The sequence below is a fragment of the Dipodomys spectabilis genome, unplaced genomic scaffold (assembly GCF_019054845.1).
Source record: "Dipodomys spectabilis isolate Male_0828 unplaced genomic scaffold, ASM1905484v1 ptg000098l, whole genome shotgun sequence".
NCBI classification, from domain to species: Eukaryota; Metazoa; Chordata; class Mammalia; order Rodentia; family Heteromyidae; genus Dipodomys; species Dipodomys spectabilis.
In genome coordinates, this window is record NW_024870775.1 from 3,356,149 (window position 1) to 3,644,506 (window position 288,358).

The 288,358-nt window shown below is 42.6% G+C and overlaps 3 protein-coding genes across 5 annotated transcripts; 1 reads left to right on the forward strand and 2 right to left on the reverse strand.

The window, feature by feature from the left end:
- Positions 1-200: 200 nt before the first annotated feature.
- On the reverse strand, positions 201-4,346 carry LOC122113777 (procathepsin L-like). Its single transcript, XM_042686862.1, has 7 exons — positions 4,221-4,346; positions 3,823-3,945; positions 3,575-3,724; positions 3,167-3,388; positions 2,541-2,703; positions 1,342-1,459; positions 201-300 (listed from the first exon to the last, which is right to left on the reverse strand). The coding sequence occupies exons 1-7, from the start codon at positions 4,344-4,346 to the stop codon at positions 201-203; spliced, it is 1,002 nt and encodes a 333-aa protein (XP_042542796.1).
- Positions 4,347-25,506: 21,160 nt separating this feature from the next.
- Positions 25,507-26,038, forward strand: LOC122113772 (polyadenylate-binding protein-interacting protein 2-like). The gene has a single exon (XM_042686856.1). It carries the CDS (start codon positions 25,591-25,593, stop codon positions 25,972-25,974), a length of 384 nt encoding a protein of 127 aa, XP_042542790.1. The 5' UTR covers positions 25,507-25,590; the 3' UTR covers positions 25,975-26,038.
- A 7,557-nt stretch (positions 26,039-33,595) lies between these two features.
- Dapk1 (death associated protein kinase 1) lies at positions 33,596-237,790 on the reverse strand. 3 transcript variants are annotated; one of them, XM_042686658.1, is made up of 27 exons: positions 237,717-237,790; positions 236,350-236,519; positions 125,977-126,198; positions 95,578-95,716; positions 93,962-94,091; positions 93,752-93,800; positions 93,638-93,664; positions 92,808-92,960; positions 92,230-92,275; positions 91,454-91,543; positions 90,115-90,207; positions 86,704-86,823; positions 85,940-86,038; positions 84,037-84,135; positions 82,111-82,209; positions 81,109-81,306; positions 78,657-78,854; positions 73,957-74,055; positions 65,302-65,379; positions 56,989-57,211; positions 52,131-52,319; positions 48,619-48,816; positions 47,523-47,661; positions 45,828-45,948; positions 40,108-40,296; positions 34,952-36,180; positions 33,596-34,485 (listed from the first exon to the last, which is right to left on the reverse strand). In XM_042686658.1, the coding sequence occupies exons 2-27, from the start codon at positions 236,409-236,411 to the stop codon at positions 34,446-34,448; spliced, it is 4,329 nt and encodes a 1,442-aa protein (XP_042542592.1). In that variant the 5' UTR covers positions 236,412-236,519; positions 237,717-237,790; the 3' UTR covers positions 33,596-34,445. The 3 variants fall into 3 exon arrangements, with proteins under 3 accessions (XP_042542592.1, XP_042542590.1, XP_042542591.1); XM_042686656.1 differs by lacking the exon at positions 237,717-237,790 and adding an exon at positions 237,398-237,628; XM_042686657.1 differs by lacking the exon at positions 237,717-237,790 and adding an exon at positions 236,857-236,927.
- Positions 237,791-288,358: the final 50,568 nt, after the last annotated feature.

Sequence of the window (288,358 nt, forward strand, 5' to 3'; positions counted from 1 at the left end):
TATTAAGTGAATCAATAATATACATCCATTTATGGTAGCAATCACACGCGTGGTATCATCTTACAAGTAGAAAAAGATCTTAAAATGTACATCACAACTTGGATCATCAAGGATTTGGTCCTACATAGTAGGACGAGGTTGCGGTGAAGACAATGCCCCCTTCAGAGAAGGCTGTCCCAGACTTATCTCCATCCAAGATCTCACACAGTGGGATAGAGGGAAAAGGAGGCAATTCCACAGTGGTTGTTTCGGTCTCGGGCCACCTTTGCATAGCCGTTTATGCCCCAGTTTGTGCCATAGCTGAAGAAGAGCAAGTGTTAGTTTTAATACATAACATAAACTGCAAGGGCTTTAGGAACAGTCACATGCAATCAAAACCGTGCTAAACACAACACAGTCAGCAGAGAGAATTGAGATGGGCCAATGTCCTTCACCCTTCCTTGATCTAAATCTGCTCATAACCTCCATGTCCAATGTAATGAGTTCACATGGGATTAGAAAAGTAGAGGTAGATGGTCCTGGGGCTCACACCTCTAATTTTAGCTATTCAGGAGGCTGAGATCTGAGGGTCCCAGTTCAAAGCCAGCCCAGGCAGGAAAGACTGGGAGACTCTTATCTCAATACAAAAAAAACTCAGAAAACCATATGTAGCACTGTGGCTCAAGTGGAGGAGCACTAGGCTTTTGCTGAAGACCTAATGGACAGTGTGCAGGCCCAGAGTTCCACCCCATGACCAACAAAAGATAAATAAAATATAAAGTAGAGACAGAAAGGACATTCTGTTTCAAAACTTTCAGAATGTATATCAAATGGTAAAAATACCATATTAAAAGCCTGTCCCTAGAGAGCTGATGTCAGAATCTAGTTCTATAGTCCCACATTCATAGGTCAGTAGAATAAAAATTTGTAGAGCCTGTATACCAATACTGACTCTCCACATTAAATTCTCTTTGGACTTTTTTCTACAAGTAGGTTAGGCAATTTATTGCTCCCTCCTTCACTTCCCATCTTTCTTTTTTCCTTGTTTGCTTGCTTCCTTGCTTGCTTGCCTGCCTCCTTGCCTGCTTGCTTGCTTCCTTCCTTTCTCTTTTTTTTTTTTTTTTTACGATTGTGCTAGCACTTGAACTCAGAACCTGGGTGCTGTTCTTTTTGCTCAAGGCTGGTCTTCTACCCCTTAAGCCACAGCATCACTTCTGGTCTTTTGGTGGTTAACTGAAGATAAGGGTCTCATGGACATTCCTGCCTGGCTGGCTCTGAACCTTGAACCTCAGAGCTCAGCCTTGTAGTGAGTAGGATTATAGTCATGAACCTGGAAAGCTGCATGTTTTGGCCATTTCTTACCTGTTCTTGATCAGCCAGTATTTGTTGTTTTCTGTTTCTTCTTCTCCTTCATATCCATAGCCAACCACCACAACGCCATGAGTCAGGTACTTGGGGCAGGTTGGATTATAATGAATACCTAAAAAAGTAAACCAAACCACATAGGACGCTCCAGAAACCTGACAGCACCCCACTCTGAGGAACAATAAGGAAAGTATTTCTACATTCACCAAAATTATGTAAAGTCCAGGTAAGCCTTCAGAACTACATGATCAAAGCTAGGAATTAGGCTGAAAACTGACAGAAATACATATTAGCACATATGCCTTGGTAAAAGGTTTGTCTAATAGGAGAGGAGACCAGTGTGTGAAATCTGGGCATTTTATTTCAAGGACACTGCATAAAATTCAAAGTTCCTTGAACCAAGGAAGGTTTTCCAGGTGCAGTGGTTCCTATCTATAATACTAGAAGGAAGCTGAGATTACAGACTTGCAGTTCCAAGCCAACCTTGGCCGGAAATTCCATGAGACTCATCTCTAATTAACAAGCACAAAGCTCAATGAAGAAAAGGGTCTCAAATGGGACACTATTAGTTTTGAGTGAAAAAAGGCAGGCTAAAGCACAGGGCCTGTGTTCAACTTCCAGCAATGACAGAAGTCAATGAATATGTGAACCTAAAAAATATAAACTATTAAAATCTTTGGCCATTTATAAATATTCCATAATTGAATAAAATTTCAATTATACAACCAATACTTCATGATGCAACTACTTTGACAAATTTAAATAGGGATATGGAGACAGGCTTGAAATAATATCTAATGGGCCGCTGGGAAGGTGGCCCAGTTGTAGAGCGCTTGCCTTGCATGCATGAGGCCCTGCGTTCGATTCCTGAGCACCACATAAGCAACAAGACAAAAGCCAGTAGTGGCACTGTGGCTCAAGTGGTAGAGCGCTAGCCTTGAGCTGAAGAGCTGAGGGACAGCGCCCAGGCCCAGAGTTCAGGCCCCACGACCGTACCCCCCACAAAATAATAATAATAATATTATGCAAAGGGAAAATAAAGTCCAAAAGAATTGTATGTACATATTGAAAAACCAGGTGCCATTTCTACACAGAAATATCTATGTTCCCTGACCCTTGCATACCAAAGAATCAGTCGAGTGTTAGGACCCTTTTGTCATTTGTCCTGCATCTATTTCTACAAAGAACACACTTACCTCCTCTATAGTACTTGAAGGATGAATGTGCCGAATGAAACCCAGTAGCGATGGGACCCACCGTGGCCACAGCCCTCATAAGGGCCTGCTCACTGGGAGGTAGAATAACGTATCCAGTGACATTAGCAGCAGAATTCTCAGGTTTGTACCTGCAGGGTCCATTCTTTGAAGGGAAAGAGGGAACAGATGTGATTAGAGACATCCAGCTCTGAAGTTTCACTTTGTAACTTAGGGTTTCTAAGTCAGCACTGTTGGAAACCAGAAGGTGAAATTCTATTCCTAGCTCATTTGAAACGGAAAATCTTCTCTGGTCTGTTGAACCAATCAGGCTATCTCTATCTCTTCATACCAGGTGTTCACCATGGACAGATCCTTGGCTAAAGAATAGCATACATATACACTGGGTCACACAGCAATAAAAAAATCACCCGATTGTTACCCATCTATGTTCTCCAGTCCACAGAACTCTGACCCAGCTAATGATGACAGTGACAGAAACAGAGAGTTGACAGAAAAAGACCCTATCATCTGAAGTGTGAATTGGGAAGAGCAAGTCTTATCTCTGAAGTTGGTGGACTGTCTGCAATGCAGGCAGGAGTGACAACAAGGTACAGAGCTGCAATTACCTTTGCTTCATAGGGGTAGGATTCCTCTGAGTCCAGGCCTCCGTTGTTCTTAACATATTGATAAGCAAGGTGTGGTAGGCCACCAGTGCAGCCGTTGTTTTGGGGACGAGAACAGTCCACTAGGTTCTGCTCACTGAGGGAGACCAGTTTGCCCGTTTTCTTGAACATCTGTCCTTCTAGTGCACCAGTTGCGCAAAAAGCCCAACACGAATTACATTGACCCTGATAAGAGAAGAAAATTCCCTCATACACAAAGCAAATACCAAGCCATGGACATCAGCTCCTGTGTGTGAACAGGCTTCCAAAAGAACCGCGAACTCCAGGACACTACAGAGTCTGCCAAAGGAATGACAACTACTCCTGGCTTTGCTATGGGCAGTGAAAGGGTCGACAGTGACACTGTCATACCTGATCCTTCACAGGGGTCACATAGCCTTTCTCTCTCCAGTCCACAGAGGCAGGCAGGTCACCAAATAGAAGATCTGGATATATTTGTTCCTCCTCATTGGGCCTAATGGGCTGAAACTCAGTTTCCCCCTGCTGCAATTCTTCATCAGTCTTCAGGAAAGAGTAAAGAAAATATTTCAAAAGCAGGGTCATTTTGTGGAGAAGTAAGGAGAGCAAGCCCCGTTGTAAGCAGAGCCCAGGACACTTACCATGTCTCCAAAGGCGTTCATTTCCAGGGTGTAGGTATGTTTCCCTTGGCGCTCTTCCTCATTGTGCACTTCAATCATTTTCCAGTTCTCCTCCCATATTGCTCTCCTCCATCCTTCTTCATCCTAGGAATAGGCACAAGCGATGAGTGCTCTGTCTACTTAAACCCAACTCCGGTTCACCAAATGGAACTCCTGACAAAGATGGAGAGAGACGCTGTCCAGGATGTTGTGCATTTGGGGAAGCTGTTCTCTGGAGTCAGAGAATAGCAGACTATCTGCCCACATCCTGCTTATATGACTGGTATTAGCTGACTGCCTTGGAGACCTGGCTTGGATAAAGTTAAATCAGCAAGGATCTCGTCTGTGGCGTCCTTCAGAACACTTTCCATATTACCCACCGAATGGTAGCTTTTGCCATATTCTGTCTTCCACTTTGTCCACTGTGCATCCAAACTGGGATCCAATACTGGAGCAGCTGAGGTCATTCCCAAGCAAAGGATGGCCAGCAACAGAGAAGGATCCATATTGGAAAGCCTAGAAAGGGAAATGAAGCCGGGATTTCCAGTGACTCATGATGTCAACAGTCTGCTTAGTCTTAGCTAGAAAAGAATTAATGCCACCATGAACATTTAGATATTTAAATAAGACTTTCCAATATTTGTCCAGAGCCATATTAAGGCTTAAGGATATACTTGGGTTAAAACATCAAAGTAGAGGTATGTGGTCAAGCAATGGGCATGAACATTATCCTGGCGAGAGCTCTTGGAGTTGAAGCAAAGTGTGCAAGGTTAATGGTTGGTTTAAATGTTAGGATTCCAGCTAAAATCTCACCCAATGGGATATCTGATCTCAGCTAGGAGCAATGATATCCCCCAAAGCTCAGAGTCCACTGACATCTCCTTAGCCAATGCAGAGTAGAAGATGGATGTGTCGTGCACTGCCTTCTCCCCTTCTTGGGAGAAACCCTCTGGAATATCTTTCCTAGACAAACTAGGAAGACAACACCCCACATTCTCACTTTTACACATCAGCTTCCAATATCACAACCTGCTGTCACATTCATGCACTTGGTCATGTACTGCACAGAGTGCAATCTAGAACTCCAAGGTCGAGCCCCTGAGCAGGAGCAGGTAGCTCATGGGGCTCCATGCTTAGGTTTGGATCAGCCCATGTTTCTGCCCACTGCACGTTACCTGATAATGATGCAAAAGAGCATATTACCTGATGGTTCAAGAATGGGAGAGCATTACAGTGCAGTTTGCAGGCGTCCAGCTGCCTTATGCAACCTGGACAGATCCCGAGTCTGACCAAACTGCACGACCTGAGATCTTCTGGCTGATGGAGTAGCCACCCTTGGGTTTCACTCCACCGCCCTATGCCATCCCCACCACCCTTCTCAGCTGGCCCCCAATGTCCATGCTGAGGCAGAAATGGAAGTTGATCTGCTTGTGCCCTTGCCCCTGAAAGGCCGTCTATTCCACCCCTGTTCCCACCATGCCTCTGTGGGCTGGGATGCTCACCTGAACCTGAAGCTGTGCAGGAGCCCTCTGCAGTGCAACTCTCCAAAGACAGCTGTCCTAAAAGTACCTGGCCCTGAGATCAGGTTTTAAAGTCTCAGGACACTCACTGGCCTGCAGTCCTCCCCAGTTCCTGAACTGTGATTGGCTCCTGCTGCCCCAGGGCACGACCTGTTCAGCCTTCTGGCAAGGTCAGCTCCACTTCTTTTTCCTGGATTCCTCCTCTGTTCTGCCATATGATGCCTTTTGCCATGCCATAAGCCAGCCAGAGGGCCCTTCCTAGATGGTGGCATCTTGATATTGAACTTCTCACATTCCTCATCCACTTGCCATCAATTTCCTATGATCCATTACACAATCTGTTGACTTCCACTATGGCCACATATAATAGACTAGGTCCTGCACAAGTAGAACCACACAGTATCTGTCTTTTTGTCTCTGGATAGTTCACTTAGCATAGTCTTAGCAAGTTTGCTCTATGTTGTAACATGTGTCAAAGTATCCTGTCTTTTGAACCTGACTAATATTTTAGACAGAATATTTTGATTATTAGAGTGTTTGAGTTATTTGGGCATTTTAGAAATATTCTTATCAACATGGATGTACAAATGTAGGTTTACATTCCTTGCTTTAGGTTCTTTTGTATATGTACTTAAATTCCTAGATAAGTAATTGTGTGCTTGAGTTTTCCTCTGTATTTACCACAGCACATTTCCCATTTTCTTTAACACCAGCCATGTCCAATGGTTCCCACTTATAATCACCTCTTCACTGTGCTTTCCTTCCTTTCTGTTTAACTTCCTTCCTTCCTTTCTTCTTTCCTTCCTTCCTTCCTTCCTTCCTTCCTGCCTTCCTTCCTTTCTTCCTTCCTTCTATCCAGCCTTCCTTTCTTCCTTCTATTCTGATTTTCTTCTTTGCTTCCTTGGTGTTTCTTTTTCCCTTCTTTCTTCTCTCCTTTTCCTCATTTCCTCTTTCTCTTTTTTCTCCACTCCTTCTTTTCTTTCTCTTTCCTTTCAATACTTTTCCTATGCCTGTGACCTGGTGTCTCATTGTGATTCTAATTTGTTTTTCTCTCATGAACAATGCCTACAATATAAAGCATATTTTCATATGCTTCTTTACTTTTTGTATATATTCAGGAGAAGAATATCCACTGCAGTCTCCTTTTAGACAATATTCAATGGAAACATTTTATTAGTGTTGGTGATACTGAGTTTTACTTAGGAGCTCTTTATATTTTCTAGGTTTTAATTCCTCATTATCTCCATGAATTGCAAATGTTTTCTGTGGATTCACTTTCCATTCTAATCTATAGTCAAAGAATTCTCAAAAGGTTTTCATCATGATGAGATCCAATTTGTCTATTTTTTCTATTATTATTTTTAATACATTTGGAAAATGATTGCCAAGTTCCATCCTATGCTGTTTTTACTTCTTTTGTCACCTTTCCCTTTATAATTTAAGCGTTTGATTCACTTGATTAATTTCTGTACCCCTCTTACATGTGGAAAGATGCTTTTCCTAGGATTGTTGTAGAAAATAATCTTCTTTCCTTAAGAGATAACCTTATCCCTCTCCCTTAAGATTTTCTAAAACTCAATTTCTGCAGATTCCATTCTAAGACCTTTGAAGAACTAGGAGCCCTACTTTCCATAGCCAGGGGCTGAAGCACAGGTGATTGTGAAACTATACTAGATTGCTAGTAACTGGAAGGAGATTGTTGATTGTCTGTTCGTTGGAAATAGTTCATGGAATTCAACAGTCATTCAAAATTACTGTATAGAATTCTAAAGTAGAATTTTACAGTTGCCCTTGGGCCTCCTCTCCAGGAGATTAAGGGAGAAAATCTTGTGACTGCCTAAGCCCCACCCACCCATTGAGCTTGACAATGCTGAGTGACAGCTGCTACTATGAACATTAGCCTCTTGGTTCCTTGGAATACAACCTAAACCTAGGATACAGAAACTGTGGACTCATTTTCTATCAAGGGAGCCAGAGACAAATTAAACCAAGAGCCAAAAGCAGGCGGCTTAGGCTTGTAATCCTAGATGCTTAGGAGGCTGAGATCTGAGGATCGTGGTTCAAAGCCAGCCCAGACAAGAAAATTCATGAGACTCTTATCTCCAATAAACCACCAGAAAACCAGAAGTTTCACTATGGCTCAAGTAGTAGAGTGTCAGTCTTGAACTGAAGAGCTGAGGGACAGTGCCCAGGCCCAGAGTTCAAGCCCCACTACCGGAAAAAGAGAGAGAGAGAGAGAGAGAGAGAGAGAGAGAGAGAGGGAGGGAGGGAGAGAGAAAGAAAAGAAATTGAACTATGAAGTCCCTAGTTGCAGGAGAAAGAGAAGGAAGGCTGTATTCAAAAGAAACTAGAAGACATGAGCATTGCAATTTATCAATGTCTGTTTATACAATACCAGTGTCTATTTATACAATATCTCCTCAACAATGTACAGAGGAAAGTGGAGTTCTAGTTATTTCTTTCACATCCCTACTCTAGTACCCCCCATGTCATAGTATAGTCCCTGTGATCATGGCTGATGTTCTTAGCTAAAAAATACCTGACAAATCTCATGTAAACCAGACACTGTGATATCACTGAACAATTCTCCCCAGGGGACCAACCTAAGATTATGAGTTTAAAGTAACTGGATTAGCCAATAAGTTAACCTTGTCAGCATTATCCAATAAAAATTTACTTCCAAGGTGATAGATACACATACATGTGAAAATACATAATAATATGTAAAAGTGTTAGTCAATTGATATTCATATGACTCCTGAAATAATTGTATTTCTGAAGATTTTTGTTTTGTTTTTATGCAGGTACTGAGAGTTGAATTCAGAGTCTCAACTTCTCAGTGTAGCTTTTCACTCAAGGCTGATGCTACACCACTTGAACCATACCTCTGCTTCCAACATTTTGCTGATTAATTGGAGATAGGTCTTGTGAATATTTCTGCCCCAGCCGGCTTCTATCCATAATTCTTAGATTTCAACCCCCAAAGTAGGGAAGATTATAGGCAGGAGAAACTGGTGTGCACCCAGCAATTTCTGGGTGTTTGTACCTTGCTTTTCCTAGAGAATTAATCATCAGTCAATTAACTGAGTAAGTAAATAAATACATAAATAATTCATGAAACTTTTTAATGTTAGTAATAATTTCATCTAATAAAACTGATTATTTCATATTTTGCAAAAATGTAATTAACCTTTTATCAAACATTAAACACTTTGGCAAATAAAAAAAAGAAACTGTACCAGGCATCTGTCACTCAATCTACAATATTAGCTATGTAGGAAATAATATGTGAGGATCAAGGTACAAAGCCAGCCTGGGCAGGAAAATATATGAGGCTCATTCAATTCAATTCCAAACAGCTGGAAGTAGAGCTTGGCTCAAGTGGTAGATTGCTGGCCTTTTTGCTCCAAAGCTGCAGGACAGTGGCTTGGCCCTGGGATAAAGCCACAGAACTGTCACTACATTTAATAATAACAATAATAATAATTAATGAAGCTAGCCAGGCACTTGTGTTACAAGCTTGTAATCCTAACTACTCAGGAGAGCAAGAACTGATAATTATAGATCTGAGCCATCAATTGGGATAACAAAGTCCAGGAGACTCTTATCTCCAATTGAAAGTAAAACTCTCAATGCAAGGTGTGGCTCAAGTGGTAGAGCACCTGTCCTGGATCAAAAAACCCTCAGGGACAATACCCAGGCCCCTGAGTTCAAGCCCCAGGACACAAACACACACAAACACACACACACACACATAAAGGCACAATAGAATTAATGAAGGTATCACTTTCTTCTCATAGTCCCTGAGGTTTCATTTGAACTGGGGCAGGAGATAATGGGGAATTAATTCAGGGAGTAATACCACCTATTCACACCCATTCTGGATGTCTGGTCCCTAACATCCTTCAGAGGCCAGAGATTCTGTTCCTCAGGTGTGATTTGAACCTCCTGACTCCCCCTGACTCTGGTGTAGCAAGAATATGAAAACGCATGTAAAATGTAGGAAATGAAAGCTAGGCACCAGTAGTTCATGCCTGCAAACCTAACTACTCATGGAGCTGAGATCTGAGAATGACAGTTCAAAGCCAGCCTGGGCAGAAAATTCTATGAGACTCTTTTCTCCAACAAGCTACTCAGAAAAAGCCAGAGGTGATGTGGTGCTGTGGTGCTCAAATGATAGAATGCTATTCTAGATCATAAAGAGGTCCCCTGACACCACCCAGGCCGTAAGTTCAAGACCAAGGATCAGAAAAATCAATAAATCAATCATAAAGAATAGAAAATGCTATAAAATGGTCACTCCCTCAAAGCAGAACCAAGGATTCCATACTGAGCTCTTGCTTCATAGTGCATCTGGCTTCTTAGCAGCAACCTGTATAAACACCAGGTACCATGCTCAGAGGCTGGCTTCAATCTCCAGAAACTGGCTTCTTAGTGAATCCTTAGCTGAGGAACCACAGCTCCAGGAGTGATGTGAGGACAGTTATATCAAGGCAGAGGCAGCAGCTGCCAAAATGAGCAGGTGTGCAAGGGAGACTGGTCCCGGGGAAAGCAGAACCCAAGGGAAGTCACTGGTGAGTCAAACCTTACAGACCTTATATTGTGCAGACTTTGGTTGTATGAGAATCATGGAGGAGATTGAAGATCTTTATTACCTGCTTCTATTTTTCTCCTGATCTTGTAAGTTAGAAAGGGATTTATATGTGTTTTTAGACTTGGTGAATGAGTGAACTGCATGTTTTTAATATCTTTAGCTTTAACTGAAGTGTTTATGCTTGATTTAGGCTTAAAAGCATGCAGTTAAATGATTCTAGCAAGAGGCTGAGCTCTTGGCTCCTAAAAATCACCAAGGGAGGACTCAGTCATGAGGCACAGGGCAAGTGGCATCGTGAGAGCTGGAGGCAGAAAGCTGTGGCGCCCCAGTCCTGTCTACAGAACATCTCTTCACATTGTGATAAAGTTTACCTGCATGGGCAAACTCTGATCCCACCTCTGAATCTTCATCTGGTCCTGTCTTCATACTTCTAGTTCTAACAAAGAATGCTGGTCTCTCTCTCTCTCTCTCTCTCTCTCTCTCTCTCTCTCTCTCTCTCTCATTCTCTTTCTCTCTGTCTCTCTCTGTCTCTCTGTCTCTTACTTACTTTCATTTTTTATTTCATTCATTCTTCCTGTCTTTGCAGAATTGGGACTTGAAGTTGATCTTGTGCTTGCTAAGCAATTCCTACAACCATCTGAGTCACATTGTCAACCCCTCTTGCTTTAGTTATTTTTCAAATAGTGACTTCCTTCTTTCTTTCCTCTGCTACCCTCCAACCACTCTCCTTCAGAATAGCTAGTCTTACAAGTATGACCCACTGCACCTGACAAAAAGATCCTGTTCTTCATATCTGATCATCCTTCACATCTGATCAGATTCCTCTTCCACCATGCACCTGTGATGTCTGACCACTCTGGCCAGTTTTCATCAAGAATTGTGTCAGGTCTGTTGAGATAGAATCACCAGTATACTTTTTCCTTGAAAGCGTTCCCTCCTGACCCTTCTCTGATGACTGGAAATGAATTCCCACTAGCTCTCGCCCATGTTGCATTAGAGGTTGAGTCAAACCTCCATCCGTCACTGCAAGAACACATTACAGTAGTCCCTATTCCTGTCCCAAAGCCTTTGAACAAATATGCCTAGCTGGGTTTGACAAGAGTCATTTTACAGTTGTATGTCATTATTGTATTTCATTGTTTTTGTTGTGCTGGGGATTAAATTCAGAGCTGTGCTTGCCGTAACCTAGGTGTTCTACTCTATGAGCCATGCCTCCAGCCACCTCTTGGCCTTGGTTAATTTCAAGACAGTTATTTGCTTTATGCCAGGCTGGCATGAATGTCCCTCCTCCTATTGTGCTTCCCAGTGTCATAGGGGTATAATAGGTACATGCCACCTTGCCCAGTTATCATTAGTCTGTCTAACTTGTATGCCCAGGCTGGACTTGAACTGTGATACCATAATCTCTACCTGCCAAGTAGCTAGGATGATATAAGCTTGGGCCTATCATTATTGCCCTGGGACTAACAGCTATATGCCTGTCTTTTCCCTTCTAGCAGAACAATAGGTGAACCTACATCTGCACCAAAGTCTTGATGGTGGCCCCTAGGAGCCTTGAAGCTTTACCTCCAATGGTCTCAGCTTTGCATGCCATTTTACCTGGCACCAAGAAGATGGGGAAAAGTCTGTGTAGAGAAGGAAGGTCATGACCTGAGCTTCCTCTCCTAAATCCCATTTCCTGACTTGCACTACAGTTATTTCTGAGAAGAGATTTGACACTTATCACTCTTCTGATTTTGTGCACCAGAACTAGTGCTGAAACTCAGGGTTTGGCCGTGTTGCAGGATGGCACTCTAACACTTGAGTTACAGATCCTCTTCTAGCTTTCTGGTTGCTAAAGACAAAAAAGAGTCTCACAGACTCCTCAACCAGCTGGCTTTGAACCATGATCCCTCAGATCTCAGACTCCTTGGTAGCTAGAATTACAGGCACGTGCAGCCTGCCCCCAACACTTCCCAGGCTTACCTCTGCATTCCTCTCTGCCTTGACCAACCTCACATGTAGAATGGTCATGGAGTGACAGCCATCTCTGCACAACTGCTTGTTCCCACTCTCTTCACTACTGTGACAATGCAACCAACATTTGTGAACACACTTGCATGAATGTACGGTTTTATTTCCCTTTGAATATGTAGAATACTATTGACATGCATAACTTTCTGGAAAACCACCAGAATATTTCTATAGTAGCTAAGTTGTCCTGTTTAGTCTTTATTTTTGATCCACATAATGATGAAAATAAGATAATTGGAGACTTGTCTGAATTTTCATTTCAGTTTGATCCTTTTAGTTTTCATTTTGGATTGTAACAGTGGTGAGAATATGTATGCTTTTTCTGCTTCTTTTATTATTTTTACTGAAGTGCGTTAGAGTTGCTCAATAAGAATATTTTATGAAAAATACTACACTGTATAACCCATTACACAATCTTGTAAAGTTTTCACTTATATAAACTTTTCTACTTTACACTCATGTTATATCTACATTTTTAAGAAATGAATAGAAAAATTGCCACCAATGAAACAGTGAATTTTCAGTCTCCTTTTACCCAATTCAACTTGACTCATTGGTTTTGGATTATGAATAATTTCAATTTCATTTATTAGGCATGAAGTTTGGGGAAGTGATTTCCCATCCCCTAATGTTGATCTTCTTTAGTATAAAATGTGGATAACACCAGTGATCATACAGAATTGTGTTTAAAATTAAATGATACAAGACAGGGTTGATGTTACTAGTCATCCGCTGATTTCTCAATTGAACTCTTTGTATGCTTAAGAAATGACATCTAATCAAAGCTATAGTACTGCAGCCAACACTGTGATATTAAGAAATTGTATATTGATGTTGTTTATTTCCTAGAGCTGAGCAGTCTTTCACATCTCAAATGTTATATTCAAGTGTTGGATTCAAATGTTTGTCTTCATTCCAGGAAGCTATATAAATGACAGAGTTACCTTTCTAGCTTTCTATTACTTAGGATGAGCCTCTGTCCATAGATAGATAGATAGATAGATAGATATACATTTATATGTGTGTGTATACATATGTGTATATAAATGTATTGTGTGTTTGTGTGTGTTGTTTTGCTTGTACCTGGGGCTTGAACTCAGAGTACCGTCCTTTAGTTTTTCACTCAAGGCTAAAGCTTTATTACTTGTGCCACAGCTCTACTTCTGGCTTGTTGGTAGTTAGAGATGAGTTTCTTGAACTTTCCTGTTTAAGATGGCTTTGAGCTGTGATCCTCACATCTCAGAATCCTTCATAGCTTGGATTACAAGGTAAGATACTTGCACCTGGCCCATTTTCTTCTATTTTTTTAAACTCATTGCTTTTGGAAGCTCTTCCCAAGGCTGCTACTTCCTTGTTCTGTGGAGGTTACAGTCAGAGAGTGTAGAAGGTGGACTTGGTGAATTCTTTTCAATTCCTCCTTTCTCCCCATACACATAATAATGTGGAGTGTTTTCTCGTTTATGGGTCCCTAAGGTTTCCATATAGCCAATCTCATTACACTAAAGGAAGGACCCTCAGAAAGTATGGCCATCTTCTCTTCTCCAGATTTCGTCAGGAAGGAGAGGTTCTGATCAACATTACATAACAGTTCCCTGTGTCTTCATTGTCTCAGAAGGCCTCTTGACCACTGCCCTAGTACTTTTCATCACAGATGTAAAGTGACTTGCTGATTCAGGAGTTTCTCCCTTCTGTTAGTTGGCTCTGCTTCAGATCACCCTCTTATGATTATGTTATCTCACAGCATAATGAACATCAGGATCCTGCACAGTGACGAGAGAGATGTGGAAACTCCCAGCTGGTGGAAACTCCCAGCTGGTGGAAACTCCCAGCTATTGAAGTTTAAGTCTGACACCATCACACCTTAGAGTGCTTTGTCCAGATGCAAACCTTTCAGTTAGCAGAAAGGAAACAGAAACTGTCTCTTGCCCACCACCAAATGAAGGAGCAAAGTGCCCAGGATCTTAAGGGTCATCAACTAATCCACACTCTTCTATTATCAATGCACCTGGAAATAATTGTATAATTGTTTTCCTAAGATCATTTCAAGTATGTTTTCCTTTCAGGATTTCTTTTCAGAACTTGGCAAAATTCCTATTTCTTAACCCATGGAATCTTCCCTGGAACTTCAAAGACTCAAGACTTGACAAGTGTTGGTCAGGAACATTACAAAAGGATTCTGGAGAATCTGACCTCAGGTTTCAGTGGTCAACAAAGGCCCTTCCAAATCTGCAGAGTCTTATTCTGAGTTCCCCAAAGAGAGTGGGGACCTCTCTTAACATTTTTCATGTGGGAAGATCATCTAGATCATCCTCTCTGGAGCCAGAATAGCCACTGCAGCCTCTGTAGTGAGTGGTCATGTGTATGTATGTCTATCACATGGCTCAGGTAGACTAGGGTTTACAGGTATATTTGTTCTATGCCTCATGTTCAGATACTCAGCCCTAACAGTTCACGATGTCACTTTATTCTTTGTCTTCCTTCTCTTCTTCCAAGCACTGAGAACAGTGTAGTCTGTGGATGTGGGAGGATCTACAAACTCTAATGGCTGGTGACCAAGATAATGATGTTGACAATCACCCCAAGGCGCAGGAGGAGCATTGCTGGGATGAGACTCGTGTTCGGCAGTTGTGCAATGATGCTGCACTAAACAGATAATGTTTCACATATCAGGCAAAATATCCCCTTTTTCCCAGCAGTGCTTACTGACTACTTGTAGTCAGAGCTCACCCATAAGGCATCTCTGCAGAGAACTTCTGAAAGCCAGGGGACCCTGGAGGCAGACTCTTCCCATCAGGGACACAGCTGCTTCTTTGGCTCAACTGCCATTAAAACTATTATAGAACTCCAGCAGCAGTTGACAACAAAAAACCAAAGAACACAAAGGCCTGAGTCAGGGAGAAAGAAGAAATAGTGGATATGAGAACTAAGATCTCCGTGATATTGTTTGCAGATTCCTGTGAAAAGACCTGGTCATTTTTAATGAGTTGAAATAAATAGCCAGGTTCCCAGGCAAGTGTTCAAGGAACTACTGAGATCACTGAGACTGGACTGTTTTTGGCCTAAGGAAGGGCAATTTCATAAGATTCAACTTACTTAAGAAGTAAGAATAATTTTATTCAAAAATGTATTGATAGAGAGAGAATAGATGCAAAAGTAGAGATAAACCATTGAAGGTATATTCATTCTCTTTTTCACACACACACACACACACACACAATCTGCCATTTGAGCCATGCCTCCAGTACAGATTTTTTACTTGTTAATTAGAGATGGAATCTCAGAGACTTTTATATCAGGGTTGGCTTTGAACTGCGATCCTCAAGATCTTAGCCTTCTGAGTAGTTAGGATAACAAGCATGAACCACTGGTGTCTGGACAAATTCATTATTACTCTTTCTTGATTTTCAATTGTAAGTCAAGATGAGGAGAAAGAAAAGCATCTTACATGTTTTCTGGAAGTTAAAAATTAAGATAAAACACTGAAGATGAAGAGGATGAAACTTAGAACTTTGAAAACATTGTAATTTTTTTTAACAGAAACCAAAATCTTGATTTATTTCACTGGGAACGTATCATCTGCTTTTTGAGTTCAAGGATGGCATCTGGTCCCAACTCTAACCTACAACAGATGTTTAGTGCAATTGAAGAGTGCTCTGTGGAAGGCAAGAATCATAAGGTCTGTCTGTCCCCTCTTGTTCCCAAAGTCATACCCTCAGTAGATCCCCTAAGCATTGGTCTGCACTTTCCTGCAGGGTCTCCAAAGCAAGTCAGTTCTCAAGCCCTCATACCTCCTTCCATGTGAGAGGCTTCTGGGTCAGGGAGTCAGAGGCCATGGATGCTCCCCCTATAGCTTCCTTCTCAGGTTCTTGACTTATTCTAGGTATGAGAAGAAGACACAATGCTTGAACTTCTGTGACCCAAGAAAGCAAGAGGAGTAAGATCTCTCCCATTTTTTTAAGAAATGGGGTTTCTTATTTCCTCTTGAGTTGGTGTGATTTGGTGGGGTCGGGGAGAGGGGAGCAACCACTGGGAAATAAATGTTAAATACTTTGGAATGAATATATAATTGAATCCAGCACATCTGCTTTTTTGGGGGGGGGAGGGGTCCAGTCGTGGGGCCTGAACTCTGGACCTGGGCGCTGTCCCTCAGCTCTTCAGCTCAAAGCTAACACTCTACCACTTGAGCCACAATGCCACTTCCGGCTTTTTTCTTTTTGCTTATGTGATGCTGAGGAATTGAACCCAGGCCTCATGCATGCAAGGTAAGCGCTCTACCACTGAGCCACCTTCCCAGCCCCACATCTGCTTTTATACTTCAGAAATAATCATATAACCATGGAAGTTACAAACTGCACAAATTCAAACATTTTTAGCTTATATTTATTATTATCAAGATGAGGTACAGAAGAGTTACTGTTTCGTAAGTCAGGTAATGAGTACATTTCTTTTTGTACCATGTCACCCCTTCCTTTCCTCTCTCCCAGTTTTCAAGCATCTTTAAGTAACCCTAAATATTTATTAATTAGGGTATATTTACTTAGTTACAGATTTGCAAATATGGGGATAAGTTCATTTCATAGAGTACAAAAAGTAAATTCCAGAACAGTAGCCACAGTATAATCTCAGTAAGAGCAAATGAATAGCTATTTCTGTGTGTTTTGGTAAATACACACAGCTTGGGTACCCAGAAAGCCTAGGAGAATATGTAGCTAATGATTATCAGTTTTCATTGGCAAAGGAAATGAATGTGAGCTGTGTTAGAAGAACATTTTTTCTGTTCTTATTTTTAAGTAAATTTTTATTTAAAATTCCTGTAATAATTTTTTCCAAGTCTTTCCATTTCCTAACAAATGGGGCAATGTCATTCTTTCTGATGGAGGCATAGAATTCCATTGTGTATATATACCACATTTTCTTGATCCATTCATCTATTGAGGGGCATCTGGGTTGGTTCCATATCTTAGCTATGGTAAATAATGCTGCAATGAACATAGTTGTGCTGGTAGCTTTAGTATGGTCTTGTTTGTGATCATTTGGAAAAAATTATATTTTTTTCTTTTTCTTTTTTTTTATTGTGAAAGTACTGTACAAAGGAGTTACAATTACATGGGCAAGATAATGAGTACATTTCTTATCAAGCATTGTAGCCTCCTCCTTTGTTTACCCTTCCCATCCCTTCCCATCCTCCCTCCCCCCCCCCCGCCCCCCACCCAATCCTCCCTGTCCCCCGCACAAAAGTTGTAAAGTTCATTTTCGACATAACCACTTGTACATCTCATTGTTGCAATGGGTCCACCTGTATCCCTAGTTAAACGATTTGCTGGAAAAAAAATTATATTAAGTGAAGTAAGCCAGGCCCAGTTCTGGGTCACAAATCTTGCGAACGCTGTGAAGATTCAGCCATAGACAGGAGAGGTATCAGCTCTGGACAGGTGAGGTCTCAGTACTGGACCAAGGAGGTCTCAGCCATTGATTGCTAAGGTCTCAGCAATAGCCACTAACCTGAAGATGGTGGTGAGCTACACTTCCTAGGATGTCTGGCTGAGCGCCACTCCATACCACCCTGAAGGGCCTTATGGGTCTTATGAGTCTCCATCTCAAGTAGTATTTTGTGAGGGAGTGAAGGTGCCTGCTGGCCCTGCCTAACAGGACTGAGTGGAAGATGGTTGAAGTGACTGAAAATCCAGCCTTGATCTGGAGGAGCAAAGGAATCACTGGGAACCAAAAACTGCTCCACAGTTTTCCTCATTTTCTCTCATTGTGACTGAGGTATCTAAAGAAAGAGTTAATGTGTATGATTTCCACACTTTTCTTTCTTTTAGAAGAAAATATACATGCCATTTATTTTCATTCAATCATGTAACACACTCATCTCTTTAGTATGTGTGGATCTGTTAAATTCTATATTTAAACATTTGTATGATTGCTTTGTGGACATGTAATAATTGTATATTTATGATGCATGACATGATATGTTGATATGGTCATACCATGTGGAAAATCTCAACCAAACTTTAAACATGGACATCACTTCATATGCTTAATACTCTCCTAAAACATGTGTACTGGGGCAGAATGGGATAAGGTAGGTGGGTGAAAATGGGAAACTCTGTAGGCTGAGAGTGAGGCTCAGTGGTAGAGTGCTTGTTGCCTATGTGTGAGACCCTGGGTTCCATTCTCAGCACTACAGAATAAAGACATAAAACAGAATAATTATTTCTCCAAATGAAAAGTCTAGGTGCTGGTGGCTCACACCAGCAATCCTAGTTACTCAACAGGCTGAGAGCTGAGGATCACAGTTCAAAGCCATCCTGGTCAGAAAAGTCTGTGAGACTCTTTTTTTATTATATATATTTATTGTAAAAATATTGTGGAGAGGGGTTACAGTTACATGAGTAGGCTAATGAGTACATTTCATAGCAAGCATTGTTACCTCCTCCTTAGTATTCCCCCTACCATCACTTCCCTCCCACCTCCCTAACTCCTCCCGCCCACCCCCCACAATGGGTCAAACTGCATCCCCATTTAAGCATTCACTGTACCCCTTCCCCTCCCCAAAGTACAAAAATGTATATACAAGATGCAGAACACCCACATCCCCATGGGAGAAGAACATACAAAGAAACAAAAGAATCACATAGTGCATTGTAAGTACATCAAAAACAATAGCAAGAAAGAAAAAAACCACTTGTGTCCCTGTCTTGGGGTACATTTTGCCTAACATTATCTCATGTGGTCATATGTACATATCCTTTGACATTCTCTGCTTATCCTAGACATGTAGTAGTCATTGCAAACAAGGGAAACCATGGGACCTATGTTTCTTTGGGCCTGGCTTACTTCACTGAATATAATTTTTTCCAAGTCTTTCCATTTCCTAACAAATGGGGCAATGTCATTCTTTCTGATGGAGGCATAGAATTCCATTGTGCATATATATATATATATATATATATATATATATACACATATATATATGTATATATATATATATATATATATATATATATATATATATATACTATATTTTCTTGATTCACTCATCTACTGAGGGACATTGGGGTTGGTTCAATATCTTAGCTATGGTAAATAATGCTGCCATAAACATAGTTGTGCTGGTAGCTTTGGTATGATTTTGTGATCATTTGGGTAAATGTCTAAAAGCGGGATTGCTGGGTCATAAGGGAGCTCTATGTAGTGTCTTTTGGGGAACTTCCATACTACTTTCCAGAGTGGTTGAACAAGTTTACACTCCCACCAACAATGCAGTAGGGTTCCCTTTTGGCCACATCCCTTCCAGCATCTCTTGTTACTAGATTTCTTGATTATAGCCATTCTATCTGGTGTGAGGTAGAATCTCAACGTTGTCTTGATTTGCATTTCTTTTATGGCTAGAGAAGTTGAACATTTCTTCATGTGTTTATTAGCCATTCTCATTTCCTATTCAGAGAAGTGTCTCCTTAAGTCTTTAGCCCACTTACTAATTGGGCAGTTATTTCTGTGAGGAATTGTTGTTGGGAGATTTAGTTTTTTGAGTTCTAAGTATATTTTAGATATGAGACCCTTGTCCATTGTATGGCTAGTCTGCATTTTCATGCAATCCCATTTGTCCAGCCTTCCTCTGATTTGTTGTGCTTCTGGGTCTCTATTAAGAAAATTTCAGTCTGTGCCAACGAGCCCTAGATTTTCTCCTATCCCTTTTATAATGTTTTCAGGGAGTCTGCTTTTATTTCAAGGTCTTTGATCCATTTTGATATATATGGATCTAGCTTTAGTTTTCTACAAGTGTTTAACTAATTTTGCCAGCACCATTTACTGAAAAGGCTGTCATTTCTTCAATTGACCACCAAGAAGCCAAAAGTGGAGGTATGGCCTCAATAAGAGAGCACTATTGTTGAGCACAAAAGCTCAGGAACAGTGCCCAGTCCCTGAGTTCAAACACCCTGAGTTCAAGCACCCACATACAGAAAAATGAAAAGTCTGTAGATGGTGTATAGTTGAGTACAATAAGACCTAAATAGGACTGGATCCTTAAAAGGTTTGGGCTAGATTTGAAGCATTTATTTACTCTGCTTTGTAGGTGAATACTGAGCACTAAAATATCTTTAATGTTATTGAATTTTTTTTGGGGGGGGTCCAGTTGTGGGGCCTGAACTCTGGGCCTGGGTGCTGTCCCTCAGCTCTTCAGCTCAAGGCTAGCGCTCTACCACTTGAGCCACAGCGCCACTTCTGGCATTTTCCGCTTATGTGGTGCTGAGGAATTGAACCCAGGGCCTCAGGCATGCAAGTCAAGCGCTCTACCACTGAGCCACCTTCCCAGCCCTTAAAATATCTTTAAGACTAAGATTCTTATTCTGATGTCCAGAGGCAGATGACTAGATTAGTCAAGATTATCCAGAAAAAAAAATTGTACCAAAAATTGATAGGTGGATAAATAGACAGACAGGTTTATAATAGGAATGACTCATATAGATATGGAAGATGATAAGTCTCCAGGTCTGCAGATGACCAGCTGGTGACCCAGGAGAGCACTGGTGAATGTTCAGTCTGAGAGCTGGCAGGCTCAAGACTCAAGCAGAATTTATGGTTCAGTTTGTGATTTAAGGCAGGTAAACACTAATGACCTAGCTTACTCAGTGGAGAGCAAGATGCCTCTTTTTCAGGAATCTAAATTTGTTTGGTCTATTCCAGCCTTCAGCGGAAGCAATCTACTTTATTCAGTCTATAGATCTAGCTGTTAATCTAATCCCAATAGACATATCTGCATATACTATCAAGATACTAAGGATGTTTGGATATTAAGAATACCTTGTGACCCCATCAAATAGACACATAAAATTAACCATCATAAATCAAGCCTTTGCCAACTTAGCACAGACACCTATCTCCTTCAACCAGATTTCATCACAAATAAAAGCAATGAAATGGTCGTAATCCTGTTAGTGCACAACTGAAAATGCAACACTGAAAAAACAGAGGAAAGCAGTCAATGGAAGGGATGACACTGATCCAGAAGCATTGCACTCATAATGGTGGACTTGCAACCTCCTTATACAAATACTTAATAATAACAAGAATAAAAAATTATTTAAATTAAAAAAGAAAAGATATGTAGAACTGCAGCTAAAGAAATGGAAGCGAAGCACACAAAGGAGGCTTGCTTGTTTTTGATACCATGTACCTTACACACTTTGATGTAAATTAACAATATAACAGTATCATAATAGAGTCAATGCATCTTTGTTATGCTATGAAAGAATTAAATAGAGAAATAAATCAAGATTGTATACACACACATTGTCATCCTTCAGTATCCGTGAGTTAGTTCCAGTGAACAAATCTCTACCCTAGTAGATACCATAACTGTCCATACTTCAGTTCCATCTATAAATTGCATAGTATTTGTAGATAAACTACAGATCTCCCCATGTACCTCAAACCATGTGTAAATTAATTACAGGATGTATATGGATATATCGTGTTTGATTGCATTTGGCTTTGTTGTAGTTTTTATGAAATGAAAGTTCACATCATACTGCGCAGAGCCTGTGTTTCAGCACAATTTCTCCAAACAACCTGTGCTCACCTTACTTTTCTGTTTCATACTTGAAAACTGGCATCATATTTCAATTTTTCAAGATTTTTATGTTTTTTTGTTGTAAAAATACTGTACAGAGGCGTTACAGTTACATAAGTGAGGAAATGAGTACATTCCTATGGAGCATTGTTACCTCCTCCTTCGTTTTTCCCCTACCATGCCTTTCACCCTCACCTTCCCAGCTCCTCCCTTCCCCCCTCTCCCCCACCCCAAGTTGTAAAGTTTGTTTTCAACATAGTGTCATTCATCTCATTGCTACAATGGGTCAATCTGTGTCCTTATTTCAGCATTTTGTTATTTCCTTTCCCCTCCCCAAATTAGAAAAACGATGCAGGGCACCAACATCAAATACAGTGAAAACAGAGGTTATACTGTGGGGGAAGAACATACAAAAGAAACAAAAAAAAATCACATAATACATTTTAACTACATTAAAAACAATAGCAAGAAAGAAAAAAACAGTTGTGTTCCTATCTTGGGGTTCATTTCACTTAACATCATCTTATATGGTCATATGTACATAGCTTTTGACCTTTTCTACTTGTCTTAGACTTACTTATACTAGTTATTGCAAATAAGGGAAACCATGGGACCTATATTTCTTTGGGCCTGGCTTACTTCAGTTGATACAATTTTTTCCAAGTCTTTCCATTTCCTAACAAATGTGTGATGTCATTCTTTCTGATGGAGGCATAGAATTCATATATATATATATATATATATATATATATATATATATATATATCTCACATTTTCTTGATCCATTCATCTACTGAGGGGCATCTGGGTTGGTTCCATATCTTAGCTAGGTAAATAATGCTGGGATAAACATAGTTGTGCTGGTAGCTTTAGTATGGCCTTGTTTGTGATCATTTGGGTGAATGACCAAAAGTGGGATTGCTGGGCCATAGGGGAGCTCTATGTGGAGTCTTTTGAGGAACCTCCATACTGCTTTCCAAAGTGGTTGAACAAGTTTACACTCCCACCAACAATGCAGTAGGGTTTCCTTTTGGCCACATCCCTTCCAGCATCTGTTGTTATTAGATTTTTTGATTATAGCCATTCTAACTGGAGTGAGGTGGAATCTCAATGTTGTTTTGATTTGCATTTCTTTTATGGCTAGAGAAGTTGAGCATTTCTTCATGCGCTTATTGGCCATTCTTATTTCCTCTTCAGAGAAGTTTCTCTTTAAGTCTTTAGCCCACGTATTTATCTGGCAGGTGTTTCTTTGGGGATTTATTGTTGGGTAATTTAGTTTTTTGAGTTTTAAGTATATTTTAGATCTGAGATCCTGATCTGTAATCAATAATGTGCGTGTGTGGTGTGTGTGTGTGTGCACATGCACACTCACCTGCCAATCCTGACACTAAAACTCAAGCCTTGAGTATTGTCCCTGACTTTCTTTTGCTCAAGGTTAGTGCTCTTCCAGTTAAGCCACAGCTTCATTTTCTGCTTTTTGGTAGTTTATCAGAGATAAGAGTTTCTCAGACTTTCCTGCTTGGGCTGGCTTCAAACCATGATCCTCATATCTCAGCCTCCTGAGTATCTATATCAATGACTTGTAATGTTATTACTGGGATTGTTTGGAGGAGCCATGAAACCCACCCATTCAGGTACAGTCCTCAGCAGAAAGCCACATTAATCAGTGAAAGCACATATGCTACCTGTTCTACAGATGGACAGTTCTCCATCTCTGTCCTTCTTCTGGAGCTTTCTAACTCTGCCTGATACATATAGCACTTTGAAATTTGACATAACCTCTAAGAGATCAAGTTATAGAAGGAGTGCACATTTTTCACTTTCAATAAAAGCTAGAAATGATCAACTGTAGTGATCCAAATGTGGTTGAGACAGGCTGAGTGAGGTCTTTTGTGCTACATAGTGAGACCAATTTGCATGCAAGGAGACATTTTTTGAAAGAGACTGAAAGATGAGTAATGAGCACAAAGGTGGACAGGCAAAGACACACAATAAATCAACAGATCAATAGATAAATACAACAAAGATCATTATCAAGGAAAGTAAATAATTCTGGGTTCAAATCTTCATTTTACTTTGTACCAGCCAGTTATTTAAACTGATATTCATTTTATCACCTGTGAAAGGAAAATTGGAAATATCTACCTGTGTGCATATTGGAGGAATGAAGGGAACACAGTCCCAGAATAGGCTCCCATTGTTCTCCTTGAACTTGTTTGGGAATGTAAGCCCAAACTTGTCATTCAGACACCCTTTTTGGCATCATACCTTAAGATGATATTGAGTTTTAGAAACTTTAGGACCCAGCACAGATGGGCAGATTAGAGATTGGCACACTCTATTGACCTCAGACCTTAAGATCATACTGATTTTAGATAGAGGTTTTAGGGCCCAGCAAGATGTACAGATTAGGAGCAAGAGGCCATCAATGCTGGCCTAGAGCCATTTCAGTTTATGACCTTGATTGCTCTGTCTGGGCTTTGATGTCAGGATGAATTCTTCAGATTCTCTTGGCAGCTTCAATCACCATTGCATGTCTTTTTTTCTTGGCTCTCGAGCCCTAACATTTCTGTGAAACTCTTGTCACTGTGAGTGAGAGGAGTCCTCTGATTAGGCACAGAGTTCCAGGCACAGAATATGGAGGTTCATGTTCTGCCTTTTCTCTGGCATACATTTTCTCTCACATACATATTAAGTAAGTCAATATTGCCTATGCTCTTAGCAAGAAAAAAATGACACCCATGCCTGTGGCTCATGCCTGTAATCTTAGCTGCTCAGGAAGATGAAATCTGAGTTACGGTTTGAAGTTAGCCTGGGCAGACAAATCCTTAAGACTCCTTTCTTCACTTAAGCAGCAAAAAGACAGAAGCGAAGGCATGGCTCAAGTGGTAGACCCAGATCAGGAAAAAAAAACAAAAACAAACGCTTCCTAGACCATGTGTCCATGTGTTGTGCCTGACCTTTCTGGGCTTGGATCTGACCTGGGTGAGCACTTGCCTTAAAATTTTAGCCTTTATGTCCTGACCTCTTCAAAGTCAATAAAAATGGCTTTATTTATTGTAAAGTCTGTGGAATCTATGAAGTTTTCATTGCTAAGCTAACCAATCAGTTGACTAGCTCATAGGTAATATTGTCACGTGTACTCTCTGTACTGGACATGGTTTCCCTCCTGTGTACTCCCAGTGAATTTGGTGATTGCTTTTTTCAAGGATTATCAGAGAGGTCTTGGTCATTGTTTTTCTAACAATTTTTTATTAGTACCGAGTATTCTTTTAGTTAAAAAACAACAGAATACAATAGGATCACACTTATAATCACAGATGCTCAGGAGGCTGAAATCTGAGGATTGTGGCTCAAAGCTAGCTGGGCAAGAAATCCATGACTCTTACCTCCAGTTAACCACAAAAAACTGGAAGTTTCCAGGTGCTAATAGCTCATGCCTTAATCGTGGCTACACAGGAGGCTGAAACCTGAAGACTGAGATTCAAAGCCAGCTGGGCAGGAAAGTCTGTGGGACTCTAACCACTAATTAGCTACCAAAAAAAAAAAAAAAGCCTAAAATGGAGCTGTGGATCAAGGGGTAGAGTGCTAGCCTTGAGCAAAAAGCTAGTGCCCAATGCCTGAGTTCAAGCTTTAGAATTAACACACACACACACACACACACACACACACACACACAAGCCAGAAGTGGAGCTATGACTCTTGAGTGAAAAAGCTAAGGGACTCTGAGTTCAAAAACCAGTACACACACAACTTAGAAAAGCATCTTAGGAAGTGGCCTTCTGGCTCACATGGTAGAGCGCTAGCCTTGAGCACAGAGAAATTCAAGACAGCACCCAGGCCCTGAGTTCAAGTCCCAGGACCAGCAAAAAATAATAATACAAAACAAAAAACAACTGGGTGTTTGTTTGGACTGGAGAAGGGAGGCGACGGGGCGAAGCGCACGTGGATGGGGGAGCAACGCTGCCTGTGGAGATCGGCGGAGGCCGACAGGATCCGTTGGCTGCCGTCCCCGCTGCCGTGCACTGGGTTAAAAACGACAACTAATGCCAACCATGAAAGATCCAAGTCGCAGCAGTACTAGCCCAAGCATCATCAATGAAGATGTGATTATTAACGGTCATTCTCATGAAGATGACAATCCATTTGCAGAGTACATGTGGATGGAAAATGAAGAGGAATTCAACAGACAAATAGAAGAAGAGTTGTGGGAAGAAGAATTTATTGAACGTTGTTTCCAAGAAATGCTGGAGGAGGAAGAAGAAAATGAGTGGTTTATTCCAGCTCGAGATCTCCCACAAACTATGGACCAAATCCAAGACCAATTTAATGACCTTGTTATCAGTGATGGCTCTTCTCTGGAAGATCTTGTGGTCAAGAGCAATCTGAATCCAAATGCAAAGGAGTTTGTTCCTGGGGTGAAGTACTAAAATATTTCAGTAGACAGGGCCCTCTTTTGGTGAATGTAGCACAATTTCCACACTGTGAAGGCAGTATTAGAAGACTTAATTGTAAAAGCTCTCGTCACTGTGTTACACTTATGCATTGCCAAAGTTTTTGTTAGTCTTGCATGCTTAATTAAAGTGCCGAGACTGTTATTAAGTAAAAAGCTGTCAAACATTTACTGAAAATAGAATTGGCCCCATGGCTTAATGTAAAGACAGCGAGGAAAGAAGCACCAGTCAAGTTGTGACAAAGCACCAAATTTAAAAAAAAAAAACTCTAAATCTTACTGAATTGTCGTTTTTAAGGCTAAACTGGTCCCTAGAAATTACTAATGTTTTTTAATATCTACACTTTGTTTAAAAAAAAAAAAGAATTCTAATTGTTAAGCAGAATTCTCAATTGCATTTGTCCTCATCAGAAAGAATCTCCTTTTTCTGGTTCATTTGTTAATTTCATTAAAGACAAATATGTCTTTGGTGATTGAGAGTACAAGAACGTGAACTGATAAAGAGCTAGTTTGGCTTTTCTGGTATGTTATCATAGTAGAAATTGAATTCTCTTGAGGTTGTATCTGAAGAAGTATTTGATTTGAGAACTGCGTCCTTTGAGGATTCGTATCCATAGCCATAACTGTGTAAAGTGTAAGTTAGGACCCACACCAGCTCGTAGTCCAGTAGAACAAAGAGATTATAAAATGATTTGAGTGGTGCTTTTCCTTGCATTGTTAACCATCATGACAGTAGTCTACAGCACAATTTTTCTTTTAACAAAGCTAGAACAGTTTTGGCTTCTTAAACTTCATATTTGGGTAGGTTCAGCTGCCATACGTGTTCAGTGTGAATAGTGTTTAAGTTGAAAATATTGTAAAAAAATTATATTTTTTCAAAAATATTAAAAAAAATAAATAATAGTAGAACTGAAAAAAAAACCAACTTTGGGCTGGAATGCAGCTCAGTGGCAAAGCACTTGTCTACTAAGTATAATGTCCTGTGTTTGATCCAGGTACCCAAAAAAGAAAAGACAAATAAACAAAACAATCCTAGCCAAAGATCCCATGATGCCTCTTTTGATCTTATGAGACTAGTAGCCCATTGCACACACGATGTTCATTTACATGTAATGCACTGGCCCAGTGTTTGCACTGTGGTATTGGATTGTATAAATTTTCCTTTACTCCTTAAAAAATGGGTTGTATTGAACACATGAAAAATCCAATCTGGTGCTCTTCAGGGAGCTGTTTCTCCTCCCCTTGTATAGCCTAAGACACAGGGCCAGCAAACTTGTCCCCTCCTTAATCTAGTAAGGAACATTCCACGTTGGGGTCCCACTGGCATACACAGGCTGCCAAGGTCCAAGATTTTATACAATGAGAAGCTGCTCTTTATAGCAAACCAATTGTTCAAGATCAGAGAGAAAATAAACTTCCCTCTTATTTGCAGGACAGGGCACTGTGCCAATGGTGAATGAGATTCTAATCCAGCCTTTGGTTTGTGTCTGTCCCATTGTTGAAAGGTGAATTAAAAGGTCAACAGAGAAAACAATCCCAGGATCCTAGCTTGGGACAGTCTGTACCGTGACAGATAGTCACCTGCCCCTGGTTGGGTGTTCTTCATGTGAAGGGCCTGCAATAGGGTCCTTGTGGTTTGTGGCACTCACTAACTCAAGGTTCTCCTAAAGCCAGAGTCTTGGTACCAAGGTGGGAGCAAAGCTGGAGGCTGAAGTCCCTGGATCCTAAGTGGATTGATCCACATAGAGAATGCAGCAGAGCCTGGATACAGCTGCCTTTCAATGCAAAGAGCCTACCAGAAATCCAGGCCAGATACCAGATCAGGACACCGATGACAATTTGGGAATAGGGTGTTGAAAATTCAAAGAGCATTTAAAATCAGTCACTAGATGGGAAAGTGTGAAAGATCAGTGAACCTTATAGCTTAGACTTTAAGTAAAATAAAGACAACTTTAAAGTGGTTTTCTAAGTTTGACTTCACCCTACATGTTTATATAACATTGGCCATATGAATGCTGAAGATTAAGTTTTGAAACTAATGATAGTTATAATTGTTGATTAATCATTGAAGTCTTTTCAATGGGAAAAAGAGAAAAGATGGACTTTTCCTTACAGTCTTACTATGTCTGTTTCTAATGTATGCTTCTCATGTACATAGGTATAGCAACAGTGCATAGTGAAATTTATTATAAATGTTATGAGTTAATAAAATTTCCTCCGGGTGAAACAAAGTACAGAAGGTAATCCCAATGCAATTCTTTTCTCAGTAATCATTATGCTTTTCTCTCCTGGGATTTTAATTATCATGTGTCAAAAGTAAAAAAAAAAATCTAAACTATATTTATATTTTATATTCAATTCAAAATAAATAAAAATATAATTCTATATTTCAGCTTCGGTTCATAATGGGATAGCTCAAGTGGTAGATCACGTGCCTGTCCTATACTAAGCCTCTTCAATCTTCAGCTCTGCAAAACAATAAAAACAAATCAAAGCAAAACAGAAGAAAATAATTGTGCCTTAGGATGTTTAGCTCCGTTATTTTAACACTAGGGGAAGTATTTGTGTGTTCCATAGGAGAGAAAGTTAAGTGAATCCAAGAGTGACACACGATTACAGTGTTAGGCAAGCATTAAAATGGATGCTCCTGGAGAACGAGGCTCTACTAGAACTGATAAAGGTCATGTATAATGGTAGGGATTTTTTTCAAAGAATGTGTAAAATCAGATGCCCCATATTGTTTCAATTACATCAAAATATGTCTACATAAAACAACTGAAGCAGACATTGACCAAAAAAATGTAACTCATTATAACCCCTCTGTAAATTACCTTTACAGTAACAATTTTTAAAATTAAAATAGAAAAAAAAAAACTGATGTGGGGAAAAACCACCACCTTATTTCCCCGAACACTTTTACTTTTCCCAAAAGTCCAGAGGTCTACCTCCTGCCCCAGGTGAAGTTGACACCAGCCGGAATTGCTGCTTCCAGCACTGGGGCAGGTGCAATGAAGGTGCAGCCCAGACCTGCTTTTCTCTTTCCTTGCTGATCAGTCACAGAATCAGGTGATTCAGAGGAGGTGTCTTCAGCTGATCCTGGGTGAATGGCCTTTTTTTCTTGGAAGACAGTGATTTTCATCTAAGTGGCTGTGATGAGACCCAAGCACTTGCACAACCCTGCAGGGGGTGCAAGCTGGAGTGTTGGATTCTCAGATTCCGAGACCAAGGGGGCTAGGGGTTGGGCAGGGTAGAAGAATGTTCTCATCCAGAGAATGGTCTTGTTAGATTCTTTGTAGATTTCCTTGATAGTGGGAAGCACACACACACACACACACACACGCACACGCACACACACACCATTCAGCTAGGATGAGGGGCCCTAGCCAGAACCAATCCTTATAGCTAGAGAATCCTCCATGCACACATGCACAATATTCATACAACCTACATGTGCATATCAATACCCTAAATAACCCACATTTACTTAATTACATGCATAGTAAACGCCTATATACATACCCTCACAACTAAAAATATGTACATATGCACACATGCATACCAACTCAGTCACACACATATGCATGACACACTACACTTATGCTTGTGTACACACATGTTCATATGTGCATGCATAACACACAAAATATATACTCATGGCACTCATTTACATGTATGCACATAGCATGTTGTAGTATTAATGTATGGCAGAGTCCTATAAAGGGTTACAATGGGCCATTTGTGGTCAGATGACCTAATACTAGTCAGAATTATTAATAATTGTAGGGCTCAACTTTATCTAAATCTTTTCATCTGGATGTTGTTGAACCATCTCTGAAGTTTCTTGTAAAATGTTGTGACTTCAGTGAAACAAGATGGCATCCACCAATAGCCTCAGAGTTCCTTACCTGTAACTCCAGGGAGGGAAGACTCCTGTAGATTACAGTCACAGCCTTGAGTTTCAACCTAGAGGTAATGGTATCGTGGACAGCCCAGGGGCCGGGAGGCTCTGCTGTAAGCATTTGTGTCTCTTCCCTCCTCCCAATCACCACACTGCCTCTCTCCTTTCTGACAAGAATTAGCCTGGTGAGCACAGCCAGTTGTCATTCAGAAGAGGAATTCTAGAGAAAGTACCTCTTAGGGACATTTCTACTCTGTATCAGACATGTTCTATGGGTCCCTTCCTGTCCATAAAAATATGTATCAGTTGGCTTTTTGTTACTGTAATGAATACCTAAGATTATCAATTTACAATGAGGAAAGATTTATTTTGCCTTACAGTTTTGGAAAGTTCTATTTGTGGTCATTTGATTTTGGGAGGATGGCAAGACAGTAAAAAAGAGAACAGAAAAAAGAGAAAGAATGAAAATGGGGTCCTATAATCTCCTTCAAGGGCATCAGGCACAGCCTGATCCAAAACCCCCCACTAAGAGGTTCTGCCACCTTCCTACAGTACCACACAGAGAACCAAGTCTTTAACATGTAGTGCTCTGGGGGACATTCCAGATCCCACTACATCAAGGAAAAAGGTGCCAATTACTTTCAAGGGCTTCGCCCTACCATCCTCTCTAACCAAGAGATAATCTGGAACATGAGATCTGTTACTCACACATCTGGAAGCTGCTGAGTGCTGGAACTGAGGCCTTTGGAGACTCCAGCCTCTCATCAGCACTTGACTTGTAGCTAATGGTAAAAACTGACATCAGCTTTGGTTGGCATCCAGCTGCCATCTCTGAGACAGCCCCTGAGAGCAAGGCCCTGGAACAGTTGCAACGCTGAGCTCCTGAGTATTGTAGGGTTCCTCGGTGAGCTCTCCATCCCTGTGAGTAGTGCAGGGCTGGCTGCACTATAATAGGTCTTCAACACAGCTGAGGAAGATGGGTGGGATGGAGACCCTGCTCCTCAGAGTTTGGGCTAACAAATTATCAAGAATCCAATTCTGCTAAGACTATGGTTCAACCAGTGTATGAATTCAAATGAAAACAAACTGATTGTAAACAAACAAAAAAGTCAAAGAAAACTCAGTTCTGCTTTTTTAAAAACTATATTCTTTCTAAAGCAATTGTTTTCTTAATGTATTATGTCTATTTGTTTATCTTTGCAATGTAGATGTAGGGCCCTGCTTTGCTGGACTGCTTTAAATTACGTAAGTGGTCTTACACATTACTCCGTAAGCTTTATTATTTCCTTTTATTCAGTTTTATATCTTTACTTTTTCTTAAAATGTGGTAAAATGGAGCTGAGTGTTGGTGGCTCACACTGGTAATTGTGGCTACTCAGGAAGCTGAGGTCTGAAGCTCCCAGTTTGAAGCCAGTCTGGGCAGAAAACTCCGTGAGACTCTCCAATTAACCACGCAAAAGCCAGAAGTAGATGAGTGGCTCAAGTGATGGAGGGTCAGCTTTGAGCAGATAAAGCTAAGCAAGAGTGCCAAGCCCTCAATTCAAGCCCCAATACCAGCACACACACACACACACACACACACACACACACACACACACACACACACACACACTCGTGAAATAGAGACAAGATCAAACATACCACTTTAATCATGCACAGATCTGTAGTAATAAATATATTCTCATTGTTGCACAACTCCATCCATTTCCAGAACTATTTCATTTAAGAAACCTCCAAGTTTTCCCGCTCTTAATGAGGGTCCATCTACTTCTGAGCTCTGATTCCTGACTTGCCCTCAAGCTCTTCTACATGGCTGGTTGTAACAGCTGTTGATGCAGGTAGAGGAGAGGAATTCACATCGCTTTTCCAGTTATACCTCCAGGGTTTATTTAGTCCAGGTGGACTCTGGATATGGATCGAGTGCAATGTTGGTCAAGATTTCTGTGAATTCTGCAGCTGAATTTATAAACCTGCGTACTACAAAAGGTTTACCAGAATTCCACCCAAAGTTCTGCTTTCTTCCAGAAACAGAATCCAGAATTTGGAATCAAATAGAATGAACAAAAATGCCTCCCCTGCTCTAGGCCTGGGATGCCTTATCCATCCATCCTTCAGATCGCCAGCATCCTGAGATGTCCTCTTTTGTTTTGGTACTCTGGGACAGCCATAGCACAGATAGACGATAAGGAACATTCTACTGAAGTGCATTTCAGTGATTCTAAAGGAAAGGTCTCATAAGTGGCTTTTCTTCATGGCACCTAAGAACTTGTGTATCTTGACATAGTATGGTCACAGGAGGTAAATTATAGTCTGGTTTCTTTTTCCTGCAGAAGGTAGACCTGGTACCCTATACCATATGGTGGGGCTAGGTCAGATTGTTTCAACTCGACTACAGCTCCTGGCACTCAAGTCTCCTTTCTACTCCCTGGGAAGCCTCCCTGACATGTTCTACAATGAGCTCAATAAACTCTTTATGTGTGGGTTTATAAGAATTCCAGAGTATGGCTTGAATTTCAGGAGCCAGGGCATATGAAATCACTTTAATAGGTACATATCCTGGAACTTTCTACAAAGGTGGGAAGATGCTTGTCATCTTGTCTGCTCTCTATCCTTCCTTCCCATTTCTTCTATTAGCTAAACATCTTTTTGGCAATAACTGCACCTCTCAAACATCAACCCAGGGGTTTGACTGGGCAAATCCTAAGAACTCAGCTGTGTGGGATTTGTGTAGGGAAAGTCATGTGATCCATGCTGACCCCACCAGAAACCTCTCCTTGCCTCTGGTTTTCAGCTGTCTAGGAGGTGAAAGCTTCACTGAAGTTGGAGAGACAAAAGCCAATATTCGGGATTAAGCTGGACAAGAGTAAATACAACTTTGGCTGGGTAGGATTATGGTTTGAAGTTAGGCTGTGCAGAAAAGCCTATGAACTCCATTTCTAATTAACTAGCAAAACATCAGACTCTAGGCATGGCTCAAGAGGTAGGGCATCAGCCTTGAACAAGAAAGCTGAGAGTTTGAAGTCCTGAGTTCAAGCCCAGTATACTGTTGTACATATGTACACACACACACACACACACACACACACACACACACACATATGCACAGAGTCAAAACTTCAATTTCATCCTTTCTAGGTTATCTATGTTTTAAAATTATTCATCAATAATTATTTTCTTATCTTTTACTGCAGATAATTGAGGCAAAGTAAAATGAGCTGTATTCTTACAAAAATGGTGACAAATCATTACCATCTTGGTATTTTTCCTTCCAGTTGTCTTTCTCTGTTCTATTTTTTTAAGGCCATTTGAAGATTTTATTCAATATTGGTTTTGTATAGGTACTAATACTGGTACCTGTTGTCAGGTGCAGGCAGGTCAACTCTGAAACTCCTAAGTGATATCAATGAAGGGAAGAAGAGAGTATCTTTTCTCTTGGTCCCAGTGTCTTCCCTCTATCTCACTTTGGCATAAACTAGCAACCTTATCTGTCTCTGTTGCTAGGACTAGAAGATGTCATTTTGTTTACTTACCCTTGCCACTCCTAGTTTTAATAATCAGTAACAAGTTGTTTTCCTCCCCAGAGGTTAAGTATTTAATGACTTTCTGTGTTGCAGATTGGGTTGTGCTACTGTGGGGGGTTTTGGGTAGTGAAACCCCAATGAAGAATGAGGACTTGCTTTTGAATAAAAGACAAGAAATCTGATGCAATAAGCAACAGTTTATTTATAAAAAAAAATAAAAGAAAAAGAAATAAAAAGCCAAACTTAATTCTTTTAAGACATATTATAGATTAAGTAAAAATACCAGTATTAATATATATGTATATACATAGTGCATATATATATGTGTGTATATATATATATATATATATATATATATATATATACAAATGATATAACATTAACATTACATGCTTCTCAGGACAGAAGAATTAGGACACGTTCCCTCAAATCAATGCAAAATTCTATCACAATTTAAAACAACTGCAAGAAAACTTGCTTCCTGTATTTTCGCATGTTAAACTTCAAGTACAAGAAGTGATCAAACCAGAATCTAAATGTGGAAACCATCTGCTATAAACCAATGACAACGGACTGCCAGAAGTTCAGGGCTGGGGAATGGAGGGTCTTCTGAATTCTCACACAGTTCTCCATAACCTTACAACTGTGTCAACCTTCTACCTGAGATGAAAGGGATATGAGGAAGCGTGACAGTTCAATAGGTTTCATGTGCACAGTCACACAGACATGTCAACAAAAGCAACCTGGCAAACATCATTTTAGAACAATACTGGCCATGAACTCACCCTGGGGGAGGGATTCCTTTCTCACCTGTCTTTGCCAAATATAACACAGACATTGACCCCACCCCCCCCCCAACCCCCGAAACGAAAACAGAAACAAACAAACAAACTCAGGGTGAAGCACCTCTGGCGATGATCAGCATACAGCAAGGGACAGAGAGGTAGCATTTCCTTGGTGACAGCTCCGGGCTGACTCAGATGATTTCAACACACCCTCTTCTGCAAAAGGCACTCACATATTGTCTGTTTATAAATCATACAGTGGGGTCCAAGCATGGAAGTTTCTCCTACAAATATAAAAGAGATAAGCTGAGGAGCTGGTATAGCAATGGAAAGAATCTAAGAAATACACATTGTGGATAAATGTGCACGTTCTTTTCTTTTTTGTTTTTGTTTTAGGATAATCAATAGTTTAAAAAAATTCATTGAAAAGTTCAGAATTCCAATAAAATTATCAATAAGAAGCAAGGTACTGAAGGAGGAGAGATGGGAGTCCAAAACACTGTAAGGAGGGACTCTTAACTTTTCAAGTGAGCCAAGTGCAGGATGTGATCTGCTTTTGACAGAAAAACCATCCACAGACAGGGTGTGAGGGAGGGAGGTGGAGGCAGGGAAAGAAGGAAGGAAGGTGGCATTGTCAGGATGTAGGCACAGGAAGGAATGTCTGGGGGATGTTCCAGTGGGAAAAATGGGTTGCAGCCCCTTGATGTCTGCACTCCAAAAACACCCTGCCCAAGCCAAGGCTGCCCTCACCGGGACACCACCGAGCTAATGGAATTGTAAGATGTGCCACTGTTGCAGCTTGAGGCATAGGCTTCCTGGCCATTGCCATCGAGGTTGATTTTGAACACGGAGGAGGCCTTCAATAGAAAGTCTGCTGCATCCCGGCGACCCAGCTCTCTCAGTTTGGACATGAGGATGCCCACAGTGCTCTCTGGGTAGGAGGTCCATTCCCGCAGCAGGGCATGTACTGGGCTAGGAAGGAAATCCCTAGGAGCCCCACTATTGGTGTTATACTTGGCCACCAGATCCGGGAGGCCCAGGTTCATGGCGAGAAGGCACCAGTCCTTCCCCATTGGGTCAGGAGGGTCTAGTAGGCGACTCAGTTTCCTCCGGGTTAGGAGGTTCAGGTCTGAAGCATGAATGTCCATGCCCAGGCTGGCCTGCGAGTAGACATCATGACAGCCAAAACACGTGATGCTACTGAAGCTCTCCTTGTACCCGCCCATGGTGTTGGTCAGGGAGCTCTCTTTCAGGGTCTGTGCTCGGAAGAAGTCTCGGGGCTGGTAGACCATGACAGGCTCATGGTGCTCCCGAAGCTGCTGGGGACTCAGATAATGCTTCACTATCAATAATCCGGGCAACGTGGTCGCCATGACGTTCTCGATGGTGCTGCACACCGAGTCAAGCAGCAGGCAGCACTTGATCTTTTCTGTCTCCAGTCCACGCACCTGCACCTCAATGCCCTGGCCATGGTTCACCAGCAGCACCAAGAGCTCGGCCCCACGGTTGGCAATCTTGCAGCCACCCACCCACAGGCGGATGTCCGCATCACCCTCCGCACTCTGCTGGTGGATCCACCGGCACAGGTTCACCTGGACCTTGTGAAAGATGCCACATGGGAAGGGGGTGAGGTGTTCCACGGGCACGATACGCACGCCACCATACACCATCACTTCATCCTCCTCGTCCGTCCAGGAGCGCTGTAGGTTGTCAGTCTTGATCAGGGCAGGGACATCCACCATGGTGCCGCTGCTCAGGTCCCGGGCGCAGATGTCCATGGCATCCAGAATCTGCAGCAGCTCCTCCACATCACTGTCAGGCACTAGCCTCTGGATGTCTTCCATGGTGTAGCGGCCCCGGTAATGGTGCAGGGCCCGGGGGGTCTCCACAGACAGCAGCTTCCCCAGCACGTTGGTACAGAGCCAGCGGGGATCCAGCAGCAGCACGTCCTGCACTGTCTCACTCTGGATGATGTTGATCTGTCAGAGGGGACAATGCAAGGTCATCAATAGAAATGGAACCCGAGCCATGGGCAACCCAACACTAGCACACTGAACGGTCGGAGCCCAGTAAGGAGTGGAGACATTCTAAGAACAGAGATCCTCAGATAGAGCACAAGTCCATCTCTAGAACCAAAAGCTGACCTTCCCAAACTAGTTTGGGAATATAAGGCGAGAGATTCTGAGAAGCAAATGTCATTGAATATCAAAAGATCCAAAAAGAAAAAAACAAAAAGAAAAGACACAACAGCTATAAAGAAGAGGTAAACAGCCGTGCAATGGTGGCTCACAATTGTAATCCCAGCTACTTAGGAGACTGAGATCTGAGGATCATGGTTCAAAGCCAGCCCAGTCAGGAAAGAGATTCTTATTATCTCCAGTTAACCAACAGAAAGCCATACGTGGAAGTGTAGCTCAACTTGTAGAGCGCCAGGTTTGAATGAAAAAACTAAGGGACAGTGCCCAGGCCCTGAATCCACACAAGTGCTGGAATGAAAAAAAGACAAAAGAGAAAGAGGAAGAAGAGGAGAAATGACAACCTATACAGGGCAAGGAGTGATTTTTTTTTTTTTTTACTTAATTTTGAGTCACCAAAACACAGTATGTAAATGAGTAACAAAATAGCTGTAAGAGCAATTACGAGAAGTAAAGCCTCCTTGTACGAGGACTATATATATTCAGTCACAGTACTGTATCAATGTTGTGTTTTCAACTGTGATTATTATATTGCGTTATGTCGTGGGATGGATCTCTTTGGAGATACAAGGATGAAAGGATGATGTCTGCAAAATAAAGAAGAAAATGAACAGGAGAGAGAGCAGATGCCACAAAAATGCCACCATTTAGGTGTTGAGTATTGATGATAGTGTTCTTTTTTATTTTTCTTTTGGCAGCAGGATTGGGGCTTGAACTCTCGGCCTGGGCACTGTCCCTCAAACCCTTCAGCTCAAGGCTAGCGCTCTACTGCTTGAGCCACGGCACCACTTCCAGTCTTCTGGTGGTTTACTGAGATAAGCATATCCCAGGCTTTCCTGCCTAGGCTGGCTTTGAACCACAATTCTCAGATCTCAGTCTCCTGAATAGTTAGGATTACAAGTGTGAGCCACTGGTGCCCGGCTTTAGCTTTTTTTTTTTTTAATTTAATTTTGTTGTAAAGGTGTCATATAGAGGGGCTACAGTTATATAAATAAGGTAATGAGTACATTTCTTGTTGAACATTGTTACCCACTGCTTCATTTTTCTCCCAATATCCCTCCCCTCAGTTAGCTTGTTTTTGCTTAAAGCTGGTGCTCTACCACTAGAGCCATAGCTCCACTTCTGGCTATTGTATTGGGGACAAGAATCTCCTCTACTTTTCTGCCTAGGCTGGCTTTCAGCCATGATCCTCAGATCATGAGTAGCTAGGATTATACACAGGAGCCATTGGTGCCCTATCATGGTAGTGTTCTGATAGTTTAGTTTCTCTAAGGCTTAAAATTTCCCCACAATGATTCAGAATGATCTGTCAATCCACCATTATGTAAGTGTGGAAAGATGTGCCACCATGATAACAACTTGCCCCACTGAGAGGATGGCAATGAGACCAGAGACAATAACCAAAACGTCCTTCCACTCTAAAGGTCAATGTTTATTCCTTAAAAAACCCAAAGTAGCAACGAAAATCATGTGACAACAGAAACAACTTGCTCATTTAAGGGAACTCACTTTTCCTCTGTTCCTGCTGTTTGTTCCAGGCTGGTTCTTTGAATAATGATGACCTAATGTGGACTCCTTCCTCAAAGTAGACTCGGATGCTGTGTCCTGTGGACACAGGACTCTTCTGCCCCAACCTAGCTTAGACCTTAAGAGACCTTTCCTATAACTGCGCCTTAGATAGAAAATTTTATGCAGCATAGCCCATGTCTAGACAGTTCTCAACAGGGCATTTGCTGGAGTATCGCTTGCAATTTAGTACTGAGTAATGTCATCTCATTTAAAGACTAATCTACTGTCTGGAGTGGAGACCACAGAAATTATATGCTCAGTGTGCCATGTGGCTCTTGGACCAGAAAAAAAGACAGAAGGATGACAGGAAAATGTGAGTAACATCTACAGAACAGCCACAGGACCTGAGGAGGCCAGATCCAGCCTGGGTGGGGTCCACATCTTTTCAAGTTTGTTTTTTTTTAATCAAAGCTTCAAGCACTGGAGAGGTGGGATGCCAAATTATGTGGATTATACACTATAATCTGGAAACGCTGCTGGTCAAATACTAAAAGGTAAGACAATGGTGTGCTAACAGAGTATATTGTTATGGTTAAAACATGATTTACGTTCAGGTATTTCTTACAATCTCAACTTGGATCTCTCCGACCCTGGCATTTGTCTCTTTCATTGTATTTGGTCAATATTGCTGGAGGAATCAGTTGATTAGCTAGTTGTTACTGGAAGTTTAAAGTCTGATAACATCACTGCTTGAGGCCCAAGGGAACGAACGACTCCTTTCTAGATTCAGCAGCTCAGAGACTGGTGCTGGAGGCTCAAGCTTGTAATCCCAGCTATTCAAGAGACTGAGATTAAAGGATTTAAGATTAAAGCCAGCAAGTAGACAAATCCGAGACTCTTCTCTCCAAATAACTAGCAAAAATGCTGCAAGTGTGTAACAGAGCACCATCGTTGAGCAAAAACCCAACTTTGAGTTCAACATAACAACACACCACACACATACACACACATACACCCTTCTGGTCAAGATGTGGCACCCAAAAAGATAAGGGTTGAAGTTTTGGTTTTTAATATTCTCAAGGTAACAATACACCACACACACACACTATTCTCAAGGTAACAATACACCACACACACACACACACACACACACACTATTCTCAAGGTAACAATACAACACACACACACACACACACACACACCACACACACCTTTCTGGTCAAGATGTGACACCCAAAAAGATAAGAGCACCATCCTTGAGCAATGTGGCACCCAAAAAGATAAGAGCATCATCCTTGAGCAAAAACCCAACTTTGAGTTCAAGGTAACAACACACAGCACACACACACACACACACACACACACACACCACACACACACACACACACACCAACTTTGAGTTCAAGGTAACAACACACAGCACACACACACACACACACACACACACACACACACACACACACACACACACACACACACACACCCCTTCTGGTCAAGATGTGGCATCCAAAAAGATAAGGGTTGAAGTTCTGGTTTTTAATATTCTTAGGACTGATTCTATTTGCTTATGAATGGTCATTTTCTCTGTTGTTGGCCAGACTAGCTCTCATACTTCATAGATTTTATAGGATGGCGGAACAGAAAGGCTGTGATGATGAGCAAAACGTGCTATATCCCAGTGCTAAACACAATTGAAAGTTTCCATTTCTTACCATTTTGAGTGGGCATTTCTTGCTTGCTGGGGATTTAAATGTATTACTCACATTTTAATTGCTCTGCACACCTGTGTACTGTCTGTCTTAGTGGAACACCTCACTACCTTTTCTCAATTATTTATCAACTCAGAACCTATATGGAATGAGACCCTCCCCACTCATAGGAGCAGCTAAGCAGGGGCTTCTGGGAAGAGGAGCAGAGTACCTGACAGGGCATGGAGACCCCGACATCTGATGCAGGGGCCCTGCACCCCTAACTATCAGGGTCTGGAAGACTTAGCATCTTACATAGATGCTAAGGTAGAAAAGTTCTGAGAATCATCTGAGGTATAAAAAGCTGCAGGTCTACCAGCCTTGCCTATAGCTCAGGTGGGTAGCTAAGTAGTTTCTGCTTTGTAACCCAGGGTGGGGCTCTGCTGTAGAAGCTGGACAGAGGTGAGTTCCCTGATACCCCCCATATCCCCTCCCAGCTTCATGAAGCTCTTACCTCGCCTGCACTGTGGAGCTGGTGCACGATGTGCCGGAGGTCCTCCTCACTGGCCAGGGGGTTCAGCTGGTCCTGTACATCATACACAAACTGCTGCAGTGACATTAGCTGATTGGGCCCGTTGAGTTTTCTCCAGGAAGGCAGCGTGGAGATGATTTTCTCACACAGGTGTGTCATGGGAGGGCAGCCCTAGAGTGGGCAGAGCAGGATGGGTTAGCTACCAAGCTGTTGGGGGAGGGGTGAGTGTCTACGGAGGAGCCTGCTAGAGACCATGCCATTCATTCATTCACAGACTGCTGCTCTAATTCACAAACGCACTAGGATGTTTTTGATGGAGTACTGGTGCACATAAATGTTTTTGTGTTACCTTGAGCAAGATCTATCAAATATCGCGTTGTGAGGATTCTTAGTTCTATTACTGATGCTAAACAGGCAGTAGGTCTTCATAATGATGACTTTAGGATTATGAACTCAACCAGGTGCCTATGGCTCACAGCTGTAATCCTATCTATTCAAGGGCTGAAAGCTGAGGATCAAGGATCTAAATCAGCCTAGGCAATTAGACTTTTATCTTCAATTAACCACTCAAAAGCCAGAAGTGGAGTTGTGGCTCAAGTAATAGAATGCCAGCCTGGAGTGAAAAAAGCTATTACTCATGTTAAACAGTGAATCTTTACAATGATGGTCCATCTGGAAGTGCTAATTCCTAGTATTTTACTCTTCACTTTTCTCTCCCTTTTTCCTCCCCTTCTTTCTCCCTCCACTTGTTCACTCAGTTCTTCCCCTCCTGTTAAATGACTGCTTCAGTCTGGCAATAGTCACTTTAGAAACTAAGAGAGAGGAGCTGAGAATGCATATTGTTCAGAGGAGCAAGTTGGAGGTAAAGTTTGAATGGAAGAGCCTGTCCTTGCTGGTTGTTATTTTCATGACTTTACTGTGTCTACATTTTCTTTTCTTTTCTTTTTTTTTTTTTTTGTCGGTCGTGGGGCTTGACTCTGGGCCTGAACGCTGTCCCTCAGCTCTTCAGCTCAAGGCTAGTGCTCTACCACTTGAGCCACTATACCACTTATGATTGTCTGAGTGGCTTACTGGAGATAAGAGTCTCATGGACTTTCCTGCCCGGGCTGGCTTTGAACCTCCTGAATAGCTAGGATTACAGGAGTGAGCCTCCGGTGCCCACTGAGTCTATATTTTCTTCCTCCTCCTCCTTCTCCTCTTCCTCCTCCTCCTCCTCCTCCTAGTCTATATTTTCTTCCTCCTCCCTCCTCCTCCTCCTCCTCTTCTTCTTCTTCTTTTTTTCCTTTTTGGCTGGTATTGGGTTTGAACTCATAGCCTTATGCCCTTGGCTTGGCTTTTTCAGTTAACACTGGTGCTCTACCACCTGCACAACACCTCTACTCTACTTTTTAAAATGTATTAAAATGTGTTTATTGTTATTATAAAAAGTGATATACAGAAGGGTTATAGTTACATAAGTCAGGTAAAGCGTACATTTCTTTTTGGACAATGTCTTCCCTTCCCTTAACCTCTCAAGTTTTTCTCTCCTGTCCTACTTCCTAGATTTTGCTGGTTAATTAGAGATAAGAATCTCACAAGCTTTTCTGTCCAGGCTAACTTTGAACCATGAACCTCAGATCTCAGCTTCCTAAGTAGCTAGGATTATAGGTATGAGCCACCTGTACCCAGCGTGAACCTATATTTTTATAAGCTTTTCAGCAAGTAAATCATGGGAATCTCTGCTTCACAGTCATGACAGAATCTGAGGCTGATCGTATGTTCAGGTCATTGATTTGTTGGTTTGCTTCTTTTTCCATGATTATACCTACTGCTTTGTCTTGATTTATAAAAGAAACTTATATAAAAAATGTTTTATTGTTTTCTAGAAATAATACATCATTTTGGTGAAGATTGAGTTTGTATAGTTTATTTCAATCTGAACAGATGTAAAGTTTATTTATTTTTTAATAGGTACTTTTTACAGTTACATGAGTAATGAGTACATTTCCTTTCAAGCATTATAACTCTCTCCTTTGTTTTTCCCCTACCACCCCTTCCCTCCCCAACTCCTCCTTCCCCCCAAAGTTGTGACATTTAAAATTTTATTTTAAAGAGAGAATGAACATTATTTCCAACATTCAAGTGGATTTTAACCAGTAGAGTACTTTGTGAGTATTTTTGTTGAAATGTTTAGTAATTGGCTTGAAGTTGTTTTTTAGTGTGTGTGTGTGTGTGTATACACACATATATAACATATATTATGTGTAATATATTATATAATATATTATATATAATATTATATAATTAATATATTATATGTAATATATGTGTATATATATATACATATATATATATATATATGAGTGTGTACACATATGTACCTTAGTCCTGGGGTTTGAATTCAAGGCCTGGGTGCTTTCCCTGAGCTTTTGTGCTCAAGGCTAATGCTCTACCACTTGAGTCACAGCTCTACTTCTGGTTGTTTTTTTTGTTTTTTGTAGTTCTAGAGGAGTTAAGAGTCTTGGGGAATTTCCTGCCTTGACAGGTTTTGAACCATGATCCTTAGACCTGAGCCTCCTAAGTAGTTAGGGTTACAGGTGTGAGCCGCTGGCACCCAGACATTTAACCTTTTAAAGTTGTTAAATTATAAAATATACCATCCTCTGCTTCTGATTCATATAACATACTGTCCTAATCGGAAAGCCTGCAAGCCACATACTACATAGTATCCCTCTCAAACTATGTATTTCCTGTTACCCAAATTCTACCCTCTAATCAAAGCCCTCAAAAATCTCAGCGTTTGGGCTGGGAAGGTGGCTCAGAGGTAGAGCTCTTGCCTAACATGCATGAGACCCTGGGTTCAATTCCTCAGCACCACATAAGCAAAAAGAAAAAAGCTCGAAGTGGTGCTGTGGCTCAAGTGGTAGAGTGCTAGCCTTGAGCTGAAGAGCTGAGGGACAGCACCCAGGCCCAGAGTTCAGGCCCCACGACCGGAACCCCCCCCCCCAAAAATACACATTGATTTAAAAGGTTTCTTTATATCAAAATATATTGCATCTATGTGTGCAGATGGACTAAAGAAGCTAGAATAGCTGAAAGCTATTTAATAATGAGTAGAGAGACAAGAAGAGACTGAATATAGGGGTTGTTCTGATTAAAATATAATATATACACATGCAAAATACCATGGTGAAATCCCTGGGCATACAGCTCTAATTTTAATAGATATTTAGAAAATAAACATGAATGATAGAAGCAGAAAGCAAGTGGCTCAGGTCTGTAATTCTAGCTATTCAGGAGACTGAGGATCATGGTTCAAAGCTAACCTATGCAGAAGTCTTTGAGACTCTTATGTCCAATTAACAACCAGAAAGTGGAAAGTGGAGCTATGGCTCAAGTGGTAGAGCACCAGCCTTGAGTAAAAAAGCTGAGGGACAGTGCCTATGCCTTGAATTTAAGCCCCAGTACTGGTGCCTGCATGTGTGTGTGCATGTGTGTGTGCACTGCACGCATGCACGCAAACATATACACACGGAGCTAAACACAAAAGAATACTGTTGCTCAGTTGATAAAGCTGAGATTGCAGAGCTAGGGGCAATGCTGGCTCAAGTCGAATCCCTTGTTTAGCAAGTATAAAGTTCTGATTTCAAATCCCCAGTGCCACCAAAAAAAAAAAAAAATGCTGAAGTTACTAATCCATTAGAAAACTATAAAGTGATTGGATTAATTGTAATTCTTCCCTATTTTGACTTATTGTCACTGTGCCTATTCAAGACAATAATAAATTTAATTAAGAATACAGTATTCTCCAAGAGGGTATCATCTGTCTGAAAACCAAATAAATGTAAGAAATTCGGGAATCTGCCAAATAACCCAAATAGATGCCAAGGGTCAGGGTCATGAAAAGGGTCAGGTATTGATTGGAGGACTTTGTTTCTTACAGCATTTTTTGATCAGCTAATATTGTCTCCAAACCATTTTTACAATTCACATGACTTATGGATCTTTATTATCTTTAAGTAGCTGTATACAATGAATTCAGTTGTGAGAATTGTAGGCTCTTGGTTTTAGAAATTAGCCCAGACAGATAAAAGCTTTTAACTATTTAACATATCCCCAGAGGAGTGGGAATTATAAAACAGTCTTTGGATTGTTTGACACATGTTTATACCAGTATATGTTAAACATTCTGAAGCCACATGCTGGTGGCTCATGCCTATAATCCTAACTACTATGGGAGGATTATGGTTCAAAGACAGCCCAGGCAAGAAAATGAAGAAGACACTTATCTCCAATTAATCACCAAAAAGCTGGAAATAGAGTTGTGTTCAAGCCCCAGTACTCTCTCTCTCTCTCTCTCACACACACACACACAAATAAAATAGAGAAAGAAACAAATTGAAAAAGGAAGGACATGAAAGTACACCGTGCTGCGTAGGGTGATAGTTGTCAATGAGATGGGGAGGTGAAGTAGGACAAATATGGTCCATGTACTGCAATTGTTTAAAAAAGTTGGGGATCAGGGAGGACGATAAAAGGGGAAGACTGATGGGGTCCCCTATATGCATGAATGGAAATGTCGATGAAACCCTGCCCCCTGATACAAGTGTATCCTAATTTTTAAGAAGCTTAGTCTCTTTAAAAAAACATATTCTCTGAAATTCCCACTTAATATATTTTATTTCACGCTTTATCTTTGCATATTTAATATATCAAGTATTTTCAGGGATGGAGGGCTAAGTAGTGAGTAGAGTCTCCCCGTTTTGCCTGGGCCAAGATCCTCTTACTTATACTTCCTTAATAGGATGACAGGCACAAGCCACTCTGTCCAGATTTTTTGTTGACATTGGGTCTCAGCAACTTTGGCTCAAGCTAATCCCTGGTCCCATGTTCTGGGTAGCTGGGATTAGAGACGTAAGTCAATATGCTTAGCCCTAGTTATCTTTCTAAAAAAAAAATATTAGCATACCTCAATTATACATAGAGGTTACACTGTGATAGTTCCATGCATGCCTCAATATTTTGATCATGTTCTTCCTCCCTGTTACTGTCATATCTCCTTTACTGCTCTCAATAAATTTTGTATTGTCTACTTAACTCTGCTCTCTAAATATTCGACAATAAAGCACACTAGAATTACTTTATTATTATATTGAAGTCATTGTACACAGGAATTTCAATTCAACAAATAATCTTATGAGTACAATGCATTTTTTTTCCCAGTCCTGGGGCTTGAACTCTGGGCCTGGGCACATCCCTGAGCTGCTTTTGCTTATAGCTAGCACTCTATCACTTGAGCCACAGATCCAGGTGTATGTGGTATTGAGGAATTGAACCCATGGCTTCAAGCATACGAAGCAAACACTCTACCACTAAGCCACATTCCTAGCCCAACAATGCATCTTGAGCAATGTCACCCCTTCTAGTGTTCTCCTTCACGGCTTTTGTCATTTGTAAAAAGGAATTTTATGTTTAAACCATCAAAGAAACAACTGTCGGAATTTTGTACTCTCAAGATGGTCTACCTTGCCTATTAAAGAGACATTTTCTCCCATTCCCTTTTTTACTTCCTGCCTTGCTCCAGAGCAAGAATCCTGGGTCCTACTGTGAAGTTGTTCCCTCAAAACCAATGCAAACCAAGAGGACATCAGACAGACCAACTCCTGGTTCACCCTGAGCAGGTATGGTAAGGGCTAGGAACAGGCCCTGCAGGACGTACTCACCGAGACAATCTGACTCCGGATTTCTTGTAGGTGATTCCGAAGAACCTTAATGTCCTTAGACCCAGAAGCCCCAGCATCCAGCACAAACAGCTTATTGGAGATGTGCAGATCATTCCCAAACCTAAGAGTGAGAGCAGGGACCTTATGAGTCCTGATTCCATCTCACCAGGTCTTCCTGGGCAAGGACCTGGAAACTACTGGCACTATTGGCTGGTTTGACTCCTGGTGTCCCTGCACAGGCCCATTTGGGGACTCTGCTAGATGACTGTATATAAAGGTGTGGGAAAATATGGGTTCACTTTAGTCATACACAGGGAAATATCGGTTTCTACAGAGTTGCAGAACACAGTATGGAAAGCTGTGAGCTCCTCCTGATGCAGGGAAAGGCAGGCCAATGTACTCACTTCCAGGTGAGGACAGGAGATGCTGCTCAAAGTAGAGTGACTAAGAAAAGAGGTAGAAAACAAGTTGCGTGCAGTGGTACATGCCTATCATTCCTGCAACACTGGGAAGCACGAGCAGGAGCATCACATCCTGGAAAGAAAGTGAGTTGCTCCCTTGAAAATATCCAACACAAAAACGGGCTTAAGTGGTGAAGTGTTTGCTTACTTAGCAAGCTTGAGGTCCTGAATTTAATCCCTAGTATGAAAGAAAAAAGGAGGCAGGAAGGCAGGCAGGGAGGTAGGCAGGAAGGAAAAACGAAAGATGAAAGTCACAATGCCTGTCTGAAAATAGCCATAGAAGACCCGTTTCTATCTGTGGGGGACAAGAGACACACTTCTCAGAAAGGCCATTTGAGATGTGTGTTGTGGCATGTGATACAGAGCTGCGGGGTCACATATCTTTCAAAATGACATCTGCTATGGTTTAGCTGTAGCCTATACACCAAAGGTTCAACCTTTAACAGGTGAGGCCTAAATGAAGAGAGCTACGGTCATCAGGGTACTACCCAAGGACCATGGGAACTCCGGACATGGTAACAGTACTTCTCAGAGCAGGGCTGTTACAAAAGAGGGAGGCTGATCCTTGAACTTCTGGCTTCCTGTACCATTGTGTGGTCACATCAGTGATGCCACAAGCCAGGATGTGACACAACCAGTGGGTGTCTTCACCAGATACGGTGACAGGCTGACTTCTTGCCTCCAAAAACATTTGAGCTAAACAAACCTTTCTTTGTAAGCTCCCCAGGTGCACCTTTGTCATTCTAGCCATTGATATGACTGATCAAAAGTCTAAGCAAAAAATTGGTATTTGACCCCTGACCCTACCTGTAGAGCCCACACTGTAAGGGACACAAAGATCCACAATACTTGAGATGAGATGCACCCTCATCCGTTTGATTTACTAATGTTCCTATCCCATTCAGCCCCATTACAGGAAAAGTTTGTTCACACTGATTGTTTTATGGTGATGACCAGGAAAAGAGTGAAGGCAACAGGAACCCACAGAAGTTCTCTGTGGGCAGAGGGGCTGGGAGGTAGGAGAGAAGCTTCCTATTATGCACTCTGTGCTTGGCTGTTAAATGTGTACTCACTTGAATAAGAAAAGTGCAACCAAAAAGATCAACCAGGAAGAAAGGCCTTATAGTCCTCATGTGGGTCATGTGACCTCTGCTGCCTTTCATACCCCACTCAGGTCCCAGGGGCAGGAAGACTCCTCCCACCCCTCCCCTGAGAGCCAGTGGCCGCCCCTCACCTGTTCCTGATCTCCTTCAGCAGAGATGCGGCTTTGTCATAGCCAAACTCCCCTCCAGCTGGACGGGGCACGTTCATAATGTCTGCGTGTGTGGCCACCAGGACAACTCGGAGTGGATTCTTCAGCTTGCCGCCGAAGGCTGAGGGCACAAAATAAACTCTGTCAGGACACGAGGCCTCTTCTTTACCTGACGAGTTCTTCTGCCCAGGTGAAGAGGTAATTGGCCTCATGCCTAGGTCAACTGTCCACTGGATGATTTTGAGCCCACTGTGCAGTATGACACAGATAAGCCATCCTGAGCCTCAAGGAGGCTCCAGAACAGAAGCCAACACAAAAGGCAGCTCTCAGGACCTCCTCCAAACGGCTCCTGCTGAGTGGGAGGAGAAGATTAGATCTCTGATCGGGGGTGCCCTACACAGGACCAGAGGAAGCCATTTCCCAGTCTCAGAGAGAAACTGCATTCAACTCACACAGCAGGCTTCTTGCTAATGGGGATTCTCTCAAAAGAAAAGTCCACAAAGGAGAAGGCTGGAAAAAAAAAAAAAAGGCAGCACTGGAGGGAGAATCAAGCTAAATTTATCTTATTGTCCTGTCTTTCTGGAACAAGAAATTGGCTTTGGAACAGGGCATTTCCCCAGAGAAGAGTACTCCCCCTGTTGTAGATAACAACAGAAGTCCACTCCATGTCATCCTTCCTAAAGGGAAGAAAGGCCACGTGCCACAGGCAGACTGCTTGGTGTCTTTTCTCCAGAGTGGATGGGTCTAAATGGAGTCAGCTCATCCTGCTGAGGTCCTGGGCCCTTCTGGGACAAGAGTGAGAGCTATCCAAGGGGGATTCCACTCTGCACCCAGCAAGAATGACCAAGGCTCTAAGGTGTAGAAGGAAGTGAGAACTGGCTCAAAGAATTGTCTAGGATGAAGCCTTTGAGAAAGGAACATGGGACCATGAAAGAAGAACTCCCAATGAGAAAGGGAAAGGAAGGGAGCGCCAGATATAAATCCAAGCTGCAGAGTCTGAGCATGCCATAGCTGTGTGCCAAGCCGGGGCCATAGCAGGAAGACAGCAGGGCACACTCTGGCCCTGGGCTCAGCTCACCTATGGGTTCTTCCACTGGGACCAGAGACTTCAGGAAACTGAGCCAGAAAATCACTTGGTTCAACTGGATCTCATAGGGTTCTTCTAGACTAAAAACAACAACATGGATGGACGTGGGATCGTTTGCAGCAAAATAGTCATAGCAGCAGAAGTACACAGGATTCCCAGAGAACTCCCACACGCTGAAATCACCAACTCCTACAGAAAAAGAAAAATACAGATTACTATCCTGAAACAACACCACAGACTTCAAACACAATCGTTCTGAGGGATTCTGCATAAGATCAGTATTCTTATGGCATTCATCTGTACATAAGAACACACAGACACTTATAAGGACACCATTTATGTATGTAGATACACATTTATATTCATGAGTCCACCCCTCCTGATGCACAGACCCAAAGCAATACTTACTTCACTATGCCAGCCATAGCCATATTTGTTGTTCTCCTTCTCTATGAATCTGCTTATTTCAGTGTATTACCTTTGCTATGTTAATATAATTATTATCTACTCAAAATATCCTGGAGAGTCACCCATGTGAGTGTGGTATGTGTACAACTTAGATACGTAGGTGGAAATTATATGTTACTATATAAATGTATCTTTTTTTCTCCCTCAAATATTGATATATAAAAAAAGAGCCATCTTCCTGGGAAAGGAACTATGGTCAATCTCATCTGCTTCCCCAGAAGTATGTGCAGTAGTACACTCAACCTAGCACAGTTTTAGACACATATCGACTTAATATGCATATTCCATCTTTACCTACAGAGCTTACTTCTGATGAGGAAGGAGCCACAGAGTCAGAGTAGAATTCAATAAGACAACACACAAGAAAAAGTTTCATATTCTTAAATAGGTATGAATATTTAGAATAGAATGAGATATAAAATTTTCCAAATATCATTATATCACTATGAGATGTAACATTAATTTTGGTGACACCGTGAATAAGTTCACTCTTTCAAAGTGATCCAGGGATCTGTTCTGGCTGGTCAGAAGTGAGTCAGTCAAGTGAGTATCACTGCACATGCCTGGAATCCCAGCTCCTTGGGAAGGTTAAGTGGAAGTATTACAGTTGCAGGCTAGCCTAGGAGAAGCTTTTGAGAGACTCCATCTTTAAAACAAGCTAAAACAGGACTAAGAATGTAGCTCAAGTTGTAGAGTGCTTGTAGATCTGAGTTCAATCCCAGGAACAGGAAAAAGAAAGGGAGCTGGCTTCTCTGCACAGGAGGAGATGTGTAACTGGCAGGTAGTTTGGATGTGGAAGAGATGGAGAAACTTTGAGGAAGGGGATTCCGCTAGCTGGGAAGGGGAGAAACAGGAAATAACACTTGTGTGGAAGGGGAAGCATTGCTTTCTAATATGCTGCTATGGGCACCGCTGATCGCCCCAGAGTCTGCAGCAACATTCTGACGTGGACTTTTAACAGAAACTAGGGCTTCCCAGTGACTGTCTAGCCACCTGGACATGTAACAACTCTACCTCTACTTTGCCATGTTCCACTGAGACGGTGTCATCCACCTTCCATCCTCTGAGGCTTCTTTACAAGACTCTTATGTTTCAGGAGTAGAAGTTTCTTTCCTTCTAATGTTCTCCCTTGGTGTTTCCAAATCAGAAACCAAGTAATCAGAGTTATTCTGTGTTGGGTGTGGTGACGCATGCCTGTAATCTTTCCCACTCAGGAAGTTAAGATCAAGAGGATCTCAGCTCTAGGCCAGCCCAGGCAAAAAGCTTGGGTGAGCCTGCCATCTCAGCTTTGCAGAAGCCACATACACCAGCCTGGGCAAAAACCAAGAACAATGGGCCAAGTGGTAGAATGCTTGCCTAGCAAGCATGAGGCCCTGAGTTCAAACCCCAGTACCTTCCTCCCCCATAAAAAAAAGTTGTTCTGTAATATCTAAAGCCATTTCTACAGCCTCTCTTGGAGTACAGGGTGACTACTCTAATTGAGCAGTGAAAAATCTAGCAGAGAAAATTCTGGAAAGTTTGCATGTTGGGGTCCTGACTTGTATGAAGATGGAGCTGCAGAGAAGCAGGTGGAGACAGAAAAAGTGAGACCTACCAGCAAACTTCCCTTCTGTCTGTGCTGCCAGGGCAGCTCTGTTTCAAGGCTCTGGCAGAACACTCAGCATTGAAGACAGCAAACACCCATGGACTTCTACTTCTACTCACTGCATCCAGTGGTCCTCAAAGCAGGGTTCCTTAGAACAGCAGCATCTGTTCCGAGAAACCCTTGGACCTGATGAATTCTGAGTCACTAGGTCCTAGAGGGCCCTCCTACAGGTGATTCACAGGCATACTGATAGTTAATAACCTCAACTTTAGGCAACAAACACTGGATAGTCTAATGTTTTACTGCTTGTATATAGGATAAGGCTGACTTGAGAATGACTCCAAACTGCCATCTTCTGAAGGCCTCTCCATGCTAGATACACACCACAGCCTTTAACAGATATTATGTCATAGCCAAACAGGTTCTTTATTAACAGATGATGGAACCTTTGAGAGGCCTAGTATAGTGGAAGGTGGTCAGGTTAACTGGGACACCAGCACCCTCAGAAGGAGGCAATGCTGGTCTCCTTGAATTCAGTTGGTTCCTGTGACACTGAGTGGTTTTGAAAAAGACCATCATCCCTCACTGGTCTCTGGGCTTCCTTTCTCAGCCCATGATCACCCAGTGTATGCTGGGTAAAGGAAATCTTCCCTAGAAAGACTGAAAGCTTTATCCTCTTGTAAATGCCTGAAAGGGAAGAATACACTTAGCAAGATGTGGTGGTGCATGACTGTAGTCCCAGCAACTAAGAGGCTGAGGCAGAGGATGAAAAGTTAAAAGGCCAGCCAGTGTTACATAATGAGGTTCTATCCTCCAAACAAACAAGCAAACCACTTGAAATTGTGCATATGTAAAAAGAAGTACCTATGTTCACACACACCAGTAGCTATGACTCTAGTTGTATTTAAAGATAATCTCTTGTAAGCTGGGTGCTTGTAACTCATGCCTGTAATCCTAGTCAAGAGGCTGAGATGCAGAGGATCATTGTTTAAGGTCAGCCCAAGCACACAAGTCTGCAAGACTCCATATCTTCAAAGTAACCTGCAAAACACTGGGCTGGAGACATGGTACAAGTGATAGAGCACCAGCCTAACAAGTATGAGGCACTGAGTTTAAACTCTGGTACAAATAACAACAAAAAAATCTTTCTCAAACTCAGTCCTGCAAATTTGGTAGTGTGTGTTTTATGAGACTTTTCATCTAGATGGGCATTCAGTTCTAACAGTGAAAGGTATTCTCACTTATTCACTAGTCAGGTATTAAGCATCTACTTTGTGCTAAGTGCATTGCTAGGTGCAGATGAAACCCTACTGTTTAGATTTGTTTTTCAGGGGAGTTAGCCAGTGTCCATTTCTGGGACACTGTCAGTGCCAGTTCATATGGGATTTTCTTTAAGTGTGGTATCTACTTTCTGGGACAAGCTTCTTCCCGTGGGGCAGGTGGTACATACCATTCAGACAGGCATTCTGGATGTCAATGGCCTTGGTGGACTGGTCATCAGCTGAGCAGTGCAGGGGATGAGATGGGGCCACAAACACCTCCAGCATCCCCTTGGTGAGGCCAGGCTCAAACATCATACTGCGGCTCCTCACGCTCACATTCTCACAGCCAGGGTACAGATTGTTGATGCTCACAGAGACTGTAGGCCAGAAAGAGATCTCAAAAAGGGTGGTGGTATGTACTTGTTTTCCCCTCCCAGCTCCACCTTGCATTTTCCTTCTTGGGAAGTCAAAGTCTATATCCCAGAACTTTACCAGACTTCTCTCTGTCCTGCTCTATGCTCCCCAGATGTTGACCTTCTGGACTGCATTTTGGAAGCTCACTTGCCAATTGGTTTTAGACTAGAGGCAGCTGATAGGGGACACAGGAGAGGGCAAGGTGAGGATATTTCTTTCTTCGTTCATTTGCCGCTGCTTCTCCCCAAAGCTCACCTTCCCCAGGACACCAGGAATAATGGCTTCCTCCTAGCTAGTGTGACAACATCTCTTCTATTTTGTCTTGCTTCCCCCTCATGACCATCCTTTCATTAAAGTTTCATGGGGGTGTCCACCAGGCCCCAAAGTGACACAGACGTACATCACTGTGGTACACGAAAGTTCTTTTATTCAGGCTGAATATAAAGGCATTTAGACAGTCCTAAGACATGGTATGAAATCCACTGACCCTCGCCATATGAGTTTCGAGAATCCCTTGAAAGCCTTTGGTTGCTCTAACAGCAAGTCTTCATTTGGGCAGGCAGTCTCTCAGATTCCCTCAGTAAGTGCTAACCTCCCTCCTTAATAAGGAGAGACACAGATGGATTTCTACCACCTGCTTTTCTGTGTTTCTTTTTAACTGTGGTGGTGGTACTGGTTTTCCATTTATAGGAAGGATATTAACTGTTTCATTTTCAAACCAACATATTTCAGTAAGTTTGCCAGGTGTGTTTAAAGACAATAATATGAAAGCCCGGTGCTGGTGTCCCATGCCTGTAATCCTAGCTACTTGGAAGGCTAAGATCTGCTGATAGCAGTTCGAAGCTAGTTGGGGCAGGAAAATCTGTGAGAGTCTTATCTCCAATTGACCAGCAAAAGGCCACAAGTTGAGGTATGGCTTAAGTAGCAGAGTAACAGTCTTAAGAGAAAAAGCTCAGGGACAGTGCTCAGGCCCAGTTGAAACCCAAGTATCCACACATTGAAGAAAAAAAAAAAGAAAAAGACAGTAACATGGAACTAATAAATGGTGACAGACTCGTGTGTGTGTGTGTGTGTGTGTGTGTGTGTGTGTGTGTGTGTGTGTGTGTTCGTGTTCTGCAGGGTACAGATAGATGTCTGGTTCCCCTGTACAGAAGAATAGGCCCCAGTATCTTGCTATTCCCATGGCTTAGCAGTCAGCCCACCAGGCCCCTCACAGTGAGGACGGAAGCCTCCCATCTGCTTCAGAACTGTGACTCAGGGTGTGACCTGTGACCAGTTCTACCTGAGTACTGACTGAATGAATGTACTGGGGAGGGGGTTCAATGATTAAACCTTCACCACATGGCACAGTTGGTTCATGGTAATGACAGACATTGCAAATGGCCAGAGAAATGATCATCTCCACCTGAAAAGACAAGATGGAAATCTGTATTCTGGGACCAAGAATGAAGACTTGGGATGAAGGTAACAGGAATACCCATGGAGTGAGCCAGGAAAGGTTGGGTACAGAAATGGGAAAATGGGAAGGGCAGCAAAGGAGAAAGATTCTCTCTCTCTCTCTCTCTCTCTCTCTCTCTCTCACACACACACACACACACATATTATTCTGATTACAAAAGCATAAAACGTGGCTAACGGGAAAATGAGAAGAAAGTAAACAAAGGAGGAGGCTGCAATGCTTGGTAAGAAATGTATGCATTATCCTGCCCATGTAATTTTAACCCCTCTGTACAGTATGTTCTCCAATAAAATAAAATTAAATTAAAAAAAAAAAAAAAGAAAATAAAGTGGCATAGCCAATCATGGCTGACATCTCAGCATACTTTTCTGTAGATCTTTCTTCCATGTCTCACTAGAGCTTTGGGAATGTTGTCTTTCCATCTCTTGGCCCTCCACCTGTATCCAGGAGGACCATGTGCCAGGAGTAGGCATGGTAGGAAAGCAATTCCTTGCAGAATAGGGTGGGTGATATTTGGTAAGTAGCTTCCATCGTGATGATGGCTTTTGTGGGGAATAAAAGTTTTGTATATAGCAGGTTTCAAATAATAGCTTATTGAGAAAGAGAACAAATCATGACATTGGAAACATTTTTTTTGTGAGGTTTGCTCACTACTGCCCCCCAGAGGTAACAAGTGGAAGCCTCTGAGGAAGAGCTCATTTTGATGCTAGGGTCCTATGTCTTTCTGAAATGCAGTTCTCTAGTCAAGGGAAAGATGAAGTTGGATATTTCTTTTCATCTTGTAGAACCACAACTGAGCCACGAAGCTGAGTAACATGCCCTATCTCCTAGCTGGGAACTCAATCTTTGTTTCCAGCATCTTCAGGAGAAGTAGTAATGCCAAAGGGCCAAAAGCCTGGGGCCCTGCCATAGAAAGGACCACGGTCTGACCATTCCAGGAGAGGTCACAAGGATCCTGGCCTCTGGCTGGGAAAAAGCAGAGCACAGCCAAGGCAGTGCCACCACAAGGTAACAAGGCTGCACCTTGTGGAAGCAGCTGGAGGCACGCACGCAGGTATGGCTTCTCCAGGGGTGGAGAAACTAACAGCACCTTCTGTCCCTCAGTAAGCACCGTCTACTGCCAGACACTGAGCTTCCCAAGGCCTCAATCACGGTGCCAGGTTCAGCTACTCTGAGAACATCTTTCTGTGGATAAATCAGCTGGAAGGGCCAGAGAATGACGATGCCCTTCCCCAGTACAGAGCTGCACCCAGTCCACTGCACCCCTAACTGTGCAGAGTGGAATCTCCCTTAATGTGGAGCCACAGGTGTCTCACCAGGGTGTGCCTGGACTCCTTGAGACAGAAGGAAAAAGTATTTTGAAGCCTGTGGGCACCATTCCTGCCTCTTCATGGGCTGCAGCTAGGTGTGGGATTTCATGGCTGAAGAATCACCTTCTTCCAGGATGGACGGAGAAGCCCTCTGCCTGCCCACTCTCTGGAGCAGCCAAGCCACTAGGGCTTTCAGCAATGACGGCTGCTCTGGGTTTTGCATCCTGCCCTTAACTAGGTCTTCTCTGAGGCCACCTTGGGGCCAGGATGACCTTACCCAGGCGTCCTACACTTCAAATCATTCCTGCTCCAAGCGGACTGTCCTTTCTTCACCGGCTTGAAATATGGCTGGTCACAGGATAGAATTTCACACATAGGTAGGGGGTCTGCTTTTGTGTTCTCCCCTGTTCTAATGGACACTTGAGCTGAGAAAGGATACAGTTTTGAGGAACAGAGCACTGCCTTCTCAAATGAGAGGCCAGACAGGAAGGTGAATACACTTTAGCCGATGCTTCCAATGTTCCAAAAGAAGGCAAATACTCAGCTTTCCAGGGGCCATCTCTTGATTTAAACACTGGTAATGATTTCTGTTTTGTTTATCCCTTTCCTCAGTCTACACAATCCACAGCACCCACCCATCTCATCCAGGCAAGACATACCACCTATCACTTGGCCTTGGGTTAGTTTGGGCTATAATGGGTTTGTGATATGACCTCCCAGAATATTGATCATGAAATGAAATGATCCAGCTTCAGGCCTGGAATCCAGCTTCACGGGTGCTGTACCAATCTCTCAAGGCTCTTCTCATGGGCTTTCTACAAAAGTATCCACTCATACTCTGGAATTTCATTTCTGAGGAGCACTCAGCTTGCAAACTAGGGAATCTCTGGGTGTTTCCTTTCCCATCTCTTGTTCCTTTGTGTTACTTTCTCATGACTTACAAATCCTCATGTCCGGGCTGGGAAGGTGGCTCAGTGGTAGAGCACTTGCCTTGCATGCATGAGGCCCTGGGTTCGATTCCTCAGCACCACATAAGCAGAAAAAAAAAAGCCGGAAGTGGCATTGTGGCTCAAGTGGTAGAGTGCTAGCCTTGAGCTGAAGAGCTGAGGGACAGCGCGCCCAGGCCCAGAGTTCAGGCCCCACGACCGGACCCATAAAAAAATAAAATAAAATAAAACAAATCCTCATGTCCCCAGTCTGAGACTTGTACTTTTCCCAAGCAGAGGGAAAGCATATGGAAGGATCTCTTCCTTCAGCTCCGACTGGAGGTAAAGCTCCTCTCCTTTAGAATGATGGGATGCCAGAAAGACAGGAGAATAGGGCTGTACGGGTTAAATTTATCTTCCTAACCATCCCATTGGAGGAACCGGGCTCCTGCTGCCTGGGTGGGGTGAGGAAGAAGTGGGATTCAGCAGCAGAAGGCAGCTCTGAGGTCTGGGTGACCCAGATGAGAGGTAGGGCAGCACCCCCCTCCAGACCTGCCAAGAGCAGATCGTGTTAGAGCCCTAAGACCCAAGTCTCACCAAGCAACCTGGAAGCCCCTAATTACAGTGAGGCAGCACTAATGGAAGCCTACTTCCGTGACTGGATATGGAAAAGGGACACGAGGGAAGAGGAATGAAGCTGTTGCCTCTGAGGAGTGGAGGTTGAGTGTGACTATGATGTCTCTCAAGTCCTTTTTGTTCCAGGGCTGGGGCAGTTGGCCATTGTTGGACAAGAAGAGGATGGACCTAAGGTCAACAGCCACCAAGGCCATAGGATCCAGTCATACTCAGGCCAACAACCAAAACAGAGGAGTCATTGAGTGGAGGGTATAGAGATCAACAGCTCCCAGAGACATGGAGGCCATCTGAAGGCTCCTACCTGTCGGTTTAGCAGCCAGAGGGGACGGTGGGAAGCGGGTAGAGTTGGTGGAGGAAAGCCGGGGCCGGCGCCTTCGGAAAAGGCTCCTGAACAGCCCACATTTGAGAGACTCCACCAGAGTGGTTTTCCCAGACCCTGAGTGGCCAAACAGCTTGAGCTTGATTCTTGGCTGGAGGTTCTGCGTGGGTCGGAGCTGCTGGATGAACAGTCCTCGGTGTGTGTCCTGGAAACATAGAAACAAGAGCCCATTAGTCACAGGATGCTGAGGGGACTACACTTGATGACTCCAGGTTCCTAGCTGTAATTTGTACTCATGTTATACATGCCTCTCACATCTCCATCTCCACTGATTGTGTGTGTGTGAGTGAGAGAGTGAGTGAGAGAGAGAGAGAGAGAGAGAGAGAGAGAGAGAGAGAGTGAGAGAGAGTATAACTGGGGCTTAAACTCAGGGCTAGGCCCTGTACCTTATCTTTTCTACTCAAAGTGGGCACTCTACCACTTGAGCCCCAGCTCTACTTCCAACTTTTTGGTAGTTAACAGGAAAGAGTCTCCAGCGTGGGCTGGATTAGAAGCTTGGTCCTCAGATTTGAGCATCCTGAGTAGCTAAAGATTATAGGCGTGAGCTACCAGCACTCAACTGGAAAAAACTGGAGAAAATTCTGGTAAGCAGAATAGTGAAATCAACATATAGTGTGTGATTCAGAGGCTCTGGACACATTGCCAGCACTGTACAACCACCACCTCTATCTTATTCTATCCAAAGTCCCATCTCATAGGAATTCCTACTCATTATAGGAAATCCTACCCCATTAACATCCCTGCCCGTCTCCTTAGCCCCTAGCTAAACACTGCTCTGCTTTCTGTCTTTTCATATCACTTGATTTTACTTAATGTGGAGAATCAGCCGCCATCATCCTTTCCAATACACTAGCCCTGTCCACAGCTATACACAGAAGCACACTCGGGTGTTGTATACAGGTGCACCACAGTGCTGACAGCGATTACCTTGGATTGTGAACAACTCATAGGGAAGATGGAACTCTTAACATCTTAAATCACAGACACGCCCTTTTTACCAGCCAGTGACTGCTTTGTCTGTGACAGGAGAAAGGCAGAAAGCCTGCTTTCACACTGGATTCTGGAGCACTTGGTTTTCATGGGGAAATGGTGCCATCCTGTGGCTCATTTCTGCCTGGTTTATGCACAAACGGAGCTCTAGCAAACACTTCTATCCTGTCTACAGGAACAAGCAGCTCATCCATTCGGAAGCAGTCTTCCAGCCTTTCAACTCTCAGAGGACTTGAATACAGTTACCCACACACCCTGCATAGTGTAGTTCCTGGGTTACCTTGCCCCTGTGAGATGAGGGTGAAGTGATGTCTAAGCTTTACAAGTATGGTTTCCAACTCAGTGCAGGGATGCTGCTGGGATGTGCGTGCCCTTTAAATGGAGCGGGTCAGAAGAGGCACGGAAACAAAATAAGAAGATGCAGCAGTAACTGTCATGTGTCTGACAGCCACCAGTGCCCTGCTGTGGGGGCATCTTGATGGTAAGATTGTTAAGTAACAATCTTAACAATTTACTTAACAATTGTTAAGTAAAAAAAAAATTAAAAATCAGGCACTGGTCCCTCACACTGGTAATCCTAGCTACTCAGGAGCCTGAGATTGAAGCCAGCCTGAGAAAGACAGACTCATCTCCAATTAATCATCGAAAAGGTGGAGTGGACCTGTGACTCAAGAGCACTAACTAGCCTTGAGCAAAACAGCTAGGACAGTGCCCAGGCCCTGATCTTGAGACAGGGGAAATAGAAAAGCACACAGAAAGAGAAAAGGCCCCTCTTGCGTAGGCTAGCACCAACAAATGGTGCATCTCATGTTAGCCCTTCTCTGGGGTTTTATTTCATGGGCAGATTCATTTGCTGGCTGATCTTAGTGTGAACACAATCTCCTCCATCCTCAGGATCTATCTGTCTAGGGCTTCAATTCTTTCCCGGAGAATCGGTCACAAGCTCAAGTAACTTTTTCCTAAACAATGATGGAGATCATAAACAAGATTTAAAAAAATATCTGATACTGTATTTTCAATTTGGCTTTTATGATGTCCTCAATTTGGGATATACACACTCACTTTTCAAGTGGGGCCTGGGTAACAGCCCACAGGAAAAAGAAGTTTGAAGGACAAAGAACAAGAAAATGAACCCAACCCCCCCCCCCCCCCACTCTTCCCACTCCCCCCCACACACAACTTCCTGCCTTAGTTTCCAGGGACCTTTCACATCTCCCTGGGGCTGACTTCTCTCCCTTCCACCAGGAGATGGCGCACCGGGCTGCGAGTACCCACTGTTATTCTCTATGGCCTTGGAAACATATGTCAGAAAACATCTCTCCCATCGAGATGGATAGAGCTCACCACAAGCTTGAAATGCAAGAAAACTACCCTCAGGTCTTCCCCCTTCTAAGGAAATCTAACCTTGTCCTGCAGGAAGACTCCCCCCACCCTCCACCCCCATCTTCCCTATTGAGAACCTGGGAGAATGCATATTCCTGAGGCCCATAAAAATCTCATGGAGGGTGCTTTTTCACCTTTCGCCACTAGAAGGCGCAGCAGAAGGAATTGCCTGATAACAGCAGCGTCTATGAAGGCAGCTTTCATTAAACCAGTTATAATGTGTTTTACAACAAAGTGGAAGGACTCAAAGATAGTTCTAGAAGGTGATTAAGAACACAAATTCTCTGTTGTAAATGGACTATACAACTTTTGGGTGGGGACAGGAGGGGAAAACTGGGAGAGAGGAAGGGGTGGCATTGTCCTAAAAGAAATGTCATTACCTGACTTATGTAACTGTAACTGTAACCTCACTGTACCTCATCTTTACCACATTGTTTTAAAGAATGCTATTTTTTGGACAGATGCATGTCCATCTATGATAAATACTTACGGAAGCAGCAAGGCCACCCTGAGACAGGGATTTGGTCACTTACATTCAATGGCTGGGCCAGGTGGAACTTGTCCACTAGCCTTAGGGCAAGGGAGGGCTGGGAGCTGAGATCATGGCGCTGCCTATAGTGTGGCTCCTGCTTTGAGATATACTCTGGTGTGTGTATCCACTGGGTCTGTGGGAGTGGCTGGAACACACGTGAACCCCAGAGCATGCAGGGGCTGAGCGGGCCCTCCCCAGTACAGATGGACACCAACAGGGAAGGGAACATAAACAGCTCCCAACTCTGACATGTTCAGAATTTTGAACTAGAACCTTCCAGGTGGTCATGGAGGTGGATTGTGTCACATGTTCTGTTCCCCTGTTCCTATGCTAGGATTGTCAGCATCTATCTGTTTTTCTTAAGTGTCCCCGCTCTATCACTGCATCTCACCATCTTAGGTTAGTGCCTGACACAAACACCAGGGGGCAGCAAAGCTTTCTGCAAAGGGAAAGACAGTCCCTGATGCACTCCAGCTCTGCCTTGCATGCAAACCAGCCAGAGGTGAGAGCAGATGAAGGCGCGTGGGTGTGGTGCAGTAAGATTTAGTCACAAAAGCAGGTGGTGGCTGGCTTTGGCTTCTAGACCATTGCTAGACTAGCCAAGCCTTGGCCTGCCCTACAGTGTCTAGCACTTTTCTTACCTGTCCATACTGTAAGCAGTGTCAGAACAGGTCCTGGCATACAGCTGACCTGGGGGATCTGTTAAATGTGTGCAGCAATGAGTGTCTGGAGTGCTCAGAGAAGCTCTGGACTTCTAGTTTCCTTTCTTCTAGCCCCTTTTTCTTGATAATCTAGCTTTCACTTTCTCATCGGCAAAGATGAATAAACCTGTGCAGGCTGACATTGAGACACAATCTGGGGATCCAGAGAAGATCACTGGGCAGTGAAGTGACTTCCATGGGTAGAATGGCAGGAGGATGCAATCAGACCCAGCAGGAAGGGGTGGGCTGCTCCTAATTATGCCCATGTGTTCTACTCCTGGTGAATTTTTAATTCTGGGAAACTTCCAATACTTCCTTGTTTTCCAAAATTAGTGGGCACCACCCCACTGTCCTGGCTTAGGCTTAGGAGAAGAAAACGACTTGTTTTCCACTTGTAGAAAAGTCTCACAATGGGCTGGGAATGTAACTCAGTGGTAGAGTGCTTACCTAGCATGCATGAAGCCCTGGGTTTGATTCCTCAGTACCATCTAAACAGAAAAAGTTGGAAGTGGTGCTGTGGCTCAAGTGGTAGAGTGCTAGCCTTCAGCAAAAGAACCTCAGGGATAGTGCCCAGGCCTTGAGTTCAAGCCCCAGGACTGGCAAAAGAAAAGAAAAGAAAAGAAAACCTGATAATTCACACAAAATAAAATAAACCAATTCCCCAGATGTCTGAAACTATTATTTAAACCTCAGGTAAGAGTGGAACCAGGTTCTGGTGGCTCAAACCTATCATCCTAGCTACTCAGGAGGCTGAGATCTAAGATCCAAGTTTTGAAGCCACCTGGACAGAAAAGTCTATGACTCTCTTATCTTCAATTAACCAGCAAAAAGACAGAAGTGGAAGTAAAGCAAGTAGTAAAGCATCAGCCTTGACTAGAAAAGCCAAGTAAGAGCATAAGTCCCTGAGTTCAAGCCCCAGTATAAGTACACAATTAAAATAACTAAATCAGTAAATGGCACTGGCAAGGACATAGGAAAGTGGATACCAATACAAACTCTAAATGCAACCCTCTCGCCATCAGTCAGGAGAAAGAATCCTTTGCTCGAGATCAAAGAGGATTAAGTTTGGCTAGGTAACAACTCAGTTCTGGGCAGGTTTGGAGGGCTGGTCAGGGCTTTGTATCTTGGCAGGAATTGAACAGGATGGAGCAGAAAGGGTAACCTTTTCCTGTTAGGAGATGGTATCCACCCACCAGAGTGTATGTCGGGCGGGGGGGGGGGGGGCAGAGACTCCTAAAGCCAGTAAATTAGCTCAGTGGGAAAGGGAAAACTTAGTTCTCATGGTTTGTTGACTCCTGCAGAGCAAATGCTCAACTGTGGCTGACTATAAGATCCCCATGTGATGTCACATGATCCGAGTTTCAGCACCTTAGGTCCTGCCCATGAACTTCCTTCCTACAGACCTGGCTTTGGCCTTTTCCTCCTCAGTCCCACACTGCCAAGAGGTCAGCCCATGTGGACCCTTTGAATACAAGGCTGTGAGGTCTCTTGTCACTGTGTCTTTAGGATCATTAAAGACTCATGCTGCAGTGTTTAATGACCAAAACAGCCTTTCCTGCTCTCCTCGATTCATACAGGCAAACAAGATGACTTTGGTCCTCTTTCCAGAAACCACATCTTCATTGCTGCCCCAGCAGAAGTTCAACAGCACATTCCCAGTTGCTTAGTGGCCCTGGTAGAGACCAGATGGGATGGGAGAAATGGCAGGCTGTACTTGGCTCCTCCAAACATGGCCCTCTCCCATGAGTGCTCTAGATCCACACAGAGTGACCTATCCTGGGGGAATAAAGGTATCTGAAAATCTGTAGAGTCGTTTGTAGCTTCCACAATGAAGCAAGGGAAGGGAGGCTATGACATTAGCATCCTTTGGAGTTCAGAAATCAGAACAGCCACAAAAACAGGACATCCCATGTACTGAAACACCAACAGCACCCTGGTGAGAGACATGGGGGGGGGGGGGCGGGCATGGGAGAAATAACACCGACAGAAAACTGGTCCTAAATGTTTTCCTTCCTGAACCTTCATTCTGCTCAGCTTATGACCCAATTTATGACCACAAACAAATTGATTTGATTGGCTTTCTCTGCAGGAAGCATCTGCTCCTGCTGTAATCTCTGGCCACCCTTCCAGTCTCCAAGGAGGCAGCTGGGATAGGCCTGTCACTTCCAAAGCCACATCCCAGGATCCAATGGACCTAAGGAGCAACTAGTTATATATTTGGGAACTTATTTTCACAAAAATCAAAACAGACACAAACAGAAAAGTGAAAAAAGGCCAGACCATGACTAGAAAAGCTTCCGAGACTGTTGCTGATCTTCTGACTCACCAGGAAGCGGATGTCATCTGAAGGTGACAAAGGCAACAGATTGAGCTTGGCACATAATGTGCTCTGCGTGTTTCCTGTCTGAGCAGGTGGGTTAGACTAGGGATAGTCCAAACTTATCGATCTCCAGAATCTCCAGAGCTAAGAGGAGTCTCGATCTCTCTGGATCCTAGGGGATCAGACCTATCCGTTGAATGCCTGGTACCTATGGAACAGCTCACTGCACCCAAAGCACAAGGGGTATAAATGAGTGAGCCAGGGCATTAGACATTCTTCCTCTCAGGCAGAAAGGTCCATTCTTTATCTTTGATTAACCACCAAAAAGTCAGAAATGGAGCTATGCAGTAAGTGGTAGAGCAAAAAAAGCTAGAGGACAGCACCCAAGCCCTGAGTTTAAAACCCAAAACTAGGACAAAAAAAAAGACACCAACCTATTTCTTCCATCTTTGATTATGTGACAACTGTGAAGATCAGACCTCCGGCAGATATTAAAGGAAATACACCACCCTCTCTTCTGCAGTGTTCAACAAGGGAACAGAAACTCAGAGGGATACCAAGAACCTACTTTAGACATCTCCTCAATAAGCCAACTGAATTATCTTTCTTTACAGAAAGTTTGTTTCATGGAAATTGTGACATGGTCATTAAAAGAAATTGGGAAGAACAGAATAATGAAAAAAGAAAAAAAAAAAGCCAAAGATAACCACTTATTTTCTTTGTATGCTTTTTTGTTTCTTTGGGGGGGGGGGCCCGTGGGGCCTGAACTCTGGGCCTGGGCACTGTCCCTCAGCTCTTCAGCTCAAGGCTAGCACTCTACCACTTGAGCCACAGCACCACTTCCGGCTTTTTTCTTATGTGGTGCTGAGGAATCAAACCCAGGGCCTCATGCATGCAAGGCAAGAGCTCTACCACTGAGCCACCTTCCCAGCCTCTTTGTATGCTTTTTTTTATGCATACAAAAAACCGCTTCTTTTTGTGCATCTTGAGCATGCTTTCTTGTTCATGTTCAACAGCTCAGGGCCTTGAGCTCTTGCTTGGCTTTCGCACTGAAGGCTGGCACTCTATTGCTTGAACTGTATTTCCACTGACTGCTTTTTGCTAGTTAATTAGAGATAAAAGTCTCCTGAACTTATGTGTTCAGGCTAGGTTCAAATCCTCAGATCTTAGCCTCCTGAGTAACTAGGATTACAGGTCTGAGCCACTGGTGCCTGGCTTTTGGTATGCATCTTCAACGTGGCAGGGATGATAATGTGAATACAGAGAGACTCTATATATTAAATTCTTGGAACTAAAAGCTCTCCAGGAATATTTCTATGGGCTATATCACATGAGATAGTGCATGCCTGTAATTCCAGCCTTTAGGAGGCTGATGTAGGAGTATGAGGCCAGCTAAGGCTACATAGTAGGACCTATCTTAAAAGAGAAAAATCAAGCCAAGTGCAAGTGGCTCTTATCTGTAATTGTAGTTACTCAAGAGGCTGAGATCTGAGAATTATAGTTTGAAACCAGCTCAGGTAGAAAAAGTCCATGAAACTCCTCTTTAATTACTCACCAAAGAGTTAGAAATAAAGCTGTGGCTCAAGTGGTAGAGCCTAGCCTTAAGCAACAAAACTAAGTGACAGCACCCAGGTCCAGAGTTCAAGCCCCAGGACAGTCACAAAAATAAATGAATAAAGAAACAAATAAATAATAGAAATAAGGGAGGGAAAAAAACCATTCTCATCACTGTATGACAAGTTACTACACATTATTATTAGTCATCCAATGGTTCTAATGTTTTTGTGTCAGTCATGAGGCTTGAACTCAGGGCCTAGGCGCTGTCCCTGAGCTCTTTTGCTCAAGGCTAGTGCTTCACCAGTTTGAGCCATAGTGCTATTTCTGCTTGTTGAGTGGTTATTTGGAGATAAGAGTCTCACAGGGACTTTTTCTGCCCAGGACTTTTTCTGCCTAGGCTTGCTTCAAACCGCATTTCTCAGATCTCAGTCTCCTGAGTAGCTGGGATTACAGATGTGAGCTACCCGTGCCTAGCTTATGGTTCTAATTTTTAATACTGAATCTTAAATATCACTTGCAGTCAACAATGGTGTTCATTGAAGAGCTCCTATCTTAAAGGGATGACAATCCTTGGGGGTATGCAGACAGTACACCAACATCATCATATTTGTCATTGTTTTTATAAACCTTAGGGAACAAAATCTGTGTCCAAAGCCTCTTCTTGTTCATTCTCAGAACTGACAAAGAACACACTGAAGACTTTTTAGCACAAAAACAAGCAGAGAATTCTAGACGGAGAAGCATCATCTCACCTTTCGGAGTCTTGCAAGGAGACCTGCCACGTGCTCGTGCTGAGCTGATTTAGCAAGATCCTCCGCTGTCTTCCCATCCTGTGAGAGAAAAACCATCTGTTTCTTTTCTTTGCAGAAGAGAGCAATGTGTGTTCCATGCACTCACTCCATCAGTCCGAGGGAAAAACAACATACCAGGCATCAGAAGTAGAGCAGGCAGGCAAAGAGCACGTCCTACACTGTCTCCTGCCAGCGGGACCATTGTTTTGTGTGACCCAAGAAAGCAAGAGACATAGGTACAACCACATGGTGGAGTCTTGTGGTATAACAGGGAGATGGTGTGTAGGCTTTAATCAAGACTCAACTGCTTGACGAGTGGTTCCCTGTCCTGAGCCCCTCTCTCTCATCAGGCAGCCCATCAGGAGTTCATTAGATGCTAAACTCTACATAAGGTGGGCCTACGTCTTATAGTCTTACACAGACAACCCTAGCCTTCATGATGCTTTTTTCCCCCCTAGCAATCACGTGCATTTCAAAGTCTTCTTAGTCTAGCAGCATAGTGTGATTTCAGTATTGCTGGTAAACACCAAAATAGGAACCCAAGAATCCACAGCATTTTGCTGTTTGTCGTGTGTGTGTGTGTGTGTGTGTGTGTGTGTGTGTGTGTGTGTGTGTGTGTGTGTGTGTGTGTTGGTACTGGGGCTTGAATTCAAGCCTTTGAGCTCTCTTGGATTTTCTGCTTAAGGCTGGTGCTTTACCTAAACTCAAGCCACGTTTCGTTCCTGTTGCTTACCTTTTACCTAGTGACTGTACAGGGCTGTACTTTCATGCTGAGTGAACTGATTTGTGTCTATACTATGAACATGCAACATGAGGACTACTGACTGAGAACCTCCTGTAAGCCATGCTGGAGTACCAGGTCTCAGTGCTTTGAAGACAGGAACTGTCTGAGTCAGGCTACGAAGCAGGGGCTGGCACTGTGCCCCCAGTACCTAGAGGGGGAGGGAGGCGGAGGGGCTGTTCTGTTGCAGTACAGAAGATCACTAAAACTCAAAAGTTGGCAGGGTGCTGGTGACTCACATCTGTAATCCTAGCTACTCAGGAGGCTGAGATCTGAGGATCACCGTTCAAAGCCAGCCTGGGCAGGAAAGTCCATGAGACTCATCTCCAATTAACCACCAGAAAACTGAAAGTGGCTCTGTGGCCCAAGTGGTAAAGCGCTCACCTTGAGCTGAAGAGCTCAGGGACAGCGCCCAGGTCCAGAGTTCAAGCCCCACGACTGAAAAAAATAAACAAACAAAAAGACCAAAAAACAGAAACAAACAAACAAAAAATCCTCAGAAGTTGAAAAGATCAGAAGCAATTTCCAAATAAATAAAGGTAACCTTTAAAATACAAAACAAAATCAACATAAGGAAAAGAAGTTTGGGGGGCTGGGAAGGTGGCTCAGTGGTAGAGCGCTTGCCTTGCATGCTCAAGGCCCTGGGTTTGATTCATCAGCACCACATAAGCAAAAAGAAAAAAGCCGGAAGTGGCGCTGTCCTTGAGCTGAAGAGCTGAGGGACAGCGCCCAGGCCCCAAGTTCAGGCCCCACGACCGGACCCAAAAAAAAAAAAAAAAAAAAAAGAAGAAGAAGTTTGGGTGTTTGTCACTGAGAAAAGTGCCATCTGTGTGAAAGCTCGGGTATGCCTGCCACAGTGTACCTGCAGATGGTCAGTGCTTTGCCGAGTTTTTCTTCAGACATGCATGGTGTCCCATTATCCTGAGATTTCTTGTTTATTATTTGTGTGCGTGCGTGCGTGCGTGCGTGCGTGCGTGTGTGTGTGTTGTTTTGTTCTGTTCATCCTCCCACCTCAGCTTCTGGGACTTGAACTCAGGGCCTTGCACTCCTGCTCAGCTTTCCATTTGAGCCACACCTCTATCTCAGCTTTTTGCTGGTTAATTGGAATCTCTTGGATGTGTCCACTGTGGCTGGCTTTGAACCACCAATCTCAGATCTAAGCCCCTTGAATAGATAGGATTACAGGAATGAGCTACTGGCACCTGGCTTAATTAACCTGGGATTTTTTTCTCATTTTGTTTTTCATTTTTGTCAGTCATGGGGCTTGAACTCAGGTTGGGCACTGTCCCTGAGCTCTTCAGCGCAAGGCAGGCACTCTACCACTTACGCCACAGTGTCACTTCCAGTTTTCTGGTGGTTAACTGGAATCAAGAGTCTCAAGGATTTCCCTGCTCAGGCTGGCTTTGAACCGAGATCCTCAGATCTCAGCCTCCTGAGTAGCGAGGATTACAGGCGTGAGCCACCAGCGCCTGGCATCAACCAGGAATTCTTAATCTTAGCACAACTGACCATTTTGGACCAGATAACTCTGGGTCATGGGCTATCAGGCACCGTGTAAGGATGTTTAGTAGCACTTCTGACTTCCACCTCCAAGGTGCCAGTAGTGTTTCTCAACCTCAAGATGATGTTACAACTGAAGATGTCTTTAGTCTCAAATGTTTTCTAGAGGGCAAAATTTGGAGAGGTACTCTGAGGAGGTCCACTTCCCAATTAGGACTGCTAGTTGCTCTCTACCTCCTTAAAGTGCTGAAACAGGTCCAGTGAGCAAGCAAAGGCTTCTTGTTTCCCTTACGGTATACTGCCCAGCCAGCTAGCACATCCTGGCAAACTGGTTTCTGTACTGATATAAGGGAAGCTTTAGCACAGGTGAAACATTGAGGAAGAGAAAGTCTGTAGGGAGAGGGTGGGGTGCAGGCCACTGGGGGCCTTCCAAAGGTTATGTCTGAGGCTGGTGCACCTGGAACAGGTAGGCTTTAAGAGTTCAGATGAGGCTCCAATCCTGGAGAAGAGCAGGTAGACAGTAAAAGGATAGAGAACCGGGAAGAAGCAGGGAAAAAACAAGAGTTAAAGGGCAGGCAGAGGCAGCAGGAGAAGCAGGTACAAGGAGGGCTTTCTATCCAAGGCAGGAGAGTGGCAGACTGTCAAGTACACCAGGCTTTGGGAGATGGCTAGGAACACAGAAATGAGAGCTTTTAGTGCTTGGGTGAGCAAAATGAGAAAAGCTCAAAGACCCATTGTCAAAAAGTCTCAAGGGTTAGGTATAAATGACTCTTGCCTGTAATCCTAGCTGCTTATTAGTAGGCTGAGATCTGAGGATTATGGTTCAAAGCCCACTCAAGAGTCTGCGAGACTAACTTAATTCCAATTAATCAAAAACAGCTGGAAGTGGAGCTGTTACTCAGGTGGTAGAGCCTTAGCCATGAGTGAAAATGTTGAGGGACAGTAAGTACCCAGGCCCTGAGTTCAAGCCCCAGATGCAGGTGAAGGTTTGTGACAAAGTAGGAATTCTTCACTTAGGGTCTTTGACTTCAATGGTAGAATAAGGATTTCTGGACAAGTCACGATGAACTCGGTGGAGCTTTATAGACAAGCAGATAAAAAGCAGACAGACAAGCAAAAAGGAAGGGGCACACTCTAATAGAGTGTGGATGCTCTCCAGGAGTAAAAGAGAGACACAGACACACACACAGCTCCTTGGCTGTTAAGGGTATTTATATGGAAAAGGCAGGAAGTCTGACTTCAACGTTATACACAGGTAGGTGTTTTATCTGTGCTCCAGGTGTTATGCTTTCTTAGTTTCTGGGTATTTTGGGCATTCGGTCCAGGTAAGAATGCATCCTTCCATAAAATAGATGCTTATCCTTGAGATAAGGCAGGCTCCTGTTGTCTGCATTTTGTTGCTTACATTTTGGGGGAGTGTTTCTCTCAGGAAGGCCTATATCCTGCCAAACAAATGTTAATTCTTGGGGTGAGAATCACATCTCTCAGGAAGAGAAATACATCCTGTTGATTTTCTTTGGAACATAGATGGCCCTTCTGTTTTTGAGTTGCCTTCACCAGCCTCATTTTTCTAAATTTCTCCTGCCTCATTTTCCCCCTAAATGACTTTGGTCCATTAATCTTAAGGGAAGTAGATGAATGAATATCTCTTGTAATATCTCTTTTCCCCTAGTTTTTCCTGCTTCATTTTCCCCCAAAATGACTCTGTTCCCTTAATCTTAAGAGAACAAAGCTTTAAGCTTGAGTTATTGGGTTTTTTTAATTCTTGGCAGCCATTTATCATGCCTCATTTTCCCTAGGCTATCTGCCTTATGTACAATCTCTCTCTCACACACACACGGACACACGGACACACACAAAAGCATGCACATACAAAGTCACACACACACAAAGTCACACACAGTCACAGGGGGTTTCTTCTGGGTGAGACAGGGGTAAAGGTGGCACTGAGTCCAACCTCTGAAGCAACTAGAACGGTTACAAAAATCCTGTTTCTTGACCTAAGTAGAAATGATTCACTATAGTTTACTTGTTTATGGTTTGTTTGTGCACTTTATTTTTTAAATCATTTTATTTTACAATAAAAATTTGGAAGGAAAAAGCTATGAAAAGAGTAACTGAGGGGGCTGGGAAGGTGGCTCAGTGGTAGAGCGCTTGCCTTGCATGCCTGAGGCCCTGGGTTTGATTCCTCAGCAACACATAAGAAAAAAAGAAAAAAGCCGGAAGTGGCTCTGTGGCTCAAGTGGTAGAGCACTAGCCTTGAGCTGAAGAGCTGAGGGACAGCACCTAGGCCCAGAGTTCAGGCCCCACTACTGGACCGAAAAAAAAAAAAGAGTAACTGAGGTCTCTGCTGAGTCCTGTGGAATGGGAAAAGAGGAGGGTACCAGAGGGGCAAAAGAAAGGAGGAAAGAAGTGTTGGGCTATTTAGAGGACTTGTTTCAACTTGTTCTAGCTAAGAACAGGAGAAAGGTGGCGGTAGAGGGCGCTGTTGAGCAGCCTTAGTTGTAGGATGGGAAGATGGGAGGTGATGGTTGTTCAGTGTGGGATTTGGGAACCGCCTCTCTTCACAGTCCTGAAATATGGCCCAAGAAGGACAGGCTGTGCCTGAAGATATCAAAAACGAGTTATAGACTAAAGAGTGTGAACGACCTCAAAAACCCCAGAACATTCAGGTTGAAATGACATACAGTATCTCTTTCGCTAAACAGAATATTCTCCCAAGTTTCATTTTCTTTGCTTCTTTTTCCTTTTCCCTGGTGGCTGCTAGGGCATTTGAAATGACACATGCCGAGGTTTTGTGTTTATGGGCGATGTGACCGTCTCAGCGCAGAGCCCAGCGTCCAAATGGTCATTCCAGTCAATGGCCACCCTTGCTCTAAGAGGAGCCCATCCCTTCCCCTGGCTGGAAGGAGGGGTACAGCCTGGCACTGCTTGCTCTAAGGGGACTCTCCACATGGTGTCCCTTCACTGTCCTCCCGGTTCCTGGGCAGTGCTGGTGGTTACCAAGCTCCGGGCGCTGCACTCAGGACTCTGCAGGGCCCAAAGCCCCTCAGCAACCACAGGTCCCCTCAATTCCATCACTGGACTTGCTCTTCTTGGTGACCACTTGGGTCTACTTGGGTCTGCATCCCTCTTATTTAGAAATTTCTGAGGACAAACCTCTAGTTATTTATTGAGCTATACTAGAGTTTCAGTACCACTTGAGCCAACTTACCCAGCCTTTTATCTTTTGGTTTATGCATGCATGCATGTATGTATGTACGTATGTGTGTGTGTGTGTGTATGTATGTATGTATGTATTTACTAGAGTTTGAACTCATGGACTGGGCTCTGTCTCCTTAGTCTCAAGGCTGGTGCGCTACCACTGGATCCATGCCCCATTTGTGACTTTGTGGTGGTTAACTGGAGACTAGAGTCTCTCCAATTTGTCTTCTGTGCAGGCTTTGAACCACAAACAGCAGATCTCAACCTCCTCAGTAGCTAGAATAACAGGTGTGAGCTACTAGTGACCAGCCTAGTTAGTTTTTAGATAAGGTCTTCTGCACTGTTGCCCGGAGCTAGACTTAGACTATGATTCTCCTACCTGTGCTTACTTCATAGCTGGCATAGCTGGGATTAAAGGCATGCACACCATCTTTGGCCACACTCCTATCTCATTGCCATGATTTTCCCAGTTAGGAGTACATGCCTGGTGCAGCTTAGATGCCTGGTATCTGGAGAATGAGTAAATGAGGAGGGTGAGAGAGGCTATGTGAGGTGCTAATATGAATACTAGGTCTAACTGGCACCTTATTGGCATTTTGGTGGATGATGGGGGCTTTCTGAAAACTTCTAGAGGTGAAATCTCATCCCTACCCGCAGCTGATAGGCTAACCTGAGTTCCAAGAAGCAGGGGCGGGGACTTGCACAATACATTTCTGTATCCGACATACCTGTACCACGAACTCTGAACTCTTGAGCTCCCTGTGACCCTTCCCCCAACCCTATTCAGACCCCATCACCTTAGCTGCCATTTTACCATGCCTCATGTCTTTTGATTCTCTTTCCTCAGGACACCATAGTGTCTCTTTTCAGCTTGTCATTAGAGTTGGTTTGCTGAGATCGTTTTCCTGCTCTTTCTTTACTACTCTCATGACTCAAGTCTCCTAACAGTTGTATTGGAGGCTGCACGTTTTGGGGGTACATGGGTCTGCTCATAGTCACTGGATTTCTAATAAAGACTCCTGATTCAGTCTCTCAAAATGTGGCTTCTCTGTTTCTCACAATGGAATCCCATAACAGGATGAACCTCTCCAGTGACCAGGAAGGGAGCAGAACACAGAGCTGTACCTGTGGGCATCCTGAAGAGGGGTGATGGGTGGCGACCAAGGAGATGACCATAGGGATGGGAAGAAGGAGAGGACCATGGGCTCACAGAGGGACTCTATGGAGCCAGAGGCCACACATGGAAATCCCAACCTATCATGCTATTTGACCAGATCTTCTGCTAACATCTTCGAAGATTACTTGCTAATGTTTTTCTTTATGAGGCACCATCTAAGAATAAATGCATATAATGAATTATCACGGAGGAACTCCACTGTGTGCTATGCACAGCAGGGTGGGGCCTTTCTCAGTGGGTGAGGGATGCAGTGGGGGAGGAGATACGCTAAGAAGTGGTCAAATCACATGCAAAACATTGTGTGCAAAACTGGGCCTGCAAAGCGAGCACAAAAGCGAGCCCAATGCTGCAGAGCTCACTGCAAAACATGAGCACGGCAGGGGAAGAAGTATACTAGACCACAGCCATGTCCTCTACAAAGTCCATTGAAGAGATGCTTTGTGGTCAAATGGCCTCAGTTACAACTACCTCTAACGAAGTAGCCTGCATCGCCAGAGATGATGAGTAAATAAGTGGGCATGGCTGCAGGGGTCCAACAGAGCTTTAAAAAACAAAAAGAGCATGGAGCTGGGGGCAGTGACTCTATAGATCTAGCTTCTCAGGAGGTGGAGATATGAGGATTTGAGTATACAGTTTGAAGCCAGCCTGGGTAGGAAAGTCTGTAAGACTCTTATCTTCAAGCTGGAAGGGAAGTAAGGATCAAGTGATAGAGTACCAGCCTTGAACAAAAACACTAAGGGACAGTGTCCAGGCTCTGATTCAAGTCCCAGTACACACACACACACACACACACACACACACAGGGCTAGACTAGGCCCTGTGAGACAGTCTGCTAACCCCTTGGTGATCGCCAACAAATGAGGCTCCACTTTGAGCCTTAGGGACACAGTTGATCTTCTTAATGAATCACTGCATATCAGCAAAGCTCTGAATTTCAGGACTGTCCCTTCCACACAAGCCTGGATAGAAGACTTACTCTTGCACCACCAGCAACACAAGGTAGCAATAATACTGTAACCTTATTGTGTCAGTCAAAGCATAGCTTTCTTTGGCATTTCCCCCTTACTCTTGCACCACCAGCAACACAAAGGTAGCAATAATACTGTAACCTTATTGTGTCAGTCAAAGCATAGTTTTCTTTGGCATTTCCCCCCACCCCTTGCAACAGTTCCAGAGTTTGAATTCAGGGTCTCATACTCTCTTTGCTTACTTGGCTGGTGCTTTACCACTTGACACAGGCCTCCAGCCTGGCTTTTTGCTGGTTAACTTGGAGATGGAATCGCCTGCACTTTTCTGCCTACCTGGCTTCAGGTCCCAGTGGCCTGCATAGCTAGGGTTATTTATTATTTTTTTTTGGCACTTCTTGGAATGCCAATTAAAGGGTTTCTTCTGCTGAGTGTCTGTGGAGAGTGTGAAGCGAGGGGTATTGAATGCATCTCACTTCAAATGGTATTGCAGGCTTAGCAGCAAAGGTGTGCTCTTTAAGCAGCACAGGGGAGCTCTTTACCTAATGATGGCCTGGGTGTGTGTAGGCGATGGGGGGCAATTGTATATCTGTACCCCAACCGGGGGTAGGGGGGCTTCTTTATCCTCAGTTCCTCCCAGAATGCAAAGGGCCTCCATGCCCTGGGGCTGCCTGGGAGCACTTAAGACAGAGAAGTCCATATATCTAATGGAAACTGCATCATTGTGAAACAGAACGGACAGAAAGGCCAGTGAGAACCAGTGGGAATTGCTGGCAGAGCAGGGCCTGGTGAAACAAGAAGATAAAACATTAACTAGATATTAAGCTGGGTTTGTGTGGGCAAATGTCTACATACTGCAGTGGAGGAGAGAAAGTGTAATAGCAGCTTGTCTGCTTTACAATGCAGTTGCCAAGGAATTCCTTCCCCCATGCCCCTGAGGAGGGAGAAGTTCCCAGCACCTCTCTCTCCAGCCACAAGCCAGTACTTACTGAGGTCAATGCCTCCACGTTGGCCCCCATTAAACAGAGGTAGCGGACCACGTCCAGAATCCCGTTGTTGGAGGCAAGGTGCAGAGGTGTTCGTCCGTACTGGAAAGAGAAAACAAATAACAGCGTCTTCTCATGGTTGTTGCTGCGGAAACGTTTGGCTTCAGATGTGGGGAGCGTATTACAAGAGCCCAGTGTTAAGGAAGAGACCTGGGAAACACCAGCAAGAAAGAGGAGGCCGGACAGCTAGGCAGAACTACTGTAATTACTTTGCCATTGAAATAGCAGCTTCAAGTCAGGAGCTGGTGGTTCACACCTGTAATCCAAGCTACTCAGGAGGCTAAGATATTTGGATTTGGTTCAAAGCCAGCCTGGGCAGAAAAGTCCATGGGACTCTTACATCCAATTAACCAGCAAAAGGCCCAAGGTAGTTGAGTGCTGGTGGCTCACACCTGCTATCCTAGCTACTCTGAGACTGAGATCTTTGGATTGCGGTTCAAAGCCAGCCTGGGCAGGAGAGTTGGTGAGACTCTCATCTTTAGTTACCCACCAAAATGCCAGAAATAGAGCTGAGGCTCGAGTGGTAGAGCGCTAGCCTTGAGCAAAAACGCTAAAGGACAGCACCTGGCCCTGAGTTCAAGCCTCAAAACTGGCATAAAAATTAAGACATCCACTGATAATCCAATGAGGCTGGTCACAGGTAATTGACATTAGATTTGCTGCAGTGCTAGAAGAAAGGAGGCCTGGGGCAAGGGCAAGAGGGTCCCAATAGTCTAGTGATATCTGTACTGTAGTTCAATTTAAACATAGCCAGGGAGTAAGGGCTGGGAGGACCGCTGCCGATGACACTTGGAAGAGCAGAAATTTCAAGATCAGACTCACTACGGTTTTTATGCCTGTGGTTCCCAAACGGTATGCCCTGGCACCCCAGGGCATAGTAGTGAATGTACAGGAGTGCTCAGGAGCATTTCAGGTGTTTGATGAAACCCCGAGGTTTGGATACTAATTTAGACTTTCCTGTTGGACTGTGTTTCTTTACAGGGGCAACCTGTCTTCACAGGTCTGCTCCAGGTGGGTTGGTATTGTTAGGAAAAGAAGGGAGTATCTGGAGAAAACCATTTTCTTTTAAATGAGCATGCACCAGTTCTGGGGCTTATACTCAAACTGGGTGCTGCTCCTTATCTTTTTTTCACTTAAGGCTGGCACTCTACCTCTTGCCACAGCTCCACTTTTGACACTGTGGTGATTAATTGTAGGCAAGAGTCTCAGATTGTTCTGCACAATCTGGCTTTGAATCTCAATCCTCAGATCTCAGCCTCCTGAGTAGCTAGAAGGTGTGAGCCACCAGTGACTGGATACCGTCAGGACTTTTGACCCATTGTAACAATGAAATGTATAAGATACTATGTTGAAAAATGAACTTTTCAATTTAGGCAGGGGGAAAGGGGAAGTTGTAGTTGTGGAGGTAGGAGGAAAGGGATGGTAGGGGAAAAACAAAGGAGGAGGCAATAATGCTTGATAGGAAATGTTGCTCATGTAACTGTAACCCCTCTGTACAGTATTTTTACAAAAAACTTATTTAAAAAAAGAGGATAATAGTTGGTACTGGCAGAAGTGTCCAGTATGAGCCCAAAGTTGGGAAGTTCTGCATACCCAACAGCCACATGCATCTGTTAGTAATCATGGTTATGCAAGAATGAAATAAATAGTATTAGCCTGCCTTTAATTTGCATGCATTATGTTTCTCAAAGGCTATGGAGCTGTTTGGGCTCAACTTCCTCATGAGCAGAACTGTAAGGTTTTCATTCGCCCAAGGCAGAATGGTCAAAACACCAAGGGGGCTGGGAACTGATCATTTGGGAATCTCTGTTTTGTACTGTTGATTTGTACATGTTGGGTTTTCTTATGAACTGGACATTTATGCTCACACAAAATATCCAAACAACACAAAAGGCCATGTGGTAGAAAATTAAAATCCTCAGCCCTTATTCTACCTCTTCCCCTGACTTCACATTTTGATGTACTTCCTTTCAAGCTCTTATGTAAAGTTGTCTCTTACGTATGAGCCAAGATGTGATCATCCTCTGCATTCTTCTGTCCATTGCTTTAGTCAACCAACAATGGACGTAAATTTGTTCTGTGCTCCTGAATTCCCATTGTATGGCCATGTTATGAAATTCACTTCTTACCTGAGACAGACACTTAAAGGGGATTCCAGTGCCTTCCTATTTTATTTATTCATTCATTTTTATTTGAACTCAGGCCTGGGTGCTTTCCCCTTAGCTATTTCATGCAAGGCTAGCACTCTACCATTTGACCTACAGCTCTACTCCCAGACTTTTGGTGGTTAACTAGAACTAGAGATAAGCGTCTCAGGGACTTTTCTCTCCAGGCTGGCTTCAACTCTTGATGTTCAGATTTCAACCTTATGAGTAGCTAAGATGTGAGCACTAACACCTGGCCAGTTCCTGCTTCTTATAAACAATGCTACAATGGGTGCAATCATACATATTTTGTTGATTTTGATCTCTCCAGTGATTTAGAAAGTAGACATCATCAGGTTTTCAAGTATCATAAATTTAATGTGAGGAGAAAGGATTTGAAAATCAAGATGAAATGTGTGGGGATGAAATAAAGTTATAACTATAGTTCTAGAATATGTAGGATTTTTTTTTTATAAAAGGGATGAGAAACAGGGAAGAAACAGCACAAGCAAATAATTGACCTCCTCCCTTTTTTTTCCCTTTTTGTGCCAGTAGTAGGGCTTGAAATCAAGGTCTTGAGCTCTCGCTCTGCTTTTCTGTCATGGCTGGTGTTCTGCCACTTAAGCATGCCTCTAGTTACAAAACTGGTTCTTTTGAAGAACTCAATTATATTCCAAGCTCTTCACTGTCTAAACCCCTCATTCCTTTCCAGTTTAATCTTCTCCCTTTCTTCCTCCACCTGCCCTGTGTCCCTTTTGTATATCCTGTAGTCCTCAATGGACAAACATGCAGTGCACAGTATGAAATTGGCTGTTCTGATCTCTTTATCAAGCACAGCCCTAATGGTTTTGTTACATCCAGAGAACCTTTCTGATTCCATCCTTGTAGCCATGACAACACAAGATCCTGAAAAAGTACACATATCTGTCTCCATGAAGCCTGAGGGTGGAACCTCCCAGTCTGGCCTCCACAAGCTCCTCACTCCACGTCTGGCACAGTGGTGTGTAAGAAGGGCCCACAGCGGCACTAGATGGGCACAGAGCCCTTGCTCCTGTACCCACGTGTGTCCAAGGTGTGTCTTGGTGACACTATGCATTATCTCTTTCCTTCTCTGCTATATTTGTTAACTCAGCCATGTTCAACAGCCACTGTCCTGCTCTTCGTGTGACAAGAGGGAAGCACAAAGAAATGTCAACTGTCTTCAATGCTCATAAAGACAGTGACAATAACTTGCCACATATTGTGACAGGAGTATTGTTTGAGCAGTCACCTTTATCTCTGGGGGAATCTAATCTAGCAAGAAAAAGAGGAGACGATGCCACAGGAAAAGAGTGATGGGGTGCCTGAGGAAGGTGGTTACCACTGGGCCATGGCCAGGCCAACAGCCAGCTGCTTGAGAAACTACAGAAAGATAGGTTGGCCATGATTTGGTGGGAATGTCTTCCCTTTACTTTTTGCACACATTTTAAATATGTCGAGACCATTTTTTTTCAAGAAGGGAAAGAAAAGGGAAGGGAGAGGAGAAGAGGAGGAAGAACAGTATGGATATTGTTTGTCCACCAAAGGTGGACATACACTAAGACTTAGTTCACAATGAAGTAACAGTTTGAGGTGGAAGCTTGGGAGTTGGGCCTAGTGGGAGGTGAGTAGGTCATTAGGGTTCTAAACTGGGAAGTGCCTGTCTTTTACGAATTGGTAAGTCTCAAAGGACTAGACTGGCCAGATAAGAAAGGAATTAGCAGTGGGCAATGCCTAAGACTTAGAATACTGTCTTCAGACTCCCACAGCATAAAGGTTACCATCTGCAACTTCCATTATAATTAATCATATAATTGCAAAAGGAATCCTTTTTAAATATAATACTCTAGTTGTCTTAAATATTAATTCTTTTACCTCAAACAAATCATAATAAAACACTGCTTTTACTGTGTGTCCCTTATAGTCTCCACTATCAAAGATTAATTCCTGTTAGACTTTGTTAACACAGTGTTAGCACAAAGGTGCTCGTGGTTCATCGTCAGGGCTAAACGCACACACTATTCATGTGAAAATTTAGATGGAGCTGGGTGCTAGTTGCTCATACCTGTAGTCCTGGTGACTCAGGAGGCTGAGATCTGAGGATCATGATTTGAAAACAGCCTGGACAGGAAATTCTAAGACTATTATCTCTTACTCACTAGCAAGAAGCCAGAAGTGGAGCTGTGACTCCCATGGTAAAGTGCCAGCCTTGAGCAAAAAACACTACAGTACCAATTCCCTGAGTTCAAGTCCCAATAAACACACACACACACACACACACACACACACACACACACACACACACACACACACACACACACACACACAACACAGCTATACAATGCAAGTTTGTGATACAGCTATACAATGCAAGTTTGTGTGAATAGTGAAGAGATATCAGCAGGCATTTGGCCCAAATCCAGAAACAGGTGGCTGGACAGATTGAGGTAGGATGTGTGGGGATCTGTCCTCCATACTCACCTTGTTTGAGATGTCCAAATTGCAGCCTGCCTCACAGAGGGCCACCACAATAGGCACATTGCCATCTTTGCAGGCCACATGGAGTGGTGTGTTGCCATGCCTGTCTTGGAAATCCACAGAACACCCGTGGCTGAGAAGAGCCTTCATGACTTCCACCTGACAGCGCCTCACAGCGAGATGCAGGGCGATGTGTCCATCCTGAAACACAGCCAGCTCCATGAGTGCTTCTCATTTGGATAGGTGGCCCCTGCCTGTCCATCTCCACCCCACCCCCACCTCTGCACCAAAGTGCGGAGGCTTCATTGACAGCAGGATCACTACTACAACGCCCGACAGAGGTTACCAAAGTTATCAATTCAGCCTGGTGTGAGTGGCTCATGCCTGCAATCTTAACTGTTCAGAAGGGTGAGATTTGAAGATCGTGATTCAAAGCCAGCCCAGGTGGGAAAGTCCAATTAACGACCATAATGGCACTGTGGCTCAAGAGGCAAAGCACAATCCTTGAGCTAGTGCCCAGTGGTGCTCAGGGACAGCACCCAGGCCCTGGGTTCAAGCTCAAGACCAGCAACCCCTGCCTCCCCAAGTCATCATATCTACTTTGGAAGGGTATGACGCTGTATCTATTCCATGCTGAATAATCACGGCCTAAGAACCTTCCTTTCTGTGAGCCTCAATAAGACATTAAGAAATGATTGATAACTCAATGTTGACAAAAAGGAAATCTTTTTAAATTTCATTTTAATCATGATCCTCCTACCTCTGCTTCTACAGCAACTTGGATAATAAGCATAGGCCACCATGCCTGTCTTGTTCATAGGATAAATTCTCACTAACTTTTGCCTAGGCTAGTCAAATTGTGATCGTCTTATATATGCCTCCTGAACAGCTAGAATTACAGGTTTGTTCCACCATGCTCTGGCCTAAAAACCACTTTTAAAAATCTTTGTTCCGAAATACTAAGCAGACTCAATTATTTCATTTTTGAACCAAGAGAAACTGATAAAATGACAAAGAATAGTTTGCATGTAGGGGAGGCAGGTATAACTTGCTTTGCCCCTACATGCCACACAAAGAACCTAGGAACCCATTCTACTTATTGCAAAGGATTGAGAGACAGGGAAATTCTGAAGCATTTCTGTCTCTTATCTGTATGAGTTTCTCCATTCAGAACTGAGGCCACAGGGGTGGAGTCACTGCCTGTGATAGAGTTCTCATGGGTGGTAAGATGCTAGTAGTAACACTGACCTTAATCTACTAGATTCCAGTACCATCCCTCCCCAAGTTGTGACCAAAAAGAAAGTCTCCAGATATTACCAAGTCTCTGGGGACAGCCAGGTGCTAGTGGCTCACACTTGTAATCTTGGCTACTCAGGAAGGTGAGATCTGAGGATCACAGTTCAAAGTCAGTCCATGAATAAAAGTCCTGAGGACTCTTATCTCCAATTAACCATCAAAAAAGCCAGAAAAGTAGCTGTGGCTTAAGTGGTAGAGTACCAGCCTTAGGTGAAAAAGCAGGGACAAGGTTCATGCCCTGAGTCAAGCCTCAGGACTGGTGTATGCATGCATGTGTGTGTGCGCGCACGCATACACACACACACACACACACACACACACACACACACACACACACACACACACACACACACACACACACAGTCCGCCTTGAGAACCACTGTTCCCTACCAGGACAAGACTTCACAAACCAAGTTACTAAAGTAACTGAATCCTAACTTTAACTGGCTACAGCTACATCACAGCCACAGCCTCATTTTAAGTACAAGTTCATCATAAAAACATTATGCTGAATTTGCTTAGGCCAAAAGAACACACCTGGTCTACAACTGTCAGACAAGAGTTTGTCTAACAAAACCACCTTCTTTCTTTGTGAATCTGAAAATAAACACTACACTGCCAGTTTAAATCCCCACTGAGGAATGTCAGATTCAGTTATCATGGTACCTGCTCTAAAGCTGCGAAAGAAACAAAATATCTTGACCAGTTCCTCAGTTTTGGTTTTTTTTTTTTTTAAAAAAAAAGCCACATATGAATATACATGACTAAAACAAAAAACAGAAATCGTCATTAGCCTGGAGTAGGTGGCACACACCTAGCTATTTAGGAGATAAAGATTGGGAGAATCATGGTTGGAGGTCAGCCTGGACAAATAGTTCTCAACCAAGAGAAGTATGTGCCTGCCATTCTAGCTACAGCAGGAAGCAAAAATAGGAGGATCGAGATTCCCCGAAGGATGAGGCCAGAAGAGAAGATCCTATCTTAAAGATAAAGCAAAATGAGCTGAAGGTGTGGTTCATGAGGTACAGTACCTACTTAGCAAACATGAAGTAGTGGTCCCTGACCAAACAAGAAAATTAATAATAATACTTGATTATCTCAGAGATACAAATCCCCAGATCCCCAGATCAATTCTCGGTATGTGTGGCCCATTAATCACCTTGTCAGAGGCATTGAGGTCAGCTCCATGTTCAGCCAGACATTCCACAATGTCATGGTAGCCCCTGGCCGAGGCTGTCAGCAGTGGCGTCTCTCCTTCTCGGTTCTTGACATTCACGTTACAGCCTGCTTCGCAAAGGGATTTGGCCACCGAGTAGTAGCCGTGCCAGGCTGCACAGTGCAGGGGGGTTTCTTCTTCCTAACCAGACACAAGGGCACAGAGGAAGAGAATGCATCCATGGGGGAAAAGTACAAGGTAGGGTCAGCCCCAGTCAAATCCTGCAGCAAGGGCAGATCAAGGGTGTGGAGAGAAGGCGATCACAGCTAAGGGGAGAAATATTCATCTGAAATAATTACACCAGAGTGAGCCACTGTGATTAAGAACAGGGCCAATATTTCATCCTTCTTCTCTTTCCTGAATACTTAGCGTTGCATGAATTTGACTTTCTCAGCACATTACTGTCAAATGACTTTCGGGAGCCCACTGGAACCCTGAGCTCAGCTTTCCTAAACAATAGGGCCTCCATGTGGGTAGCTTTATAGCATCTTGCTTGCAGAATTGCCTTCATTTAACTTTATCTGAACCTATTAATAGGAGGAGAGAACATTTCTCTGAGCAAGAATTCGTCTAGCAATGTTCAGCCTCCAAGATTTCTGACATGGAAGGAAGACAAAGATGAGTTAGGACAGTCACTGCTCTGACAAGGAACTCAGGATAACTATATTCTAAGGAATCAAGGAAACTGCTCGGGACCTTGAGGTCTGGATGTTTCCAGTCCACCTCAACAGACCCAATTCTATCTCTGACAAGTGGGACGGGGTGTGGTTACAATTGGGTATGCAACTTAGGGAGAACATGGGAAAGTTACAGCACTGCATGTGAGAACCTGTCTCAGTAATAGACAACAAGAACCTGACTCCAAAGGAGTCCACGGTACTCTCAGCAGCCCGTGTGTAGATGCAGAGAGCAGAGGGGGTGAGCCCAGCAGCAGTCACGACCCACCTTGTCCTGGAAATTGGGATTTGAGCCAAAGCTGCACAGAAGCTGGACCACATCGGCATGGCCATAGCGAGCGGCCACGTGGAGGGCTGTCTCTCCAGACTGCAAAGGAAGCAGAGCATTCAGAGGGGCTGTGGAGAACACAGCACAGGGCCCCCTCTCAAGCATGGCTGGTCCACACTCTTCCCGTTGGTAAGGCGTTTTGTCCTCTCTTTCAGGCCATAGAAGCAGCCCTGATTTCTCCAATTGTTATTTTTGAGCTATGGTCTCCTTGTCCCTCAGGCATGTGCCTACTATGGGCTTTGCATCCACAGGTACCTGTCAGTGTACCCACCTTCCCTCCATAGAGATGGGAGTCTCTTGAACTTTTCTATCCCAGCTGGCCTGGTACTCTAATCCTCCTCATCTTAGCCTCATGTAGCTTAGAATAATAGGTATGCACTATGGAGTCCAGCTAGGGGTTGAGAACAAGTGTTTGAGAACGTTTCTGCTCTGCCTGGTCTTGAACCTTGAACTATGGTTGCCCACATTCTCAGCCTTCCAAGTATCCAGGAGTATAGGTATGAATCACTGGTATTACCTGTTTGTTTCCCTCCCTTCCTTCCTCTCTTTCTAAAAATACACCGAATAATTCTGCTTTTACTATTAGGTTCACCAAATGGCAGTTACTTCAATGTACAGTTTTATTTATTAACAGGTTTCTTGTGTCCGTGGATGTTTGGGGGATCTAGTTATTTCCTACATTCTTGGGAGATTTTTAAAGAATCTGCTCATACAACTAATTTTATTAGTGAATAATAAGTGTACCTCCTTTAAGATACTTCAATCTTCCCTTGAAAAAAAAAGTCAAAATAAACTAACTTAAAGTAGTCAGAACAAGTTATTTGATTACCAAATGCCAGAAAACTGCAGTGACAAATTTGTGAATGGGTAAGAATCTTATATGTCTCCTAAAGGCCCATGTGTTGAATGCTTGTTACCTACCTGTGGTGCTGTACTGCTGGGTGGTATGTGGCCTATAGGGGGTGGGGGCTAGTTCATGTCTTTGGCCTTAAAGTTGTCCCTGGGGGCATGCCTTTGAAAGGGATATTAAAACTCTGGCCTCTGCTTTTCTTCCTCTTTGCCTCCCAGGTGTCATGAAGTGAACAGTTTTGTCCCGTCACACACTCCAAACCACAGCTTTCCAAAAGCAATAGAGCTACTGGCCATGAACCATGACTTCTAGAACCATGAGCCAAAATAAACCTTTCCTCCTTTTGAATTGATACCCTCGGGGGTTTTGTCTCAGTGATAGAAACTATGGTTCAGTGAACATGGTTTAGTGAATGACCTATGAAATCACATATGGCCACCTTGACTAAACATCAGCAATGAGCTTTGGAAGCAGAGAAATAATATACAGTAGAATGACTAATGAATGAAAAGGTAGGAATCCTAGCTTGAGTCTGGTTCCAGAAATGCCAATTAGTGTACAAGATTCTGGTACAGACTGAATAAAATGAACATATATTAATGTCACTTGATAAACGGGAAACCTTCCTATGTACTCCAAATCCTTACTTTATGTGATCACCATACTAATCTAATCTACTAGTGCCAGTGATGTGTAAACTCAGATTGGTGAGCCACAGAAAAGAGGATGAGAATGGTAGGCGCTTCCACAGCACAGTGAATCTGAACATCTGCAATAGAGAGCTTGTGATATGGCAGATAATTCGCTACTTGCATTTTATGGTAACAATTTTACAGATTTCAAGTTAAGGCAGATTTTTAATATTAGATTGAGCCACGGATACAAAGTAACTTCTACCTTAAATTATCTGCAGGAGGGTTTTATCCTGAATTCTTAAGGTCCTTATTCTTTAGTTCTGGTAGACCAGAACTAAAATGTATCCTTTTACTATTTTCTCTAAAGAGTAGAGGCCTTACCTTGTCTTTCACATCCAGAGGGCATTTGTTCTCATTGAGAAATTTCAGAGTATCCACATGGCCATGACGAGAGGCCCAGTAGATGGCATTGGATCCACCCTGCATGAAGCCAACACAGTCATATGTCTAGAGAGCTCCCAGATATGAATGCATGTGTCCATTCCTAGGAGGCCACAAGCCAGAGGAAGCACTGGTTCTGACAACTTCACCACAGTTGTCAAAAGTGTTGCAATAGAGTAAGTTCAGCACGGGTTTCTCCCTAATACCTTTGAAACTAACGTTATTACTTATTGATCAATTTATTGTCATTAGTATTATAATTATTATTATTGTCCATCATGGGGCTTGGACTCAGGACCTGGGCACTATCCCTGAGCTCTTCTGCTCAAGGTTAGTGCTCTACCATTTTGAGCCACAGTTCCACTTCTGGTTTTCTGGTGGTGAACTGGAGATAAGAGTCTCGCAAACTTTCCTGCCCAGGTTAGCTTTGAACTGTGATTCTCAGATCTCAGCCTCCTGAGTAGCCAGGATTCCAGGCTCTACTTTTATTTATTTTAATAATGTAAAACTCTCATTTCAACCTCTTATTAACATTCCTTGTAGAGTCAGCTTTCAGTACCTGCAGAGGATGATTCCAGAACTCTCCATGATATACCAAAATCCATAGATGCTAAAGTCTACCCTTCACCCCACTTTTTTGTTTTCTTTGTTTTAATGTTTAAGCAGTTGGGCAAAGAGGTTTCAGTTTTAACCTGTCAGTTTCTTTGATTTTTTTTTTTTTTTTTGCCAGTCATGGGGCCTGAACTCTGGGCCTGGGTGCTGTCCCTCAACTCTTCAGCTCAAGGCTAGCGCTCTACCACTTGAGCCACAGCTCCACTTCTGGCTTTTTCTGCTTATGTGGTGCTGAGGAATCGAACCCAGGGCCTCATGCATGCAAGGCAAGCACTCTACCACTGAGCCACCTTCCCACCCCTAACCTGTCAGTTTATGAGTGCAATCCATGTTATCAATGTCATCCCTTCCCGTGTTCTCCACCATCTTTTCCCGACCTCCTCCATCCCCTCAAGTTCTATTTTTCTGTATGCTCAATTACCTTCTACAATGGTGTATTATTTGCATATAACCCATACACAGCCTCACATATACTTTAAATCAAGTCGAGATTACTCAGAACAGTCAACAGGATGGAAAAATTACCATATTATTTACAGAATAACAAGGACTACTTCCTGGAATTTTCTTCCTTGATATTTTCCATCTACAACTGGTTGAATCAATGGTTATATAGCCCGTGGATAGGCAGGGCTGACTATACTGGATAGGGTGAGATGGACCCATGTTGACAGTCTATTGCATAGGCTGGGGTCATGGATCAAGTGGTGGAGTTTTTGTCTAGCAAGTGTAAGGCCCTGAGTTCAAAGCCTGGTGCTACAACAACAATAACAATAACAAAAGCCTATGGCAACTGAGAACAGCTGCTTGCAATGATCATAATTGTTAATGGTATTATTTATACTTCGAAAGTGAGCTAAACCTCCAAGTGTGTCAACTTAATTCAGTGTATAATAAATATATAGGCAAGAGCATTTCTACTATATTAATCAAATAATGAAAACCTTTCCAAGTGTGACCTCAAAACCTTTCAACAAAACTTGGTCAGTAAAGAGGACAGTCGAGAGGATGAACAAAGAAATGCTGATATGAAGCTGCAGGGCCCAGGACCAGAGAAATCAGAGTCTTTTCCTAACACAAGTGCCACACTGAGCAACTGTCTAAGCAATACACATTCCTTTACAGGAAACAGAAACAAATTAGGGCATATTTGCCTTCTATGACCCCTGTGATCAGGAGCCATTTAGAAACACATAAAATAAGAATTCCTTTTCAATAAGTTAGAACTCACCTTATCCTGGACATCAATTCTTGATCCTCTCTTAATGAGTAGCTGAAGTATCTGAATATTGCCACAGCCAGCAGCAATGAGTAATGGAGGAGTCCCATGCTGGAAAAGATGAGAAGCAAGTATGATTTTTTCAGGTTTAGGAAGAAAGAAAAAGCCCAAACTTATCACCATTGTTCCCACAAATCTCCTGGGTCTCTACAAACTGAGTTGTGGCTGTCTGACAGAAAGAGAGACAGTCAGAGGGTCAAGCAGTCCCTCTCCCCTTTGGATTCACAATCAAAAGTGACACTGTCATTTTCAAGATGGGAAGGTCCAAAATGTCAGGGGTAGCTGGGCCCAGTGGCACATGTCTGTAATCAGGAGGCTGAGCTCTGACGGTCAAAGTTCATAGTGAGCCCTATCAGGAAGTACAACTATGGCTCAAGTAGTACAGTGCCAGCCTTGAGCAAAGAAGTAAAGAGCAGCTTCCAGGCCCTGAGCATGCGCGCGCGCTTACACACACACACACACACACACACACACACACACACACACACACACACACACGTCAGGGGCTGCGGTACAGTTGGAGAATAAAAGAAAGCTTTAGATGTAAGAAGCCCTTCTGTGTAACTCAAGTTAAAATTAACAGGAGTGGGTTTTGTCCCATAGTTCCAAATGAAAAGGAGGATGAAAAGCATTCTAATGACTTTCAAGATGGGACTTGAAGGTTCACTGTCACAGTGACATACCCACCCACCAGCCCAGGGAGAAGAAAATCCTACCTTGTTGGGTTGGTTAACATCGTAGTTGGACAATGAGCCCAGAAGGTGCTGCAAGCCTGGAACATTGTCATCATTGATGGCATGGATGATGGCTTTCATGACAAAAGAGTCTTCCTCATCCTGAGCCAGACATCAAGAAACACAAGCATGAGCTTGTTGGCCAAGAACCTCTTACCTTATCAGCATAAGAGAAATGAGTACACACTAGCTAAAGGTGAAATCTGGAGGAAGTAAGACATTGGATTCCCCATCTGCATGGTCATGAAAGGAACTGGAAGGTAAAATTTTGCCCTTTCCATGTGGCAAACCACTACCACCTGCCTGAACCTTATGTCACCTGCATTGTAACCTAGACAGCAAACAGCTTTCAAGATTCAGATTTTGAACAACAGTAATGACCAGTAACCTTTTTCTGTTTATCTTCAGAATTTGTTAATATATAGTTCCAGAACCAATGTGAAGAAAATAAAAAGCTGAATAGTGGTGTCTCAATCCTAGGTACTCAGGAGGTTGAGCTCTGAGGATATTGCAGTTCAAAAATGGTCCACCCAGACAGATCTTCAATTAACCAGCAAAAAGTTAGAAGTGGAGGAATGGCTCAATTGATACAGCACCATCCTTGAGTGGAAAATGCTAAGCAAGAGTGCAAGGCCAAGAGTTCAAACCACAATATCAAGAAAGGAAGAAAAGGAAGAGAAGGAAGAAAAGGAAGGAAGGGAGGGAGGGAGGGAGGGAATTGGAGGGAGAGAGGAGGAAGACAGGGGGAGGAAGGGAAGGAGGGACAGAAAGAGAGAAAAAAGAAGACAAACCACAGAATCAGGGAATGGTATATTTGAAAAAGTCTCAATTTGGAGATGTTCTAATTATTTATCCTTTTTTCCCCTGGCAATACTGAGATTTGAACCTAGGGCACTGTGCGTGCTAGGCAAACACTAACACTTGAGCCATTTCCCTCCCCCACCCCTGCCCCCTGCTCAGCATTTATTGGTCTGAGTATACTTGAAGTAGGGTTTTACTTTATGTCCAGACTTGCTTTGAACCATGAATACTGTTATTTATGTTTCTCACACAGCTGAGGTGACACCACACACCATCACATCCAGCTATTATAGTTGAGATAGAATCCTATACATTTTTGTCTATGCCAGTTCCTCTCTATATAAATATATTCCTTCCTGTATATACATGTGCTCCTAAATAGGAAGAATTAAAAAAAAAAGCAGCAGGGGCCAAAGGAAGCACAACTTATATATTTCTGAATATAAATAACTACAAAATATTAAATAAGAAGTTTGTTAATCTTTTCCACCTTGTATTTCTAAAATACAATACATTGAAAGTAAGAAATTAGCTAGGTACCAGTGGTCCATGCCTATAATGCTACTGAGGAAGAGGCTGAGATCTATAGGATTGTGGTTCAAAGCCAGCCTGGGCAGAAAAGTTCCCTATACTCTATTCCAAAAATGATGAGCAAAAAGTAAGACTGGAGATATGGCTCCAGTGTTAGAATGTTAACTGAGCAAGCTGAGTGAGTTCAAATCCCAGTACCAACTGCCCGGCACAAAAAACTCACTAAGAAATAAACTAGGGGCGGAAAAAATCCCAAACAAATTAAATTCTGGGCTAATAAACATACAGTAATGGCTATTAATATTTTCAAGTAAGTAAAGGTATGCCCAGAGGCTGAGTGTGTGCTTGGGAGGGCAGAATGGAAAAAGCTTTGCTGAAACTCTTTTTCCTGAATTCAGACGCACTCCATGAGGAATCTGCTCATTTATTTGTGTGCAGGACGCATCTTTAAGAACACCACAGGTTCTGCTTCTATCTCAATCCCAGTGGATAACTAGGAATCAGTTATTTGCATGGGGGCGGAAGTCCAAAAAAAACAGAGCAAACCCGAAGGATGAAATTACTTGTCGGAGGTTCCCCTGGGATTAGCAGTGCAGGGCAGGGAAGGAATCTACCTCTGGAAGGGGATCCTGACACCTGGGTGTCTCTTCAACCTAAACTTTTCACAGTGACATGTATTTCTCCAAACTGGTTATTCAATATGATTATAATTTACAGTCTTTAGTTACTCTCATTATCCTGCTCAGATTCATAGCTGTCATCTTTCCCCTGGCTCAATGCATTCCCAAGCAAGCCTTTCTCTTCTCTTCCTTACTTACTTCTCTTCCTACTTCTTTTTGAAAAATCTATTTTTCTTTCTTTAACCTCTCCAATCTGTTTCTTACTCCACACAAAGCTAGAGCTGGAGCCCTGGCGAAGCAGTTACTAGCTTGAGAAGAAAACAAGAGCAGGTGTGTGCTGACTAGTGTACGTATAGTCCCCTGTGCCTCCCAGGAAATGCTGGTGATTCAGTTACAGGGCAGGGTGGTTCCCACAGAACCTCCATGCCTGCCTTTTCTGTGGGGACTCTTTACCTCCCAAGTAAACAAAACCCTCTTGTCTGTCAGGGAAAAGCCTCATCAAATTTAGCTATGTCTACTCATATCTGAGGAGCTCATCTGTGATTAGGTTTCAGTTTGGGCTGGGAGAAATAGTGGTGCTGTTGTCTGGGGATCTGGGCTGTCAGTACCATGTCCATAAACCAAGTGAGTTTGGCCTCTGGTCTAACATAAGCCTCATCACTCAGCAGCTGGGCATTTTCCTTTCATGTTGGTGGGAGAGAAGGGGATAGGGACCATATGCCACTTCTGTACTACTATGATCCTAGAAGCCCTATGTTAGCGCCAATTGAGAGGTCTCATTTTAATTTATGTAAATTAGAATGAGTTCTTCCCTCTTGTCCTAGCCAGCATCTCTTTTACCAGAGAGAGAAAAGAGGGACAGAGAAAGAAAATGAATGTGTGTGGGTGTTTGTGTATGTGTGTGCAGGGGTATATACAGGGTCTGTGTACCATATGTTTGCAGTGTGTGTGTGGTATGTGGTATATATATGGTACGCAGATGAGTGGTGTGTGATATGTATGGTGTGTTATGCATTGTATGGTATGTGTAATGTGTGCTTTGTGTATGGTATGTCTGTCTGGTGTATGTGTGGTGTGTATTCATGGTATATATGTAATGTGTATGTGGTGTTTGTATATGTTGTGTGTGATAAAAGAGGTCTAGTGTAGGTATGTGTGTGGTGCGTGTTTTGGTGTGTTGTGTGTGGTAGAGTGCAGTGTGGTGTGTTTGTGTGGTAGAGACAGGTAAGAAGGTGGTGGTAGATATATTGCCAACCAAATCAAGGTGAAAAGGGAAGGTAAGACGCAAGGTAATGGCAAATCCTCCAGCTAGAACGGAATAAGCACAGGCCTGACATTTCCAGGGCTTGAGGTTTTCTGGATTGTCAAACACACAGGGTATCTTAAACATTACAAATCCACAGCACCAAGAAAGCTGGCTGAAGCAACCAGATCTGCTTACCAGAGTATCATCGCTGCGGGCCACGCTCATGTTACTTCGGGACAGGAACGACCGGGATAATCTTTGGCACAGGGATATCAAGCGAACAGATTGCTTCAATAAAGAAACGAAAAGACATAAAAAGTCAGGAGAGAGGATAGTGACAACACAGCCTTTAAGATGTGTTCTTAAGGACAGCATGCTTTTATCAGGCAGTGATCTTGAAGCAGATTGGACTATATCTGATAAAAGAGTAAAGGTCTTTTTAAAGGTCTTACAAGTCAAGAATATAGGAGAGACAGGTTCTCTGCATTTCATTATGAAGCTGTGGACCCTCTGCCTCCATGCATTGTTTTCTATCCTTTGAGGAAGATGACAATATTGTGACAAGCCCTGAACAGGTTCCCTTGGGAAAGTCCAGCATGCTAGGGGACAGACTCAGAATCCTCTGATCCAGGAAAGGTAGAAATGTGCTTATTAAAACATATATAGCTGGGTGCCAATGGCTTAGGCCTGTAATCCTAGCTACTCAATAGGCTGAGATCTGAGGATCACAGTTCAAAGTCAGCCCGGTCAGGAAAGTTCAGGAGACTCTTATCTCCAATTAACTACCAGAAAACCGGAAGTGGCACTGCAGCTCAAAGTGGTAGATTGCTTGCCTTGAGCTGAAGAGCTCAGGGACAGCACCCAGGCTCAGAGTTCAAGCCCCATGACTGACAAAAACAACAACAACCAAAAAAAACAACCAAATAAACAACAACAAAAAAAAAAACGCATATAGCTGTGGAAGCAGTCAAGGACCCCTGCAGACATCTTGGCATTTTTTTTTTCTTGTGCTAGTATTGAGGCTAGAACTCAAGGCCTCACACTCTCAATGGTTTTTTGCTTCACAATGCTGAACTCAGTGCTATCCTTGAGCTTTTTTGTTCAAAGCCAGGACTCTACCACTAGAGGCACAGCTTGTCTTCAAGCTTTTTTCGTGGTTATTTGGAGATAGGAGTCTCACAAACTTTACTGCCCAGGTTGGCTTCAAACTATGATCCTCAAATCTTAGCCTCCTGCTCAATTCTAAATTTAATAAACACATGTACTCATGTAACTACCATAGCTATGAAGACATAGTGTAGTAAGGAATAGTTTTGTTTGATGAAAGAAAATACAAATTTACATTGGAAAGAATGAATAGGAATAAAATACAGTTTTTAATCTTTGAAAATAAAATGACAGTGCAGAAGATTACAAGGTGAATTTCTAAAAATTAGATTTTTTTTTAATTGTCAATATCAGAAGAGATGAGCCCTGATGGCACAGATTTATGCAGAAGAAAGAGACTATATGAATCCTTTCTTTCCAATCTTACTTTCCATTTTTTCCGGGCTGCAAACTTCTTGAATTTCTCCATGTTGACTGCTGATGCTTTTCTACTAAGTGCTTGCTGTGTATCTTTAGGCTGAAATGGAAGTTCAAGGAAAAAAAAAAATTAAGAGTTCTCCCATTATAGAAATGGGTTATCTGACAATTTCCCCTAGCCTCTCATTACTCCCATAGGCTTACACAGTTAACCTTCCTAAAATAGCACACCAAGCTGGGAAAACATGCAAGATCTAGAATCCTAGCCTCAGCAGGCTGACTCTTAACAGCTAGGGTGTGATATCATGCATAAACACCGAGTCTTCTTGGGGAGAAGTTGAGCTGGCAGCCAAATTAAATTACAGCTTGCCACACTGATAGTTTGGGAATGGCAAGACTCAGGAGGACTCACTTGGACATCCTTAAGTAGTTTTGACCTGGGAAGGATCTCAGTGCTGCTTTCCTATAGCATTCAAATTCCTGTTACTGCCTTTTGTGTGAAAGATGTATTCAGGTACTGGGCTGCAGCCTTGAGAGGAGCTCAGGCAACTGTTGGGAACTCACCAAAGCCAAGAGATCATTACTTGCCTCTAACCTACTTCTATGAGGTCCATTTATGGATTCCGTGAGTTTGATCTGTACTGATCATCTTAAATGTTCCTCAAAGACTCATTCTAAAGACTTGGTGGTGAGTATCTGGTTGTACTTAGAGATGGAGCTTAGTAGAAGGAATTTAGGAGGTCACTTAGAAAATAATTTTGAAGAGCACCATAGCTTACAGCTTACCTTGATCCAGGGATGCTGCAAGCTATCATGAATTGTCATTCTCTTCCTATTGAGGAGGGGGGAGAGGAAGAGAAAAACTGTCGTTACCATAACAGCAATCACCAATATTGTCACTCTGAGAAAAATACAGTCAAAGGCTACTTGAAGAGTAAAAGCCGAAAACATTAAACTCCTTTTGACTATTTCATTATGTGTGCAGAGTTAAAAGGCTCTCTCAGTGCATTTTCTGAAGGCCTTCATTCCCACGGCATTTCAGCTAGGACTAGCTGAAATAGACACGGTGACCTTTTTTTTTTTTTTTTTTTGGATCTGGTCGTGGGGCCTGAACTCTGGGCCTGGGCACTGTCCCTCAGCTCTTCAGCTCAAGGCTAGCGCTCTACCACTTGAGCCACAGCGCCACTTCCAGCTTTTTGCTTATGTGGTGCTGAGGAATCGAACCCAGGGCCTCAGGCATGCAAGGCAAGCGTTCTACCACTGAGCCACCTTCCCAGCCCCGACACGGTGACCTTGAATACCACAGTGCTGGTCCCTGGCCACCTAAGGCTATGGCTGAGCATAGTAGAATAGTGGACACTCACTTTGGATCCTTGACCAGCAGTCTTCTGATGAAATCTTTGGCTAGGCCACTGGTATTACTGAAGTATTCTTCCTCAAATTCATAGTTGACAGCAGATACATTTGCTAATGTTTCTTGCTTAGTGTCTCCAAGAAATGGGGAGGCTCCACTTAGACTAAGAAAAGTGAGGGTACAAAACATTAGTGATTTCCCCTTATGCTATAATTTTCCCCCATAAAATCTGGTAAATACAGCCTAGAAAAGATCAGAATCTGGTACCTGACCAGGCACATTAAAATTCAGTTACATTTCATTAGGTATTTAACTGTCAGGGCCAAAAATGCTATCTTAATGTAAAGGATTCATTTACAAAGTTAATCTGGCCTAGTGGCTCATGCCTATAATTCTAGCTGCTCAGGAGGCTGAGATCTGAGGAGAGAAGTTTGAAGTCAGCTGGGCAGGAAAGTCTGTGAGGCCAAAAGCAGAGGTATGGGTCTTCAAGCCTTGTAAGTACCATCTTTGAAGAAAAAGCTAAGGGACAGCACCGGGGACCTGAATTCAAGCTCTAGTTCTGGCACAAAATAAGCAAATACATGAATACATAACATCTAGTAATTTAAAATAAAACCTCCTCATCCTATTTTTTCATAATGATAACATATTGTCTTATAGCAATTATTCTATCGTTTGGAATGATTAATTAAGAGACAATTATTATAAACTAAACATGCTTTGGGAGTGTGACATGAATTCATTTCATTGAGCATATTCAAACTGAAGAGATCAACATGACACATTAAAAATATGACCTCAAAGAAAAGAATGAATGAGTCTGTGGATTTTGGTACTTACAGAATATAGGTTATTACTCCGATACTCCTAGACACAAAAACAAAACAAAAAGACATGTCAGAAGAACAGTAAAATATATCAGGAAGATAGCAACATTAAGGACATGCTCCTTACCACATATCTGCCTCAAGACCAAGTGGTTCATAGTTGACTATCTCAGGAGCTAAGGAGAAATAAACAATCATTTATCCTGGGAAGGAAGCAAACCAAGAGATTTATCTTCATGTAGCGATCAAAAATGTGGACCATAGAAATAATCTTACATTCCGTCAGTGTTATATTTATGAGACATAAATGATCAAGGGAAAGAACAAAGGAACTTACCAACAAACTCTGGTGTCCCGAATATATTTTTGAATTCATTGCCAAAGTCAATTTTATGGGCCAAACCAAAGTCAATGATCTTGATTCGAGGTTTCGGGACATTTCTATCCAAAAGCATTATGTTCTCAGGCTTAAAAAAGAGAGAGATTAAAAAAAAACTATAATATATTATGATGTTGACACAAGAGTACGAAATAGTTCCTTCTTATTCCTAAAAAAGTAGGGAAAGAAAAGGTAGTTGCAAGAGACTAGTAGGGCAAAAATGTTTTGGTTTAGGCTCTCACAGAAGCAAGTGTGAGATAAAAATTTAGGACTTATACTGGTGACTACTAAGGAGGCTGAGATCTAAGGAGCAAGGTTTAAAGCCAGCCTACCCAGGGAAGTCCATGAGACTTCTAACTTTAATCAGCAAAGAGCTGGAAATGGAGCTGTGGCTTAAGTGGTTAGAGTACTAGCCTTGAGTAATAAAACTCAGGGAGTGCCTAGGCCCTGAGTTCAAGCCATAGTATGGGCAGAAAGAAAGAGAGAAAAAGGGAGGGAGGGAGGGAGGGAGGAAAAGGAAGAGGGAGAGGGAGGGGGAGAAGGAAGGAAGGAAGGAAGGAAGGAAGGAAGGAAGGAAGGAAGGAAGGAAGGAAGGAAGGAAGGAAGGAAGGAAGGAAGGAAGGAATCTGTGTGCTATGGTGTATCAAGGTGGTAGTACAGTCCTGCTGGGAAACTTGGGAAGGAAGAAGAGATCTCTCAGGATCATTTCAACTGAAGCACTGAGGAGTGGGGAGTGTCCAGCATCTCCCCATCCTCCATTGCTGAGAACTGCATTGTGAGTATTTATTCTTCAGCCTTCCCAGCTCATAGGACCAGAAACAAAGACATCAAGCAGAAAGGTAGCAAGCCACCTTTGGGGCACGGATTAATGAATACTGATGAGATACAAATGGGTCCTTGAGAGCTTTGCTAGAAGTGTAGAGAAAAACCTTCTTTTGCAGTCTTTTTCATTCATCGATCTGACCCAAGCTTTGCCATGTTTCTTCTCAGTTCCTTGAGTCAAAATTTGAATCTAACACTGTCACTACCTGTTGCTCCAGTGTCTTTCCTTCCCACAGAGGGTCTGACTCTATGGTAGATGGGGATGTGACTTACACTTCTCTCCATCTCCCATAATGCCTTGTCTCAAGCTGGGCACAGACATAAGTCAACCAATCTAAAAGTGGAGTTTGCTTGATAACTAATGTCAAGATCAAACCACATCTCAGCAATCAACAGGAAAATAAAACTCAAGTCATCTTGAATGTTTCCTATAGCCACCAGAGGCTAGAAACTGCCAGCTACTGGGCACTCCAGGTTAACTCAGGGGAGCACTTAGCTTAAAGAGCTGGCTAACAGACCCCACTGAGCTTTCTCCAATAATTCCTGTGAGCAATTATTCATTTTAAGCCACTATCCCACAGAATCAAGCATCCCAGCAGAATTAATATGCATCATGATTTATATTAATAATCCCATCTGTTAAGCCCAAACAAGCAAGAAATACATCTGGTTCGGATGTCTCACTTTTTCTCAGCAAATAAATCACAAAGTTTGCAGCTGGCGTAAGTTCCACTCTGGTCTCAGCAACGTACCTTAAGATCAAAGTGGGCGATCTGCAGGGAATGCAGGTAGTAAACACCATTCAGAATTTGCTTGAGAAATTCAGTTGCTTCCTCTTCAGTCAGTGATTCTTTCTCAGCTAAGAAGTCAAACAGCTCTCCACCTGCAACACTGAGCAGACAGGAAGCAGAGGTTAGTCGTGACTAGTCTATTTCACAGTGATTCACATGCTCTCAGAGACTGCTGACCTGCTCAGAGGCAAAGGAGAAAGTTTACAGATCTGCTGACACTATGAAGTCTGTAGTCAGTTCTCTGATAATTTGCATCTAGGTAGTGTTTGGGGGTGTGTTTCAGCACTGGGGCTTGAACTCAGGGCCTGGGAGCTGTCCCTTAGGTTTTTAGCTCAAGGCTGGCCCTTTAACACTTGAACCACACCCATGCATCTGGCCTTTTTAGTTGTTAACTAGAATTAAAAATCTCATGGACTTTCCTGTCTGAGCTGGCCAGGATCCTTGATCCACAGATCTTAGCCTCCTGAGTAGCTAGGATTATAGGCATGAGCCATTGTGCCCAAACTCAGCACTTTGGGACCACTTTCTTATTGTGCTTTGTTCACAACTAAAGCTACAGAGCAGAGAGGAAAAGTTGTGAAGGATTAAAAAAAAATACCTCAACAATATAGCTTTAAAACATTTTATTTAGACACACTTAGAGATCTTAATTCACAATCAATGCCCACTTCATATGAGACTTACAAAATAAATCACCCTCTCCCATCAGAACCCAGAAAGTTCATAATCTGCATTAAACAAGTCACTTTTTGTTATGTAAGTAGTTGTACAAAGATGTTTCAATTCAGCATGTCATTTTATGGGTGTAATACATCCTGAGCCATGCCACTCCTGGCATCATTTTCTCTTGATAATCTCCACTGTTATCAATGTTAAGCCCCATTATAAGAGGTAGTCCCATAAGGACATTTTGGTTTGGTATCTGTTTATACACACGGTTGCAGATGTGACTTATGAAGCTCATACATAGTAATGACATAAGACCGAAATGTACATATTTGGTTGAGGGTTCATTTGGTCTGCTTCCAGAGTGTAAGCCTATACAGGCAGCTGTCAGACCCCCACCTCTGTTGGTGATTGCTGTGCCCACAGATCAGTGCCAGCCAGCTACACAGCAAGCAGTCAACACCTTCTCATTCCATGTGCGAGAGAACACATTCCCTTATAATCTCCACAGCGGTGCTTAATGGCAAATAACAGGAAACTTTTAATAAGGGTTTTTGTAAGTTAATCTTTATAAACTTAACCATACACTCACAACATAATAATTAAGTGTAATTATGCAGAAAACTTCTACATTCTTTATCTTCCTTTCAACAAGAAAGTTCCATACACATTGTACCTACTGACTCTGTATTTCCTCACAATAAGAAAACTGGTGTTCGTGAGATTAAACAGTAATGACAAGAGAGCAGATTCACATTTTTATCTTTTGTGCTGGTACTAAGCATTTTCACTCAAGGCTGGTGCTCTACCACTTGTGTTACAGCTCTACTTCCAGCTTTTTGCTGGTTACTTAAAGATAACTGTCTCACAGACTTCCCTGCCTAGGCTAGCTTCAAACCTTGATCCCCAGATCTCAGCCTCCTGAGTAGCTAGGATTACACACACATGTACCACTTGTGCCCTGCTTGCATAAGTCAAGCTCCACCGGCCTCAGAGCTATTGGAGATGCTTTGGCAATGCAGATTCTGGGGCTCCCTTCCAAACTGCTGCGTGAGCCCTTTTATGAGTGGAGACTAGGAAACAGCACTTCGAACAAGCACCCCAAAAGCAGAGAAGCTCTTTCCAAGTGTTCCTTCTCCAAACTGCCCTGTGGTTCACCCAGAAGGTAGTGTGATTCTCCCTGCCCTGGGCCTCTGCCACATGGGCCTGGCAGAGGCAAGGAGCCCTGGGCATGAATGAAGCATGGACATCCTCTCTGGATATGACCTAAGTGTGCCCAGTGGACAGCAGAGACCTGCAGAGAGCATCGACTCCACCCATGCGGTGCCTGCCCCTCCACCCTGCACACTCAGTATTGCTCTGGGGAAACAAAATCAACCCTTCTCTCTCCCCTCTTCCACAGGGGTACCTTAAAGTAACAATGGGACATTCTCCTGCACTACTCTGAAAAAAAACAAGAGGAGAAGGAATTCTTCAAGTATAAAGAGGATTTTAAAAAGGGGGAGAAAATGGGAGATGGCAAACTAGCCGACTCCAAGAAAATTGTGCTATCCTGTTTGTGTGCCCAACCCTCCTCTGGCGTGCCCCTCATTATACAAAGAAGCAGTATGGTGTGCTAGTGTGTCCAGGTTCAAATCTCACTTCTGTCTCCTCAGCTAGCCCAGTGACCCAGAGGTTATCCTTTCCACTGTGCCTGATTTGCTAAAAACAGAGTTCCTAAGACCTTTTCCTTTAAGGATTATGAGGACCAAAGATAATAGATAAATGTACAGCACCGCCAAGTCTGGCACAAGGTTGAGCTGAAGTCCAAAACCTGGGATCTAAGTTGGGCACCAGTGGCTCATGCCTAGAAGCCCATAAACCTCTTATCTCCAGTGAACCAGGAAAAAGCCAGAAGTAGAGCTGTGTTGCAAATGGTAGAGAGCCAGCCATGAGTGAAAAAGCTAAGGGACAGTGTCCAGGCTCTGAGATCAAGCCTTTGGTCTGACACCAAACAAAGAAACAAACCCAACCCTGGAAACTACTGTCACTACACTGGAAGGACACAGGAGACAACAGGGCCCAGGCCCAAAGAGGCTTCAGTAGCAAAGCCCTTTCTGCTCTCCTCTCCTCCTCAGGTTAGTCCAGTAGTCCAGGTGAGCCACTGGGAAGAAGAGAAAGGAAGGAGAAGAAGGGGTGGGAAGGAAATAAAGGGGGATAATCACAGCTTATAGAGTTGTCCTAGGTACCAGGACATGTAAAGTCCTTGGTGCTTGGCAAATACTGCTTTTTTTTCCTATGTGGCTTCAAACCATAGCAGCAGTGTTATACTGGGATGTCTAGCAACAGGCTCTGCAAAGCCCATTCCTAAAGTATCTTGTTCCCCAGGATCATTTTAAGCCACCCACATGGTGTCATGACTGGAGTAGACAGATACACAAACCCCTTTGTGTCCTGGACCAGCTGGCTCTGACCCAGCCCTGCCCACTGTGGTGCTCTGTATTTTCCAAAGATGGCGTAATGGAATCTCATCCCTGGACCCTTCTACACTGAGATCTTACCATCCTCACCCAAGACAAGGCATCGATGGCTGGCCTCTAAGTTGTGGGCAAACCCTGTGACTGCTCTGGGCCAATAGGATACCGCAGCAATGACTGTGCCACCTCTGGAGTGGTCCTTCACAGGCTAGGCAGCCTCCATATCCTTCTCCCTGAAGCTCTCATTTGAGACCTAAATGATACTATCCCAAGCTTCACTGAAAGAGCTGTTTAATTAAGCATCGGGATAATTAGAGAGCATCAGTCCCACAGGTCCAGGAACCCTGGAGCTCTGAAAGCCCTCTGTATGTACTGATCTTGCTTCGTCTATACATATATACTCATCCTCTTTCCTCCCTTCCTATGTGCTCATCCTGTTTCCTGTCTCTTCTTCTCTATATATTCCTCTTCTTCCTTCCTGCTATATAGAGTGTATATGAGTATGTGTGTGTATAATATATATATATATATATATATATTATACACACACACACTCCTTCCAACTATATACTCACCTTCCTTCCTACATAACACTCATCCTCATATATATATATAGCTTCTTCCTCCCTATATACTCCTTCTCCTGGTCCCCTTGGTTAAAGGATCTGCTGTCCCCAGTGCTCAGGGTAGCTCAGCAGATAGCCCTCAAAGACAGCCCTGAATTTTACATCTTAGTTTATTTAGAGTTATTGTCAAGAGGTATTTGGGTACCACCTTACTCCACCTGGGGGCACTAAGTTATATTTAAAGGAGAAATCATGTCAAAATGCTTGGAGAAATTATTTATGCCTTGAGGACACAACCTGATATACTTTTCCCATCCCATTTTTCTTGACCTAAATTAAAAATAATTGTTGAACAGGGCACAAATAAGCCATTTGTTCACAGGAGGTTTCCAAAGTATAACTTAAAATTTTTTAGGCTGAATGCAGTGGCTTTTGTCTATAATCCCAGGTGTTTATGAGGCATAGATTGGAAAGATCATGGCTGAAGCCAGCCTAGACAAAAAGTTAGTGAGACCCTCATTTTAACCAATAAGCTAGGCATCTTGGTGTATGAGGATTGTGGTCCTAGGTTGGCCCTGGGCAAAAATACCCTATTTTTTTAAAAAATGGGACTAGGGGTGTGGCTCATCCAAGTGCTAAAACCCCTGCCTAGCAAGCACAAGGCCTTGAGTTCAAACACTGGACCTGCCAGAGATAGAAAGAAAAATATATGTCGACATTAATTACTTCCCCTTTCATTTCTTCCAGGTCTTCCTGAGTTGCTGTAGCCATCCTATAATATTTTCTTTACAGCTTGTAGAAAGTTACTACTGATGTGAGTTGGTTTGAACCATTCTGTTGCACACACAAATAATTTATGTTGATTTTTTTAATACCCTCACAACTCACGATCCTGATTGTTTTTAATGACACAGGAGTCTGAACTCAGGGCCTTGAACTCTCACTAGGCTTGCTTGCTCATGGCTTTCACGCTATCTCTTGAACTACTCCTCCAGTGATGGAGTTTTGCACACTTTTCTGCTCAAAACCACAATCTTCCAGAATCTCATCCTCTCACAGGATTCCAGCCAACTGCACCTGGCTTGTGCTCTTATTTGAAAATAAGGTCTTTGTAAATATAATCACATTAAAATAGGTTATAACAGTATCCTTGAGACAGCAACTCAATGGGTGGTTGGTATAAAGAACCCAGGTGGTCCAGAATCCTAAGTCCTGCCATGTTCTGGGCAATTCTTACTAAGAGTCAGGCCATAACAATAACTGAAGGACTTTAAAAAAAAAATGTGTGTTTCTGGAACCCGCTCCCTGTCTATACTAGCTGGGAGGTCCAGTTTGTTTTTAATGTTGTAATGTGTCCTAATCAGGTTCTGCCTGGTTATCCTTGAGGAAGGTTCTGTTGGTAGTAAAAGATGTTCCTTTGGTGAAACAGCTCTTAGTGAAACAGCAACTGCTTATTAGCATGCATTTCACACAAATTCCATGTTAGTGTAGGAATCAAAAGCTCTCTGATTCCAAGACCTACTGAAGGGCATTAAACTTGCTTTGAAATCTCCAGTATAGATTCCTCATCTGTACTTCCATCAACCTTCCTTCTTTTAAGCAAAATGGAGCATTTGTAACAGACAGTAAAAGTACTAATGTTCTGACCAATTTCCTTGTTAAAATTTGCTCAACAACAACCCCATGAGCAGCTGAGTTCAGGTTCTGAACATGACATGAAAGTGGTGGTGTGGGAAAGGATCAAGTCACTGTGTACCTTCTTAAGATATCAAAGACTGAATAGGTGAAATATTACCATTCCATGCTTACCAAATGTCTACTGAAATAAATCTTACTTCACTTATCTTGGCTAATGACTGACTAAAGATTTTATAAGCAGAAGTTCACACCCAAAGCATCTGCCTGCCTGCATTGTCATAAATGAAAAATAGGACATGAAATGAAGGATGAGTTTCTATGTAGGGAGGGGGATGAGGAGTGTGTGTGTGTGTGTGTGTGTGTGTGTGTGTGTGTGTGTGTGTGTGTGTGTGTCTAGGAGGAAGGAAGAGGAGTGTATGTGTAAGGAGGCTACATGTGTAGGAAGGAAGGAGGATGAGTATATTCTGAGGCTTATCTGAACATTTAGATCCTAGTACAAGTCACCAGCCAAAAGGACAACGTGAGATCTGAAGCAAAGCCAGGGAGAAAAAGAAAATTAGAGGGACAACCAGTGTCCTTTTCTCCCAGTCTTCACTGGGTACTGTCACTTTGTGATCCTGGTCCCTCACTCTAGGAGTGCCAACTTGTTCTTAGTTCTCTGTGGTCAGGAAGCCATGGAGTTGATTTGGCTCCGCAGGAAAATGAACAGGGAATGAAGTAATCAAGCCTAGGGAAGAGCAAAACTAGATTTCTGTTGGCTGAGGTTAAGAAAACCTCACACTTTGTGGGGGCAGGTTGGAGTTAGTAGGAGGTGGAAAATGAAATGGAAAAGTGTGCGCAGGTGTGTGTTGAGAAGTGAATTTATAAAAGAGATTGGAAAAGGAGAAAGAAAGAGGGTAAGACAAGCTCAAGATCAGCTCCAAAACCACCAACAAAGAACTTTGGAGACAGAACCACACCTGAGAACCATACCTGGTTGGGCTGAGGATCACAAGCTGGCATATTATTCCCCACTAGCCAAATTCAAGCTGCTGCCTATTTTTGTTATAAAGTTTTATTAGAACAGGCTTACCTAGTCATTTACGTGATAGGTATGGTTGCTTTCACATGATAGTAGCCCGGTTGAATAGTTGCCATAGTGACTGTGCAGCCTACAAAGCAGGCAGTATTTCATGGCTGAGCCTTCACAGAAATTTGCTGATCCTGATGCTATGTTCTACATTGGTCAGCCACTGGACAGGGCTTCCTGAAGAAGGGCTTGACCAAGCACCCATGACACCAGAGGCTCCCACCTATAATCCTAACCGATGACCAGGCTGAGGTTTTAAGGTCAAGGTTCAAAGCCATCCCAGGCACACAAATCTGATAAACGCAAAAAGCTGGAAGTGGAGGTATAGCCACAATGGTAGAGCACCAGCCTTGAACAACCACCACCATAACAAAAAGCCAAGTACGAGTTCGAAACCCCAATTTCAAGCCCCAGTACCAGACTAAAAACATCAAAAAATGAAAATCAAACGAAATTCCCAAACCCAAAACCTAAAGATTCTTCAAACCATCTATTTTCCTTCTCAACTCAATGCAGGCCCTCCACATTTAAATTTCCCCCAAAGCACATACAATGCTGGTTAAAGGTGAGACATATCTGAAATGCGCAAATATTTTGAGGTTAAAATTTCTGGGATGCCAGGTGCCCATAGCTCACGCCTGTAATCCTAGCACTGAGGTAAAAGATCTGAGGATCATGGTTCAAAGCCAACCCGGCAAGAAAGTCATGAGACTGTTATCTCCAGTTAACCACCAAAAACCAAGAGTGGCACTGTGGCTCAAAGTGTCTCAGGGACAATGCCCAGGCCCCATGACAAAAAGAAAGAAAGAAAGAAAGAAAGAAAGAAAGAAAGAAAGAAAGAAAGAAGAAGGAAAGAAAGAAAGAAAGAAAGAAAGAGAAGAAAGAAGAAGAGAAGAAAGAAGAGAAGAAAGAAGAGAAAGAAGGAAGGAGAGAGAGAGAGAGAGAAAGAAAGAGAGAGAGAGAGAAGAAGAAAGAAGGAAGGAAGGAAGGAAGGAAGGAAGGAAGGAAGGAAGAGGAAGGAAGGAAGGAAGGAGAGAGAGAGAGAAAGAGAGAAGAAAGAAAGAAAAGAAAGAAAGAAAGAAAGAAAGAAAGAAAGAAAGAAAGAAAGAAAGAAGAAAGAAAGAAAGAAAGAAAGAAGAAGAAGAAAGAAAGGAAGGAAGGAAGGAAGGAAGGAAGGAGAGAGAGAGAAAGAAAGAGAGAGAAGAAAAGAAAAAGAGAGAAAGAGAGAGGGGGAGGGGAGGGAGGGAGGAGGAGGGAGAGATAGAAGAGAAGGAATGGAAGGAAGGGAAGAAGGAAGGAAGGAAGGAAGGAAGGAAGGAAGGAAGGAAGAAGAGGAAAGGAGGAAAGAAGATAAGAAAGAGAAAGGAAAAAACCTTTTGGAATGTGATTGTTTCTGACAGGAACTTGTTATGTCGAATGGTGGGGCCTTAGTGATGTGGGAGGAAAAACACCTCTTTGTGAATAATGTATATCTGGGCATGTTGTAAGGGTGACAGTATTATGAAATGTGGTAAACAGCCCTCCAGAACATTTCTATATATAGCCTCTGAACTACACAACCTTATTTTATGCATGCAATTTGTAGAACCACAAATGGTATGGAAACTGTATGAGTTGAGCTGCGATTTGGTAACTTTAACACTGTGATACCCATGGGTATAGATCTCTTACTCTCCCTTTTTCAGTGCTACCTATTATTTTCACTTGGGTATACAGTTCTGTTTATTTACCTATTCTTTGACTGGTATCCTTTCTATGTTGTTTCCAAATTTTCAATATCACAGCTATAAGGCAATGGTTCTTTGTGAACATGTTATTCTCTCAGATGAGTTTCCCTAGGTCCTGAAATACATACCCAATACCTAATTTCTGGGACACAGAGTAGGTATGATGAAAGATTATGCTGTGTCAACTTAGATTCTTCATCAGTATTTTTGTGTTATTTGCTTAGTAGAACTTTTGGCCAATCTAATTGCTGGAGAAACCTTTACATCTGATCAGACATTTCTTGCTTAGTGATGACACTGGTAATCTTTCATTTTTACTGGCATTCATATCTGAGTAGGTGTGCACTTTATATTTATATTTATATTTGGATTGTCACTGATTTAAATTTTAATTGTGTTTGTTGCACATTCCAGATATCAAACTTTGAATCTAATTTTCCAAATGTTTTCCTCTCAACTGGTCACATGCCTTTTAGCTTTCCTTAAAGTGACATTCTGTTGAACAGAATTTCAAATATGGTTGCAGACAGGTGAGGAAATGTGGGCAAGCGCAACGCAAGAACCCTGTGTTTGGATTGGGCAGGGTGGCTCATGCCTATAAGGCCAGCTATTTGGGAGCAGAGATGAGAGGATCACAGCCTGAGGCTAATCTTTCTGTAGCGATGAAGGTTATTCTAATTGAAATGTGAGAACAATAAAAATAACAGGTGAGTGTCTGTAGCTGACAATCTAGGGCAAGGTACTTAATGTTTCTGTGCTCATGTGGATATTAATAATTGGCTGCCTGGGAGTTGGAGAGATAGACTTGCACATTTTTCTTTTTTTCTTTTACTAATATTATTTTTCTTCTCCAAACCCTGGCATGTCTCTATTGGAATCAACCGAGAGCAGGATCATATACTACTGAGTCCCCAGACTTCCCAGAGTGGAAAGCTGTGGCTCCCAAGAGATGATATTCATCTCCTCCCAGCTCTGTTCTTAGTGACATTACACTAAGATCTGGGATTGGCCCATGAGGGAGGATGGATGCCATGGAAACAGGCAAACATTACAAATGAAAGGCCTCTCTTCTCTGGTGAGCATGTTCTTAAACACCAGCACCTTCTGACACACAGGGGCCACAGTCATCAACCTGCAGGGCTGCAGGTCCTACAAATGGGACAGTTCTAGTTGAGAAATTATGTCTTCTATGCACCTGAATTCTACCACTGTAACCCTGATCTGATTGTGCTTCTACAACAGAAGTCAAACTTTTTCTGTATGAGAGTTCCAACTACTTGACTCTGTTACACATCCTTCTTTGCTTCTCATCCACCATTTTAAAATGCAAGAACATTTTTTTCTTGAGGACTTCATATAGCACAGGTTGCAACTGCTCAAGAACAACACATAAGCCAATCTGTGACATGCATCTGGCCCGAATTGCTTGTAAAATCAAGTCCAGATACAAGTGAAATGATTTAAGAATGTTCTAGAATCGCCTTCACTGGGTCTGTGATACTGTGATAGGCTTTCGTGCTCCAGACCCAGTCAATTGTTTGAAAAAGATACAGAAACCTGGATTGAGGTGAGTCGGGTACTTTAGCCAAAACAGTATTGCATAGCCCCACGAAGAAAGTAGTATAGCAGTGGGACTCTATCTTCTTGCTGACTTGGTAGTCCATTCTGAGACTCTAGTAGCATAAAGACAGCTGAAATTATTTGATATTACCCATTGAGAATGCAGTCTCTTTCTCCTTGCCTAGAATCTAACAGGTTCTGGGTGCTTGGCCAAGAGAACAGCAGAGAAGTGATGCTGTATCAGTATCCAGGGCCAGGCTTAAAAGAGTCTAGTGGCTTCCTTGCTCTCTTACACAACACTTGCCATTGGAGCCCATCTGCTATGCTGAGGGAGACTCCAGAGACTGTCTGGGAAGGCACACACTAAGTGGGACCATCATTTCAGACTCAATCCCACTGGACAGGCTAGCACCACTATCACACTATCTGTGGGTAGGAGGATCTTAGGAGGGAGCCCCTGTTACGGCTTAAAAATGAAATATCCCCTCTGTGTTCTTGGGCCTTGGTCCCTGCTGTGTTGGATGGGTTTGAAAACTGTAGGAGGTGGGCCTTCCTGGAGGAAGTAAGTCACTGGGGGGGGAGGGGGGAGAGATAGGGGGGTCCTGGCTGATTTATTAATGTTAGTCCCTTCCTGGCAGCCATGAGATGAGCAGTCTCTGACCACATTCCAGCAGCTGCCATGATATTCTACCTAAGTCAATGAAGGAAAGCAGCCAGGGACTGAACCCCTATGAAATCAAATCTTTTAAAACAAATCATTCCAGTTGTTTCTGTCAAGTACTTGATCAAAGCAATGATGCAAATCATTAATACTTTGATTAAACTTCTAACTGGCAGGGAACACCACCTTGCAGTGCCAATTATGTGTGAGACCATCAGACAGCTGTCCCAGCTGGAGATGCAAAAGGGACAGGTACACTGTCCCTGGGCCTGTGAGCCCCAGCCAATCTGCAGGGTCCTCATGTGAATCAATGGCAGTTCCCATTTAAATCATGAAGCCTTAGGAAAGTTCATTATATATCAACAGAAGCTCAGAACACTCTCTGCTTGGGTTGTTTTTGAGGGATTAAATGACTTGATGTATACAATGTGCTTAGTTCAATGTCTGATACAAAAGAAGTGCTCAGTGATTATTCAGAAAAAAAAAAAAAATGAAGCTGCGTGAGCTTCTCTCCAGAGACAGGGGAAAAATGTGACCCATTATCTAGGGGTTTTATGCTTCAGGCTAAGCTTTCTAAAGAGGCTGGAGTACACGACTTCCTCATTAAATGAGATGAGAAACGAGTGTATTACCACATGGTACACCACCTAACTTTCACTCAGGGATATAATGGTCTATTCCCTGTCAATATACCTTCCTTTTTCATGCCTAGAAATTTTCATGAGACCGTAACTTGATGAGGTAACTTGAGAGGTTGGCTGGGGTTAGAAGGGATGGAGGGGAATGATGGAAGGGGTGACACTGATCAAGATGCATTATACTCATAAACTGAAACCCCTCTGTACAACTACTTAAAATAATAAAAACAATGGTAATAATTTTAAAGACTACCTTGTCTATACCTTTTCTAACCGACTCTCACCCTACCAGGTCTTCAATCTTTTCAAGAAATAACACTAACATGATATGGTGGAGGATGTAAAGATGGAATATGATCATTTGAGTTGGATTGTGTAAAATGGATAATGAATGATTTTAAGATATAAATGTAAGTGTGCTGTGGATAAGATTTCCCTGGTAACTCATTACTTTAGTTAGTAACTGTAATTCCAACTCTGTAACTCCATAACCCTGTCACTCTGTAAGTCTGCTTCTGCTGTTTTCTGAGCAATGCTCACCCTAACCCAGAGGACCATCATCACCCTTTGTTCTATTTCCCTGCTTCCTACAAGCAAAACCTTGGTGGGAAATTTAAACTTAAGGTGTGTATTTCTTGTAATAATCATTGGCTAAAACCAACACCCAGCCTTCCCTTTTCCCCACCCTAGCCCAAAATGCTTAAAAGCCTATATGGGCTGGCACTCAGGCCCGTCTCCTGGGATCCTAACTCCAGGTGCGGTCCTGGCGCGTCAGCAATTTTTGCTCAATAAAATCTTTTACATTTTCACTGAGGACTGAGTGGTTTCACTGCCCCTCCCCCACTACAAATATATTGTTTCTCTTCATTTAAATCCATTTTGATACAGGATCTCTAAAAATTCCAGAAGGACACTGCTGTTAGTGGCACACACAAAACAAAGACAAAACTCACCTTCCATTTTTGGTCTACATACTTCAGGACTACACCAAGTATTCCAAGTACAGCAAGAGACATAGAATACTACTTTTTCCTCCCCTGTACTGAGGCTTGAACTCAGGTCCTTGAGCTTGCTAGGAGGTGCTCTCCTTTAGAGATATACCTCCAACCCTTTGTTGCACTGATTATTTTGAAATAGAGGCTCACATTTTTCCCAGGTCTAAGCTTGGATCATGATCCTCCTATTTTATGTTTCCTATCATAACTTGGGAGGACAAACACACATGAGCATGCACAGCTTCTTCCAATAAGTCTTTTTGACCAAGCCTGGTCCAGAACAAAGATCCCAAATTCCTGAGCAGCTAGAATTACGAATGTGAGTCACTATGCCTGGCTAGGATGATTACACACTCACACACATGCACACACACACACACACACACACACACACACACACACACACACACACACACACAGAGCACAATCTGGAGATAATCTGTGATCCTCAAAAGATCTCTGACCTTAAGAATTGGGTCTTCTCTGGTCACAAAGGGACTAATATAATGAAGCTGGTATTCAAGTAAGACCTCTGTGGGAAAAATGAAGATTTTTAAAAAATTACTTTCATTCATGAATGCAAAAGCAGAATCATGACTTTCTTTCAGCAGCAAAGAATGCCAGATGGTAGAGAAGAAAATGCATCCTGATTTATCAGTACCAGGAGACTCCACCTCATGTGGGCCAGGCCACATTACTGAGAGTTAAGAGTTAACAGTAGCTGCTGTCACAGCACTCACTGTCAGTGCCTATGCATTTATGTTCCAGCAGCTCCAACTTAAATGATGGCAAGAGACAAATGATAAATGGCAGTTTACAAAGGCAGATTCTCAGCAGAAAGCTACAGTTCTCAGCTAGACCCCCCCACAAATATATATATATGTATGTATATATGTATGTATGTACGTATGTATATTCACCAATTCATATTTTCACCAATGCTGGAGCTTGAACTCAAGGCCTGGACATCTACCTTTGCTTGGCTTTGTTGCTGAAGGCTGGCACTCTACCACTAGAGCCACTTCCACTCCCAGCTTTTGCTGGTTAATTTGAGCTGAGTCATGGACTTTCCTGATGAATCTATCTTTGAATCTCCATCCTCAGATCTCACCCTCCTGAATAGCTAGGATTACAAGTGGGAGACACAGGTGCCTAGCTAATCTTTATTTATTTATTTTTAATTGCAAAAGCATATGCAATATCATGAGGTGTTTATAAAACAAACCAAGAAACCATGGGCTGTTTTTATTTTTTATCCTCTTTCAGGGAACTGAATCTACCTTCCTTTTGCCTGTAAAGCAGATCACAATGACTGTCAACCTGCAGAATAACCTTTGGGTTCACAGACAGGATCTGTGAGAGAGAACTCTGGGGAAGAAAGGTGTGATGGCTGTTCTTTGAAATATCCAGGCCTGCTACTCAGGTGGCATGACACATCACACCCTGCAGGAGGTCGTGTGTGGGTGGCTGTCATATTTACCATTGATTCACATAAACAAGTGGCCTCTCTCCTCTGATCCTGAGTTCTTGCTCATTTCCATTTCCATAGGAGGTTGGGGAAGAGAGAGGAAAGGGGGATATAACATAGAAATATCCAAAACAGACTAGGTATCACAAGCTAGCAAAAAGGAAAACCTTTGACGGCACAATATCCTCAAATCATTTCCACAACACCAAAGGAGGCCCTGGAGAGGTTCCAGAGAGGGCCCCCAGCTGGGCATTGGTGGCTCATGTCTATAATCCTAGCTACTGGGGAGGATTGAGATCTGAGGGTCCCGGTTTGAAGCCAGCCCAGACAGACAAATTTGAAAGGCTTTTATCTGCAATTAATCAGTTAACACAAACAAACAAAAACAGAAAATGAGGATATGGTTCAAGTGGGTAGAGGATCAGCTATGAGAGACAAAACCAAGGGTGAGAGGCCCTGAGTCCAAGCCCTAGAATCTATACCCAAAAGGAAATAGAAAAGAGAACCAAGGGGGGAGTGGGGAGGAGAAGAGGGCTGATGGCCCTGATGCAGTGACTAGGAAGCCAGGTAGACATGGGGGAGCATATCTCAGCTTGCGGTTTAGAATTGATGAGGAGTCTCAGATCTGGGGTCACCCACACCTCTGTTTCAATGGAAGCAGGGAAGAGGTGAGTCAGGGTCCAAAGAACCTACTTCTGGTAAAACTATGAACAAATCCAGGTGAGGAAAAACAAACAGATATCAGCATGCAAGACAGGGCCCCTGGACCCTTAGCTACCCCATTTAAGGGTGCAGTATGTATTTAAAACCTGAAGCAGGAGGCTGGGCCACCCTATCTGTCGCCATCCAAAGGACTGCAGACAGTTTTTGTACTTTACATTTTAAGAGAGATATAAAGTCTAAAGAGTATTCAGAAAATGTCACACTGGTTGGTGGTAGTGCATGGGGCCCACAGAGGCTCCTGGTCTGATGATCAGCACTAAAGGGAAAAAGAGACAGATATACAGAGGAGAGGAAGGGACAGAGGGAAGAAGGAGAGGGAGGGAAGAGAGAGAAAAGGAGGGAGGGAGGGGGAAGGGAAAGGGAGGAAAGGAAGGAAAAGGAGAAGGGAAAAAGAAGGGAAGGGAGGGGAAGGGCGAGGAGGAGAGGGGAGGGAAGTTAGACCAACAATGAAGGCAATGCATACATTAGAATGACAATAAAGGACTTCTATTTAGGAAGGCTGCCTGATGCAGAAATGCTCACTGCAGTTGGCAGCAAGAAAGGACTGACTCTTAACTAGCTGATCCAAGCAGGAAGTTAATAGGAAAGGTAAGGCCCTCTCTGATGGACATTCTTGAGCTCAGTCGTTGAGTCTGCCAGCTCAGTCACCATGGATATGGTACAGGATGCAGAGCTTCAAGTTGTAGTGTTGCATGGGGCCCTTCAAGTTAGACCTTGAAGATCTCCATGTCCAGCTACAGACAGCCACAGTGATCCCAACTACGACTGTGTTTCAAGCACACTGTATCAATGAGAGAAACTGGAAGGAGAGCATTCCTTAAGTACTATGGTGGGGGGAAGAGGGATGGGTAGAAAGCAGCTCAAGAACAAACTATAATCCATCTTTCACTTGTTCTAAGCAGTATTTACTTGCTGATATTGGGCTTTAAACTCAGGGCCTGAGCACTGTTCCTTGGCCTTTTCAATGGAGGTAGGTGCTCTACCACTTGAGCCACAGTTTCACTTCCAGCTTTTTGGTGGCTATAGGAAATAAGAGTCTCATAGGTTTTCCTGCCCAAGCTGGCTTTGAACCATGATCCTCAGATCTCAGCCTCCTGAATAGCTAGGATTATAGGCATGAGCCATAGGCACTCAGCTGGTTCATGCAGATTTCTTGAAATAAAGAAAGTACTACTCTGCCAAGGGAAATGAGAAACAACCACAGCAGATGCCAAACTTGCTTTTACTTTAAATGGCTTCAGCCCAAACTTTGGAGACCCAGAGGAATAATTAGACCAATCGAAAGTGGGGCAAATGGAAAGCTGGGGCAGCCAGACCTCTCTTTAGGCAGGGTAGTTATAACTGGCACTAGAACAAAAAGCTAGCAGGCAGTAAACCAAGCAGGGCCAATCATAGATGGAGGTTTATTCCAAAATCAATCTGTCTGGTCTTGCTGGTAACAAGGGGAGGCTATTACCCAGGTGGAGCCCAGAGCTGCAGCTCCTCCTCCTCCTCCTCCTGAACAGGGTTAATTTTCCCTGCCAATCCAGTGAAAAGAGCTCAAAGCAAAGCTGCTGATTATTGTTAATGATGTAGAACCCTGGGATAAAAGACCACTGGCCCATCAGATGGGGGCATAGCCATCTGGAGGGCGATGTGGACTTCATTGTTCCTTAGCCACCCAGAGATGTAGAAAGATGAAAATTCAGTGTGCATAGAGCAGTACATCTTTGACCTCAGCTTGAGGATGTAGGAACAGAGAAAAAAAAGTAGAGATGGATAAGCTAAAAGGATAGGGAAAGTTAAGATGGCTAAAATTCACTAACAGGGGTCATATTCTCTCTCTCTCTCTCTCTCTCTCTCTCTCTCTCTCTCTCTCTCTCTCTCTCTGTGTGTGTGTGTGTGTGTGTGTGTGTGTGTGTGTGTGTGTGTGAATACTAGCACTTGAATTCAGTGCCTGGTGATTGTCTTTTTCACTCAAGGCTGGTGCTCTACCACTTGAGCCACAGCTCCACTTCAGCATTTTGCTGGTTAATTGAAGATAAAGGCCTCATAAGTGTCTCATGAACTGCTACCCAGGTTGGCTTTGAAAACCATGATCCTCAGATCTCAACCTTCTGAGTAGCTAGAATTACAGGTATGAGCTGCTATGCTAGATGGAATTTTGGCTCAACAGAAGAGGGGGAATTAGGAATGAAAACGGGGCTCCCACAGGACACCTAAGTAAAAAGGAAAGAATGGATTTAGCCCTTGACCCTGCTCTACTGAAAAAGTGGGGTTCAGAGCAGCCAGCAACACCCACCAGAGGTGTCTTCTTGTGGAAGACAGAGATGAAGGAACGGAGTTTCATTCCAGCATAGTCCTTGTGGAGCTGAGCCAGCACGCCTGTGGGGTGGGTACAATGAGAATACTACAACGGACAAAGAGGCTTTGAATTGTCTAAGGAACTCATCTCACCTTCTTTCATTCCTTCCTGTGTATTCCCTGAGCACTTATTACATGAGGGGGATTTTTCTGCATGCCATCCAAGAGCTTTAACTGCCTGTCACTGGCATACAGCATGTTAACGGGTCCATTTACAACAGGCTTCTCCTCTTCTTCCTTGGAACCTCACCCCATACATCCACAGACATAAGGACCTATGTCCCAACACTTTGTGGCTGAAGAAGAAATGAGCTAAGCAACAAACTGCCTTGTTCTCACAGAAGGGGACTTCTTGAAACACAGACGCAATGGCTTTCCTTGGCACTCTTTCTCTCCTCCTAAACCTAGAAAGGCCACTCATTAGAGCCATCTCCCACCTAGTGTCTGGAGGGTTCACTTCAACTGAATTAAATTTCAGCTGCTGATGGTAGGGCAGGCATATCCCCTTCTCGATGCTTGGCCTACAAAGACAAGTCAGTAAAACGTGCCCAGGAGCCCCATTATAGGATAAAGACACACAAACATGTGTGAATTAATATAGTTAAGTGCTATGAAAATTACACTTTTAAAAGGTGACATGAAAGCCATTAAACCTTATTGAGTAGGCAGAAACCCAAAGAAATCAAGTGACATATGAGCTGGGCTTTGATGGATGAGTAGGAGTTCTCTAAGAAGAGAATGTACAATCTGAGAATGGCAAAAGGTTCTCTAGCGATGGAACATCAAGAGCAGAATGGAAATGAGGGAGGAGGAAATAATGGATATCAGGATGGACTTGGGCATGAGGTGAAAGAGCCCCTGGACTCCAATTCAGTATGCAGAGGGTGCTATCTCATATTTAAAAAAAAATGTTCTGAGTTGTATCATTCATTGGGTTTTAGAATTTTACAGTTATGCAACCATCGCCACAATGTAATTTTAGAACATTCACTTCGGTTCTAGAACAAACAGTGATGATTAGTAGCTACTACTCCTTCTTCACCCTCCCTGCCTGTCCCTCTGCTACATCCCACCCCTACAGATGTCCCTATAGTGGACAGTTTAACAAGTAAAATCATATATACACAAAATCATACGAATTTGAGACCGGCTAACTATACTTAACAAAATATTTTCTAGGTTAATCCAATGTTGTAGCAAGTGGGTTCATTTTTTGAGTGGAGATAAATTCATTTTTCGTGGAAGTGGAAATGCCAAGTCAGGTGGTCACTATGTTTAACATTTTGTGGAACAAACAAACAGTTTTCCAAAGTCCTGGTGGATGCAATGTGGCACCTCTGTGGTTCTGAGTTGTGCATTCCTACTGAATGCTATTGAACATCTTTTCATGTCTTTACCATCCCTCCAGCCGGGGCCTTGTATTAGTAATGAGCGGGAAGTTAGGCCTTCCAGATTAGGTAAAAAAAAAAAAAAAAAAAAAAAAAAGATGGCTGTCAGGACTAGCTCCAACATGGGGCACATGAAAGTATGACTCAGCAAATTCCAAGAGAAGATGAAGAGAAACCCTAGGCAGAGCTTGTGTGCAAAAAAGAGCTATATTCCAAGTACTTGGTGTCCTTATATATCAACGATCTTTTAGCAAAAGGAGTAGCTAGGTAGTAATAAATCAAGAGATGACTTGGTTCAGAGAGAAACAATAATATGGTACAGTAACTCAGGGAAGGACTAAACAGTTCCTGGACCAGAACAGAAGTGTTAGAATAGTAATGAAGATAAAAGTGAAGACAGGCACTATAATCCTAGCTACTTAAGAGGCTGAGATCTAAGGATCCCAGTTCAAAGCCAGCCTGGGCAAGAAAATCCTAAAAGTGGAGCAGTGGCTCAAGTGGTAGAGCACTAACCTTAAGGAAGAATGCTCCAGAACAGCACTGAGGCCCAAAATTCAAACTCCAGAACTGGCCCCTCCAAAAAAGAGGAGAAAGATCTAGAAGCTCTTTCAGTGGTGGAACCACTGAACTTAATGAAAGACTGGATGTGGGAGGCCATAGAGAGGTAGGGGAGAAGAAGAGGCAGCAAGGATGGTTCCAAAGTGTCCTGTCTGAATAACCAGAATGATGGTGATGCCATTAACCAAGCTAGAGAAGAAGGGAGCCACGGGCTGGAGCCGGGAGTTCAGTTGAGGCCATGTGAACACTGAGGTGCCTGGGAGACAAACCTAGGTGAAGAGTTGAGTGGCCCCCGGAGAAGCACTATGGGTTCCAGAGTGAGCCAGAGACACAGCCTTGAGGATCAGCAACTAGCCAGGAGCAACTGTTGACTCTCAGAGACTGTAAATACACGAAGGAATTTGCACCATATGTTAGGAAGCTTAAACAGAAGCAGTGGCTGTCAATGGCTGTAATAGGATACAGGGGATTAAAGTGATCTGAAGAGGAAATGAGAGAGTCTGGGTATAAAGGGAGCTGGTACAGAGTGCTTCCTATCTCCACGTACATCCTTCCTCAGCATCCACTGTACACAGGGATGTCAGGAGAACCAAGCCGGCTTCCTTCCCTTCAGATATGATGTTGCACCTAAGGGACAGAGGAGGCAGGGAGAACTGGCCTGGCAATGGGAAAATACTACCTGCCAAAGAGCCGAGACTTACTGCTCTTTCCATCCCTGTCTCCACCTCTCCATTCAAATAAGGTTCTCAAGAAAATGGAAAACAGCTGAGAAATGGAAAGCAAGCCTCCAAGGAAACATTCACTCTTTTGAAGAGTTTGTGAGGGGCACAGTTTTATAAAAGAAGGTACCAGGGAAGCTGCCCTCTTAACCATTCATTGACAAATAATACATGGCTCATGCGGGATTTCATTGGGTGACCGAGGTGCCATTGAGGGTGCCATGGGTTGTCATTACTTAGCCGGAGCATCAGGATTCAAGTGTCAGAGGAACAAGCAGGACAAGTTGAAAGCCCAAAGTGAAAATATTTTCTACCTATTTCCCCATCCACCTTTATACAATCAGATCCGGGCCTAGGGAAGCTGTTCATAGACACAGAATCAGAGGGCTCCCTGTTGGTAGATTCTAATTTGGTTTGGCAACTGATATCATTGGGGGGGAAAAAGGGAAGTCAAGTCAACTCTGTTTCCTCGTTGCTATGAGATGGTTGAGTGGTTCAATTAAGGGCTTCGCTCAGGTGAGGTCCTATTCCATCCCATCCCACCGTATCCAAGCTCCTCAAAGCATACCTGTCCTTACCCTTCACATCCCAGGGTGGTAGTAGCCTTATGCCTTTACATATTCTGTTCTCTATCCCTTGCCATTTCCTCTGAGCTCTGTGCATACCCTTGTTAACCATTAGTCTGCATGTGAATTTTGCTTCCTGAACCCAGATTCCAACTCTCAAGTTCAAGTGAGGATAAACTCACTCCAGGCAACTGTCAAGTGAGTAAAGATCATTGAACAAGGAAAAATTTCTCCCTGATGGTGAACTTCCTGATTCTGAAGACAAACACAATCGTTGCACATCAAGCTACCCCAGCTCTATCTGAACTTGACATATACTTATTGGGCCAAGCATAGAATTCTGGATTCTGCCCTCAAAGGGGACAAGTATGCACAGGAAGCTGTAACACCACCAAACCACCTCATATCTCAGCTCCAACATTATGCCTGCCACAGAAAAACACATTTCTGCCTTCACCCAACTTTGGGAAAATGCTAAGGAATGCAGGGCACAAACAACATGACTGTAAGAGAAGCAAAGCTGGAGAAAGGGATGGAAAGGGAGGAGCCCTCAACGTCTAGGTTGGCTTGCAACTGACTGAGCTTCTTAGTTGCTCCTTGAAACCTAGAGGAGGGGAAAGCATGGAGTGGAGGGCCACCAGATTATGCAAGTCACCACTTGTGGAGTAAAAGGGCAGAGGTGACTCAACAGCCCATGCCTGTGATATGTACAGGTTTAGATGTACACTACTTTAGGGCTTGGAAAATACAAGCAAAAGCATTCCCTCCCAAACAAGCTGTAACAGTGTGGGATTTGCCATTTCCCCATCCCTGCCTGTGATCTGTCTGAATTGTATGGGCACAACTTTTCTTGATAGCATCAGCTCTCTCTGAGCTACACACAGGATTAAATGAGATCATATAAATGGCGCAGTGTCTTCCCTAAAGCAGCACAACTAAGAGTAGATTCCCTGTCGTTGAACTATAGGATCTCTCAGTGTATTTCATGATGATGCCATCCAGTTGGAACCACTTTAAAAAGACATTCCTGGGGAGGTCAAGCCCTATATCCTCACAAAAAGGGGCAAAGAGAGCAAAGATGTAGGAAGCTGAGGCATGCAAGGGATTTACATGAAGCTGGGCAATGAGTTGAGGCTGAGTTCTTTGGGTCATCCTGTCCCTGCTTTCTTCCTGATGACCAGGAAGCACAAAGACACAGGGAGACTTCAACGCCTTCTTCTCCCACAAGCTGCAGCCAGTTCTGACATCTGAACTTTCCTTTTTGTTCTCACAGGTGATTTCAAGGGCTCTTCTGGCTTTCACTTGAGGAATCTGGCTTCTGGTATATCTCTTCTTAAGCAAGAGCAGAGAAGAAAAGCACATTTGGCAACAGCCTCAACCTTTCCAACAGAATTGAATCACAGAAAATAGACAATTTTCCACTTAGGCATTCTCTTGGGTAACAAACCCTGTAGGTCTTCATCCCACGCTCTTCCTTGCCAATTCAGCTGAAAAGTGTTTCTCTCCTTCATGTTATGAAATCGGTATTTCCACTGGCTTAAGTGAATTAGTTGATTTCTAGACAGTCTTAAGAAACATTAGGACAATAGTGCTCTGAAAACAAAACCACAGATGGCATCTGTGCACTCACAGATGTATCGTTTATAGGATAGATTCATATTTCAGTATCTGGAGTGATGTTCTCTGCATTGTATACATCAGCAGCAGAATCTCTCTCTGCTCGCAATCCTTAAGGTTTAGGAAAAAGCCACCACCCATGTCTTTCCAGACTTCCATAACTCCAGACACATGGCTGACTTCCATTCCCACCTAGAAATTACAGGCTCTATGTACTGTGTTATGAGAGACTCCGTGGTTGCACCGGTGTCCTGGTCACACTTCCTTAGCCATGCCACACAAGTCTTGTTTCTCTTCCCATCTTGGTCAGCCACTCCTAGATCCAGCACACTGAGAGGTGGTGACAGAAGGGAACTCTGAAATTGTGACTTAGCTGACCCCTCAGCTGTCCTGGTGTCCCCTCTTATTCTTTTCCTCTCCTCCCTGCTCCAGTGTCTTCTCTGTCCCACAGGCCCCTGCTCTGTGGCGGCTGCCACAGCTTCCCCTCTGTATCCAGAGCCCACTTCCCTTCCAGGCCTGAAGGCTGCCAGTCTGGGAGTTCAGACTCAGCTCACACCTTCTACTTGGTTTGGTCCTATGGTGCCTATGTACAGGTCCTGTTGTACCCAGAATTCTGGAATGATGGCTGGGGTCAGGGGATATAGACAGGAGGCAGGTGATACTTAATTTTGCAGGAGTACTCCAGAAGAAAGGTGCAAGCCAACCATGGATCCCTGGATCAACTTGTTAAACTAAGTGCTCACAGCCAATCCACAGCAACCTGCCCAAACCATCAATGAGCCACTCAGAGCCTCCCATTATCTGTGAAAATTTGTGTTTAAAAAGCAAACATAAAGGGTAGTGGCTCATATCTGTAAACTGAGCTACTCAGGAGACTCACAGGATCAGGGCTGGTTCAAAGCTAGCCCAAGCAGAAATGTCCATGAGACTCTTATGTCCAATTAACCACCAAAAAGCCAGAAGTAAAGTTGTAGCTCAAGTGGTAGAGTACTACCCTTGAGAAAAAAAAAAAAAAGCTAGAAGACAGCACTCAGGCCCCAGTGTTAGTGCACATACAAAAATACACACAGCAAACATAAACATAAATAGTTCTAAGTCACATTGTATTTTTTTCTCCATCTGTATTTATAAGCAATAAGTATTACCTTTCCGTTTAATTTCCCTTTATTCATATGTGTAGCTCTCTTTCCTCCTCCTCCTCCTCCTCTTCTTCTTCTTCTTCTCCCTTCCCCCTCCCCTCCTCCTTCCCCCTTCTTCCTCCTCCTCCTCTTCCTCTTCCTCATCTTCTCCTTTGGGGTATGGGAGTAGTACTGTATCTTTAACTCAGGTTCCTTGGCACTGTCCCTTAGTTTTTTGCTCAAAGCTGGCACTCTACCACTTGAGCCACAGCTTTATTTTTGACTTTTTGCTGGTTAATTGGAGGTAAGAGGCTCACAGACTTTTCTCCCTTTGATGGCTTAAAACCACAATCCTCCGATTAAAAATCCTGAGTAGCTAGGATTACAGGTATAAGCCTGGGAGACTGTGCCTACTTTTAGGGTAGTTTACTTTGCTTTGACTACTCTCTTTGTTTTGTGAGAGTCTTTCAATTCTGGTTTACTGAGTAGGCTAGCATGAAGTAACCTATAGGCACATACCAAACTGATAAATAAAAGACCCCATATTCTTATTTGGATTAATTTGTATCTCAGTGTGGCAAGAAGAGAGAGAATGAAGCCACTCAACAATGATCTTGCAGGAAGCGATCTGACACTGTCCAAATGTTTGAACACAACTCAGCGGTTGTTTACAATGAGCACACAGAATCCCAGAATTTATTAATCCAGCTAAAGTCAAAAAAAGAGCTAAGAAGGGAAATCATTCAACAGCATTTCAGGCTGTCAAGACAAGTTCTAGAAATTTGTTGCACAGACAGTGTGCATTTAACATAGTTCCCACTGCTATAGTACATATTTAACCACGTTAGGATGTCAGATATTGTGGTGAGTGTTTTCACTACAATTACTGGCTCACACCAGTAATCCTATCTACTCCGTTGGCAAAGATCTGAAGATCTCAGTTTGAAGTCAACTTGAGCAGAAAAGTCTATGAAACTCTTAACTCTAATTAACCACTAAACATCTGGAAGTAGAGCTGTGCCTCAAGTGGTAGAGTGCCAGCCTTGAACAAAAAACTCAGGAACATCACTCAGGCACTGAGTTCAAGCTCCAGGACTGGCACAAAAACAAAACAAAACAAAAAACCCGAAACTACAATAAGAACAACAAAAAGTTGAACCAGGAGCCTGGAGCTCATATTTCTATTACAAGTAAGGAGGCTGAGATCTGAGGATTAAGTTTTGAAGTCAGTCTGAGAAGGAAAATCCATGAGACTCTATGTTCAATTAACTAGCCAAAAGGCAGAAATGAAGTTGTGGTTCAAGTGGTAGAGTGCCAGCCTTAGGTGAAAAGGTCGGCGACAGCACCCAGGCCCTGAGTTCAAGCCCCAGTACCTGCACACAAAGAATAAATAACTTGATAAAATTTACCTTTAAGTAAGAAAAGGTGCATTGTTTATTCCATGATTTGTGCTTAGTTACAATTGCAGCATGGCACACTACTTAGCTGCAGTTTCTTCTTCTCAAGAAAGACAACAATGAGGGAAAGAGAAGAGGAAGGTAAGTGGGAGGGGAACAGGAAGAAAGGGTGCTGAGGGAGAACCTGCTAAAAGTAATAGCTACACCATGTTAGATCTGGTTTAAAATTAAAATAGAACAAACGAGGAAGAAATTTAGGATTGGAGAACCAACTAGCTTAGCTTGCTTTGGAACAACAGCCCCTCCCCTTCCCCCCCCCCCCCCCAATTCTTGCTTGGCAATTTACTGTATTTTACTTTATAAACCTTTCAGGCAGGTGACTGAAGCGCACAGAAGCAGACATGATTGGGCAATGTTAGGCCCAAACTCCCTCCCCTTTACAGACCTATCCTGAGCAGGCTTCTGTGTAAAATGTATGCTTCTCCTTATTTCATAGTTACCTACTAAATAATATTACTGTGAATCAGTGGGGTATTTTTTTTTTTTTTTTGGCAGGGGGAAGGGGCATTATCATTGTTTCCTGTCACTGAACTCGAGGCCTCTTGATCTGTCTGTACTTCATTGCTCATGGCCAGAGCACTACCACTTAAAGCACCCCTTTGCTTCTGATTTTTGCTGGTTAACTGGAGATAAGAATCTCTTGGATTTGTCTATCTAGGCTAGACTCTACCAAAATCTTCAGATCTCAGCCTCCAGAGTAGCTAGGATTCTAGGCATGAGCCACTGGCTCCCAGCTCAGTGTTTTGTTTGTTAAGGAGCTTACAGATTTCTAGATTAACATTTGAGTAGGTTCCTGGTGGAAGAATTACAATTTCTCTGTGCCTAGTGCTTGCTTCTAGGCTAGCTTCCCAAGTCTACAGTAACAAAGCACCACAAACTAATTCGCGTAAAACAATTTACTGTCTCCTTGGGAGAGATGGAGGTGGTAATTGATCACGATACACTGTGCTCATAAATGGATACGTTGAATAAAACCTTTTTATACAACTAAATTTTTTTTTAATGAACTAGGAAAAGACGATTTTTTTTTACTCCCACCTCTGAAGGCCAGCAATGCAAACTCAAGGTGCAGAGTGAGAGTCCAGAGGAAGAATCAGCCTCCTCATCTCTCCTGTGATCCCTGGTGCGCCCATGCATCTCCTTGGCGTGTGGACCCGTCGGCCCCTGCTTCTGTCATCACATGGCTCTCTCGTGTGTCTGCCTATGAGGACCTTCAGATATGGCCAAGTCAGGTTAGATTTGTGTCCTGGCTCTACTCTGATCTTGACAACACCTGAAAAGATCCTTTTTCCAAGCCAGCACATTCTGAGATGAGAAGGGACAAGAAAGTGAGCCCCAGATCGCTACCACCTGTGGCAGCACCAAGGAATACGGTAAACATACAAAATCTTGGGCTCTACACAGAAACATTAGAAACACGGCCAAAAAGTCTGTATTTTGGTGCACCCATGAGAAGTTTCTCGTGCATGCCAATATTTGAGAACTATTTCAAATCATACTATACGCTTAAAAAATCATTTTATAAAGCCAAGTGTGTATCTTCCCCTTCTCAGTCAGTCGTATCTGAATGCATTTATGCCATACTGTGTTTCTATACTAGTGATCAATTGATAATATTGTGTACTGCCAACTGGCTACCATCTAGAAATTTATGTATGCCACAGGTAGCCCTTTAGATATATTCTATTTTGTCTTCTCATAATTACTAGGAAATGACTGCCAACATTGTAATCCTGGATTACAGAATTTCCTTGAACAAAGTGGGAAGGTCTGGCAACATTATGTCGAGCATTCTACCTATTAGCAACCATTGACTGATTGGTGGCTGTCCCTCTGGGCTGTGGAATGAGAAGGCTCCAACAGAGCCACAGTCTTTACCATTCCTTGGTGTTCACAAAGGCCTCAAGCTCATGTACATTGCTCACCTGTTCCCTAAAAGCATTTGAGTTTGACCCATAATTAGACAGAGGGGAGCTAGAAGGAAGAATGCATCACTATCTACAACCAAACTGCTTCATTGCAAGGGAAGCAGTGCTAGAAGCTAGTACCTCTGGTTAACAATGCCACACACTTTAAAACAATCTGCAATGTTCCCCCCAAAGCTTGGAAGTGAGGTCCAGTGAAAGAAAGTTAAGTCATTGAGAGTGGCCCCTTGAAAAGGTTTTGGAACACTGACCCCTTCCACTTCCTCTCCCTCTCTTGCATCCCTATCTGTCTATCTGCTTTCTCTGCTTCTTGTCTGTCTGTCTCTCCCAGCAGCCATGAGGTAAGCAGCTTTCCCCCACCACATGCTCCCACCATGATGCCTCTGCCTAACAGTCCCTAAAACAATGGAGCCAAGAGACCGTGGGCAGAAACCTCTAAGATCCAGAATAAACCTTTCTCCCTGATAAGGAGATTACCTAGAGATTTTATCACAGGGTGGGAATCTGACTAACACAGGTAATTTTAAGTTCTGTAAATTTGGCTTCATTCTTCGCAAGGTAACAAAGCAAAATGAAATGACTCAAACCCAGAAGATCTAAGTTTCATAAGTGGCTTGCAAAGCGATGAAACATGGGTGGGTGAACAAAAGAAAGAGATGTTGGCATGACTTCCTTGGAGCAATGAATGGCATGTGGAGGACATGGAATCATGTTTTTAAGATGCCATGGATTCATGCTTATGATCAGCTGCAATGGCTGATCTGTTGGCTCTCTGTTATTTTCCAGTGAAGGAAGAGAAGGTGAGGAAGAGTTTTGGCTTTAGAGTTACAGGCTTGTAAAAATGCTCAAGGACAACCGGGTGCCAGATGGTCATGCCTGTACTCCTAAGCTACTCAGGAGGCTGAGATATAAGGATCAAAGTTCAAAGTCAGACTGGGCATAAAAGTTCATGAGACTTTTAACTCCAATAAGCCACCAAAAAAATAAAAATAAAAATCCAAAAGTGGAACTGGGGTTCAAGTGATAGAGGGCCAACGTTGAGGTTAAACACTAAGAAACAATACCCCAGCCCTAAGTTCAAGCACCAATACTGGCACACACACCAAAGTTCAAGGACAGATGCTGGCCCACAAGTTGACCACTGTGTCTACAATACAGTATCTACCCCAAGAGCAGCAGAAGTTCTTGGACATGTCTCTGGGCCAGCTCAGAAAAAAAGGCATGGTCACATTTTTTATCAGTGACTTTAGCAGAAGCTGGCCTTGAGAGAGTTCATCAGCACCAAACTCAAAACACAGATCTCCAGTGTCACATGTAACTTCCTAACAAATTTCCTTTCTATTGTCACTTTGACCAGTACTGGGCCCTCTTAAGAAAGGAAAGAGAACCCAGGAGGGATGGAGCCATGCCTATAATCCTAGCTACTCAGGAGGATGAGATCTGAGGATTGTGGTTCAAAGCCATCTCGGGCAGTAAAGTCCATGAGATTTTTATATCCAATAAAACGTCCCCCAAAAAGCAGAAGTGGAGTTGTGGCTCAAGTGGTGGAATGCTAGCCCTGAGCAAAGGAAGCTCAGGGACAGCACACAGTGCCTAAGTTTAAGACCCAGGACTGGCATACATACACAGAAAAAAGAAAGAAAGAAAGAAAAACAAAGACGACACATGGTATCCATCTCCAAGGACCAAAACTTTCCTTTAAAACTATTGAAACTTAGAATTACAAACATTTTCTCAAAGGCAAAGATGACTCAGACAGACATCACAGAATAATCTTGAACTCTGGACCGGGGCACTGTCCCTGAGCTCTTCAGCTCAAGGCAAGCACTCTACCACTTGAGCCACAACCACTTCCGGTTTTCTGGTGGATAACTGGAAATAAGAGTCTCATGGACTTTCCTGCCCGGGCTGGTTTTGAATCCGGAACCTAAGATCTCAGCCTCATGAGTAGATAGGCCTACAGGCATGAGCCATCAGCACCTAGCTAATATTTTATTATTAATGTGTGTGCATGTGCCTGTGCTGGGGCTTGAACACAAGGCCTGGACCCTGTTCCTTGGCCTTATCACTCAAGGTTGGCACTCTACCATTTGAGCCACACACACCAGAGCAGGATCTCAGTTAGGTGTGGCTCTCAAGCCCCATTTCTGTTGTAGCCTGTGGTTTCCCAGAAGGCACATGACACCTTAGGGAGCATGAAGACATGGAGTGTTCCTTTTCCTCGGCCATACCCTACAGACTACATACCCTAGGGCCATACCCCTACCCCCCGTCAAAGCCTGCTTTTGCTTTACACTAGTGGGTTCTATGAAGGGGTGAGATGTAGCCACATCTAACCACATTTGGAGATTATTACTTCTTGTAATTGGATGGTGACAGTTTGAGCTGCCTCTGTTATCTGTGTGTAGAAACTAGAAGAACAGATGGACATTCTACAATACACAGGGCAGCTGTTAGAACAGCAGTCACCCAGCCCCAAATGTCCCTGGCGTAAAGTTGTACACTCCTGGACTCAAGGATTAAACACATTTGTCAGCCAGCACTGTGCTAGGTATTTAGAAATCCTTATTCCATCCAAACACAGTATTACAGGTTAAGGCTCAAACTACAGTTAAGCAGTGTGAACTGGTGTGGCTGAGCACCCCTGTAATCCCAGCACTGAAGGTGGCAAAGGTGGGAAACCTGGGCTATATATACATAGTGAGACCCTGTCTCCGTGATAGGAAGGAAGAAAGGGAAAGGAGGGAAGAAGGGCAGGAGGGACGGAGTGAGGGAGGGAGGGAAGGAGGGAGGGAGGGAGGGAGGGGAAAATGACAGTCAAAAATCCTAAGGAACGGGCCAAACACAGCAATGAGATATGAAGCTAGGCCTGGGGACTGTAGAGGCCTAGTACTTGTAGTCTCAGCACCCACCCAATCTCCAGCATCTGGAGCTGGGCTGGCCACCTGGTAACTCACCTTTTTACTGCCTTCTCCCCCAGTCTTAAACATCACTGAGAATTAGTAGAGTGTAGTGACTTATGCCTAAAAATCCAGCTACCCAGAAGGCTGAGGCAGAAAGATCAACTGAGCCCTAGACCAGCCTGGACAACACAGAAAGACCTACACACACGTTCAATCATCTAAAAAAAAAAATACCTAAGTTGAAAAAACAAAGAAGGACTGGCAGAAGAGCAAATCCAAATTTAAGTGTGTCCCAGGAAATGAAGGAGACCTGTCATCACTAAGAGCTGCCCAGACCTGGATTGGCAGAGCGCTCCCTTGTTCCATCTGTCCCTCTTCTCTACAGACACCTTTGTTAGGGCTCCTCTTCCGGAGCATACAGATCTCTACATGTGCAGCCTAGGTTGGTTCCCCACCCATCTCCTCCTCTCCCTTCTTCATTTCCTTCCCATTCTTTTCTCCCCTTCCCTTTCCTCCCCTTGACTCCTCTCCTCCCGGATCCTCTCTGCTTTCCCACCAGCACATGCTGGAGAACTGGGTGATAAGGAGTAGGGTCCTGTGCAGCAAGCACCCTCAGGCAGAAGGCCAGGGACATGGAAGGACAAGGGATGGAGATGAACTGCCACAGAACAACGTGCTTCACTCAGCTGCCCAACATGACATCCAATGGGCAGAGCTGGCCTGACATTAACACCACACTGAGAAAACAAGTCCTATAATCACATGGGAGACTGGTTCCATTTCACCCATCCCATATAATTACCATTGACAGTTCCACCAGTTAAAGACGGGTGTGTGTGTGTGTGTGTGTGTGTGTGTGTGTGTGTGTGTGTGTGTGTGTGTGTGTGTGTGTGTGTGTGTGTGTGTGTGTGTGTGTGTGTGTGTGTGTGTGTGTGTGTGTGTGTGTGTGTGTGTGTGTGTGTGTGTGTGTGTGTGTGTGTGTGTGTGACATGCAAGCCAGAAAAGGGTGGAGGAAGAGATAAGAGAACCAAGGAGCCAGGCATCAGTGGCTTATGCCTGTAATCCTAGCTACTTAGGAGGCTGAGTTTTGAGGATCACAATTTGAAGTCAGCCAGGGCAGAAAAGCCTATGAGACTCTTATGTCCAATTAACCACCAAAAAGTTGTAAGTAAAGGTGTGACTCAAGTGGTGGAGCTTTGAGCAAAAATAGCACCCTAGCCCTGAGTTCAAGTCCTGGTCCTAGCACCCATGCGCACGAGCGCGCGCACACACACACACACAGAAATGTAGAAGAGAAAGAAAAGTGAAGAAGGTAACAATCACAAGAGAGAAGGACCTACATATTTCAAGCTTGATGCAAACTCAGAACACAGCTTGTAGAAAACAAAGTTGAACCTCAAAGACGCCATCATTTTGAGGGAACCTGTTGCAAATCATGGGAGCCACAGTCACACAGCCGCTCCTTAGAATTTCTCCAGATAACTCAGCTACATCTGGGCCCGATGAGCTGTTCTCAGGTATAGCCCCCCACCCAGGACGCAGTGGCAACCAGGCATCCCCCACTCCCAAGTGTGGGGTGCCCTCCCCAGCCTCACTCACAGCTCCAGGATGAGAATGACGTCCGTCTTGCTCTCGTAGACCTCGTGCAGGGTGATGACATTGGGGTGCTGCACCTCCTTCAGAATGCTGACCTCGCGCTCGATGTCCTCACGGCTCACACCGCGCCGGCTGGACTTGGTCCTCCGCTTCTTGATGAACTTGGCAGCATACTGCAGCCCTGTGCTCTTCTCCCGGCATTTCTTCACCACGGCAAACTGCCCGCTGAAAGGTAATATGAAGTGCTGTCACTCAGAAATGGAGCTTGATCCGGGGTGTCACGTTGGGGGGACAACTGAATTGGGACTAGGAATGACCAAATGGCAGAAAATTAACAAACTGAGTAGGGGTGTTTCTTAAGCTTAGTTCTTTATACGCATTGCTGTATGGGATACCATTTTTTCCCTAAATGGGTATTTAACTGAATGGAGAGTAATGTCTACATTTCCGCCCAATTTCAGATCATGGGACAGCAGGAAAAAAACTCTGATCCGACCTCAGTTCTGACGAGCTCTTACTCTCTTTGCCTAGCCATAGAGCTGGGTAATTGGCATGAAATACATAAGGCCCTGTCTTCAGAGAGATATTTCTAGCACTAATGTGGCTCAATTGAGATGCCCAGAAAAAAATGAGGTATACTACTTTGTTCAGAGATGTATGAACTAGATACTTACTGGCTGTCTCTCCAAACTACCCACTCAGCCCTTCTTCCCATCCCAACCATATTCTTGACTCCACCCCCGTTTACAGACATGGATCATGTGACCAAGACTATGCCAATTAGTGCGCACTATTCCGCTGGCTTCAATGACAACCACATGACCTAGCAAAACCTTTCAGAGAACAGGGAGAAAAAGACTTTCTGAGATTCTTTTCCTTCTGCTTGTGAACACAACCATATACATCACCAAAAGCTGCTGTCAGCCATCCAGAGATTGTGAAGGGAGACACTTAGGGTGTGAATAAGCACTGGAGAAGCTAGACCACTAAAAAGAAAGAAATCAAATGGTGGTAACCTAATGGTGTGGTTGGATGAAGCCTCACCTGAAGCCATCAGCTTTTGGACTTTTCAACAATATACTCTTTTGCTCCTGAAGCTAGTTTGATATGGGCTTACCATTTCTTGCTGGAAATAATAGCCAATAAATGTCAAGAACCTATAACCATACCCTCCTTCCTATATATAACAGAGTAGAATAGCAGAACTTAACATGAAGTAATAGAGTGTAGGCAAAAAGCATATGAGTACTCCTGGAAGTCAGTAAAACATAAGAAAAGACCTTCCTGGGTCAAGCTTGGCATCTCATTTCTCCTCTAGCACCTACCATTTACTCTGCACCCATCATGGGATCTGTCCTTTTCCTGGAACCTGCTAGAAAGACACTTTGTAAAGGATTATCATAGTAATTTTTTGTCGGTTGTAGGGCCTGAACTCTGGGCCTGGGCACTGTCCCTCAGCTCTTCAGCTCAAGGAGAGCACTCTACCACTTGAGCCACAGCACCACTTCTGGCCTTTTCTGCTTATATGGTGCTGAGGAATCAAACCCAGGGCCTCATGCATGCAAGGCAAGCACTCTACCACTGAGCCATCTTCCCAGCCCCTAACAGTAATTTTTAACTGGCTTTTGAAGACTAGAAAAGATGGGGGAGAAGGCAAAAGAAATCAAACAGAGACTAGTATTTTGATGTTTAAAAAAAACAGACACTGCCAGGTGCCCATAGCTCACGTCTGTAATCCTAGCTATTCAGGAGGCTGAGTTCTGCGGATCACAGTTCAAAGCCAGTCTAGGCAGGAAAGTCTGTGACAGATTCTTCTCTCCAAAAAGCCATCAGGAAGTGGCACTGTGGCTCAAAGTAGTACAGCACTATCCTTGGGCAAAAAAAAAAGAAAAAAGAAAAGAAAAGAAAAAAAGAGGGCTGGGAAGGTGGCTCAGTGGTAGAGCGCTTGCCTTGCATGCCAGAGGCCCTGGGTTCGATTCCTCAGCACCACATAAGCAAAAAGAAAAAAGCCGGAAGTGGCGCTGTGGCTCAAGTGGTAGAGCGCTAGTCTTGAGCTGAAGAGCTGAGGGACAGTGCCCAGGCCCAGAGTTCAGGCCCCACGACCGGACCCAAAAAAAAACAAAAAAAAAGAAAAAAGAAAAAAGAAAAAGCTCAGAGACAGTGCTCAGGCTCTGTGAGTTCAAGTACCAGGACTGAACCCCCATCTCAAAAAAAAAAAGACATTATAAAAAATATGTCTGTGACTCACACCTGAAATCCTAGCTACTTGAGAAGCCAAACTCTGATGATCAAAGGTGAAAGCCAATCCGAAGAAAAACTCCATGAGACTTTTATCTCTAATTAACTAGCAAAATGCTGGGAGTAGAGGGGGGTAGTTCAAGTAGTAGAGTGATAGCCTTAAAAGAAAAAGCAAGCTAAGGGACAGTGCCCAGGTCCTGAGTTCAAGCTCCAATTAAGGGCACACAAAAATAAAAGGACATTTTTAAAACATTACTCATTTACTTTAGGTAGCAGCAGCCAGTGATGAAGACACACAGAGCGAAGGATTATTTCTGTAGTAAACTTTTTGCATGACACGTTATGACTACTCTCTTCCTCCTGCAGCAGCTAGCAAAGAAGGGGAAGAGGAACTTACTCTAGAAGGCCAGCACTGCTGCCAGTGAACTCGCTACCTCAAAGAGCCAGAGCGATGAGATTGATTTGTGCGGAAACTTTACTGCGCCAGTTCCTAATTGCTCTGTTGGTCTGAAACCCACTTCTCTGGGATTGGGGAGGTGGCCGAGAAATAGGGAAATGACCTGAATACAGAATACAGTTAGCTTCTATCTTGGGAAGTGCTCCCAGCCCATCCCCCAGTGGAGGTGGAATTGTCCCCACTGAATATATTCAAAGGGACCCAAGATGGAGCAGCCAGGAACACTCAGAGGCCAAGCCTGATGCTGGCTCACACACGGTAAGGACAAGTTGTTTCAGGGGTTCAGACTCAAGGCAAACATTGGGGGAAGTGAATCATGGGCTTTAAAATATAAAACCCGAAGAGAGGAAAAACAAAATGCCAAGTACTGGTGGCTGACACCTGAAATCTTAGATACTCAGGAGGCTGAGATCTGAAGACTGGGGTTTGAAGCCAGCTAGGGAGGAAAGTCTGTAAGACTCTTATCTCTAATTAACTACTAAAAAGCCAGAGGTGGAGCTGTGGCTCAAGTGGTAGAGTGCCAACCTTGAGGAGAAAAAAAACTAATCTAAAACCAGAGCCCAGGGCCTGAACTCAAGGCACCTCCCTGTGCCCTCCACTCCCCCCCCAAAAAAATCTTCCTGCAGGAAAGTCAGAAAGAACATAATACAAGTCTAGATTTAAACACCTTCTGAGTGGGTTTTCACCTTCAAATGTTCAACTAAGTGTTTCCCTTTAAAAAGGAGCGTAACAATGTCTGGGCAGCTTAGCCAGGGTAAAGATATGTGCTGAACAGCAGAACTAAGCTGTCTGTCTACAGCAAGCATCCAAAACTCATTTTCTGAACTGATAATGGACCCGTTTCACACATTGGGGTCTCCACCATGGCGGTGCTGGGTGGTGAGTAAAGCCCCATCCATGGGTAATGCTCAAGCTTTCGTGAAGCCTGATGGCAGATGGTCAAGCAGTACTCTGGAACTCATTCTTTAGATCTATCTCACCACCACCCCTCCATCTTCCAGTCTCCTGCATCCCCATCCACAGAGCACCCCACACCTTTCCTGTGATACTTCTTGTTTTCTGCCTGGTTTGTTTTTGTTGTTTTTTTTTTTTTTTGCCCCCTTCCAATACTTCTGAATGTAAATTCTGTAAAGGTTCAAAGCTCATTTTGAGTCTCAGGTGCTAGGTGCAGGGTTATTGCGGCCATGCACAGTGCTCACGTGTTACTTCTGATTCTGAGGCTATGACACTCAGAATCAGAGCTGTTCCGAGTTACCATTCAACGGCAATGTGTGGCAGTTACACGCACAGACCACCTACAAACTAACCACAGGCCTACTTACAACTTCACCTGCGAGCATAATGACAGCGTCTACCTTGAAAGTCTGTTGAAGTACAAAGGTATGTGTATGTTAGTCAGCTTTCAATCCCTTTGGCTTTGGGCCTGTGATGGGGCACATCATGGAGGGAGCTTGTGACAGGGCAAAAACCACTCACTTCCTGAGCAGGAAACCAAGCAGTTTAAGGACACACCCTCAATGACATAAAGACCTCCCACTACCTTTTAAAGGTTCCACCACCTCCCAAGAGCACCACCCAGGGGACTAAGCCTTTAACACATGGGCCTTTGGACAACCCTCAAACTCCAAACTATAACAAGACGGTAAGCTGATTAAATGAGCATTAATAATCTACATAAAGTGCCTGACAGGGCTAGAAAGGTGGCTCAGTGGTACAGCGCATGCCTGGCATGCATGAGGCCCTGGGTTTGATTCCTCAGCACCACATAAACAAAAAGAAAAAAAAAGCCGGAAGTGGCGCTGTGGCTCAAGTGTAGAGCACTAGCCTTGAGCTGAAGAGCTGAGGGACAGTGCCCAGGCCCAGAGTTCAGGCCCCACGACCGGACCCAAAAAAATAAAAAAAATAAAGTGCCTGACTAAAATTAAGTCTTCAATAACTGTTGAGCATACTGTTACAACATAATTCAACTTTGTTCTGAAAATACCACTTCCCCCACCAAGGAGTGAGAGGATGCAAGTAGGAAGAAGGGGAAGAGAAAGAGAAAGAGAGAGACAGACAGACAGAGAGAGAGGGAGAGAGAGCGGTGCATCACAAGGCTGTGTTATACTAATTGTGTATGAAGATGTTGCTAATTGTGGCTTCTGATTTCTCCCCTCATACCAACCTCTCCCAATCCCCCTCCCTCACTGTCCCCACCTAGGGTGTGCTGTGGCTCACAAGTGCAAACCACAGGTCCCCTGGCCATAGAACTTGGGCCCCAAGCCCAGCCACAGAACAGGCAGCTTGGGATACACTTGATTAAGCTCAATGCCCTAGGCATCTTCCCAGGCATCCAGCCAACAGCTATCTTGGGAACCCCAAGGAAAATATTCCTGGACTCCATCTGTGAGTCTTCATTGAAGATGGGCTGTTGGTTTACTGCTGCTCTGTTTCTTTCCTCCAGAGCAGGTCCTCCACCTGTGGGTTCCCTAGTGCTCACTCTCAGCCCTGGATTCAGACCACTTTGGGGGACAGTTCCTCCTCCACAAACCTCTTCCATCCTAGAAGCAATTGGGGAAAGAAAATAAAACTTTTGGTGGGGGGCACAGATGCTTGCTTCTAGCTTATCTGCTCCCAAATCCAATTTAGAGGATGAGCTCAAACCACAGAAAGAAGCCAGGCTGTCATCACAGCCTACCCTAAGCTGGTCTCTTCTGCCCTGTTGCCTTTCTACCAATGCCCTGAGACCAGTGATGGATCAGCACCCACCTACTCAGGGCTCTCTGGGTATTTAACAACACACAGCTAGAGCTCTTCAATGAATGGGAATGTAGCTTCTTTATGAACCAACAGAAACTCCCTGTGCCCTGGTGTTGGTGGCTCATACCTGTAATCCTAGCTACTCAGGAGGCCGAGATCTGAGGATCACAGTTCAAAACCAGCCCAGTCAGACAAGTTTGTGAGGGGGTGGGAATGTGGCTTAGTGGTAGAGTGCTTGCCTTGCACGTGAAGCCCTGGGTTTGATTCCTCAGTACCACATAAATAGAAAAGGCCAGAAGTGGTGATGTGGCTCAAGTGGTAGAGTGCTAGCCTTGAACAAAAGAGTGCCCAGACCTTGAGGTCATGTTCCAGAACCAGCACAAAGGTAGGGAAGGAAGGAGGGAGGGAGGGAGAGGAACAAAGAGGGAGGAAGGGAGGGAGAAAAGAAGGAAGGGTGGCTGGGAATGTGGCTTAGGGGTATAGTGCTTGCCCAGCATGCATGAAGGGTTTGATTCTTCAGTGCCACATAAACAGAAAAAGCCAGAAGTGGCACTGTGGGTCAAGAGGTAGAGTGCTAGCCTTGAGCAAGAGAAGCTTAAGGACAGTGCCCAGGCCCTGAGTTCAAGCCCCAGGACTGGCAAAAAAAAAAAGCGGGGGAAGGAAGGAAGGAAGGAAGGAAGGAAGGAAGGAAGGAAGGAAGGAAGGCAGGAAGGAAGGAAGGAAGGAAGGAAGGCAGGCAGGCAGGCAGGCAGGCATGAATGAGTTCCCTGTGTACTCCCATTAACCTGCTGACAGCATCATTCACCGTCATCACTTGCAAACACCACGCTGGTGAAGTTACCTCCTTGCTCAAATTTCTCTCTAGCCTCCAAGTCAAGGCACTGTTTTGGTCATCCAGAGCTGCTGAAGAGTATGCTCCTAAGGGAAAAACACTAGGGGATGCTGTGCCTTAAGAGTGCAGCTCCCACCTGGTAAACCAGTGGTACTAGTATAGTGTACTTGTCTACTTGGCACCACCTACCCCTCCCACCATATTTTTGAATTCTTGTGGGTGAGTCCAGTTTGATAGCCCCAAGCATAGTGCTAAAATGCTCTCTGCTGTTTCTGAGCCAAACAATGTTGTGGTGGGCATCACAGAGAAGACAACTGGGCTTGAGTGTGGTGCTGTAGGCCATGAATTCAATGTGGCTGAAGCAGAATAACACAGCTTAAATAGGTTATGCAACAGACTGGCAGAAATACTGTGAACTGCTCACTGGGAACTAATCCTGTATTTCTACTAGGAGCAATCATTCTAGCAATTTACAGAATGTAACTCCCACTGATTTTTTTTGTACATGTATATGCCAGTACTGGGGCTTGAGTTCATGGCCTGGGCACTGCCCCTTAGCTTTTTTCCTCAAGGCTGGCACTCTACCACGTGAGCCACACCTCTACTTCCAGCTCCAGCTTTTTAATGATTAATTCGAGATAAGAGTTTCACAGCTGTTACCACTCATGCTGGCTTTGATTCATGATCCTCAGATCTCAGCTTCCTAAGTAGCTAGGATAAGAGATGTGAGCTGCTCAGCTACCCACAGTCTTTAATGCAACCAAATTCTCTATCCACTGGTTACTGATAGCACTGTTTGTTGCATTGTATACAGGAAGCCAAACTCATTTTGACACAAGGAATTTTCAATTAAGTAACAAACACGATTAGTGGAAAGACACAAAGATAATGAGACATACTTTTGCTTCAAAAAGTGGTATATAAAAAGAAATTGAGCTAGATGCTGGTGGCTCACAGCTGTAATCCTAGCTACTCAGGAAGCTGAGATCTGAGGATCATGATTTCCTCCCAACCCGGGCAGGGAAGTCTACAAGGTTTTTATTTCCATTATCCACCAGAAAACTAGAAGTGGAGCTGTGCCTCAAAGTAGTAGGGTGCTAGCCTAGAGCAAAAAAGCTTAGGGACAGTGCCCAGGCCCCAAGTTCAAAACCCACAACCAACTGAAAAGAAAGAAAAGGAAAAGAAATTGACTCAAATACACTTGACACAGCCAGGAGCCAGTGGCTCACATCTAAGTACTAAGTACTAACTACCTAACTACTCAGGAAGCTGAGATTGGAGAATCATTGTTTAAAGCTATCCCAGGCAGAGAGGTTCATGTGACTATCTCCAATTAAAATGCCAGGCAGCCATAAGCCAGCAAGCTAAGCAAGCACAAGTCCCTAAATTCAAGCCCTGATAACGCAAGAATGAAGAAATCCAGAGAGAAGAAAATCACAAGGGCCGGGGAGTGGCTCCTGGGTAGCATACATACCAAGCATGCAAGACCCTTAGTTCTAACCCCAGTACCATAAGGGAAATAAAGAGTAGAAAAGGCACAATGTGACCAGACATAACAAGTAACTTCTGCCTCATGGGTTAGTCAATGTTAGGATCTAACACTGTCATTCCTAGCAATTACATGACAGCCAAGCTCCCATTTGGGCTGGTGGCTGCAGATTTTTAAAAATGCTACTCAACCTATCATGTTTTTCACCTCCAATGTTAAAGATATATCTGCCCACTGCATGACAGTTAACAACTATTTGTGATAACTATTATTAACAAGAGTTGTCTAGCTTGATGCTAAAGGCAGATCTAGTTTAAATCTAATGCACAGTAAGTTCCATTTCTTCCCTCCTGTAATAATGTGTTCTAAAGAACACAAGATAATTTTTCACTTTGGGGATCCTACTTCAAATCCCTGAACAACAGTTTTGCCAGTGTAGTTGATCTGTTTTTGTTGAAGATAACGCTAGGGGTTGAGTCCTGCCAGAGTACCAACATGCAAAGTCTTGGGGGCAGGGAGGGAATGCTTTCTCAAGGATGAGTTAATATATGATAATAATTCACATTTACACCAGAGGTGGGGGGAAAAACCTTGAGGCTCTGTAGGCTAGCAGAAAGAACCACAACACTGCACATGGGAAGGGCAACAGAAAGACACTGTGCTATAGGGAAGAGGGCAGACTGTGTCAGGAGACCCTGCTCAGCTGGTACAGGCTGGGACCTGGACTGAATATAAGGTAAGTGATGCATATGATTAGATCTAAGTTATAAGCATTCATGAATGTGTGTGTGTGTGTGTGTGTGTGTGTGTGTGTGTGGTCATATCCAGAAGTATGCAAATTGACCAAAGCATGCTATACACAGGGGAGGATTCCAATGCTGTAACTCCTATACCAGCAAACTGAAAGCATGTTCTGTTGAGCAGAGGGGAGAGAGAATTCAGAGGAGAGAAAATTGGTGAAGAAGGGGGAAGGGTATTGAATATAAATGAGGGAGGGAGTGACACTGTCCAAAAAGAAATGTACTCATTACCCGATTTACGTAACTGTAACTCCTTTATACATCACTTTTATGATAACCACTAAAAGTTAAGTTAAAAAATATTCAATGTACTTATGTTAAAAAAATGGAACCAGTTAATTTGAGGAGACAGGGTTGGGAGAGATGAAAGAGAATATGGAAGGGGTGACAGACACAGCAAGACGCACTGTACTCACAAACTGACACACTGAATTTAAAACTCCTTTCTACAACTACTTTTAAGATACTTTTTTAAAAAGAAGTGCAGATGGATGTGCTGTGGGCTGGATGAGATGTGTGCCCCAAGGGTTCATATGGTAGCAGCTTGGTACTTGGTCGGATATTGAAGACATGGAGTCCAGGGGGAAGTCACTGGGGTTTGCTGGGGGTGCTGCTCTTGGAAGGTGTGATGGTAGAGCCTTCTCTCAGGGTTCTTTTTCTTTTTTTTTTTGGGTCCGGTCGTGGGGCCTGAACTCTGGGCCTGGGCGCTGTCCCTCAGCTCTTCAGCTCAAGGCTAGCACTCTACCACTTGAGCCACAGCGCCACTTCCGGCTTTTTTTTTTCTTTTTGCTTATGTGGTGCTGAGGAATCGAACCTAGGGCCTCATGCGTGCAAGGCAAGCGCTCTACCACTGAGCCACCTTCCCAGCCCCTCTCTCAGGGTTCTTAAAGAGAGTTGTTATAAAAAGCAAGCGCAATCACTCACAGGCTGCTCTGGCCTCCACAGGGTCTCACCGTATGCTGATTCCTTCTTGCATGGGCTTGGCCATAAGCATGCTCCATAAGCCAGAGCTGATTGTTCTCTCGGCCTCCAAAAGGGTGAGCAAGTGTACCTCTTTGCATCCTCAGGTATTTCATTACAGTAACAGTAAAAAAAAAAACTAATACAGTGTCTACATAGAGACAAGAATTTCCAAGAGAAGGAACGTAGTAAGCAGAATCAGGGAGACACCACAGAGCCTGGTTCATATTCTAGAAAGACCAATGGCAGTGAGGTGTCAGGCCAGACACACAAATACAGCCCCTTCTGAGTAAGAAAAGGTAAAGTGGGTAATTTATTTGTAATCCTTATTATAAAAATCAATACATCCAGGGACAGGTAGCTTATGCCTACTACATAAAAGACTGAGATCTGAGGATTATAGCTCAAAGGTAACCACCCAGGAAAATTCATGAGACTCCTGATCTCCAATTAACCACCAAAAAGCCAGAAGTAGAGCTGTGGCTCAAGTGGTAGATAGTCAGTCTTGAGCCAAAAAAAAGCTAAGGGACAGCATGCCCAGGCCTTGAGTTCAAGCCCCAGTACTGGCACATACACAATAAAAAATCAATTCAAATCTTTAAAATGTTTTGAACTGCCACAAGAGCTCTGTAAAAGGCCTATGACGTGGAGAACGAGGGTCCCTCACCCACAGGCAAGCTGCTAGGGTTGCCACAGCACAAACAGGGAGCAGCATTTTCTCGAGTGGATTCACATCATCCTGTTGCTGGGGAAACCACAACAACACCAAGGTCAGGAGCAAGATGCAGAAGAGAAGCGGACTGAGAGCACACAACACAACAGATGAGGAAGGCAGGAAAGAGATGGCTGCCTTCCAGTCTCCCAGACAGCATCCACTGGAGAAAAAGGTCTCACAGAAGACTGTGGAGAAGGCAGCAGAACCAACAGCCCAGGGCCAGTGGCAGGGTGAGGTCAAAGAAATAAACACACAGTGGCAGGTGACTTAAACATCTCAGTGTAACTAAGGAATCAGCAAATCAGAGTAGTTGAGGATGTGAAACCAAGGGAAAAAAATGAAGACAGGGAGAGCATCCTCTCCAGTTTCTCTCCACTTGTCTGCACCTTTAAGGTTCCAGATTCTCACGGGGCACCTGGTAGTTCATGCCTATAGTCTTAGCTACTCAGGACGCTGAGATTCAGAAGATCAAAGTTCAAAGCTAGCCTAGACAGAAAAGTCTGCAAGATGCAAGACTGCTTCTCCAAAATAACCAGCAAAAGGTTAGACTGGAGGGATGGCTCATGTAGTAGATTGCCAGCTCAGGAAGCAAGTCAAGCAAACACATAGTCCTAAATTCAAGACCCAGTGACACAAAAAATTTCCAGATTCATCTGGAAGCCCAGTTCTCAAGTAGGACCTTTGAAAAAGATGGCTCAACAAGTTTTAGGGGAAAATTACAGACTCATGGTGGGCATACAAGTATACAGGACTCGGCCACCTGGCCCATTCCACACATTCAGCATTTCCCACTATCAGGTGTTATTCTTAAACCACATATTCTGTCTTTGAAATTTACTTATTTGTGCCTGTAATCCCAGCTCCTCAGGAGGCTGAGACCTGAAGATTGCAGTTCAAAGCCAGCCAGGACAGCAAAGCCTGTGAGACTTTTATCTCCAATTTACCACCACAAAACCAGAAGTGGTGCTGTGGCTCAACGTGGTAGAGCACTAGCTTTGAACAAAAATTCTCAGGGACAGTGCCCAGGCCCTAAATTCAAACCCCAGGATTTACACCCCCCCGCCCAAAAAAAAATTACTAACATATTCTTTTCACCATTCTTTTGGCTGTGGAGCCTTCTGAAGTCCAGTGCTCTCTTGGGAAGATGAGCTTTGCCCTTCTTTTCCAGTTAACTGGACAGAACAAAGAGCTGGGGCTGGACTCCACATTTGCTATGTCTTTTCAAAGTTCAACAGAGCTGCATCCAATGATCTCTAAGGCACCATGCCAAAGGCTGAGCTCTTCTACTGGCCTGGTGAATACACACCCAGCTGGAAGTCGAGGTGCCCTGGCATACTTAGGCAGGCATGGTGATCCTTGCACCTCCTTCTGGCTGCTGGGATACATCCCAACCTAGCAAAGCCATGACGGTCTCCATCCTGAAGCAGCTCATTACTTATTACCACTTGACACTGCAGGGATCTTGTTTTTTGGTTTTTTTTTCTTTCAGATAGTCAGTGGATTAAGTATTTTGGGTGATGGCTGGGAATGAAGTATAGGTAAGGAGTAGATGGGGACAGAGAACACTGAATCCTGGTCTGCTGGGTGAAATACAAATGTTCTTTTTGTATATAACATACTTCAGTTACAAACGGGGAGGGTTTCACTGTGACTTTTACACCCATCTACACAATATTTTCCTATCAATCTCACCCCTTCCATCATTTTCCTTTACCCTTTCCCCCACTTCCTCAAACAATTTCCATGGTCTCTTCTCTCTCTTTCTCTGTGTGTGTGTGTGTGTGTGTGTTTGTACATGCACACTGGTACTAGGGCTTGAACTGAGGTCCTTGGCACTGTCCCTGAACTTTTTCACTCAAGGCTGGCACTCTACCACTGGAGCCACAGCTCCACTTCTGGCTTTTTATGGCTAATTGGAGATAAGAGGCTCAGAGTATCCCAGACTTTTCCTGCTCTGGGAATTGACCTGGGATGGAGATCCTCTGACCTCAGCTTCCTGAGTAGCTAGGATTATAGGCTTGAACTATTGGCAACCAGCTGTGCTGGTGTGGCCTTAAGATTAGGTTTGAGACTTCCTGTCATACATTGTCCTTGGAAGAATTAGCGCCACTGTATCCTAAAAAGTGCATTGGTGAAGAGTTTTTGGCTTCTGTGATTTGGAAGACACTCAGATACACCTGGCATTAAGGTAGCTTCTGATACAGCTACAAGGCTGATGCATACCAGAGATGCTGTGTGTGGATCTGTCCCATTCTAGAGATAACTGGGACCAGGGGTAGTGACAATTTGACAGGGTGTCCCTTCTCTGGATCTGCAGAAGCTGTGGCCCCACAATCAGTTTCAGAGTGCTCTTGGCCAAGTCCTTCCTAGGCTGTCTATAGATCTGTCATCTTGACTCTGAATCATGTGGGATTCACCTCACAGAGGAAGTCTGGGGTGAGGAGGAGACCAATAGGAGAATGAGGGGGTCACCTGAGGCCAAATGAGGGAAGGTTGGCAGGGGACTTCGCTGCTGGAGTTACCTGAAGTGAGACCACTCAGATAAAAGTGAAAGATGATAAGTTAAAGAGAAACCAGAGCTCTCGGGAAGCCTGAGCTTTCCCTCCATGGGACCAGAACTCTCTGGAAGCCTGCCAGAGGGCTGACCTCACCCTGGGATGCAATCCCAGTGCATGAGGCCCATCGTAAGAGCCAGAAGGCGGCTCTAAACTCTACAGCCTGACAACAGTGCACAGAGGCAACTTCCCTGGGGAAGTGGTAGCATGGAAGAACGCCTGTCCTAAACAAGTCTTAGGTCAAACACTAAAGAAAATTAAAACCTATTCTGAGCTGGGCACTGGCAGTTCTCACCTGTCATCTTAGGAGACTGAGATCTGAGAATCGGGGTTCAAAAGCTAGTGGGCAGTAAAGTCCATGTGATTTTAATCTAATTAACCAACAAAATTAGAGGTGTGGAATTAGAGGTGTGGCTGAAATGGTAAAATACTAGTTTTTAGTAAAAAAGCTAAGGGATCGTGCCCAGGCCCAGGGTTCAAGCCATAGTACCAGAATAAAACCCAATCCCAAAACAACAATAATTTAAAAAAAAAACATTCCCTGAGTATGAAGTTGGCAGATGATACTGCCCCAAAACAGATATTGCAAGCCCAGTGGGCCTTTGCCTGGAATGTCACTTCCTAAGACAAGAGTACAACCTGACTTCTGGTGACTTGGAGGAATCATCGTTAGGGGGTTCAGAAGCTTTGTTGGATGGAAACTTACTTTCTTGGTAGGCAAATGAGGCATAATGGCTTCAAAGGCTGAAGGCCAACCCTGCTGGGGTCCCTTTCACTCACCTGCAGTGTATGTGCTCAGGAGCTCCCCAGTCCATACCCTCCCAACACAGCTTTGGACTCCACAGAGCTTTGGGTTTGCAGACTTGTCTCTAGGATGAAGCAGCTAGGCTTATCTGAAATCACATGGGAACAGTGGGGCCACACAGGCTGTGCTGTTTAAAGAATCCACAACCGTTTCTAGCCGAATAAAGCCCAATGGAAATGGTGGGTAGAGCCTTAGAGGAATGGACACAAAGCACACTGAAATAAACATATGCAAGATGCTTGCGTTAGTCAGTTTTCTGTCACTGTGACAAAATACCTGAGATGAACAATTTGTAAAGAAGAAAGACGTTTAGGTTTCAGAGGTTTCAATCTACAGATGTTTGTGGTGTGGCGGAAGTCATGCCGGAGCAAAGCTACTCGAGTGATGGTGTTAGGAAGAAGAGAGCAGAGAAGGAACTGGGGTCTAAGTATGCCCTTCAAGAGCATTATCTGAGGACTTAACATCCTCTACTAGGCCCCACCTCTTAAAAGGTCAAGGTCAAAGGAGACCACCTGTCAGTAGGAGTAACTGGGCACAAGCCTTCAACACATGGGTCTTTGGAGGACATTCTAAATCTACTCTATACACGTGCCTTAAGGCAGGCACATTGGTCATGGTGATTGGACTCCAGTGTCATCAGGTGTTTTGATTTTGAAAGCCAATTTACCCCATGAAGGGCTGCCCAAGAAGCTGTAGGACCTCAATAAACCATTTGGAACTTGGTTTTCACCTCATAGGCAAGAACTACACAATCATTAAAACCACTTTTCCAGCTGCTTCACGATTGGTTCCACATTTCTCAGAGATACATCACTCCTTACTACATTTAGAACCACAAACAAGTTAATATGAATAATACACGGCAAATTTGCCATGTCAAATTTGAATTTTAATCCCCTTCATGGTGAACTACCAATGTATCAGCTTCTAAAAATAGCTAACAAAAGCTCTTCAAAAACTGGAAGGAGAAAGGGGAAGCAAATGTAGTCATTATATTCAATGTATTATGTAAAAAATGGTTAGAAATTAATATCATTACTGGGTCCCCAGTGCCTAACATAGTATATTGAATAACATTTTAGAAACAATGCAAGTTGAAAAAACTACATTATGGGTTCCAACATTTATACAGTGACTATCTAGTTGTCTTTTAAACTTTTTAACAAATCAAAAGGTCGGGAAAACAATTGCTCCAACATTTTAAAACATCACACAAGCTGTCAAATCAATAGCTTAAAGAATTCCCTGTTATATTACTTGTCTTGTATGTTTAGTAGGCTCCAGATTTTTGGTAGGCACAACTGACCCTGAGGGAGCTTCTCACCTGTCTTAGAAGTGTGGCAAAGGTATAGTCAGTGTGTTTAGCCTGACACAGTCATTTGAAAAGCAAAAGTATCTTACAGCCCATACATGAGCCACTTCAGGGGAATTCTGGTCTCCTGAGGTTTATATAAGAAGTTGCTGTAAGTCATCACTCTGGTAACTGAGTATATTCCCTAATTGGAAAACAAAATATACAATTTTATAATAAGTTGATTTTTAATCATTAAGTAATTTGTAATTGGCCTGTAAAAAGGCCAGTACAATCTGTAAACTCTGTCTGGCAGAGTTCTAAAAAGAAGAAACTAGAAGACAGAATGGAAGCTTCTGTGAATATAACAAAATAATAAATTGTTCAGCATGCCTTTAGAACTGAGGGTTGGGGAAGAAAAATGTAACACAAACACAAAACGTCAGTTCAAAGAAAGAACAATAGATTAAGATGCCAGGTGTCAGTAGCTCACACTTGCAATTCTAGGTACTCTGAAGTCTGGAATCTGAGCATAGAGGTTTGAAACCAGCCCAGGAAGGGAAGGGAAGTCTGCAAAACTTTTATCTCCAATTAGTCACATAGTCATAGAAATGAGGTTATTGGCCAAGTGGTAGAGCATCAGCCTGGAATGGAAAAGCTAAGGGAGAGTTTTGAGGCCCTCAGTTCAAGCCCCAGTACTGGTACAAGGAAGTTCAGATGACTGGCTTGTTGATTTTAACAGCCTTCATTTTGAGAAGAGTTGAGTGAACAGTATGAAGATAGAACTGAGCTTGAGGTTACAGAACAGATCACGAAAGATCAATCCCTTCACCAGACATTTAAAAGAAACTCGTGTCTAGGTCTAAGGGAGTGAAATCTCTGGGTGGCTGAGACACTCATGCTGGAATTCTGGACAAGGATCTATGTTGTGCTAATGACCGAAGGAAACAAAATGGAGCTTCTTTAAGATCCTTTAGTTTGTTATTTGCCCCAGTCAACAACAAAGATCAACCTTTTCCCCAGTCCTGGGGTTTATCTAGGCCTAGGCTCTGTCCCTAAGCTTTTGTACTCAAGCTTTAAACTGGGATCCTTGTATCTCACCTCCTGAGTAGCTAGGATTACAGTCATGAGTCACCAGCACCCAGCTCAAAAATCAATTTTGACCAATTAAGAACACGAAGCAGGTGATCAATTGCACAGTTAGAGCTTTCTTCTGCCCCCCACAAGTGGTAGTAATACAGGAAGAAATGGGAATTGGTACAGATAAGAAATGTTTAGATTTCAGTGAGGCCTGTATGGTGGCTTATGTATTGTTAACTAGTAAGTCTGTAAAGCACACCTCTGGGTGTGTCTGTCAAGGTGTTTCCAGAGAGGATTAACTAGGAGGGGAATGGCAGCTCCACGTCTAGGCTGGCAGCCCAGATGAAATAAAAGGAGGAAAGGAAGGAAATCAGCCAGCTAGCTTGGGGACTCTTCCCTTGCTTTCTGGCCATATGATCCAAGCCACTCCACTCTGCCATGCCCACCCTGCCATGACAGGAAACCTCAGAAACTGGGATCAAATGAACTTTCTATCTTTTTAAGTTGTATCAAACATGTTGTCACATCACAGACAGACAGACAGACAGACACACACACACACACACACACACACACACACGCACACACACACACGCACACATAATTTTTTTTCAGTAGAACCTAGTTCTTCTGATAATCAGTATATCACATGGATGTGTGCTTACCAAACTTTTGGATAACTGATCTGAAAGGAATGGGAGGCATAGGTACTGGCAAGCTGAACTCTTAAGTACTCTCAATGAGCTAAATAAAAAGCTCACTAAGAACCCCCACATTTTAGATCCAAACAAATGAACCTCCTAAGAACAGGGTGGAAGACTTGACATAACAGAAGTTAATATTTGAAACAAACAATCCAACAAACACTACAAGCTGCAGTGGACCCTCCCTATTACCGCTAGGATGCAAGAGTAGGTGAGTTTATCCCTGTGCTTGAGACTGGGCCCCAGACTCTGAACGTAACCTTAGAGGGCAAGAAGGCAGTGAAGGGTTATGCATTGGGGAAAGAATTGTCAACATATGGAAAGTTATAAAGGAGTTAGACCTTGTATGTACAATCACCAAAGGTCATTGAGCATCAAGTTAGGAGGCTAGAACATGGTATATGATTCCTTCCAAACCTAAGATGCTCTACTCCACCCCCGTGGACAACATCCATCTATGTACCACTCTCTGGGGCTCTAGCTCTGTGTGCTCTTAGCTTAATAGGAAGAATACATGTCATCAAGTACAGATGAAATCTTACAACAGTGTGTCATTTTCATATATCTTAGTTTCAAGCTTAAATCCATAATGCCATTAACTTTTCTGGTCTCTGTTTGGAAATATTTTATGCCTTTGTATTTTGGATTTTTTTCAAAGTAGCATAGAGAATCCATAATATGAGAGGAAATTGAGAATCAGAAGAAGAGGGCTGAATCAGGAGATGGCTGGAAGCTGATGCACGCTCCCATTTCTCCTTTGTGTACACACGGATCCTTGTCTATTCTTAGCATAGTCATTTGGGAAAATACAACAAGAACAGCTCAGTGCGAGAACATCTGTGTAGTATGCACAAGGCCCTTAGTTCAATCCCCAGCACCAACTAACAAACAAACAAGCCTAAAGCTAGTGACTGACACCTGTTATCCTAGCTAGTCAGGAGGCTGAGATCTGAGGATTAAGGTTCAAAGCCAGTCTGGACCGAAAAAGTCCAGGAGATTCCAATTAATCAGCAAAAAAAGCGAGAAGTGGAGCTATGGCTCAAGTGGTACAGCCTCGAGTGAAAAGTGTAAGGAACAATGCCCAGGCCTTGAGTTCAAATACTAGCACACACACACACAAAAGTGATTGTTACAAGATGAAATACTAAATGCTGTGCCACAAATATGTTAAGATTTAGGAATGTTTAAGTGATGATCACAGCTGCTAAATAAAACTGTATGTTCAAACATCATTAATGGAGATTTGAGTTAGTTTCTAATAGAGAATGGACACACACACACACACACACACACACACACAAAATTTTCAACAAGATTTAGAATCATCCAGTTCAATTATTCCTAAACTAAAATTTACCATAAGTACTTCACAGGTTAAAAAAATCACTTTTTTTTATAGTTTTATATATGACAACATGAATTCAGAGCCTGGCAGGGACTTTTTTTCTTGGCCAATCCTGAGGCTTGAACTCAGGGTCTGGGCACTGTCCCCTAGCACTCTACCACTTGAGCCACAGCGCCACTTCTGGTTTTTTGGGTTTATGTGATACTGAGGAAAGCACTCTACCACTAAGCCACATTCCCAGCCAGGGGGCAATTTTTTTTTCTTTGTCACTCCTGTGTGATCTTGAATATTGTCATTCTGTATTCAAGTTTATTAATGGCAAACAACATAATAATCATATCCTCCTTAAAGTGCTATAGTTGAAGACTCAATCAGTTCAATTCATAAGCTCTTTCAACAGTAGGGGTTATAGCCATGAAATGATTATATTCACTATTGTATAGAGTTGCTGAAAACCTTCTCTACAAAGACCTACAGAGGAAATAAATAGGATAGCCCTCCATTCTTTGCCAAAGATGCATGCGGACAAGGGCTGCTCCATAGATCTCCACCAAGGCTGCAGGTGCTCAAATACTTCAGCTTAGGGAGGTGATTTTTACTCTTTCGTGTGAATCTGCTAAAATTTCTGTGATATGGAAATATTTGTGTGAAGGGAAGACAAGTATGTGGACAAAATGGTCCATCTCCACATCTTGAGCCCATGATCAATACTATGTTGAAGTTCTTCTGGTCTAAGCCTTATTACAAACAGTGGTTCCAGCCTTTGGCAAGTTGCTAAGGAAACACTCCAATTAAAGCTATTTCTCACTGGATTCTGCAAATGTTCAAAGAAGCTTCATTTCTCATGCAGACTTTATGATTCTAACCTCAAGATCAGTATTTACCATGCACAAGAAAATATAAACAGTATTCTGTTGAGAAAGGTTCTGTGTTAGAAAACAAATTCAAAGCTAACGAAATGGAGAATTATCTCTTTTGGATTTTCTTCTATTAATTTTGTATGTATAGGTGTATGCTAGTATTGGAGCTTGAACTCAGGTGGGCTTGAACTCTTATTAGATTTTTCCCTCTACCATTGTACTCTACCACTTAAGCCACAGTTGTACTTACGGATTTTTGTGGAAGAGTCTCACAAACTTTCCTGTCTGGGCTGTCATTGAACTGTATTCCTCAGATCTCGGCCTCCTGAGTAGCGAGGATTACAGGTATGAGCCACTGGTACCCAGCTTCTTCTATTATTATTAATGTAAATGAAAAAAAAAAAAAAAGCCCTATTGATTGCCTTGTATGAAAGCCAGGGAATATGGAGGAGGCTTCCATCAGTACCCCACAAGAAAATTTAGGCAAGTCTCACAGTAATCTAAACTTGAGAGAGAACAGAGAACTCCTAGCCCTGCTGAGCATGTAAAAATGTAAACACAGAAACAATGTCATCTAACATTTCTTCCTCATCTCAGGAAATGCTGGCTGAATTGATTTATTCAGCCTCAATCCTTCGAATGCTAAGCTTTTCGTGTGAATATGTGATTGACTGGCCCAATCACTAAAAGAATGTTAGTTAGGTATTTTTAGTTAGTGGGTCCTCAGAAAATGATAAAGAGATAGGTATACAAACTAACCAATATTTAGGTTACTTGAATCAAAATGAAAAATGCTGGCTTATCTTTCAGGTGTGGCGATGCATGCTAGGAATTCCAGCACTCCGGAGACTGAGGCAGAAGGGAACTATTTAAACTCAGGAGATCAAGGCCAACCTCAGCAACACAGCAAGAACTCATCTCAACAGAATAATCATAATTTTTTAATTGAAAAGCGATATGGTAGATATCACGTCACTACCTGACATGTTCAGGTTCATAAGAATTAGTACCAGTGGTTCTGGCAAACACCAAAGACTGGAATTGACCCTTCCCACTCCAAACTCTATCCTCAAACATGTGCATATAAATGGAATAAAATTTCACACAGGAGCTTAAGCCCCCGTACCAGCACAAAAATAAGCAAATAAATACATAAAATGTCATACTTCAACCTGACTCTACTAGGTTGATTCATAATAAAAGTAATAAAAAAAAATAAAAATAATTAGTCTCATTAATAAATGGAAAATTAGCTTTAATAATATATTTATTCCAATATATGAAAATACTAAAATTGACTTATGTAGTCAGTAATTGCAGAGAATCCTGAGCTATGTTGCCCTCTTTTGATTGCTGGAATCCGGCGCACACATCATGTTCACAGTCTGTATGTTTAAACTAATGGCAACAAGTGGTAAATGACTGGTGTAGCTGTCATTGTACAGCACAGCTTTGAGCTAATTTTATAGCAAGAATACTAAACTGGGACACAGCTTGAGTACTTACAGAAAGGAAACGGAAGGGATCATTGTGGAGTCCCTAGGAGGTAAGCCATAGCTAATTTAGCACACTAAGCACTGCAAGATGAAAGATTCAACTGTTCTATTAGAAGTAAAACACTGGCCAACAGAATGTTGGAGATCTGAGTTATGTATTCTAGTTGATTATCTGAAAAACATCTGAGTCTGTCTTTAATTCTTCACATATGTACACTAAGATGGGTTTTCTTTTGGATAAACACTATTGTTATGAGTCTACAAGTCAACTGGATGACTTAAAGCATGTACATACTCAAATACATTTGCCAAGTCTCCGTATAGCCTTCTCTGGCCAGTTCCTGTTAGTTTCACCTCTGGTTCATGTAAACAAATTTGGCTCCAAAAATGCAACCATCAAAGTTTGTCTGTAGCACAATACGTAAGGCTGCAATAAGGGATTCAACCTCAGTGTTCAAAACAAATAGAGGCTGGGAGCCAATGGCTCATGCAACTCAATTCTAGCAACTCAAGGTTGCGTGAGACAGTGGGTAGGAGGAATGGCTATCTGGGGATGGGGGTGGTGGGGAATATTTCTGAAGACTGCTGTGGAGATGACTATAGCTGAGAGGAGGTCAAGGAATCAGGAGGTACTGTTACATTTTCAGCAAGAAGGTACCAGAGAGTGAGGAAGAGGAGAAGGGAGTCAGCCTATGAGCCCTCACTGCTAACAAAAGTCATGCATCATTTATTCATTTTTGTCTTCCCTTCTAAGAATCCCAGAACTGCTATCCCATTATTCTTTCTTGCTTATCAAAGTCAGGAAAGTGTATCGCCCTATGGCATGGGACTCACTAAAAGTGCTATATTTATTTACCCATAGGTTGCTTGCTAATGGCAAGTTTAAATATGCTGAGGAATAACTCGATTGCTACTTGAATTCCCGATGGCTGCTAATTGCATTCATTCATTATTCATTCATTCATTATTCATTCATTCATTTTCATTCATTCATTCATTCAATGAGCAGCATAAGGCATAGGACAGAGAAAAGGATTCTTTAATATATCACAAATCAAAAAGAAACCTGTAATAATAGAATGTTGTTCTTCCCTCTCTGAGCTGAGAATTACAACTTCTTAACAAACTTTCTCTCCTTCCTTCCTTCCTCCTATAAAATAACAGAAAGATGAAGGGCATGCCACTTTAATAGGGGACAAATATACCCATTAATAATCTGGAGAAAACAAATTCCTATATCCCAAGAGTCAATTGTTTCTGGATGGAAAAATAACAAGATTTAGGGGCTTCACTTACAAGAACTGCTTCAATTTTGAGCATCCAATTGCAGCTGAGTCCTTTATGACACAAAGATTCCGGGGCAGTTGGTAAAACATGAGGACAGTCAGGAGAAAGGCATCACAGAAATAGGGAAGCAATGGAAGAGAGGATCAGTCTCAAACTTGCCAGCCCTTCCTGCCCAGTCACTCAACAAATTATGCATTACAGTCACAGGTACTCTAATGATCCACTGGCTTTTAGAGAGCACACCGAACCTCTGAACTCATTTCACCTCCACTTCACATTGTTTAAAAGTATTTGGTGCAATCACAAAAGCCGCCAAGATTCTAGCAACTCCTTTTTTATGGATACCCACTTCAGAACTCACTTGTAACTACAGCTCATTAGGGAAGGAACCAGAGAAGGCTATACCTAGTATGGGGCTACATTCCAGAGGAGCATAAAATAAATCTTTGTTGAAAACAAAGGTGATCACTTTAAGTACTATAGCTTTGAAGGCCTGGAATTTTTTTTTTTTAGTTTAATTTTGTTTTTAAAGTAATGAACTCTTTATATGAGGCTATATTCAAGTTAAGTTTCAGTTAAACCCAAGTCTCAAATTAAGGAAAATGAGAAGGAATAAATGTTTAAAACAGCACAGGACCTCAGGGCAGGGCACATGATCTATTCCAGGTAAAGGGTACAGGATGAATCGCTGGTTTGTTCGCTGGCAGCAGACACCTCCAGCTTGGCACTGGTTCTCCACGTTTCCAAGCCAGTGCAGTCACGTAGGTTAGAAGCTGACCATTTTGAAGGCTGGTCATGGGAGCACCTTGCTTTTGACCCACAACAGCTTACTTTCCACCAAGCCAACAGGGAATTGGAGTAGTTCAAAGAATCAGATTCTAATTTACAACCAACCTACCCACCATGATACTGGAGCACTTGCATTTCTAAGTTGAAATGGGCTTCAAGTCCTCCAAAATCACAGCCTTTGAGGTTACTTCCCACAAGTTATCTGATTTCTAGATGTTGTAACTAGAAGTGTTTTGTTTTGTTTTTTAATGCCAGCTTGGTTTCAGCAGCAGCAGCAAATCTGAATGTAAGTATCTGTATATTATAAGCTTTATTTAACATGCTAATCTCAAGGGTAAGCCCAGCCTCAGGGAACATTCCTCCCCTCTACTGCAATTTCCAGCTCCACCCCTTGGCAATCAAAATGAAAACAAAAGCACAATAACTATGCAATTTGAGGAATTAGGTGTGTATTTAAGGACAAGATGAATCCCTGCTATCCAGAAACCAGGGATTCTTGTGGCTAACCCGGACAGCAGAGGAAAGCAAGCCTGCCTCCCAGTTCTAAGTGGTTAAAGGGACAGAAAACAAGGAGAATAAGTTACCTGATTGTTATCTAACTGGGTCATGCCTCCATCTTCTTGCCTGAAGCTGGCAGTCTGTGTTATCTACACTTACAATAGAGTCAACATTAAGTTGTACAAAGGGCACATAGTAAAAATCCTGTGGGTGTACGATTCAAGGAGACCACCTTGGAGGAAAAAATCTCTGTTGTTCAGGGTACAGTTTGGTACTGTACCATAAATGCTTGATTGGAGTTTCTCATACCCCCCCCAACTTCTGCTTAAGACATTCCATCTTTCAATAAATTAAAGTTTCACCTTATCACTTCAGTTAAGTACATTCATATCTACCTTTTGAAGCACCATGTGCTTTAGGGGAGGTGTATTTTCACAAAATTAAGGACAGGGAAACACACTCAAGAGTGTCTCTGCATCAACTGAACTATGTAATATGCATCCAGAAATTTAAATGTTTTTGTTTTGCTATTTATGTTATTAGTTATTACTTTGGGGGACCATGCTTGGTTGAACATGTGTGAATCTGTAATGATCATCTGTCTCCTGAACTACAGGCTGTCTTTTTTGGGAAATCCATTTATGGTCTCCCTTACATGGGCGATCTAATCTCTATTGAGATACCACAGGCAGCCATAATGATAGGGGTCTCCAATCAGGTGCAAACTCATCAGAACAAGAGCTACCGGTAAAACCTTGTGTGCAGAAATTGCTCAGCAACACCTGGTGAACTCAATAACAAACAATTCCTCCAAAGATAAGTGATAATAAATTCCAAATGGAGTCTTCTAGGAAGATTGCATTTTCTAACCAAATACTTGGTCAAAAAAACGTTGTTAGACTATCTGAGATTGCTTCCTCACTTCTTCACTGAGAACATCATCTCGCACTCCATTAGTTAGTTCTATGTCAAAATCCCTGTAAAGTCCCTTTGACCATATGAGGTCATTTATACTCAGGTTCAGGCATTAGGAGATCATCAATGGGTGCCATTATACAGAATGTTACATCCCCAAAATGAGCTGACTATAATCACAGAATTTTATTTATTTTTAAAATTAGGAACTGAAGAAATCATCTTGACCTTTCAAGAGGAGCATGGACAGTTCAATTTATAATCAAGGGATTCTTCATACCACAGTTAAAAAGATTTTCCTTGCCTGTCCCCTCAATAGTTTTGTTTACTGTAACCAAAGCCCTGGTTTTTAATAAGGTCTAGTTCCATTGGGAGGAGAGGGGAATTCTCTAATATTCCAGGCACTGTTGTGTTGCCAGATAATTAATTGCACATGCTTGATTGTATGTATAACACTGCTGTGCTTTAGAAAACCAAGACCCATAAGCAATTACTTTCTAGTAGTAGGTTAGATAGTATTACATTTTTTTGTGGGGGCTGGTACTGGTGCTTGAAGTTAGGGCCTCACACATTGGTTTTTCCCCTCAAGGCTGGTGCTCTACCACTTGAACCATGATCTATTTCTGACTTTTTGCTAGTTAGCTAGAGATAGGAGTCTCATAGACTTTTCTACCCTGGCTGACTTAGAACTCTAATCCTCAGATCTCAGTCTACTGAGTAGCTAGGATTACAGATGTGAGTCACTGGTGCAGGGCAAAATTGGTTATTTTACTGGAATGGTGAGTGAAGGACTTGCCCCACCCAATCTTTTTATGTATCTAAAGATGGAATATGAAGGCTTGAGTCCTGCCTTATTCCCTAGGGTTAAGCAAAGCATCAGGTATGTGCTTATGTGTTTGTCCTTGGCCCCCAAGAGACAACAACCCCCATACCCAGAATTCCACTGTGGGCCTGGACAAGGACACCACCCTGGTCCCCAAGAAACGTTAACTCATTTGTTTATTTTCTGCTTCCTTGTTAAGCCTATATAAGTCCACCCCAAAATCCAGTCCCTTGCACAACCTCCAAATCGGAGGGAAGGTCTGTGCCCCTCAATAAACAGTCCTTGCCTGTTGAGAATTGAGTCCAGCCTATTCCTTTTCTATTCTCCTCCATTTTCCCAACAGTGAGGTGATGGATGGATGGATGGATGGATGGATGGGATGGATAGATAGATGGATGGATGGATGGATAGAAGGATGGATAGATGGATGGGGCTGAACACATCTAGGAGCCTTGTGACAATGCTATCAGTCATTCCAGCAATATCACTCAGCCCAATTCCATAAATGAGGAGGAAGACCACAGGACTCTCTGTGCACAGGAATAAAAGAGAATGTGTAAATCTGAGGCCTGGACCCTAGATTAAAATTGAATTCCTTCTCTCTACCTTTGTCTCTTCCTCACCTTCCAATTACAGTTGCATTATTCATTTTGTGCGTTTTGTATCCACAGATGCAATCAATCATAGGTAGAAAATATTTGGGAGGAAAACTGCATCTGTCTTGGACATGTACAGACTTTTTAATCTGTCATTATTCCCTAAACAATGGAGCCTAACAACCATTTATATAACATTTTCTTTGCATTATGTTATTATTAGTCATCTAGAGATTATGTAAAGTATGTAGGAAGATATGCATAGGTTTTATGCAAATACAGTGCCATTTTATACAAGGGACTTGAGCAACCACAGATTTTAGAATTGCATGAGGGTAGGCATCCTACAGCCAGGTACATATTAATACTATGGGCTGACTACAACACCAAGCCACTTGGAATTCATCAACAGCTTGGCTTCTGAACCAGAAGTGCTATAAGCTGAGGCACGAAGCTAGCACTGAAATCTACATACCTGAAAGGAGAGCAACTAGAATGTGAGCCACAACAGCCTTGGGAATGATACAGTCATGGACTCACCACTACTCTCCTAGCCCAGGACTTTCTCTACGATTCTCCCAAACCCAAAGCTACTGACTCTTGCAGCTTTGCTATTGTGACCAGTTGTAGTTATAAGATGTTAAATTTTAACAGTGAAAATGCCTCTCCCTCTTTCTCTACCTAAGCAAAGCACAGTCAGTTTTTTTGTTTGTTTGTTTGTACCAGTAATGGGCTTGAACTCAGGACCTTAGTGCTGTCCCTTAGCTTTTTCCACTTGAAGTTGTTGCTCTACCACTTGAGCCATGCTTCCACTCCCAGCTTAGTAGTTAACTGGGAATAAGAGTTTCACAGACTTTTCTGTCCAGACTGGCTTTGAACCGCAATCTTCCAACTGGCATGAGCCATCAGTGCCCATTCAACTGAGTGTCTGTGATTACAAGTCACTCAGTACTTCCATCAAATATTGTCAATGAAAGCCAAAAACAATGGATTCTCATACTGTTTCAGATGGGGATCCTAAAGACTTTTTTTTTTAAGATGCAATGAAGAAGTCCATGTGAGTGCATGTATGTGAATGGGTGCAAATGTGCGTATGTGGTATGCATGTAGGTTGGTAGGGGTGGAATGACGCATCTCCCAACAGATGATGTACACATCAGTAATCTGACTGTAATGCTATATGTGCCTTTTGCTGCAATATTCCTGAATACTGCCTTAAGGGTATCATCCAAAGTGCTATACTGGTATGTGCAGAGGATGAGCAGGTTAAAAATAAATTAAAGCATTAATGATGAAGCCCAGATACAATGGTGATGGACAGGAGTACAAAGATAAGAATTCCAGATGGTTTCAAATCCCAAGATAATATGAAAATCCTCAAAATAAAGTTCTCAGACACTGAAAAATAAACATGATTTGTAAGGTGGGCATACTGCTGGTTCATGCCTGTAATCTGAGCTACTCAGGAAGCTGAGATGTGATCATCTAAGCCCAAAGCCCGTCTAGGCAGAAGTAGAAGTGTTGCTCAAGTGGTAGAATTCCAGTCATCAGTGAAAAAGCCAAGCAAGACTGTGAAGACCTAGGTTCAAGCCCCAGTACAGACAGACAGACACACACACACACACAAAGATACATTCATATAGAAATCTGTGACCCACATATCCACCAAGAGCTCTAGGAGGCAGAAACAAAAGCACTTGGCCCATCAAATTGACAAATATCTTCTTGTGGTAGCTTCAGTTTATTTTTTGAGGTAGCAGCCAATATCAACAAAAGTACAAAATATATTTTCTCATCCAGGGAGTGGGAGTGAAATGGTACAACAGGATTGGAAACAAATTGTCTTATTTAACAAGAACCTTTAAAATGTTTGTAACTTTTGGCTCAGTAATTCTACTTCTAGGAATCTACCCTAAGGAAATAATCAGAAAAGATTTCTTTGGGGGAAAAAATAAGATTGGCATTAATTAAGGGAAAATGGTTGAGCTAATTATGACAAACCCACATGGTGCAGTAGATGCAAGCTTTGAAATTGGAATTTTTTAAAAAACCATGCACATTATCATAACATAGTTTTAGGTTAAAAGAAACAAGAGAAGAGGGAAGGAGAAAGAAGACAAGAGAAAAACTCTGAGCAGAATTTTTTAAGCCTGGCTACACACTACAATAGTAGTGTAGGCTTTTATATAAAAGTCCTCATGTCTGAGTTGTAGCTTTTAATCAGTGTCTCCAGGTGAGCATTCTGGCTTTTGCACTTTAACATGCACCCCAGGAGAACCTAGGGTCCAATAAGGTCCATGAACCAACATATAGAAATGAATGGCTCTTAAAGGTTAGCTTGCATTCAAATCATCTACAAGCCTAGTGAAAACACAGATCCTGGACTTCACCTTCAGGATTTAAAATCCTTTAAGTCTGGGATGGACCCGAGAGTTTGTATTGCCACAAAAAAATGTATTGCTACAAAACTCCAACACTGCTGCTACTGATGGTCAGGGAACCACTAATAAAAATTGGCTTGGCGTTCCATACCAGAACGACATGGATTTAACTGGCAAACCATATTATTATTTCTTCCCCTAAGCACTGACTGACAGAGTTTTGATCCAAAGAAGTCAAAGGGAAAATCAAGATAAAAGAGAAAATGGCCATTTATGGAGCTAAGTGCTGGGCTTCACTCTTCCGGTACACAGTGCACAGTTCCCACTGTCCCCAGAACCACCCTGTGCAGAGCGAGTAGTCAAGTACAATGTAGGAAGATGAAAACAGATCCACAGAAACATGGTGATTTGTCAGGAACAGACAGCTTCTGAGAAGCAGACAAAATGGACCCACCTTATCAGACACCCAAGTTTTTTCTCCTCCAAGAAGACACGGGAGAAGACAAATACTTCCCCTAGAAGCAAACACTACTCTATGGAGAAAATAGGATTTAGATAAGGTAGGGGAAAATATAAAAGCAAATACTAGTTAATCCTCTGGGCTTTGCTTCTGTTTTTGTTTCTAATTCTTTAGTACAGATCAAATCAGTGAAGCATTCAAAGTACAGGAAAATACTTTTGCCCAGCCAGCCTTTAATAAAAACTCAAATTTTCATTGATTCTACTCAGTGTATTTGTGTGACTATGTGAAGAACAAGATCATAAGACCATAAAATTTACCTACATTTGAAATATGCTATATGCTAACATTAAAGAGATTGTTAGAGAGAAAGAGAGGGAAGGAGGAAGAGTAGAAGGGAAAGAAGGAGTAAGGAAGGGAGGAAGGAAGGAAAGAATGAAGGTAGGTATGATTACTATTCACCTGAGCTAATTAATAAAAGAAACACATCAAACCACTGATAAGATCTATAAGCCCAAGAAATCTGGATACTTTGCTCCCAGGCCCCCCTCCCTCGGGGGCCCAAGCAGTATAAATCCTATCTGTATCTCAGTTCTGTCCTAGATTTCTCATGCCAGGGGAATTCCTTAATGCCTGAGGAGGTAAGGGTTGTTCTGTTCAAGTCTAGCATGATCAGGTTGAAGAAAATTACTCTTATTCTCCCACCTCTTTTGGTACATTGTATTCTTGAAGGAAAACTTTTCTGTCAGGTAAGAAAGAGAGAATCGGACACAGACACAGAAAGAGACAGAAATGGAGACCGAAATGGAAAGAGACACAAGGAAAGGAACAGAGAGAGAGAGGTGTGTTCACCTACAGCCCACTATAAACCTCTACCTGCATAGAAATGTATCCTAGGTATTTTCTAGGTACTGAATGAAGCATCTAAAAAGAACACAGTATCACTCATTCACACTTTAAAATTTTTCTTAATCCTTTTATGTTGGGGGGGAGGGAGCAACTGGGCTTTGAATTCAAAAGCCTCATATTTGCTAGGCTGATGCTCTGCCACTTAAACCATGCCTCTAGCCCTGTGTGGCCGCTGTTTATTTTGGAGATGTAGTCTAAGGACTCTTCCACCTGGGCTATCCTCAAACTGTGTTCCTCCAGTTCTTAGCCTCTGAGTAGATAAGATTGCAAGCATAAGCAACCAGCACCTGACTGAAATCTCTCTAATTTTTTTGGAGGGGGGATGGGTCAGTTCTGGGACTTGATCTCAGGGCTTAGGTGCTGTCCCTTGGCTTCTTTTGCACAAGCTAGCACTCTACCACTTAAGCTACTTCCAGATTTTTATGAATACTTTATTGGAGAGAAAAGTCTCCTGAACTTTCCTGCATGGGCTAGCTTCAAACCACAATCCTCATATCTAAGCCTCCTGAGTAGCTAGGATAAGAGGTGAGCCACCAGCATCTGGCTAGCTCTCTAATTCTTAATAGTTAAATAATATGGATGGCCCTCCTCATAATGTAGAATGGCTGAGCACCCATCTGAAATGTTGAGCCAGATCTACACACTACCTAAATGGGTAGAGACTGACAGGATTTGATCATGGGAAGATCATAGTGAAGTGGGGACAATTATCCACCCCAATAATGGATTTTTCCCATGTTGTGACCCCTAGAACTGCCAATGTGGCAGCTGGCCAGTCAGTATGAAAGCTCCATTTCTTCTTCATTGTGTCTGGTGACTATGTTTTAGCCAACTGAATACCCAGGAAATGACTTTAATGGAAATGATCATGCCTCTTTGCCTTTCTTCTTCCAGAGTGAAGGAAGATGTGATGCTAGGAGCAAGAGCGGCTAGGAGCAGCCACACTGGACCATGAAATCAAAGTCTATAGGTTAACAGAATGGCTTGATAAAAGGAGGCATGACAGAGTTGATGGCTCAGACCTGTAATCCTAGCTACTCAGCAGGCTAAGGTCTGAGGATCATGACTCAAGGCCAACATGGGCAGGGGAATCCATGGGACTCTTATCTTCATTTAACTACTTAAAGGTTGGAAATGGAGCTGTGGCTCAAGTGGCAGAGCACTAGGCTTGAGTGGAGAAAACTAAGGGACAGAGCCAAGGCCCTCAGTTCAAGCTCCAATAAAATAAAATTAGAAATGTCCTGGGAGGAAGATACCAGGGATTTGGGGTTGCCCACTGGTAAGCCAACAAAAATCTACTCTCAGGAGAGAAGTTTCCAACCCCTATCTCACAAGAGAAGGCCCACAGGGAGTGGGTAGGTACCAGAAAAAGTAGAGGTTCCGGGTACCAGAAAAAGTAGAGGTCCCGAGTCCTCATGTTGGCATGTCCGCTACCCTCAGGTAACTACAAATAAAGGATGTGAGCACTTCTTAAGTGGAGCGAATTTCCCCCACAGCTTCCAGAAGGCAGATGGGCAAATGATATATAATGAAGCCACCAATTTATGTCACTGGAGCTCCTGCAAAGAGGCAGATTGGATGGAAGAAGCAAGCTCTATTCCCTTGTCTACCTCCTCCTTCTGCTTAACTTCTAGGGGAGGGGAGAAGAGGGAGGGAAGAGAGGCAGTGCTCAGAATAAGTCAGTTCCCCCAGTGAGCCACGTTCCCTTCTTAATGCTTATCTTTTTTTTCTTTTCTTTTTTTTTTTTTTTTTTTTTTTTTGCAATGCTGAGTTTGGGGTCCAAGACCTGGAGCTCTACTACTGAGCTGCATCCCCAAGCCCTATTCTGGTTCAAACTCAGGATAAATCACTCTACAGATTAGAATTTCACAGGAAAACACTGGCACAACAATTCACACACTTGCTTCAGGGATCCCAGTAGCTGATTCTGCAAAAAGGGGAAATGGCAAGCAAAAGTCTAAAGTCCCCCATCTTGTCCTCAGGTAATGGCTTTTGTTCCCAGGGTACAAAGAAGTCACTGTTCGCTTTGTGTGTGTGTGTATACCAAATGCACAATGCCTTCTATTCTCAAGGCCTAAAGAAAACAGGCATTGGCATGAGGTATGCACGTCTTCCTTAATGAACTAAACAGTTCAACCTGAAATTCAAGTGCAAAACTTTCAACAGCAAACAAAAGGCTCGTGTTCCACTCTGGTTCACTAAAACCAAGTGACTTTTATATCAGCCTCGAACCCTGGCAGTGTTTACTTACTCATTCTCCTCTTATCAGCGCATTTGGGGGTCAGTTTCACAAGGAAGCATGGGAAACAAACTAAGCAGAAGACACTCATCATGAAGAAAAGAGAAATCACTGACACTTTCACCCAATGCTCTGCATTTCCTTCTCTTTGCTGTCTCCTGCCATGAGAATCGAAGAATCAGGCAGTCAGAAATGTGAACAAGTCAGGGGCTGGTGGCTCACATCTGTAATCCTAGCTACTCAGGAGGCTGACATCAAAAGATAGTTCAAAGCCGTGCTGAGCAGAAAAGTCCATGAGATTCTTACTGCTGATTAACCAACAAAAAACTGCAAGTGGAGGTGTGGTTCAAGCTAGCCTTGAGTGAAAAAGCCAAGTGAGACCAGGAGGTACTGGCACAGGAAGAGAGAGGAAGAAAGGAAGAAAGAAAGAGAAAGAGGGAGAGAGGGAGGGAGAGCGAGGAAAAGAGAGGAGAGGAGAGAGGAAGGAAGGAAGGAAGGAAGGAAGGAAGGAAGGAAGGAAGGAAGGAAGGAAGGAAGGAAGGAAGGAAGGAAGGAAGGAAGGAAGGAAGGGAGGGAGGGAGGGAGGAAGGGAGGGAGGGAGGGAGGGAGGGAGGGAGGGAGGACAGAAAAAGAAGGAAGAAAGAAAAGAAAGGTAAACAGGTGATTCCATCTTTGGAACCAGTCTCTCTCATAATTGGTTGCTCATAACACTCTAGCAACTTCCATTAGAAATTCCATGAGAAATAAAATGTATTGCTCATTTGTATCATACAATCACAGCTTTACAGCAGAAAACTGGCAGTATTTATGTCAGAGGCAAGTGGTTATTTTTTTACTGTGAGCATGGCCCAACTGCAGGACAGAATTCCCACTGGTAAAGTCAAGTATCTGATGATATAAAGACATATCAATGTCAGATTTACTTCATAGTCATTTAGAAATATAATAAAATTAAGTCACCTAACCTGGCCCTAGAGGCTTATGACTATATTCCTACCTACTTTGAGTAGGTAGGAATTGAAATCTCAGGATCATGGTTCAAAGCCAGCTGGGGCAGAAAAGTCCACAGGACTCCTATCTCCAATTAACCATCAAAAAGCCAGAAGTGGAGCTGTGGCTCAAATGGTAGAACATCAAGAATCTAAGGGACAGAGCCTACACTCCGATTTCAAGACCCACTGCTGGCACAAATAATAGTAGATAGATAAATCGATAGATCTCTAAACATTAACATAATTTGTTAACTGACAACTTGTAGCATATCCATGTTAATCATTAGACAAGATTGGAGTCAAAAGTAAAGTCTAAGGTAGACAAAAAAGCCCAAAGAAAACAACAACGAAGTGGGTCTCATGTAAATACGAAAATGAGGTGATGGGCCATCTTTGTGCCTTCTCTCCTGATGGTAACTAACAGAAATTCTTCTCTTATCACTAAGTGACAAAGAAAATATTAGCCAATGACTGGGTTATGCAAAGAATGACATGCAATGTAAACTTTAAGATAAGAGGTATTAAGACTCAGATTGGGAGGTTTTTTAAGAGCCAGAACATGCTGGATATCCTGGTAGCTCAAACCTAAAATCCTAGCTATTCAAGAGGCTGAGATCTAAGGATCATGGTTACAAGACCAGCCAGGCAGACAAACCTGAGAGATTCTTATCTCCAATTAACCAGTAAAAAAAAAAAAAAAAAACCGGAAGTGGAGGTGTGGTTCAAGTGATAGAACACCAGCCTTAACCAGAAAAAGCCCAGAGAGAAAGGTCTTGATCTCAAGCTCCAGTAGCAGCACAAAAATAAGAGCCCAAAATATACATATTATATTGCTAGAAATAAAACCTTGATATTTAGATACCTACAAGCATATTTTTGTGATTTCTCTAACCTAAAGAGATTATCTAAAAATGTACTATATTTGTACTATATTAGCTATTTTCTAGAGTCTTAGAAAAAACAAAGCAAGGGAAAAAGCAATGTTTAGCCCTGCGTTTACAGCTGTTTGGTGCCATTTTTTTCTCTTTTTTGGTTTCTTTTGCCAGTTCTAAGGCTTGAACTCAGGGCCTGGGCACTCTACCTGAGCTTCTTTTGCTCAAGCCTAACACTCCACAACACCACTTCTGGTTTTTTCTGTTTATGTGGTACTGAGGAATCGAACTCAGGGCTTCATGGATGCTAGGCAAACACTCTACCACTAAGACACATTCCCAGCCCCTCCTGCCGTTCTTCAAACCCTCATTCCATATAGGAAGCAAAGGCACAAAATCACTAAGACCTCTCCAAGGGCAACTGTGGTTCAAGCAGAAAGCAAAGATCTAATCTAGATTGAGACTGCCCAGATCAAGCTCGGCCAGTTCGATCTGAAACTCAGCTTTTCAAATTTAGGTAATCACAGGCGTTGTGAGCCTGAGTGGACAGCCACTTCCTCAAATCTATTTCCTCCTCAAACACTTGTCAAAAGTGGGGATGGAAAGTATTCCTGCTGAGATAGTTCATTGTGTCCATGTGTCTCTAGGCACCTGAGGTGCAGTATTAAGGCCAAGGGTCACTGGAGTCTCGTTAGCAATGTTACTTTTAATAATATAGGTTCCAATACAGGTGCAGTGGCTCCCACCTGCAATCCTAGCTATTCAGGAGTTTGAGATCTGAGGATTCTGATTGAAGCCAGCTGGCAGGAAAGTCCCTGAGACTCTTATCTCCAATTAACTATCAAAAAGCTGAAAGTGGATGTGAGGCTCAAGTGGTAGAGTACTAGCCTTAAGCAAATATTAGCTAAAGGACAGTGCCACAGGACCTAAGTTCAACTGGTACAATAATAAAATAATAATAATAATACAAATTCCAGGATTCTGCCTTAGGTTCCCACTCAGCTCCTGGCAGAACCCAGCAATCTGCATTTTAACAAGCTCTCAAGGTACTTCAATGTCGGTCCTCCCTTTCTATACTCTGGTTGGCTACTACCCCAGTGGGACTCAGAACACCATGCAGAGAACACAGGAGAGCACAGTCAAGGGGCCACTCTCCCTGCACCCAAGTTTTCCTTCTCTTTCCAGTCAACATTCCTTGAAGCTGGGGGGCCCTTAAGTAGGTATCAAGGTGCCAAAGATTAAAAAACAAACACCTCCCTTAGGGACTGAATTCATTAGATAGTAAATTACTTCAACAAACTCTTCTAAAATGTAGGTACCCTCAAATGCAGCTAAGTCCCATCCACCAGAACGTGTGGCTTTAATCCACTGATCATAGCTGAAGGGTTATGGGAATATCTGCTTGTGACACAGCACTGGGCTACTATTCTGTATAGAACTGAATCTGTTGTAGGTATTTTAAAACTCTTGGCATTTCTTAGAAGACTTAAAGAGCTGGCAGCATAGGCCCATGTCCACACAGGTGACCAGAACCAAGGGGATAATGGCTGCCCCTATAAATAACCCTCCTTTCTCTGTGTGGACGCAGGCCCCATTGCTCCCTTCTGCCTCACGCCTATTCGGTTTCATTCTTAACTGCCCTCTGCAGACCAAGCTCACCACTACCCTACAGGGGCAGAACTGGTGGTAGGATTTGTAACCATGCTTTGGTCTTCTATTCATTGGTCTTGAGTTCTTGGGCAGATACTATGATCTCCCTGGAGCCTTGGTTTTCTTGGCATCAATACTTAGAGGGAACAGTAATGGCTCTTTGGAGTGTCTATACACAGACAGGAACTAGATGTGACCAAGAGCAGTGGACTCATGTTTGTGATCATTATTCTCAATTGGTTCAGGACATTCAGCCCAACACATAGAGCTCTTGAGCCTGGAGAGAATTCAGGAGGCCTGTCTCCTAGCCTAAGGCAAATCTGAGGAGGTTAAGCACAGCCTTGTCATCCTGGTCAAAAGGTACAGAGGCCAGAAAATTGTTGGTTTTATCAGAGAATTTAAAGGACACAGAGAAGAGTTCATTTTTTAAGTAAGTTTTTTATTGTGAAAATACTGTACAGAGGGGTTAGTTACATGAGCAAGGTAAATGAGTACATTTCTTATCCAGCATTGTTGCCTCCTCCTTTGTTTTTCCCCTACAATCCCTTCCTTCCCACATCCCTCAACTACACCCACCCCACCCCCTGCCTAAATTGTAAAGTTCGTTTTTTGACATACTCTCATTGTTGCAATGGATCAATCTATATCCCTATTTAAACAATTTGTTTTTTCCCTTCCCCTCCCCAAATTATACCAACATCAAATACAGTGAAAACAGGGGTTATGCTGTGGGGGAGGGACATACAAAACAACAAAAAAAGTCACATGGTACCTTATAAATACATTAGAAACAATAGCTAGGAAGAAAAAAAACCACTTGTGTCCCTACCTTGGGCTTCATTTCGCTTAACATCATCTTATCAGACCTTTCCTGCTTGTCCCAGACATATAGTAGTTATTGCAAATAAGGGAAACCATGGAAGTTTAATTTCTTTAATTAAGCATGTGCTGGTCCTGGGGCTTGAACTCAGGGCCTGGGCACTGTCCCTGAGCTTTTTTGCTTAGAGCTAATGCTTCACCACTTGAGACACAGTGCCACTTCTGGCTTTTTGGTAGTACGGATGTGCATGTGTGTGCGCGTACGTGCGTGCACATACTGGGACTTGAATTCTTGCTGCCCTTAGCCTTTTTGTCCAAGGCTGGTGCTCTACCATTGAACCACAGTTCCACTTCTGGTTGACAGTTAATTGGAGGTACGAATCTTATGAACTTTCTTGCTCAATCTGGCTTCAAACCCCATCCTTAGATCTCAGCCTCCTGAGTAGCTAGGATTACAGGTGTGAGCCACTGGCGCCCGGCTACAGGAGACTTTTATGCAAAGCAAAATGAAAGTAGCAGAGCAAGCTGGGCACCGTTAGCTCGCCTGTAATCCTAGCTACTCAGGAGGCTGAGATCTGAGGATCGCAGTTCAAAGCCAGCCCGGGCAGGAGAGACCGTGAGACTCCTATCTCCAATAAACTACTAGGAAACCGGAAGTGGTGCTGTGACTCAAGCGGTAGAGCACTTGCCTTGAGCTGAAGAGTGCAGGGATAGTGCCCAAGCCCAGAGTTCAAGCCCCAGAAAGGAAGGGAGGAAGGAGGGAAGGAAGGAAAGAAGGAAGGGAGGGAGGGAGGGAGGGAGGAAGGAAGGAAGGGAGGGAGGGAGGAAGGGAGGGAAGGGAGGGAAGGGAAGAAGGAGGAAGGAAAAAGAAAGAAAGAGAGAGAGAGAAAAAGAAAGAGAGAGAAAGAAAGAAAGAAAGAAAGAAAGAAAGAAAGAAAGAAAGAAAGAAAGAAAGAAAGAAAGAAAGAAAGAAAGAAAGAAAGAAAGAAAGAAAAAAGAAGCAGAGCACAGGCAGCTCACACCTATAATCTTAGTGACTCAGGAGGCTGAGATCTGCGGATCATGGCTTGAAGTCAGTCAAGAAGGAAGGTACCTAAAACTCATATCCAATTAATCACCAAAAAGCCAGAAGGGAACTGTAGTTCAATTGGTAGAGTACCAGCCTTGAGAAAAAAAACTAAGAGAAAGCACCTTGGTCCAGAGTTCAAGCCCCAACACACGGAAGGAAGGAAGGAAGGAAGGAAGGAAGGAAGGAAGGAAGGAAGGAAGGAAGGAAGGAAGGGAGGGAGGGAGGGAGGGAGGGAGGGAGGGAGGGAGGGACAGAAATGTACCGGGGGAGGTTCAAAAGATAGCAATGCACTGCAGGTTCCCAGGACCTCAACTCTTTATTGGGGTCTATGCACACTTCCAGAGACTAAGCGAGGCATCATCAACTCCTCCCAATTGACAGGCAAGACATCTTAACCTTGGGTGGTCAGACATCCTGTTAATTCTCCATAGGCCAGGTGGACTGTGGGTCAACTAGATCCACAGCCTGTTAAAAGTCAGTAGTCCAGATACTTTTTTCTAATTAACATCCAAGCCACTATTCCCAGCCATCAGGTTCCTAACTCCTGGCCTACCTCCTAGAGCAGCCTCAGAGCATAGCCATGCTACCTCAAAACCTAGAAGAACTCAGGCAGTAACTGCATTGTCAAAGACGGCAGGGAAACCAAGTGGGTGCAGTTCTTCAGTTCAAAAGACAAAGCTGAGGGCTGGGAATGTGGCTTAGTGGTAGAGTGCTTGCCTAGCATGCATGAAGCCCTGGGTTCGATTCCACAGTACCACATAAACAAAAAAAGCCAGAAGTAGCGGGTCAAAGTAGTAGAGCATTGAGTGAAAGTTCAGGACAGAGCCCAGGCCCTGAATTCAAGCCCTATAACTGGTCAAAAAAAAAAAAGACAAGGTTAAATAAGCTAGGCACCAGTGGCTCGTTCCTGTAATCCTAGCTACTCAGGAGGCTGAGATTTTTTGAGGATCATGGTTCAAAGCCAGCCCAAGCAGGGAAAGTCTCTGAGACTCTTGTCTCCAACCAACTACTCAAAAAAAGCTGGAAGTGACACTGTGGCGCAAGTGATAGAGCACTAGCCCTGAGCAAAAGAAGCTCAGGGACAGCCCCCAAGTCTTGAGTTCAAAGGCCCAGGACAAGCCCCCCAAAAAGGCTAAAAAATGTACTCTGGCAACTGAACCTAATTCCCTCTTTTACTTCCAGTCTGACCCAGCATCTCTGATTTGGACCTAAGTCTCCTGATCTAACCTTGGTATTTCTCTAACTTGAAGACACATTGAAAGAAAAAAAGACAAGTGCAGAGAAAGTCATCACTTATTCCTTCCTACACTCCTTTCCTTTCCCTAATCCCATTCTTCTCAAGCCTTTATCTTTTCCTTTCCCTACTTTTCTATTGAGATTATTTGCATTTTGGCAGGATTTTCCTCTTCTAGGGCCCATCCAGGGAGACTGGAGGAGACGGCAGATGGCTTGCTACACAGCTAATTTGAGTACAAATTCAAGACAATAATCAGCTACAGATTGACTTGGCACCCACTACGTGGGAGGGGAGGCCAAGCATTGCTAAAGTCCGCCACATCCCTATGACTTTGCCTTCACTTGATTTGCCAATAAGAGTATATTTTAGTGTGATGATCATTTGCTTTGGAAGAAACTACATGTAATAAGCAGTGCATGTATATCCTCAGCTGAACCACCCACGTAAGTTTAGCACTGCCTGCTGAAATCCTCTGTGTAACACAGTATTAGTCCATGAAGGGTTCATCAGGAAGTAAGGTTAGCTTCATATAATAACCAAGTCCTTAGAGTGCACTGTTTTTAGATAGGAAAACATTCCTAATACATATATTTTTTGTCTTTAGCAAAATGCAGTTTTCCATAGAAGTTTTACACAATGACCAAGCTTGTCCTCTGTGACCAGACAGTTTGTATAAGAGCAAAGTGGACTCAGCCTCTACTTCAGCTGAGATGTGTGTCATGTTTCATCTAAACACAAGGTTTGACTCTCTGCCTTTGACTCTTCAGCAAATCACAGGCTTTAGACCTAGGTACAAATGTTTTGAAGTGGATCAATGTACTCAGAACTTTCTAAAAATTAGAATTTTTCAGAGGCTGGTAGAGTGTTTTAAGTGGTAGAAGTATCTGCTTAACAAGTACATGGCCCCGAGTTCAAACCCCAGTACCACCAAAAATAATTTTTTTACAGGTTTCTATTTTTTTAATTCTCTTTCTGGTGCCAGCCTTGGGCTTGAACTTTGGGCCTAAGCATTGTCCTTTGGCTTTAATCACTCAAGGCTGGTATTCTGCCACTCATGCCACAGCTTTACTTCTGGCTTTCTGGTGGTTAAATTGGAGATAAGAGTCTAGAGGACTTTCCTGCCCAAGCTTGTTTTCTCAGCCTCCTATGTTGCGAGGGTAAGTGGAGGTATGCCTCAAGTGGTGTAGTGCCAACTTTGAGAGAAACAGTTAAGTGAGAGCACGAGACAAAGCCCTGAGTTCAAGTCCCAGGACTGAGTTTAAAACAACAACACACACACACACACACACACACACACACACACACACACACACACACACACACACACACACACACACACACACACACACACACAGAGTAGCTGAGATTACAGGGGTGAGCCATCAGCCACTGGCTTACAATTTTCTTTTCCATCTACTGTTGCTCCTTTATCACTCCTTGGACAATTCCATCTGGGTAGGAATTCCACCTGGCACCTTCTAGGTGCCACCCAAACAATTAAACAATCAGGCTCTCTTTATGAGTCACATTCTCCACTGAGTGGCCATGAGTACCATCATCAAGGCTTTTCTCTTCTCACAGATGGACTATTAGAAATATAAAAACTCATGTCTTTCCAGACAAAGTGAGTACCTGCATCTTCCCAGCATACCTAGGGAAGGTGCACTTTGAGAAGGGACCCCATTAGACCCGCCCTCCTATAGACTCTCCTCTGTTCACTCTCCCTCTCCTCCGAGTCCTTCACTTTCCTACACAGAATTGTAAGTATCACCCTTGCTGGACTATCTGGAAGGTGAGTAATCATTAATTATTCCCTGGGTTGATCAGAAATGAGAGCAGTCAAGGCGTATCACAACGTCACATTCAGGACAAATGGCAATCCTTTCATTCCTTGCAGGGAATCTCTAAACCAGCCATCAGGAAGTCAGCTGAAGTACAGTCCAGAAGTTCAAATTTCAGCTCAGCCATTCAATGCTGTGTAATATCTGACAAGATGCTAAACTTCTCTTGTTTCAATGTCATTGTTGTCAAAAATGAAGAGAACATCTACCTCTCAGTGTTTATTCAAGAATGAACACATACATGGAGACAGTTGAGTAGAGTGCTTGCCATGTAATGGACCAAGTATTTACACAGTACCAGGAATAGTGAGTAGCAATAATGAAATAGAAAAATGTGGGGGACAAGAAGATGAAGTAAAAAGAGGGGGAAAAAAACAACACTAGAAGTTAAGAAGTTTAGAAAGACAATATTAGCAGTGCACAGCTTCATACTTTATCATTTAAATTGGAACATAGACCACTTACATTCAAAAACATTCAAAGATCTTAATGTCATATTTAGCTTTTTACTTCTACCATTCTTTTTATATAGCAGCTGTGTGGATGGTTAAGTGCAAGTTTCACAAATGCATATGTTTCTGAACTTAGGATATTCCTCCTAAGTTCAAGAAAGAATGATGACTTCAAAAAAGAAAAAGAAAAGAATGATACCAACAAAGAATGTCTAAAGTCACAGTTAATAAGGAATCAAAAGTGTCTTCCATTTGGAAAAAGAAAAAGAAATAGTCAAATGCTGATGGCTCATGCCTGTAATCCTAGCTACTTAGGATGCTGAGATTTGAGGATCACAGTTCAAAACCAGCCCAGGGCATGGAAGTCCAATAGACATTTAAAGCCAGAAATGGAGATATGGACCAAGTGGCAGAGCACAAGCTTTGAACAAAAAAGCTAAGAGCTATAAAGATCCTAAATTTGCACCTCAGTACTCATATTAAAAAAAAAAAAAAGCTTAAGACAAATGGACAAGAATACAATCAGTACACAGAAAGGAATTCACACCTATAAAAATTGCTCTGCAATTGTTGTCTCTTTTCCCATTTTCTAACCTTCATTCAAAATTACATCACTCGCCATGAAGTAAATAAAAAAGTTTGTGGATTTCAAGAAAAAGCAAACCAAGTCATCATGCCTAGGCAGAATCCTCCTCAACTCTTTCTTTTAAGCTTCATAGGCAGCAAATTGTCTTTATTTTGCAATAGCCGCCACCTGATGCTTCAATCATGCTCCAAATTTGGGATGCTGACATCCTATTATTTTATGAGTTAGTCTTGGCAAGATGTATCCATTTCCTTCTGGACACTGTGTCTGAGATTAAGCAAAAACACTATATAGTAAGGGGTCCTGTGGGCATTCTCAACCTCTATCAGGTCTAAGTCCTGACCCTTATTTTGTAAAAAAATATAAAATTTAAATATTTAAATAGCTCCTGCAACATTTCTTACCATAAAGAACTCCGGTGTCTCCTTGTGACATGAAAAGTGGGTACCCCCATGATACTTAACTGGATATGGCCACATTAATTCTTTGTTCAATAACAAGTTTTGGTGTTGGTCCCAGACAACAGACTCAAGAACCAGCCATCAATCTTTCACATTTTCCTCCATCAGCAATGTAACTTCAATTGTCCAGACACAAGAGGCTCCATTAGCTCCCAGAGTTAGGACACATGAAGTAGAGGCTCAGGCTAGCTCACATAGTGACCTGATTTTGCCCAACTTTTGTAGGGGCGGAGGGAAGTGGTGTGTGTGTGTGTGTGTGTGTGTGTGTGTGTGTGTGTGTGTGTGTGTGTGTGTGTTTGTAGGGGCGGAGGGAAGTGGTGTGTGTGTGTGTGTGTGTGTGTGTGTGTGTGTGTGTGTGTGTTTATACTGAGGCTTGAACTCAGGGCATTGTCTACTTTTTGCTCAAGGCTAGTGCTCAACCACTTAAGACACAGCTCTACTTCTTGCTTTCTGGTGGTTAAAGGTAAGAGTTTCAGGGCTGGAAAGGTGGCTCAGTGGTAGAGTGCTTGGCTTGCATGCAGGAGGCCCTAGGTTCAATTCCTCAGCACCAGATAAGCAGAAAAAGCCGGAAGTGGCGCTGTAGCTCAAGTGGAGAGTGCTACCTTGAGCTGAAGAGCTGAGGGACAGTGCCCAGGCCCAGAGTTCAGGCCCCACGACCGACAAAAAAAAAAAAGGTAAGTTTCAGACTTTTATGCCCAGGCTGGCTTCGAACCACAATCTTCAGATCTCAGCCTCCTAAGTAGTTAGGATTATAGGTATGAGCCATCAGCACCCAACTCTGTGTGTGTGTGTGTGTGTGTGTGTGTGCGGGCACGCGCGCACGCACGTGCATGCAAGTGTGTGCACGCTTCATCTCAGAGCCTGGTGTCTTAGCTTTTTCACTCAAGGCTGGTGCTTTACCACTTGAGCCACAACTCCACGTCTGGCTTTTTGCTGGCTAACTGGAGAGAAGATTCTAATGGACTTTCTTCTCCAGGGTGGCTCTGAATCAAGATCCTCAGATCTCAGCTTCCTGAGTAGCTAGGATTACAGGCATGAGCCACTGGCATCTGGATCATCCTCACAATATAACTGCAATGAACCTACACCTAATCTTTAGCTGCCATGCTGAAAAAAGAGACTTTGACACACACAAGATGAAAGGCCAATTAGCCATTGCTCCCCACTTGCTTCTACCTAATTGCTCTTCCTTCTGTCTCCTTGTTTCTTTGCCTTGGGTTTAGGAAACTGAATAATCTCCTATCTTTACAGGAAACCCACAGAAGACAGTGGGGATAGAGAATTTAGGGTCCTATCAAGTTCCTTGCCTGTCAGGACATTTACAAAGATTTCTTTTTGTCAACATTCCCAGGGTTGAAATAATAGAATCAGAAGAAACCATCGCCTCCACAGTCATGACCCTGAAAGAATAAGAGGCCAAACCAGGTATAAATCTCAAGGTACTTTCCTGGGTTTATTCCTGAGACCCCAGATCTCCCCCTGGCAGAATCTGAACTTGCTTTGTTCAGCTATGCACTGCTGGTTTATGGGTCCCCAGGGCTGGGATCTCTCTATGTTCCATGAAGTTTCTTTTCTCTGGTCTTACAGCTAAATGTTGCTGAAAGTCAGCCCTCATCCTGGCCTCTCTGGGATTCCCACTGACTCATGGGTGGCTTATGATTAAAAAGCTGTGGTTCAAGTGATAGGAGCATCAAAAAAGCTAAGGGATGCATCCAAGCCCTGAACTCAAGCCCCATTATCAGCACACAAAAAACAAAGGTTCTGAGACCAGAGTTTTAGCCACCCCTGGCTTCACAGAGAAACTTTTATGTACCATATCAGACTGGAGGAAGGCCCTGTTCCTGACTTCTGGTAGGGAGCCATGGAGGAAGGTAGGATAGAACTAGCCTTTCCTTCCTCTTCTCTGCCCACAGGAGATAAGACTGGCTAGGGGCCAGTGGTAAAGCAGAAGTCTACCCACACCCAGACCACAAGCTGCTCATATTTCAGGGAGGCTAATCTCAATCCACCCACCACTCTTCCTGGATCACAGCCTTAGCTCAGAGGAGACCCAAGAACAAGCAAAAGGCCTCTATCTAAGCCAACAGCCTTTTGGCCCAGCAGGGATAATTCATTCTTAGTCCTTTCCTAGGTGAAGGCAAGCAAAATTCATCCCACCATCTCCTTAAGAACTTAATGAGGAAACTGTCCTAGGAGAGAGGATGGGCTGGCTACAGGGCCTCACGGGCCTGCAATCCCCACTCCCATGCCTTACTCTATGACTAAAAGTTCCAGGGTAGTCAACCATGGCCTTGATCAAAAGACTTTCCTAAAAAACATCATGGCTCCCTATCTCTACCAATTCTTTGGCCCCCACATGCCACTTGTACCATGGGGTCAGTCAGACTGTCTACTGCTAGATTCCCAGTGGCCAGACTACCAGCTAATGGTTTTCCAATGAATGTCAGTCAGTGATCAGAGCAAACTGAGCTCCTTTGTCTACTATGGGTACTGGAGGCAGATACACAGTGTGTACAGCTCACTGATGTGCACTGTACCCAGCTCTGCCACTTTGAACTAGGAAATCTGAAGACTGACTATACCACCTTAGTTTCCTCAACTATTAAATCAACACGATCCTTGTACCAGTCTCACAGGACTGGTGAAAGAGGTACTATGTGGAGGAAAAAAAAAAAAGCACCAAAAGCAATTCCCAGCAACACAGGAGCTCAGCCACATGAGTGATTGTTATTGAAATGTCTACCCAAAATTGCCTTCTATTTTTGGGTCCCTGTAAGGGAGATTGGGATGCAAATGAACAACACTTCCTTTGCTCCCAAAAGATAATTAGGGTGGTTGCATGCACTCTAATTCTTCCTTCCTTCAGTATGCCTTATTTTCTCTTTTGTCTTTTTAAGAACAGAACAGTACCTAGAACAGACTAGTAACAACCTTAAGGAATAACTTTCCTAATCGTTGTTAAATGATATTGATATGGAACTAGCCTACCTTTTAGTAAGCCAATAACTTTTAAGCAGTATACACTTGCCTGACTCCTATTTGTTGGTTTTGTTTTGGTTTTTGAGATTACATAAATTTCACATATTTCATAGTATCGTGGCATAGTGCTACTTAGTTAAAGTCACAAACACATTTTAACCTTCACAGCGCAAATATTATCAGGGTCTATAAAGTTTGTGAATTCTATGAGCTTTGACAATACAATTATTTCTTCCACATCAGGTGATATTTACATTTCTTTCCTTTTGCTTAGTGCAAGCTGTTCCCTCTTTTCCTCTCATTCCCTCCCCCCCATTGCTGCCTTTGAGTTGCTTAGTTCATTTTCATCTATGTCCAGCACAGCTGATGGGCCTCTCTGTTGTATGTTTTTCCGTTTCCCTCTGATTCTGTGTCCTCCTCCTAGCTTCCCTCCATTGTGCGCATATGGATATATACCATATATTTGGTCAAGAACATGGAGTCATTTAGCAATGATAAGGCAGAATGAATGGAAGTCCTTTGTTTCTCAAGTGCTGCCTATTTGTTTTTAACTGTAAGTGGTCAGATTCTTCCAGTGCTCGGCATTGTTTTGCAGTATTGTTCAGGCTACAGGGCCTCAAGTCCTACCATTTGAGCCATACCTTCACTTCTTTTTGCTTTAGTTTTTCAGATAGAATTTCAGCCAGCTTCAAACCATGCTCCTTCCCTCTGCCTGGATTACAGGAGGTTACAGCCATGCCCAGGCCTGCTTAGTAAGTTTCTAAATTTCAGAAGAGTTAATTTTCTTTCTTGCAAGTGTCTTATGTTTTCCTTTCTACATACCAGGGAGAATTCTTCTTCCTCTTTCTTATGTCTCCAGACTTTGTCCCACGGTACTGAATAAATCCTTGCTAAACTTCCTTTTTGTTTTTTCCCCTAAATTTGAGGCAGCTGGGTTGTGCTGGTTTCATTACTAATATTGCTTGAGGAAGAGTAGCAGATGGCCCCGGGGAGTCTTTCCCATCTCCTTTTTGTGTCTGTGGAAGAGAGAGAGCACAAGGAAGGGCAGGTATGTCGCTTTAAAAGTTAACAAGCATGGGGGCTGGTAAGGTGGCTCAGTGGTAGAGCGCTTTCCTCGCATGCCTGAGGCCTGGGGTTCGATTCCTCAGCACCACATAAGCAAAAAGAAAAAAGCCTTAAGTGGCGTAGTGGCCTTGAGCTGAAGAGCTGAGGGACAGCACCCAGGCCCAAAGTTCAGGCCCACGACCAGACCCCCCCCCCCCACCAAAAAAAAAGTTAACAAGCATGAACGGCCTGTAATCCTAGCTACGCCAGAGGCTGAGATCTGATGATCAAGATTTGAAGCTAGCTTAGGCAGAGAAGTTTATGATATTCTTATCTTCCAATTAACCACCAAAAATTGGAGTTATGGCTAAAGTGGTAAAGCATCAGCCTTGAGCAAAAAAGTTAAGGGCCAGTGCCAAGGCCCTGAGTTCAAGCCCTAGTACCAGGAAAAAAAAAAAAAAAAAGTAAAAACCAGGCTTAGCTCTGACCTAATCACCTGATGTAACTTCTGCAGAAGAACACTTGTGTTGCAGAACCGCCCTAATGGGACAGCTAGATCAGGAACTGGGTGCTGGGGTTTTCAGAAGTGCAGAAGTCACTGCTGAGAAAAGGGATGTTATATAAACCCCAAGTCCCTAAGTCATCAGGGTGGCTGCCCTGAACACAACAGGGTAACAGGGCTTTGGTCATACACAGCAGGCTGGGTCTCTTCCCACTAGCTTTGTTGAGGGCTGGGGGTGAGGCATGGTTCCTCCTCTGTTCCAGCAAGTTCCTGGGCTCCCAGAACCTCCTCCAGAGAACAAGGAACCTTTCCAAAAGATGCCATCAACAGGTAGGTGCCAGAGGCTCACACCTGTAATCCTAGCTATTCTGGAGACTGAGATCTGAAGATGAAGGACAGCTTGGGTCGACAAATCCAAGAGATCAACTAACCACCAAAAAGCCAGATGTGGCTCAAGGGGTATAGTGCCAACCTTGAACAAAAAAGCTAAGGGATACCATCCAGGCCTTGAGTTCAAGCCTACACACACACACACACACACACACACACTAGGCCTTGAGTTCAAGCCTACACACACACACACAATATGCTATCATTAAATCAGGTTGTGGCAGAGAACTCTCCACTGGCAGGGTTTCTCTTTCAAAATCCGATGGAGCACAGAACATCACAGAACAGAAGCCCTGCAGCTATTGGATTTCTGGGAGGTGGCCTAGAGGCCTAGGCAGGAGAATCCACTGGTCCTGTCATCTCCCAAAAGTAGTCAGCCAGTCAGAAGCCTGAAGGTTCTGTGCTCTAAGTCCAGATTGCCATGGAGACAGACTAAGCAGTCCCCCAGATGCCTCCTACCTACAGGAGCAGCTGGTACACTCCGGCTTCAGAAGCTGTGTGTGCACCCTCAAATCCTTTGGCTCTGAGTGCTTTGTGTGGTGGCTTTTGTGAATGAGCCTCGGTCACGACAGATGCAGAGGTTAAACTGTGCGAACTGAACTTGTTTTTCTAAAGTTCTTTGTGTAGAACCCAGAGTTTGCACATGTCAGGCAAGATCTACCAGTGAGTTACACTCCTAGCCCATGAATTTCCTGATAGAAAAGGCAAACAGTGGGTTGTTTGGGTTGCTGTTATTTTGGTTTTTTTTGAAGGGGGGATGAGTTTATTACAACTGATTTTTACTGTTTCTTCCAATAGTTCACAAGTCTTGAATGATCACTATTGAGCTAAAATATACTACTTGAGGCACTGCAGGAAATGGGAACAATAACTTTTGTTGTTGGTGGTGGTGGTAGTGGTGGTGGTGGTCTTGGGGCTTGAACTCTGGGCTTGGGCACTGTCCCTGCGCCCTTCAGCTCAAGGCAAGCGCTCTACTGCTTGAGCCACAGCGGCACTTCCAGTTTTCTAGTGATTTATTGGAGATAAGAGTCTCACGGACTTTCCTGCCCAGGCTGACTTTGAATGGTGATCCTCAGATCTCAGCCTCCTGAGTAGCTAGGATTACAGGCATGAGCTACCGGTGCCAGCAGAAACAGTAACTTTTGAAAGTAGCAACACAAAAACCTTCCTTAAGAACATGACTGTAAAAGCATGTTGCTGTGTGTTGGGACATACCTGTAATCCCAGCACTTGGGAGTCAGAAGGGGAATTGTGAGTACAAGGCCACCTTGACTACACAGCAAAACAAATGAAACAAACTAGTATTAATAAATAAACAAGCAACCTCCCTTAGATTTTTTTGAAGAGGTTATTGATGACAAAATCAAATACAAAATTTTGATAAATCAGTAGCTCTTTGCAAACTAACTTACTTAGATACAAATATTTTCTATTCTATACCTTGATGCAGGACCTCTCTCTCTCTCTCTTTCTCTCTCTCTGACGAAGTCTTGCTATATAGCCTCTATTGGCCTCCAACTCTCCTATATTGGCCTCACCCTCCAAAAAGCTGGCATTACAGGTGTATGCTGCTCTTCCCAGTTTTAGAACTAAATTTCTGATCTGGGAATCTGATACTCTGTTGAGTCTTCACGCTTACGTGTCTGGGTATTTGAGAGCATTTTTCTAAGAAGAAAGGAATACATATTCAAAGGGCATCGCCTGAAGGCTAAGTTTACAGTTTACTTAATTTGCAGCAGTTTCCCAATCTGTTTTCCTGTTTTCCTTCCATAGAACATGCCATAAATCAGTGAAGTGGGGGTGTTGCCAAACGTTTTTCTGCCCATGGGCCACATGTCTCATCCTCTTCTCTTCCTCTTTCTCTACTTGTCACTCTCAGCTCTGAAAAACTGAAAATAAATCTCGAGCATCGTACATGACAGACACAGTGCTCAGATCTGAGGTTCCAAGGACAATAGAGGCAGACAGTGCCCATGTCTTTCAGGGATTCATAGTTAGATGAATGATGCATAAATAAATAACTGGCAATGATATTAATTATTCAGATACATATACAAAGAATATCAGAGGAGGTAAGAGATTGTGCAGATATCAAAAATTCCCAATCACCTACTCCCACCCTATATGACAGGCAAAAATCAAGATAGAAGCTGTGTGCTGGTGGCTCATGCCTGTAATTCTAGCTACTCAGGAAGCAGAGATCTGAGAATCATGGTTCAAGGCTAGCCCATGCAGGAAAGTCCCTCAGACTCTTATCTCCAATTAACCACCAGAGAACAGGAAGTGGAGCTGGGGTTCAAAGTGGTAGAGTGTTAGGCTTGTGAAGAAAAGTTCAATGATAGTGCCTAGGCCTGAGTTCAAGCCCCAAACTGACAAAAAAGAGAGAGAGAGAGAGAGAAAGGACGGATGGAAGGAAGGGAGGGAGGGAGGGAAAATCACGGTAGAAAATACTTGAAAGGAGAGACTGGAGATGTGGTTCAAGTCGTAAAGTACCAGTTATGAGAAAGGTACACTGAATTCAAGACCTTGGAACCAGTGAGGAAAAACACCAAAATATTCAAAGACATAAATAATCTTTTTGCTTTGTCTCTTGCCTAACTAGCCAACCACAACTTAAATATCAATAATACCAAGGACCAGCCGGGCGCTGGTGGCTCACGCCTGTAATCCTAGCTACTCAGGAGGCTGAGATCTGAGGATCGCGGTTCAAAGCCAGCCCGGACAGGAGAGACCGTGAGACTCCTATCTCCAATAAACCACCAGAAAACCGGAAGTGGCGCTGTAGCTCAAGTGGTAGAGTGCTCGCCTTGAGCTGAAGAGCTGAGGGACAGCGCCCAGGCCCAGAGTTCAAGCCCCACGACCAACCAAAAAAATAATAATAATAATACCAAGGACCAGAGTATGTCTTCTGAAAAGCACTTTTAAATTCAGAGATGGAAAGTAGCATGGTGGTCCAAGGGCCAGGGAGAAGAGAAATGAAGGGTTAATGATGAGAAGGGCAGAGTTTCATCTTGGGAATATCCAAGTTTGGGAGATGGATGTGGCAACTACTAGAATGTACGTAATCCTACTGAACTATGCACTTTAAATAGTTTAAATGGAGGCTAGCAGCAGTGATTCATGCCTATAATCCTAGCTACGTAGGAGGCTGAGATCTGAGGATCACAGCTGAAAGACAGCCTGGGCAGTAAAGTCTATAAGACGCTTATCTCCAAATAGCCAGCGAAGACCTAGAATTGGAGGTGTGACTCAAATGGTAGACCATGAATCTAGAGCAAAAAAGCCATGGGAGAATGTGAAGCCCCAAGATCAAGCCCCAGTACTAGAAAAAAAAAACAAAGTGCATTCTACAATATACAGACAAGTTTTAATTAAACTTATTTTGTACTTGGCAAAAAGAGATGTCACAGTAGCCACAGGACAGGTTGCCACAGAATCTACCAGGATAAGAGTTTCAAAAGCCCTATGGAAAGAGTTGTCTTGTTACAATATGGGCTGACACTCTCTTTCCATAAACATCACTTCCTTCTCCTTTGTGGGATGTTTGATTTCCAGGTCCAGAGGGCTGTGGAACAGTAGTATATTAAGCAACCTTGGTGAACCAAACTTTTCCATACTTCCTGAGTACTTCACATGCACAGGCATTCCTGCTCTATTTCCTGCCCAGGCCAAGCTTTGGGTTCCCTGCCAGGTCATGGAGAGTGTGAGATGACTCTTGGTGGGGCCTGGCATGTCCCTGCCTAGGCTGAGGAGCTTAGGATCACATTTCCCAGACTAGTAGCCTGAAAGGAGAGCTGGCCCTAAGAGGCCTTGTGGTTGTCTTAGAACTTGATCAGGGATATCACAGGGACTCCTCACAGGAAGCCCGCCCCCTGGCTTACTGGCAGCTGAGATTACTCTAGAGTGGAGTTGTTCATCTAGATCCTAGCTTTGATGGCTACAGAGGCATCTGAGTTTTGCATCTGTTGCAGGGTAGACTTTCGCCACTCCAAGATGACAGCACCCCAGTGATGTTTATCTCAAGACTGTCCTTAATGTTGGGTTCGGCAGGAACACTTGGTTTGGTTACAGCTTCTCCATGTCACTGTATCAGGACCCACTCTGCCCTGAAAAAAGGTCATGGAGCTCACCCTTTTCCATCACACTGAGCTCTGTTCCAAGCTCTGCTGTAGACCTGGGATGGGCTCCCACAGGCTCCGTCTCTTCCCCTTTCTTGACAGCCCTGGGGGATTTTGCCTGCTGCCCCACCATTCACCCACAGTCGCCAGTCTTAAGACATTTGGATCTTTGTGTTTGTTTATGCTTCATAAAGATAGGGTCTCCCTATGCAGCCCAGGTTGACCTGAAACTCCCTATGTAGTTCAAACTGTTCTCAAAATTGAGATTCTCCTGTCTATGCCTCTCAAGCACTAGGATTACAGGTGTGCACCATCACACCTTGCTTTGGCCTTTGGATCTTTAAGGATTTCATCACTAATCTCATAGGGAACCCAAAAGATAGGTTTAAAAATCTAAATTAACAAGACAATATATGTTAAGAGTAAATTAGACTTTGCCAGAAAACCATGCAGACATCCAGGTACAAAGAAAAGATTTATTGTCAGTAAAGGGACCGGAAAGACCCCTACTCACAAGAGAGGAAGTGCTGGCCTTTTTATAGCCTCCGAGGTTTGAGAGATCTTGCTGCTGTACATGGTTATAGCTGCCCCCCAAAGGAGTGACCTCTCAGGTGACCCATAGGACTTGTTAGGTTTAGGGGATCTTGCTGCCTTACATGGTATTAGCTGCCCCAAAGGAGTGCCCTTTCCAGGTAAAGGAGGTAGAGGTTAATCAATTACTGCCTTTACTAAATGGGTCTAGTGTTGCCTAGGGAAAGAGCATGCTAAAGTATGCAAGAGGAAGCTACTGGACTAAAAATATGTCTTCCTGCTGATGTCATAGAACACCTGAGAATGGATAAGTTATAAAGAAAAGAGACATATTCCAGCTCACAATTTTGGAGATTGGGAAGAACTAGCATCTGCCTGATTTCTTCTGAGAGCCATGTGCTGTTTCATGTATGTCAAAAAGCACAAGGAGAAGTTGACATGTGAGGCAGAGGAAATAAGGGGGCTGAACTGCTGAGACTACAGATCCATTCATGAGGACTCTGCCTCCATGACCAACACCTTGTAAAGATTCCCCCACTGCTCAACACTACCTACTGGGAATCAGATTTCAACATGAGTTTTGGTAGGGACACATCCTGTCCACACAACAGCATGATCACTGTAGTTTGTCAGTGCTACTTTTTGATGGAATTGGAGCATCATGTAGGAAGGGCTGCTAGAAATGGATGGGAGAGGACCCACCAGGCAGTTCTTCAACCCCATAAAGAAATACCCTTCAATATCCAACTCGGAGTCAGGTACCAGTGGTTCATGCCTGTAATCCTAGCTACTCAGAGACCTGAGGATTGAGGTTCCAAACTAGCCTGGACGTAAAAGTCCATAAGATTCTTATCTTCAGTTAACCATCAAAAAGCCAGAAGTGGAGGTATGGCTCAAGCAGTAGAGTTCTAGCCTTGAGCAGAAAAAGCCAAGCATGAGAGCATAAGGCCCTAAGTTCAAACTCCAGTACCAATCAAAACAAATTATAGAAAAAAAAATTAAAACTAAAAAAAAAAGGCTAAAAATACTATCCAGATACTTGTGATTCATTCCTTCTAATCCTAGCTACTCAAGAGGCTGAAATCTGAGGCTCAAGGTTCAAAGTCAGCCTGGACAGATAAGTCTGTGAGACTCTTAATCTCCACTAAAACAACCAAAAACACCAGAAGTGGAGTTGTGGCTCAAGTAGTAGTCTTGAGCAAAAGATGCTCAGGAACAGCACCCAGAGCCTGAGTTCAAGCCTCAGAACCAGCACCAAAACAAAAACAAAACTAAAGAAGGTATGGGTTATATTAGGTGCTTTCTCTGAGAGATGTGCTTTCTTAAAATACTGAGGATAACCTTTATCAACCAACAGCCTAAGAGGGAGATCCTGACTTGGAAGTGAGTTCCCAAGGTACATTCCTTATGGAAGACCTGGAGTGGAGAAACCATCTGAAACACAACTTCAACACAGCAGTAAGATCAATTCTGTACTCCCCAAAAGACACAGCTAAATGTGGGGAGTTCTGTCTTAGCACAGGTCCTTGAAAAAGAAGAAAAAAGGATGCAAATAACACTCTGCTTTTCTTTTTGAGAAACAAAACTAAGTCTGAATACCTTTTAAGGTTATTCTTGTTGATTCTATAAATCAGTGGAGCTTTTCAATTGCCCAGTGGCTTGCACTGATTGTGTTATCAACCGGGTATTTTGCAGAAAAATAGATCGAAGAATAAAAGAAGATTCATGGCTTGTAATCCTACTTACTAAGGAGGCTGAGTTCTGAAGATCAAGGTTAAAAGCTAGCCTGGGCAGAAAAGTCAGTAAGACTCTTCTCTCCAATTAACCACCCGAAAATATGAAGTGGAGGTGAGGCTCAAGTAGTAAAATGCCAGCCTTAAGTGAAAAAGCTAAAGGACAAGACCCAGGCCCTAAATTCAAGTCCCAATACTGGTATCAAAAACAAGGAGGAAGAAGGAAGAAGGAGGAGGAAGAGGAAGGGGATAAAGAACATGACAATAAAGAAAACAACTCTTCTTTTATACATTTTGGGAATGTGGCAAAATGATCTTACAGGACCATAAGGAATTGTTTACTTTTAGCCCATAGTACAACAAAATGAAGTTACTCCTTTTACAGTGGAAATATCATGCCCAAAGTCATTAGCTAGGACAAGTATAAACACTCAGAATGATGCCTGGTTAGGAAATTTTCCTCCAACAGCTTCTATTATTCAGCTAAAATTCAGAGAAATAGATTCGAGTTCCTGCTTGTGGCCTCCAGTTTTGTGGATGTCTTAATCAGACGAGCCATTAGGATCTCTCCATCTCCAGTAGGTGCCAGAGCCAAGACTATTAATAATGGGTCAGAGGTTCACAGGAAACATTCTAAAGCTCATTAAGCACTTCCTAACACCTTGTCAGGAAGCCTGGTCTGCAAGAAGGAGGGACACCAGGCTCTTGGAGGACTGGAATCTCCCACATAAAAATGCCAGTCTCTCTACTTGCTGTGATGTGTGGAGGGAGCCCCAAGAGACAGAAGAAGGCAAGTTGAAAAGCAACCCATCAAATTCACGGAGTGTGGGAGCACCACCCTCAGGTCTGAAGATGGGTCTTGTTCCTGTCAGCAATGTCCAGGTGTCTGATCAGAAAGCAGAGCAGAATGGCTACTTCCTCTTATGGAGGTGAGAGAAAACGTACATCTTCACTTTCCAATTTCATCCACTAGCCTTTTCACTATTGAGGAAATTAGTTATATGCCAGTCTTAAACACTCATCCAAAAATTACCACTATCCAGGTCTCCCATATTCCCAGTTTGATGTCTTATGTCCATAATCCATCTGGCCAATGAGAGCCTGAAGAAAAACATAATCTATAAGGACTATCCAAATTCTGCTATTAGAAATAAATGCTGCAGGCCAGGCACCTAACCCACCCCCTAATTCCCCCCCCCCCCGCCCACACACACACACATGGCCCAACACTGACTCTGGTGGCTTGTGCCTTTAACCCTAGCTACTCAGGAGCTTGAGATCCAAAGAATTGTGGTTCAGGACCAACCTAGGCCAAAAAGAAAACCAAAAACATCTTTCCTAGAAGCTAAGTGCTGGTCTCTCACACTTAGAATCCTAGTTATCCCCAGGAGGATGAAATCCAATGATCACACTTCTAAGCCAGCTGGAGCATGCAAATCTATGAGACTCTAAGCAAAAAGTCAAAACTGGAGGTGTGGCTCAGCTATGAGCAAAAAAACTAAGCAAGAGTATGAGGCCATGAGTTGAAGCCTCAATCTAACAGAAAGAAAGAAAGAAAGAAAGAAAGAAAGAAAGAAAGAAAGAAAGAAAGAAAGAAAGAAAGAAAGAAAGAAAGAAAGAAAGAAAGAAAGAAAGAAAGAAAGAAAGAAAGAAAGAAAGAAAGAAAGAAAAGAAAGAAAGAAAGAAAGAGAAGGGAGAGAGAAAGAAAGAGAGAGAGAGAGAGAGAAAGAGAAAGAGAGAGGGGAGAGAGAGGGAGGGAGGGAGGGAGGGAGGGAGGGAGGAAGGAAGGAAGGAGAGAGAGACAGAAACAAAGAGGAAGGAAGGAAGGAAGGAAGGAAGGAAAGAAGGAGGGAGGGAGGGAGGGAGGGAGGGAGGAAGGGAGGGAAGAAAGAAAGAAAGAAAAAGTCCACTAGATTCTGTTTCCAAAATAGCCAACAAAAAAGTAGAGCTGGAGGTGTGACTCAAGTGAGAGTATTGAGCCTGTTCAAGAGCTCTGTGCTCAAAAACAACCAACAGAACTATAATAAATAATAAATTATGTAATAAATTATGTTGGTGCATAATTATTTAGTTCATCTCATATAGATTTAATCATATGCGTTCCTCTTCTGAAACTGAAATCACTTCATGCCTTATGAGAGATGCCATATTTACAATCTCAACATGAGTCTATTTTTAAGTAACAGAGACTGCTAATTAAGGCCACAGGAAATCTTCTGAGTAGCCAATTATTCAACCTATACACATAATTATAATAAACAAAATCCAAATGCCTGAAATTGTAATACATTTAACCTGAACATTTAAAAATGTGCTTTACATTTTGCCCAAGTCTTAATCACATTACCCAACTCACAATCTGCACTGCCAAACCCAGCAATGCTTCCTAAGGGAATTGCGGAACAAAGGACAAATTTGCAAAAAGCCCAGAGAGATGAAAAGATAATCGTTACATTATCTTGTGACTGACTGTGTTCTTAACTGTTTCAGAATCCAAGTGTATGCCTCCAGAAATGTTTAAAAATTTGTTGTTGTTGTTGTTGTTGTTTTTAAACTGCCTTCAAACTGAGTAATGATGGCATATGCATGTAATCCTAGTTCCAGAGGAGGCTGAGATGGGAGGATCTCAGTTTGAAGCCAGCCTGGGGAGGAAAATCCATGTCATTCTTATCCCCAATGAACCATCAAAAAGTTGAAAATGGAGGTGTGGCTCAAGTGGTAGATTGACAGCTAAAGGACAGTGACCAGGTCCTGAGTTCAACCCCATTACCACCACCCCCCAACACATACACCCCTGCCTTAAAACCATTTATAGTTATACTTACCTGAGAAACAATGGAAATTACCTCCATGAAAAATGACTAGTTGTAAGCATTGAGCATGAAGGGGTCACACACATGTCCATTACAGAAGCCCTTGTAATGTGTCTGTGTGAAGATGTCCTTCTTATTTCCCTCCTTCTCTTTGTTCCTTCCCAGGGGTAAAGCCATCTTCCCTAATGAAACTTTAAATAATACTTTTTCAGTGTTCTTTTATGTTAACAGTCTCTAACTTTTCTATATATGTTGTATTTCAAACACTTCTCAGAAATCTACGTTTCTTCATTGTAGAAAAATAAAAATCATTCACTTTCTAACAGGCTACCCATACAGTCCTATGATACTAAATTGTAAAATCCCATGTTAACATAAGCCAAGTTACTGTACACCTATTAAAGATCATAACTCCTGTAAGCATTATGCCCACCTTTGGTCCTCAGCGCCACTAAACCTGAGCTGCTCCCTCCTCTGGAGTTCCTGCCATACAGCTGGCCCCTCCCTCTCCCCACTCAGACCCACCTAAACTCCCATCTACCTCACTTCCTACCCCCAGACACTGCTGCTACCTAGATAGTGGAAGTGGCCATGTGCTCTCACTCCATGGCGAATATGGCTCCTCTAATAAACCTTGTAATAATCTTTCTCCTGTGCCTGCCTGCCTCCGAGTGGTCCCCTGGCTGGATGTGATGGATCCTTTCAACTCCATTTGATATATTTCATGGACTCTCATGGTGAGGGGAAATGTATGTATGTAGACATACCATCTGAAGGTCTGATGCAGGGGCTTTGCATGGTTTCTCAGGCCAAACACACCTCCAAGGGCAAGGGCATTCACCTGGAGTTACACTAGTTTGGCTTCTCCACTGGTCATGTGTATTTAGGTAACTACTCAGTCATAGCTTCTTTCCCAGTTCACAGAATTTGTGGAGCTGCGCTAACTTACTGAATGTAAGCCAACTTGTTCCATGGGTGCTAGATAAATAATGATGTCTTGGGGCTGGGAAGGTGGCTCAGTGGTAGAGTGCTTGCCTTGCATGCATGAGGCCCTGGGTTCAATACCTCAGCATCATATAAGCAGAAAAAGCTGGAAGTAGTGCTGTGGCTCAAGTGGTAGAGCACTAGCCTTGAGCTGAAGAGCTGAGGCACAGTGCCCAGGCCCAGTTCAGGTCCCACAACCAGGAAAAAAAAAAAAATGATGTCTCGGTGGGAGGTTAATAGCTCAGCCGGTAATCCTAGCTACTCAGGAGGTCTCAGCTCAACAAATCTGAGACTGGCAACAAATCTGAGACTCTTAATACAACTGATCAGCAAAAAGCCAGCAGTGGAGGTGTGGCTGAAATGGTAGAGTGCTAGCCTTGCGCAGAAAAAGCTAAGCAAGCGCATGAAGCTGAGTTCAAGCTCCACTAATGGCACAAAAAGCAAAGAAGAATCTGGATGTCTCTCAAAACATGTAGGAGGCAGCTCCAGTAATCTGGTGGCATGCACACCGCCTGCAGTCTCATGCTGATTTGGTGACAAAAGTCAGCAACCCAAGTGGTACTGTCAGATGTATCTGGCTGCTTGGTTCACTTTGTTCCTTAACTTTCTGTATGACCAAGGGCAAATTCCATCACCTCAACAAATCTCTGCTTTCTCATCTGTGAAATGGGCAGCAACTTCTTAGCATGCATAGGCTGGCTCATGAAATAACCCACAGAAAAAACTATTCATACCTACTACCACCATCTTCAATATTCAGGAACTGTTATCTTAGTGGGGGTGGGGGGAGGGAAGGGGAGAGATACTGAGGCTTGAACTGAGGGCCCAGGAGCTCTCCCTTAGCTTTTTCATTCAAAGTTGGTGCTTTACCACATGAGCACCCACAACTACTTCTAATTCTTTAGTGGTTAGTTGGAGACAAGAGTCTCCCCCACAGTCCTGCCTGGACTGGGTTTGAACTGTGATTCTCAGATCTCAGTCTCCTGAGTAGCTAGATGAGTCTGGCTCTTGGCCTGAAGGCACAACAGAAGCTAATAAAGTTTTCATAAAAGATCTAATTCACCTACAAAGGTTATTCCGTACATTACTTCATTTCCAAACAAATTTACTGTTTCAAAAGCTCCAAGAACCAGGCTTTAATGGCTCACACCTGTAATTCTATTAACTCAGGAGGCCAGCCCAGGTAGAAAAGTCCACCAACCTCTATCCAAAACAGCAAAAAGCAAATTGAAGGTGTGGTTCAAGTGGTACTATACTAACCAAACAAACAAGCCTAGCAAGCACAAGGTGTTGAGTTCAAACCTCAATACCACACCGAAAGAAGGAAAGAGAGAGAAAGAAAAAGAGAGGAGAGGAAGGAGGGAAGAAAAGAGGGCGGGAAGGAAGAAAGGAGAAGGAAAGGAAGGAGGGAGGAGGGATGGAGGGAGTGGGCAAAGGAAGGAAGGAGGAGGAAAAAGGAAGGAGGGAGGGAAGGAAGAAGGGAGGAAGGGAGGAAGGGAGGAAGGGAGGAAGGAAGGAAGGAAGGAAGGAAGGAAGGAAGGAAGGAAGGAAGGAAGGAAGGAAGGAAGGAAGGGAGGGAGGGAGGGAGGGAGGGAAGGAGGGAGGGAAGGAGGGAGGGAGGAAGGGAGGTAGGGAGGTAGGGAGGGAGGGAGGGAGGTAGGGAGGGAGGGAGGGAGGGAGGGAAGGATTAAGGTTATAAGTGATTTTATTTCTTTCCTTCAAGCTTTCCCTCAAGTGGCCTCTGACACTTTTTTAACTATAGAGGCAAAGTCTTTCTTCAAAAAAAGAATGTACGAAGCCGTTGCTTTGGTCCTATTATGGGACTCAATTATTATACTATGCTTCTGTAGGAAATCAGCATTTTAAATTTCCCTGATAAGATTCCACAGTTGTTGTGTTGAATTCATTTAAAGACTGACACTGAGATTGTACTTTTAGCTTTAATTAGAATCCTTTTGACCTTACAGCCCAAATGGGAAGACACTGAAATTGTCATGCCATCTGCAACTCTAAGAGCATTTTAAACCAGTAAAATAACTGCAATTGCAGTGAGAGAATGGACTGAAGGCAGGACGCCACTGTCAGGAATGGAGCTCACCACATCCCCCCAGGAACAACCTCTGTTCTCAAAGCTGACAGCATCTGGGCCTAATTTTCTGAGGATGCCCCTTCCATGGCCTCAGCACCAACCTGGTCCTCACACTAAGATTTGCTGCTAACCTTACAGTTGCACATCTCACACTATCTGCTGCTTCTACAACTCCATTAAAAGCAGAGCAGGAACCTGGTGACCTGGCTCACTTCTGCAATCCTAGCAACTCAGGAGACTGAGATCTGAGGGTCACAGTTCAAAGCCAGCCCAGGTAGGAAAAGTCCCTTAAATTCTTATCCCCAATTTAACCACCTGAAAGCCAGAAGTGGAGCTATGGCTCAAGTGGTAAAGCTCTAGCCTTGATCAAAGAGCTAAGGGACAGTAGCCAGCCTCTGAGTTCAAGCCCCAGTATTGGCACCAAAAAAAAAAAAAAAAGAGCATAAGAAAGGAATCATTTATAGAGTTCCCCATTACTCCCTTAAACGTAAGCACGCACACACACACACACACCCTACACTCCCACACAACTACACACTTGCCATGCATAAACGTATCTCATGTCTACACAGACATGCCACTTACTCCACAAACACACATACGTGCTTCACATAGCTCACACATATCACATACACACATATGCACAAGCATACTTATTACCACACATACTATATACATTGCAAAAACATCACATATACTATATATTCTATACACACAAAAGTCAGACAAAATAAACACGCCAATATATAAATTGTACAATTCACATACACACACACACACACACACACACACACACACGTGTATGCGTGCTCAAATGCTCTTTATTATACCCTAAAGCATCTGACCCTTAAAATCAGTCTCCCAGTCAGGCAGACCACAAATGCACTACTTACCAGTGGGTGATAAAGGTTATAAACTCACTAAGAGTGGATTTCTTACCTGAGAGCCACCTGTGCTTCTGGCTACTCAGGGGGCTGAGACCTGAGAATCAAGCTTCTTAGTCAGCCCAGGCAGGAAAGTCTGTACAGATTTTTATCTTCAATTAACAACAACAACAACAAAAGTGGAGCTATAGTTCAAGTATTCAAGCACCAGACTTGATCAAAAATGCTAAAGGACAGTGTCCAGAGCCCTGATACTGGCATGCACACATACACAAAAAAGCCTACTGTTGGCTCAGATGATAAAGTTGAGGTTGCAAGAGTGGACTGCAGGGCTGGAGATATGGTTCAAGTGGTATAGTATATATAGTACCTTGCCTAGCATATGTGAGGGTCAAGCTCAAATCCCAAATGCCACCTCCACCCCACCCCACCCCCAAACAAAAAATAGCTGAGGCTGCTAATCCACTAACTATACAATGATTGGGTTAATAAAAATTCTCCCCTATCCTTCATTTTTCATTGTCATTGTGCCTCTAGGAAACAATGATGAATTTTAATAAGAACAAAACATTCTCAAAGAGGGTATCATTTGTCTGAAATACTAAATAAATGTAAGAAATTCAAGAGTCTGCCAAATACCCTTAAATATAAGGCTGCCATGGGTTGGGGTCATGGAAGGGGTCAGATATTGATTGGAATGCTTTATTTCTTATTACATTATTTATTGATTCAGTTAATATTGTCTCCAAACATTTTTGCAATTCCCAAATGACTTGTGGATCTGTTCTTTTTTTTTTTTTTTTAACTAATCCATCTGTCAGAGTCTTAGGCTTTTAGTTTTAGAAATTAGTCAGGACAGATAAAAGCTTTTAACTATTTAACATATGCCTCCAGGAAATCAGTATTATAAACCACCTTTGGGCCACATGTTTATTCCAGCGTTTTCAAAATTCTGAAGCTGAGCACTGGTGTGTCAAGCTTATAATCCTAGCTGCTCGGGAGGCTAAGATCTGAGGATCCAGGAGGTTCCCAGCTGGCCCAGGCAGGCAAATCTGTGAGATTCTTTTCTCCAAATAACCAGCAGGGTCTCATGCATACAAGGCAAGCGCTCTACCACTGAGCCACCTTCCCAGCCCACCAGCAAAAAGCCAGAATCAAAGCTGTGGCTCAAGTGGTAGAAGACCAAACTTGAGTAAGAAAAGCTAAGAAACAGCAGCACCCAGGCCTTGACTTTAAGTCCCAGTACTAGAACAAAAACAAAAATTCTGGTTTGCAGATTCGTGCTGTGACTTACATCTAAAAGCAGGTAGCTCTGAGAAATAAAAACAAAAACAAAAGCAGAAAATCCACTGAGCCTTGAAGGAATCCCCAGGCTGAAGCCTATTCCACCCAACAAGCTTCTATGACTCTTGACCCAAGAGCTCTCTGGGGTTAATTTAAGCAATAAATAAATCTAGAAAGCAACACATTAAAACATTAATTAATTTGCAGGCATGCAAATCTCCTTTCACTTCAGAGGGACTAGGGAATAGGTATAAATCAGCCTGTTCATTTTACTTCTTTTACCAAGGTAAAAATTTTATGAACAAAAGAAAAATAAAAACTGCCTAACTGCGAGCTTGGGGAAGGGAGAGAGCTCAGTGGTAGAGTTTTGGCCTTGTATGTCATAGTCCCTGGGTCTGATCTTTAGCATTGCCCAAAGTAAAAACAAGTAAGAATCTCCTTCCCTTTAAGATAACCACCCTGGTTTATATCTAGCTTTTTTCTTCCGTTTATAAACATATTTATACTGCCTGAAATGTACATCTTGGGGAGAGGGCACTTACTATATCATCACCCATTTAATTAAAAATAACATATATCTTCTAATAATTTTGTAATGAACCAGTGAATAAGGCAAATGCTGGTGACTCACATCTGTAATCCTAGCTATTCAAGAGGATCTGAACTGAGATCCAAAGGATCACAGTTCAAAGCCATTCTGGGAAGAAAAGTCTGCAAGACTCCTTCTTCAAAATAACCAGACAAAAGGCAGCTAGATACATCCTCCAAGTGCCAGCAAGTATAAAGCAAGTGCAAGGCCCTGAATTTAAAACTTGGAACTGTCAAAAAGAAAAGAAAAAAATGACAAACGTCTATAGATCCATAAAGATCCACACTCTTAAGATAGTAGATCATACTCCTGTGATTTAAAGAAAACTACAATTCTGGAGGACTACATATTTAGATTAAATAGGGCCAAGACTAGAGACTTCTTCGCAGGGAGAGAATTCCTAAATTACACTAAAGGACTATGATATAGTTAACATTACACAGGAGCGTCTCATGTTAGAGAAACCTATAGCTCCAGCACTTACAATATTAAGATGTTGATCTCATACAGAGAATGTTTCAATTTATACCTTTATAAAAACTGACACTAACGTGAATTAAGGCTTTAAATAGTTTTCTGTAACTCAATGCTGAAATCGATCCATTCCCTGTAAAAGACAAGTGTTAAGCCCTAAAATAAATCTAGCAGATCCTCATGTGAGGAGCTTGGGAACCTTCTGGGCTGCTTTCCTGTTCCTCAATGGTGCAGAGGGAAGAATAATCGGGGGTCATTGAGCACAGAAAGGGGGAGGAAGCTAATGGAAATGCAGTTTCAAACTAGCGATGACCTCAGCTATACAATAGGCCCAACACAGCAGGACTTGCCCAGGGCTAGATGCACACATAGAAAGACAAAGCCATTGCTAGGAACCGATGGAGAGGCTTTCTTTTTTCGTTTTCAAAATAAGATGCATTCTAAAACCTATTTTTCCTATTGATAAGTATATTTGTCCAGTCAAGTCAGTACAACAAATACACTGAGGGAAAAAAATGCCTCACACTTTTCCAGTAAGGGCTCTTCACAGAAAAGCATTTAACTCCTTGTCTCTTACCAGTCTCAATATTGTCTACTGATAAAAATGGAATACGCTTATAACTGATATAATAGCAATAACTTAAAATAAACCCAGTGACCAGGCGTAGGTGACTCATACTTATTATACTAACTATACAGGATGCTGAGATCAGAGGAATGCAGTTCAAAGCCAGCCTGGGCAGGAAAGTCAGTGAGACTCTCTATCTCCAATTAATCACCAAAAAGCTAGAAGTGAAGGTGTAGTTCAAGAGGCAGAGTACCAGCCTTGAGCAACATAATTAAGAGACAGTGCCTAGACCCTGAGTTCAAACTCCAGTACACACACACACACACACACACACACACACACATGCACGCACACACACGCACACACACACAAATTAATTGAAAACAAACTTAGTGAAAAGTAATTATCTATTGTTTTAGGGATCCTAGGACCCTATGAGCCAAGTGTGGTAGCAGATACTTGTAAGCTCAGTATTCTAGGGGGCTAAGCAAGAGTTGGAGGCCAGACTGGACTACAACTTATTGACACCCTGTTTCAAAAACCAATACCTTCAAGAATCACATGATTATCGCCACAGATGCACAAAAGGCCTTTGATAAAATTCAACATTCATTCATGCTAAAAGCTCTGGAGAAAATAGGAATAGAAGGAACATTTCTAAAAACAATAAAAGCCATTTATGACAGACCAATAGCCAATATTATACTTAATGGGGAAAAGCTACAACCAATCCTCCTAAAATCAGGAACAAGGCAAGGATGCCCACTGTCTCCACTCCTCTTCAACATAGTCCTAGAACCCTTAGCCAGGGCAATAAGGCAAGAAAAAGACATTAAAGGGATCCGCATAGGGAAAGAAGAAGTTAAACTATCCCTTTTTGCAGACGACATGATACTATACCTCCACGATCCCAAAAACTCCGTCCCCAAACTTTTAGAAATCATAAGTCACTTCGGCAAAATAGCAGGATACAAAATAAACCCACAAAAATCAGTTGCCTTCCTATACACTGATTAACGTACAGGAAGAGAGGGAAATAAAGGGAGCAACCCCATTCACAATAACCTCCCAAAAAATAAAATATTTAGGAATTAACCTAACCAAAGATGTAAAAGAACTATTTAATGAGAACTATAAAAAGTTAAAGAAAGAAATTGCAGAAGACACTAGGAAATGGAAAGACCTCCCATGCTCCTGGATAGGCCGACTTAATATAGTAAAGATGGTGATACTTCCAAAACTAATATACAAATTCAATGCAATTCCTATTAAAATCCCAATGACGTACATCACTGAAATACAGAAAACAGTCCAAAAATTTATATGGAACAACAAAAGACCTAGAATAGCCAAAACAATTCTAGGGGATAAAGACAATATGGGAGGGCTATCCATGCCGAACTTCAAACTCTACTACAGAGCTATAATCACAAAGACAGCATGGTACTGGCACAAAAACAGACCCGAAGACCAATGGAACAGAATAGAAGATCCAGAAATAAATCCACAGGCCTACAGCCAGCTGATATTCGACAAAGGAGCCAAAGACATACAATGGAAGAAACACAGCCTCTTCAACCGCTGGTGCTGGGAAAACTGGGCAGCCACATGCAGAAAACTAAAAGTGGACTCCAGCCTATCACCATGCACCAACATCAACTTAACATTAAACCTGAATCTCTGAAACTACTGCAGGACAGAGTAGGAGAGACACTTGAACTAATAGGCACAGGAAGGAACTTCCTGAACAGAGTCCCAGGGTCACAACAAGTTGGAGAGAGACTCGACAAATGGGACTACCTTAAAATAAAAAGCTTCTGCACAGCTAAATCTATCGCAACTAAGCTAGAAAGACAACCAACTAATTGGGAAAAAATATTTACCAGCAATATATCAGACAAGGGGTTAACATCCTGTATATACAGGGAACTCAAGAAACTAATCCCTCCCAAACCTAACAAACCAATTACTAAATGGGCAAGGGAACTAAAGAGGGACTTCTCAAATGAAGAAATAAAAATGGCAAAGAAACACATGAGGAAATGTTCATCATCGCTGGTGGTGAAGGAAATGCAAATAAAGACAACCCTTGAGATACCACCTTACCCCAGTCAGAATGTCCCACATCCACAAATCAGCCAACGACAAATGCTGGAGGGGATGTGGAGAAAGAGGAACCCTATTACACTGCTGGTGGGAATGTACACTTATACAACCACTTTGGAAAGCAGTCTGGAGGGTCCTTAGAAAGCTAAAGATTGACCTCCCTTACGACCCAGTCATACCACTTCTGGGCATCTACCCTGAACAACAGGAACCAATATACAAGGACACGTGCACCTCCATGTTTATTGCAGCACTGTTCGCAATAGCTAGGATATGGAAACAACCTAGATGCCCCACCACAGATGAATGGATCCAAAAATTGTGGTATCTATACACAATGGAATATTATGCAGCCATTAGAAATGACAAAATAATGGCATTTGCAGGGAAATGGATGGAGCTAGAAGGAATCATGTTGAGCGAGGTAAGCCAAGAACGAAGAGACAAACGGTACATGGTCTCCCTCATAAGTGGATGCTAAATCCAAAATGTTAGGTGATACGACAAAACTAACAGGACTTAAGAAACAAAGAACTCCCGCTCATCTGGTTGAACCACTACTAAATATCCCCATGCTGCTGATCACAAATATGGTATATAACATGTGAACACTGTTATATATTACAGACTGTGATAGACAATTTGCTCCAGGAAAGTTAGAATGAACTTGTGACTTTGAAATTATGTAATCACTTAATCACAATCAAAAAAAAAAAAAAAAGAAGAACCTCGGGGAAGGGAGGGAGGGAGGGAGGGGATGGTAGGGGGAAAACAATGGAGGGGGTAACAATGTTCAAGAGGAAGTGTACTCATTACCTCACTCATGTAACTGTAACCCTCTGTATAGTATCTTTACAATAAAAAAAAAAAAAAAAACCAATACCTTGCCCTGAGAGCAAGCAAGAAGTGTCATGTTAACAATTTCTAAGCCAAACTCGTCAAAACAACACTGAAGCATATATATATATATTTTTGGCGGGGGGGGGGGGGGGGGGTCCGGTCACGGGGCCTGTACTCTGGGCCTGGGTGCTGTCCCTCAGTTCTTCAGCTCAAGGCTAGTGCTCTACCACTTGAACCACAGCGCCACTTCTGGCTTTTTTCTTTTTGCTTATGTGGTGCTGAGGAATCGAACCCAGGGCCTCATGCATGCAAGGCAAGCACTCTACCACTGAGCCAACTTCCCAGCCCTGAAGCATATTTTTATTTGTTATTATTATAAAGATGATGTACAAAGGGATTCATTACATAAATGGTGTAATGCGTGTATTTCCTTTCATATAATGTCATCCCTCCCTCTCATCTCTACCCATGAGTTGTATAGTTCACTTTCAATACAGTATTCAGTGACCACCACTGCTGCACTTGTTCACCCCTCTACCCACTCTAAGACAAACAAACCAGACAGATAAAAAAAAAAAAACAGAAATTACAAGGAAAAAACCTCCTTCACATTCCTTGGAGTTCATTTCGATACATAGTACTTTATAGGATCAGAGGCACATAGACATTGTATCCTTGTGCTTCTCCTGCAAGACTGTCCTTCTTTGGTCTCACTGTGTGTGTCTACAGTCTTGTAAAGTTATCATGTCCTTGTGTATTTTAGATCTAGCTTCCACATATGAGAAAAAACATGCTCTGTTTTTCTCCCTGAACTTCACTTTCTTCATTTAACATGACTTCTTCTAGGTCCATCTATTTCCCTCCAAATGATATAATATTATTCTTTCTAATGGCTGTGTAAAATGCCATTGTATAAAGGGACCGCATTTTTTAAATCCATTCATCTATTGTGGGGCATCTGGGCTGTTTCCATATTTTGGCTATTATGAATACTGCAGCAGTGAACATGGATGTGCAGGTGTCTTTATGGGACCCTGGCTTGTGATGTTCAGGGTAGATGTCCAGTAGTGGTATGGCTAGGCCATAGAGATGATCTATGTTTAGGTTTTGTTCAAGACTGCTATCCAGAGTGGTTGTGCTACTTTACATTCCCACCAACAGTACATGGGATTCTTTTTCACCCCACATCCCTGCCAATATTTTTTGTTGTTTGAATTCACAATGTTGGCCAGTCTAACTGGGGTGAGACGGGATCTCACAGAGTTGTTGTGATTTGCATTTCCTTTATGTCCAAGGATGATGAGTATTTCCTCATGTGTTTCTTTGCTATTCTTACCTCTTCTTCTTTTTTTTTTTTTTGGGGGGGGGGGGTGGGTCCGGTCGTGTGGCCTGAACTCTAGGCCTATGAGCTGTCCCTCAGCTCTTCAGCTCAAGGCTAGCGCTCTACCACTTGAGCCACAGTGCCACTTCTGGCTTTTTTCTTTTTGCTTATGTGGTGCTGAGGAATTGAACCCAGGGCCTCGGGCATGCAAGGCAAGCGCTCTACCACTGAGCCACCTTCCCAGCCCTATTCTTACCTCTTCTGAAGCATATTTTTTTAATTGTGAAAATACTGTACAGAGGGGTTACAATTACATAGGCAATGAAGCATATTTTTTTAAAAAAATCCAAAATAACCATCAGCATTGTAGCTGCATGTCACATGACATATACCAACAGTTGTGAGATGTACTGAAAAGAATGCTGTTTATTAAATAACTTTCCCAAGAATCAAAGAATTCAGAACAATATACAAAAAAAAAGAAACTTGGATATTACCTCTTCCAAGTTCATAGAAGGAGCCAAAGAAAAATGCTATACTATCTAAATACTATCTAAATGCACCTAAAAACACTATAAGGAAAAGAAATGTGAGCCTCAAGAAAGGAAGGGTACATGTTTTCTCTCATATGTAAAAGTTAGGCCTAAATTATAAACATATATAAAAACATATACAAGGTCATATGCATATATACACCAACAAATTGACTAAAGTATAATAAAACAGGGAGAATTCCAATGGTATAATCCCTTTGAACAACTAATTTACAGTTCAACAAAATGAAACCTACGAAGTTAGCACCTGGGTTGAGGGAAGGGAAGGCAAACTAGTGGAAAGAGAAAATCGATGGGTGATTATAGTGATTATATGTGAAACTGGAGCAAGGTAATCTGGGAAGGTAGATGGGTTGGGAGAGATGGGGGAGAATGATGGAAGGGGTAACATTGATCAAGATGCATTGTACTTACAAATTGATATGTTAAATTGATATCTCTTTGTACAACTACTTAAAGATAATAAAAATAAAACAAAGCTGGGTAGAGGTTGCTTATGCTTGTAATCCTACCTACTCAGGAGGCTGATGCCTCAGGATTTTGGTTCAAAGTCAGCCCAGGCAGGAAAGTCTGGAAGATTCGTATCTCCAATTAATCACCAAAAAGCCAGAAGTCAAGCTGTGACTCAGAACACAGCCCAGGCCTTGAGTTTAAGCCCCAGTGCAAACATAAATAACTTAATTATTTTTTTTTAATGAAGGAAAGAAGGACAAAAAAAGAAAATAAGAGAAATTGGTTTAGCAGAGCAATTCAAAAGTAATTGTTACTGCTTTACAAGACAAAATACTGAAGGAGGGATGCTGAATCTAACCTGTGGCAACTTGGCCATGTGGTAAATGATGGGGTATTGGATTTAACCGGTGCCATTTTGCCTTCATGGTGGAGGCAGAGAAGCCTACCTCCTAAATGATGGGCATGCATGACTTCCTAGAGGCAGGGGCAGGGACTTGGACAATAGGTTACTGGACCTGCCAGTCTTGGGTTGTGAACTCTCAAACTCCCTATGACTTTATTTAGGCTCAGACCAGCTCAGGCGCCATTACACCATGGCACCTGTCTTGTTGTCTGGCTCTTCTCTGGTCACCATGGCACCCCACTTCAGCTCTCCATTGGAGCTGATCTGGTTTGTGGGTATTGGTTTTCTGCTTTTCCTTTCAACTCCAGCTCTCATGGCTGTTTTCTGACAGTGTTAAGTGTATCTGAGGGGCTGCAGATCTTTGGGACAGGAGTCAATCTGCAAACTGCCAGTGCTCTAATAAAGACTCCCAATTCCACCTCTCTAAATGTGGCTTCTCTGTTTTCTCCCCGTACCACAATACCACACATTCCAGCTTCAGGGAGGAAGATTTGTGTTTTGGCTCGTGGTTTAGGACTTTTCAGCTCATGGTGAGCTGACTCCATAGCTTTGAACCCAGGGTGAGGCAAAGCCTGGTAGACAGGAAATAGTGGAGCAAAGCAGTTCACTGGGAAGCAGAGAGAAGAAAGCATGCCTGGAATAGTGCTCCCTATTCTTTCCTATTTCTTTGCACCTAAGGCCCAGCCAAGTTGATAGTGTTGCCCATACAGTCAGGGCAGATCTTCACCCTTAATCCTTTCTGGAAAAGTCCTCACAGAAACATACCTCTGCAGAAATACACTTTCCAAATCTCCTATGTATTTGTCAGTCCATCAAGTTTAACCATTGTGCCTGGCATTGTGGCTCACACCTATGATTCTAGCTGCCCAGGAGCTGAGTTCTGAGGATCATCGTTCAAAGCCAAACTGGGAACTGGTGGCTCACTCTAGTAATCCTACCATTTGGAAAGCTAAAATTTGGGGATTGAGGTTCAAAGCCTGTCTAGGCAGGAATGGTTGGGAGACTCTTCAATTAACCATCAAAAACTTAGAAGTAGAACATGACTCATGGTAGAGTGCCACATCTCAGAGAAAAAGTTAAGGAACCAGTACTCAGGTCCTGAGTTCAAGCCCCAGTACTACCCCCACCCCCACCCCCACCCAGCCCAAAAGGCAAATTCTTACCAGTAAGCTCCTATAAAACTCCAAGTGCCATACACCTAGCCCACAGGAGGGAAAAAGGAAACGCTATTTCTTTAAGTAACGTTTTTGAATAAGACTTCTCCTGCCTCTTCTTCCCGTCCCTCTTCTCTTGGGGTTAGACACTGTAAAATAAATCCATGCTTCTATTAGCCTGTGCAAAGGGCAAGTGTTTGTTAAATTCACCAGTCTCTATTTTTAAAAGGCCTGATGTTAATGTTTAGCTCACAGCTCCTCCATCCTCCTTGCGGGGAGGGGGGGAGGAAGGAAATTACTTGCAAGCTGGCTTGCAAGGAAGCCTACATGAATATGGAGCACCCCAGTGACCACCTTGTTCCAGGAGCTGACTTTCAAAAGGGCCCCCTAGGGATTTCCTTGGAGGTTACTATAGCGGTCTTCCCAGGAAGATCCTTAACCCACAACCCCAGTCTTTCAGTCTGTCACAATTCTACAATGTCATAATTTTTCTGGAAGGTGGGGTTTAAAAATTAGGTAACATTTTGCCTTGTTATTTAATTGTTTATTTTTTGTGCCAGTACTAGGTTTGAAATCAAGGTCTCACATTCTCCCTTCTGTTCCAAGCCACACCTCTACTTTGGCTTTTTGTTGGCTAAATGAAGCTAAGAGTTTCTTGGATTTGTGTGCCTAGGTTGGCTTTGCACCATGATCTTCAGATCTCAGCTTCTTAAGTATGTAGGATTACAGGTGTGAGACACCCAGTACCTGGCTACCCTTTGTCATTTTAAAGAGCCAACATCATATTCCTTAAGCAAAGGGAAATTATTGCTTGAGATGTAAAAACATGACCTGAAGAATGTTCTAGCCATTATTATAACACACAGCTGCAATTCATAGTTGCATGTTTCTTTCTCCATTTCAAAATGGTTCCCAAAAAAAGCAGATGTATTCTCTGACCCTTGGAAAGACCACAGTTGTTACTGTGCATGATATAAATTTCTCCTACAAAGACAACATGAAATCAACTTGCACATTTAAAATCAAGCTACCCTATATCAAAGGCTAAACACAGGAACTGGCAACAGCATGTTCTAAAAGCATAGTGTCTTGGACATTAAGATCAGATGTGATGTAACTGTTTCCTTTGAGTTTCTGATGACTACACAAAACAGCCATGTTTAAGGGTCAGCTTATTTTTCACAGTCTGGAATGCTGTGCTGCCATTGTGTAAGTCATAATGAACAGAGTAACAATGCCAGAATACCAGTCAACAGTAATGTCTTGCTGAGAAAAAGAGAAAGGTATCATCAAACTGTTGCTTTTGCTAATCCCAAGTACTAGTCAGAAAAGCTTAAACAAAACTACCAACACTGGCCAGGCACCAAGGGCTCATGTCTGCAATCCTAACTACTCAAGAGGTTGAGATCTGAGGATTTTGGTTTGGAATCAACTTGGACAGAAAATCTAACACGTCAATCGCTAATTAACCACCAGAAAAGCAGGAAGTGGAGCTATGGCTCAAATGTTAGAATGACAGCCTCGAGCAAAAAAGCCAAGTTGAGAGCACAAGGCCCTGAGTTCAAGCCCCAGTAAGAAAGAAAACAGAAACCGAGAAGGAAAGAAAGAAGGAAGGAAGAGAAGGGGGAGGGAAGAAGGGAGAGAGGGAGGGAAGGAGAGTTCAATATGGGGGTGAGATGATTTTTATAATGGTCAAGCTGGCCTTCTTGAGAAGCTGAGGGTTAACTATGTGGCTGTCTCTAGGGGAAGATCATTCCAGGAAAAGGAAGCCGACTGAAACAAGCAACCAAATGGACAATGTGTCCATGTACTTAGGCACACAACATTTATTCAAGCTTGATTAATAGGAAGTGTGCAAAGTCTGTACGTCTTACATTGCCCATTAATTTTCATGCCATTACCTCACAGCTTGATGCCTGGAGTTCAAACCAGCTATGTACAATTATACAAAATACTGTAAAGTACATGTGTGTGTAATGGGAATCTTTTCCGAATTTAATTTTCCATTTTAAGGTCAGTAGATTGCAACAGTAATGGAGGAATAATTAGTGTATTCTAACCATACAGACAAGGCATCAGCTATAAGATCACTTCCCAGCCTAAGATTTTCTCCTGGCTGAAGGCGCTGGTTTCAAAGCATACATATTTTAAATGTCACTACTTGTAAGAAAAGAAGGATGTGAAATAACTACCGAGGAAGTCCCAATAAGCCAGCCAATAACTGCTCAAAAAGAGGCTCAGTGTTGGGAAAGGTCCAAAGAAAATACTAGCTTTTGTCTGGATAGATTTGTTAATGGAGAACAGTACTGCACACGCATCTATTTGAGTCTCTTTTAAAGGCTGTGAGGATCTTTTGCTAGATCACCCTCCTTGGATATGTGAATTCAGAAAACATAGGGATCCTGCCCCAGCCAGAGTAAGCTCTACTTTGTGCTTGCTGGCATTGGGAGCAACCTGGCCAGTACAGGCTGTGCAAAAGTATGAGCTCCCTTTACATCTTGGGATCAATAGTGAACAGAGAACCTTCCTGCAGCATGGAGTTGTTATTGTGGACTTGCAGGCCACAAAGACTGCTGTGTGCTAGGTTCTGAGAAACCCACTATGTCTCTCTTACTCTATTTTCCGTTGCTATAACAAGATACCGGAGGTTAGATACAGAAAAGAAATTTATACAACTCTGAGCTTTGGAGGCTGGAACTCCCAAGGATAATAGTCCTAGCTGTTCCACTGCTGGTAAGGCTACATCACACAGTTTATGGCACCTTGGCAGGGACCAGGGAGAGGAAGAGATCAAATGGAAAAACAGGAAGTAGGAGACAGGGAAGAGCTAGGAAGGGCTAGCTTGCTCTTTGGTGGTATCTCCCTCCTTCCCACCCCTCCCCTTCGCTAAGCTAGTCTCACTTATCACAGATCCCGTCCCGTGAGACCTGGCCCACTCCTAAGTGACAGCACTATGCCCTAGGCTTCACTTTTTTTTAAGATATATATTTTTATTGTTATTATCAAGGCGATACACAGAGGGGTTACAGTTACGTAAGTCAGGTAATAAATACATTTAGTCTTAGACAATGTCACTCCTTAAAGTTCCCTCCACTTTGACACCACCAACAGTGAGGACCAAGCTTCCTCAAAGGCATTCTTTTGGAGAGAGGAGTCAAAGCCAGAAGCAACCACATCCACCCTACATCATCCTTCACCCCAGAAAGAAGAGCTGAGAGTACTCAAGAGCACACAAATCAAGGCTGATCAATGTCCTCAAAGACTGAATGTCTTCAATGCCTCCATTAGGCTTTTAGAAGTCATTGGGAAAACATCATGTAAAGGTTCAGAGGGTTGCCCAAAAGGATCCAACCCACCAAGGAAGTATGCAGACACCAAATCTCCTCACTGTGGTATGAAGCTACACACTAGACTTACTCTTACAAAATATTTACAGAATTTGGTTTCCATAATACAGGCAACAAACGTCACAAATAATAATACTGTGAGCCCAGTAACACTGCACTTTCCCAGCCTGTCTAAGACCATGCGTCCAATGGATCCCTTCCCTCCCCTTCCTTCTTGGTCTCCACTTCTAAGGCATCTTCCTCTATTCTGGCAGAAAGAAATCTGTTTCACTATCCTCCAACTGTCTTTGAAGTAAAAAACAGCATATGGAGATGGTTTAGCTTGGGTTCTGACTTGTCAGAGAAATCTTCTTATAACATTTCTAATTGGCCTCCACATCAAAGAAGGCCACTCTTCTCACTCCCAAGAGACAAGCAGAGAATAATTACGGATGGTGGAATGGTGTGATGGCAACCAGTCTTGGGCACAGTGACATCACCAATTACCACCACAGTAAAGACCATTTGGTACACAATTACAGGCTGTCTCTAGGGACACTGCCCAAAAAGCTTTGCCCTCAAATCAGATACCAAATATAATATGGCTAATATAGTCCTGATCTACAGGGGACATTTTCTAAGACCTATAATAGATATGCAAAAGCATAGGCAATACCAAATTCTGTGCATACGTTTTTCCTATTCATAAAAAATGATAATATTTAATTTACAAATCAGATATAGCAAAACAATACGTAATGAAAATTATAACACTATAATGTAATAAAACAGATGAATATGCTCTCTCTCTCTCTCTCTTTCTCTCTCTTTCCTTTGCTTTCTCTCTTCTTCGCTCCCTCCTTCAAAGCATTTTTTTCCAGTTGTGGGGCTTGAACTCAAGGTCAGGGTACTTTCCCTGAGCTTTTGTGCTCTATCACTTTGAGCCACAGCTCCACTTCCAGTTTTCCAGTGACTAACTAGAGATAAGAGTCTCATGGACTTTCCTGCCCAAGCTGGATTCTCAGATCTCAGCACCCTGAGTCACTAAGATCACAGGCGTAAGCCACCAGTGCCAGGCCTTCAAACCCTCCATTGAAATTTGCTAAAGTCAACCATGGGCAACTGAAAGCAAAACTAAATAAGATAGAACTTCCATAATGCACTGAAAAAAACTGTGCTTGGGATTTGCAGTTGATAAATGAAAAAAATCAACTGTGTATAGACATCCAGTATAATCAAACAATAAAGAAAGATGAACTAGCTGGGCATGAAGCTAAGGCAGGAAAATCAAGAACAATGCCAGTCTAGGCACACTGTGAGATGTTCAGATAAATAAATAAATTGGAAGAACCATGAATATAGCAACAGCATACATAAATGTGAAATGTATTTTGTGTCAGAATTAAACAGCAGGTATACTGTGATACAATCTCCACATTTTCTTGAAAAAGACTGACTTAAAACAGAGGACTCGTAAATGGTTGGTTGGCAGATAGGAGGGAAGGAGGTAGAGGTGGGGTGAACTACAAGGCACACAGAAATATAGGAGGTTAATAATGCTGCAATAAACATAGTTGTGCTGGTAGCTTTAGTATGGTCTTGTTTGTGATCATTTGGGTAAATGCCCAAAAGTTGGATTGCTGGGTCATAGGAGAGCTCTATGTGGAGTCTTTAGAGGAACTTCCAAAGTGGTTGAACAAGTTTACACTCCCACCAACAATGCAGTAGGGCTCCCTTCTGGCCACATCCCCTCCAGCATCCGTTGTTATTAGAGTTCTTGATTATTGCCATTCTAACTGGTGTGAGGTGGTATCTCATTGTTGTTTTGATTTGCATTTCTTTTATGGCTAGAGAGGTTGAGCATTTCTTCATGTATCTATTGGCCATCCTTCTTTCCTCTTCAGAGAAGTTTCTCTTTAAGTCTGTAGCCCACGTATTTATTGGGCAGTTGTTTCTTTAGGGATTTGATGTTAGGGGATTTGATTTTTTGAGTTCTGGAACCAACCCGGATTTCCCTTAGTAGATGATGGATCAAGAAAATGTGGTATATATACACAATGGAATTCTATGCCTCCATCAGAAAGAATGACATTGCCCCATTTGTTTGGAAATGGAAAGACCTGGAAAAAATTATATTAAGTGAAGTAAGCCAGGCCCAAAGAAACATAGGTTCCATGGTTTCCCTTATTTGCAATAACTAGTATATGTCTGAGACAAGCAGAAAAGGTCAGATAAGATGATGTTAGGCCAAATGAACCCCAAGGTAAGGACACAAGTGGTTTTTTTTCTTTCTTGCTACTGTTTCTAACATATTTATAAGGTGATTGTTTTGTTGCTTTGTATGTCCCCTGTTTTCCCCTGTATAACAACTGTTTTCACTGTATTTGATGTTGGTATAATTCGGGGAGGGGAAGGGAAAAAAACAAATTGTTTAAATAGGGATACAGGTGGACCCATTGTAACCATGAGATGTACAAAATGCTATGTTGAAAAACGAACTTTACAACTTTGGTGGGGAGGGGGGGAGGTAGGAGGGGGAGTGTAGTCATGGAGTAGGAGAGCAGGAATGGTAGGGGAAAAACAAAGGAGGAAGCAACAATGCTTGATAAGAAATGTACTTATTACCTTGCTCATGTAATTGTAACCCTCTGTATGCTAATTTCACAATAGAAAAATACTTACTAAAATTTTTTTAATTAAAAAAATGAATGTGGGAGATTATAGAACTACTGTATGTCTTGGAGGCCATGGTAGCTACATGGGACTCCTTCTTATACTTGAATAGATTCCCATTAAAGGATCATGTGAGATTTTAAAAAAAGGGAGATGAAAAAGAGCTTGGGGTGCTCCGTTCACACTATCTGGGATGTGAACCGACCCTATTTGGTGTCACCTGGAATTCTGTGCAAAGGAAATTCTGCCATGTCTACTTCAGTTTTCAAGAAACTTGGGTGAAAAGCCCTGAGACCACACCCCAGTACTAACAACTAAAGCAAGCAATTTTGAGCTGGGCTCCTAGCTATTTAGCATGCTGATATCTGAGGAGTGCAGTTCTAAGCCAGCTGAGAAAGTTAAGGTCCATGAGATTCTCAACTCTGAATAACCTGCAAAAAGCTGTGAGTGGAGGTGTCACTCATGTGGTAGAGTACCAGCTTTGAGAAGTGGGGGGAGGAGGGGGTGACACTAAGTGAGAATGTTAGGCTCTGAGTTCAAGCCCAAATGTATACACATGCAAAAAGTAAAATAAAAGCCAGGAGCCGGTGGCTCATGCCTGTAATCCTAGCTACTCAGGAGGCTGAGATCTGAGGATCACAGTTTAAATTAAAAACAGCTCGGGCAGGAATATCTGAGACTCTTATCTCCAATTAACCACCAGAAAACCAGAAGTGGCGCTGTGGCTCAAGTGGTAGAGTGCTTGCTTTGAGCTGAAGAACTCAGGGACAGCACCCAGGTCCAGAGTTCAAGACTCAAGACAAACAAAAACAACAACAATAAAGTTAAAACTGGAAGTTCAAGATCTTTGTGGTCAGGATGTCTGTGCCTTCCCTCACTCTCCTTTCTAACCTCAGCTGACAGAACATATGGTACTCTCTTGCCCTGAGGGCAAAGAGACAGAGCTCCAGCACATGTGGAGCACCTAGACTAGATGGACAGATTTTATGGGCTATATACCATTTGAGTGAGAGAATGCAGAAATAGTCCCAATGTCACAACGTCACTAGCTGATTCAATGTCTTTGGACCAATTAGGAACAGGAACAGCTCCCCCAGCAGAGCCCCCTCCACCCCCACCCCCAGCATCTGCCTGGCTTTAGGCTGAGCCCAGCCTCCCGAAGTATCTTGATCAGGGCACAAACTGTTCATCCCTGTGGTATGCCTTGTCCAGAGACAGTACAGTACCTATTCATCCAGCTCTCTCGGTGGAGATAGCCATAGTTGAAGGGGTTTAGACAGTGCCACTGCAGGCCTGAGATTCTAGGAGTGGACAGCAAGCATGGTGAGTATTTTGGAGCCTGTGTTTCCCCAGACTCTGTCTGGCTCAGTCTTAATTTCTGAAGCCAACACAAAGCTTAAAAAAATGAATGCTTTTTTTGTTTCCTGACAGTGCCAGAACTGTCCTGGTTAAATCCAGCTGGCCCTCAAACCAGGTTCTGATGACCAAATGGCAAGGGAAAGGCTCTACAGAAAAAAATCCTTGGAGTCATGCCTCATTTTTTACACCAAAATGAATTCCAGGTGGAACACAGATCTAACCGTAAGTTAAAAAAACCATACAAGGATGAGAAACAACCAGGAGAGAGGATCTTCACATAAACCCAGAGTGAGAGCAGCCTTCCTAACTGTGAAATCGTATGTGGAAAAAAAAAAATGGTATATGGGGAAACTATCTGATAATGAAAAAGTTCTGGATAGATGGTGGTGGCAGCTGCTCAAGTAAGTGCTCATAACTTGATCCTTGACTGTACTTTTTAAAATGGTTAAAATGGGGGCTCAGTGGTAGAGTGCTTGCCTTGCATGCATGAGGCCCTGGGGGTAGGTCAAGGGGAGGGGTATAAGCAAATAACGAGAGGAAAGGGGAGAGAATGAAGTCATAACAGTCAATGCATAGTCCATAAAACTAGGAAAATTGGGGCTGGGAAGGTGGCTCAGTGGTAGAGTGCTTGCCTTGCATACATAAGGCTCTAGGTTCGATTCCTCAGCACCACATAAGCAGAAAAAGCCCAAAGTGGCACTGTGGCTCAAGTGGTAGAGCACTAGCCTTGAGCTGAAGAGCTGAGGGACAGCACCCAGGCCCCAGAGTTCAGGCCCCACAATTGACCCCCCAAAAAAGGTTAAAGTGAAGTAGGGCTGGAGGCTAGCACTTGTAATACTATCTATTAAGAAGACTAAGATCTGAGGATGGAGGTTCCAGCCAGATAAATCCAAGAGACTTTTGTCTCCAAATAACCAGCAAAAAGCTAGAAGAGGAGGTGTAGCTCAAGTGTTAAAACACCAGCCTTGAGTGGAAAAAGCACAAGGAGGAGGGAGGAGAAGGGAGGGAGAGGGAGAGAAGGGAAGGAGAAAGGGAGGGAGGGAGAAAAGACAGAAGAAGATAGGAGGGAAGGAAGGAAGGAAGGAAGGAAGGAAGGAAGGAAGGAAGGAAGGAAGGAAGGAGAAAGAGAAAAGAAAGAAAACTAGCTGAAATAATACATTTAAGTTATGTATGCTTTGCCATAATACAAAATATTTATGTGAGGAAACATTAGAAGTATCAAAAGACAAAATGATAGCCCAAAGAAAAGGTATATAAACACTACTGTAGACATGGCGCCACTTTTAATATATGAAGAGCTTACATATAAAAGTCCACAAAGCTACAGAAAAACAGGCAAAAGGTATAAATAGAAAGCTCACAGTAAACAGTTCTTGAACATATTTAGAAGATTTTTACACTTGCTGAGTGTTGTTAGCCCACTCTTATAATCCTAGCTATTCAGGAAACGAAGCTCCAGAGGCTCAAGACGTCCTAGGTAGAAAAGTCTGTAACTGGCAAAAAGTCAGGTTCAAGTAAGAGAGCACCAGCTAAGCAATCAGAGCAAGCATCTCATAAGGCCCTGAGTTCAAACCCTGGTACTAAAAAGAAAAAGATGTTCCTACCCATTCATATGTCAGAAATTAATAAAACTCTATTATGTGGCAAGAACCAAAGGAAAAAGTTTAGTGAACTAATTTACCTCCTATTAATAACAATAACAACAACAATAATAAAAAAGCCACACTGGAAAATATGACAAGTGCATGTACTCTTTAACGCAGCAATTACACTTCTATCAACGTATCTACTGATAAGTTTCAACATTATTTGCCAAGGTATTCCTTGAAGAATTGCTTACAATTAAAAAATTAGAAAATAACTCCAAAAGTGCATAGATGGGGAACAGATTTAATAAATGAATAAAGTAGGAAAAGATCATTTCTTTCCTCACAGTAATGGAATAATTTCACTCATTGTGAATTGCAAAAAGTAATACATATCACCAGAAGTGGACCTGTGGCTAAAGTGGTAGAGCTCCAGCCTTGAGTGAAAAACCTCAGGAACAGAACACAAGGGCTTGAGTTCAAGTCCCAGTATTGCCACAAAAAATAAAATAAAATCACAGAATATCATGTCAGCAAACACATAGAAATACTAACTTGTCACCAGTGGCTCATGCCGATAGCCTAGCTACTCAGGGGACTGAGATCTGAGGATGGCAGTTCAAAGCCAGCCGGAGCAGGAAAGTGTGAGACTTTTACCTCCAATAAACCACTCAGAAAAGGAAGTGGCCCTGTGGCTCAAGTGGTAGTATGCTAGCCTTGAGCTGAAGAGCTGAGGGACAGTGCCCAGGCCCAGAGTTCAAGCCCCAGGACCACCACTACCAACAACAAAAAAGAGCTCAGTTTATTATTTGTAAACTGTGTTGATGTAGACTTTATTTCAGTAAAATTTATGATAAAAACATTTATATATCTGTGTGTATGTAACATTCATAGGTGAAGTATATACGGATGGATACAGAGAAAAAGACAGATATGAATACATACAAACACACATTCACCCAGCTTGAGTACCCCTTATCTGAAATATTTAGCCATTTCAGATTTTACAGGGCTTTTATTTTAATTTTTGCATTTTGGCATATTTGCAAGGACTTTACTAGTTTAGACAAGCTGAAGTCCTGGGGTTGCAGCTCCAATAGTGGAGTACCTACTAATAAGCATAAGGCCCTATGTAGCAAGTTCAATTCCCAGTACCATCACCACCAAAAAAAAAAAAAAAAAGGCTAAATTTCAGATTTTAGAGCATTTAGTATAACTCAATCAACTTGAGTTATACCTTTGAAATTTTACTTGCTTGAACTCTGATTTCCCAGGCTACTCAAGAAAGATAAAATAACCACCTGACTACAAGGACTGAAAACAAATCAAATAAGCCATAAAGTTGTTATCACTACCCTAATCTTTCCCATGGATCAGTAGCTGATTCTCAAACACCTGATCCCAAACAACTTTCTCCAGGCCTTCCACTTTCAAGCAACTATCTTCTTTCCCTTCCTTATGACTGGTGGAAGGGCATCCCAACAAATGAATGAATGAATGAATACTAAATGAGGTTGGCAAAACTGCTCTGTCTCCTGCTGACCCTAGCCTGTCTGAGCAGGGCTGCTGGGCTCTCCCCAGATCCTGTCACAGCTCACAGTGGTGGTTCCTTGCTTCCTCCCCAAATGCCAGAGAGGCTAATTCTCACCTTGTAAAAGCTGGCAAGGCTCCCAGAACCTCAGCACCAGAAGCCCATTTTCCCATCAAGCTCAACTCGTTCACACAATTCTGCTGGAACCCTTCCTGTCTTCTCCCTGAGTGATCTGAGTACATCCTATAGAAGTCATTTTAACCCACAATTAAATGCTACCCTTTCACAGCACATCATGAACCTTTCTGCACACACTCAAGTTAATTAAAATTTACCATGAAAAAAGTCAGTTGTGTTCTAAAATTTTTCCTTCTGCCTTTTTGAAGCTCCAGTTTCGAGCATCATTAAAAGACAGTGAGATTTGACATGACAGGCTAACTGATGGCAGAGAGCAATATATCAGATCATAAAGGTTAACACCAGGTCCTTTGGATTTCCATTTTTAAACTGCAGATATGCAAAACAAACAAGCAAAAAATCCCAACAACACTAGGCCCAGGAAAGGTGTGATGACGCTCAGACTCTGCCACAGATACATGTGTCTTTCTCTCAGACCTACACTTGCTAAACCATTGAAAAATCAAGACCTGGGCTAGGCTCTGGTGGCTCACCCTTGTAATCCTAGCTACTCAGGAGGCTGAGACCTGTGGATCACGGTTCAAAGCCAGCCTGGGCAGGAAAGTCTGTGAGACTCTTATAAAAAAACCACCAGAAAACTGGAAGTGGCGCTGTGGCTCAAATGCTAGAGTGCTCGCCTTGAGCTGAAGAGCTGAGGGACAGCGCCCAAGCCCAGAGTTCAAGCTCCACAACCGAAAAAATAGATAAATAAATAATAATAAAAATTTAAAAAATCAAGACCTGGAAGACTATTTCCCCTTATGCAGGAGAAAGGAATCAACCTTAACAGGCAGAGAGCTGTACCTTTATGAGGCTTACATCCCAGAGTCAGTCCAAAGATGAAAATATGTACAAACCCTACATCTTTAGGAACGGCCCAATGATTACAGTCTGTACCCTTCAAACAGAACTGAACCAATCAGCCATGTGCTATATAGTGATACCTACTGTGGTTGCTTCTTTTCAAGAAAATGAACAATTTTTTCCTTGTCATTATTCCCTAAATAATACAATGTGAAACTGTTTACATTGCATTTGTATTATACTATATAATAAGTTGACTGCAAGTATGCAGAAAAATGTGTGCGTGTTATATGCAATTATTACACCACCTCCAGGGACCTGGTATGTGCAGGAGGTCTTGAATCCATCTCCACAGATGACAGGGATGCAGTATAGGGCACATTTTCCCCATCTTTGCCTCCATTGATAAACATTTGCTTTGCTTCTATTATCTTGGTTATTGTGAACAATGCAGCAATACACATAAAGTTGTGGCTATCTCTTCAACATATTCACTTCATTTTCTTTATATTACAAGCCCAGCAGTAGAACTGAATGAACTTGAGCTACCTTTACAACTGACAGGAAGAAACTATGGCTACAGTTGTTTACTCCAAAATTTTATGGTTACAACAAGTTAAATGAACTGATGGTTGACAAGTACTTCCAAAGCACCATCTTCTTGTAAGATACTGGAAGCAAATGAACTGTGACACCTTGAAACTCAATAATCTAAGATACATACACACCCACACCCACAACACACCTCCACACACACATACACACATACACCTGCGCGCGAGCATGCGCACACATACAACAGTGGGAAACAAGCACTTGCACTAGGAGGGCACCACTTTGAAGTGAGATGTTCAGAAAGACTTTATGAGGAAAGTGAAATATAAACCAGAAGTAAACCAGGCACCAATGGCTCAAGCCTATAATCCTAGATACTTAGGAGGCTGAGATCTGAGGATTCAAGTCCAAACCCAGTGTAAGGTCCATTCCTGGACGGTGAACAGACCTCGCCCAGTACCTGCATTACCTAGGCAACTGGGACACCTGGAAGAGGTCACATCCGCATCCGCTGAGGTCACATCTTAACCTGATGTGGCCACACCTTTCTCCCACCTGATCCCACTTCCCTTTACCTGGACACACCCTTCCCCGCCCCCTACCCTATATAAGGCCTAATCTGGGGCCAGACGTTCTCTTTCTTTTGCCAGCCTCGTGGAGTGCCAACCTTGCCTGGTCCCAGCAGGTCTACTGAATAAACCTATCCCTTACCTGAATACCGCGTGCGTGGTGCAGTTCTTACTCGGCTACCTCTTTTTAAAAACCTAACACCTAGCCTGTTCAGTAAAATCCATGAGTCTCTTATCTCCAACTAAAACACCAAAAAAGCCCAAAGCCGATGTGTGGCTCAAGTGGTACAGCACCAGCCTTGAGCAAAAAAGCTAAGAGACAATGTCTAGGCCCTGAGTTCAAGCCCCAGCACCAGCACCCAAAAAAGGAAAAGAAGGAAAAGGGAAAGGAAAGAAACTACAAGTATAGGAGAGTTTCACTTACTGACTGACACTGCGATACAGAGGCTCACCTGAACCAACAGAGGAAAGCAATAACACTACAAACCTATTATCAGCCCCCTTTGTCACCAGAGGATGCCTGATTCTGACTAACCTTTCCCCCCACCCAATTATCTCTTTACACAGCTCTACCTTGGCTCCCTGCAGGAGCTTCCTGTTATGTTTGAGAGGAGGAGGTGCCAGCAAAGGCAGGGAAGCAGGGAGGGGAGAGGTTGCAAGACTGAAGTGGTGTATTGAGTTCTTCCCCACAGTAGCATGTGCTACATCGGCTTAGCCTAGGCATGCCCTGAGCTCCTCTTTGTTCCCAGATGGTGCTGGTGTCCTCCTGACCATCCCCATGGCTTTGGTCTGGACCACTGGGAAGAGCCCAGACTGTACCCAGCAATCCTGTCCTTCCACAGACAGCACCATGACAAACAGCCCCAGCTTTTCCCATCCACTTCCAAGACAATGCCGACCCCCAGAGGTCTGAAGCTAGTGCGGGAAGCCTTGCTAATCTCCACAGGGGATGAGGAAAGGTGGCCTTTAAAGTTCTCGGCCCTCCAAGGAGGAAGGGATCACAGAGGAAGCTGACCACGCAGAATTCTGCTGAGAAAGCAGAAATCAGGGACCTAACCCAATGAGAAATATCAGGCTGCTGGAGGGCAGAGGCAGCCAAGAAAAGCCACTTCCTTATACACCACCTGTCCCAATCAGCCTGACAAGGAGAATCAAAAGCAAGAAGTTATCTAACATTAATTAAAAAGTAAGAGTTAAGCTTGTAACCCTAGCTGCTCAGGAAGCTGAGATTTGAGGATCCTGGTTCAGCCTGGGCAGAAAGGTCTGTAAGACTCATTTCCAAGTAACCGGTTTAAAAAAAAAAAAAAGCCAGAAGTAGAGTTGGTTCAAGTGGTAGAGCACCAACCTTGAATGAAAAAAGCTAATGGGCAGTGCCCTGGCCATACATTCAAGCCCCAGTACTAGTACAGGGGGAAAAAAAGAGGAGGGGTCAAAGACAGTCATGAAAAGTAGAACAGGAAGCCACCATGGGGTAGACCAATATGAAACAGAAACAAATGGCAGTCCTGTTTTTGACTCATGGGCAGCTCAGGAAGGAAGGAGTGGCAGTCTAATGGTGACTGTTTGGTGGCTCACAGCCAGGCTAACCCTCAGAAGAGGGCTCGGAGTCCCATTTGTAGAGAGCCCACTCTGTGCCCTGGGCCTCAAGGCTAGCAGTGTGAATACTACAGAGCTGGCAGGCAGCATCCAATGGAGAGACAACAAAAGCAGTACTGGAGACAGTCCTGACTTCTAATAAAGGACAAAGGCAGATGCTAAGGCAAGTTCAGCCAGAGTATGAACTTCACACTGGCTGCCAGCAGCCAGAGGCACAGTTCACCTGTGCCATCCCTTCCCATGTGAGCATGGGCTGTCTGGAATGCTCTGTGGATATTCTTTGGATCTTCCTGGGGACTCGGCTGAGTGTGGGAAACGAACCTAGGGTGATTGCTGACTACTTGGAAGTAGATGGGGAGGGGGAATAGAAGTGGGTCAACAGAGTAGACCCTAAGAATGCAGAAAACATCATTACTAGTCCAGCAACTCGGGGACATGGTGGAAAAAGTAGAAGATGCTGCTTAGAGCAGTGACTCACATCAGGATTCCTAGCAACAAAGGAGGCTAAAAGCTGAGGGTGAAGGTTCAAAGCCAGTCCAGGTTTAAAAAAAAAAAAAAGTCCATGAGATCTTGTCTCCAGGAAAAAGCCAGAAATGGAAAAGCAGCTCAAGTAGTAGAATGTCAGCCCTGAATGTAAAAGGGTGCAGGGACAGCACCCTGGCCTTGAATTCAAGCCCCAGTACTGGCACTAAAACTGGGGTGGGGTAGAATATGCTGATTGATGGAAGCCATCACCCACATGGTTCTGGTTGCTGACCATCGAAGAGCTGGAAGAAACCCTCAGAGATGGTCAACTAACTTCCTCTCCAACCAGTGATCCCTATTCAAAACTCCAGGACAGTTGGGTACTCGGTGCCAACCCCTCTGGTGTCTCACAGGAATTGGCCCACACATAGTGTGCTTTTAGATAGCTTCACATTACTACTAATAAGCCAAACTGACTTTCTACTGCTCCCTCCACTGGTCCCCAATTTGTCATCCTGGTGTCATCCACTCAAGTTAATCCCATCCAATGGATGGTCCTTACATGCTTATGAGACACAAGATTAGAGGCAAAGAACATCAGTCTGCTTGCCAGATGAGCCTCAAATTTAGATCCTAGCTGAGCCTCTTACACATTTAGCAAACCAAACCATCTAGCCTCTTTGATCCTTGGTTTAGTATCAATAAAGTAGGGTGGACATTAGCAAAGTATGGCTCGCGGGTGAACACATGCCACAGCCTGTTTTTATTAGAATACAACCACACCCACTGGGACACAGATTATCTGTACTGGTTTCAAACTCCAGCAGTCTAAATTGCAACAGAAATTACAAGGGTAATCCTTGAAAAAGAAAAGACTGCCAATCCCTGAAGTGTTTGGGGAAAATTCTGTGTTGTTGTAACAGAAATCATGAGACCAAACACAAGAAGAGGAGGAAGAGGAGGAGGAGGAGGAAGAGGAGGAGGAGGAGGAAGAAAAGTTTCCAATCCCTGAAATAGCCTGATAAATTACATTCAGCTAATAACTTGCAAAAAAGAGTTGTACAGGATAGCTGACTTGAAAGCTCAGTTTAGTGCATTATTTATAAGGTAACAGGTTCCCTACAACAGAACATCACCATGTCCCATGTGCAGAATGACCTTAGAGAAATCAGATCAACCAATACTTTCCCAGTGGGGACATTCAATTTCTAGGACACAGGTAAAACCTGGGTTTCCTTTGCTACCAATTCCAAGGCTACTTGTGGATTATCAAAGCTCAAAACTTGGGGCATTGAAGCAATTCTTTGGGCTGTAATTTATCTGTCTAGCTTCATTCTCATCTCAGTTAAATTTAACCATGTCAGGTTTGGTTCATCCCAACAACCGATGTAATCCCTCCATTCCATTTATTCAAGTCAATTATTTAAACATTCACTAAGAAGCCAAGTACAGTGGGTCACACGTGTCATCCTAGCAACTTAGGATTCTAAGCAGTAGTACTGGGGTTTGAAAAAGCCCCAAGGCCTCATCTCAACTAACAGTTGGGAGCAATAACACATCATCTATAAAATAAGCCACACTGGGAACTCAGATCAGACTGGTTCCAGGCCAGCCTAGGCCAAAAATAAAAAAGTTCATGGGCTGGGATGTAGCTCAGTGGCAAAGCGCTTGCCTAGCAAGTGCGACGTCCTGGGTTCGATCCCCAGTACCAAAAAAGAAAAGACAAAAAAATACAGTTAAAAAAAAAACCCAAACAACAAAAATAAAAAAGTTCATGAGATTTCATCTCCCTCCACACCAACCCCCTCCCCCTCCCCCGCCAAAAAAGAGAAACAAGCAGAGATCAATGTGAATGCCTTTTATTCCACTATAAAAAGCATAAAGCATAAATAAGGGGGTTGATATTCAGCACATTCAAAAAAAGGCAAGACTATCTCAAAAATACTCAATGCAAAAAAAAAAAAAAAGGCTAGAGACAAGACTCAAGTGGTAGCAGTAGAGCACCTATTTAGCACGCATGAGGTCCAGAGTTCAACCTCCCCAGTACTGCATGCGATGGGATGGGGGGTGGGGGAAAGAGGGGGGAAGGCGGGAATGACACTAAGACCTACTTCAGGCTAGTTTATCTGTTTCAGGCTAGTTTATCTGTTTGATATGATAATAGAGAAGAAAACACAGACCTAGATCCAGTCTGGTTTTTTTTTTTTTAATGTTTTTATTGTTTTTATAGAGGTGATCCACAGAGGAGTTACGTAAGTCAGGTAGAGAACATTTCTTTTTGAACAATGTCACCCTTTTCCTCACTCTCTCCCAGTTTTTCCCTCCCATCTGCACATACAAGCTGTACAGTTCACTTTCAACATAGTGCCTCATGAGTACCACTACTACATTTGTTCAGCCTCTGTCCTATTTCTGTGCCTCCCCTTACCTTCCCAAAGACAGATAAACAAACACAACAAAAAGGAAAGAAAACTAAAACGGCAAGGAAGAAAAAGCCTCCTACTTTCTATTTCCTAGATAGATCCAGTCTTTAAAGAAGGGTACTTCAAAATAATCCTACTAATAGGTAATAGGCAAGCAGTCACAATGGTGATGAATGAGCAAGAAGGTGGACAGTGGATCCACATGTTAACTGTCACACCAGGTCTAAGTGTCAAGCAGCAGGCAGCTTCTCTGCGCCTTAACAGCCCAGACCTTTGGGGCACAGCAGGGACCTAGCAGGCCATGTACTCCAAGCAGCCTACACAAGCCAGGGAAAGAGAATGACTAAACATATATTGGGTGTATCATGAGCTAGCACTGCACTAGATACTAAAAATTTCTTCCAACTTCTCTCTTAAGACAATGGCGAGGAGGTGGTCCTAAAAGGAGCCACACAGCTCACCATTCAATTTTGTGTCATGACGTAGAAGTTTAGGAGTCTAACTGTTGCCTCTACCATTTTAAACACACTATCCAAGATGGATCATCTTTCTAAAACCCAGGTTTTTATTCATATGGTGGGACTTATCTACCTCCACATGCTGGTCTTTAGTAATTCTTAGTTCCTTGTCTTCTTCTATCTAGTCGGTTTGCCAGTTTCTTCCAGAAAATGTGTGTTTAGAGACATACATAACTATCTGTACCTGAGCCTGATGCTTACATTTTTATATCCTTCACAAGCAATTAGGATAAATGAAGAGTTGGATGGATGTTGAAAGAATGAATTCTCCACGTCAGAATAGTCTTTCCTTGCTTGAAATCCCCCACCTTCACAATGTTTATCTCATTTTGTTGCTTTGTTTCTACAATGATTGGGATTGGACACAGAGTCTTGTACTTACTAAGCTAATGTTCTACCAAAGAATTTATGAAAGGTGTGTGTGTGTGTGTGTGTGTGTGTGTGTGTGTGTGTGTGTGTGTGTGTGTGTGTGTGTGTGTGTGTGTGTGTGTGTGTGTGTGTGTGTGCGCGCGCGCGCTGGGATTTGAACTCAGGGTCTGGGTATTGTCTTTTAGCTTTTTTGCTCAAGGCCAATGTTCTATCACTTAAGTCCTATCTCCACTTTCATCTTATTGCTGGTTAATTTGAGATAAGAGTCTTACAGACTCTCATTGAACCGTGATCCTCAGATCTCAGTCTCCTAAATAATATTAGAGGTGTGAGCTACCTATGCCTGGCTTATCTCAATTCCAATGTAGGCTTTCCTTTATTGGTTATTAGGTGTATAAAAAGTTTGTCTTTTCTACGGGCCCTATCCAGCACCCTGGACACCAACACACTGAGCATGCCACATTATTCAGATGGGCAATCAAATCTAAATGAATGACCAAGCAAAGGACAAAGACTACAGCTCAAACCACAGTTTTTTTTAAAAGAGTCTTTGTCTATTTGTTAATTTACCATCTTCACTCCTTGGTATTTTATCCCAGATACTTTCTTTCCAAGTTCGTAAAAGTCTAGTATCACTTTTATTAACTAAAGAGATCCACTCAAAGGGCCAAAAGAATAAAGAAAAAGAATCTTCTTAAAGTAGACTCTCCTTCAGCAGCCATGTTCCTCAAACAGCCAGACCCCACTCCAGGCACAAAAGGAGAGCACTGAGATGTGTAAGTGGGCATTTTCCTGCAGCAGCTGGCAGAGCCTGGTCATTAAGCAAGTCTTAACAATCCAGCCTTTCAGACACCAATCTAACAGGCTTTTCTTGGCACAAACAGCTCTGCCTTGGCCAAGGACCCATAGTCACATCTCAAATTAGTACGTGTCAGAAATGAAGGGAGCCTCCTGATCTGCCGTATGTCATATGTCTCCATTCTGCAGCAACTCACACGGTCATGCTCACTCCAGATTCCTTTCTCCAGAAAGGTCCATAATAAAAATCATTTCTTTCCCTGATCAGATTTGTTGGATTATTACTCGGACATGTAGGGTAATTTTTTTAGCTTCCAATATAAATCCATTTGTGGAAACTTAAGACTACACACAAGTCTTCCCATCATGCCAGGATGAGTAAATGGTAGTGCCGCTGAGTTGTCTTAGCTCCTAACTGAGAAGCTCTCTTCCTCCAAGCTGGATGAACTGTGTAAAAGGTATTTCTTTAAGCTCTGCATCCAGCAGCTCCCATTTCAAATGAAGAGCTAAATTCCTAGCCTAGGTATTTCCAAGAACAAACCCACCTAGCTAGAGGACTCACTGAGGAAGCCCAGCCCATAAACAGCTTCTTAGGGCCAAAAACAGAGACTTAGGGCCCAGCCAACCAGAAGAACAAAGTAAGGTGGCTCACATTTGTAATCCTCATTAGGCTAAAGGCCCAAATCTGGAGAACTGTGACTCAAAAACAGCCGAGGAAGAGAAGTTCACAGGATTCCATCTCTAATTATTTAGCAAAAGCAGAACTAGAGGCATGACTCAAGTGGCACAGCCCCAGTTATGAACAAGCAACCCAAGTAGAAATGAAAAGCACTAAGTTTAAGCCGCAGAACCAGCGGAAGAAAGAGAGACGGGGGGGGGGGGGGGGGGGGGGGGGGGGGGGGGGGGGGGAGGGGAGGCCCCAGGAGGGAAGAACAGAGAAAGAACAGAGAAAGGAAAGAAAGAAAACCAAATAAACAAGGGAGAATGGGTTAAGGATAGAGCAGAGAGGAAGGGAATCCAAGCTAGAAATTGGGCATGTAAATAAATAATGAATCCAGGAACAGAATCAGAAACAGTGTTAGCCTCTTTTTTTCTCCCTCTCCTTCACTCTTTCTGTCTTGTGGGCTGGTGGCTTACATCTATAATTGTAGCTACTAAGGAAGCTGAGATCTGAGGATAATAGTTCAAAGCCAGCCCAGGCAGAAAAGTTTAAGAAACTCCTGTCTTCAATAAGTTACTCAGCAAAAGTCAGAAGTGGCACTATGGCTCAAATGGTAGACCACCAGCTTTGAACCAAAGAAGCTTAACAACAGCACCCAGGCCCCAGGCTCAGCACCAAAAAAAACCCACAAAAACAAACAAAAAACCCCACCATCTCTTGAGCACCTATGTGCCTAGCAGTGTGTGCCAAGCACTTTTTTCACAGATAATCTCCCAGCATCCTTAGGAAGCTGAAACAATTATTGTGGCCACTTTACAGATAAGAAAACTGAGTCTCGAGGGGGGACCAAGATGGCGACGGGGCAGTAGGGAAACGCCACAGCTCTCTCCAACCAAAAAGAGAGTTCGAGTTCCAACGTTTAATCTCCCCAAGAGACCGACAACAACAAAAAGACGAACACTCAGAGAAAAACCAGAGGTGGAAAATAACAAAAAAAAGAAAGAGAGGAAAAGAAGAATTTCAGAACAGAGAAGAGCGAAGACCCCTCCCCCAACCTTTACTGGCCGCGCGGCAGTGCGCCAAGCCGCCGGCCAGCCGGCCCGGCGGGGGCTGCCGGAGCCACAGAGACACAGGGGGCTGCTTGCAGATCACCAGGTACCGGATTGCAGAACAGCGGATCGCCAGGAACAGAGAAACCTACCAGCCGGGAGTCTCCAGGAGGATCCCACCTCACCCATCACTCTCCACCGGAGCGGAGAGGCTCCATCCCGCCAAAGCCGCCCGGCACCAGCAGCGCCACAAAGGGACCTGTCTGCAGACCCACCCGCCCAATCGCGATCGCAACGACCCGGCGGGGGGCCGCTCAACCCAGCCCGCAACCACCCCAACTGAACTCGGACTGCAACAACAACTGACGGACTGCAACAACAACTGACGACCTACAGGGACCCACTAAAACTGGGAACTGTTCGAGAGCTCCACCAGCCGGTAGAGCACACTCTACTGGCCAGGCCAGAGCAAGAGCGCCCTTGGAAGGGAACTTAAATGCTCAAGCCAGGAACAGTGCCCCTGGGTCAAGACTACCAACAGTAGAAGAAATTTGAACTGTGTCCTCCAGGCTGCATAACCAAGGTGGTATACACATTAGCACAGGCCTAACGAGCGCGCTCCAGGCTGGGGCCGGAACCAGGCCAGGGGACCGGCGCCTGAACAAAGCAAAAAGGGTCAGAAGTGGGGCTGTGGCTCAAATGGTAGGGTGCCAGCCCTGAGCTGAAGAGCTGAGGGACAGCACCCAAACCTAGAGTTCAAGCCCACAACCAGCCCAAAACAAACAAACAAAAACACATCAGGAGCCCATAGCAGACTCCAGTATTTGGGAGAGTGCATCCAGAGCATCTGATCTTCCCAAGAGCACCCGCAGGAGCAAACACAAGCAGTCCAGGCTGCTCAACCCTTCCAAAGGCGGGAATTGCTACAGCAGAGAGCTGAGAATCCTAAGTGAATAGCAGCTGGAAATAGGCTCCCAACAGAATCCAGATCAGGCACAGACTCTCTCTACCAATACAGAATCAGCAACCAAGCAAAGACAGACACACCAAAACAAGATTGAAGAGCAGTCTCCTGAACCCCCATGCGAAAATCACAGAGAAAAATCACAAGGTTTACCACTACCCAGGACAGCAAGCTCACCTCAAAAGCCAGCAGCCACGCAGGGGAGAGCCCCAGTGGGAGCAAAGCAGGAATGGAAGACAAAAACTACATCCAAGGGTTGCTGGAGGCAATGACTCAAGAAATAAAGCGAGAAATGGATCAGAAATTGAAAGAGCACAAGGATGAACTATCAAAAGATATACAGGACATCAAACAAAAATTGGATGCAAAAATAGAAGCTGCACAAACCTCAGTAAGAAGTGAGATAAACGCCAAATTAGAGGTAATGCATACTGATATCACCTCATTGAGAGGTGAGATCAGTACTCTGAGAACCAACATTGAATCCATAAAGGGATCCATTTCCACCATGCAAACCACAATAGAAGCCACGGTCAACAGAGTGAATGAAATGGAAGGTAGAGTGTCAGATACAGAAGACAGAATACACCAACTGGACCAAAAAGTGACAGATATGGAAAAATCACTCAAATTAAACCAAAGGGAAATTCAAGAGCAAGCAGATAATGCTAAAAAATTTAACCTTCGCATAATCGGAGTGGACGAAGGTGAGGAATTCCAGAGCAAGGGAATGCAACACCTATTTAACAAGATAGTCAATGAAAATTTTCCCCACCTCAAAAACGACCATCTTAACTACATCACAAAAGCTTATCGAACACCCAACAAGCAAGATCCCAGGAGAAACACTTCTAGGCACATAATAGTAACAATGATGGATCTGAATAATAAGGAAACAATCCTGCATGCAGCAAAAATGAAGAAGGAGCTATACTACAACGGGAAAAAAATTAGAATCACTGCAGATCTCTCCACACAAACAATGAATGCAAGAAAAGCCTGGGAAAGCACCATACGAGCCCTGAGAGCCAATAACTGCCAACCCAGACTGATATACCCGGCAAAGCTAGCATTCACATTCGATGGAGAACTGAAAACTTTTAATAGCAAAGAAAAACTAAATGAATACATAAACATTAAGCCAGCATTACAAAGAATTCTAAGAGGGGGGACACAACCTGAAGAAAGCAACCAGGAACTGGGACCTGCCCCAAACAGGCATTACTCAAAGTCTAACTGAGCAAGCACAGGAGGAAAGGAAAGAAGAAAAACTTAGGAAAACGGAATGGCAGGGACAACAATGCATCTCTCTATACTTTCTCTTAATATAAATGGGCTGAATTCGCCAATTAAAAGAAAACGAACTGAGGACTGGATCAGAAAACAAGACCCATCCATCTGTTGCCTTCAGGAGACCCACCTCTCAGCCAAACATACAAACAAACTCAGAGTGAAGGGGTGGAAAAGGATCTACCAATCAAATTCCCCCAATAAGAAAGCAGGTGTAGCTATCCTGATATCTGACAAAATAAACTTTTCATTAAAATCAGTACAGAAAGACAAGGACGGACACTACATATTAATAAAGGGAACAATCCAAGAGGAGGATATAACCATCATCAACTTATATGCCCCAAATATTGGTGCACCCAGATATGTTAAACAAATGCTCTCAAACTTACAGAATAAAATAGATCCCAATACGATAATACTAGGAGACTTTAACACGCCACTCTCACCAAAGGACAGGTCTACCAACCAGAGGATTGGTAAAGAAGCTACCGAATTAAGTGAGGCCATACTTCAAGCGGAATTAACTGACATCTACCGAGTATTTCACCCTAAAACAACACAGTACACATTCTTCTCAGCAGCTCATGGAACTTTCTCCAAAATAGACCATATCATAGTTCATTCAAGGAACTTAAGCAAATACAAAGGGATCGACATAATCCCCTGTATCCTATCTGACCACAGTGGAATCAAGCTAGCTCTCAATAACAAAGCATACCGCAGAAATTTCTCTAATACATGGAAATTGAACAGCACACTCCTTAACAAGGCCTGGGTAACAGAAGAGATCAGAGAAGAAATAAAGCATTTCCTAGAACTCAATGAAAATGAAAACACCTCACAAAGAAACTTGTGGGACACAGCAAAAGCAGTCCTGAGGGGCAAATTTATTGCCCTCAGTGCCCACATCAAGAGAATGGAGACAGACCAAGTAAATAATCTCATGTTGCAACTAAAACAGCTAGAAAAACAAGAAAAAATGGGACCCAAAGCTACTAGACGAAGCCAGATAACCAAATTGAGAGCAGAGATTAACCAATTAGAAAATCAGAAAACCATAACCAAAATAAACCAAACAAAAAGCTGGTTCTTTGAAAAAATAAACAAAATTGATGGCCCGTTGGCAAGATTAATTAAAAAAAGAAGAGAGGAAACCCATATTAATAGGATTAGGGATGCCACGGGAAACATCACAACACGCACCCAAGATATCCAAACAATTCTAACAGACTACTTTCAAAAGCTATACTCTCTAAAGGAAGAAAATCTGGCGGAAATGGATGCATTTTTAGAGAAATACAAGTTACCCAAACTGAGCAAAGAAGAAGTTAACCAATTAAATAAGCCAATATCCTATAATGAGATACAGGAAGCTATCAAAAGTCTTCCAACAAAAAAAAGCCCAGGACCAGATGGATTCACAGCAGAATTCTATAAGACCTTTAAAGAAGAACTAATACCCATACTCCTCAAGCTCTTCAGAGAAACAGAGAAGGAGGGAGCTATCCCAAACTCATTCTACGAAGCCAATATCACACTCATCCCCAAACCAGGCAAAGACCCAACCAAAAAGGAGAATTACAGGCCAATCTCCTTGATGAACACAGATGCAAAGATCCTTAACAAGATTCTAGCTAACAGAATCCAGAAACACATAAAAAAAATAATACACTATGATCAGGTAGGCTTCATCCCAGAGACACAGGGATGGTTTAACATACGTAAGTCAATAAATGTAATCCAGCATATCAACAGAGCCAAGGTCAAGAATCACATGATTATCGCCACAGATGCAGAAAAGGCCTTTGATAAAATTCAACATTCATTCATGCTAAAAGCTCTGGAGAAAATAGGAATAGAAGGAACATTTCTAAAAACAATAAAAGCCATTTATGACAGACCAATAGCCAATATTATACTTAATGGGGAAAAGCTACAACCAATCCTCCTAAAAACAGGAACAAGGCAAGGATGTCCACTGTCTCCACTCCTCTTCAACATAGTCCTAGAACCCTTAGCCAGGGCAATAAGGCAAGAAAAAGACATTAAAGGGATCCGCATAGGGAAAGAAGAAGTGAAACTATCCCTTTTTGCAGACGACATGATACTATACCTCCACGATCCCAAAAACTCCATCCCCAAACTTTTAGAAATCATAAGTCACTTCGGCAAAATAGCAGGATACAAAATAAACCCACAAAAATCAGTTGCCTTCCTATACACTGATAACGCACAGGAAGAGAGGGAAATAAAGGGAGCAACCCCATTCACAATAACCTCCCAAAAAATAAAATATTTAGGAATTAACCTAACCAAAGATGTAAAAGAACTATTTAATGAGAACTATAAAAAGTTAAAGAAAGAAATTGCAGAAGACACTAGGAAATGGAAAGACCTCCCATGCTCCTGGATAGGCCGACTTAATATAGTAAAGATGGTGATACTTCCAAAACTAATATACAAATTCAATGCAATTCCTATTAAAATCCCAATGACGTACATCACTGAAATACAGAAAACAGTCCAAAAATTTATATGGAACAACAAAAGACCTAGAATAGCCAAAACAATTCTAGGGGATAAAGACAATATGGGAGGGCTATCCATGCCGAACTTCAAACTCTACTACAGAGCTATAATCACAAAGACAGCATGGTACTGGCACAAAAACAGACCCGAAGACCAATGGAACAGAATAGAAGATCCAGATATAAATCCACAGGCCTACAGCCAGCTGATATTCGACAAAGGAGCCAAAGACATACAATGGAAGAAACACAGCCTCTTCAACCGCTGGTGCTGGGAAAACTGGGCAGCCACATGCAGAAAACTAAAAGTGGACCCCAGCCTATCACCATGCACCAACATCAACTCAAAATGGATTAAAGACCTTAACATTAAACCTGAATCTCTGAAACTACTGCAGGACAGAGTAGGAGAGACACTTGAACTAATAGGCACAGGAAGGAACTTCCTGAACAGAGTCCCAGGGTCACAACAAGTTGGAGAGAGACTCGACAAATGGGACTACCTTAAAATAAAAAGCTTCTGCACAGCTAAATCTATCGCAACTAAGCTAGAAAGACAACCAACTAATTGGGAAAAAATATTTACCAGCAATATATCAGACAAGGGGTTAACATCCTGTATATACAGGGAACTCAAGAAACTAATCCCTCCCAAACCTAACAAACCAATTACTAAATGGGCAAGGGAACTAAAGAGGGACTTCTCAAATGAAGAAATAAAAATGGCAAAGAAACACATGAGGAAATGTTCATCATCCCTGGTGGTGAAGGAAATGCAAATAAAGACAACCCTGAGATACCACCTTACCCCAGTCAGAATGTCCCACATCCACAAATCAGCCAACGACAAATGCTGGAGGGGATGTGGAGAAAGAGGAACCCTATTACACTGCTGGTGGGAATGTACACTTATACAACCACTTTGGAAAGCAGTCTGGAGGGTCCTTAGAAAGCTAAAGATTGACCTCCCTTACGACCCAGTCATACCACTTCTAGGCATCTACCCTGAACAACAGGAACCAATATACAAGGACACGTGCACCTCCATGTTTATTGCAGCACTGTTCGCAATAGCTAGGATATGGAAACAACCTAGGTGCCCCACCACAGATGAATGGATCCAAAAATTGTGGTATCTATACACAATGGAATATTATGCAGCCATTAGAAATGACAAAATAATGGCATTTGCAGGGAAATGGATGGAGCTAGAAGGAATCATGTTGAGCGAGGTAAGCCAAGAACGAAGAGACAAACGGTACATGGTCTCCCTCATAAGTGGATGCTAAATCCAAAAGGTTAGTGATACGACAAAACTAACAGGACTTAAGAAACAAAGAACTCCCGCTCATCTGGTTGAACCACTACTAAATATCCTCATGCTGCTGATCACAAATATGGTACATAACATGTGAACACTGTTATATATTACAGACTGTGGTAGACAATTTGCTCCAGGGAAGTTAGAATGAACTTGTGACTTTGAAATTATGTAATCATTTAATCACAATCAAAAAAAAAAAAAAAAAAAAAAAAGAACCTCGGGGAAGGGAGGGAGGGAGGGGATGGTAGGGGGAAAACAATGGAGGGGGTAACAATGTTCAAGAGGAAGTGTACTCATAACCTCACTCATGTAACTGTAACCCTCTGTATAGTAGCTTTACAATAAAAAAAAAAAAAAAAAAAAAATAGTGTGTTTAATGCAGGATACCAAAAAAAGAATAAAAAAAAAAAAAAAAAAAAAAAAAAAAAAAAAAAAAAAAAAAAAAAAAAAAAAAAAAGAAAACTGAGTCTCGCAGAAGTGAAGTTTCCAGGGTAACACTGTTATGTGGAATTGAGGTTCTCGATTCTATGATGGTTTAAATGTCCCCCTCGAATTCCGTGTTGAAACCTTATTACATACAAGTGTAGCACTACCTGAACTGAGGCCTAGTGGGATGTGTTATGAATGGATCACTATCATTCTTCTAGGTGCAGGTTAGTTATCCTGACAGAGGGTTGTTGTAAGAGAGCAGTATCAGCTTTCTTCCAGCTTTCTCTTGTTGGCTTATTCTTGACATTTCCTTCTTCACCATGGGATAACAAGGCACACAGGCCCTGTCAGTTCCAGAATGTTCACTTACAAATTACAACTGTTACAGGAGTGAGAAAAAGAGTCAACTTCTATTCTAATTTTTAGTTGTACACTTTTGTACAGTAAACAAAGCCTACTGTGCACTTAAATGAGTCTCAAACAATTCAGAAGACATGCAAAGCCATGTCTCTCCCCATAAAAAAATCCCACAATGCATAGGGAAAGCCCCAAATCACACCAATTATAAAAGAGTGGAGAGTGACCAGTTACCTAATCCAAATTAATGGATAAGGAAATCAGGGCAGAGCTCCATGCACACAGCTCTGGAGAAAGCTCTCAGTAGAGACTGGTCAGGTCATTTCATTTTTTTTATTTGCCTCTTATTCTCCAGATTATAACTTCTCTCTAATATAGGTAAGTTTTAAAAAATTATCTGCATCTAAGCCTGGGGGTAGTTCCATGGTAGAGTGCTTATCTAACATGCACTGGGCCTTGCATTCTATCTATGTTAAAAATAAGAAATAAAGGGGCTGGGAAGGTGGCTCAGTGGTAAAGTGCTTGCTTGCCTTGCATGCATGAAGCCCTGGGTTCGATTCCTCAGCATCACATAAGCAAAAAAAAAAAAAGAAAAAAAAGCCAGAAGTGGCACTGTGGCTCAAGTGGTAGAGCGCTAGCCTTGAGCTGAAGAGCTGAGGGACAGTGCCCAGGCCCAGAGTTCAGGCCCCAAAAAAAAATTTTTTAAATTAAAAATAAGAAATAAAAAGAAACTATCAGAGCCTGGCATCAGTGGCTCATGCCTGTAATCCTAGCCACTCAGAAGGGGAAGATACAGAGATCACAGTTCAAAGCCAGTGTGAGTAGGAAAGTCCATGAGACTCTCATCTTGAACTCATCAGCAAAAAGCCAGAAGTAGAGATGTGGCTCAAGTAGCAGAGCTCTAGCCTTGAGTGGAAAAGCTAAGGGACAGACTCAGGCCCTCAGTTCAAGCCCCAATACTGGCACAAAAATGAAATAAACTCTGTATATAAGAGAATGTTGCTTCTGACATAAAAGAAGCCCATATTATACAGAAATGTTCTTTAATCTGGATGTTCTCCTTCAAGGCCTGAATGACTATGAACACAACCAAGCGACTTCATGCCAACAGGTTACCACTTCGCAATCTACTGTGATATTTGTCCATGCTTATCTCTCTGAGTCAAAGGATGTGGGGGGGAGTGGAAAGCAGAGACTGATCTTGGGAAATATTCCACTTGTATTAATTCATTTCCTCTCCTAAACAATCCAGTCAGATGACTGAAGCTCTCAGTGAGGTAGAGTGCATGAGAATGCTCCTAGCAGCTCCTTATCAATCTTAAATAGAAGAACTAGAATCAGCTTTCTCTTCTATCCTCAGAGCTATTAGTGAGGAAAGGAGCAGCAGAAAGGGGCCAGCCCCTACCATGTATCACATGCAGTGACAGAGGAGCAGAGAGGGGCCCCTTGGCATGCCACAGGGAAGAAAAATGACCCTGTAGCCATCTGAAGTCAGAGTAGCTCCTCAGCACAATGGCAATGGAAGTTTCTGGCATTACTAATAGTAGTTCACATGCTGGTTGTACATTCTCTGAAAGGCAAAGAGAACATTTAGAAAGATAGCCCTCTACATTCTCTTCAAGCGGACAATGTGTTCCCCTGGCAGGCTCTGTTTTCCATTACAATGATTGATAGATTGATAAAATATTAACTTTTGAGCATCCCTTATTCAAAATGCATGGGACCAGAAGTAGTCTAGATTTCAGTTTTTCCAGTTTGGGAATATTAATATATTTATGGGTTGAATATGGAAAATGAAATGTTCCAAAATCTGAAGCTTTTCAACTATTATTTCAGTATTCAAAAACAACACTTCAGATTTCAGATTTTTCAAACTAGAGATGCTCAAGCTGTATTTTTAAGGCAGCAAGTAAGTTCTTAGCACCTGTTGGCTTTACCAGATTTCGAGGACAGCATATTTGTATCATGTGCCATTCTGCATCTCTAACCTGAAAAGTTAAGTTACTTGTTTGAAGTCTGTTGTCTACAGCATACACACACACACACACACACACACACACACACACACACAAACTATGGTGCCTATAGCTTTGTTGTGGAAAGCAAGCAGCTCAACTCCCTGTGTATTAAATATTATGCTAAGGGCCGCACCCTGTATCACTTTCCCACATAGACACACATTTCTGCTGCTTACCCATAAACCACAGATGGCTAAAGGACTGAGCTATACACAGAGGCAAAAAGAATTTCTCAAAGGAAGGCAAAAATAGCAGACGGAATCAACACTAAAAACTGACCCCTTTTCCCTGTTGGTCCCAACAGATCTCTCAGGTTTGTTTGGTGGTTTTTTGTTTTTTTTTTTTTTGCTTGTTTGTTTTTGTTTGTACTTCTTCTATTACTCCCATCCAATTCTCATTCAACCTGATCTTGGGCAGACATATGAGTGGTTAGGCAGACAGACAGCTCAGAGGAAAATCTAATCCTTTACATAATAGGACAAAAGAAAAGCACTATTTTCTCTGTTATTTGCTTTTCAATTGGAAAATTGTACTCTATGGGCTAACATGCAGTGGAGCTATGATAGGGTCTCAAAAAGTCTGACAACTTTTATGTTAAAAGGAGAAAATTGGGCCAGATGCTGGTGGCTCATGCCTGTAATCCTAGCTACTCAAGAGGCTGAGATTTGGGGATTGCAGTTCAAAGCCAACCTGGACAGGAACATCAGTGAAACTCTTATCTCCTATTAACCACCAGAAACTGGAAGTGGTGCTGTGGCTCAAGTGGTAGAGTTTAGCTTTTTAGCTGAAGAGCTCAGGGAAAGTGCCCAGGCATGGTTCAAGCCCCACGACTGACCAAAAAGAGAGGAAGGGGGGGGAGGAAAGGAGGCAGAGAAGGATTTGAGGGTATGGCTCAGCAGTAGAGTGCTTGCCTAGTATGCATAAGGCCTAGGATTCAACCCTCAGCAGGAGCGAAGGGGGAGGAGGAGGAAAGAGAAAGGAGGGGGAGGGTAGAAGAGGGAAGGGAAGAGGAGAAAAGAGGCGAGGAGGAGAGGTAAAGGGGAAGTTGTATGGTTTTAAAAGTAGGCAGAACCACAGTGGAAATTAGTTCATTCTTTTATGTGCATTTTTTTTTGTTTGGTGCCAGTCCTGGGGCTCACACTTAGGCCTCAGCTCTTTCCCTTTTGTGCTCAAGGCTAGGGCTCTACTACTTGAGTCATAGCTCCACCACCTCTGGCTTTTTTTGGTAGTTTATTGAAGATAAGACTTTCATGTCAAGGCTGGCTTTGAACTGTGATCCTCAGATCTTAGCCTCTTGAGTAGCCAGGATTACAGGTGTGAGCCACCAGCTCCCAGCTTAAGTAAATGTTTATAGAAGTTGAATATCCCTTATTAAAAAATGGATTGGATTTCAAGTGCATATCTTGGGGGATGGGACCCAACTCTAAATATAAAATTGATTTAGTTTCACATACATCTTGTATACAGAGACTTAAAGTAATTTTATACAATTTTCTCTGTGTGTGTGTGTGTGTGTGTGTGTATGTGTGTATGTGTGTGTGTGTGTGTGTGTGTGTGTGTGTGTTCGCATGCGCGCCAGTCCTGGGGCTTGAACTAAGGGCCTGGGCCCAGTCCCTGAACTTTTGCCCTCAATACTACTTTAAGCCACAGCCCCACCTTCAGCTTTTTTGCTGTTTAATTGACTTTCCTGCCTGGGCTAGCTTCGAACCAGGATCCTCAGATCTCACCCTTCTGAGTAGTTAAGATTATGGACATGAGCCACTGACACCAGGTTTATACAATAGTTTTTAAAGATAATTTGTGCATGAAGCAGTTTCATGTTGTGGAATTTCCTACCTGTGGCATCATGTGAGCACTCAAAGTTTCATACTTTAGAGCAATTCAGATTTTCTGATTGAAGATGCTTAACCTCTAATACAATTTTTAAATATTTTTAAATGAACATCATTCATCATACATATTTAAACAAGAATAATCAGGCAGTTTTGATAGAAATAAAAATGTATCTCAAAATAGAGTCCATACTGGAAGCCAAATTTCCCAGCCAAAACTCGAATCTATGAATACAAGCATCATTGAGATAAATGTTTTATGCACCAGAGATCAGACATTTCAAAGCATTCATTCGCACAAACATTTCTAAAACTAAATGTTTATAAAGGGAGAAAAAATAAGGATATTCTCCCAACCTTCTCCTCCTTCTAGCCTCCCCGGGGATCATTCTGAAATCCTAGCTACTCAGGAGGCGGAGACCTAAGGATTGAAGTTGGTAGACAACCAGAGCAGGAAAGACCATTTAGAATCTTATCTCCAAATAACCAGCAAAAAGCCAGAAGTGGAGCTGGAACTCAAGTGGTAGAATGCCAACTGTAAGCAGAAAAAGGGGGGGGGGGGAGCACAAGGCCTTGAGTTCAAGCCCCAAGTATCACATGTATACATGCGCACATATTCGATTGTTCAATACAATGCCTCAAGCTCAAAATGGAAACACCAACAGGCAGGACATAAGAGCAAAGCCTCGTGACTATCTGTCTGGAATACGTGACATTGTATTTAAGTGACCACAGCATGATCCATAACCACAGGCCTCAACAACGCCTTCAAAAGACCTAAGGCACATACATGCGTCACTGTGGCCCACACTTGTCAGGCGTCTCCAGGGATTAGTTACCACCGCATGACTGTTTTGTTTTGTTTCAGATTGGGATTGAAAATAAATCACAAGCTTGTTTAGGGTTTAGGAATTTTTCATAGTAAAAAAACCACATTAAACTGTTGGGCCTCAACAACACCTCTTGTTTTATCAAAGAAAGATGTGCTTGCCAGAGAAAAGTTATGTTAGATCCATTTCAGTTAGGTGATACAGAAAAATCTAATGCTACCTTCTTTTCCTCTGTACTACCTACCTGCACACTTAAAAGACTTCATTTGGTCAGACACTGGTAGCTCATGTGCCTGTAATCCTAGCTTCTCAGGAGGCTGAGATCTGAGGATCAAGGTTAACAGCCAGCCCAGGCAAGAAAGTCTGTAAGATTCTTGTGTCAAATTAAAAAAAAAAAAACTAGATATGCAGCTGTAGCTCAAGTGGTAGAGTGCCAGCCTTGACAAAGAAAAGAAGCTAAGAAACAGCACCCAGGCCCGGAGTTGAAACACTGGCACACGCCCAAAAAGAAGTTGTAGTGTACATAAAATGTTATAAATAAATATTAGATTGGCATATAATGTTCAAGGTGAAGAGAGGATGCATTTTGTGATCATTTATCCAAACAATCCAAACTTCCCATATGAAGTCCCAAACAACCATACACCAATGGCCTGAGAAACTTGCTCATAAGCATGTAGGTCCAGTGGGCAGAGACCAGATTCTTTTACATTACCTTACTCAAAAATTAAATAATGATGAATATGGTTTTGTGAAGTTTCTAAAAAGCTAAACTATTAACTTTGGGACTTCAGTAAAAGTATGCCCCATGTCCACTCCTAACCACAGAGCATAAGCCACTTGGTCCCAGGGTACCCTAGAGGCCTCCAAGAGTTCTGAGCTACGAGGAGACGACTCTGGCTTTGGCAGGGCCACCAATGAAAACCTTTGCTGAAGTGGTTACTATTCCAGCCCACCCTCTCACACACCCTGTTGGGGCAGACTCAATTCAACAGCAGCCTGAAAGACCCCTCTGAATGACCAACTTAATGAGGCTTAGGAAAAGCAGAACTGTCTAATGGAACAAGACTGGCCAGGGCTCTGGGCCTACCTCTTGTCACTAGACCTGTCTAAACACTGACTACATAAATGAGAAGAGGTCTATACCAACCACCCAAGTTCAAGTCCCCAGGACAACTGTGCATCCTACGAAACTGCCCCTCCTGTCAGTAGACAGCTTCCAGTGTCTTGATTAGAAATAGATATCTTCTCAGATCCTATTTTATTTCATTTGCACAAAAGGCTTTGTTAGGGTTAGGGATACACAGCACTTAGTGAAAAATTAAAGATGAAAGTTCTGGAGCAGGAAAAGCTAAGGGAAAGCCCAAGGCCTTAAGTTCAAGTCCCAGTACCAGCTTATGCATGCACGCATATGTATGTGTGCACACACATCAAGGGTGTGTTTGCTGAGTCAAGCAAAATAACTTTGACTTTGTCATCTTGTCTCCTCCCTTACCTGCCCAAAATACACACATACACCGTACCTGCAGGTATGCAGCCACTGGCTTTTGTGCCTTTCCAGCTAGTCGTCCTCACACCCCATCTGGAGGGAGCTAGTCTGAGCCTCTAAGAGGTTTTAACTTGTCTGGCAGACAGGAGCACAAACTGAAAGAGACAGGGTCACCTCCCCTGATAAAACACTTGTATGTATCTCCTGGCATTAATTTGGGTACTCATCTCTGTGTGCTTCCAAGTGTGTCTCATGGCTTTGCTGGGGCACAGCAGTATTAGAGGGAGCCTTTAGGTTCGAAAATGGGGGTGGGGGGGAAGACTCAAGCCCAGATTGAAGACACATAAAGGCCCAGAAATTTGACTTCAGTGTTCCTTATTTCCCCCAGGAGCCCTCTGCTCCTGGTCCCACTAAACCTAGATGAGGCCTCCTCATAGTGCTGGCAAACAAGCCAGCATCACTAATAGCACTATTAGCATCACCAGCTCTCTTGTCAGCCTGGCAGAAAATTATTAGGCCTTCTTACAATGCTTAAGTTTTTGTTTTGTTTTGTTTGTGCCAGTACTAGGGCTTGAACTCGGGGCCTGAGCGCTGTCCCTTAGTCCCAGACAGAAGCTCTATCACTTGAACCACACTCTACTTCTGGCATTTTGGTAGTTAATTGGAGGTAATAGTCTCTGGGATTTCCCTTCCCTTTTGTATCTCTGTTCATCTTCCGTTCTTAGCCTCTTGAGTAGCTAGGATTACACACAAGAACCATCAGTGCCCAGTAAATGGCAGACAAATTTTAAGAGAGATAAACTTCAAACACAGTTATGTACTTCATGCAGATGTTTATAATAAAGCTGGAAAATTCTTATTGCCAGTGATGTCACAAAAATTATAACAGCACAACACATTACTAATATGCTCAGGATGAGGTATAAAAATCCTAGTCAGGCTAATGACTCATGCCTGTAATCCTAGCTACTCATGAGGTTGAAATCTGAGGATCGTGGTCCAAAGCCAGTCTGGGCAGGAAAGTCCATGAGACTCTTATCTCGAATAAACTTCTCAGAAAAGGCCAGAACTGGTTCTAGGGCTCAAGTGGTAAAGTGCTAGCCCTGAGTAAAAGAAGCTCAGTGACAGGACCGAGGCCCTAAGTTCAAGCCCCAGGATGGGCAAAATTTTTAAATAAAATTAGAAGTATAAAACCCAGCCAGTCCTCTAACTGGCATAACAATACATCTATAGCCAGCCATTCAGGAACCTAAAGGTATGCCCCAACAAAACCCTGTATATGATAGTAGCTAAACATAAACAATTATTACCCATTTATATGTCTACTATATTACACATCACTTTCTGCTAAATGAAAAATTTATTCATAGTAAGCAGTACTGTGTGTTACACTAGCAGCAGCCTTCTGTCTTGTGTTTACTATGTTTCTTGGTTCTGTCAAGAAGGCTGGGAAGGTGGCCTAGTGGTAGGCCATGCATGCATGCATGAGGCCCTGGGTTCAATTCTTCAGCACCACATAAACAGAAGAAGCCAGAAGTGGTGCTGTGGCTCAAGTGGTAGTGTACTAGCCTTGAGCTGAAGAGCTGAGGGACAGTGCCCAGACCCAGAGTTTAAGCCCCGTGACCGACCGGAACAAAAAAAAAAGAAGCTACATCAAGACTGAAGCATGTTAGCTGGGTGTGGATAGCTCATACTTATAATCCTAGCTACTAAAGAGGCTGGATATGAGGATCAAGGTTTAAACTGAGGATCAAGTCCCTAAAAAGTCCTTGAAGCTCTCATCTCCAATTTATCACCAAAAAAGCCAGAAATGGGGTTGTGGAAATAGCAGAGATACAGACTTGAGCAAAAATGCCAACAGTCAACACCTAGACCATGAGTTTGAGCCCTAGTGCCAACATGAGTGTGCACGCACACACACACACACACACACACACACACACACACACACACACACACACACATACATACACACATACAATATATACTTTGTGGAAAATGACCTATGTAACTTGAGGGCAGGGATGGGAAACCGGGGAAAGTAAAGCAAGGGGTGACATTGTCCAAAAAAAGAATATATTGACTAATGAAATTGTCGCCCCTCTGTATAACACCTCAATAAACAACAGAATTATTTTTTAAAACCACCTTGGCTGCCTTCCACCTAAGAGATACCACACTCAGCACCGCCCTACCCAGGAGCCCTCCCTAGTCCACCCATTACCAAAGAGAAAAAAAAATGCCTTCATCTTTCTAGCCACATCGGGATGCTATTATTCACAGAACTAACTCCTGCTGTCCACAGCAAACCAAATAAAACACATGCATGGACTGTCAGAGCTCAAGACAATTTCTTACTTCAATTAAAATGCCTATGGATTTTATGCCAAAAGAAGAATGTTGTAAATTTGAATTATTAGCTTCCAACAATCATCCAAACCAATGTAAAATATCTAATGCTCCACTTCACTGGGTTTGTTTAAAATTGATCTTGTACATGGGAATGTTGGTGGGTGGCTATGTTCATTATTGTTCATCACAGAGAATGCAGAAGCAAAATCAGTCCTTGGTTTTGTAACCTGCAGCATTCTCCTCAATGTTCATCTTCACCATACTTATCACTCATATATAATTTTTCCAAGATGATTTCCATATATTGACAGATTCTATCAATCAATATGCATTTACTGAACATCTACTAAGTGCCATGTATTTCATTAGGCATTAGAAATTGAAAATAAGGAGGTTTGAGGTCACAGCCCCATGAAAACAGCAGATAATCAAATAAGCAATTACATGCAGGATGGTAAATTGTGACACAGAAAACAGGTTATTAAATATACACATAATGCAGGCACCAACGGCTCACATCTATAATCCTAGCTACTACTCAGAAGGCCAGATCTGAGGACTGCAGTTCAAAGCCAGTCTGGGCAGTAAAGTTTATGAGAGTCTTACTTCCAGTTAACCAGCAAAAGGCCAGAAGTAGCAGAGGCTCAACTGGTAAAGAAACCTTGAGGAAAAAGCTAAACAACAGTACCCAGGGCCTGAGTTCAAGTCCCATTACTGGTGCGTGCGTGCACGTGCACACACACACACACAAGTAGGCCCAATGTCACAGTGCTATAGAAATAGTAGATGATCAAAAAAGCAATTATTATTCAGCGTAGTAAATGCTGGGACATACAAAACAGGTTACTAATATAACACATTAAGTACCGAGTATGAATCGGATATTTGGAGCCACTGTTTCTAGGTGTCTCCCTCTTTCCAAGGAAGTATTCTAAGGTGAGTCCACACTGCCTTTCTAACATCACATTTGCCTTTACATCTTCAATCCATCCTCTTTTCTTTCTTTCCTGTTGGTACTAGTACCAGGGCTTGAACTTAGGACTTTGGAGACTCTCTCTTAACATTTTTTCTCAAGGCTAATGTTTCACCACTTGAGCCACAGCTCCATTTCCAGCTTTTTGCTAAGTTAATTAAAGACAAGAATCTCTCAGATTTGTCTGCCTGGACTGACTTCAAACCCCGATTCTCAGATCTCAGTCTCCAGTGTAGCTAGGATTACGGTGTGAGCTTCTGGGTTCCTTATTCTGGTCTTAATACAGCACAGACAGATGAGCCATAGCTCTCCAGAGACATTGATCACACATCTGTATGATGTTCTTCAACACTGCATACCCTGTAGAGAAAGGACCTAAGGACACTGACCACAGAACAAACCTTGAAGGAACTCATAGGACAGCTACAAAGAGCAACACAAGACTAACAATAATGTCAACTATGGGTAGGTCCATGGCCATAGAACAAAGTGATGTCTCACACAATGTTTTGTCCCCCTTTTAAAAAGGGGGAAAATATCATGAAAAGACAATGAATGGACCTCAGGTCTTTAGATCACATCAGACAATGGGACAGGAATGAAGGCAGGTCCCACAGAAAAGCAGTGGGCCAAGTGGTGCCCACGAAGCTTACAGGTTAGGCTGAATGATACCAAAGGTGTAACTGGAGATGGGGAGGGAGAGTAGGAGCCAGCCTGCATCACCTTCCTGAAGTGCCAACTGATAAGAGATGCTAGGGCATCCTGGGCCATTTAAACAGCCCAATGTAGTAACAGATGAAAAAGTTCAATACAGCACATAAGGGAAGTAGTTCTTTGTTCAGCTTCCTCAGACAGAGGGTAGGATCCTAGAGGACTTTCTAGAGTAAAAAATCAAATGGGGGGCTGGGAAGGTGGCTCAGTGGTAGAGTGCTTGCTTTGCATGCATGAGGTCCTGGGTTCGATTCCTTAGCACCACATAAGCAGAAAAAGCTGAAGTGGCACTGTGGCTCAAGTGGTAGAGCGCTAGCCTTAAGCTGAAGAGCTGAGGGACAGCACCCAGGCCCAGAGTTCAGGCCCCACGACCAACAAAAAAGATAAAATAAAGAATCTAAATGGAAAGTCTGTCAGCTACCAGTCTCTGCCATGACCTTTTGCCCAAAATGGATAAGCAGATGATAATTCAAGCATATTAAGAAGCAGAGTAAGTTTCTAGCCTTCCTGGAGCACCCAACATGGACCAGTCCTATGGATAATATCTTACTTGCTTAATTCTTTTCTGCTGATAAAATGCTTACATACCTTAGATTACTTGATTTTCACAACAATGAAAAAAATGCACTGGATGTCTCATGTCATAGTAGGTTGGTAACCTGTTCAAGATTATAAAGCTGACAGTGGGGCACCGGTGGCTCACACCTGTAATCCTAGCTACTCAGGAGGCTGAGATCTGAGGATCACGGTTCAAAGCTAGCCCAGGCAGAAAAGTTCACGAGACTCTTATCTCCAGTTAACCACGAAAACCAGAAGTGGCACTGTGGCTCAAGTGGTAGAGTGCTCGCCTTGAGCTGAAGAGCTCAGGGACAATGCCCAGGCCCAGAGTTCAAGCCCCATTGGGGGGGGGGGGGGGTGATTATACAGCTAGCAAGTAACAGATCTGGTTTTGAACTAAGATATACACACACACACACACACACACACACACACACACATGTATTTTTCCCCCTAGCATTCCTGCAACCATCACAGTAGTTTGTAAGAACATGGACAGGTGACAGAAATCTTAGACAGACATAAGTACACATTGAACACTCATGATATTATATTTTCTTCTGTCTTTTCTTTTGCATGAGGTTCTGGGGCTTGAACTCAAAAGGCTTTAGCTTTTTTGCTCAAGGCTGGAGCTCTATCACTTGAACCATAGCTCTATTTCAGGCTTTTTTGCTAGTTAATTGGAGATAAGAGTCTCATGGACTTTTCTGCTCAGGCTGGCTTTGAAGTGCAGTCCTCAGATCTCAGCCTCCTGAGTAGCTAAGATTCCAGGCATAAGTAATGGGCACGGGACCTCCATTTCCACTATTCTACCAATAAGCTCCTGCTTCTCTCTACTCTAATCTTCTATCATTCCTACACGTCCAACAAATTACATCAAGACTTCCTTTGGGGAAGTATCTATATATAAGGCAAGCATAAAACCCCAGGATTTGCAAATCCTGCACAGCAAGTCAACCATTTACACCATCTTTTGACAAAATCAACAGCAATGTAAACAGCAGCAATGTGAAATAGATGGTTATTGGTTATGAGTATTTTTTAAATACCCAACACCCAGTTTTTTAGAGCACTTCTTTCAGATTCTGAAGTCACATAAATTATTGAGTAAACAATTTGTCAGTTGGTACTGCGTAGGATAACATGTTATTATACAAGAAATAGATCCCAAATCAAAGCAAAATGCTAAGCTACAGATGAGCCAGACACCTTCCCTTGTCACTAGTAAATGAAGATCACAAACCCTTCTGTCAACCACAGGAGGCTTCACTTTTTTCTTTCTCTTAACACATAATTCTACCAAAAGATACTAACGAAAAAGCATAATCAACGTATACAATTCAAAAGAAAATTATCTCACCTAATTTTAATCATCTCCCTTTGGAACATAATTTATATAAAGAAGCAACACTACACAAATGAAACTGAAAGCTATTTTTTCACCTTTTCTTATTTTCTAGTACCAAAGGAAAACACCGTATACCACTCATTTAACTCAAAGCCACAGGAATAGTGACTCAATTCCAGTGAAACCCACACATTTTTAAGTGTTAACCTCAAATGTATCCATGGAATGTGGTTTTCCTTCTTCATTCACTTACTAAATCTGCAACAGGTAGCCTCTTCTAAGCTTTGGGAGCCATCAATATTTTGAGCAATTCCAAACATATACAGAATTGCTGTTGGTCATATGCCAGTGCCTGTGATCTTAGCTACTCAGGAGGCTGAGTTCTGAGAATCACAGTTCAAAGCTATCCAGGACAGGAGAGTCTCTCAGACTCTTATCTCCAAGAATCTACCAAAAAGCCAGAAGAGGAGCTGTAGCTCAATTGGTAGAGCACTAGTCTTTACCAAAAAAACAAAAACCAACAACAACAACAAAAAATCAGGGATAGGTCCTGGATTCAAGCCCCACAAAACAAACAAAAACACTGTTACATTACAATAATTTCTATTTTTTTAATTCAAAAAAAGAAGTTACCTACGGTCAGCTATCATAACCCTAGAGTGTACTTTTTTGTGTGTATGTCAGTACTGGGGCTTGAACAAAAGCCCTGGGCATGCTCCCTTGGCTTTTTCACTCAAAGCTGGCACTCTATCCCTTGAGCAACACCTCTCCCCTTTTGGCTTTTTGCCTGTTAGGAGACATTTAGTCACATGGGCATTTTCTTCCCCATTTGCCTTCGAGCAACAATCCTCTGCTTCCTGAGTAGCTAGGATTGCAGCCATGAGCAACCAATGTCTGGCTGGATTTTTTTTTTTTTATTTCCTTTTAATGAAGAAAAAAGAAGCACTATATGAGGACATCAGGTGTGTATGAAACAAATTTCAATCAGCATACTGTCTAATACACATTGTTTCTATCTAAGATACTTTGCCCATGTCACTCACAATGCAAACACACTACAGTGGAATTTCAAGTTGAGGTATGAAAAATGGAGCGTTCTAACATAAATCAGAGTACAATCCTTCTATGGAGGGCTCAAGGGAACCAGTCAGCAGTTCTTAGACTGCTTCCAAAAACATAATTCTTTTTTTACCTAGAAACTGAAACATTTTCCTAAGAATCACAGTTCCAACAGTCACGGCAGTATGCTCTGAATCCAAATAGCCACATTAGACTCTCACTGGTTTGTTAAAAATTTAACATTGTAAATGAAACCAAACCAACCACTACTACCAAGTGAGTAATTAAATTCCTGATTGGAAGAAATACCAAAAGCCAAGCCCAACATCAACCTCAGGAAAATTTCCACTTACCACCAGCCAATGTTTGCTCATGTTACATTGAAAATTCGGGAGTAAAATATTACCACACAAAAGGCCTATTAATTACTTTGAACTCTGTTTAAATCACACCAGAAGGGCTAACTCCAGTTGCAATTAGAGTCTTGGTGTTTGCCTCATTGTCTCAGAAAAGCAAGGGCTAATAGGAGTTAGAGTGGACAATTAAATACGTTCCTAACCAGGGCTTCTGATCAATATACTCTGCATAATAATTGAACACTAAGCCACAGCCTTCTCCTCCACCCACTTGGGTCAGGCAGTTTATTTCTGGTCCCTGGCTTTGGCTGGGTGGGAAACTCTTTCCCATAATTTACACATCTCCTGGACGGGAGAGAGGGGAGATGTTTACCCGCCCAAGCCCTAGACATTATGCATCCTCACGATTCAGTAGCGTGAGCTTCCTTTACCCCTGGTTACCTGCCAAGTTCCTCGCCAGTGTCGTAGTAATCATCCACGTTTTCCTGCCTGAACACGGTCATGATAAACTGTCACGTCTCACCAAAGCCCAGCACGCTTCAGCTCCGCTTCCCAAACCATCACCACCGCTCCTGCTCCAAGGTGGGTCCCTCATGCATCAGTCTCCAGTCCTTAAAGCAAAAAAAAGAAAGAAAGAATTGCAATGATGATGATGATGAAATGACAAGCTCAAAAGGAAGTCTATGCATGCCCAGAACGAAGACGCGAACGCTGGAGACCCGGTCTCCCCAGCCGCCCCTCCCCGCAGGGAGGAGACTCACACTCTTTGTTAAGCCCGGGCTAGGGGCTCCCAGCCACCTCGGGCGCGGGAGGCTGGGAACCACCGCACCCCAAGGTCCGAGTCCCGGACGCAGATCTGTTTACCCAGGTTCCAAAAGCAGCTCCGGAAACGGCTGGCCTCCCCCCCCCCTCCCCTTTCTCTGCACACACGCCCACCCAGCTCCCCACCTCCAGGGGCGCAGTGAAAGAATGAAGCCCGCGCCCGGCGGAACGCGCCTGGATGGAAGAAAGCATCTCCCTCGCGCGGCTCTGCGGTGACACCCCCGCGCCACCTCTGGGCTCCCGCCCCTCCCGCCACCTCCCCTTCCGAGAGCCAGGCAGTCCCCAGAGGCACATTCCTGACGACTCTCCCCGTTACCCAGCCGACCCGGCGTGCGGCCGCCCGGGGGAGCAGGGGAGGGAAGGGAGCGGCCGCCGGCCCCGAGCCCCTGCGCCCCCCAACACAAAGCGCCAAGCCCGGCCCGCGCCACCTGTTCTAACCCGGGCTAAAGAAACAGGGGATGCCGGCGGGCCTCTAACCACCACCAACCCCCAAGCTGCCCCCCCCAGCTAAGTTCCTCCCCACCCCCACCCTACCCCCATCCCCAGCCTGGGCCTTCCCGGGAGCCCTGGGCGTTGCTCGGGCAAACCCCGCCGAGCAGCCGCCGCGAAAGCCACGGCGGACGGCGGGGCCTGGGAGGGCTCGGGCGCCGCCCGCGCGGCCACTCACCCGGGCTCCCAGGGGCTCCCCGGGTCACTGCAGAGCGCTGTCGGAGGCCGAGCATAGGCACCCGCGCCGGAGCGCAGCGAGCGAGCGCGTGAGGACGCGGACGCCGCGCCGGGGTGGCGACTCCGATCCCGGGCACCCGCGAGGGTCGCCGTGCCCCTTCGGCCGAAGGGAACAATGTCCCCGGCGTCGGCTTGGATCGGGCTCTCTGGATTTCCTCTCCGGGAGCAGCCTCTCAATTCCCCGCCGCTCTCCAGGCGACGGCGGCCAGTGGGCGGCCAATAGGGACCCCGCGGGCGGGCTGGCGGTGCGGCCCACCCACCTCCGACCTGCCCCGCCGGGCTGGCGCTGCGGGAGGAATCAGCGCGCGCGGACTGAGCGTTGCGCTCGCGGCTCCGCCCGGCTCCGCGCTCCCCGCTCCCGGCTCAGCTGGCGCGGCTCGCTGGCGCGCTCTACCGCGCACACCCCGCACACACCCACTCGCCCCACACCCACGCCTGCCGGGCGGGGGAGCGCAGCGTGGCCGCTGGAGGCGGGGCGGAGGGGAACGTGGGCGCCCCACCTGCCACTCGCCGCCCAGCTACCTCCCGGCCGCTGCTGCGTTGCGAAAGACACGCGATTGCTCGGTCCCGCCGAAGAGTATGGTCCTGCTGGGTGCCAGGCACCGGGCTCCGCCAGGGGGAAACTACCGAAAATAAAACAGGTTGTTAACATCCCCGTCCTGGTGAACCTCACGCAAATAGCTCATAAATGAGGTCAGTCAAGACGAAATCACTCCCAACAAAACAAGCTAATGGGACCCCCCCCCAAAAAAAATGGCGGGATGGATTGAGTTAGATGGGGTCCTCCCCGGAACAGATGTTTTGAGCCGCGATCTGAAGGTCAAGGAAGGGTTTGAGATGTCAGAGTCCCAACAAAGTCACGAAAGGGAAGCGCTTTTTTGTGCTCTCAGTACGCTATTGGGTATTGATCAGTGGAAATATGGGTAATTCCCAAGGAGTTGGCCTGGAACTAGAATAAATATGCATTGGACGAATCAGAGTGAAAATAGCGAAATATTCCATGCGTTATCTTTTGTTTCATGAATATAATTGGATATGTTGGCTAAATATTTATTAAGTTTATTCAAATGAATTACAAACTAATTTATTCAAGTTAAAATGTGGCTACTAAGCCAGGCATTGATGGCTCACAATTGTAATCGTAGCTTTTCCGGAGGCTAGATCTGAGTTATCACGGTTTAAATTCAGCCAGAACAAGAAGGACTATGAGACTCTTGTCTGCAATTAAACACCAGAAAGCCTGATGTGGAGCTGTGGCACAAGTGGTAGAGTCTCAGCCTTGAAGGAAAAAGCTAAGGGACAGCAACTGGGCCCTGAGTTCAAGCCTAGTACTGGCAATAAGTAAATCAACCAATCAAATGTGGCTGCTACAAAATACAACTGTTTATGTGGCAGTACCATTTCTGAGGATTGTTCTGATCTACAGAGACCTCATAGCCACTGGATAAACAGGTAACCTCTTGATCCATTTTTCAATAATTCTCATTCCACCCTCCCTTTGAGTAGGGATTGAGTAAGGATTGGAATTCCAAAAGGGCAAAGCAAATCATCTCACTCCCTACAATTACAAAAACTGCTAAGTGAGCTCACTGAGTTTCCTGGGCTACTTCATTGTTCAAATCTCCACGTTTTCTAAAATGGGATGCTAACTCTGACTGAAATTTGGAGCTGAGAAAGTTTTGCCCCCAGGGGAAAAAAATTTGCAAAACAAAGGAATTGCCTCCAGCAAAAGTCAGATCCTAGTCTTAAAGAATATTTCACCCACCAGCCCTTGCTGAAAGCCTTGGAGCATGGCTAATAGTCAGGAAAGATGCTAGTAGGGGGAGGTGATATAAACTGCAGGTTTGAGAATACAAAAGGATCCAGAGAGGTGAGAAATGCAGACAGAAATAACACCCCCAAAAGTGATTCATCTGGGGGAAAATGCAAATGAATACATCTGTTGGGGGAAAAATAAAACACACAGATGTTTGAGAAAAATGTGAATGGCTGCTTTATTGGTAAGATTTTTTTTTCCTGAAAAATTAATACAGTTTTCAAGGCAATTAAAAAGATTGACTCTATTCAGGGGTACATATGGCTTTTTTGTCCTGTTAGAACTATCACAGGAGAATTTCTGGGATAGAACAAAAAAAAAAAAATGAGTGTAGATACTCAGTTACAAAATTGGGTCTAATATCGGTGGTGAAAATGAGTTTTTAGATACAAGCCCAAATGCCAGGAGTTTAAGTGTCAGATCTGGCCACTTGTGCCTATATGCCAAAATAAAGAGACATGATAAAGGGCAGAGAAAGGAGATTAATTACTATATGGAAGCTACAGGAAGACAGCACTTCCAAATATCGTTCTGCCACCATCAGATGACTTCAGGGGAAGAAACATTTGCCTTAAGTTAAATAGAAGAATTGGAAGCAGGAATGAGAAGATATGCATAGATAAAACAGTCCCAAACCTCAGGACAGGTTCAGAAGTCCTGAGGTTTGGGCTGGGAAGGTGGCTCAGTGGTAGAGCGCTTGCCTTGCATGCATGAGGTCCTAGGTTCAATTCCTTAGCACCACATAAGCAAAAAGAATAAAGCCGGAAGTAGCGCTGTGGCTCAAGTTGAGCTGAAGAGCTGAGGGACAGTGCCCAGGCCCAGAGTTCAGGCCCCACGACTGGACCCAAAAAAAAAAAAACAAAAACAAAACAAAAAAAAAGAAGTCCTGAGGTTTGGGGGTGGTGGGGTGGGAGGTAACAATCTGTCTCAGGACTTTCTTTTGAAAGGCTCCAAGAAAGAAATTATTAGTGCTTTTATCACTTGAGAGGAGCAGGAATAAGGAATTCACCATTGCCTCGCAGGTGATCTGACCTGAGATTTTGGTTATGCTGTTTGGGGAAATTTCACCTTTTGCCACAAATGATGAAAAAAGGGACATTTTGTCTTTTATCACAAAATGTTTATAGGTAACCCCCTTCCTTCCTGGAGTTGATTACAAAGTGACTGCAAGAGACTGGTTCAGGTCAAAGGGCACATAGGCAAAGAGGGCTGGGTATACAGCTTTTATCTTGCATTTAGTTGGCTTGAAATAAGGATGCTGGATCTAAGTAATGCCATCTTCGCATTACTTAGAAGTTGGTTAGAAGATGGGACTCTGGGAACTCTAGAGGTGATAGAGGACATTCTTTGGATTGTCATGAGTTTGGGGCTCCAAGAAGCTCATGTTTCCCTTAGATAATTGGGGTCCTGATGCCCCTTAGTGTTCCCCTGGAGAGGCAGCTCTGCCCACGTATGACATTTTTATTAGGAATAAGTTATCCTCATCGATCTTGCTTTGTTTTTGTTTGATTTAAGTATCTTTACCCAGTTTGTTCTGCCTATGTGTAACACTTTTGTTAAGATGGTTAAGGCTTGGTCTCCACACCAACATGTGGATTTTGTCTTTAAAAACTATGTGCTAGCTCTGTTTTGGGCTGTAGGTCTTGGAGACAGGAGTCCATCTGCAGCCTCCAACTTTCTAATAAAGAGTCCCGATTTGACCTCTCAAAATGTGGCTTCTCTTTACTCACAATTGAATACCGATTCACAGGCCCAGCAAAAGCAGTGTGTGTGTGCATGTGTGTGTGTGTGCGCGTGCGTGTGTGTATGTACATGCACACACACAATTGGACATAAGGCTTTCCTTCCCAGGCTTGGCTTTGAACTGCAGTCCTCAAATCTCGGCCTCCTGAGTAGCTAGAATTACAGGTGTGAACCACCTGCATCAGGCAAAGAAAGGCAGCTTTTAGATTGCCTCTGAACAATGGGACCATTCATTGAACAGCTAAATGACCTGAGATGCTTGGCTTACCCTGAGCTCCACATCCCATGTTACTTTAGTTAAGCATTTTAGAAAGGAAGGTCATTTGAATCCAGGTCCACAAATTCTTTGACATTCCTCCAATCATGAGAGAGAATCTAATTTTCTTCCATGAATACGTGCACAATCCTAGTTGTTTGCCTCTAAGAAAATCTGGTGGTAGTAATGTCATTGCAACTTCTAAGTTTAGGTCTTGAGGCATTAGAATCAGTGTCTGTCTGTCCTCTCTTTTTCTCAATCTGTATTCTCTATTTTTCCTTTTCTTCCTCTCTCCCTCTTCAAGCCTTTAGATATCATAGTTACTCTGTGTAAGGTTTGTCAGAAAGAAAACTACAACATGGCTCAGGCAGAAAACAGTTTATTAGGAAGGGAGCAAACTGCTGGCCGGCCCCACAGTGAGGTCTGCTGGAGGAAAACAAGGGGCTACCACATAGTTAAGTAGGAAGGGGGCGGGGAGGGGGGGGGAAGGGGGGGAAGAGGTATGACTGGGGAAGTCCAGGATGTGACCTCAGAGGCAGTTACCTCAGTGGAGGTAACTGCCTCCAGGTGTGCCCATCATCACCTAGGTAACCCAGGTGCTGGGCAAACACTTCCTGTATGGATAAGTGGGGGGGGGGGGGGGAAGGGGGAGCCTTTGTGCAGATTTGCACACAGACTTGGACAGACCTAACACTCTGGAACTCCCATGTAAAAAGACCTGCAAAAACATCACAGAAGGAAAGGGAGATGCCTCAGGAAACTAGCTCTTCAGCCCTAGTTAATGTCTTCTAGATCAAATTCTGTGAGGAAAATAAACAGTTCCAAGTCATTGTTTGGGACAGTTTGTCACACAACAATAGGTTAACTTATAAGAAAGTTAAAGGTAAAAGAAAATGTTAACTTGTAATACTTACCAGGTTGCAGGCAGACTAAATAATTATCTTCCTTAACCTTTATATAACTCTGTAAATCCACTTTATACATAACCGTCTTAGTCTCTATTCCATCGCTTACAAGATGGGAACAATAATAGACTCATATTTCTCAAAGGTATTCAGGCACTATGTTGGAAATGGACTTTACAACTGGGGGTGGAATGCGGGGGGGGGGGGGGGGGGGAGAGAAAGTGGGAGAAAAATGAGGGAGAGGTAACAATGTTGGACAAGAAATATACTCATAGCCGGGCGCTGGTGGCTCACGCCTGTAATCCTAGCTACTCAGGAGGCTGAGATCTGAGGGTCACAGTTCAAAGCCAGCCCGGGCAGGAGAGACCGTGAGACTCTTATCTCCAATAAAACACCAGAAAACCGGAAGTGGCCCTGTAGCTCAAGTGGTAGAGCGCTCGCCTTGAGCTGAAGAGCTGAGGGACAGCGCCCAGGCCCAGAGTTCAAGCCCCACGACCAACCAAAAAATAAATAAATAATAAAAAAAGAAATGTACTCATTACCTTGCATATGTAATTGTAGTCCCTCTGTATATCACCTTGTCAATAAAATTAAATTTAAAAAAAGAAATTAAAGTAGGGATGCTGAATCTACTCAGTGCCATCTTGGCCGCATGGTGGTGGCTAGAGTATTGGGTTTAACTGGCACCATCTTGTCTTCATGGTAGAGGCAGGGAAATTCCACCATCCCAGGTGATGGGCGTGTCTGAATTTCTAGAGCCAGGGGCAGTAACAATAGGTTACTGGAGCTGCCAGTCTTGGGCCCTGAGCTCTCAAGCTCTCTGTGACCCTGTTCCTGACCTGACCCTGTTTAGGCCAGGACCAGTTCAGGCACCATTATGCCATGTGTCTTGTCCTGTGTCTTGTCTCTCTGTCTCTTGGAATTCTTATACAGTCACTATGGTGTCTCACTTCAGGTCTCCAATGGAGCTGATCTGGTTTGTTGGTATTGTTTTTCTGCTTTTCCTTTCCTCTCCAGCTCTCATGGCTCAGTTTCCTGACAGTGTTAAGTGTATATTTAGGGCTGCAGATCTTTGGACGGGAATCCATCTGCAGACTGCCACTGCTCTAATAAAGACCCCCAACTTGACCTCTCAAAATGTGGCTTCTCTGTTTTCTTACTGTACAATGAAATGAAACATAAAAGAGAGCTTTGAACCTTGTATAATACCTCATGCCATTTGGTATTCTATTTTCTATCATGTTCCAAGTTAAAAAACAAAAACAAAAACAGACAAACTCCAAAAGATATTTCTTAAGAAGACAACAATACAACAACCTTGAACTATGAGATTCAAGCTGAGAAAGTAAAAAAAAAAAATCTATGATGATTGAGACTATGTACTATGATAATCATGGTGGTAACATTTAAACACAAATAAAGATTTTAAGACATGATTTTATGGCTGCATTTTTCTGGGTAAAATAATTGTTGCTGTAAAATCCAAGACATCTCAAAATCTCAGGGATTTGTCTCATTAGTTTCTTGCTCTTAGGTTTGCCAGGAAAGGAAAGAGGATGTTACATAATCATTAAGGGATCCAGATTTCTACAATCCAATGGATCCATGGTCCCTCAAAGTGAGTTTATTAGTTGATTCTTTTCACCCATTGGCTAGTAAGAGACAAGATATATAGAGGATTATCTTGGAGGTTTATTTAGGCAGTGAGGTGAGATTTGAAGTTTAAGGCCTTTCTTCTTTCCTCCTTTCTTCTTTCCTTTTTTTTCTTCTTCCTTTTCTTGCTTTCTCCTTCTGGTCTCATCTTCTTTCCTCTCATTCCCCTTTTCTTCTATCCTTCTTTCCTTCTCCCTTTATGTGTGTGTGAGAGAGAGAGTGTGTGTGAGATCAGGGCCTGGCATGGTCCCTGTGCTTTTCTGGCTCAAGGCTAGTGTTCTACCACTTGAGCCACAGCACCACTTCAGCCTTTTTCTTTTTTCTCTTTTTCTCTTTTTTTGGGGGTCCGGTCGTGGGGCCTGAACTCTGGGCCTGGGCCCTGTCCCTCAGCTCAAGGCTAGCGCTCTACCACTTGAGCCACAGCGCCACTTCCGGCTTTTTTTCTTTTTTGCTTATGTGGTGCTGAGGAATCGAACCCAGGGCCTCAGGCATGCAAGGCAAGCGCTCTACCACTGTGCTACCTTCCCAGCCCCACTTCAGCCTTTTTCTAAAAGGTCTCACAAAAGCCTGGGCTGGCTTCAAACCACTATCCTCAGAACTCAGCCTCCTGAGTAGCTAAGATTACAGGCACAAGCCACCAGTGCCTCTTCTTTTCTTCTTTCATCCTCTTCCTCTTCCTCCTCCACTTCCTCCTCTTCCTTTTCTTTCCTTCTCTTCTTTCCTTTTCTTCTTTTCTCCTCCTTTCCTTCTCTTCTTCTTTCCTCTTTCTCTTCTTCTCTTTTCTTTTTCTGCCTCCTCTTCCTCTTCTTCTTCCTCCTCCTCTTTTTAATTCTCCTCCTCCCCTCCTCCTCTTCTTCCTCCTTCTCTTCCTCTTTTTCTCCTTGCTTCTTCTCTTCCTCCTCCTCCTCCTCCTCCTTCTCCTTGACTCTTACCTTCTTTTGGCACAATTTTTTCAAATTAATCAAAGTAGACCACATTGTCTTAGCTCACTTTGGGGTTACTCTTTAATAAATAATATGGCTTTAGTTTTATCAAGGGTTATCATTTTTAAATGGCCACATGCCCAGTATTTCTGCATCTGTGGTTTCATTGTTAAAAATACTGTCTGTTGTAAAGCTAGGTGTCTCTTTTTGGAGACTGTTACATGACTGATTTCAGCATTGATCCCTGAGGATCCATCTCTTCTGACCAAATGGTATTTCCTTATACGAGACATTTTAAATTAAATGCTATTTTTCATTTTCTGCAGAGATTCCAGAAAGCATAGTTCCTGCCTCCAAAAGATGGTATATATTATCGTATTCTCTGATTCAAACCATCAGCATTTCTGGAGAACCTAGTATATGTTAGATCCCAGAGATGCAGACATAGAAGAAACATTGTCCTTGGGTAATTCAGCCTGTTGAGAGAGACTGGTGAACCAATACACAAGTGATCATGCTACCTTGAACCCATTTACATCGCTGTACCCACTTCCTATCCTGCAAAGCTGTGGATGCAAAGCTGTAAGGTCATTTTAACTCTTTTGTATTATCCTCTGATTGCTGTTGAGTTTGGTGCGTGGGAAACCCTGACCTGAGGTCCAGGAGAAGGGGGTAAAATGAGGTGGGGCTATTATTTCCTTGCTTGTCCCTGCAAGATTGTCTAGGCCACTGTCAAACAATGGTCATGCACTGTTCTTCACCAGGTCACTTCTTCAATATATTTTTCTCTTTCTTCTCTCCCTTCTCATCTCTTCAGACTTAGGAGGGCACCAACAACAGTTATTTAGCTAGATTTATACCATCTTTTCTGGTTCCCTCCAGCCTCTCCTACCTCCCTTTTAATCTTCTGAATTTGAGTGTGCCATCTCATCTTCTAGAGCCCTGGTTGACAAGAGAGGGATTTCAAAGGGTTATGGAAATGGGCAAAGATTGTACTTGGTTTGAGTGAGAGCCAAGAATGGAGGACAGTGCAGGAGGGGAGAGGTCGCCTGGGACTTGGGGAAAAGCTTCTTAGAGGAACCGATTTCAGGAGACATTGAAAGAATATGTAGAGTCAGCAGAATTAAATAAAATGATGGCAGGTGGGTTGTGGGGCAGTAGCAGATTGAAGAAGACTTCTCGTCAGGAAAAGAACAAGAGTGACTTCTGAATGAGTAGCTCAAACAGGCACTGTCAGTTACCTGAGCTTATTGAGATGAGCTCAGAGAAGGGAAGGGTCTTTTCCATCATGCCCAGAATTAGGGTAAGATAGAGAGGGAAAGAAAGATAGAGCTTGGTGGTCTTATCCCTTTTGGTCTGCATCTGAACCTGTGCTTTGAAGACCCTTCAAGGCCTGTAAATCCCAGGCCTTGGGAGATGTAGACAGTAGGATGCAGGTTGTAGGCCAGAGCTACACCACAATTCAAGGCTAGCTTGAGTTACATAATTCTACGGTCTCACGCCTGTAGCCCTGTCTACTCAGGAGGCTGAGATCTAGCCCAAAGAAGAAAAGTACATTCGATTCTTATCTCTAATTAAATCCAAGTGGTAAAGCACCAGCCTGGAGTGAAAGCTCTTAGAAAGAGCCCTGCAGGCCTGAGTTCAAGCTCCAGTACAAAAACAAAAAATAAAAACAAAAACAAAAACCAAAAGAACAAGGGCAGGAGATCTAGCTCAGTGGTAGAGTGCTTGTCTAGTATACCCAAAGGCCTATCTTCCATCCCCAGCATGGCAAATTCATTACCTGATTATTAATTACTTAATTAAAATAAAAATCCATGGTCCAGACTGTCAGTCAGTTTCCTAATTGGATGCACATAGAGTTGTCTCTAACAAAGGCTCATTTCACTCATTTTCCTAGTAATCAGTTGAGCTTCTGTATCAGAGAACTCCATTGCTTGGATACAATCTACTATGGAACAAAATACTGGAAAGAGGTTACATTTATACTAAGTAAGTGCTGACATGTTTCTATCAGTGTTCCCTCAACACTGGTATAACAACTATTTACCTTGCATTGGATATCATAAGTAATATAGTAAAGTATAGAAAGGATATGTCTAGGCAAATAATATTCTATTTTATATAAGGGACTTGTATGTTTTTCTTTTGATTTTTTGTTTTTTTTTTTCCTTTCTCATTTTTTTTTTTTATGTTGGTACTGGGTCTTGAACTCAAGGTGTCACATTCACCTTTAGCTTTTTTGCTCAAGGCTAGTGCTCTACCACTTGAGCCACATCTCCACTTCTAGCTTTTTGGTGGTTTATTGGAGATAGGACTCTCACAGACTTTCCTGCTTAGGGTTGGCCTTTTCTTTATAAGGTGATGTACAGATGGGTTACAATTACATAAGTCAGATAAAGAGTACTTTTCCTTTTGGGAAATGTCACTTCTTCCTTCGCTGTCTCCCAGTTTTCCCCTCCTGTCCCCACCCACAAATTGTATAGTTCACTTTCAATATAGTGTCTAGGGACTTGTTTTTCTGTATTTTGGAATTCTGAGGTTCTAAGACTAATCTCCCAAATTTACTAAGGCTCTACCAGGTACAAATTGAGCTTTGGTGTAACATATGTACTTTTCTCCCAACAGGACTCATATGCTTTTAGGAATTTAGTGCAGTTTGCTGCCAGCATCTGTATGTCTGTGTAACTATGTGAATATGATTGAGAAAGAGAAGAATGTGGGACATCCAAAGGGGCATCTCTTTGTTTTATCAAATAAACTAAGAGTAAGCCTGGAAACAAGTCATTCAGAGGAAACCACACCATTATCCTTCTTTTAACGAATCACAGTTAGGAGCAAACCCTGAACTTATTCTCACTGATTCAGTGAACCTAGTTTTGTTTTGTGCCCATACTAGAGCTTGAACTCAGGGCCTCAGGCTCTCATTTGGCTTTTTGGCTCAAGGCTGGTGCCCTACCACTTCCACCTGGCCTTTTACTCATGAATTGGCGATAAAAAAAAATCTTACAGACTTTTTCTGCTTTTTTCTGAGATTCAGATCTCAGTCTCCTGAGTAGCTAGGAGTAATAGGAGTAGCACAGCTCCTGGCTCTAAATGTAGATTTGTTTATTTTCTATGGATTCTGTTTTATTCCTTCTATTGATAGGTAATAAACCTCTTCAAACCCTTTAGAATTAATACCATTGACTTCTATTTATTTGCTATTCAACTAAAATTATGGGGGAAATATTTTTAGTTAGTATCAGAATAGATCTTTTTTAAAGGTGAGTAGATATTAAATATTACAGAAGATTCAATCTCAATAAAAGCCACTAGGCTTCTTGGCATGGTTTCATAGTATAAAAGTCCCATTATTCAGCCAGTGAAGTGATTTACAGCCTTGCTTGTGGCACTTTGGTAGGATTTATTGAAACATAGCTTTTAAAAAAGACAAACTGGACATAAATTTTCCTTAGAGGTCCTGACAGTTTGAAGATGTGCAAATAGACTGATAATCTTTGGCCTTGGTGCTGAAGTATTCTCATACCAAGAACTGAGATTACACACCTATGAAATCAGTGGTTTATACTTATGTAGACTTAAGTCTGAACATAGTCTTTAAAAGTAAGTAAAATGAAAACAATTGGTGTGAAGTGGATGCTAGTGGCTCATATCTATAATCCTAACTACTGAGGCTGCAATCTGAGGATTATAGCTGGAAGCCAGCTTAGGGGGAAAATTTGAGACTTTTATCTCTAATTAACCACAAAAAGCTGGAAGCAGAGTTATGGCTTATAGAGTGACAACCTTGAGTCAAAAAGCTAAAAAAGAAGAGTACAAGGTCCTGAGATCAAGCCCCAGAACTAGCACAAAAAAAAGGAGAGGGGAGGAGGAGGAGGAGAGACAGAGACAGAGAGAGACACACAGAGAAGGACAGAGAAAATAAAAAGTAAATTTAAAAAGCTCTGGTTTAGCTCTTTTACTCATGGCTGGTGCCCTACCACTTGAGTCAGATGATTAATTGAAGAATCTCTCAGATTTATCTGCCTGGGCTGGCTTCACACTGTGATCCTTAGATCTCAGCTAGGTTTAGAGGCATAAGCCATCAGCACCCAGCTACATCTTCTTAAAGGAAATTTCTACTTGAGTTATCTTAAATTTCCACCTTAGGAAAATCTTTAGAAATGAGCACTTCAACCAAAACCAATACAAATAGTCCCTATTTGAAGTTAGGAGAGAAGGCACAATGGCTGAAAATACCTCTCCATACCCCTTCTGCAAACCTCCCCTCCTTTTCTCTCACTAGTCTGCTTTATTCTTCTGAGGTTCCTGCATAGATCATACTATAATGTGCTCAAGATTTCAATGTGGCCCTGTTGAGGTGACAGAACTTTCAAAGGTGGATCTTAGTGCAAGGCAATACAGTTGTGGCAAACTATACCCTAACAGGGGTTTAACTAATGTAGTTTTCTGGGAACCTGATTAGCTCTGGTAGAAGGTTGTTGTAAAAGAGCAAGACCCACTCTTCTCCCCCTCTGGCTTCCTGCTTCATCATGTGATCCCCTTCTTTCATTCTCACCATGATACCATCAGCCATTAGGCCCTCACAAAAGTAACTTGATCTTGGACTTTGAGCTTCCAGAACTATAAACTAAATAAACTTCTTTATGAAGTGACCAGCCTCAAATATTTTGTTACACCAGTGAAAAACTGATGGATACAAGTGATTAATTTTTCAAACATCAATAGTAACCTCTTTAAAATAGTAGCTAAATGAATTGTTTTGTCAACTGAAAAAGCTTCATTTTAAATTTGTCTTTAAAAATGCTTTTTTTCTTTGGAGTAATTTGTCTAGATATGCAACTATAAGTCACATTACTAGCTTTGAAAATATATGTAAAATTATGTTTTCTGTCTTTCAGAATAACAACAATTAACACATGATGCAGGCACATAGTGAGACATAGCAAATATTTTTTATTAAATTAATTAATAATGTTTTTAGTTTATACCTGGAACTCAAAAAATTAAATCTCCCAACAACAAATCTTCAAAGAAACAACTGCCCAATAAATAAGTGGGCTAAAGACTTAAAGAGAAACTTCTCTGAAGAGGAAAGAAGGATGGCCAATAGACACATGAAGAAATGTTCAACATCCCTAGCCATAAAAGAAATGCAAATCAAAACTGGAGGGGATGTGGACAGAAGGGTACCTTATTGCATTGTTGGTGGTAGTGTAAACTTGTTCAACCACTTTGGAAAGCAGTATGGAGGTTCCTCAAAAGACTTCACATAGAGCTCCCCTATGACCCAGCAATCCCACTTTTGGGCATTTACCCAAATGTTGACAAACAAGACCACACTAAAGCTACCAGCACGACTATGTTTATTGCAGCCTTATTTACCATAGCTAAGATAAGGAACCAACCCAGATGCCCCTCAGTAGATGAATGGATCAAGAAAATGTGGTATATATACACAATGGAATTCTATGCCTCCATCAGAAAGAATGACATTGCCCCATTTGTTAGGAAATGGAAAGGCTTGGAAAAAGTTATATTATATTATAGTGAAGTAAGCCAGGCCCAAAGAAACATAGGTCCCATGTTTTCCCTTATTTGCAATATCTAGTATATGTCTGAATCAAGCAGAAAAGGTCAGATAAGTTGATGTTAGGGAAATGAACCCTAAGATATGTATTCAAATGTTTTTTTTTTCTTTCATGCGATTGTTTCTAACACATTTATAAAATTATTTCTTTAGCCGGGCGCTGGTGGCTCACGCTTGTAATCCTAGCTACTCAGGAGGCTGAGATCTGAGGATCGCAGTTCAAAGCCAGCCCGGGCAGGAGAGACTGTGAGACTCCTATCTCCAATAAACCACCAGAAGACCGGAAGTGGCGCTGTAGCTCAAGTGGTAGAGCGCTCGCCTTGAGCTGAAGAGCTGAGGGACAGCGTCCAGGCCCAGAGTTCAAGCCCCATGACCGACAAAAAAAAAAAAAAAGATTATTTCTTTGTTGCTTTGTATGTCCCTCCCCCATGGTATAACCCCTGCTTTCATTGTAAAAAAAAAATAAATAATGTTTTTTGTTGTTGTTATTGTCAGTTATGGTGCTTGAACTCAAGGCCTGGGCACTGTCTCTGAGCTTTTCACTCAAGACTGGCATTCTACCACTTTGAGTCACAGCTCCACTTCTGGTTTTCTGGTGGCTAATTGGACATAAGAATCTCACAGACTTTCCTGCCTGGGCTGGCTTTGACCCACGACTCTCAGATCTAAGTCTCCCGGGTCAACAAATAACCACACAGTGGAATCTATGGGATGTTTTGAAATAAAACATCCCCAAATCCTCTAGGTGTGAGGTACTAGAAACATAAACACATAATAAGCATCATTTAAAGGTACAGCTGCAGTAGGAGGGAGTGAGGAGGATGCTTCCAGTATGACAGGGTATACTGAGCTTTCTTTTCTTTTCTTTTCCCTTCCTTCCCTCCCTCCCTGTTTCCCTCCTTCTTCCTTCCTTCTTTCCTTCCTTCCTTCCTTCTTCCTTTCTTCTTTTTGAGTGCTCTACTTCCGGCATTTTTGCTTTATATTTTTCAGACAGAGTGTTGAACTTTTTTGGCTAGGCCATCCTTGGCCTGAAATGCTCCTACCCATGCTTCCCATAGAGGTTACAGGAGTATATCAACACACACAGTTTGTTTCTAATATTGGAGCTTTAATTATGATCCTCTTGATCTCTGCTTCCTGAATGCCTGGGAATACAGGTGATAGCAACAATACCTGTTCTTTAGATTTGGCTCTAATGTTCCGGTGGAACAGGAAATAAGACTTTTGATACCGCTGGATAAAACAAGATGCTTGCTGGGCACTGGAGGCTCTGCCTGTAATCCTAGCTACTCAAGAGGCTGAGATTCGAGGATCACAATTCAAAGCCAGCCTGGGCAGGAAAGTCCATGAGACTCTTATCTCCAGTTAACCACCAGAAAACTGGAAGTGGCGCTGTGGCTCAAGTGGTAGAGCACTTGCCTTGAGCTGAAGGGTTGAGGGACAGCAAGACTGACCAAAAACAAAACAAAACAACAACAACAACAAAAACAAGAGATACAACCATCAATAAAAGGTAAAGTGGATAAAACTTCATCTACTTATATATCTTTTTTTTTTTTTGCCGGTCGTGAGGCCCAAACTTTGGGCGTGGGCACCGTCCCTCAGCTCTTCAGCTCAAGGCTAGTGATCTACCACTGGAGCCACAGCGCCACTTCTGGTTTTTTCTGCTTATATGGTGCTGAGGAATCGAACCCAGGACCTCATGCATGCAAGGCAAGCACCCTATCACTGAGCCATCTTCCCAGCCCCTACTTACATATCTTGATGATGGAAGTTGATCTACCATGAAATACAGGAAAATTTGTGGTCTCAGGTGTCTTCCTGAGACAGACATTAGTTTATAATTTATAATTTATGTTTGGTGCAGGATCATCTAAGATAAGAAAATTGTCCTGTATTGGTAAACTCCTCTAGAGGGTGGGGGCTGTCCTCATTCTGTGCTGGAAGAATAATGAGACTAAAGACAAGCTCCTGTTTGAAAACTGGAAAAGTCTGTAAGGAACCAATGTCAAATAACTGTCTATTACCAAATTTAATAAATGACAGAGATCATTTATTTCCCAAGAGTTTCACATGACAAAATAACAATAGTAAGAATGTTTAAAATGGCAAAATAAAAAAGAAAGTCAAGATTTTTTGCTTTTTTTTTTTTCTTTCCTGGGTTAAAACTGGGCGAAAAGTCAAGATCTTGGCACTGTTCCTTAGTGTTTTTGCTCAAGGTTCGCAGTCTACCACTCAAGCCACAGCACCACATCCTTCTTTTTTATGGTTAGTTGGAGTTAAGAGTCTCACAGACTGTCTTCAAACCACAATTCTCAGCGCTCAGCCTTCTAAGTAGCTAGGATTACATAGATGAGCCACTGCAGTTGGCGTAAGTGTCAAACTTTAAAATGATAAAAGGACAAACATTAGAAGTGGAGCTTGATTCAAGTAGTAGAGCACCAACCTTGAGCAAAGGAAATTCGTGGACAGTGCCCAAGCCCTGAGTTCAAGCCCCAGGGCTGGCATACACATAAAGCAAAAAGGACCAACATTCAAATAGGTGGCTAAGTGACTCAGGCAGTATGGAATTGGAATGCAAAAACTCTACAAAAAAAAAAAAAAAGATGGATTTTTCAAGGATTTTTTTTGGGGGGACAGGGATATTGAACTTTTCTCCCTATGCTGAATTCAGCTATGGTTCTTCATTTCAAAGTAAGAGGTTTGAAGTGCTCTAGTCATGGTGGTGAAAAACTAGGTTTATACAGTTAAAAAGAAGAAGATAGTGATTAGCAATTGGATGTTTTTATTGTGACAATCTCTATGCATTTGAACAGTTTTACATGTTTAGGACCAGGAAGTATTTTTCTTTATTTCTTTTCTTTTTTCCTTTTTTAACTTTTATTTTTATTGTTGTTATTGGTGGTGGTGCTACAGGATTTGAATTTGGAGCCTTGCACTTGCTAGACTTGCTTGCTCAGCTTGTTTGCTTAGCTGGTACTCTACCACTTGACCAATCCTCCAGTTCTGCTTTTACTGGCTATTTTGGATACATTGTGTCACAGAATTTTCTGCCAAGACTGGCTTTGAACCACAGCCCTCTGAATCTCAGCATCCTGAGTAGCTAGGATTACAGGCATGAGCCACTATACTTGCTGAAGTATTTTGGGTCACTTAAAAAAAATGTTATTTATACTTTGTCACTCTGTACATTCAGACTACCTGACCTACCCTAAGCTATCCAAGTTAGACTTTTGCCTCCTGTGTTGTCCCTTTCAATATTGACTGTGATATTACAATCTGGTCTTCTATCTTTCTAATGGTTTGAGAAGGCAGATAAGGAAGTTTCTAGAGGGCCAAACTTTTGCAGAAGAAATTTGAAACTGGAGTTCCAAATACCAATCCCTCCTTCTTTCTTTAAACAAAGCTTATTGCCAGACAAATTATATAAGTAGGTGGTTTACAAATTATGTATGTGGATAGAGTCCACTGGTGCATAATCTTCATCTGATCAGAGTACTTGTGCGTGCGTGTGTGTGTGTGTGTGTGTGTGTGTGTGTGTGTGTGTGTGTGTGAATACTGAGGCTTGAACTCAGGGCTTCTAACCCTCTCTTGACTTTTTCTGCTCAAGGCCAGTAGAGATCTACTACTTGAGCCACAGCTCCACTTCTGGTGTTTTGGTGGTAAATTGAAGCTAATTCTCATGGACTTTTCTGCCCTGGTTGTTTTTTTGCAATTCAAATCTCAGTCTTCTGAATAGCTAAGATTACAAGCTTGAGCCACCAGCACTTGGCCTGAAGTAGTAGTTTTTAAATAGATTTTTGCTTTTTTAGAGCAGCTCTAAGTTTATGGCACCAGTAAGTGGAAGGCACAAGAGATTTCACATCGAACACAATGACTGATGCAAACCTTATTATAACTCACACCCATAATTTATGGTTCACTCCTTCTATAAACAGTCCAGGTACTTAAACAGATTGATAATTTGTACCCAAAAATATAGTATCATACAGAATAGACTTTCTGTCCTAACAATTCCCTATGTTCTGCTATTTATCCTCTTTCCTGTTTCTTGGCAAACATGATCTTTTTTTACTGTCTACAGGTTTTTACCTTTGCTAGAATATCATGGACATAGAAACACAGACTATGTAGCCTTTTTGGTTGGCTTCTTTGATTAGTAATATGTATTTAAAGTTCACCCCTGTCTTTTTAAGTCTTGGTAGCTCACTTTATGCTTCTCTCTCTCTCTCTCTCTGTCTCTGTCTCTCTCTGTTTTATTATATTTATTTATTTATTTTTACAGAGTGGCAGGGCCATTTATTGGCATTAGAAGAACACTGCTTTATAAGAGGAGAGAGAGAGGGACCCTTGAATAATAAATTCTCACGCATTTTATGGAAGCTTAAGCCCAAACTCTCCATCTGTACACAGTTTAATCACAACCATGGGTAAGCGTTCCAATTCAATAAATTGAGCCAAACAGTCCAGCTTCAAGACAACTAAGGAAGGGGAGGGTGGACTTTTTACTCAAACAGTATTTTAGACCCAAGAAGCTAAAAAAAGAAAATCCACCCTGCAGTATAAAACTGATTCCCAATGTCCTCAAAAGTGGTCATTTGAGTATCAGTCCGAATTTGAAGAAAATTTCTTAGAAGACAGATGATATTCCCTACCCCTGTACTTTAATCCTGTGACTTAAAGTTGTGCGGTTGGATTCTTAAGCACCCACAATTGACTAACACACGCACACACACACACACACACAGAGCAGATTCAATGTCTCTGACATCAAGCCTCAGTTTACTCATCTATAAAAGGTAGCTGTGACGAAAGGGAGACCCACTAGGCATCCAAGATCAAAGTCATCATGCTCTTCATTGTATGCCAGCATATACAGCTTGATCTTGGATGAATAGACCCAGATGATAAAGTCCTCCATGCTGTGAATGCTAATGAAAGTGGGGATCAGTAACCACCTCTGGGCACATGCATACATGGTCCCTTCCATGAAGGTTACCATAGCTTCTGGCTTTTGGGAGATAAGACTCTCATGAGCTTTCCTATTCCAGCTGGCTTGAACAACAATCCTCAGATCTGTCTTCTGGGTAGCTGAGTAGCATAAACCTCAAGTGCCTTGGCTTTCTTTTCTATTTATTGTTGCTGTTATTGCTACTGTTTGATTTTTTTTTTTTTTTTTTGCCAGTACTGAGGTTTGAACTCAGGGCCTGGTGCTCTTGAGCTTGCTTTTTGTGTGTGTGTGTGTGTGTGTGTTTTTTTCTTTCCTCTACCACTTGAGCCATACCTCTTCTTCCAGTTTTTTGCTAGTTGATTGGACTTGAGACTCTAAGATTATCTTCCTATACTGGCTTTAAACCATAAACCTCAAGTCTCAGCCTCCTGAGTACCTAGGATTATAGGATGAGCCACTGGCACCTAGCTGGTACTAAGGTTTAGACTCAGGGCCTAGTGCTTGCTAGCTTGGATGGCACTTCACCACTTGAGTCATTCCTCCAGAGGCTATAAATATAGGAGGCTGTATAAATAAAAGTTATGTTACTCTATTGAAATTATAACCATATATACCTTCAAACTTTCTCTTAAAAATACTAACTATCCTTTGCACAGCTACTTAAAGATAGTAATAAAAGAAAATATCAAAGACCCCTTGGGTCCACTCTATATCTTGTTTGCTTTCTTAAACTCTTCCTAATACTTATGATATATATAGATCTCTTGTCTTCAACATGCTTTGATAATGTATTTCTGTGTAATTCATGCCTAAATATGAATTCCGTTGTATAACATTTATGATCTTTTTTTTTTTTTTTTTTTTGGTCGGTCATGGGGCTTGAACTCTGGGCCTGGACGCTGTCCCTCAGCTCTTCAGCTCAAGGCGAGCGCTCTACCACTTGAGCTACAGCGCCACTTCCGGTTTTCTGGTGATTTATTGGAGATAGGAGTCTCACGGTCTCTCCTGCCCGGGCTGGCTTTGAACCGCGATCCTCAGATCTCAGCCTCCTGAGTAGCTAGGATTACAGGCGTGAGCCACCAGCACCCGGCTAACATTTATGATCTTATGATTAGTGTTCTTACCTTAGAACAAACCTTTATTTCTTCAGAAATGTGCCTGGAGTTATTACTGAGTCTCCCGCCGCTTAGCAGGAAGGCCAAACCACACAGAAGGCTTAAAAGTGAAGCTATCTAAAAAGCTGACTTTGGACCCCGACTTTCTACGTCCATGGAGTAACTTCAGGCATAAACTATGGTGAACATGTACAGACTTTCTTCCCAGAGTCATTATTCTCTAAACAACAAGGCATACCAACTGTTTACATAGCATGTGTATTATACAAAGTATAATCTAGATTTAAAGTACATGGGAGGATACACATAAATCCTATGTAAATACAAAACCATTTTATGTGAGAGACTTTCAGAACAGACTCAAGAGCTGAGGGATGATGAGCAATTGTAATTGTTTCTTTCTTAGTCTTCCTTCCCTCTTTTCCTTTCTTCCATCTTCCTTAGTTTTTGATTAGGGATAGGCTCATTGAAAACATAACCTTTTTTTTCAGAGTTAATCACATTAGTGCTAACTTATACTTGTTGGCTCCAAAAAAATCATAGCAAGGAGCTGAGCACTGGTGCTCATGCCTGTAATCCTACTTACTTAGGAGGTTGAGATTTGAAGAGCAAGGTTCAAAGCCAACCTGGGCAGAAAAGTCCCTAAGACTTTATCTTCAACTAACTAGTAAAAATCCAAACATGGGGTGTACTCAAGTAGTAGAGTGCCAGCATTGAGTGAAAAAGCCAAGCAAGAGTTAGAGAGGGGTACTAAGTTCAAACCTCAGTACTAACACATATGAAAAAAAAATCGAGCAAGCTGTTTAAGATCACTATGTCATAGGTGAAGTACAAACTTCATGGCACCTTTAAATTATGTACTTCTGATAACCGATAAGTTGGACATCTGTAAAGAAGCAGAGAGTAGTTTAGTTAATGACTAATTTAATTAGAATAATCTATATTAACATATGATGGCAAGAAGACAAACTACCATACCATTGCAAGTGTTTAGCATATCTTTTCCTGCCTTTAAAGTATATGGTGAAGTTAAGTAGGATTATCTAGTGGGCTTCTTAATATTCTGATTACAATGTAGAGGCACCTATTTATTGTTTGAATCTGTCATGGAGGAAACCAGACCTTTCAATCATTTAGCAAGCAAGAACTGTGAGTTCAGTACAAATGAGTAACCTAGGAACAGGAACAGCCAACATACCTGAATTAAAATGATTCATAGCTTGAGGACAACTCCTACAAGCTTCTTACCAGTGCTAATCACTTTTTAAAGAAAATTGCATAATGTATGAAACTTCATTGAATTGTACCTTTAAAATGAGTGAGTTCAATAATGTCTTTAAAAAGTGATTGGCAGAATTTTCTCCAGAGTGATATTGTAAGTTCTGAAATTGTTGAAGGAAGAGTATGCTCTGTTGAGATCAAACTTAACATTTTATATTTAATTTACTGTACAAGCATCTCCTTAAAATATCTAAGGTGTGGACGGGTGCTGGTAGCTCATGCCTGTAATCCTAACTAATTCAGGAGGCTGAGATCTGAGGTTCACTGTTTTGATTCTAGCACAGGCAGAAGACTCTTGTCTTCTATTAACCAGGAAAAATTTGGAAGTGGAGGTATGGCTCAAGTGGTAGAGTGCCAGCTTTGAGCTGTAAAGACTCAGGGACAGTGCCCAGGCCCTTGAGTTCAAGACCTAGAACTCATAATAAGAAAAAAAAATCTCACAGGTAAGTCTGAATAAGATGTTAGAGAATCTGAAACTGAAGTTTTTATGCACCCATGCATCAGACTTTAGTTGTTCTATATATCAAATCTATCCTTGCCTCAGTCTATCTTCAGGTGTTTGAGTGCGGACATTTGCCTTAGGCTAAGTAGGGAGAATTGGGGCCAGAGAGGCAGAGTTAAAACAGTCTCAGACCCAAACTGGGACTCAGTCCTGGTCTCTCAGGATAGGTCAGGTGGGGCCTTGCTACAGGAAGAGTCATTGATGCCTGGCAGTGGTCTGGGCTCCTGTCTTCTCCTTCCTGGCTGCCAAGATGGTTGTAAAGTGACTACAGAAGAGAATGGCTTCACTTAATATAATTTTTTCCAAGTCTTTCCATTTCCTAACAAATGGGGCAATGTCATTCTTTCTGATGGAGGCATAGAATTCCATTGTATATATACACCACATTTTCTTGATCCATTCATCTACTGAGGGGCATCTGGGTTGGTAACATATCTTAGCTATTATAAATAATGTTGCAATAAACATAGTTGTGCTGGTAGTTTTAGTATGGTCTTGTTTGTAAACATTTGGGTAAATGCCCAAAAGTGGGTTGCTGGGTCATAGGAGAGCTCTATGTGGAGACTTTTGAGGAAACTCCATACTGCTTTCCAAAGTGGTTGAACAAGTTTACACTCCCACCAACAATGCAGTAGGGTTCCCTTTTGTCCACATCCTCTCCAGCATTTGTTGTTATTAGAGTTCTTGATTATAGCCATTCTAACTGGGGTGAGGTGGAATCTCAAAGTTGTCTTGATTTGCATTTCTTTTATGGCTAGAGAAGTTGAGAATTTCTTCCTGTGTCTATTGGCCATTCTTATTTCCTCTTCAGAGAAGTTTCTCTTTAAGTCTTTAGCCCACTAATTAATCAGGAAGTTGTTTCTTTGAGGATTTGTTGTTGGGACATTTAATTTTTGACTTGGAAAAAATTATATTAAGTGAAGAAAGCCAGGCACAAAGAAACATAGGTCCCATGGTTTCCCTTATTTGCAATAACTAGTACATGTGTATGACAAGTAGAAAAGCTCAAAAGCTATGTACATATGACCATATAAGATGTTGCTAAGGAAATGAACCCTAAGATAGAGACACAGTGGTTTTTATCTTTCTTGATGTTGTGTTTAATGTACTTATAATGTACCATGTGATTATTTTGTTTCTTTTGTATGTTCTTCCTCCAAAGTATAATCCTTATTTTCACTGTATTTGATTCTGTGCCCTGAATCTTTTTTTTTTTTTTTTTATTGTGTGTGCCTTGCATCTTGTATATACATTTCTTTCTAATTTGGGGAGGAGAAGGGAAATAACAAAATGCTGAAATAAGGATACAGGATGACTCATTGTAACAACGCGATGTATAAGACACTATATCGAAGATGAACTTTACAACTTTGGGGGGTGGGGAGGTAGAAGTTGGGGAAGTGGGGAAGGAAGGGATGGTAGGGGAAAAACAAAGGAGAAGGTAACAACACTGGATAGGAAATGTGCTCATTATCTTACTCATGTAACTGTAACTCCTCTGTACAGTATTTTTACAATAAATAATATATATAAAAAGAGAAGAGAATGGCTTAGAAAAAAAAAACGCATGGATACAAAGGGAACAGGCTGGAGTCCAAGCCTGTGGCTCAGGCTTGTAATTGAGGTTCAAAGCTACCCTGGGAAGACAAATCAGAGAGACTCTCATTGCCACTTAACCAGCAAAAAACCAGAAGTGGAAATGTTGTTTAAGTGTAGTGGGCTAGCCTTGAGCAGAAAAAGCTTGAGCATACGGCCCTGAATTCAAGCCCCAACCCTGGCTCCAAACCATACCAAAACGTGGAAGAGGCTGAGATACCTAGCCTTTATTCAGGTCCTATTAATTAATGGGCACAAGTAAGAAATGTTTCTCAGAGAAAGAAAGAAAGAAAGAAAGAAAGAAAGGAAGGAAGGAAGGAAGGAAGGAAGGAAGGAAGGAAGGAAGGAATGAAGGAAGGAAAGAAAGAAAGAAAGAGAGAGAGAGAAAGAGAGGGAGGGAGGGAGGGAGGGAGAGAGGGATGGGAGGGAGAGAGAGAGAGAGAAAGGAAGAAAGAAAGAAAGAAAGAAAGAAGGAAGGAAGGAAGGAAGGGTTTAATCAACATTACTAGTTCACATTTTTTAATATTTCATGTAATAGATTTGTTTAAAGCAATTGTTCACAATTTCGTTTTGAAAGACATGTCAAGTACAATGACATGCCGCATTTATTTTATAAAATCATTTTATTGAAATGTGACTGACATGCAAAATGTTGTCCATATATATATTTTCTTTTTATGCTGATATTGGGGCTTAAACTCAGGATCCAGGCTCTCTCTCTTAGCTTTTTTTTTCTCAATAAATAAGACTCTTGGATTTGTCTGCCAGGACTGGCTTCAATCTGGGTTCCTCAGATCTCTACCTCCTGAGTAGCTAGGATTTGTCTGTCAGGACTGGCTTCAATCTGGGTTTCTCAGATTTCTGCCTCCTAAGTAGCTAGGATTATAGGTGTGAGCCACCAGCCCCTGGCTAAACTGTCCATATTTAATGTATGCATCTTGATGAGTTTGGAGCTAAGCACACACCCACCAAATCATCACCAACATCAAGACTGTAAATACAGAGATAAAGTTAAGCGTTTCATTATCTTTAAAACAGGATGTGTTTATCCTTGAACAAGGTCATCAATTAAGGACATTCTTCCATGGTTATAAACATGAAAATGAAAACATTCAAACTAATGTTTACAGCATCAGGATATGATTGTCCCTGATTTTTTTTTAAGTTGTTCTTATTTTGTAGCTCAGGCTGGCCTTTAAACTCATAACCCTCCTGCTTTAGCCTCTCAAGTGCTAAGATTACAAATGTGAGCTACCATGCCCAGCTCACATCCCTCTATTATTATTATTATTATCATTATTATTATTTTGTATTGTTGTTGTTGGTTTAGGGGCTTGAACTCAGGGCCTGGGTACTGTCCCTGTGCTTTTTCCCTCAAGGGTAATGCTTTACCACTTGGAGCCACAGTGCCACTTCCGATTTTCTGCAGGTTGGCTTTGAATGATGCTCCTCAGATCTCAGCCTCCTGAGCGGTTAGGGTTACTGGTATGAGACCAGCTCCTGGTTTTCTTGAATTTTAATAGTCAATCTTTTAAGACTTATGTATAGCCCTTTGTACAACTACTTAGAGATAATAAAATATTAAAAAGTTATGCTTATGTTTTGGTCCCATCACATGAAGTTACCACTGTCTTACAAAACACTACATTCTCTTGTTATTATTTTATTTATTTATTTACTAGTACTGGACCTTGAACTCAGGGCCTTATGCTCTCACTTGGCTTTTTTGCTCAAATTTGATGTTCTGCCATTTGAGTTATACCTCCACTTCTGGCCTTTTGGTGGTTAATTAGTGTGAAAGTCCCATAGACTTTTCTGCCTCTACTGGCTTCAAACCATGATGCTCAGATCTCAGCCTCCTAAGTAGTCAGGATTACAGGCATGAACCACTTGCACGCAGTTCAAATATAGCTCAATATTTGACTGGTATTTGCCCTGAATGACAAATTGGGTCACCTACTTAGAGTATGAATAATTCTCTGGGGGAATTTATGTTTATTCAGTCTGCCCCCATAAAATGCTATTTTGAACTTTCAAAAAGGAAGAGTGAAACAAGAAAATAAAACTTCACTCTCATTTTGTGGGAGTTTTACACGTGTAGCCATAGATCATCTCTGCCATTAGATATGTCATTTTAAATCCCAGCTCCATTCCTATGCAAATACCGGCAAGTTACTGAAATTATCTCTACCTCAATTTTTTTCCTTTAGAAAAATGGGGGCAATTACTGCCTCGCTGAAGGAGTTACTAAGAATTTAAATGAGTATCTCTCAGTGCCTGACACACAGTAGAATTCAATGAATATACTTTATTTTTACTATTTGGATTATGATATGTCCACCTTGTAAAATTATACAGATCAGGGTGATTACTATTATGAATACGTGATTAAGATAAATAATATTTACAATGAAAAGGCATCATTTTGCTAAATTATTGTCTTCTGTGTCCTCCCCCTTTTTGTGTGTAAGTGCTGGTACTGGAGCTTGAACTCAGAGCCTATCTTGCTTAGCTTTTTTTCTGTGTGCTGGTCCTGGGGTTTGAAGTCAGGGCCTGGGTGCAGTACCTGAGCTTTTGCACTCAAGAGTAGTGCTCTACCACTTGAGCTACAGCTCCGCTTCTGGCTTTTTGGTGGTTAATTGGAGATAAAAGTATCATGGACTTTCCTGCCTGGGCTGGCTTTGAACTCAAATCCTCAACCTCCTGAAGAGCTAGGATTATAGGTGAGAGCTATAGCCACCCAGGTTCCTCTACCTCCTATTATTATAAGGATTTCAGGAGGAAGAAAGACTTGGCATAGATTGTAATATGAAGGTAGAGAGAAAGGGTAACAATTGAATAGATGACAATTTATGAGCTCAAAATTTATTCCTGGGCAAAAATAGAACAGTACAGATTTCTCACATACTCTGCGTTCTGAGAGAGGGAAAAAATAACTTAGGGAAAAGGATAAAATAGTGTAGGAGTGTCTTAAAGTGGCCCAGGAAAGGAAAGCTTGTCGGTTGCTCCTTTGAAGTTAGATTGAAATGAGTCTGGTTTCTACCAACAGATAAAGATATGGTTTGCACTGTGCATTTAGCTTTTGGAAAAAAAAATACATATAGCTAAGAGAAAGCCAAGAAAATATTTTCATTTACGAGAAGCCAAGTTTGATGTTGTTTTTGGTGTGGGTGCAAAGTTCTGTGTTTTTATTTTTGCCAATCAATAACCAAAATCCATTCTCACTAAGTATAACTTTATCTATTCTTTGTTCCCTTTTTCTTTGCTTTCTGTTCTGTTCTTATGTATTTTATTTTATTTATTTTATGTGCCAGTACTGGGGCTTGAACTTAGGGCTTGGATTCTGTCCTTTAGCTTTCTTGATCAAGGTGGGCACTTTGTCACTTGAACAATAACTTCACTTTCTGCTTTTTAGTGGTTAATGGGAAATAAAATGGCTTCAAACTGTGATCCTCAGCTCTCAGCCTCCTAAGAAGCTCAGATTACAGATGTAAGCCACCGGCACCAAGCCACTATGGTTTTTTTTTTTCTAAAATCCATTTATCTGATGATGGGCATCCATAACTTTGTGTGTGTGTGTGTGTGTGTGTGTGTGTGTGTGTGTGTGTGTGTGTGAATAGTACAGATAATCATGTTAAGTGAAAAAGCCAGACTTACAAAGACAAAAAAAAAAAAGTGCATTTTCTGTCAAATGCAGAAGCTAGAGATAAAGAAAAAAATGATTATGAGCATAAATGAAGACCTACTTAGTGGTGGGAGGAGGAAAAGAGGGAAAAGCTGACAGAATATGATCAAAGTATAGTATAGGTATATATGAAAAGGCCATAATGAATCCAATTTAAAAATTGTAAGAAAGATTTTGAAAAGGGAATCGTGAAGGAAACAAGAAAGAATAATAGAGGGGGAGAATATGATCAAAGTGTATTATATACATTGTACTTAATATGTACTAATAAAATGTGACAAAAGAAATTATAGATGTGTCATTGACTATACCCCTGTAGGAGAACCTGATACTTTCTGAGCGTTTGAAAACTGAGTCTATAAAATAAACTGACAAGAGGCTGATTAACAGGAGAAGAAACAAACAAATTTATTGCATGCATGGAGTTATCACAAGAAAGAAAGATGTATATCTGAAATCCACTGAGGTTTCTATTCCTATTTCATAGCGGTGGGGAATGGTAAAGCTAATGACATTTGGGAAAGAGAAGCAGACTCTTGTTTCTAATGAAGTCTGACCTGATATGACATTAACTTCTAGTCTCCTCTCCAACTTCTAATCTCCATAATACTTCATCTTCCCTGGTTTATAAAACATCTGGAGCTGGAGGGAGTTGATGAACAATAAATCCATTTTGGAGAATCTATCTTTAGATAGAGAAGGGGAATTCAGAAAAGGTCTGCATTTATTCTTTATAAATGCCTTCCACTAAAAAATAATCAATTTCCTAAGTTTGAGGACTGGAACTTTATAGTATGATCCTGTCTCAAAAACCAAATCAAGTTAGGTAGCAAATTTGGGGATGTTTTACTTATCTCCCTCAGCTTTGTCATTTTTTCATACACACTGCTAATACTGACATTTCTGCATACAAACTTGGTCTTCCATTGTGTGTGTGTGTGTTTGTGTGCGCGCGCGCATGTGCGCACACACCCACGTGCCAGTACTGAGGCTTGGACCCAGAGCTTCACATTCTTGCTTAGCTTTTTCCACTCAAGGCTCACTCTCTACCTCTTAATCCATAGCTCTACTTTTTGCATTTTTTTAGTTAATTGGAGATTAAGAACCTCTTAGAACTGGCTGCCAGAGATGGCTTTAAACCAGGATCTTCAGATCTCAGCCTCCTGAGTACCACAGAATAAGGGCATGGACCAGTAGGCATGGCTTCACATTAATTTCCTCATCAAAAGCATTTTATTTCTTTTTTTCCCACAATTTATCTATTTTTTGGAGATATATTAAGGACCCTGTAAAAACTTTTGACGTTCTGGAGTGTGGTCTGTCCAGTTAAAATCTACCTTGGTGATTATAAGGTACAACTAAAAGTGAAAACACCCACTTAAATGATGGTGGGTAAGAAAATAGCCCATACTTCAGGCCTCCAGTTTTGTCACATCCTATGGATGTGTGCTGATCCTACAGTGAAGAATCTTGTAGAACACAATGATGTCCCATCCCACAAGATGTGTGTGGACAGTTTTCATGCTCTGTGAACTTCTTCATTTTTTGATTTTCCTTAATAAGAATGCCTGATCAGGAGGCTGAGATCTGAGGATCACGGTTCAAAGCCAGCCCAGGCAGGAAAGTCCATGAGACTCTTATCTCCAATAAACCACCAGAAAACCTGAAATGGTGCTGTGGCTCAAGTGGTAGAGTGTTTGCCTTGAGTTGAAGAGCTGAGAGACAGTGCCCAGGCCCAGAGTTCAAGCTCCATGACCACCACCAACAAAAAAAGAATGCTTGATATTTAGAATGAAAGACAATAAAACAAAATCCAATCAAAGAAACATATGAGTAGGATCAAGGCCTCCCCCCCTTCCCCTTTGTCTCTCTTTCTCTCTCTTTTGGTGCCAGTACTGGAGCTTGAACTCATGGCTCTTGTGCTCTTGTTTGGCTTTTTTACTTTTTCACTCAAGAATGGTATTCTACCACTTGAGCCACATCTTTGTCCAGCCCTTTGCTTGTTAGTTGAAGATAAGAATTTCTTGGATTTGTTTTCCTGGCTTCAAATTGTGCTCCTCAGATCTCAGCCTAAGTAAGGAGGATTACAAATGTGAACCATGTGCCCAATAGTATCTAGATTCTTTTTTGTTTGTTTTACTTTAGGTTTTGCTTCTAGTTTTCATCCCATTTGTCTTGTGTCTGCCTTGTGATGTTTCCCAGAAACAAAGTCCTTAGATGGTTAGCATGGCAGCTACATGAATACCCACTGGAGGAGACAAGCAAAGACAGAGAATCCAATTAGAAAACTGATACAGCTAGGGCTTTTCAGGACTGAGCCATCTGTATGCTTCAGTCTTAATTCTCTCATTCCTAGACTTGTAATCCGGTGAGCTTTATGTTTGAGGCCCTGAAACTTGGAATTTGTTTGAAATACTGCTTTTTGTTGAGTTTGGACTGCCACTGTCAGCAATTAAGATGAACAAACAACCCCCCCCCCCCCCCCCCGCAATACAAAACCAGGGCTTCATGTGCCAACCAGATTGAATTTAAAGCTAAAAACATTGATCTTCTCTTAGACCAGTTACATTTATGTCTGTGTGACCAAATGCAGGGTTTTCTAGATTTTGTGCAGGTATATAAGCAATCCTTTGTACTTGGCACCAAGCTGAGCACTTGTATGTGATCCTACCTATACATTATCGGAATGGAGTCAAGTCTCTGTATTTTAGCTGCTACATAACATGTTTATAGTTTTAGTGGATTCATGGAAGTCACAGAAAACATTATCTTAAAGCTCACTTTAAGGTAATGTTACATTAAGATAATGTAATTTAAATAAAATTACAATTAAGATGTTGCTACCAGTTGTATAAATAGTGATTTGATCTGTTCTTAGAGAAATGACAGATTCAAGCCAGAGGAAGGAAATACATTCTCACTGTTTCTTTTTTTGTGTTTTGCTTAGTTTCTTTATCCATGTTTGGACATTGTGCTTTGTGTGTGTGTGCATGCCTGTGTGCATTTGTGTGTGTGTGTGTGTGTGTGTGTGTGTTGCTGGGGCTCAAATTCAGGAGCTCAGGTATGCTAAGTAAGTGCTGTGTCATGGAGCTACACCTCTGAGTGCTTAGTATTTCTCTTCCAGTGTGAACTTGACCTGGCAGGATAGCACCTCTTAGAGCAGTGAGATATTAAACTTCTAAACTTCTATTAGCACACTGGTTGTATTCTCTCAAAACAATGCTTTGCTTTTGAATATAGGATGCCAAGGAAAGTGCATAAAGCCAAGATTCTGTAATTGAGCCCATTCCAAGTTGCAAACTTGTCTAGCAAACTTGATGAGTTGGAGGCAGGTTGATAAGAGGTGATTTGTAGAGCTTATTTGCATCCAGCTTATTTTTTCTGATGGAGAGGAAAGGATGATTGCATAGCCTGGAAGACAAATCAGGCACTGGGGAGGCTGTTTTGGTGTGGGGTCTACCTTGTTGGTTCTGGCTAAGCTGGTGGCTCAGACTTGGCTCCCCTCAGCTCCAGGCGATGAAGTGTGGCCCAGAGTCAGTCTTGCCTTCTTCCCTGCCTCAGAGATGATTACCAAGTTGTGCCATCTTTGGGAGCATCTGGAATCAACAGTAGTATGGACTTTGACCTTCCTTTGGTGGTTCTGGCAGTAAGAGTCTGAGTATGGGTGAAAAGCCCTGTATAGAAAGGAAGTGTGTTGGTCACCTTGGGAAATGTGGGAGAATGTGGCTGGGGGTCAGGTGAGGGATTGTATAGTGAAATTGCAGTCGGAGTCCCCCAATGCTATCTGCATCTGCTTTCTACTAGGCTCCTTTCAGTGTGGGAATAAGATTGACACAGTAGAAGAGATGTTTCTTTAGCCACATACATTCCTTGGAAATGAGGGGTTCCACAATGTAATAACTGCCAATGAAATTTTTGTTGTGGTATTTTGTTTTGAGGCAGGATCTCTCTATGTAGCTCAGTCTGGCCTAAACTCAAAATCCTGCCTCAGCTTCCCCAAACACTGGGATTACAGGCATGTGTTACCACACCCTTCTTCTAGTGAAGTTTTTGATTCATAGAAAGATTCTTAGAAATCTTGTTCTGCAGCAGGATAATAAACAAGTGCTTGGGTTTTCACACAGGAAATGACCTTGGCCAGCAGCCACCTGCAGGAGATTTTCACATGATGCCCTAAGAGATATTGTTTTGGGACAACCTTGTAATTAGTTCCAAACTCTTACCAAACAACAGCACAGGCCTATAATTTCTATGTAAATGCCACTTGCTGTTTGAGTCATTATTACAATTTTTTTCTCTGCTCAAAATTTATCATCTACTTAAAAAAAAAAAAAACTTCGTTGGCTACACAAACTAGTCACCTGAAATTGCTGGAAGAAAAGCTGTTGTGGGCAGAAAGGACTGAGTTCTTGTAGGAAAGACTTCCTTCCTCTCATCTGACATTTTCCACTCTCAGCCTGGGTTTCTTTCCCTTAAAATGAGGGGTTAAACACAGCTTTCTGCTCAAGAACTACTTATTCATTCTTGCCAGGTAATTCTGAAAACCTTACTCCAACCTGACCATACCACTTCCTTTAAGGACTACCTGATTTTGAATGATTACTTCAGTCCCAGTAGATTTTTGTTCATTCTTGTGCCAATATTGGGGCTTGAACTCAGAACCTGGGCACAGTCCTTTAGCTATTCTGCACAAGGTTGGCATTCTACCACTTCAGTCACAACATCATTTCTGGCTTTATGCTGGTTAATTGGAGATAGAATTGTTACTGTCTTTCCTGTCTTGACTCTCTTTGAACTTCAGTTCTCAATCAGCCTCCTAAGTGGCTAGAATTACAGGTATGAGTCACTGTTGCCTGGCCCAATAAATTTTTATGTTTAAGAGCTCAGGTTTCAAATTCTCGGAAATTTATTCATTCTGGGTGCTGGTAGCTCACACTTGTAAATCCTAGCTACTCTGGAGGCTGAGATCTGAAAATTGTGGTTCGAAGCCAGTCTAGGCAGGAAAGTTGGTGACAGTTTTATCTCCAATTAACCAGCAAAAAGTCAGAAGTGGAGCTGTGGCTCAGTGGTAGAATGTTAGTCTTAGGAAAAAAAGATAAGAGTCAGCACACAATCCCTGAGTTCAAGCCCTAGTAGTGGTAAACCAGCTCCACACACCCCCCCCTGCCACCCCCTGCTAAAAAAAAGGAAGGAAGGAAGGAAGGAAAGAGAAGAAAGAAAGAAAGGAAAGAAGGAAGGAAAAGAAAAGAAAAGAAAAGAAAAGAAGAAATTTATCCCGGATGTAATAAAAATAGAAACATCTGTATTGTTTTTTCTTATTGCAATTTACCAATTGTAAGTTTTCATATAGCATAGAATTTATAAAATAAATATCCCTCATACGTGTATCTCTTATTAATCACAGGCTCCTAACCCCCAAATCTCTTTTTGTATATCATCCTATACATCTTTTTCTGTGGAAACCCACACATATTTATTTTTCTTATGATGTTTCAAGTTTTATAAATCCTTATCCCCTCCCTCACATGTGTTATGTAGATAGTTTTCTATGTCAAGATGAGATCTCTTTATGTGAAGGAATACATTTTCAATAGCTTGAGGGCATTCTCTCACATGGGAAGTTTGCATTTATGTTAGTATTCTCTATTGATGGACAACAAGGTTGATTCCATTTTTGTGTGAAAACAAAGCTAAAGTGAATGTCTTTATAGGTCCATCTTTGTGAATATATATACCAAGATACTCATTATTTTTTTTTTTTGCCTTTAGGTAGGTCCCTGGCAAATGGAAGTTTAGGTTCAAAACATAGTCAGGAAGCTGTTTAACTCTTCTTAATTTATCAACTTACCAAATTGTACAAAAGTCCTCATGTCTCCAAACTTTAGTGAGATTATCATCCTTCCTTTTTATTTTTTTTTTCTCTGTAGGTCATGGGTCATGAACTCAGAACCTGGGTGCTGTCCCTGAGATCTTTTGCTTAAGGCTAGTGCTCTACCACTTTGAGCTCCAGCTCCATGTCTGGTTTTCTGGTGGCTAATTGGAGATAAGAGTTTCACAGACTTTCCTGCCTGGGCTGGCTTTGAACCTAGATCCTCAGATTTCAATTACTTCTCAAATGTCTTATTTCTAAGTATCATGGCTGAATTAAGTTTCTTCCTTCTTTATTAAATGTCAACAATTCAAACTATAGCCAAACTATAGCTGGCTGTAGATCCCCTCTTTTCTTACTATTTTGTAAAGTGTTTTTCTACACTGTATGAGTTCTGATATAGATCATATGTTATTACTCTCAAATTACTCGCATTTAAAAAGAAGGCTCAGTGGGGCCCTACCTACACAGGAGACTGAGTCTGAGGACTGAAGTTTGACTGTGCAGAAAAATCCAAGAAACTCTTATTTCCAAGTAACAGCAGCAGCAGCAGTAGCAGCAGCAACAACAACAACAAAAACCAGATGTGAAAATGTGGCTTGATTGATAGCATGTCAGTCTTAAACAAGATAGCTATGTAAGAATTTGAGACTCTGAGTTCAAGCTCCAGAATTGGTACACACACTCTCTCTCTCTCTCTCTCTCTCTCTCTCTCTCTCTCACTTCTACCATTAGCATATCATTTTAAAAACCAATTTATGGTATGCTGTTAGGAGTAAATAACTATGGGTAGGCCAAACTCCTGTTTTGATGGTAAATTACTTTTAAATTCCATTTTTTTCTGGTTTTTTAAATTCACTTTCACTCACCATATAGCATCCTTTCCTGAGCCCCCAGCTCCCACTTCAGCTCCCCAAAAATGAGGCTATTAAAGGGTTCAGTCATTAGTGGATTTGAATGTTTTGGAAGAGAAGTGGGTGGTGATGGCATGGTATTGAAACTTGAAAGAAAGCCAGTGTGATATAATTGCGCTTTCGCATTGGGAGCCCATCACTATGGAAACAAAGAACAGAATTTGCAAAATAAGGTTTCAGTGCACTGGAATTAGGAAGAGAATTGATTAGAAGGGGGAAAAAGACTATCTTTTGTTTTACTTTCAATTTGTTTGTCATATGTATCAAAATTCTAGATTAGCACAGAAAAAAACCATATTTCTACTTTGAAAGCAAACACATTTTAATTATGTTTACATGATAGGAAACCACAGGAAGAAAATACTTTTAGTAATACTGCTTTTGTTTGCCATAATAGTGATAGCATCCTTTCAGAGCCTTTGAGAATAAATATTAATTCAAAATGTACACACAGTTTTGCATTTTTTAAACTTATTGCTTTTATCCATATATTCAGTTAATGAATAAGTATTCACTGAGGCCACTTGGCTAGGAAAAGCGGATGCACTTTTGAGCAAACTCAGATTTGATTTCTGTTTTTATGGATCGGTCTATCTATATTTATGGTCTGCCACTTGAACTAAGCCTCCAGCCCTGCATTAAACTAGGGATGAAGTCTCACAGATTTTCCTGCTTGAGATTGGCTTTAAACTTTGATCCTCTGTATCTCAGTCTCATGAGTCGCTAGGATCATGAGTCGCTAGGATTACAGGTATGTGCTACCCATGCCCAACCCCATATTTTTTAAAATTAGGTATTTTTTGGCAGCAGTTCTGGGGCTTGAACTCAGTGCCTAGGCAGTGTCCCTGAGCTTTTGTGCTTAATATTAGCACCCTAACACTTCAGCCACAGCTCCATTTCCTGCATTTATTTGTGATTATTTTGAGATAAGAGACTTTCCTGCCCAGGCTGACTTTGAACCATCATCTTCAGATCTCAGCTTTCTGAGTAGCTTGGATTGCAAACATGAACCACCAACTTCATATTCTTAAATATTTTTAAACTATAGGTTCAAAGTAATCAATATGCAAGTATATGTTCATGTGGTAATTTAATACCTCCACTATTGTATGAAATTTGACATTTTCATTATAACAGATGATTAAGTGGTGAGCATATCTGGATATTAAGATATGTATAACTTTCTGCTCATTTTCTTAGATTTTTTTCCTAGATAGGGAATTAATAAAATAATCATTTTTCCAGTAAAATGATTATCTCATTTCCAATACTCTTTCTAGAAACTCAGCATGAACAGGATAAGGTAATAAATTTGTTTATTTTATTAGTATCTTCTAATATAGGTATTAAGAGTAGAATTTCACTTTAGCAATCAAATCAAAGTTTAACAAAAGGTCAAAATTCAGTACTGCTAAATTAATATTGCCTTTGTAGAGAAGGTTACCTTCAGTAAGAAAAACTATGCCAAAATCATACATTATAGTTGGATTTGAGAGAAAAATATGACCCAAATTTGAAGTGAACTGTTCTTCAGGTCAGTTAGACATCAACAGCAAAATCAGTAGTCAAAGTCCAAGGATCTGAGAAGCTAGGTGTGAGCCAGGTGATGTGGTACACGATTGTAATCCTGTTACTCAAGAGACAGACATTTGAGGATTACAGTTCAAAGCCAGCCCAGGCAGGAAAGTCTGTGAGATTCTTATTTCCAACTACCTACCAAAAAACTAGAAATGAAACTATGACTCCAGTGGTAGAGTGCTAGCCTTGAGTGAAAAAGCTAAGGGAAAGTGACCAGGTTGTGAGTTTGAGGCTCAATACTGTACATACAAACATAAGAAGCCAGTTGTGAATGATATTCTTACTGGTACATTATTATCTATTAACTCATTCCCTGTGACCAGTAATGGTTGATAGCTGCCCCACAAAGTGGGTCATCCACATTTCTACCCCATGAAAATTCTCTTTCCTTCTTTTATACCATTTTCCATAATATAGAGTTTTCATAATATAATGTATGTATAAATTAGAATGGTTATGTTTTACTTATTACCAGACCCACCAACATAGTAGAATACAGGATTTGCGTTTGGAAGAGTCAGAATCCTAAATGTCTCCTCTGTTTGCTTGGTTTATAGCATATCTGATCCAGGAAATAGTTTTTATTATTGTTGTTTTTCTGGTTTGTTTTGTTTTGTTTTGTTTTGCCAGTCCTGGGGCTTGAACTCTGGGCCTGGGCCCTCTCTCTGAGCTTCTGTACTCAAGGATAGTGCTCTACCACTTAAGCCACAGTGCCACTTCCTGCTTTTTGTGGTTAATTGGAGATAACAGTCTCTCAGACTTTTCTGCCTACACTGTTTTTGAACCACAATCCTCAGATTTTAGCCTAAGTAGCTAGAATTATAGGCATGAGCTACCAGCACCAAGCTAATCCAGGGAATATTTTTTAATACCACTTCTCCTTGAGGATGAAATAACAAGAAAATAACATCTGTGTTAGAAGTCCTGGATGGGCTTTTGTGTGACCTAAGGCAGATATGTTTCTGACTTTTCTCACCTACCAAATAATGAGGTTGGAACTGGGTGCTGGTGGCTTACACCTGTAATTCTTGATACTCGGGAAGCTGAGATACAAGGACACAGGTTGAAGTCAGCTAGGGCAAGAAAGTCCATGAGACTCTTATCTCCAATTAACTACTTACTCAGAAGTCAAAATTGGAGCTGTGGTTCAAGTGTTAGAGTGCCAGTCTCAAGTGAAAAAGCCGAGTGAGAGCAAAAGGCCCCAAGTTCAAGCCCTAATACTGGCATGTAAACAAACAAACAAATAAAACAACTATCTTGCTAAAGAAGAAAATAGGGTAGAAACACAAAGCAATGAACAGGCCTAAATTAACAAGCCAGCTGGTATCTCTGGGTCTGAGAGACAAGTACAAGTCTGTGAGCTAACTGGGACCAAAATATCCCCCTGAAAGTGGGAGACTGAATCAGGCACAGTGCCTGAAACTGGAGAATTCCACCAAAACCTTGGTCTACAAGCAAAGACAGTACAGTCTTTAGAACACTGTGTTCCTTAGTGGCAAGAAGATGTAGACAGATTCACTCCACAGAGGGGCCAGCCAATGTGGTTTTACTATCTCAATGTCACCTTAATGCTTGAGCCTCAAGCATTACCTTAAGACCTGGCTCTCATTGGCATTGCAGATTGACATTGCAGTGTGGAGTTAATGGAGAAATTGTTGGTAAAGTATCTTAATCTGGTTTGTGTGTCTGTAACAAAACACTAGAGGCTAGGTCACTTACAAAGAGTTTTGTGTAGCTCACAATGATGGAGGTCAAAGGTTCAAACAGCATGGGGCCAGTAGCATCCTGGAGAAGATCCCTTGGTTTTATAACAACAGGGCAAAGCAGCAGAAGAGGAACTGGCTGAGAGCAGAGAGGAAGCAATAAACTCAGGAAGACCAGGCTCACTCTTTTAAAACAATTTGCTGCTGTGACAATGAATCAAGTCAAGACTCATTGTACAAAACAGCAGTCATCCCCTCAGGAGATGATCAGAAACCAATCACGAGTCACAAGGTCTCACTTCTTAAAGATCTACCACATTTCAATACCATTAAATTGGACCAAGCTTCCAGCATATGAACCTTTGAGGGACAACATCTGCAAATCATAATAACATCAAGAATAGCTATAGTCAGGGAAGAGGAGGGCTGGAGATGTGGTCCAGTGGTATAAAGTCCATGTGTGTTGGTTCCATGCCCCAAACTGGAAAACAAACAACCCATAATGATAAAGGGAAAGCAATAAATACACAGAAAGAATAAAGAGAAGTCTACTTAAGGGAAGAATCTGAGGGCATAATTCCCATGAATAACTAAAGTACTGCTTATCGAAAGGAATATTAGGAACAACAAGGTGTTGTTATTGTTGGTGTTGTTTTATTGTTGTTGTCTTTTTAGGGGGGAGCTAAAGGGACAGAGGAATTAAGGGAGGAAAGGTGAGCAAATACAATCATGACGTTCAATATACACTATGTGAAAAACTGCAACTTGTAGGTAGAGACAGGAGTGGGAAAATGGAGAAAATGAAGGCAGGGGTAACATTGTCCAAGAAGAATTGTACTCATTGCACCCTTTATACCCCTCTGTATAATGCCTTAATAACAATGTTTTTTAATTCAAAAAAAGAAAAAGAAATAGAAAGGTAATACTAAAGAAAGCAGTTAATAAGCTCATACATTAGTGAGGAATTTACTTCTTAAGAAATTAAAATAATGAAGTGATATGGAAATGACTTTAGAATGAGTATGTTGAAAATGATCAGACTAGGGAAGAAATACCATTCATCTAAGTCTTACAATAACTATGAAAGAAGCTGTCACTTCTTTTTGTTTTGTTAACAAAGAACTTGAATCTTAGAGAGATTAAGAAACTCACTCAGTGTTCCACAGCATGTATAACTCTATTTTACACTAAAGCCTAGCATTTAGGCACCATGGGATTGATAACCTGGTGTCTTCGGGAAAGGTATCAGGGCTTAAACATGGCCTTACACACTTACATGGGTTTTCCACTCAAGGCTGGCACTCTACCACTTGATTTGCAGCTCTACTTCCATATATTTTGTGTGTGTGTATGTGTGTGTGTGTGTGTGTGTGTGTGTGTGTGTGTGTGTGTGTGTGTGTGTGACAGACCTGGGACTTGAACTCAGGGCCTTGGCCCTATCCCTGAGCTTTTGTGCTCAAGGCTCATGCTCTTCTACTTGAACCACAGCCCTAGGTTTTTTTTTTTGATGGTTAATTGGAGATAAAAGTTTCATGGATTTTCCTGTCTAGGCTGACTTCAAACCACAGTCCTCAGATCCCAGCCTCTCAAATACCTAAGATTACAGCACCTAAGATTGCCAGTGCCTGGCGTCTACTTCCAGAGTTCACAAACTTTCCTGCCCAGGCTGGCTTTTATCTTTGATTCTCACATCTCAGTCTCCTGAGCAGTTAGGATTATAGTTATGAGCCAACCAGAACCTGATTCAAGATGTTCTTTGCATGTTTCAGACCATCCTGAAAGGAAGAAATGTAACAGAACAGGTTTTTGCTTTTGTTTTGTTTTGTTTTTGGGTCCGGTCATGGGGCCTGAACTCTGGGCCTGGGCTCTGTCCCTCAGCTCTTCAGCTCAAGGTTAGCGCTCTACCACTTGAGCCACAGCACCACTTCCGGCTTTTTTCTTTTTTGTTTATGTGGTGCTGAGGAATCCAACCCAGGGCCTCATGCATGCAAGGCAAGCGCTCTACCACTGAGCCACCTTCCCAGCCCCAGGTTTTTGTTTTTAAAGTATGGAATGCTTCACGAGTTTGTGTGTCATTCTTGCATTGATAGCAAAATGTACTTGCTGAATGAAGCCAATAGACAATCAGGATTTCAGAGAAAACAGTGGTTGTCGGTGGCCAGGAAGCAGAGAATAGAAGCATGGGTACCATTTAGTGTGATCCTCAAGGACAGACAACACCAAGGAAGTAAGGAAAACAGAAACATGCTCAGGACCCAGTGAAGGTATCCAATTAGAGAAGATGAAGGAATGCATTTATATATATCATATTCACACCAGGCTATACTCTTCTTCTGTGTAGATTCTAACTCATTCCCACAAAATTTACTGCAAAGGGAAGAAAAGCCATAAAATGAAAGATACTGATGATACATTTTATTTAATTCATTTTTTATTATTCTTTTTTGGTTTACATTTTACTATATATTTTTAAAATTTTATTTTCTTGTAAAAATGCTGTACAGAGGAGCTGCAGTTACATCAGTAAGGTAATGAGTACATTTCTTGTTGAGCGCTGTTTTGTTATTCTTAAGTTATACAGAGGAGTTTAAATTCAACATTATTAATGTGTGTGTGTATGTGTGTGTGTGATGGTACTGGTGCTTGAACTCAGGGCCTATTGCTCTCACTTGGCTTTTTTGCTCAAGGATGGCACTCTACCACCTGACCCATACCTCCACTTTTAGTTTTTTTGGTCATTAATTAGAGACAAGAATCTTAGACTTCCTGGGCAGGCTGGCTCTGAACCTCAATCCTTGTAACTCAGACTCCTGAGTAGCAAGGATTATAAGCCCCAGCCACTGTTGACAGGCTTTGTCCATCAATTTGAACAGGAAAATTGAGAATGTGTTCCAAATGAGTACATCAAGATATTCAAACTAGGTCATAAGGGAGCTCTATGTGGAGTCTTTTGAAGAACCTCCATACTGCTTTCCAAAGTGGTTGAACAAGTTTACACTCCCACCAGCAATGCAGTAGGGCTCCCTTCTGGCCACATCCCTTCCAGCATCTGTTGTTATTAGATTTCTTGATTATAGCCATTTTAACTGGGGTGAGGTGGAATCTCAGTGTTGTTTTTATTTGCATTTCTTTTATGGCTAGAGAAGTTGAGCATTTCTTCATGTGTTTATTGGCCATTCTTATTTCCTCTTCAGAGAAGTTTCTCTTTAAGTCTTCAGCCCACTTATTTATCTGGCAGTTGTTTCTTTGAGGATTTGTTGTTGGGGCATTTAATTTTTTGAGTTCCAGGTATATTTTAGATATGAGACCCTTGTCTGTTGTATGGTTAGGAAAATCTTCTCCCAATCTGTGGGCTTTCTGTTGATCGTGCTAGCTATGTCCTTTGTCATGCAGAAGCTCTGCAGCTTCATGCAACCCCATTTGTCAACCTTTCTTTGATTTGTTTTATTTCTGGGTCTATCACAAACAAGGCCATACTAAGGCTACGAGCATAACTATGTTTATCACAGCATTATTTACCATAGCTAAGATATGGAACCAACCCAGATGCTCCTCAGTAGATGAATGGATCAAGAAAATGTGGTATATGGAGCTGGAGGTTTAGCCCAGCAGAAGGGCGCCCGCCCGGTGCGCGCAAGGCCCTGGGTTCGGTCCTCAGCCCTGGAAAAAAAAAAAAAGAAAAAAAAAGAAAATGTGGTATATATACACAATGGAAATCTATGCCTCCATCAGAAAGAATGACATCGTCCCATTTGTTAGGAAATAGAAAGACTTGGAAAAAAATACATTAAGTGAAGTAAGCCAGGCGCAGAGAAACATAGGTCCCATGGTTTCCCTTATTTGCAATAACTAGTACATGTGTAAGACAGTAGAAAAGGTCAAAGCTATGTACATATGACCAGATAAGATGATGTTAAGCAAAATGAACCCCTATAGGGACACAATATTTTTTTATTTCTTGCTATTGTTTCTAACGTATTTGTAATGTATCATGTGATTTTTTTTGTTGCTTTGTATGTTTCTCATGGTATAACCCCTGTTTTCACTGTATTTGATGTCGGTGCTTTGCATCTTGTATATACACTTCTGTAATTTGGAGAGGGGAACGGAAAAAAACAAAATGCTTAATTAGGGATACAGGTTGACCCATTGTAACAATGAGATGTACAAGACACTATGTTGAAAATAAACTTTACAACTTTGGTGGGGGGTGGGTGGGGGAATAGTGGTGGAGCTGGGAAGGAAGGGATAGTACAGGAAAAAAAAAAGGAGGAGGCAACAATGCTCAATGTACTCATTACCTTGCTTATGTACCTATAACCTCTCTGTACAGTATTTTTTTTACAATAAAAACATATAAAAATATTCAAACCATTTACACAGATAGAAAGTGTATCAATTGGGCAATGATAACTTAATATTGGTTAGAAATAACTTGAAGGTTAGTAAAAGCAAGTTAGACAGAACAAACTAAAGACTCATGGTGTCCTCACAGAAGAGATAATAGCTCATGGTTATTTTTCCGCATGCACCTGAGATAATCAGTTTCCAGATAGGAGAAGCTTATATGGCCCATTCTTTTGGAGATTTCAGTAATGGAAATGGAATAAATGGACTTATTGCTTTGGGGCTTGTAGTGCAGCATCTAATCATGAAAGAGTATATGTGATCCAGCAAAACTGCTCACCCCATAGTAGGACAGGAGTGGTGGGAGAGAGAGAGAGAGAGAGAGAGAGAGAGAGAGAGAGACAGAGAGACAGAGAGACAGAGAGACAGAGACAGACAAAGCGACAGAATCAGAGACAGAGAGACAGAGAGGCAGAGAGAGAGAGAGCAGAAAAAGACAAAGACAGAGAAAAAGAGACAAAGACAAAGACCTCATGTCCTCTTCATGGGACACTCCCAGTGACCTAACTTCTTTCTAGTAGTTTTCACCTCCTAAAGGTTCCACCACTTTCCAGTAGTGCCACAGGCTGGCGAGCAATCCTTTAACACATGGGCCTCCAGGAGGCATTCCAGATCCAAACTAGTACACATTCTTCTTTCTGCTCCACTATTTCATCAACTTTTCTAACCTTGGTAACTCACAGTTATGTTTCACTAAAACTTTACAGAAGGATACAGGTACAGTTCAGCAAAAACTTGTTTGAGAGCCAGATACCAGTGGCTCTCACACTTATAATCTTTTTTTTTTTTTGGTCAGTCATGGGGCTTGAACTCTGGGCCTGGGTACTATCCCTCAGCTCTTCAGCTCAAGGCTAGTGCTCTACCACTTGAGCCACAGCGCCACTTCAAGCTTTTTCTGCTTATATGTGATGCTGAGGAATTGAATCCAGGGCCTCATGCATGTAAGGCAAAGACTGTACCACTGAGCCACCTTCCCAGCCCCTCATACCTATACTCTTAGCCACTCAGGAGGCTGCGATCTGATGATCATTGTTCAAAGCCTGACTGGGTACAAATGTTTCTAAGACTCATCTTCAATAAACTGCCCAAAAGCTGGAAGTGGAGCTCAGGAAGTAGGGCACGGCCTTGAGTGAAAAAGCTAGAGGACAGCACTAAAGCTCTGAGTAGTGGTGTGAATACACACACACACACACACACACACACACACACACACACACACACAGATGTTTGAGGCCAAGTAAAGACTAAATGAGAAGGCAGAGATGATGTACAGAGGCACAAAGGGTAACCCCACAGGTGGAAGTCTGCAGGAAAAGACTACTTCTTCACCTTGTGCAGCCCATGTCTCACAGTTCAGAATAGTCACCCCATAAATGGGGTGACTCAAATGAGAGACGTTTATTTTGCATACTTCAGGAAACTCAGAAGTCCCAGGATCAAGACGTTAGCTCCTAGAGAGAGGACTTGCTTTGCAGTTTGCAGATGGCTATCTTCTTATTCTCAGATGATCTTAATAAGAGAGATAAAACCGGTTCCTGTGTCTCTTCTCTTAAAAGCCCTCATTTGTGACAGCCACTCTCGAGTTCTTAATTATTCCTCCACCCGTTTCCTAATTCCATGTAAGTTTCATCTAACACAAACTTAGAACTTATCACAACACATCCAGACTAAATAAAACTTCTTGGGATCAATCTAGAACATAAAACATGACCCTTAATCATCCCACTTGTGTCTGTGGGAAGACCCACGAATACGAATGTCTGAAAATTGAATCTAGTTACTGTATAGCAAATTTAGGGGTAAAGCAGTTGTGTTAAAAAGGAGTCAGTTGTTTGGAAAACAAGCCTGTTTAAGAGTCTTTGTTGTGCAAAACATTATCTGACTAGTTATGATGTGAGCTTGTTCTTAGAATGGTGAAATTGAGGTAGAGGTTTTAGTGGGTTGATTTAAATACACCTTCCTGATTTGTGTGGGTGTTTGCATGTGCCTATGTCACTCTTAAGGCTTGAACTTAGGGCCTGGTCTCTATCCCTGAGCTTTTACACTCAAGGCTGACACTCTACCAATTGAGCCTTAGCTCCACTTCTGATTTTTTGTTGTTTACTTGGAGATAAGAGTCTCACACACTTTCCTTCTGAGGCTGGCTTTGAACCTTGATCCTCAGATCTCATCCACCGGAGTAGTGAGGATTATAGGTGTGAGCTACAATGCCCAGCTCAGATCCTACTTCCTGAGACTTTGATGCCAGTCTCTAAAAACACCTGGTTCCAATTGTTGGCAGCACATATCTTTCCAGTTAATCTGCCATTGTACTTGAAAGTAAACAGAGGCAGCCACTTCTGTCCTTAGACACAGTGTCCTTGTCTTTTTTTGTCAACATCTAAACACTGGGATATTTGGATTGTGGACTATTGTGTATAACATATTCATAATATTTTTAGTCTTAGGAGCTTTTCTTTGTGTGACTTCCTTGATAAATACCTTGGGAACCCTGCCGTTCTTGTTAACTGAAATAGCATAACAAAATGACCAAGACCAATGCACTTGTTTTAACAAGTGTTGTTTGTTTAAACTTGAAGGTTGATAGGTAAATCAATACAAATATTGACTTCAATTTTCAACCTGATCCCTTTGGTATACATATGAGTAACCCTCTAAAGAGCGCACACCTGCTTTGAGTGGCTGCTCTGAACTATTTTTGAGTAACTGAAAAAAGAGCTCTCTTAATAAGTTATTTCTGCCTCACACTGTTGATTTAAACAAAATTTGGATCACTAGAGATATTCTTAAAATCAACAAAGGCCCCAGTACCAAGACAAAGCAAAAAACAAACACAAATAAAATCCTCATAAAATCAGCAAAGGAAAATCTCCAAATGAAAATGTAATTTGAACTGGGCACCAATGACTAATGTCTATAATGCTAGCTATTTAAGAGACTGAGATCTGAAGATTAAGAAAGTCCCTGAGATTCTTTTTTTTTTTTTTTTTGGTGGTCGTGGGGCTTGAAGTTGGCCTGAGTGCTGTCCCTCAGCTCTTCAGCCCAAGGTGGGTGCTCTACCACTTGAGATATAGGTCCACTGTCCCTGAGATTCTTATCTCCAATTAACCACCAGAAGGCTGGAAGTGGAGGTGTGGCTCGAGTGGAAGAGTACTAGCCTTGAGATAGGAACCTGATTTTAAGCCCTAGTATACACACACACACACACACACACACACACACACACACACACACACGAGAATTGAGGAGAGAGAGAGAGAGACAGACAGACAGAGACAGAGACAGAGACAGACAAGAAGATAGAGGACAGGAAGGAGAGAGTCTAAGAGACAAAGACACAGAGAGTCAGCGAGAGAGAAAGATAGAGGAAGGGGTGAGACAGAGAGTCAGAGAGAAGAAAGGGGTGAGAGAGAGAGAGAGAGAAGAGAGAGAGAAAGAGAGAGTGAGAGAATGTTATTTGTTACCAGGCCTCAGTGGCTCACACTTATCCTAGATACTCAGGAATCTGAGATCTGAGGATCATGATTCGGAGCCAGGCCCAGGACATTATAATCCAAGAAATTTCCAATTAACTACCAAAAGGCCAGAAGTGGAGCTGAGCTTAAATGGTAGAGAGACAGCTTGAATGAAAAAGCTGTGGGAAAGTACCCAAGCTGTGAGTTCAAGACCTAGTACTGGCACAAACACACACTGAAAATTTATTTGCTGAATATTTCCCAAATCAACCTGTTTTTCTAGTTTTTTTTAAAAAAGAAAAAGAGCTAAGAGAGAAAGAAGACCAAAATGAAACAAAAAGAACATTAGAATAAAATCTTCACAGATTCTGTTCTTAGCTTATATTCTGTTCACATAATTATACTGAATATCCTCCTTTTGAGGTAAAAATTCAACATGTCTGAGCACCGTTGGTCTCCACCAAAATGAATACAGATATACTATGAGGTTGAATTTCATGTCCACTGCTTAATTAAATAACTCAAGGAAAATGAAGAGCTGCTCAATGTTTACTGATGCTCTACCACTCTATTAAGTAATTAGTTAGGATTTCATTATTTTATTGTTGATAATCAGGATGATGATAACAATTAGTTATACAGAATAGAACATGAAACCTAGAGACTTGTGGGTAACTTTTCTAGTAAGACGCTGAGTAAGAGAATCTACCTAAATTAAACCTAATTTAGTCTGAAATCACGATGAACAGAAGAACAATTACATATTCCAGGTTCTTTTTATCTTCATATAAATTGTAGCTCTCAGACCTGGGGTCCCTGGATATTTGCTTTTTCTCAATCTTAATATAGAACACAAATTTGGTTCTAATTTATATTCACAGAGACTCTGATTGAAGAATTCTGAATAATTAATGCATGAAAGCCAAGACCACACATGTATATTAATGGGCAGACAATTATGTTAATGGCTAAAGTAACTTTCTACACTTTCAATTACACATTTTATTGGCAGGTAGCTTTTTTAGAAGGCCCTTTCTCAAAGCATGGCTAAATTTGTTATCTTCATTTAACAGAACAAGGACCAAAAGGTACATGCAGCAAGGGACGGGCTCAAGGTCAGAGAAGGAGAGAAGGGGTATGGAATTCACAGCTCTTGAGCTTTGCTTGTTTGCTTGGTTCTCCTCTGTTGCTTCTGATGTGTTGCTTAGAAACAGCAGTGTTTCTTTCCCCAATAGCGTATGTTCAGAAAATGCTATTACCAGTGTGTAGGGGTTTAAAGTGGAACTCAGATTCTTGTTATAGCCAAATAGGAGTATGGTTGAGGGAGGAGTCTGTACACACACACACACACACACACACACACACACACACACACACACACACACACACACCATATATAATATAGAAATAATTAACAACATACATTTTTTTTTTGCAGAGTCTAGTACTGGGGTTGAACTCATGGCTTGGAGCTATCCCTTCACTTTGAGCCACAGCTCCACGTCTGGCTTTTTGGTAGTTACTTGCAGGTAATAAATCTCTTGGATTATTTTTGCCTGGGCTGGCCTTGAACCTTGATTCTCAAATCTTAAGGCCTCTTGAGTCCTTAGGATTCTAGGATGAGCCAGCAGTGCCAGGCCGATGCACGTATTTTGAAGAGATTGAACTCAGTGTCAAGGTTTGAGAAATAAATCCTTCTCTAAATAACTTTATAGTGTCATTTTTCTCTTGCGGGTCCCACTTCTGCGGTGTTTTTCATTTATTTGTGTGTTTGTCTCTAAGAGAGAAGTTCAGTATATCACAGCAGAACGTAATCTGTCGCTCCTAGGAGGAAACAGTAATGGAAGAACTTTGGCAGCAACAAGAACAGACACTGACAATGGTTGATCGTTTATTAAACACCAGTATAATTTTCAAAACGTGCCTTTTAAATGTTGGCCTGTTTATCAGCTTTCTGTGGCTATCATGGAATAACAGTGGTAATTAACTTATACAATGAAAGGTTATATATATATTTTTGTTCCTGGCTTCATAGTTTCTAGTCTCAGATAAAGTGGCCCCATAGCTTTGATTTCTGGGCAAGGGTGACCTCTCCTATTTGGATACATGATGAAACAAACTGATTTGCATCAGAAGCCAGGAAGGGAGAAGAAGGAAAGATAGGGGTCCTACATCTCCTTTCGGGGTACCCCACAAGTATTCCACGGGTTTCCCCTAAGGCCTTGTCTCTCCAAGGTCCATAACAAGTCCCAATAGCACCAGCCTGGGGATTCAGGTTTAACATGTTGGCTCTTTGGAGAACATTCATCCAACCACAACATCGTAATTTGAACTTAGAACTCTGGCACCCCAACCACCAGGCTCATGATGCTGTTTCATAACACTCTGGCTTTTTGTTGTTGTTTTTGAGGGGGCATATTTTTGCCAGTCCTGGGGCTTCAACTGTCTCTTTGAGCCTCTGTGTTCAAGGCTAGTACTCTACCACTTGAGCCACAGAGCCACTTCTAGCATTTTCTGAGTAGTTGTTGGACATAAGAGTCTCACAAACTTTTCTGCTCCAGCTGGCTTTGAAGTGTGATCTTCAGATCTCAGCCTCCTAGGATTATAGGCATGAGCACCTCGCAACACTATGGTTTTTATAAGCCTGAGCTCTAGTGTCAGACCCATAGTCCAGGTTATACTTATTACTCTGGGAATATTGTTCTGGTCTTATTTTAAAGCCAGAGACATGATCATAGTCACCTTATTCAGATTAGGTAGGAAGAGTCAAATGATAAAATATGCAAAAATCACATAGCCTTATGCCTGGAACATAGCAGTGCTGTATAAGTGCCCCTTATCATGTTGTTATATGTATTATGAATCACAAAAGACCCAGGCAAAGTAGGCGAGTGCACCTCTGTGTGGGGGGAAGTTCTAAATATTACAGTCTTTCAGAGTTGGAAGTGTCTTTTAAGCTCACTGTTCAACCCTGTCACTTTTCTGACAAAGACACTGAGGTGGAGAGGGAGTAAGTGATTCATCCCAAGCCCCCAAGTGTGTTAGTCAGCTTTCTGTTACCGACAGAATATCTGTGATCATCAACTTAAAAGGGAGAAAGGTTTATTTTGGCTAACAGTTTCAGAAGTTTTTATCCTTGGTTGGTTCAATTACTTTGGTGCCAGTACATCATGGTAGTGAGGTCTGGGGTGAGAGGGGCTGCTTACCTCATGGTGGCTAGGAAGCAAAGGAAGAGAGAATATGAGGGGTTTTGGTCCAAGTACCTCTCCAAGGGCTCACATCCAATGACTTAACTTCCTTTCAAAAAGCCCCATCTCCTATAGGCTGCTCATACCCAATGATCTAACTTTCTTCCACTAAGGCCCACCTCCCAACAGTGCCATAGCTAGAGATAAGGCTTTCAACATATGACTTTTCTTTCTTTTTTTTCTTTTTCTTTGTTGTCTTTTTCTAACCAGCAGCAAGATTTGAAACGCGAGGCCTCACATTTCCTTGGTTGGCACTCTACCACTTAAGCCATGCCTGCAACCTGACTTTTTGCTTGTTATTTTAGAGATGGAATCTTGTAGACTTTTATGTCTGGGCTAGCTTTGAATCTCTATTCTCTGAAGCTCAACTTTCTGAATAGCTAGGATTACAGGCATGAATCACTGGCACCCAGCTTTGACACTTGGCCCTTGGGAAGTATTTAAGAATCAAATCATAACATCAAGTTAGGCAATGCCAAAGTCAACATTGGTCAACACGGACAGGATCTGGCCCCTTTAAAGGTGGGGGATGTATGAGCAGAAGTAGAACCCTGAGGTAGGGTACACAAATGCAGAACAGGCATGAGAGCCAAGCAGAGATTTATATGTCTATGTGTATGTGCTAGAAGCATATTGTTCTGCAAAGCTGAGTTACAGCTCTGGCTGGCCTTTGTATAAATGGAGGTCCTGGAACAAGTTAAACACACAAGAGAGGCCCATTCAGGAATGCCTGTCATAGACAATGAGGAATGCAAACAGAACTTGACCATGGAAACAGCTGTCAAACACATCAGAAGGACACTCTCCCAGGGAGTCAATGATAGAGACAGCAGAGAGGATGAAGAAATCCACCGCCAAGGGAATGTGTAGCCAGCTGGCCATTCCAGCTGTTTCACCCTTTTACAGGGCATCTGCCCTGACATTATCCTGAGAGGACTATCCCTGACTCTGCTGGGAATGAGTTAGGGCAGGAAGAGGGCTGCTGCAGGTGTCTGGGTGATGTATCTACAGCTTCTGCATCTGCAGATTCAGTCAGTTGGTCATCATAAATATTTGCTTCTGCACCAATAGGGACAGAAACACAGGGTTTGGATAGACAAAAAGTAACCAAGAAATAGGTCAGGTGACTGAGAAAGATGAACTTGTAAAGTGTACAAGGCATGCTTTTGATTTTGCAAAGAGATATAGTAAAGGTAACTGTGGTATGCTCTGAGTTGGATGTGCCATAGAAGAGAGAGCCAAGTGCTTTTTTCCTTTTCCAATTGATGGAAGCTTATTTACACAGAAAGATACTTCAAGCTAGGTGCAAGTGGTTCACACCTACATTTCTAGCTACTCAGGAGGCTGAGATCTGGGGATCCAAGGTTGAAGCCAGCCTAGGCAGCAAAGTCTATGAGACTCTTATCTCTAATTAACCAGAAAAAAACTAGAAGTAGAGGTATGGCTCAAGTTGCAGAGCACCGTCCTTGAGTGAAAAGCTAAGGGATATTGGGGGAGGGGCCCTGAGTTCAAGCCCCAGTATCAGTAGAAAAATAAAAGATTATTTCGGACCCTTCTTTTTGAGAATATGGACTAAAGTCCATATTCTTCCTGCAGGATGGAGTTTATTTGTACATACCTGAGAACCCCAGTAGGCAACTTAAAGGTTTGTTTCCCCTTTGTTGTAAAAAAACATGGAGTTAGAGAGTGAGGGCTGAGGTCAAAGAGTAGCTTCATGTCAAAAGAGAGCTAAGTGTCATCATTCCTCTCCTCTACCATTACACCAAACAAGATGGCTTCATGGCTCAAGGTGGTGCCTGGGACTTTGGCCAGAAAAGACCCAGTATGGAATCCAGAAGGTAAAGGGCAGAAGCAGAGGGTGCATCTGTCAGCTGAGTCAGCTCCATTTATCTGGTGGGCAGCCTCATTGGCAAGAAGGTCTGGGAAATGTAGTCTTTATGAGAAGCTGTTCCCTCTTCACAATTCTGCTAGTGCCTCATCTGGTTCTTTTAGCGAGGACTATGAAAACGTGGGTATCACATAGGCAACTAGTGGTCTCTGATATGGACGGCACCTACCCTTCTACTGCCAGTCTTTTCTATCTTTCTTACTCTATTATCAAGTATCCTGACTTGACTTTGGTTCTCAACAATTTTCTTTTAAGTATTTGGTTGGTTGGTTGGTTGGTTTGGGGTTAACATATCTGAAAGAGTTAAATGTATAATATAAAAGGAATATGAGATTGTAGCTGAACTTTGAATGACATAATTTTACATATCTGTGGCAATCTGAGAATAAAGAATGTGGTGGCATATTAGGTGTACACATTCACAGTGGATATCACTTCCTACCCCAAATCCCAGGGTCTTGTTTGCCTCTCTTCTGCCTTTCTTTGATTTTCAGAGTTGGATCAAACAATGCCATCTTAACTCCAAGCTCAAGCTGCTCTGACTTCTTGTTGTTGTTGTTGTTGTTCGTGGGGCTCTTCAGCTCAAGGCTAGTACTCTACCACGTGAGCCACAGTGCCACTTCCAGCCTTTTCTGTTTATGTGGTATTGAGGAATTGAACCCAGGGCCTCATGCATGGGAGGCAAGCATACTACCACTGAGCCACCTTCCCAGCCCCCAATGGCTCTGACTTCTGAGTCAGTGAGTTCTAGCCCTGCTGTCCATGGGAATCTAAAATGTATGCAACTGGGTTCTATCACAGTCTTCAAGGATATAGTGTAATCATGTATATTTTGAAAAAGCCTGATTTATACTGGTGGCCATTCTTTGTTTAGTGAATTAGTGTTACCCCCTATTTGTAAATTGGGTAGGTGTCCTATATAAAAGAGGGAAATAGTCTTTCTCTGTGCTATGTGACTGGGCCAGTGAATTAAATGGAGAGAAACAGATAAAGGTTTATTTTCTTGCACCTAAAGAATTTTACCAAAAAAAAAAAGACGAAGAAGAAGAAGAAAAAGAAGCAAAACTGTCCCCAAAGAAGTGTGTAGGGCAAGGAAGTTATATAGGATTTTATTTTTTATTTTTTGCTGGTCATGGGGCCTGAACTCTGGGCCTGGGCACTGTCCTTCAGCTCTTCAGCTCAAGGCTAGTGCTCTACCACTTGAGCCACAGCACCACTTCCGTTTTTTTCTGTTTATGTAGTGCTGAGGAACTGAACCCAGGGCCTCATGCATGCAAGGAAAGCACTCTACCACTGAGCCACCTTCCCAGTCCCGGAAGTTATATAGCATTTTTTAAAAGGATGATAAATAGTGATAAGACTAAGGAAAAGAACTCTGGGTTAGTAGGAGTGGTAAATTGTAGGAAAGTAAATATGTGTGCATACCTAATGGAAGAATGGAAGATAAGGATTATTTTGGAAAAGTTTATGCAAACTCATCTTGGTGCTGACTCTCTGTCTCCTGTGATAAGGGCTGTTCTCTTCTTCCTGGTATGGAAAAAGGGGTGGGGAACAGCTTCACAAAAGGAAATTCATGTCCTACTTTTGGGCAGAAAAGAAGAGGGCAGATAAATGTCTCCTATTTCTTAATTGTTTTCTGCTCAAAGTATAACTTTCCTGTCAAAGAGCTGTACTTTTGGGTAGCATATTCTGGCTTCCCATACAATCAAACTTTGGAAAAAGTAAAAACTAGATAAATGTTAGGTTCAGGAATATTTGCTTTAAGGTTCTCCACCAGCAGCTACATTTGCTAAAGACTAGACTTTAGAGGAAAGAAGAATC

What these genes read in the sequence shown, in the direction of transcription:
- LOC122113777 (XM_042686862.1), bottom strand. Translation starts at nt 4,346, where the DNA reads ATGGATCCTTCTCTGTTGCTGGCCATCCTTTGCTTGGGAATGACCTCA. An exon ending in CTTCAAGTACTATAGAGGAG is followed by an intron (nt 1,460 to 2,540) that starts GTAAGTGTGTTC and finishes TTACTTTTTTAG; the next exon opens with GTATTCATTATAATCCAACC. An exon ending in TACTGGCTGATCAAGAACAG is followed by an intron (nt 301 to 1,341) that starts GTAAGAAATGGC and finishes GCTCTTCTTCAG; the next exon opens with CTATGGCACAAACTGGGGCA.
- LOC122113772 (XM_042686856.1), top strand. Translation starts at nt 25,591, where the DNA reads ATGCCAACCATGAAAGATCCAAGTCGCAGCAGTACTAGCCCAAGCATC.
- Dapk1 (XM_042686658.1), bottom strand. Translation starts at nt 236,411, where the DNA reads ATGACCGTGTTCAGGCAGGAAAACGTGGATGATTACTACGACACTGGC. An exon ending in GTCATTCTCATCCTGGAGCT is followed by an intron (nt 95,717 to 125,976) that starts GTGAGTGAGGCT and finishes CTGTCTGCTCAG; the next exon opens with TGTTGCAGGTGGAGAGCTGT. An exon ending in TCCGGAGTCAGATTGTCTCG is followed by an intron (nt 40,297 to 45,827) that starts GTGAGTACGTCC and finishes TGCCCACTCTAG; the next exon opens with GGCTGCCCTCCCATGACACA.